This window comes from Ranitomeya variabilis, chromosome 2 (assembly GCF_051348905.1).
Source record: "Ranitomeya variabilis isolate aRanVar5 chromosome 2, aRanVar5.hap1, whole genome shotgun sequence".
NCBI lineage: Eukaryota > Metazoa > Chordata > Amphibia > Anura > Dendrobatidae > Ranitomeya > Ranitomeya variabilis.
Window position 1 is genome coordinate 593,071,135 of NC_135233.1, and position 288,358 is coordinate 593,359,492.

The 288,358-nt window shown below is 45.5% G+C and overlaps 1 long non-coding RNA gene across 1 annotated transcript; it reads right to left on the minus strand.

Moving 5' to 3' along the window:
* Positions 1-61,370: 61,370 nt before the first annotated feature.
* Positions 61,371-62,000, minus strand: LOC143809749 (uncharacterized). Its single transcript, XR_013222435.1, has 3 exons — positions 61,951-62,000; positions 61,704-61,854; positions 61,371-61,499 (listed from the first exon to the last, which is right to left on the minus strand). It is a non-coding gene; the product is annotated as an uncharacterized LOC143809749 (long non-coding RNA).
* Positions 62,001-288,358: the final 226,358 nt, after the last annotated feature.

A 288,358-nucleotide genomic window follows, 5' to 3' on the forward strand; every position in this document is an offset into this window, starting at 1 on the left:
AATCGCTCATCTCTATTTCCTAATTACCGTACTTCTAATGAGAAACTCAGCTTTTATCAATGTTTTTAAAGAGATGGCATCACAACATAAATGATGACATCACTATTTCCAGCCCAGAGACTCAAGGCGATCTCATTCTGATCCAAAGTCATTACATGAGATCTTATTACAGCGCTCTTCACATACGACTGAGGGCAAGTTCTAGAAATGCCGCTAATGAATAGATGAATATGGGACTGTCTGCTCTTGAGTCAATTTCCGTTTCATTACTGCAGGTCACTGGCAAAATCAATTTGGTTAAGGAACGTTGGGAAAAAGGAAACACCAAATGCATTTGTCAGCCTGCAGAGGATCTGGCCTCCGAGAGAGCAAAAGAACAAGTGTTTGCATAAATTATTATAAAATTACATTACTGAAATGTGTTATGTGGGGAAACAAATACAAGGACAGCGTTAATTCCTCCATGAAAACTGTAGAATTGGCAATAAGGAGCTGCTTGAAGGAATTTTAATCACTTAGACCACATCAATCTCGGGCTTAGAACTCCCACATCTGAATGAAGTAATAGTCTCACTATAGAAATAGCCGAGCAATCAGACCCTCAGCAATTATGTGATAGTGTCACTCACCGCCTCTGGTTATGCTTTTAACATCCTGCCACCGATAACTTCTCCTCTTCAGCGCGCTATGACAACCTGGTGTGCACTTCTGACATCATGCCCTGTCACCTTATAAGCCGACTCAGGCAGGTGATAACCACCTGAGTATTCCAAACCACTACTTTACACTCCTGCCACTACTTTCTGCTACAGTGCCATCTGACATAACTAGCTCTGCTACGTCGCTGGGCTCTGAATTCCACTTCACTATGTTCTTGGACATTGCTACAATAAGTCTTCTGTCGAGCTCAGCTATGCTACATAACAGGGCTCTGTTACATCGTTACAGTGAGGTTCCAGACCTACTCAACTCTGCTTTCATAACTGGGCTCTGCTACCTAGCTACAAAGAGTTTCTTGACCTTACCAGATTTGCTTCATCACTGGGTTTGCCTACATGGCTACAGATAGCCCCCACACCTACTCAAATCTGCTATATCCCTGGGCTCTGTTTCTCACTGCAGGGAGTCAGTCTCCAGACCTATTCAACTTTGCTGTATAACTAGGCTTTACTTCGTCACTGCAGTGAATCCCCTGACCAAAGTAACTCTGCTACATCTCTAGCCTCTGCTTCTTTGCAGCAGTGAGTCTACTAACCAACTTTATTCTGCTACATCACTGGGCTTTGCTACATTGCTACAATGAGACTCTTAATCTACTCAGCTGCGCCACATCACCAAGTCTTTGCAGCCTTGACTCTTCTTCAACAACCTTCTCATGCTGAGTCTCTGGTTTTCTTCTGATCTTTTGCTCTAGCCCTCCATCTGTCATCCAGACTTTTATCCATATCGTAGTTTCAACTCATCCTCCAGGCTGCACCATTGTCATCTTTCCGTGCTGCTCTTCAACTGTTCATGCAAACCAAGGGCTTCGAGGATCCACCCAACAAGTGCCAACCAATTATGTCACTGGTAAAGTCATTTTCTCAACCAACCAAGTGATTTCTAAAGTGTATATTTATAGTCTCGGCCAAGAGGGCATGTAGCCTGGAAGTCTCCACAACCTGGTGAACCTGTAGAGCTCCATGCTCACTTGAGGTCTTCTATTCAAAAACTTGCTGGCTGTCACTAACAAAATAGGGAATTAATTTACTGGGAACATACACTAAAGTGCAGACACTGAGGCCTCCAGCTTCTCAGGGGCCACCATGCTTCTACCAGTTCTTCCAATCCTGAAGGACATAAGGATCTCCTGTTGCCTATTCGGCAATCCTATCCAGCAAAAAGGCTTCTCTTTCCAAGTTTTAATGTCATGCTGCTGCATGACAGTAGAGTGGAAGCAGGACTGCACCTAAACAGAGCTGACCTGCAGTGCAGCAGTGAGGCCACCATAGGTGGCAGCAGGATAGACTAAAAAGCCGGGTCAAGTCCTAAACTGTAGCGCAGTACCAAAGGAATAAGCAAACTCACGGTCAGAGACAAGCCAGGGAGTCAGTAATGGTCAGGAGTGGATAAGCCAAAAGACAAAAGGCAGAAACAGGTCAGGATACAAGCCAAGTCAAAACCAGAGAGTCAGCACACTAAAGGGAAACACGGAGTCAAGACAGGAATAGGGGAAAACAGAGACACGGGTTCAGACAGCAAACGCAGCAGAACAAATCAGAGCAATCACAGTCAGCTACAGCAGCACCAGGCAGAAACAATAACTGACATCGCCTGCAGGATGCAGCGGCGATAAATAGCCAACCTGAACCCAGACAGAGGCTTAGAAGGGTTAACTCTTGACATGACCAGACCGGTAAAAAGGGAAAACAGGACTCAAAACCTGGTCTGGATCATGACATCAAGTCTCCATAACTTCCATTGATTTTATTGGTGTGAACCATAGGTGGTTGTGATAGGGGTCCAATGCGGCGGAGGTCCCAAAGGTGTATAAGAACTTCCAGAGGGCATCCACTAGTCTGCACCATTGACTATATCAGATGTACAGAGAATGGAGCAGACACAATTCGGTGATACTTTACTACCGGCCGGCTGCCAAGAACTCTCATCATTGTTTTGTTTGCCAGGCTCCGCTTCACCATATTGTTTTACCGGAGCGTGGAGCCATAAGTGGGTAACACCTCGTCTCTCACCCTATAAACAAAAATTACACAACAGATTTCCGCTCAAGCATCTTTTAACGGCCTTCGGAGGAACAACGTGCCAAGAAATGCTGTATGAGCGACGTATACGGTAATTAGTTTTATGTAAGGAAAATAAACACGGCTGACAGATGTGGTTTTGTCATTTTATGAATCCGCCGCCCGCATTATCTGCCCTGTAACTACCATGTTATTTTTATATATTTTAATGACTGTTAAGTGACAGCGATAGGAAGACGCGACACGGCACAGAAAGTCATGGTCAATCACAGGAACCGAAAAACTAAAAATTCATTAACTAAAGTTCACACACCAGTCGGTTAACTCTTTATAGAACAGAAAAGCTAAAAATTGATAAATCCAGAAAATCCATTGAATATTTAGATTAAGGGGATCGGGATCTGTCATGTGGGTAGGAATAGGTCGGAACAGTAGATGGATAGGATGGATGATGGATATACTGGTAGGTGTACGAGGCTAATAAAAGTAAGGTAGATGCCATTAATCACGATAGATAGATATATAATAGATAGATAGATAGATAGATAGATAGATAGATAGATAGATAGATAGATAGATAGATAGATAATAGATAGGCCAAGAAAAATGAAGGCAGCACACCAATAAATGAAAAAAACTGTGCAGTTTATTGGCCCATGTGCGACGTTTCGGTCCCAAGTGTGGACCTTTCTCAAACAGTCTGCACAGTTTTTTTCATTTATCGGTGTGCTAACTTCATTTTTCTTGGTCTATTGTAAAGGTTTGGTACATACCTAGAAGGTTTTTGCACCCTCTTATATTTCTGTGCTGCTTTTTATTTTTAGATAGATAGATATTAGATAGATAGATAGATAGATAGATAGATAGATAGATAGATAGATAGATAGATAGATAGATAGATAGATAGATAGATACGGGCAGCACAGTGGCTCAGTGGTTAACATTGCAGCGCTGGAGCCCTGGGTTCAAATCCCACCAAGGACAACATCTGCAAGGAGTTTGTATGTTCTCCCCATGTTTGCGTGGGTTTCCTCCGGGTACTCCGGTTTCCTCCCACACTCTAAAGACATACTGATAGAGATTCTTGATTGTGAGCCCTATCGGGGACAGCGATGATATTGTGTGCAAAACTGTAAAGCGCTGCGGAATATGTTAGCACTATATAAAAATAAACATTATTATTATTATTAATAGGTAGATAGATAGATACTAGATAGATACATGGATGATAGATAGTAATCAAAAAACAGGAGCAGCACACCATTGTTAGTGAAAAAGAGAGCTATTTTATTTAGCCCATGATGGCGACTTTTCGGTCCAAACAGGTGAACCTTTTTCAGGTTCACCTATTTGGACCGAAACATCGCCATCATGGGTTAAATAAAATAGCTTTCTTTTTCACTAACAACGGTGTGCTGCTCATGTTTTTTTGGATTACTACAATCAAGGTTTGGTACTTGCCTGTGGAGCCCTCTTTGCACCCGGATTCTTTATGTACTTACTGTGCTGCTCTATTTTCCTATTTTAGATAGATAAATAGAAATGGATGGATGGAAGGACAGAGGGATAGATGGATGGATGGATGAATGGATGGATAATTGGACTGATGGATAGTTAGATAGTGTTTTTCAGCTGTCCTGGATCCAATGGTGGGCCTTTCTTCCTTCTAGAATTGAGCAAATTTTTCAAAATTTGGTTCCAATTACGATCGGTGGCGAATATTATTTTTGCAGTATTCGCCGAACACAGCCGAATGTCATTGGAGTCAATGGGAGTAGAAATGATTGTCAAACATAAATTTGGCACAAATAGTGTACCAATATGGCACGAATATAGCAAATTCAGATTCGGAGACAGATTCTGAATATATTCATTCAATTCTACTCCTTTCCCCTATGGCCAGCTCCTTTTGTTCAAGTCCATGCCAGGTTACAAGGTTATGCGGCAAGCTCATTGATATCACCCAAAGCCTTTTATGGACAGTTCAGGTTGCTCTGCATCACCTGAGTATTCAAGTAGCTAATGCTCTCTGCTACTATGGGCTTTCCTGGAGTTCAGCCACATTTCCTACTTGACTGTGCTCAAGCCAAGTGTCTGATTCAGTTTAGCCGCTCCAGACAGCAATCCTGCAAGCAGCTACTATGACTGAGCTCAGTCCAGCTATTCTTGCGGTTGCTATCATGAATTTTTCTGTGCTACTACGGTGCTGTTCACACCTTCATCTCTGCTGCAACAAAGAACTTTATAACAAGCTATTTTCTGCTTGGTTCTATTCTGCCCGCACGTTTGGCTCTGCTGTTCTAGTGCTTCCAGCTCTATTTATTCAGATAGATACTAGACAGGTAAGTGCATTAGTTAGATACTAGAGAAAGAGAGAGATAACACATAGTTAAAAGAGTCTCCAGTCCTAACATATTTATGACGGTGTGTAACAGCCGCTGCCTGTTCTGCAGCGCATAGCAGGAGCTGCTACACATTGAGTTAAACCTATGTTTCGCAGCTCCGCTCTATCTGCTGCAGGAGCAAATAATAACTGATTGCATGTTAGATCCGAGATTTATAAAGATTATTATTTTTTTATAATATTGATAATAATAACAATAAATCCCTAATCGCCGATCATTACATATTAGGAAAAAATAATTGTTTTATTGTTTATTTTGCTTCTTAGTTTTTTCCTTTAGTGTCAAGAACCAGGATTCTTCCAAGAAGGCATCTACTTGGCATTCCTCTGATGTCCGCGGTGCTCCTGGTCTGCTGCCAGCTCTAATCCTTGACTGTTTTAAGACGGATGAATGTAACAAGAAACTACGTAAGGCCACAAGACGGAGGAGGCCGATGCCACATCATCCCTGCGGGCAGGCATTAGTCTAACAGGCTACCTGTGGGGAGAGATAATATCGAGCATGCTATGTGACCCATGTCACATTATATTAACCTTGATCTTTATATGTATGCTGTCAGCAGAAGCTGCGGGAAAATGGATCTTCCCCAGATTTCACCACCGTTTCTACCTTTTAGCTATTTTCGTGTAAAAGCCTCACAACAGTATAATTAGTATTACATCACTCCTGTTTATAAAGGACCTGGACACCTTCTATATGCAATAAAGGGGTCACAGAGCTTCCTCAATCAGAGGGGAAGGACAACGATGGTAAAACGTCCCTCTTGCAGTGCCAGAGTTTTCCACCTAGACTAGGTGGGATTTTTTATTTGAACGAACAATGTAGGATGAGCCGGTCATTTCTTGTATTAAAAAAAGTATCAAAAACTTTATATAAAAAAAAAATTGAAAAATTTGGCAATATCAGTACCTCCAAGCAGTATACAATTTGTTCTTTCCTTACGCGTTTCAAACTAAGTTAAGTCCTTAATCATGGAGTCCAAGCAGTATGCAATTTGTTCTTTTCCTAAGCATATCAGACTATGATAACTCCTTAATCATGGATTTCTTTATTAAGTGAATAATACAGTCTGAAACGCATAGGAAAATAAATTGTATACTGCTTGGACTCCATGATTAAGGAGTTAACATAGTCTGAAACACGTTGGAAAAAGTAAATTGTATACTGCTTGGACTCCATGATTAAGGACTTAAAACAGTCTAAATCACGTAAGGAAAGAACAAATTGCATATTGCTTCAGCTCCATGATTAAGGACTTAACATAGTCTGAAAGCAGTAGGAAAAGAACAAATTGTATACTGCTTGGACTCCATGATTAAGGAATAAACATAGTCTGAAACGCGTAGGAAAAAACAAATTGAATACTACTTGGACTCCATGATTAAGGACTTAAAACAGTCTAAATCACGTAAGGATAGGACAAATTGCATACTGCTTCAGCTCCATGATTATGGACTCAAATTAGCCTGAAACACGAAGGTAAAGACCAAATTCCATACTGCTTGGATGTACTGATAGTTCAGCCAAAATTTTTTGGAATAAGGATTTTGACACTTTTTAATACAAAAAACGGCATGATCATCATTCATTGTTCATTCGGTCTTGGCCCAGATTGAGCAGGGGTGGCTTTTCTGGGCCAAATCTATTCAGAAGCCTCAATTTGGGTGAACTGGTCTACATCTGCTCTAGGATCTTTAATTTACCATTTCACCACTGTTACATCAACATTGAGACAGTTTTCCAGACTTTGATATGAAGTGTGGAGTCCCAGATCACAAATACAAAGGGATGAGGCCAATAACCCACATGTGCTGCCTCCACGGCATGTTTGTGCTCATTTGACCCTACTGAAGCATCCTTGACTGTTTCGAAAGAGAGTGGCTAGATCACATTTATGCATCCAAACCAATGTTTTTGGAATCCTTCCCTGAGTAATATCTCTAGCCAACTTTCGTGCTTTGTACGGGAATCCCTTATTATCCTTGTGTTGTATCTCTTACCCTTTCATAAGAGGACCTGATATTATAAGGAAAGGTGCAAAACGTTTCCCGTAATGTAACTTGATAGTCACCGCCAGCCGGCCCGCGTTGCCAGTCACAATAATGTCAGCATATCTTGTATCAGCCGTAATTGCTTCGCCGCTGTTTACCCCATTCCTAACAGCAGCAATAATTAAACGCAAATTGATCAGCACAAGTGCCAACATGTCTTGGTGGGATTTCTTCAGATAGGTCACAATTTTATCTATTTTTAATTTTGAGAATGTAATTACTTTGGAAGCAGCGTGCAAGGATCTTTAAATCAATGTAGCTGGCAAAATGAATTATAGAGCAAAACTGCTTTCCTCAGGGAGAGACATAAACTTCACTGTCAGAGACACATTTTTATCTGAAGCATCAGCCGTGACTAGTAAAGGGGTGAGTGTAAAAAAGACCGTTCTGGGACAGGAAGTCTCCCGCTGACGTTAATGAGATAAAAGAGATGCAAAAGGTCCAAGACTGAGCATACCACTGCACCCCATACATAGAAACTATGGTTTCCCATACCTAGGGCACCAATTTTGTTTGCTGCCCATTAACGGGGTTGTCCACTACTAGGACAACTACTTCTAAAACTAAATGTTATGCCCCAATAAAATAATAAAGCCTATACTCACCTCACATTCCAGCGATGTCGGCACTCGCGGTCTCGGGGCTTTGATGCTGTGTTGTAACACATGATCCCCGGCACCCAATAAGCGCTGGTGTCAATGTCTCCGCCTTCTGACAAACTGAGGATGAAGAGGAAGTTTGGGAAGAATTGCAGCGCTGGCTTCCTCTTCATACTCAATCCATAAGAAGGCGGAGACATTGATGCCAGCATTGATTGGGCGCCGGTGTCACGTGTCACAACACCGCATCACAGCCCCGAGGAGAGTGAGTGCTGCCACCGCAGGAATGGTGCCGGCACGGGAGGTGAGTATAGGCTTTATTATTTTACCAGGGCCAAATCTTTAGTTTAAGAAGGGATTTTCCTAGTAGTGGACAACCCCTTTAAATACTATTACCAATGCAAAATGGCAACCAGGACACATGTAGCCACAGCCGAACAGCAAGGTCATATATGCCAACTTTTCATTATTTCAATCTTGGAAGAAAGCAAAAATGTTGCTTATATCCATTCCCACAAAAATTGAGCAAACAAATTTGCAGGACTGTGGTCCAGCAGTCACGCCGGTAGTCCATGGTCACCAGGGCACAGTCTAGTGACTGGTAAGGCGTTCCTAACAAAAGAGCTATAAATCTTATAGTGGAGATGGGGTAGTTCTATGCGACCCACAGACCCGTGATCTATACAACATGTTTTACAGAGAAGACTATAGAGGAGTTTGGATGATTTCTAAGAAAGTGTACAGAGGTAAACCAACAAATATATAAAATATGAATTCAGTATGGGTGTAGTGGAGCGCCCCGCTAGGGACTACTACTACTGCTACTACTAGGGATACTTGGTACCCCGGTCTGTGGCCCTGGGCGTCCAAGTAAAAGGGAAGATCCTTAAAGGGGTTATTTGAAATAAAATTTGTTTGTGACGCCACCTGTGGTATTCTGTCAGGGATGACCGACGCTGCTAAAAGGGGTCCACTGGGGTCATGTTATGGCAGCAGGGATGGTAGGGCTTCCCGCAGGTGAAGCTGGGTCCCCAGGGCTCCTGGTGTCGTAGGGAAAGATGGTATAGTTACAGAAAGAACAAAAGGACACAAGGTTGCAGTCTCTTTACCTTTTTTACTGATATGCAGCAGCCACAGTCCAGGGTACCAGTAACAGGTGATGGTAAGGTCCGGTCGGCCTGGAAGCAATTATGGATCCCCCTTTTCAGGTGAGGTTAAAAGCCTTCCTTCTTGCGCTGTAATGCGAGTCCCTTGCTGCCTATGGCTCCACACAAGGTCCTCTCTTTCCCTGACCTAAGACAGTACCCGCATGGCAGGCAACGCAAGCCTTTTTACAGGTGTGTCCAATTCTGACTCCGGGCTCTATGTGTTGCTGTGCCTTCGGGTGTGGGTGCAGACAGATGACCTAGAATCTTCTGCCCTCCGGTTTCTGCTATGGGACATACAGTTCCACACAGCCTCGGGCTCCCGGTGCCCGGTTCTTGCGCTTCCGCACAGCTCCCTTCCAGCTCCTTAGTTCTCCTGTGCTTCTCCCCTCTGACATGTTCTACAGATACAACACTGTCTGCTTCTCCTCTCAGGCCAGGAGCTGCAGCATCACGTGGCTGCACGGCCCCCGCTCTCCTGCTCACCTCTATCTCCTCCAACTGACTATTTGACACCATCTAACTAACGCCTCGTCCAAGCCAGAATATATATATCTGGGGAAGCTCCCCTGAAACCAGGTTCAGAGCTCCGCCCTTCTGGCCTGGAATCAGAACATGTTGCATGTATGTACCACCTGTTAAAGGTATAGTCCTCGCTTCCAGGCATGGCATCACCCTCCCCGAAAAGAAAGCGACACCACTGTAACAGCCGGCTTCCTGGGGTGATACAGTAGCATGGCTCAAACTGGCCCACAGGAGAACAGGAGAATCACCTGGTGGCCCTCTGTGAAAAAGTGAACCTCCCATCATACTACATAATCAGTAGTTAGCTCAATACACTTGATTCACTGTGTACAGACAAAGGCAACATCTCATCATTTATTGAACCGGCGCTATGATGTATGCAATATATACGGAATACCTATAAAATGAAGGGACTTAGCACATAAGTCAGACAATTCTTGGGAGCCCCTAAAGCCATGACAAAGCATACCCTTCTTTGATGGCACACTACACCGGACATGCCTTTCCTGGGCTAAAAATCTACAAATATAAAGAACAAGTAGGTTTCAGCACTAACTAAAAACAGCCTTTGGGGAGTAGCTCAGGGAAAAATGGAGGCAGTCACTACCCCCAAAAGTATACAACAAAAAACTGAACAGAACCTCAGAATAAAGCAAGTGTAAACAGGTGCCTCTGTGTGTGTTAATTTTCATATCTATTTATCTCTCCATCCATCCAAAAAAGTAGGTCAGCTCTCCAATAGTAATGTGCAAAAAAGATGGACTTTTATTTATGGTCACATGGTATAGTACAGTCAATAAAAAGACTACAATAGCCTGTATAAAAGCCAAGGCAGGGAGTTCAGCAGTTACTTTTTGGTGAATGTGGAGAGTGAGATGATGTCACGGCTTAGCAATAGAGATAAGTAAAGAAAGTCATAAAACACTGAATAAACTGTACAGAGAGTGTATGACAGGAGATTAGTGTATGAATAAAAAGTGAAGTTTTTCAGGTCAATGGAGGCTTTGAAACATTTGCTGCAAATCAAAAGTTTTCAGAAGATTTTATGAATTGGACAAATTAACTGACCTATAAACTGTGTATAAGTTAGTAAATCTCAGAGCTATCATTACATAAGATAAAAGTTTGTTGACGAATCTTATCCTCGTATAATTTCTGCTTTACATCACTGAATATTCCAGGCAGACAAATGCGTTTCTTGGCCCTAGGGAAAAGGGAGGACAAGATTCACTCAGTGTCCCTTTTTGTCCTCTTCCTTCTCAGTGAATAAAGAAACTATTTTTATCCATGGAGAAGGAGAGGGCTGATATTGAGGGAGGTCAGCTATGAAGAAAATGAAGATCATATCGAAGAGCAGGACCCAGGAGATCCGTCTGGTGATATCCACTGGCACAGCATTATTGAACATCAATGTCTATAACCAAAGTGAAAATTCAATTAAGGTGGACACGTTCAGAATTACATCGGAGGCCGCGGGGACGACATGAAATATACTAGATAAATAATTAAAAGAACAGCTCGTCATTTGGATTTGCTCTTTTAGTAATGAAGGCATACAATGAAAGATAATTGGGTACGAAGAAAACAGAAGTGTCTTGTTGTTACTAGTGTTGAGAATTCCGATACCACAAGTATCGGGTATCGGCCGATATTTGCGGTATCGGAATTCAGATACTGAGTTCCGATACTTTCAGTATATCGGATACAGGAATCGGAAGTTCCCATAATTCAAAGAGCCAGAATTCAGCCAATGAGGAATGATTAGAAGTGTCTGCACGGTAGGCATGTAACTACTGGCATGGCTGTGATTGGCTGCTGAAATTATGTCATGATGGACTATAAAAGTCACTGCCGCCATTTCGGGCTCACTTTGCTGTGAATTCAGTTAGGGACAGGACGCTGTGTTCTGACTGAGGGCCAGTTTAGAGATAGCGATTTGCTTAATTGTGCTTTACCCAGGCCAATTTAGCAACCGCTGTGTGAGAACCTTGCTTTTGCCTTGCAGCGCTGTTCACGGCTGTCTGCAAGGTCTCTGTGTGTGAGTGCAGCTCACTCTGTAGTCTGTCCGCAGCCACAGCCGGTTGTAGTCAGCTCAGGGTGCGTCACTGCCTCATACTGTTCAATCCATTGTTCTTTTTTGCAATTAGGGCAGCCTGCTGCACATTTTTTCAAATTCATCCTATTAGTGGCTTTCCATCCGTATCCAGCTAGATTGTGGAAAAACACTATATAGGATTACATAGAGGACCTTTTTTTGGCCTTGCAGCGCCGTTTACGGCTGTCTGCATGGTCTCTGTGTGACTGCAGCTCACTCTGTAGTCTGTTCTGCCACCACAGTCGGTTGTGGTCAGCTCAGGGTGCGTCACTGCCTCATACCGTTCCATTGTCTGTTTTTCAATTAGTGCAGCCTGCTGCACATTATTTCAAATTTATCCCATTAGTGGCTTTCCATCCGTATCCTGCTAGATTGTGGAAAAACACTATATAGGATTACATAGAGGAGCTTTTCTTGGCCTTGCAGCACCGTTTACGGCTGTCTGCACGGTCTGTGTGTGAGTGCAGCTCACTCTGTAGTGTGTTCTGCCGCCACAGCCGGTTGTAGTCAGCTCTGGGTGCGTCACAGCCTCATACTGTTCCATTGTCCGTTTCTCAATTAATTAGTGCAGCCTGCTGCACATTTTTTCAAATTTATCCTATTAGTGGCTTTCCATCCGTATCCTGCTAGATTGTGGAAAATTGCTATATAGGATTACATAGAGGAGCTTTTTTTACGGCTGCCTGCATGGTCTCTGTGTGAGTGCAGCTCGCTCTGTAGTCTCTTATGCGGAAAAAACAAAAAGTTTATAAAGTTCACTAAACACTCCACTTTAGAGTTGTGTAGGCCACAGTAGCTCATATTAAAGTCTAGTCCACACTTGATAAAATTAGTGTTCCTTATACCTGTTAGCAGCTGTTCAGGAATAAGCACACTAAGCCCTTAGTACTTTTCTGCCTATCTTTATCAGTCTACCTAGATGAAGAAGGCAGGGAGTAAGGCACGTGGGCGTGGAGCAAGGAGAGGACATGGGGATTCTGTGCCTGCTGCGGGCACCGGTGACACATCATCCCCCAGTTTTAGCAGGGAACAGTCCTTCATGCGCAGCTTTGTTGGAGCTCGCTGTACCCCGCTGATGCGGGACGAACAAATTGAAGCTGTTGGATGGCAGCTAATGCATCCACTTCAATTAGTGCCACATCATTTCAAGCACAGAGCACTGAAGAGCACCCATCTGTCTCTTCACCACCTTCGAAATTGCCCAGGCAGTCAGAGAGCCCAGGACAGGAGCCATCTCTGTTGTGAACTCTGTTCTCGAACTCCCTCCTGTGGTCAGGAATGGTATTTCTGTGAGTTCTGTCCGTGGGTTCCCTCTGGTGGCTGAAAGTGGAGCTGCTGGTCTGGAGGTGGCTTCCTCAGCTGCATCGTTTAAGACTGGGCTGGTTCCTCTATTTAACTCTGCTCAGATCGTTACCTGATGCCAGTTGTCAATGTATCTGTACTGTTTCAGATCTCACTTGGATCTCCTGATGACCTGTCTACTTCAGCAGAAGCTAAGTCCCTGTTAAGCTCATTTGTTGTTCATTTGGGTGCTGAATATATTTCTGAATACCTGCTAAGTTTTGTCCAGCTGGCTATCATGATATTGTCTCGCTAGCTAGAAACTCTGCGTTGCAGAGTGGCACCTACCGCGCCGTGAGTCGGTGCGGGGGGTTTCTTGCTCACTCTGCGTGGCTTTTTGTAGTTTTTTTGTGTTGACCGCAAAGATCCCTTTATCTATCTTCTGTCTATTTAGTAAGTCGGGCCTCCTTTGCTGAAACCTGTCTCATTCCTATGTTTGTGCCTTCCTCTTAACTCACAGTCAATATATGTGAGGGCTGCTCTTTTCCTTTGGGGAATTTCTCTGAGGCAAGGTGAGGCTATATTTCTCTTTAGGGGTAGTTACCTCTCAGGCTGGGAAGAGCCGTCTAGGCAGAGTCAGGTACGATCCATGGCTAATTTTAGTGTGTGTGATAATAGATTAGGGCTGCGGTCAGCAGAGCTCCCACTTCCCAGAGCTCGCTCTATTTTGCAGTTTTGACTATCAGGTCATTCCCGGTGCTCCTAACCACCAGGTCCAGCCATAACAGTACAACTGGCCACAAAGTGTTAATGCATCTCAATAGAGGGATAAGAGAAGTTCTGAGACCATTTTTTTTTCTCTGCAGTGTGTTTAGTCTTTTTTTTCCCCTAAACCTCTGGGTGGTTCAGGACTCAGGTGTAGATATGGACATTCAAGGTCTGTCCTCTTGTGTGGATAATCTCACTGCAAGGGTACGAGGCATTCAGGATTATATAGTTCAGAATCCTATGTTAGAGCCTAGAATCCCAATTCCTGATTTGTTTTCTGGGGATAGATCAAAGTTTCTGAATTTCAAGAATAATTGTAAACTGTTTCTTGCCCTGAAACCTCGCTCCTCTGGTGACCCTAGTCAGCAAGTAAAAATCATTATTTCCTTGTTGCGTGGTGACCCTCAAGACTGGGCATTCTCCCTTGCGCCAGGAGATCCTGCATTGCTTAATGTAGATGCGTTTTTTCTGGCGCTTGGAATGCTCTATGACGAACCAAATTCTGTGGACCAGGCAGAGAAAATCTTGCTGGCTCTATGTCAGGGTCAGGATGATGCTGAAATGTATTGTCAGAAGTTTAGAAAGTGGTCTGTGCTTACTCAATGGAATGAGTGTGCTCTGGTAGCGATTTTCAGAAAGGGTCTTTCTGAGGGCCTTAAGGATGTTATGGTGGGGTTCCCCACGCCTGCTGGTCTGAATGAATCAATGTCCTTGGCTATTCAGATCGATCTGCGTTTGCAGGAGCGGAAAGTTGTGCACCATATGGCGGTGTCCTCTGAGCAGAGGCCTGAGCCTATGCAATGTGATAGGACTTTGACCAGAACTGAACGGCAAGAGCACAGACGTCAGAATGGGCTGTGTTTTTACTGTGGTGACTCCACTCATGCTATCTCTGATTGTCCTAAGCGAACTAAGCGGTCCGCTAGGTCTGTCACCATTGGTACTATACAGCCTAAATTTCTTTTGTCCGTTACTTTGATTTGCTCTTTGTCATCCTACTCTGTTATGGCGTTTGTGGATTCAGGCGCAGCCCTGAATTTGATTGACTTAGAGTATGCCAGGCTCTGTGGATTTTTCTTGGAGCCCTTGCAGCATCCTATTCCATTAAGGGGAATTGATGCTACGCCTTTGGCCAAGAATAAGCCTCAGTACTGGACCCAGTTGACCATGTGCATGGCTCCTGCACATCGGGAAGATATTCGCTTGGTCCATAATCCAGTATTGGACTGGAAATCTATGTCTGTGTCCAGTTGGGGTTGTCAAGGGGCCCATGGTGATGTTCCAGCATTGTCAATTTCTTCTTCCACTCCTTCTGAGGTACCTAAGTTTTTGTCGGATTACCAGGATGTATTTGATGAGCCCAAGCCCAGTGCCCTGCCTCCTCATAGGGATTGTGATTGTGCTATTAATTTGATTCCTGGTAGTAAGTTTCCTAAAGGTCGACTTTTAAATTTATCTGTGCCAGAACACGCCGCTATGCGGAGCTATATAAAGGAGTCCTTGGAGAAAGGGCATATTCGCCCGTCGTCGTCACCGTTGGGAGCAGGGTTCTTTTTTGTGGCCAAGAAGGATGGTTCTCTGAGACCTTGTATAGATTACCGCCTTCTTAATAAAATCACGGTCAAATTTCAGTACCCTTTGCCTCTATTGTCTGATTTGTTTGCTCGGATTAAGGGGGCTAGTTGGTTTACCAAGATAGATCTTCGATGAGCTTATAATCTTGTGCGTATTAAGCGGGGCGATGAATGGAAAACCGCATTTAATATGCCCGAGGGCCATTTTGAGTATCTGGTGATGCCATTCGGGCTTTCTAATGCGCCATCTGTATTCCAGTCCTTTATGCATGACATCTTCCGAAAGTATCTGGATAGATTCATGATAGTATATTTGGATGATATTTTGGTCTTTTCGGATGATTGGGAGTCTCATGTGAAGCAGGTCAGAATGGTGTTCCAAGTCCTTCGTGCTAATTCCTTTTTTGTGAAGGGGTCTAAGTGTCTCTTCGGAGTTCAGAAGGTTTCCCTTTTGGGCTTCATATTTTCCCCTTCTACTATCGAGATGGATCCAGTTAAAGTCCAGGCCATTTATGATTGGACTCAGCCTACATCTGTAAAGAGCCTTCAGAAATTCCTGGGCTTTGCGAATTTTTATCGTCGCTTTATCGCTAATTTTTCTAGTGTTGTCAAACCACTGACTGATTTGACCAAGAAAGGTGCGGATGTTGTGAATTGGTCCTCTGCGGCCGTTGAGGCATTTCAGGAGCTGAAACGTCGTTTTTCTTCGGCTCCTGTGTTGTGTCAGCCAGATGTTTCGCTCCCTTTTCAGGTCGAGGTTGATGCTTCTGAGATTGGAGCAGGGGCTGTTTTGTCTCAGAGAAGTTCTGATGGCTCTGTGATAAAGCCATGTGCTTTCTTTTCTAGAAAGTTTTCGCCTGCTGAGCGTAATTATGATGTTGGCAATCGGGAGTTGTTGGCCATGAAGTGGGCATTCGAGGAGTGGCGACATTGGCTTGAGGGCGCCAAGCATCGCGTGGTGGTCTTGACGGATCACAAGAATTTGACTTATCTCGAGTCTGCCAAGCGGTTGAACCCTAGACAGGCTCGATGGTCACTGTTTTTCTCTCGTTTCGATTTTGTGGTTTCATACCTTCCGGGTTCTAAGAATGTGAAGGCTGATGCCCTTTCAAGGAGTTTTGTGCCTGATTCTCCGGGAGTTTCAGAGCCGGCTGGTATTCTCAAAGAGGGGGTGATTTTGTCTGCCATCTCCCCTGATTTGCGGCGGGTTCTGCAGGAGTTTCAGGTGGATAGACCTGACTAGGGTTGAGCGAAACGGGTCGGCAATTTTCAGAAGTCGCCGACTTTTGGCAAAGTCGGGTTTCATGAAACCCGACCCGACCCCTGTGTGGGGTCGGCCATGAAGTCGGCGATCTCCTGAATCTGGAATCGGAATTCCGATACCGATTCCCGATATGTTTAAGATATCGGGAATTGGTATCGGAATTCAGATTTAAGTGTAAAATAAAGAATTAAAATAAAAAATATCGCTATACTTACCCTCTGACGGGCCCTGGTACTAACCGGGAACCTTCCTTCCTTAGAATCAGCCTTCCAGGACCTAGCGGTGACGTCGCGGTGACGTCGCGGCTTGTGATTGGTCGCGCGGCCGCCCATGTGACCGCTCGCGCGACCAATCACAAGCCGCGACGTCACCGTGACGTCACCGAAGGTCCTGGAAGGGCTGATTCTTAGGAAGGAAGGCTGCTGGAACGAATCCGAGGGTGAGTATATTCCTATTAGGTATATACTCACCCTCGGACACGCCTTGCTTCATTCTGGCAGCCTTCCTTCCTAAGAATCAGCCCTTCCAGGACCTTCGGTGACGTCACGGTGACGTCGCGGCTTGTGATTGGTCGCGCGAGCGGTCACATGGGCGGCCGCGCGACCAATCACAAGCCGCGACGTCACCGCTAGGTCCTGGAAGGCTGATTCTAAGGAAGGAAGGTTCCCGGTTAGTACCAGGGCCCGTCAGAGGGTAAGTATAGCGATATTTTTTATTTTAATTCTTTATTTTACACTTAAATATGGATCCCAGGGCCTGAAGGAGAGTTTCCGCTCCTTCAGACCCTGGGAACCATTGGAAACCCAATGCACTGCATTGGGTTTCGAGTTTCGGCCGACCCCGACCCCGACTTTTTTATAGGATCGGCCGATTTCACTCGACCCGACTTTTGAAAAAGTCGGGTTTCGTGAAACCCGACCCGATCCTATAAAAGTAAAGGTCGCTCAACCCTAGACCTGACCGCTGTCCTGCAGAGAGACTGTTTGTCCCTGATAGATGGACTAGTAGGGTTATCTCGGAGGTTCATTGTTCGGTGTTGGCTGGTCATCCTGGAATTTTTGGTACCAGAGATTTGGTGGCTAGGTCCTTTTGGTGGCCTTCCTTGTCCCGGGATGTGCGTGCTTTTGTGCAGTCCTGTGGGACTTGTGCTCGGGCGAAGCCCTGCTGTTCTCGTGCCAGTGGGTTACTTTTGCCCTTGCCGGTCCCGAAGAGGCCCTGGACGCATGTTTCCATGGATTTTATTTCAGATCTCCCTGTCTCTCAAAGGATGTCGGTCATCTGGGTGGTTTGTGATCGCTTCTCTAAGATGGTCCATTTGGTACCCTTGCCTAAGTTGCCTTCATCCTCTGATTTGGTTCCGTTGTTTTTCCAGCATGTGGTTCGTTTGCATGGCATTCCAGAGAACATTGTGTCGGACAGAGGTTCCCAGTTTGTTTCGAGGTTTTGGCGGTCCTTTTGTGCTAAGATGGGCATTGATTTGTCTTTTTCTTCTGCTTTCCATCCTCAGACAAATGGCCAAACTGAGCGAACCAATCAGACTTTGGAGACCTATCTGAGATGCTTTGTTTCTGCTGATCAGGATGTTTGGGTGACCTTCTTGCCATTGGCTGAGTTCACCCTTAATAATCGGGCCAGTTTGGCTACTTTGGTTTCACGTTTTTATTGTAATTCTGGTTTCCATCCTCGTTTCTCTTCAGGGCAGGTTGAGCCTTCGGACTGTCCTGGTGTGGACTCTGTGGTGGACAGGTTGCAGCAAATTTGGACTCATGTAGTGGACAATTTGACATTGTCACAGGAGAAGGCTCAACGTTTCGCTAACCGCCGTCGCCGTGTTGGTCCTCGACTTCGTGTTGGGGATCTGGTTTGGCTGTCATCTCGTTATGTTCCTATGAAGGTTTCTTCTCCTAAGTTTAAGCCTCGTTTTATTGGGCCTTATAAGATTTCTGAAATCCTCAATCCTGTGTCATTTCGTTTGGACCTTCCAGCTTCTTTTGCCATCCATAATGTGTTCCATAGGTCGTTGTTGCAGAGATATGTGGCGCCTATGGTTCCTTCCGTTGACCCTCCTGCTCCGGTGTTGGTCGAGGGAGAATTGGAGTATGTGGTGGAGAAGATTTTAGATTCTCGTATCTCAAGACGGAAACTTCAGTATCTGGTCAAATGGAAGGGCAATGGTCAGGAAGATAATTCCTGGGTTCTTGCCTCCGATGTCCATGCTGCCGATTTGGTTCGTGCCTTTCATTTGGCTCGTCCTAATCGGCCGGGGGGGTTCTGGTGAGGGTTCGGTGACCCCTCCTCAAGGGGGGGGGGTATTGTTGTGAACTCTGTTCTCGAACTCCCTCCTGTGGTCAGGAATGGTATTTCTGTGAGTTCTGTCCGTGGGTTCCCTCTGGTGGCTGAAAGTGGAGCTGCTGGTCTGGAGGTGGCTTCCTCAGCTGCATCGTTTAAGACTGGGCTGGTTCCTCTATTTAACTCTGCTCAGATCGTTACCTGATGCCAGTTGTCAATGTATCTGTACTGGTTCAGATCTCACTTGGATCTCCTGATGACCTGTCTACTTCAGCAGAAGCTAAGTCCCTGTTAAGCTCATTTGTTGTTCATTTGGGTGCTGAATATATTTCTGAATACCTGCTAAGTTTTGTCCAGCTGGCTATCATGATATTGTCTCGCTAGCTGGAAGCTCTGGGTTGCAGAGTGGCACCTACCGCGCTGTGAGTCGGCGCGGGGGGTTTCTTGCTCACTCTGCGTGGCTTTTTGTAGTTTTTTTGTGTTGACCGCAAAGATCCCTTTATCTATCTTCTGTCTATTTAGTAAGTCGGGCCTCCTTTGCTGAAACCTGTCTCATTCCTATGTTTGTGCCTTCCTCTTAACTCACAGTCAATATATGTGGGGGGCTGCTCTTTTCCTTTGGGGAATTTCTCTGAGGCAAAGTGAGGCTATATTTCTCTTTAGGGGTAGTTACCTCTCAGGCTGTGAAGAGTCGGCTAGGCAGAGTCAGGTACGATCCATGGCTAATTCTAGTGTGTGTGATAATAGATTAGGGCTGCGGTCAGCAGAGCTCCCACTTCCCAGAGCTCGCTCTATTTTGCAGTTTTGACTATCAGGTCATTCCCGGTGCTCCTAACCACCAGGTCCAGCCATAACACATCTCTACTTCTGTTCTCTGAATCTCTTGGCTTGGAAACAGGGGGCCAGCCAAGCAGCATTGGAGAAATGGAAGAAGAGGCAGTATGCAGTGATGCCCAACAGCTTTGTCTCTCTGACTCTGAAGAGACAGGTGGGCCAGTGCCTCCGGTCAGCACACCTCAGTACGCATCTGATGATGAGACTCAGGTGCCACTTTCAGGTGCGTACTGTGCTGCCGAGACTACCCCGGAGAAGCAGTTGGTGGAAGAGGGTAGTGAAGATGATGAGGTCCTTGACCCATCATGGCGTGAGGTACACGAACGTGGTGGGAGCAGCTCTGAGGAAGAGATTCCCCGAACGGCACAAAGAGGGAGAGGGAGGGGGAAGACTGCGGTGCCTGTAGTCTCCACTTCAGCACCCATTAGGAGCATGCCTCTTCCAAAAGCCAAAATGGGCGCTCCCAAGACTTGCAGTGCCTGGTCCTTTTTTGACACAGTTGCAGATGACATTTGCTTAGTCAAATGCAAGGTGTGTCATCAGAAAGTCAAAAGAGGGAAAAGTGTCAGCAACCTCAATACCACAAATATGTGGAAACATGTGCGGACCAAGCACGCGGTGGAGTTACAAATACACACTGAAGACCTAGGCCAACCTACAGCGGCACCTACCACCTCTTCAGCTCGTGTTGTTGCCTCTTCCTCCAGCTCACACACAGCTGGTTCGGCTTCCTCACAGGATCGCCATGGAAGAACCTCTGGCACTGTTGTCCAGAGACCCAGTGTAATTCCACCCACAGCACCACGTTCCCAGTCATCCTCACACTCCCAGCCCAGTCTACAGCCATCGGTAGCACAGGCATGGGAGAAAAGGCGGCCATTCTCGGCAAACCACCCCCGAGCACAGGCTCTGAATGCTGGCATTGCAGAACTACTGTCCCTTGAAATGCTATCATTCAGGCTGGTGGAGACTGACACCTTCCGTAACTTGATGGCATTGGCAGTCCCACAATACAATGTGCCCAGCCGCTTTTATTTCAGCAGGCAAGCCGTCCCTGCCCTGCAAAAGCATGTGGAGGGACACATAAAACACGCGCTACTGAACGCCGTCAGTAGCAAGGTCCACCTCACCACCGATGCGTGGACCAGTCACCATGGACAGGGGTGATACCTTTCCCTCACTGCCCATTGGGTTAATGTTGTTGAGCCGGGTACAGACCGTGCGAGTGGCGCAGGACGTGTTCTGCCAACTCCAAGGATTATACAAACAAATAAACCCAGGTGCATCATATATGCCATTAGGTGGGGGTGCTAAGTAGTAACATCGCACAATAAGTACAATTCAAACTCAATGATTAATATAGAATAAGGAGGAAAATATCAGAGTACTCGAATTAAATATGTAAAATAGTATAAATTTTATTAGACAAAACTTGTTATAAAAAACACACATAAAGTGACATGAACATTCAGGATATACAGTATAGTATGAGATGATGTGCACGCATAAATCAGTTATCAGGTAAAAGGTCTATGACTGAAATACTTTGGTGATCATATATCAGGTAAGTAGTGATATACTCTCAGCAGATAATCGCTATGGACAATAGGAAGAGAAGGTGAAGTAAAACAAACAGCCTAGTGTAGCCAAAATAGGCATAAGGTAAACACATATCCGGCTGTGATAAAACGACCCTATATAACTAGCCATGCATGTTTAGTAACATATGCGCAAAACACCCTCAATAGATGGTGAATGACCCGACGCGCGTTTTGTGTCCACGCTGGACACTTCTTCACAGGGTATACTGCGCTTATATGGAAAAGGACCTTAAATAGCCATGGAAACAGATCAAATGGCATGTCATCAGGTCAGAATTGACGAATCGGAGGACGGCATTATCGGCGCATGCGCGGTGCGTATTCCAGGTCCTGACATGACGAAGCCGAGCGTCATGCATCACAACGCATGCACAAAAGGGAATGCGTAGGAGGCAAGAAGACACCAGGTGCCATGCCGGATCAGGGAACCACAGCGCGCACGCGCACAGCCATGAAAGGACAGTGCAGATGTAAATAACGATATTCATAAGAATAAATACTACTGATACAACATACATATAAATAGGAGAGTTATATATAAATTATCAATCATCCACTATGGGCAGAGTATCTGTGCAGTGATATAAAGAATACTATTTAACAAAGCACAATTAACGTCCATTATATATTCTTGTCCTCAGTGGCGACATGGTATGATGAGTAGCTGAAATGTTTACACAGTCTCCATATCAGAACGATAGGAGGAAGCTCCATAGCAGGAATCTTGACCATACATAAATATCACTAGATAAGATAAAAATACAAATAAAAAGAAAATTAAAAACAGAAAAATACACCATCAGAGGGGAAAGGAGGATACAGAGCAATATATGGGCAAATGAAGAGCCGACATGGAACAAATATTTATAAGAATGAGGCAAAACTAAGGGATTCATTCAGACCCTTCGGGGTCATGGTGTCAAGTATCACAATCCATCTGGATTCTCTTTGAGGCATGTGTGCCTTCGTATGCTAATCTCTTCCTAGGCTCTTGGGAGAGATCCTTATTTGGCGACGGAGGCGCGCAGGCCGCTTCCCATGTGCTGTGCTGGCTTTATTATATTGATGACGTTTTATTCTTGTGGGACGGGATGGTGCAGCAGCTTGGGGAATTTATGGCATCCTTGAATAATAACACACTTAATATCAAATTGACCTATAATTTCAATACCACTACTGTGGACTTCCTGGAAGTCTCTCTGACAATCGACACTAACAGGTCGGTGCAGACGGACGTCTACAGAAAGCCAACATCAGTCAATTCACTTATACATGCCAGTTCTTCACATTACCCTGCGACCATTAGAGCCGTCCCGGTCAGACAGTTCCTCAGGATGAGGAGGATCTGCTCCACAAACGATCGCTTTGAAAAACAAGCTGCAGACCTTAAGATTCGGTTTCAGAATCGTGGATATAGCAACAGATGTATAAGGAGGTGCTATGATAGGGCAAAAAAGCCCCTCCGCTGTGACCTCGTGTATCCTCGTAAGGATAAAATTAAGAATGACAACCAAAAAATCCATTTCATCTCAACAATTAACCATGAATGGAGTTACATGCGAGATATTCTGATGAAACACTGGGCCATTCTGGGTGCCGAGCCCTCCCTGGGTTCATCCATTGACAGCTTCCCTTCTATGACAGCAAGAAGATCAAAAAATTTTAATGACTTACTTGTCAATAGTCACTATGTTCCAAAATTATCTAATCCATTTGGTACAAGGGGACCCACCCCTGGTTGTTTTTCTTGTGGCCACTGTCTTGCCTGCGCAAATGTCCTGCGCTGCTCCACTTTCCAATCCTCAGATGGCCTAAAGCAATTTCAAATCCGACAGCGCATTTAGTGTAGCAGCACCAATGTAATGTATTATGCTACATGTGGCTGCTCCATGATATATGTTGGCCTCACTTCAAGAGAACTACGAGTCAGAGTACGGGAGCATGTGCAGGACATTTGCGCGGCCAAGACAGTGGCCGATTCTTTTGAACTTAAGACTATCCCTCGCCACTTTAAGTTGTACCACAACTGTGACCCCACTACATTGAAAGTGAGAGGCATTGAGGCTATTCACCTTGGTATTTGAGGTGGTAACTATAAAAGGATGTTGGCTCAAAGAAAATCCAGATGGATTGTGATACTTGACACCATGACCCCGAAGGGTCTGAATGAATCCCTTAGTTTTGCCTCATTCTTATAAATATTTGTTCCATGTCGGCTCTTCATTTGCCCATATATTGCTCTGTATCCCCCTTTCCCCTCTGATGGTGTATTTTTCTGCTTTTAATTTTCTTTTTATTTGTATTTTTATCTTATCTAGTGATATTTATGTATGGTCAAGATCCCTGCTATGGAGCTTCCTCCTATCGTTCGGATATGGAGACTGTGTAAACATTTCAGCTACTCATCATACCATGTCGCCACTGAGGACAAGAATATATAATGGATGTTAATTGTGCTTTATTAAATAGTAGTGTTGAGCGATACCGTCCGATACTTGAAAGTATCGGTATCGGAAAGTATCGGCTGATACCGGCAAAGTATCGGATCTAATCCGATACCGATACCCGATACCAATACAAGTCAATGGGACACCTAGTATCGGACGGTATCCTGTATGGAAATGGTGATCACGGCACTCAGGGCTTCTTGGAGGTGCACAAGTTAGGAATCCAACCCGTAAAGTATAACTAAGAAATACTTGGCACTCTAGGAGATGTTTGTTGCAAAATACAGAAATAGATTTTATTCGGTGCATCCAGCTCAACATATATAAACGTTTTCAGTCTATACAAACAAGACCTTCATCAGATACAGTTGTGAGTGCTGGAGACCATAGAGAGTGTGTATAAGCCAACACACTAAGCCAAACGTCAGCCAAGGTACGGGAGCGCAAGGCGCCTTGATGCTTATGGCGATGTGTATACAACGCGCTATAGAGAGGCGAGGTACTCGCAGGGGAGAAAGCGCTGAGAATCACCGACGCTGCAGACGCCGTGCTGTGGGGAAGAAGACGCTCGCGAAAACCCACAATTGGGACACACAAAGAATATTGAGGGCTTTATGGCAAATAGCAGATTTCACCTCTTTTCATTTTGATATTGCCCAGTCAGTCCAGAAACCAGCCTTGTTCCTCCTTGTCTCAGGGCAGTAAAGTCCTGAACGTTTCCCATATGTTTGGCCAGTTCCTCTTTTTGGGTTAGCTGACACCGAGTTGTCTTTGAAGATGAAGATCACAGTCCCATAAACATGTGCCTCTTTAGATTTCCCTATAAATTACATGGGCAAAGATAGTGCTGCCTCCCTGTCTCTCTATGTAATTGAAGTAGGTAAAAAGTCCTGCTCCCCAAATCTCTTAATAAATGGTGTAGGCCCAGGTAGCAATGCTCTTGCCTGTAAATCCTACATGTATAGATCTGTGTAAAAATAAGTACAGATAGTACTGCCTCCCTCTCTTTCCTTGTAGATGATATGCAGATAGTTCTACCCCTTTGCATCACTCTATAAATGATGCATGTACAGATAGTATTACTATCATGACTCTCCTGTATGCACAGATAGTTTTGCCATCCTGTTTCTCGATTATAAATTATACAAGTACAAATCTCCAGATTTCCATGTAAATTATACAAGTACAGATAGTACTACCTTTGCCTCTTCCTTTAAATAATGTTCTTTCTGATATTCTTGTCTCATTTTTAGCCGCTGTGACGATCCAGCATTTTGTCTTGATTAGGCCAGACGTGTTTTCCTTCGGTGAGTCAATAGACAAAGGCCATTCTTCATATGAGCCTAAACTTTGACTCTTGTATTGATTACTGTGCTGTTATCTTTGAAGGACAGGGACACTGGGTAAGTGAACAATTGATGTTTGCTAATATGTTGATTACCCATTGTACAAATTGTACAAGGCAATGCATTTGTTGACCTGCAAACACTGAAGAATAAACTATGCAAATTGATTGAATACTTGAACAATGAGAGATAACCTCATCCCAGCATCCCCCTGACATGTGGATGATGGCTTGAAGGACAGTTGTGAACTATAAAAGGGGGATCTTCCTCTGCTTACAGAGACATTCTACAGGATTCCAGCTTAAGGGATCACGTCCCTAGATGGAGGAATACAGATCTGCTGGGGTACCATGAGCTGATGGACATAAGTCTAGGGTTTCTAGGCATGGATGCAGGCTTTTCCCAATAAGAGAGTGCAATCTCCCATCTATACACCTCCCCCTGATTTCTGTCACCAGGTCGAGCAACTGTACTGTGGACAAGCTCTAGGGTGGGGTCCATGAGTTGGGCTTCCCCTAAACTCCTTGCAATCTGTCTCCCCTCAATGGCCACAATCTGGTCAGATGTACTTACCACCGACTTGGAGTGTGGGTTATCCTAGGGAGGGGTGGGAGAAGGATCCACATCAGGGCATTGTTTGGCTTGGTTGCGGGTGGTGACTTTGGTCAAAGGAGGAATATAGACTGCTCAAAAAAATAAAGGGAACACTTAACCAACAGAATACAACTCCAAGTAAATCAAACTTTTGTGAAATCAAACTGTCCACTTAGGAAGCAACACTGTTTGACAATCAATTTCACTTGCTGTTGTGCAAATGGAATAGACAACAGATGGAAATTATTGGCAATTATCAAGACACCCTCAATAAAGGAGTGGTTCTGCAGGTGGGGACCACAGACCACATCTCAGTACCAATGCTTTCTGGCTGATGTTTTGGTCATTTTTGAATGTTGGTTGTGCTTTTACACTTGTGGTAGCATGAGACAGATTCCACAACTCACACAAGTGGCTCAGGTAGTGCAGCTCATCCAGGATAGCACATCAATGCGAGCTGTGGCAAGAATGTCTGCTGTGTCTGTCAGCGTAGTGTCCAGAGGCTGGAGGCGCTACCAGGAGACAGGCCAATACACCAGGAGACGTGGAGGGGGCCGTAGGAGGGCAACAACCCAGCAGCAGGACCGCTACCTCAGCCTTTGTGCAAGGAGGAACAGGAGGAGCACTGCCAGAGCCCTGCAAAATGACCTCCAGCAGGCCACAAATGTGCATGTGAATTGTCTGATTACCCGACGTTCACAGATGGGGGTTGTGCTCACAGCCCAACACCATGCGGGATGCTTGGCATTTGCCACAGAACACCAGGATTGGCAAATTTGCCATTGGCGCCCTGTGCTCTTCACAGATGAGAGCAGGTTCACACTGAGAACATGTGACTGATGTGACAGAGTCTGGAGATGCCATGGAGAGCGATCTGCTGCCTGCAACATCCTTCAGCATGACCGGTTTGGCAGTGGGTCAGTAATGGTGTGGGTGGCATTTCTTTGGAGGGCCCCACAGCCATCCATATGCTCGCCAGAGGTAGTCTGACTGCCATTAGGTACCGAGATGAGATCCAGTTATTAGATATATGAAACTGAAATAGCTGTTGCAAAAAAAACAATTTTTATTAAACATTAAGCTTAAGATTAATAGGGGTGCCCAAACTTTTTCATATAACTGTATATTTAAGAAGAAAAAAAGTACTCAAAAGAAGGACTACCCCTTTAAGATCACTTTCCTCTTTACTATTCAGGTACTTGGCATACATATGATAAGATTTACGGTCGCTCCAGAATATAGAGATGACAGACAGTTGTATAATACCTATTATTTTCAATACCTGTGTTCTCAACCTAAGCAAAAAAGTGCAATAAAAAAAACAAGCAAAAAAAAGCACAAAGGCAAACGTCCCTCTCACGCTACAAGGTAACAGAAATGAACACATCTCCATCGTTTCATTGTAAAGATAAACAATGGCCGCTCCTGCTGATAATATCCTAAGAATAGCACTTAAACGCCTCTAGGAGAGATATAAGCATCCCACAGGGGTCATGTAACTAACTTGTTATTTCGTGTCCTTCGTGCATGGAATATAATGGGATCCATTATTGGAAATTGTAACGTTTTCCTGGGGTTAGGATAAACACGGATAATTGTGTGAAAAGTCAAGTGCAGAAGAACATGTCAGACATTTATAATTAAAGGAGAGTGTGTGCGGATTCTGTAGTGTGATTTTTACCATCAAGTTTAAGGACTTTTATCTTGTCACTTAAAGGGACCATGTCAGTATTCGAAAATGTGAAGAATACGATCGAGACATAACTTAAACTGAACTTGTCTGGAAAATTTTACAACTGAAACTAGTGGCATTACTATAAAGGTACTAAGATAACAATAAAAATGATACCTGTCTTGTAATATTCCGATGTGCCAGTGCTGAGAAATTGAGCTTTGAAGTCACATACCAGTTAGACTAGAAGTGCATTGGGGGCGTGTCATTGCACTCAGAATAATTGACACTTCCCCAATGCACTTCCAGGCATGTGGAAGCACATGTCTAATCAATCCTTGATTTCTCATCACCTAAACATCGGATTCCTACAAGACGGGTATCATTTTTATTGTATTACTGTGACCTATACAGCCATGCCAGTAGTTTGAGTGGTAAAATCTTCCCTTTAACCCCTTTTTAATACAGGCTCTGAAAGTCCCTCCTGACAGGCTGTGCTATTCCTAAAAAAATAGATACGAACTCGATTTGCATTAAATATATTTCCTACTCCATTTTGGAATTGACTGGGCTGATTTTATAGGTCAAATCTCAACCTGTTTTAGTTCTAGATGCCTTCTGCATCTTTGCAATACACTTTGTATGCAGTGTTTTCAAGATCTCTGCTTTTTGACGATGAGCAGGATAGACTTGCATTGATTTTTTTGCTAGGAATCTAGAACAAAACCAGAATTTAAATAATAGGATTCATATACAGTGCGTTCTTGAGGATGCCCACTTAGTTTATTTGCAAAACTCTTGAGGACATCCTACATTATTCTCAATGGACTCCCTGTAGGACCAACAGCTGGGTTTACCAGTAGTGTATGGGTTCCACATTAGAAGGGTAATCCCACTAAATACAGTACATTGATTGCAATGCTAGAAAAGTACGGTAGCATCTATATAGTTAAATTCCATGAGTACTTTACTATCAATTAGTGGGGACTAGAGATGAGCGGATCGATTTAACTCATTCCTACATCTTTCGCATATTGTACTGTGGGTCTGCAGACTCCATAGAATAGTAAGGAACATTCGATTTGCCATGAATAACTTTGCTGTGAATAGAATTTCTCGGGAAAATTTGTGTAAATTATCAAAACCCATTTTCAAACAATTTGCTCATTGCTGGTGGGGACACAATGGTCGGATCCTCAGCAAACCGCTTCAAGTATTTTTAGGATTCCATCTTTGGACCTTTTTAACTGTACTGAGTTTTTTGGGAGCCTGTGTATCTAAAAAGCAACCACGTAACTTTTCGCAAAAAGCTTATAGGAATCTATTAGAGAAAGTAGGTTATTATGGCATTCTGTTGGGGATGAGGTTCTTCTCTTGGCTCCCATTGGCTCTACCCAGCCTACATGGTTGGTCCGCTACATGATTAGTCAATGTCAACCGTGCAGCATCCGAGGAAAGCTGACAGGAGCTTACAGGAGACAAAGGGACATGGGTGGTTTCTCATCAATCAATGGAGGTCTCAACTGAAAAAAGAGTCATCCAATCTCTGAACTATCTCTGCTAAAACAACTGTGATTCCAAGCTGTCAGGATCCCATCTACCATTTGAGGCTTCGTAAGGCACCAAGACTCAAGTGGGACTGCCAGCTCTTACCTCCCTATAGATTCCTCCTTGTACCAAGTTTGGAAGTTAACCCCTATCTCTGGGAAAGATATTAATTCCCAATCGGTGATGGGATTGACCACTAGGACACTAATCAATCCCAGTAACCTGGAAACTGGACTTATGAAGAGCCCTGTGTGAATGGAGTGGTGGTCAATCATGCTCACCTCTGCTCCATTAATTCCTAATGGGAAATCAGTGTTTGGCTGGACTTCGGCACTGCCATTAAGAATGGATAGAATGGAAGTGTGCATGATCGACCACCTCTCCATTCATTCCGGGCTCTTCAAAACCCAAATAGATAAGGATTGTTGGATGTCCCAATAGTGTGACCGGCAGCGATTGGGAAATTATACCCTATCAAATGGATTATGTATAACTTTCGAACTTGAGAATATCTCTTTAAAGGTCTATTCCCATCTGGGACATTTATGGCATATTCACAGGACCACCTATCCATTTCCAACAGCATGCAATGGCGCCCTGTTCTGGAGATACATGCAAATCCTTCATCTATCCTTTTAGTTTGGTTTGGTCATAAATATCCCCAATGGGACAACCCCTATAATGCTCAGATATTTTACATAGTTCATGTATGTTATATTAGTACGTAGCTGTCCTCGGACCATCACATACAGCCGTGGTCTACTCTCCAACCTTTGTTTCTCCCATGCTGGAAATTCTAGTTTCACCACAGCCAAAGAGCAACAAGTTGGAAACCATTGAGTAAGGTCTGTAAGCAACCAGAGACAGAAGTTTACTGGAAATATACCAGTCACCAAGGCTTTAGCTCTTACAAGTCCATTGTTTTATAGAACATTCAGTAAGAACTGGCAGAACACAGCGGCCATCATATTAAAGTCACTGCCAGGCAGATGTTCCTGCTGAATCGATATATCTATCTAAGAGCATTCTGTGCTGCTCCATTTAGGTGTGCCTTGGGACGGCTGACAATACTCATAGCATTACGACTGATGAATTATATTAAAATTATTTTATACACTTTTAAAGGGATAATTCCCATAAATCTAGATAATAAGAAATCATAGAAAAAGACACATACTATAGACCGATCGCTTACCCTAACCTATAAGACTCCAAAGTTGTCTCCAGCTTTAACTATTTCTGCAAAAGATTAGTGACTATAATGGTGAGAATTCCATCTTGCGAATGGTCACCGGAAGCTTTTCCAGATCCCAGGCAACACTACCTAATTAGTCTACACTTGCCAACTCTCACAGAAGTTTTGGAAAGCTTCCAGGCTTTTGGAAGAGTTGGCAGATCTCCCAGATACCACCTATTCCAGAAGATTTGTTGTGAATGATACCGGGATATTCGTTCATTAGATGGAGCACCAACCTCATAGGCTGGCACATGTGGCGGCACATGGCCTGAGTATACAGGTGTTTGGCATCAATGATGCTAATTGGACCTGCTTCCCTGTCTCGGATCTTGTGATGAACAAAATTCCACTGTGCGCTCCGTAACTGTGCTATACCACTGAATGTTCGGCATTGGACTCTTTGACAAACTCACCTCTGTTAAATGACTGAGTTCTACTTTGCCGTACCACTGTCAGCTATTAATTAGACTCTGTGACAAATTCAGCTTTGCTATATTGCTCAGTCAAATCTTCCATACTGCTGCCAGCTCGTCATTGGACTCTGTGACAAACTCAGCTCTGCTGTATTGCTGAGTCAACTCAGTTCTGCTCCACCAGTTCCTCATAGATGAGCTTATTTGCTGTATTAGTTTTATCTGTCTGTTCTGCATTAGCTCTGATACATCACTGATTACATTCTGCCATACCACTAAGAGTTCTGCATTGGACTCTATGACAAACTGAGCTCTGCTCCACCAGTTCCTCCTCACTGAGTTTTCTTGGTTCACCAGCGCTGTCTGTCCGTACTGCAATACAATTGCTCAACCAGACCAAAGGCCTTAAGGATCCACCTTACCAGATCAGATTTAACAGGTTTTTGTGCTTGTTGCCAGGATGCTCCACCATTAGAGAGTGCTTCAATATTCAAGCGCACTTTCAAAGGGGTAAGGAACACAGTATGGGGGGAAGTAAATTAGATTTGGAGGGACAAAGCCTAATAATGCGACTATGTCATGGAACAGATTTTTAGGGATATGCCTCATGCGTTACTATCTGCAACCTTCTGGACATCGGTCACAGAAAGTTGACAAGTGTGAGCATGAATATTTGTACAACATGCTTTTTGGAGGTAGGTAGGGGGTAGAGGTGTTAAAGGGTTATTCTCAAACAATCAAGTTATCCTCTATCCCCAGAATAGGAGATAACTTGTCAATATTGGGGCTCTGGAACTTCAAGAATGGGAATCTGCAGCCCTGTCCTGAATGGGGTGGAAGTGTCCATGGGCGACCTAATTTCCATTCATTGTCTATGGGATTGGCAGAAAAAGCCGAGTGCTGTACTTAGCAGTGCCTTAGACAATGAATGAAGCGGATAGAGGATAACTTGATTTTGGGGAAATAATGTGTAAAGGAGATAACTTAATTTTTGGGAAAAACTTTGACAAGGATAACTAGTTGTTTTTTTTAGAATAACTTAGACAAGTGATAACTCGATTTTTAGGAAATAATTTGGATAGGGAACACATTTTTGGGGGGGAATAAGTCGAATAGGGGATAACTAGATTTTTTGGAACTAATGTGGATAGGTGTCTTTTTTTGTAGAATAATTATATTTAGGGAATAACTCGGATACAGAATAACTTGATTTTTTAGGGAATAAATCAGATAAGAAATAACTTGATTTTTTTTTAATAACTTGAGTTTTTGGAAATAACTTGGTTAGGGAATAACTTGATTTTCTGGGAATAACTCAGAAAGAGAATAATGTGATTTTCCAGGAATAACTTGGATAGGGGATAACTTGATTTTATGGGACTAAGTCACATAGGGGATAACTTGATTTTTTTGGAATAACTTGGAGATAACTTTTTTGTGGAACAACCCTTTAACAAAATATATTGCAAATAGCACAATGCAATATAGGACAGTACTAAATGGCTGAATATGTAACAACTAGTGTAGAGCGATACCTTCCGATATCCAAAAGTATCGGTATCGGATTGGATCGGCCGATATTCGAAAAATATTGCATGTCGCCGATACCCAATACCAATGCAAGTCAATGGGACCAAAATATCGGAATTAAAATAAACCCTTTCTTTCCATGTAGGTTACTATTATTATTACTATTATTTATTGTTATAGCGCCATTTATTTCATGGTGCTTTACATGTGAAGAGGGGTATACATAATAAAAACAAGTACAATAATCTTAAACAATACAAGTCATAACTGGTACAGGAGGAGAGAGGACCCTGCCCGCGAAGGCTCACTGTCAGGACTCTAAACATTTTTTACCTTTTGTGCATTACTGCCCTTTTCCAAGATGGCGTCTTTGGTCTCATGTGCACTGTGTCTTCCTGCTATAAAACTCCACCCCTGCCTTCAGTCTGTGCTAGAGTATTCTGCCTTGCATCCAGCTCCTGACCTCCCTGATTACTCCCTGGCTATACACCTGCTCCTTTGAACCTGTGTGGTGATCCTGCTACTCTGCTCTGAGTTCCTGCTGCATACACAAGTTTCCAGGATCCTCCTTCATCTGCTGTTCGTGTTTACTTCCATCTGCATTTGCTGGACATGTAACCTGTTTCTGCTTTACAATAACCTGAAACTATTTACCAGGCCTCCCTGGTTGAGCTAAGATATGATTTGAACTGCCTAATAAGCATATCTATCTATGCCTGGACTAAGACAAGGATTCATTTGTGTCAAGTATCTGGAGTGCCCCCACAGTCGCAGGGCCGAGGGGTACAGGCCTTTCTGTCTCGATTCTGGGATTGTCACGGTGGCTAGACCTGGTCCGTGACCCTGCTGAGGGCATCCAGTAAAAGTTGAGAGGGATGATGTGTGGTGCAGGGTGCGATGAATAACGAGGACACAGGGCTGCAGTCTCTTTACCTCTTTACTGAAGGCTTCAGGATCCTCAATCCCGAGTACGGTTAACAGGGCTGGCTGAGACCGGCCGGTCCGATGGCACCTCCAGAGTTCCCTTTGCAGGTGGAAATTTTCTTCATTTTCCAACTTTACATTCGCAGGACCGCCTGTCTATTCGCCCCAGGCATACTGCCTCTCGCTCTTTTGCAGGACCGCCTCATTCCTCGTCTGGGCCTACTGCCTTTCTCTTTCTATACACAGTATAGGACTTATCAACCTTCTCTGAGCACAAGATCATTGAGCCATCTCTGTATGGCTCCTAGGAGGACTCACCAATTAACCCCGTACGGGTTCACTTCCTGTCCTCATTCTCTAACACATTATTAAACATTTCCTACAAGCAACTAACTAACTACATATAACTTTTACATATAAATATTATCATTACTTCTTTTAAGGCAACATTATACTTTAAGTGCTATTGGTGAACGTTCCCTTTAAGAGGGAACCAAGTCTCTTGGAGGTAGTGCAACTTCTCAAGCTGCAAGTTCGTATAAGGCAGGGACTCCTGTACTGTTTCCAGGAACAGTTTCTTCGCAAAGAGTCCTTTTCCTTGTAAAACCAGTAGGGGGCACCTTTAAGGTGCAGTCTATTTACAAAACAGTTTGTGAATCATTCACTGTCCATGATTCGGTAGTCTTTGTAACATTGTGGAACAAAAGCAAAAATGAAAATAAAAGCAAAAATAAAAAGCAATAGGGATCCCGGGTAAATGAAGGGATCCCTTTAAGAATAACCCTAGTCGGGTATTAGCAGCAAAACAGCAGGAAACAAACAGTTAACTATTTGCAATCTTCGGTTCTCCGAGGTTTAGTTGGACGGCTTCCAGGGCTGCACCTGGCACTTAACCCTTCTTGGCCTGGGAAAAGTGAGGTCCAGGGTTTCACCCAGTGCTGGACAAACGCCGTTAATCCGTCTTTCATGTATGGTTAAGTCATGCGCAGCGATGGAGGTCTGCACAGCTTGAGTATGGGCATTTGCTGCAGCAGAGGTAGCGGCTGCTGCAAGATCAGTCACTGGAACGGAGTCAGCAGCTGTGGCAATAGCAGTCACTGGAGTGGTGTCGGTCGTCAGGGCAGGGTTGTCCTTCATACCTGCTTCAGACGTGGTCCCTCCGGTGCCGGTCTGCTCCGTCTCTGCTGGGGTCTGGAACGCTGGATGCGGGGCCTTGTGCTGCGACGTTGTCATCTCTGCTTGCAGCATCCCGCTTTCCGGCAGGGCCTTGCTTTCCAGCTTCGGAGCGCGGGACCTTCTTTCCTGCTCCGGACCAAACGAGTCTGCCGACAGGCGTTCGGCGAGGCTCCTGATGAAGATCTTCTTCCACCCGGCCTCAGTGCTCAGCGGCGTCCGCCGGAGTTGGTCGCTGAGCTCTTCCACGCCAGCCTGCAGGAGATCAGCATCAGCGGTGGAGGCCTGGTTACGGTGCCCCTCTGGGTAGCTGGGGGAGTCCTCTGCTCCGACCCCACGCTCCGGCTCCGGGTGGATCGCCATGGCGTCCTCCACGTGGCTGACTTCCTCTTTGTCCCTTTCCCGCTCTCTCCTTCGTGGGCGGTTTCTTTTTCGCTGTCTCCGCCCTCCATTGAGGATTAGGAGGCGGATCTCGGCCGCTGATGGACACGTCCTCATGGTACAAAAATATTTAGACTGGGCGGCCATTGTCTTTCGCACTCTCCAGCTTGTCTACGCCCACTCCATGCCCTTCTTCTTCTCCTGCGCTCTCCTTAGCGCTGTAATGGCGGCGGTTTTGGTGGGAGCTTCTGGCGGCAAGAGGCAATACACAGTCTTTGCAATAAGTCACAGTCCAAGCACAATAAATCACAGTTCCAAGGCACACATGACCTGATTCTTCAGGCTTAAGTAGATCCTGTTTGTGACGCCAAGTTGGAGCGCCCCCACAGTCGCAGGGCCGAGGGGTACCCGGTACCGGGCCTCTCTGTCTCGATTCTGGGATTGTCACGGTGGCTAGACCCGGTCCGTGACCCTGCTGAGGGCATCCAGTAAAAGTTGAGAGGGATGATGTGTGGTGCAGGGTGCGATGAATAATGAGGACACAGGGCTGCAGTCTCTTTACCTCTTTACTGAAGGCTTCAGGATCCTCAATCCCGAGTACGGTTAACAGGGCTGGCTGAGACCGGCCGGTCCGATGGCACCTCCAGAGTTCCCTTTGCAGGTGGAAATCTGTGCCTTCCTTCTAGCGCTTGTGTGTTGTAGTCCTTCCCTGCTGAGCACCACGGGATAGTCCTCACAACTGTTGTGTTTGTTTCTGAAGTTCCCTCACAACTGATTCTAATGTTCTTCTCCGTCCCCCCAGATTATATGGCTAGGATGCACCCGAATGACGGGTGGGCCTGGAGTTCTTCCGGGACCCTAGTGTCGCCCCTCTCCAACTGTTGCCCCCTATGTCTGCTTAGGTGATTTAGGTGAGACAGCCCGCCTATAACTGACTGTCCTGCCGTAGGTTTGAAGTAAGGCCTGGAGCTCAATACTTCCTCGGCGTTTCCGGCCACCGGCTACGCGCCTCAGTAGGATGTTGCCTCGATCTTACAGCACGACTCTTACTGGTGTTATCTCCTTGTTGTGTTGATCTTGTTTCTCACTCTTCACAATAAACCTCGCTTCTTGTCCTTTCTTGGGGTACCGCCGCAATGAAGTGCAGGCGCGGTCCCGTAACGTTCTTTCTGTTCGCTAGGCCTCTGTCAGGATCCCACCCCTGACAGGGACCCCCCTGAATCTTCCCCTGCAACACCCTCTGCCACAGGATGTTGCCTGGTTCCAACCCAGTCAGCTTTCTGTCTAACTTCCTATCTAACCCCCAGTTTTACCAGATTGTGAGGAGTGGCCTAATACATAGCACCCTTGGCTCCCCCTGGAGGCCAGACTGTGAAGTGTATTGGTGTCTGTGATACCTTGTCAGGTGAACTCCTTCAGTGCCATCAGACGTACCAATACCCCCCTTAGTGGCGGATGCATCAGTACTGCAACGACCAGGACTCTGGGGCGCTGCATATCCTCAAGAATAACTGTGCTTCATATACTTTCTGCTTGATTGCATTTTCCTCTGAAGTCTCCTATAGACTGCTAAGCTGCGTTTATTATTTGCACCAAGTGTTGTGGACTTGAGTTTCTCTCTGCACCTGTTTGAATCACTGTGTGATAATATACAGGTCCTTCTCAAAAAATTAGCATATAGTGTTAAATTTAATTATTTACCATAATGTAATGATTACAATTAAACTTTCATATACTATAGATTCATTATCCATCAACTGAAATTTGTCAGGTCTTTTATTGTTTTAATACTGATGATTTTGGCATACAACTCCTGATAACCCAAAAAACCTGTCTCAATAAATTAGCATATTTCACCCGACCAATCAAATAAAAGTGTTTTTTAATACCAAACAAAAAAACCATCAAATAATAATGCTCAGTTATGCACTCAATACTTGGTCGGGAATCCTTTGGCAGAAATGACTGCTTCAATGCGGCGTGGCATGGAGGCAATCAGCCTGTGACACTGCTGAGATGTTATGGAGGCCCAGAATGCTTCAATAGCGGCCTTAAGCTCATCCAGAGTGTTGGGTCTTGCGTCTCTCAACTTTCTCTTCACAATATCCCACAGATTCTCTATGGGGTTCAGGTCAGGAGAGTTGGCAGGCCAATTGAGCACAGTAATACCATGGTCAGTAAACCATTTACCAGTGGTTTTAGCACTGTGAGCAGGTGCCAGGTCGTGCTGAAAAATGAAATCTTCATCTCCATAAAGCATTTCAGCCGATGGAAGCATGAAGTGCTCCAAAATCTCCTGATAGCTAGCTGCATTGACCCTGCCCTTGATGAAACACAGTGGACCAACACCAGCAGCTGACATGGCACCCCACACCATCACTGACTGTGGGTACTTGACACTGGACTTCAGGCATTTTGGCATTTCCTTCTCCCCAGTCTTCCTCCAGACTCTGGCACCTTGATTTCCGAATGACATGCAAAATTTGCTTTCATCAGAAAAAAGTACTTGGGACCACTTAGCAACAGTCCAGTGCTGCTTCTCTGTAGCCCAGGTCAGGCGCTTCTGCCACTGTTTATGGTTCAAAAGTGGCTTTACCTGGGGAATGCGGCACCTGTAGCCCATTTCCTGCACACGCCTGTGCACGGTGGCTCTGGATGTTTCCACACCAGACTCAGTCCACTGCTTCCTCAGGTTCCCCAAGGTCTGGAATCGGTCCTTCTCCACAATCTTCCTCAGGGTCCGGTCACCTCTTCTCGTTGTACAGCGTTTTCTGCCACATTGTTTCCTTCCAACAGACTTACCATTGAGGTGCCTTGATACAGCACTCTGGGAACAGCCTATTTGTTGAGAAATTTCTTTCTGGGTCTTACCCTCTTGCTTGAGGGTGTCAATGATGGCCTTCTTGACATCTGTTAGGTCGCTAGTCTTACCCATGATGGGGGTTTTGAGTAATGAACCAGGCAGGGAGTTTTTAAAAGCCTCAGGTATCTTTTGCATGTGTTTAGAGTTAATTAGTTGATTCAGAAGATTAGGGTAATAGGTCATTTAGAGAACCTTTTCTTGATATGCTAATTTATTGAGACAGGTTTTTTGGGTTATCAGGAGTTGTATGCCAAAATCATCAGTATTAAAATAATAAAAGACCTGACAAATTTCAGTTGGTGGATAATGAATCTATAATATATGAAAGTTTAATTGTAATCATTACATTATGGCAAATAATGAAATTTAACACTATATGCTAATTTTTTGAGAAGGACCTGTAGACTTTACCACTTATAAATCTGTGTCCTGTAGTTGTCTTGTTCCACACAAAGAGTCTCCTGAGTTATCCCCTATAATTATTACACTCACAAACTACAAGGGACGGGTGAGAATACAGTAGGCGAGGATAGAGCTGGTCATGCAGCGGTTTGGTCGATCGGTGGTTACTGCAGGTTGTAGGCTTGTCGGAACAGGTGGGTCTTCAGGCTCTTTTTGAAGGTTTCGATGGTAGGCGAGAGTCTGATGTGTTTTAGAGGGTTCCAGAGTAGGGGTGATACGCGAGAGAAATCTTGTATACGATTGTGGAAAGAGGAGATAAGAGGGGAGTAGAGAAGGAGATCTTGTGAGGATCAGAGGTTGCGTGTAGGTAAGTACCGGGAGACGAGGTCACAGATGTATGGAGGAGACAGGTTGTGGATGGCTTTGTACATCATGGTTAGGGTTTTGTACTGGAGTCTCTGGGCAATGGGGAGTAGGGTTGAGCGAAACGGGTCGGCAATTTTCAGAAGTCGCCGACTTTTGGCAAAGTCGGGTTTCATGAAACCCAACCCGACCCCTGTGTGGGGTCGGCCATGAAGTCGGCGATCTTCTGAATCTGGAATCGGAATTCCGATACCGATTCCCGATATGTTTAAGATATCGGGAATTGGTATCGGAATTCAGATTTAAGTGTAAAATAAAGAATTAAAATAAAAAATATCGCCATACTTACCATCTGATGCGCCCTGGTACTAAGCGGGAACCTTCCTTCCTTAGAATCAGCCTTCCAGGACCTTGCGGTGACGTCGCGGTGACGTCGCGGCTTGTGATTGGTCGCGCAGCCGCCCATGTGACCGCTCGCGCGACCAATCAAAAGCCGCGACGTCACCGTGACGTCACCGAAGGTCCTGGAAGGGCTGATTCTTAGGAAGGAAGGCTGCCGGAAAGAAGCAGGGCACGTACGAGGGTGAGTATATACCTAATAGGAATATACTCACCCTAGGCTTCTTTCCGGCAGCCTTCCTTCCTAAGAATCAGCCCTTCCAGGACCTTCGGTGACGTCACGGTGACGTCGCGGCTTGTGATTGGTCGCGCGAGCGGTCACATCGGCGGCCGCGCGACCAATCACAAGCCGCGACGTCACCGCAAGGTCCTGGAAGGCTGATTCTAAGGAAGGAAGGTTCCCGCTTAGTACCAGGGCGCATCAGATGGTAAGTATGGCGATATTTTTTATTTTAATTCTTTATTTTACACTTAAATATGGATCCCAGGGCCTGAAGGAGAGTTTCCGCTCCTTCAGACCCTGGGAACCATTGGAAACCCAATGCACTGCATTGGGTTTCGAGTTTCGGCCGACCCCGACCCCGACTTTTTTATAGGATCGGCCGATTTCACTCGACCGGACTTTTGAAAAAGTCGCGTTTCGTGAAACCCGACCCGATCCTATAAATGTAAAGGTCGCTCAACCCTAATGGGGAGCCAGTGAAGGGATTGACAGAGGGGAAAGGCCGGGGAATAGCGGGGGGACAGGTGGATTAGTCGGGCAGCAGAGTTTAGAATAGATTGGAGGGGTTCATTCTACATGAAGGAAAACAACTAAGAATAATGTAAGATGTATTGGGGGAGGTGGAGGAGACATTAAAGGCATAGAGGTTTAGCCCAATCAAATGAAATAGCAGGAATTAATTTTTTTTTTTTAAGACGTTCGGAGTTACAAAGATATTGACTATGTTAAGGTTTTTTATATTTTGTCAGATATTGATGTTTCACTAATTCCATGCTTTTCACCTTCTTTTTTACTTCTCCGACACTTTCTTCTTCATCATCCTCAGCATCAGCATCTTTTACATCAACTTCTTCTTCACCTTATTCATCTTCTTCTTCATCTTCTACCTATTATTCTTTTTTGTTACATTCTTCATATTCTTTTTATTAAACTATTATTCTTCTTCATATTCTACTTCTTCATCATATTCTTATTTGTGGCAGGCATTCCTGTAGTTGTTATCTATAAAAGTTTGAAGATTACACCTTCCGTTCTGCCTGTCACAAAAGATTTACAACAGGATTTGTCCGCGTTCAGTTTGGCCTGCAGCAGCAGGTTTTTTCCAGGGGCACCACGAGGAGGAACGGACTCACCCCCATACACTGCTTAGTCTTCTTCTGCTTATAATTTAGATAATATCTTTTGCTCTGATGTTTAGTCTTATGCTTAATGTTCTTCTGCTCTTTGTTCTGCAGCTTCTTGTTCTTCTGCTTCTCGGTCTTCAGGGTCATCAACTCCAGGGTCGTCGTCTCCAGCGTCGTCGTCTTCGGGGTGGTCTTCAAGGTCGTCGTCTCAGGGGTCGTTGTCTCAGGGGTTGTCGTCTCTGGGGTCGTCGTCATCTTAGGGGTGGTCTTCAGGGTCGTCGTCTTTAGGGTCTTGAACTTGGAAATGTAGCAGAAGGTACAAGAAGGCTGAGGAAATGCCGAGAACCAGCTGACGGTACAGGAACCCGGATGGCTACCCGAAGGTCCAAGAGTCAATGGAACTACCGAGGACCAGCTGACGGTACTGGAACCCGGTTACAAAGCAGGAGGTACCCGTGCCAGAAAGCACTACCAAGGACCACCTGACGTTGGTGGAACTCGGATACCCAGTAGGAGGCACCTAAGCCAAAGGCTCTGCCTGGAACCAGCTGACGGTACTGGAACCAGGATGTGGAGCAGAAGGTATAGGAGCCAAAGAGACTGCCGAGAACCAGCTGACGGTACTGGAACCCGGATGGGTAGCCAAAGGTACAAGAGCCAATGGAACTACCGAGGACCAGCTGACATTACTGGAACCCGGTTACTAAGCAGGAAGTACCCGTGCCAGAAAGCACTACCAAGGACCACCTGACGTTGGTGGAACTCAGATACCCAGAAGGAGGCACCTAAGCCAAAGGCTCTGCCCGGAACCAGCTGACGGTACTGGAACCAGGATGGGGAGCAGAAGGTACAAGAGCAAAAGACACTGCCGAGAACCAGCTGATGGTGGTGGAACTCGGATACCCAGAAGGAGGCACCTAAGGCAAAGGCTTCTTCCTAAGAACCAGCTAATGGTGCTGGAACTCAGATAGGCAGCAGAAGGTCCACAGGTAAAACAAAAGTTGCTAGGCCGCGAGCCGGCCGTGGTTACCGAAAATCCTCAGTCCTACAGGGGGAGCTGGTCCCATTGGCACTATGGAACCAGCCTTGATTGCCAGTTCCCGCAGTCCACATAGGAAGCACCTAAACTGCAGGCACCATAGACTCGGCTAACCCGACCTCAACCCAACAGGACAACGTATTGGAGGCCAAATGACCTTGACACTACCCGTAAACAGCTGGTGTCCTGTAACCGGGCTGGGCAGTAGTGGAGTACCCATGCCAAAGACACTTCTGAGCAGCAACTAGCGGTGTTGGAGCCCAGGGACAGCAGGAGGAGCAGGCTAGAGTTATTGCCGCAACACAGCAGGGGCGCAGCTGGTGTTACTGAACCCCACTAACACAGGAGCGAGTGTTTTTCTCTGTGCAGACAACACTTCCGAGCATCAACTAGCGGTGTTGGAGCCCAGGGACAGCAGGAGGAGCAGAGTGTAGGCCGAAGCCTGCACTCGAGGCAGTTTAATATCTGTTGTTGTGTCAGCGTGGCGGTCGCAGGACACATTGCCGGATACACAGCTGGGGATCAGCTGACGTTACTGGAACCCAATAGCACGGCAGCAAGTGTTGACTGTGCAAACAGCACTTCCGGGCAGCAACTGGCGGTGTTGGAGCCCAGGGACAGCAGGAGGAGCAGAGTGTAGGCCGAAGCCTGCACTCAAGGCAGTTTAATATCTGTTGTTGTGTCAGCGTGGCGGTCGCAGGACACATTGCCGGATACACAGCTGGGGATCAGCTGACGTTACTGGAACCCAATAGCACGGCAGCAAGTGTTGACTGTGCAAACAGCACTTCCGGGCAGCAACTGGCGGTGTTGGAGCCCAGGGACAGCAGGAGGAGCAGAGTGTAGGCCGAAGCCTGCACTCAAGGCAGTTTAATATCTGTTGTTGTGTCAGCGTGGCGGTCGCAGGACACATTGCCGGATACACAGCTGGGGATCAGCTGACGTTACTGAAGCCCAATAACACGGCAGCAAGTGTTGACTGTGCAGACAGCACTTCCAAGCAGCAACTGGTGGTGTTGGAGCCCAGGGACAGCAGGAAGAGCAGGCTAGAGTTATTGCCGCAACACAGCAGGGGAGCAGCTGGTGTTACTGAACCCCACTAACACAGGAGCGAGTGTTTTTCTCTGTGCAGACAGCACTTCTGAGCAGCAACTAGTGGTGTTGGAGCCCAGGGACAGCAGGAGGAGCAGGCTAGAGTTATTGCCACAACACAGCAGGGGAGCAGCTGGCGTTACTGAACCCCAATAACAGAGGAGCAACTGTTGACTGTGCAGACAGCACTTCCGAGCAGCAACTGGTGGTGTTGGAGCCCAGGGAATGCAGGAGAAACAGAGTGTAGGCCGAGGCCTAATTGGAGCAAGTTGAAAGGGAACCTTTAACCCCCCCCAGGCGTTTGTACCTGAAAGAGCCACCTTGTGCAGCACTAATGCTGCAAAACGAAAAGGTGGCTCTTTTAATTATGCTCCTTGCAAACGCAGAACTAAACACTTATAAAATGTGTCCCCTGATACCATGAAACCGTCCCGGAGATGGGACTTTCCTTTGTAATGACACGCAACACAGCCGTCATTCCTACCCCCTTGGCGCCGGGCCCAGCCTCCTCAGCGTTGTTTGAATCTGTCCCGGAGCCTGCGCTGTTATGTTATCCCTTGGCCATGCGCAGTTACCGCTGCCCATCTTCTGACAACATTTGGTGTCAGGCTGACTTTTCCTGTGCGGCTGCGCTGCCCGAGATCCCGCCTCGCAGTGTCTTCTGATTTAATCACACTGCGGGCCTGGGATTCATGGGCATGCGCAGTGCATATCTTCGCCTCTCACTCACCTCCTTCCAGCTTCTTCAGACTGTGCGGCATCACGGCCGTGGCATGCTATTAGGGATCAGCTGACGGCGAACAATTTCAGTTGTTGTGTCAGCATGGCGGTCGCAGGACACATTGCCGGATGCACAGCTGGGGATCAGCTGACGTTACTGAAACCCAATAACACTGGGTAAAGTGTTTTGACTGTGCAGACGGCACTTCTGAGCAGCAACTGACGGTGTTGGAGCCCAGGGATTACAGTTCAGGTGGTAGAAACATGAACGCAACAGGAGACCTGGATACTGTAGCCAACAAATTTATTTAATCTGGAAGAGGAGTGGCAAATTCCTGCGAGATCCAGGCCTTGTTCATTTTCAGAAAAGTAAGCCGGTCAACGTTATCGGAGGTATGCGACGGTCTGTTATTACACCACCTGCAGCACTAAAGACGCGTTCCGATAATACACTAGCAGAAGGGCAAGCCAGCACCTCCAATGCATACTGGCTAAGCTCTGGCCATGTATCCAGCTTAGAGACCCAAAACTTGAAGGGGGAAGAGCCGTCTGGGAGTACACAGAGAGGGCAAGACATGTAGTCTGTCACCATCTGACGGAAACGTTGCCTCCTGCTGAATGGAGCCGTCTGTGATGGTGTAGACATTTGTGGCGGGCACACAAAACTTTGCCACAGTTGGGCCATACTGGTCTTGCCTTGTGCTGAGGCACAGCTTCTGCTCCCTCTTTGTGCAGAGCTTCCTCCACTGCCTCGACGCACTGAGCTGCTTTGTAAAGCACTAGCAGCACTGCTCTCGATTGGACTGGAGAAGATGATGGACTGCACAGGTGTGTCTTGGTACTCCCGCATTTTACACTGCCGGTTCAACTGTGTAATGAGGCTTTGAAAGTTGTCCCGGTAGCGAGGATCTAGGAGGGTGTACACCCAATTATCAGACGTGTTGAGAATGTGGGCGATGCGGTGGTCGTTTCTCAGGCACTGCAGCATGAAATCAACCATGTGCTGCAGACTGCCAACTGGCCAAGAAACGCTGTCCCCTGCTTGAGGCGTGATCTCTGCCTGCTCTGCATCACCCCACCCTCGCTCTACACACTAACTACTGGGAATTGTGTAACTCCCTCCTCTGGACCGATGTCTTCCTCCTCCATTGACTCCTCCTCATCCTCCTCACAAAGTGTCCCCTGCCTACGCCTTTGTGAGCAACCACGTTGCGCTGACTGTCCAGAAGCAGAGGGAATTGGTCACTCCTCATCCTCCACCTCTTCCACAACTTCATCCTTTAGCGCTTGCAGTGTTCTTTCAGCAGGCAGATAAGGGGGACAGTCATGCTGACTAGTGCACCATCTGCACTCGCCATCCGCGTTGAATCATCGAAGGCACGCAAAACCTAGCAGACGTCCTTCATTGTGGCCCACTCAGTGGTTGTGAAGTCTGAACGGCACGCAGTGCGACTTCTTTGCGCCTGATGCAGCTGGTACTCCATTACTGCTTGCTACTGCTCACACAACCGCTCCAACATATGTAACGTGGAATTCCACCTGGTGGGTAGGTCATATATGATGCGATGTTTCGGAAGGCGAAATCGGCGCTGCAGAGCTGCAATGCGCGATCTTGCCATGCTGGAACGACGCAAGTGAGCACACTCTAGGCGGACCTTGTGCAGCAGTGCATCAAGATCCGGATAGTCCCTCAAAAAACTCTACACGACCAAGTTGAGCACATGTGCCAGACATGGGATGTGAGTTGCCTAGGGCCAGAGCTGCCACCAGATTTCGGCCATTGTCACAGACTACCATGCCTGGCTGGAGATTCGCTGGCACAAACCACACCTTCGCTCTCCTGCTGGATGGCATTCCAGAGCTCCTGCGCTGTGTGGCTTCGATTCCCCAAATAAATTAATTTCAATACGGCCTGTTGATGTTTGGCCACGGCTGTGCTCATATCGGTCGTAACAGGTAAACGTTGACGGGTCCATGTGGAGGTGGACTGTGACAGCTCCTGCAGCGATGATTCTGAGGAACTTGAGTATGAGGAGGAGTCAATGCGTACAGACTGGATTCCTGCAATCCTTGGAGCTGTATAGAATAAGGAGGAAAATATCGGAGTACTCAAATTAAATATGTAAAATAGTATACATTTTATTAGACAAAACTTGTTATAAAAAACACACATAAAGTGACATGAACATTCAGGATATATAGTATGACATGATGTGCACGCATAAATCAGTTATCAGGTAAAAGGTCTATGACTGAAATACTTTGGTGATCATATATCAGGTAAGTAGTGATATACTCTCAGCAGATAATCGCTATGGACAATAGGAAGAGAAGGTGAAGTAAAACAAACAGCCTAGTGTAGCCAAAATAGGCATAAGGTAAACACATATCGGGCTGTGATAAAACGACCTTCTATAACTAGCCATGCATGTTTAGTAACATATAAATAGAGCTGAGGGGTGTCAGCAAACTTACCGATGTGTGCACAAAACACCCTCAATAGATGGTGAATGACCCGACGCGCGTTTCGTGTCCACGCTGGACACTTCTTCACAGGGTATACTGCGCTTATATGGAAAAGGACCTTAAATAGCCATGGAAACAGATCACATGGCATGTCATCAGGTCAGAATTGACCAATCGGAGGATGGCATTATCGGCGCAGGCACGGTGCGTATTCCAGGTCCTGACATGGCGAAGCCGAGCGTCATGCATCACAACGCATGCACAAAAGGGAATGCGTAGGAGGCAAGAAGACACCAGGTGCCATGCCGGATCAGGGAACCACAGCGCGCACGCGCACAGCCATGAAAGGACAGTGCAGATGTAAATAACGATATTCATAAGAACAAATACTACTGATACAACATACATATAAATAGGAGAGTTATATATAAATTATCAATCATCCACTATGGGCAGAGTATCTGTGCAGTGATATAAAGAATACTATTTAATAGTGTTGAGCATTCCGATACCGCAAGTATCGGGTATCGGCCGATACTTGCGGGTATCGGAATTCCGATACCGAGATCCGATACTTTTGTGGTATCGGGAATCGGTATCGGGATTAATATCAATGTGTAAAAGAAAGAATTAAAATAAAAAATAGGGATATACTCACCTCTCAGACACAGCCTGGACTTTACCGCCGTAACCGGGAGCCGTTGTACCTAAAAATGCGCGCTTGAAAGACCTTAGGTGACGTCACTGCTTTGTGATTGGTCGCGTAGCGGTCACGCAACCGCTACGCGACCAATCAGAAGCTGCGGACGTCTTCTAAGGTATTTCAAGCGCTTGAAAGACCTTAGGTGATGTCACTGCTTTGTGATTGGTCGCGTAGCAGCCGCCTATATCCGTATGATAAATACAAAATGTTCCTGTCGAGTCGCGAGTTCCACGATTTGACCTAGATCTTAACTCATGGAGGAAAAATAACAGACTTAGCTATTTGTTAAAACCAAAGTTAAACTTTTTTTAATTGCATGAGCCAAGTTCTTTTGCATGTGCTATAGCTGTTGTTAGAATCTTAATCATGGAAATTTCCATATCAGAAAATGCCGCTAGAAGATAAAATCTCTGCCCCGCACCCAGTAATAAACCTGACAGTGATGCACATGATCTTAGCTAAGATAATAGCTAAGTCTCCCCCCTAACTGTGTTGTCAGAAGTACTCATAGTGAAGCCCCTATTCCCACACAATGTAATAATCCTTGGAAGGCTACATGATGCCCCCACAATGCCCTTCCACACAGCATGATGCCCAACAGATCCCCCTCACATATTGATACCCTCATAGTTCCCCCTTACACACACATTATGGTTCCCCCATTGGGTATCATCCATGCTTACACAGTGCTCCCAAAGCATCTCACCTATACTTAGAAAGCCTCCATGATGCCCTTTGCTTCACCCCACTGGCAAATAAAAATAGATCTTATTCTAGCCCCATTACCACAATGAGCAAAGCAGATTTCTACTCCGTGCCTTGTAGTGATGTGATTGTGCCTTCTGTACCAAGCCTCAGACAGCACAGGTGAATGTTGGAGCAGGGAGCTTACGGCTCCCTGCTCCACCATTGTATTCAGCAGTATCTGTGAAATGAAGATGCTGGTAGAGTTGAAAGTTGGACCTGCCGCCATCAACCTTCTGGTAAAGTTGGACAGCTCACAAATCTGTCTGCGACTATACAGCTGGATCCGTGATGGTTGGGACGTGTAAAACTCAGCCTTAAAGAAGCCTAAAAGGATTCTTTTTATTTGGAGTTAAATAAGGACATAGTCTCCTCATGAATAGAGTTTATGCTAGAAAACAGTGGGCATTATGGGTGCAGAATAATCATTTACTGTGGTCAGTGGACCGGACCTAACCTTTATTAATATTGTTTGGATGACCATAGCAAGACTTTTCATGTCTCGTAGAAGCTGTGATATTTTCCCTATACTTTTTGTCTGTGTATCGCCCTCTTAGATTTGATACTGTCCCGTTTACATAGTTACATAGTTACATAGTTATTAAGGTTGAAAGAAGACTGTAAGTCCATCTAGTTCAACCCATAGCCTAACCTAACATGCCCTAACATGTTGATCCAGGGGAAGGCAAAAAAACCCCATGTGGCAAAGAGTAACTCCACCATGGGGAAAAAAATTCCTTCCCGACTCCACATACGGCAATCAGACTAGTTCCCTGGATCAACGCCTTATCAAGGAATCTAGTGTATATACCCTGTAACATTATACTTTTCCAGAAAGGTATCCAGTCCCCTCTTAAATTTAATTAATGAATCACTCATTACAACATCATACGGCAGAGAGTTCCATAGTCTCACTGCTCTTACAGTAAAGAATCCATGTCTGTTATTATGCTTAAACCTTCTTTCCTCCAGACGTAGAGGATGCCCCCTTGTCCCTGTCTCAGGTCTATGATTAAAAAGATCATCAGAAAGGTCTTTGTACTGTCCCCTCATATATTTATACATTAACATAAGATCACCCCTTAGTCTTCGTTTTTCCAAACTAAATAGCCCCAAGTGTAATAACCTATCTTGGTATTGCAGACCCCTCAGTCCTCTAATAACCTTGGTCGCTCTTCTCTGCACCCGCTCTAGTTCAGCTATGTCTTTCTTATACACCGGAGACCAGAACTGTGCACAGTATTCTAAGTGTGGTCGAACTAGTGACTTGTATAGAGGTAAAATTATGTTCTCCTCATGAGCATCTATGCCTCTTTTAATACATCCCATTATTTTATTTGCCTTTGTAGCAGCTGCCTGACACTGGCCACTGAATATGAGTTTGTCATCCACCCATACACCCAGGTCTTTTTCATTGACGGTTTTGCCCAGAGTTTTAGAATTAAGCACATAGTTATACATCTTATTACTTCTACCCAAGTGCATGACCTTACATTTATCCCCATTAAAGCTCATTTGCCATTTATCAGCCCAAGCTTCTAGTTTACATAAATCATCCTGTAATATAAAATTGTCCTCCCCTGTATTGATTACCCTGCAGAGTTTAGTGTCATCTGCAAATATTGAAATTCTACTCTGAATGCCCCCTACAAGGTCATTAATAAATATGTTAAAAAGAAGAGGGCCCAATACTGACCCCTGTGGTACCCCACTGCTAACCGCGACCCAGTCCGAGTGTGCTCCATTAATAACCACCCTTTGTTTCCTATCCCTGAGCCAGCTCTCAACCCACTTACACATATTTTCCCCTATCCCCATTACTCTCATTTTATGTAACAACCTTTTGTGTGGCACCGTATCAAAAGCTTTGGAAAAGTCCATATATACTACGTCCACTGGGTTCCCTTGGTCCAGTCCTGAACTTACCTCTTCATAGAAGCTGATCAAATTAGTCTGACATGAACGGTCCCTAGTAAACCCGTGCTGATACTGGGTCATGAGGTTATTCCTCTTCAGATACTCCAGCATAGCATCCCTTAGAATGCCCTCCAGGATTTTACCCACAGTAGAGGTTAAGCTTACTGGCCTATAATTACCGAGTTCAGTTTTTGCCCCTTTTTTGAATATTGGCACCACATTTGCTATACGCCAGTCCTGTGGTACAGACCCTGTTATTATGGAGTCTTTAAAGATTAAAAATAATGGTCTATCAATGACTGTACTTAGTTCCTGCAGTACTCGGGGGTGTATCCCATCCGGGCCCGGAGATTTGTCAATTTTAGTTATTTTTAGACGCCGCTGTACTTCCTGCTGGGTTAAGCAGGTGACATTTAATGGGGAATTTTTATCACTAGTCATTTTGTCTGCCATGGGATTTTCTTTTGTAAATACTGATGAAAAAAAGTCATTTAGCATATTGGCTTTTTCCTCATCCTCATCCACCATTTCACCCAGACTATTTTTAAGGGGGCCAACACTGTCATTTTTTAGTTTCTTACTATTTATATAGTTAAAGAATATTTTGGGATTATTTTTACTCTCTCTGGCAATGAGTCTCTCTGTCTCAATCTTTGCTGCCTTGATTTGCTTTTTACAGAATGTATTTAATTTTCTGTATTTATTTAATGCCTCCTCACTACCTACTTCCTTTAATTCTCTAAATGCTTTCTTTTTGTCCCTTATTGCGCCCCTTACAGCTCTATTTAGCCATATTGGTTTCCTCCTATTTCTAGTATGTTTATTCCCATACGGTATATACTGTGCACAGGTCCTATCCAGGATGCTAATAAATGTCTCCCATTTTCTTTGTGTATTTTTGTGTCTCAGGATATCGTCCCAGTTAATTGCACCAAGATCCTCTCTCATCCGTTGGAAATTTGCCCTCCTGAAGTTTAGTGTCCTTGTCACCCCCCTACTACCCATCTTATTAAAGGTTACATGAAAACTTATTATTTTGTGATCACTATTCCCCAAGTGACCCCCAACACTTATATTTGATATGCGGTCTGGCCTGTTGGTTAATATTAGGTCTAGCAGTGCCCCCCTCCTTGTTGGGTCCTGAACCAGTTGTGAAAGGTAATTGTCTCTCATAGTTGTCAAAAACCGATTACCTTTGCTGGAACTGCAGGTTTCTGTTCCCCAATCTATTTCAGGGTAGTTGAAGTCCCCCATAATAATGACTTCTCCTTGAGTCGCAGCTTCATCTATTTGCTTTACGAGGATATTCTCCATTGCTTCCATTAGTTTTGGAGATTTATAACAAACCCCTATCAGTAATTTATTATTTTTTCCCCCTCCCCTTATCTCCACCCACAGAGACTCTACATTTTCATTAGATTCACCTATATTATCACGCAGGATGGGTTTTAAGGTCGATTTTACATACAGACACACCCCACCCCCTCGCTTATCTGTACGGTCATTTCTGAAAAGGCTATAGCCCTGCAAGTTAACAGCCCAGTCATGGCTCTCATCCAGCCACGTCTCAGATATCCCCACCATGTCATAATTATGCTCCAACAACATTAGTTCTAATTCATCCATTTTGTTGGCGAGGCTTCTGGCATTAGTATACATGCACTTGATGTTACTCTCTGTACCTCTATTCTTTCTTAAATTACTAACTGTTCTAACCCCACCCCCCATGCCACCGCCACCCCCAACTTCCTTATTTGTGCCCAGGTCTCTATCTGCACTATCTTCCCCTCCTATAAAATGAATACCCTCCCCCCCAATCCCTAGTTTAAACACTCCTCCAACCTTCTAACCATTTTCTCCCCCAGCACAGCTGCACCTTCCCCATTGAGGTGCAGCCCGTCCCTAGCGTAGAGCCTGTAGCCAACTGAGAAGTCGGCCCAGTTCTGCAGGAACCCAAACCCCTCCTTCCTACACCAATTCTTGAGCCACTTATTAACCTCCCTAATCTCCCGTTGTCTCTCTGGCGTGGCACGTGGTACAGGCAGTATTTCGGAAAATACCACGTTGGAGGTCCTTGCTTTCAGCTTGCAGCCTAATTCCCTGAAATCATCTTTAAGGACCTTCCACCTACCTCTAACTTTGTCATTTGTGCCAATGTGCACCATGACCGCTGGGTCCTCACCAGCCCCTCCCAGTAATCTGTCCACCCGATCAGCGATGTGTCGGACTCGAGCGCCAGGTAGGCAGCACACCGTCCGACGATCCCTGTCTTTGTGACAGATTGCCCTATCTGTTCCCCTAATAATTGAGTCCCCCACTACCAGCACCTGTCTGGCCTGCCCTGCTCTCCTTTTTCCCTCCTTACTGGAGCAGTCACTCCTCCGGCTTTCAGAGGACATGCCTGGCTGCAGCAGTGCTACCCCTGTACTGGCACCCCCCTCATCTGCCAACTTAGCAAACTTATTGGGGTGTGCCAGATCAGGACTAGCCTCCCTGGCACTCTTCCCTTTACCCCGCCTTCTATCTGTCACCCAGCTAACTGCCACACTGTCCTGCAGCTCCATCCTACCATCCCCCTCCTCATCTATCCCATTGAGCGTCTGCTCTGTGAGCAGAAGACTCCTCTCCATGTTGTCTATGGATCTCAGTGTTGCCAGCTGCACATTTAGATCCAGTATCTGGGTTTCCAAATGCACAATGTGCTCACATCTCGCACAGCAGTATGCACCCTCGACCGGCTGGTCAAGGACTGCATACATGTGGCAAGTTACGGTCTGGTTAGATGACGCATCAGTCACAGTTCACACATAATTTCATCTATATTTATGGGAGCAGAGATCATTTATCCTTTTATTCAGAAAATGAAAGTCTGATCCTAATTAGCGTAATCATTTTGTAGGGTGGGCTTCGATTGGGTTTGCTTTTTCCCCGATCTTGCTTCTCAAGGGTCCTGTCTCAAAGGTACAGGCCGCTAATAGGTTCATTCCAAGCTATGGTCCAGTAGGCACTCTGCATACGCGTAAAAGGACAGTAGGGTTGACTTTATATCTTGGACCTTAGTCTCAAGAGCTCCCAATACACCATCCTTCCCATTGTCTACTGCAAATTTGATTTGGTATGAATGTCCCCAAAAATTTGGCAGAATTCACAATTTGGGAGATTTGATTCAACAAAATTTGATCTAACAAAATTTCATTTTGCTGCATTTTTTTGAGGACCGATAAAGGATTACAAAATGATACAAATTATACAATCACCTATTCTAGGCCACCCAAAATTCTATGCTGATTTATGTTTTATAATATTTTTATTTTTATAGTAGATGGGGCTCTGTCTCACAGAGATACCAACCACCAGCAAAGGCATAGAGGATGATGAATTCTGTCCACCTGCAGCCACCACTAGGGGGAGCTCAGGAGCTTATCACAGACTGATGACTAGAGATGAGCGGTGTTCGAGTCGAACTGTTCGCCAATTTCAAATTCGAGCTGTTTTGGGCGGTGTTCGAGTCGTTCGACGAACCCGAACAATTTGCTTAAAATTCGGCTGTTCGAGTTTCTGTTCGATAACTGTTCGTTCACCAAAAGCCTAGCTTGATTTGCACATTAAAACTGTTTATCATTGTTAATGGACTGTTTCAGTGTATAGTGGGTGGGGGGGGCGGGGATAGATCTGTGCTGAAATAACACCGATCTCCATTTTTTTTTTCTTTCCCGCATTTACAGAGGGGCGGTGCAGTCTCTCAGCCTATCAGCAGTGCGCACACACACACAGCAATGTGCATGTGATAAACACAAGCAAGGGCATGTGTCATTGGCTGTGTATGTCACATGTCCTTGCCCTATAAGAACCAGCCATTTGCCCCGTCGCCATCATTTCCTCAATGCTGCAGCTTAGTGTTAGACGGCACCGCTGCTGCTGAGGGCGCTATACAGACTAAGAGTGTTTTTTTGGAGAGAATTGTCAGAGAGATAGGTTTAGGGAGTCGGAGGAGTCGGGACTAGTTGTAATATCAGCCCTTTTCAGGGTAGGTTACAGCAGTTCATAGCACTGTTTGCAAGGCAGGTCTGAGCCAGTGCTGTGCAAGTGTTAGTCACAGCATTTGGTGTAATCTAGCTCAGCCAATCCTTTTGGGCTAGTAGCATTGTCTGATAGTCATCTGAGTAGCCCGCCTGTGAAGCTAGCTACACCGCCTGTGTATCTCAATTTTTACGGCATCTAACCCAGTAAATCGTTTTGGGGTTTTGGGCTTAGTAGCAGTGTCTGCACGTCAGCAGAATAGCCCGCCTGTGAAGCTAGCTACACCGCCTGTGTATCTCAATTTTTACTGCATCTAACTCAGTAAATCGTTTTGGGGTTTTGGGCTTAGTAGCAGTGTCTGCACGTCAGCAGAGTAGCCCGCCTGTGAAACTAACTACACTGCCTGTGTATCTCTATTTTCACTGCATCTAATCCAGTTAATAGTTTAGGGCCTAGGAGCAGTGTCTGCACATCAGCAGAGTAGCCAGCCTGTGAAACTAACTACACTGCCTGTGTATCTCTATTTTCACTGCATCTAATCCAGTTAATAGTTTAGGGCCTAGGAGCAGTGTCTGCACATCAGCAGAGTAGCCAGCCTGTGAAACTAACTACACTGCCTGTGTATCTCTATTTTCACTGCATCTAATCCAGTTAATAGTTTAGGGCCTAGGAGCAGTGTCTGCACGTCAGCAGAGTAGCCCGCCTGTGAAACTAACTACACCGCCTGTGTATCTCAATTTTTACTGCATCTAATCCAGTTAATAGTTTATGGCCTAGGAGCAGGGTCTGCACGTCAGCAGAGTAGCCAGCCTGTGAAGCAAACTATACCACCTGTGTATCTCAATTTTTACTGCATCTAATCCAGTTAATAGTTTAGGGCCTAGGAGCAGTGTCTGAACGTCAGCAGAGTAGCCCGCCTGTGAAACTAACTACACCGCCTGTGTATCTCTATTTTCACTGCATCTAATCCAGTTAATAGTTTAGGGCCTAGGAGCAGGGTCTGCACGTCAGCAGAGTAGCCAGCCTGTGAAGCAAACTATACCGCCTGTGTATCTCAATTTTTACTGCATCTAATCCAGTTAATAGTTTTGGGCGAAATTGATGCCACTTAAGTGGTGTCTGTGGCCGAATTTTTTGAAAAAATGGAGACTCTTTTATTTAGTCCCCTTGCTGAGTTTTACATGATGTTGCCATCGTCAATTCCAGGTGGGTGGGGTTGTCTGCAGATTTGTTTACTCATACTATGGCCTGGGATTCAGAGGTCTGCTCCAAAGCTTCAGTGTCTGCTAGTCAGCAGAGTAGCCCAGCCACCCACCGCCTGTTTACCTAAGTACTATTTTTAATGGCATCTGGCCCAGGAAATCCTTTTGGGCCTAGTAGAATTTGGTGCTTCTCAGCAGCGTACTTCACCCATGAAGCAAGCTACACCACCTGTTGATCTAATTACTAATTTTTAACTGCATCTGCAGCGTACCCCACCCATGAAGCAAGCTACACCGCCTATTTACCTAACTACTATTTTGTAATGGCATCTAGCCCGGGAAGTCCTTTTGGGCCTAGTAGAATTTAGTGCTACTCAGCAGCGTACCCCACCCATGAAGCAAGCTACACCACCTGTTTACCTAACTACTATTTTGTAATGGCATCTAGCCCAGGAAATCCTTTTGGGCCTAGTAGAATTTAGTGCTACTCAGCAGCGTACCCAACCCATGAAGCAAGCTACACCGCCTGTTGATCTAATTACTAATTTTTAACTGCATCTAGCCCAGGAAATCGTTTTGTACCTCATAGCATTTTGTGCTACTCAGCTACAACTTGTGCTACTACTTGTGCCACCCATGAAGCAAGCTACTCCGCCTGTTTACCTAAGTACTATTTTTAGCGACATCTGGCCCAGGAAATCCTTTCGGGCCTAGTAGAATTTGGTGCTACTCAGCAGCGTACCCCACCCATGAAGCAAGCTACACCGCCTGTTTACCTAAGTACTATTTTTAACGGCATCTGGCCCAGGAAATCCTTTTGGGCCTAGTAGAATTTGGTGCTACTCAGCAGCGTACCCCACCCATGAAGCAAGCTACACCGCCTGTTTACCTAACTACTATTTTGTAATGGCATCTAGCCCGGAAAATCCTTTTGGGCCTAGTAGAATTTAGTGCTACTCAGCAGCGTACCCCACCCATGAAGCAAACTACACCGCCTGTTTACCTAACTACTATTTTGTAACGGCATCTAGCCCAGGAAATTCTTTTGGGCCTAGTAGAATTTAGTGCTACTCAGCAGCGTACCCCACCCATGAAGCAAACTACACTGCCTGTTTACCTAACTACTATTTTGTAACGGCATCTAGCCCAGGAAATTCTTTTGAGCCTAGTAGAATTTAGTGCTACTCAGCAGCGTACCCCACCCATGAAGCAAGCTACACTGCCTCTTTACCTAACTACTATTTTGTAACGGCATCTAGCCCGGGAAATCCTTTTGGGCCTAGTAGAATTTAGTGCTACTCAGCAGCGTACCCCACTCATCAAGCAAGCTACACCGCCTGTTGATCTAATTACAAATTTTTAGCTGCATCTAGCCCAGGAAATCGTTTTGTACCTAATAGCATTTTGTGCTACTCAGCACAGTACCCCACCCATGAAGCAAGCTACACCGCCTGTTTACCTAAGTACTATTTTTAACGGCATCTGGCCCAGGAAATCCTTTTGGGCCTAGTAGAATTTGGTGCTACTCAGCAGCGTACCCCACCCATGAAGCAAGCTACACCGCCTGTTTACCTAACTACTATTTTGTAACGGCATCTAGCCCAGGAAATCCTTTTGGGCCTAGTAGAATTTAGTGCTACTCAGCAGCGTACCCCACCCATGAAGCAAGCTACACCGCCTGTTTACCTAACTACTATTTTTAACGGCATCTGGCCCAGGAAATCCTTTTGGGCCTAGTAGAATTTGGTGCTACTCAGCAGCGTACCCCACCCATGAAGCAAGCTACACCGCCTATTTACCTATCTACTATTTTGTAACGGCATCTAGCCCAGGAAATCCTTTTGGGCCTAGTAGAATTTGGTGCTACTCAGCAGCGTACCCCACCCATGAAGCAAGCTACACCGCCTGTTTACCTAAGTACTATTTTTTAACGGCATCTAGCCCGGGAAATCCTTTTGGGCCTAGTGGAATTTAGTGCTACTCAGCAGCGTACCCCACCCATGAAGCAACCTACACCGCCTTCTTTCTTTCTCAATCTAACCCCACGGATCTGGGGTGTCCACTCTCCCTCCAGCTCTTTCCTTCTCACAGGTGGACTACCACGTGTTTTCACACTGTGGCGAATCTTTTGGGCCCAGGCATAAGAAGTTGTCGAGGTAATGGATAATATGTGCCGCCTTACAAACGTCCATGACGACACATTCGAGGAAGCAACTAAACACCTCAAATAGTGAGCAGGATATGGAGCACCCCATGGGCAAACAGTGTTCTATGTAGTATGCTCCTTCACGGAAGCAGCCCAATGGGAGGACACTATTCGGAGGCACAGGTAGTAACCGGAACGCCCCATCAATGTCTGTGTTGGCCATTAGGGTGCCCCTTACCAAGTTCTTGACCCGCCTGATTGCCTCGTCAAAGGAGATACAGTACATAGTACTGTACTTGGTTCCGCGTCGATGTTGTCATTTACTGACCTGCCCCTTGGATATGACAAATGGTGGATTAGTCTGAATGTATTGGATTCATTTTTTGGCACAACTCCCAACGGGGTTACCACTATGTCTTCTAAGGAAAGTGTTCTGAATGGACCCGCCGCCATTCTACCTAAAGATTTTTTTTTTTTTTTTTTTGTCAAGACGTCTGGGTGTTGGTAGAGTAAGTTTAGATTTTTACTCCATCCCTCTTCTAACTGCTGGTATGTGGGAACTGTCTCCTAATCTGAACTAGCCACTGCACCCTCTGAATCCCTTGTGCATCTATCCCTCTTCTAACTGCTGGTATGTGGGAACTGTCTCCTAATCTGAACTAGCCACTGCACCCTCTGAATCCCTTGTGCATCTATCCCTCTTCTAACTGCTGGTATGTGGGAACTGTCTCCTAATCTGAACTAGCCACTGCACTCTCTGAATCCCTTGTGCATCTATCCCTCTTCTAACTGCTGGTATGTGGGAACTGTCTCCTAATCTGAACTAGCCACTGCACCCTCTGAATCCCTTGTGCATCTATCCCTCTTCTAACTGCTGGTATGTTGCTGCTTTTTCCCTGACTTTAATTCCATGTTTCATACTTCAAGCTTCCTGAATGCATATTGATATGCACATGTTCCTCACACCTAGCTCTATCCATCCATCTTATCCTATCCTTCACCAACCTTGATGCTAATCAAATGTACTATTAACTGCAATCTGTGAATTGCTCCCTGCTGTGAACTATCCCCCACCTCCTTTTTCCTCCCTCTTCCTCTCTTACCTGGCTTCATTTCATGGACTCTTCAAATGGTATAAGTTGCATGGTACTGGTCAGATATGGCCTGGGTCAGATGTGCCATCATTTGAAGTGACATCTTTAAAGTGTCATCAGAAATATTGCAGAAATAGTCCAGAAATCGGCCAGACGGTAAGACCAATCACTATCTTCTAAATTTACTTGCCTTCTTTTCCTCCCCTGCTCTTTAACCATGCTCACATTATCCCCACCGTTTTTGCTCCACTAATCCTCATTTTCCTTCACCCACCTGTTTCCCTTCTCTCCGCTTATTCTCACTGCTGGTGACACATCCCCCAATCCTGCCCCCCGCCTCATACATTACTACCCCTTACCCTATCCTTCTCACACTATGAGAAACCACCGCAACCCCTCACACTTAAAACCTGTGCAACTGACCCCCACCACACTGCTTCACCTCTCTGGGGCACTTTGGAATGCCCGCTCTGTCTGCAACAAGCTCCACATGGTCCATGATCTCTTCACTTCTCGCAACTTTTTCTTCCTGGCCCTCACTGAGACCTGGCTGACGCCCCCTGACACGGCCTCGCCTGCAGCACTGAGTTACGGTGGCCTACAATTTACCCACACTCCTCGCTCTGGCAACAGACATGGTGGAGGAGTGGGTATCCTTCTTTCTAAAAACTGCTTCTTCAACCCTATCCAACCCCCACCCTCCCTTATCCTCCCTTCTTTCGAGGTTCACTCTGTCCGTATTTATGCTCCCACCAATCTCCAAATGGCTGTCATATACTGACCACCTGGCTCAGCCACTGCCTTCATCGACCAATTCTCCACCTGACTCCTTCACTTTCTCTCTGCCGACATCCCCACCATCATCATGGGCGACTTTAATATCCCTACTGACACCCACCAGCCAGCAGCCTCCAAACTACTGGCCCTTACTTTATCCTTTGGGCTCACCCATTGGTCCACCACAGCCACCCACACAGACGGACATACACTAGACCTCATCTTCACCCGCCTTTGTTCCTTATCTAATCTCACAAACTCTCCCTTCCCCCTATCTGACCACCATCTACTCACCTTCTCATCCTTGTCCTCCTCACCCGCCCCCATGTCCAGCCATTACCACATCCTCGCAGAAACCTCGCACATCTAGACACTCACAGACTCTCAGACTCTCTCCTACCCCTGTCCTCCATATCTTCACTGCACGACACGGACAGCGCCACCGCTTTCTATAACTCGACCCACACATCAGCCATAGACTCAGTCGCCCCTCTCACGCATGGCACAGTGCGACAAACCAATAGGCAACCTTGGCATAACAATGTCACAAAAAAACTTCGACAAGCATCCAGGGTTGCGGAGCGGCGTTGGAAGAAAACACGCCTGCCAGACGACTTCATTGCCTTCAAACAAGCTACATTTGACTTCAAATCAGCCCTCACCTCTGCTAAACAGACCTATTTCACTAACCTTGTATCTTCACTATCCTACAACCCAAAACAACTGTTCAGCACATTTAACTCTCTCCTCCGCCCACCACTGCCACCTCCAACTCCCTTCATCTCTTCTGAGGACTTTGCCACCTACTTCAAAAACAAGATCGACCAAACAAGGCAAACCTTTACTTGTCCACCACCCCAACCACTCCATATACCATACCTCTGCCCTTCCCTAATAACCTCCCTCTCCAACATCACTGAAGGAGAGCTTACTCGCCTCTTTTTCAAATCACCTCACCACCTGTGCACTTGACCCCATGCCTTCCCACCTGCTCCCCAACCTCACTAACACGCTTATTCAAGCCCTAACTCATCTCTTCAACCTATCGCTCTCTTCTGGTACCTTCCTCTCTGCCTTCAAACATGCCACCATCACACCCATCCTCAAAAAAACTAACCTTGACCCAACTGCTATGCCCAGCTATTGCCCCATATTACTGCTCCCGTTTGCTTCAAAACTCCTTGAGCAGCATGTCCATGGTCAACTTTCCTCCCACCTCTCATCTAACTCTCTCCTTGACAACCTCCAATCTGGCTTCCGCCCCCATCACTCCACCAAAACTGCCCTGACAAAAATTACTAATGACCTAGTCACAGCCAAAGATAACAGACAGTTCTCCATCCTCCTCCTTCTTGACCTGTCCTCTGCTTTCGACACAGTCGATCACTGCCTACTGCTACAGATTCTTTCTTCCCTTGGCATCAAAGACCTCGCCCTGTCCTGGATTGCCTCATACCTATCCAACCGCACATTTAGCGTTTCCCACTCCCACACTACCTCCTCATCCCCCCCTCTCTCTGTCGGAGTCCCTCAAGGCTCTGTCCTAGGACCCCTACTTTTTTCCATCTATACCCTTGGCCTAGGACAACTCATAAAGTCCCATGGCTTCCAGTACCACCTGTATGCAGACGACACTCAGATCTACCTCTCTGGCCCAGATGTCACGTCCCTGCTGTCCAGAATCCCGAAGTGTCTGTCAGCCATATCCTCCTTCTTCACCTCTCGCTTCCTAAAACTCAATGTAGACAAAACCGAATTCATAATCTTTCCCCCACCTCACGTATCCCCCCTACCCAATCTATCTATTATGGTGAACGGCATCACGCTCTCTCCCGCTCCTGAAATCCGCTGCCTCGGGGTAACACTTGACTCTGCCCTGTCCTTCAAAACTCACGTCCAAGCTCTTGCCACCTCCTGTCGCCTCCAACTCAAAAATATTGCCAGAATCCGTTCCTTCTTCAGTCCACAATCTACCAAAACTCTTGTGCATGCTCTCATCATCTCCCGCCTCGATTACTGCAACACCCTCCTCTGTGGCCTCCCCGCTAACTCTCTTGCACCACTCCAGTCTGTCCTCAACTCTGCTGCCCACCTAATCCACCTCTCTCCTCGCTACTCCCCTGCTTCTCCCCTCTGCAAATCCCTCCACTGGCTCCCAATCCCCCAACGAATCCAGTTCAAACTACTAACACTGATCTACAAAGCCATCCACAACCTGTCCCCTCCCTATATCTCTGAACTAATCTCCCACTATCTTCCCTCACGTAATCTTCGTTCATCCCAAGACCTCCTACTCTCCTCCACACTTATTCGTTCCTCACACAATCGCCCCCAAGATTTCTCCCGAATATCCCCCATCCTCTGGAATTCCATGCCTCAACACGTCCGATTATCCACCACCCTCGGATCCTTCAGACGGAACCTGAAAACCCATCTCTTCAGGAAAGCCTACAGCCTGCAATAACCGAGCCGCCGCCTCACCACCGCCAGAGCCGCCGCCGCCTCACCCCTACCTTCTGTCTCTTCCCCACTATCCCATAGAATGTAAGTCCGCAAGGACAGGGTCCTCTCCCCTCTGTACCAGTGTGTCACTGTAAACCTGTTTACTGTAAATGATATCTATAACTCTGTATGTAACCCCTTTCTCATGTACAGCACCATGGAATTAATGGTGCTATATAAATAAATAATAATAATAATAATAATAATACTCCAGCCTTTCTTGATTTTAGAAGGGCATGACATGCCTATATCTGTGTCTCTTCCTCCTTTTACTCCTCCACCTCTTTTCTTTTCGCATGACTATATGTAGTTGTGACTTTTCCATGTTGTAATAATTATAGGGGATAACTCAGGAGACTCTTTGCATGGAACAAGACAACTACAGGACACAGTTTTATAACTGGTAAAGTCTATATTATCACATGGTGATTCAAACAGGTGCAGAGAGAAACTCAAGTCCACAACACTTGGTGCAAATATCAAATGCAGCTCAGCAGTCTATAGGAAACTTCAGAGGAAAAGGCAATCACGCAGAAAGTCTATGAAGCACAATTATTCTTGAGGATACTTGACACGAATAAGTCCTTGCTTAGTCCAAAACACAGATAGATATGCTTATAAGGCAGTTCATATAATATCTTAGCTCAACCAGGGAGGTCTGGGTAATAGTCTCAGGTTCTTTCAAAGCAGCAACAGCTTACATGTTCGGCACATGCAGATGGAAGTAAACACGAGCAGCAGATGAAGGAGGATTACTGGAACTGGTGTATGCAGCAGGAACTCAGAGCAGGGTATCAGGATAACCCCACAGGTTCACAGGAGCAGGTATATAGCCGGGGAGTCACCAGAGGTCAGGAGCTGGATGCAAGGCAGAATACTCTAGCACAGACTGAAGGCTGGGGTGGAGTTTTATAGCAGGAAGACACAGTGCACATGAGACCAAAGACGCCATCTTGTAAAAGGGCAGTAATGCACACAAAGGTAATAAAAAAATTTCAGATTCCTGACATTACTCCCTCCTTAGAAGCGGCCTCAGGACGATCCTGGACCTGGTTTCTCAGGGAATCTCTGATGAAAACAAGAAATCTTCTGTTGGGCATTGATGTTTTCCACAGGTTCCCAAGAGTCTTCCTCAGGGGGATATCCCTGCCATCTTATCAGATATTGGAGCCGATTCCTGCGAATCCTGGAATCAATAATTTCCTCCACCACAAATTGTTCTTGCCCATCAATCACCACAGGCTGCGGAGGTGGCACAACACGTCCCTGGAAGGTATTAGGAGATACAGGCTTTAGTAAAGATACATGAAAAACTGGGAGTACCTTCATAGTCCTAGGCAGCTTCAGCAGGCAGGCCACAGAGCTCACAATACTGTTGATCTTGAAAGGGCCAATGAATTTCTGTCCAAGTTTTTGTGAAGGAACGTTTAACTTCAGATTCTTAGTTGCTAACCACACGGAATCTCCAACCTTGAACATGGGTGCAGGTTTACGGAATCTATCATCCGATCTCTTATAACGTTCTTGAGCTGTGGTCAGGGATTCCTTCAGAACCTCCAGATTTTGCCTCATCGCAGTCAGCCTTTCCTCCACTGCCGGAACCGGAGAATTAATTGGAGACCTAGGTAAAATACACGGATGATAACCCAGATTGGCAAAGAAAGGTGTAAATTTAGTGGAGGCGCTCTGAGAATTGTTATATGAAAATTCGGCTAACGGCAGCAACTCCAACCAATCATCCTGGAGATGGCTGACATAGCATCTTAGATATTGTTCCAGCGTCTGGTTGGTACGCTCAGTCTGACCATTTGTCTGGGGATGGTAAGCGGAAGAGAGACAGACATTAATATTGAGTGCAGAGCAAAAGCCCTTCCAGAATCTTGAAGTGAACTGCACTCCATGGTCAGAGATGATCTCATCCGGAACCCCATGCAACCGAAAGACATTCTGTATAACCAAGTTCACTGTATCTTTAGCTGAGGGGAGGCCGGTGCATGGAACAAAATGAGCAGCTTTAGTCAGGTGATCAACTACCACCATGATTGTATTCATGCCCCCCGATGTAGGCAGCTCCACAATAAAGTCCATTGATATAGACCCCCAAGGGCAGGATGGAACAGGTAATGGTTGTAGAAGACCCGTAGGTGCCACATGAGGAGTCTTGTAACGAGCACATACCTCGCAAGAGAGAACTTAGTCCTTGGTATCCTTCAGGCAAGTTGGCCACCAGAAGAATCAGCTCAGGAACTCTTGCGTCTTCTGTACCCCCCTGTGACCAGCCAACTTGGAGTCATGTACAAACTTGAGGATCTGCAGACGGATGACCTCCGGGACGTAGATACGTCGATCTCTGAACCACATGCCACCCTTAAAGACAAGATTAATATCCACAGGTGCGTTGACCAGAAATACATCACTGTCATAGGCCTCCCTGCACTCCTTCCACAAGTCCTGATCATGGATAACTCCGATGAATTTGGCATCAGATAGAATGGTCTTGGACGGGGCTCCAGGTACGGAATCCGCAGCATGGATTCGGGATAAAGCATCAGCCTTCCCATTACGAGAACCTGGACGGTACGAGATAACAAAGTTAAATTGATTTAACAATAAGTTCCAAGGAGCCTGACGAGGAGAAAGACATCTAGCGGATCTAAGGAACTCTAAATTACGATGGTCAGTTAGCACTATGATCTGTTGTGCAGCTCCTTGCAGATGATGCCTCCATTCTTTGAAAGCTGCAATAATAGCCAGCAATTCCTTGTCTCCCACGTCGTAATTCTTCTCTGCTGAGGTTAGTCTATGGGAAAAGAAAGCACAAGGATGTAGCAGACCCTTCTCTCCAGTTCTTTGGGAGAGAATAGCCCCCAAAGCATTATCAGAAGCGTCCACCTCCACAATGAAAGACAGTGTTGGATCTGGGTGTATCAACAGCGGTGCTGAGGTGAAACAGATCTTAAGCCGATCAAAAGCTTCTTGAGCCTGTGATGACCACTTAAAGGGCTTTTCCTTCTTTGTCAAGGAAGTAATGGGACGGACAATATCAGAAAAATTTCGAATGAAGCGTCTGTAGAAATTTGCAAAACCAATAAAACGTTGGACCTCCTTAACGTTCTTGGGTACCAGCCAGTCAAGGATAGCCTGAATCTTACCAGATTCCATGTTCAGCCCCTGGGGAGAGATGATATAACCTAAGAACTGTATCTCAGAATGATGGAACTCGCATTTCTCCGGCTTAATATACAGATGGTTCTCTTTCAGACGTCTTAAAACAGTTTTGACATGTTCTTCATGTTCCTGTAGAGAGTCAGAAAAGATTAGTATATCGTCAAAATAGATCACTACAAACTGGTCCATCAAATCTCTGAAAATGTCATTAGCAAGGTGTCGAAACATTGCAGGGGCGTTACAAAGCCCGAAGGGCATCATAAGAGATTCAAAGTGTCCATACCGGCATCTGAATGCTGTCTTCCACTCATCCCCTGGACGAATACGCACCAAATTATAAGCCCCACGAAGATCCAGTTTAGAGAACACCTTAGCATGGCGGACTCTTTCCAGTAATTCGGGAATCAGAGGCAAAGAGTAACGGTTTCGTACGATTACCTTATTGAGTTCCCGATAGTCAACACAGGATCTCAGGGTCCCATCCTTCTTTACAAAAAAGATAGGTGCCCCTGCTGGTGAGGAAGAAGGACGTATGAAGCCTTTGGCCAGATTTTCATCAATATACTCCTTTAAGGCTTGAAGCTCAGGTGCCGCCAAAGGGTATACGTTACCAAAAGGAATAGCTGCCCCAGGAAGCAACTCAATGGGACAGTCATAATGCCTGTGTGGAGGAAGCTGATCTGCATTCTTCTTGTCACAGATGTCAGAGAACTCTTTATATGCTGGAGGTAAAGAAAATACCTGTACATGTGGTTCCATAGCCGTGGACTCAGGGACAGCTTTTGTTAACGCTGAGTTGCTCCTTGTTGGAAAGATAATCTCCTTGGTCTCCCAGTTGATAATTGGGTTCTGAGAACGCATCCAAGGAATGCCTAAAATCACAGGAAAATGAGAAGAAATTAGCAAGAAAGAAAGTTGCTCCTGATGATTAGGCTCCAACAAAATTTCAAGGGGTACGGTCTCCTGATCCACAGGCCCAGAGATTAAAGGTGACCAATCCACTGTTTCCATGGTAATTGGAGAGGCTCTTTGCTGAATTTCAATACCATGTTCCTTGGCAAATGCGATATCCATGAAATTGCCACCTGCACCAGAGTTAATCATAGCTGCACTGGAAATCCACTGTGCTGAACACAGGATCTTAACAGGGAAAGAACAGTGAGAGTTCTTTTCCTTAAGCTCCTTGGGGGGTGAAGTCATAGAAAGTGAATGGAATACAGCGTTTCAAGGCAGGCTACATTCAGAGATGTCAGATTCATCATCACAGTTGTCATACTCCCCTACTGCTGCTAGCACCTTGTTAGGCCGTCTAGGACACTTAGGACAATTGATCAAGAAGTGGTCAGACTGGCCGCAGTAGAAACATAGACTTTCACGAAGGCGATGCTCCCGTCGCTCATTGATCTCGCGCTTCTAAATGGAATCAATTTGCATGGGCACCTCCTCCACCTTCCGAGATGTTTTACCTGCAGGCTCTTTGAAAGGAAGGGAAAAGTTAGAAATACGGTTATATGCAGCAAACTTCTCCTGCCTACGCTCAGTAAGACGAATGTCAATGGCAACACAATGCTGTATAAATGTCTCTAGCTCTTGTTGTGACTCAGAGCGAGCTAGTTCATCTTTTACAATACTAGACAGACCCCTTTTAAAAATAGGCAATTGTGCATAACTGTCCCAATTGGTATCTACCGCTAATCTCCTGAATTCAGTAGCATACTCAATAACAGAACGTTTTGCCTGGCGTTAAGACAGCAAAGCAGATTCAGCGGTTGCACGGCGATTAGGATCATCAAACAATAATGCCATAGCGGCCAAGAAATCATCCAAGTTATTTAACAGTGGGTCACGAGACTCAATCATCGGATTCGCCCAGGCGAGCGCTCGTGCTGTCAGCATTATTACACACAATACTTTGGATTTATCATTAGGAAAACGGTCAGCATGCACATCAAAATATAGCATACATTGTTTCACAAAGCCACGAAATTTGTCGCGATCACCATTAAATCTGAATGGGGGCAACTTAGGTGGGCTAGCTGGTGGCGGTTGCCCAGAGGGAAAAGTTGCTTGTGCAGTTATTTGCATGCTTATGTCCTGAAAAGCCCATCCATACTGGGACTCTATGACAGCAAGTTTGTTTTCCTGGGCTGCCATGCGGGTGCTTAAGTCCTGCAAAGTCTGTCCAAACACTTGTTGATTGTGTTCAAAGCTTCCAAACTTCTTTTGCAGACCTTCCACATCTTTCTGCAGTGATCTAATTATGGAAAACACCTGCTCTAGTATGCTCTCTGCAGTCATTGTTCCAGCAGTCTCCTTTTTTTTAGGCTAGAGTATCCTGTAATAATTATAGGGGATAACTCATGAGACTCTTTGCGTGGAACAAGACAACTACAGGACACAGTTTTATAAGTGGTAAAGTCTATATTATCACACGGTGATTCAAGCAGGTGCAGAGAGGAACTCAAGTCCACAACACTTGGTGCAAATATCAAATGCAGCTCAGCAGTCTATAGGAAACTTCAGAGGAAAATGCAATCACGCAGAAAGTCTATGAAGCACAATTATTCTTGAGGATACTTGACACGAATAAGTCCTTGCTTAGTCCAAAACACAGATAGATATGCTTATAAGGCAGTTTAAATAATATCTTAGCTCAACCAGGGAGGTCTGGGTAATAGTCTCAGGTTCTTTCAAAGCAGCAACAGCTTACATGTTCGGCACATGCAGATGGAAGTAAACACGAGCAGCAGATGAAGGAGGATTACTGGAACTGGTGTATGCAGCAGGAACTCAGAGCAGAGTATCAGGATAACCCCACAGGTTCACAGGAGCAGGTATATAGCCAGGGAGTCACCAGAGGTCAGGAGCTGAATGCAAGGCAGAATACTCTAGCACAGACTGAAGGCTGGGGTGGAGTTTTATAGCAGGAAGACACAGTGCACATGAGACCAAAGACGCCATCTTGTAAAAGGGCAGTAATGCACAAAAAGGTAATAAAAAATGTTCAGATTCCTGACACATGTGTTTGTTGTGTCTCCTGAGCAGTTTGTCAGCTTTTGGACACCCTTTAAGGTGTTTTCTATGTGTTTTCCATGTGTTTGTCTGTGTTTGTGTTTGCCTGACATTGGTTTCAATGGGGTTCGACGGTGTTCGTCGAACATTCGACGAACAGTTCGACGAACACGTCCCTGTTTGATGAACCGAACCGAACCCGAACACTAGGGAGGTGGCTCATCTCTACTGATGACATGTTGAATTCTGTGATAAAACAATATGCAGTATACTCTAGAGCTCCCTCTAGTGGTGGCTGCAGGAGGACAGGATTTTAATTTTTGACTCTCCATACCTGTGCAGGAGATTTGGACTTCTGTATCAGGAAAGCAGAACTCATAAAGTCATACTATTAAGAAAACTGGCACAAAATGTTGGCCATAGAAATGACACAAAAGGTAGAGGGTCAGTTTAAGGAGGAATATTCTGCATATCCCCTGCAGTGTATACAGAGATTCAGGGACAGAGTATTATAGCCATATAAAATGTACATGATGTCGTCTCACAAAGTTAACAGTTTCCCCCGCGCCTATAAATCTAGAGCTGGAATGATAATATTTGACTTGTGCAGTTTATACTGCAGCAGAATAAATGATTATGGGACTCGGTGTAACAAAGCGGAATATTGTGTCCTCAGTTATGGAGGAGGATGTTTACTGTACCATGCGGATTCAAAAGACCTCAGAAAACTGTTAGTTAGGCAATCTCCTAACATAAGATCATCCTTGCAATTGCTCATATTCTGAGCAGGTGGTAATATATGCACACTTTCTCCTTGTCCAACGTTCGGAGGACTAAAAAAATGCTAATTAATGGGAAGAAACAATGACAGTAAATTCATAGTTATACATTGAGTGACAACTACACTGGACCCTCTGTTCCTGAGCAGGGCAACTAATTTCAATTTTTAATTCTTGATGCCTGCAGTCACCATTAGGGGGAGCTATTTGGATACTGCTTTATATTATGACTCTCCTGTCCAGACTCCAATGCCAGTCTTTGCTTCCATCTTTTTTTTTGCTCCTTCTATGCTAGTCCACTCCAGGTTATCAGAGCAACCCAGCAGACACATCTGATGTCATTACTCAAGGCCTTTTAAGGCAGGTTTAGGCAGCTATGTGCTGCCTGAGTATTCAGGTAGTATAGTACTCTGCTACTACGTGTTTGTCAGGAGTTTATCTACGCTTTCCACTTGGCTCAGCTCAAACCAGGTGTATTAATATATCCTCAGCTACTCCTGAATTCTATCCAACTACCAGCCTTTACTACAAAGCTCAGTCTAGCTTCTGTAGACATTGTCCACATCTATAGCTCTCCTGTATCAAAATGCCATATTACCATCTTCTCTCAGCACTAATTTTAGTGTTATTCACACCTCCGTTTTTGCCATCAAGGTTCCAGATAATTAACTTTTCAATGTTATTCGTGAGTGTAGCCGCACCTCTGCTAGCAAGTTACCAGCTACACATCTCTGCCATTCTTGCGAATAACCACATGTATTCTATCTAGAAACTAGTCTCCATATACATTTTTCTATACTTGTGTGTAACACACTCCTGCAGCAAGATACCAGTTGCTTATAGTACCATTCCAGCATTTTTTTTTAATTTCAGAGCTGGAGTGGTTGCACTAATCTAAGTTTCCTGACCTTAGTCTTATACTTACCACCTGGTGTCTTCAGCTGTTCCAGGTGGCACAAAAGGACCGTGGCGCCATTTTGTAACCATAAATTCTGACTGACTGGAAGTCAGAGATAATTGCCACAAGCTCTGAATGCATGTCTGTAAGAGCATCATTCTGGCTCTCATAGATTTACATTGAGTTGTGACTTCCAGATGGCTCTAGCAGACAGTGAAGCAATCCAGCAGGTCACCAACTGCTGGAGTGGCACTGATAAAAGATGAAGACAGCAGTTGTTAAGTATAAGATTAGGTTCAGGAAACTTAGATTAGTAGCACCACTCCATCTCTGCAAAAAAAAGAAATGCTGGAGTGGTGCTTTAAACATCTCTGCTCTTCCTGCACATCTGGCCCAGCTGCATCTAGTGCTTCCAGCTCAACTTATCCCATCTGTCATCCTTCACACCTTTCAATCTTGGTCCTCGCTGATCCATGTGCCGACCTGCAAGTCCAGCTCTGTAGTGCCTTCACCAACGGTCCGTGCTGCCCACTTTGACCTATGCTTTGTGAATCCACCTCACCAGCTGATCCCATCACATACTTCATATTTTTATTATTTATTTCAATATACTGTATTTTATATTTATTGTTTTATACAGTATATACTGCATTTATTATATCTCTTTATATATACCTATAATGTATCTATGATTAGTGGCAATCTTTGGGGATGTAATAATAGCTTTAAGAAATAAAATAAGACTTACTCATGTAGAAATTCCAATCTTGCCTAATAACAAAAGTAAATTTAATGTTTCTGCAATGTTTCTGCCTTTTCATTAGACAAACTGAAGCTTTCCCCAACTAATGCTCTATAGACATACAGATAATGGGCTCACTTTTTTTTGGAAAATAGATTGCCTTCAATTTGTGCTATGTGAAGCCCGAGGGGTATATGTGGCTCCTCGGTTTATTGGCCGCTGGTACGAAGCTTTGAGAATTTCCTCCTGATTGTCTGCGGTCATTAAGGCCAGGCCAGAGACAAAATGAATCGTACACGTACATTGTAATTTCTTTGCAGCGAGCAAATAATCTTGGGGAACGAGAACGCCCCCTGAAAATATTTGTGAAGACTATTGGTTGCATCAAGACGAGACGCACAGCAAGGACCTGGGATATTTGAGACCAATCTCGTCTCTTGCAAATTGATCTACGAGCCGACAAATTAGGACATTTTTTTTGTGCCAGAGATAACCTTTCACAGAGAAATTTAAAAAAATAAGCAGAAGACATCAGAATTGTTTCTCTCTAGTGATTGTAATTTTCAAAGTTATGTATCACCATGATACGGAATAACTAAATGTTTACGACTCAGTAAATGTGTCACCGGCTCCGTGACAAAATTAAGAAAAATTCTGAAAAAAAATAAAGGACTTCTCCATTTCACTATTTTCTGATCTGAGAAACCCAACGTTGCCTTGTATAAAATAGACTGGGCCCCTTCGGCACCAATTGACTCCAAGAGAGTGGACATTCGGTGACCGGAAAGTCTACCACTCCACTTGGCCCAGTAGTGATAGAGCCATGACAATTTGTGGTCTAGTGGTGATATTGTGTTTAATTTCTTGGTCCGAAACCCCCTCCAACCCTTTATCCTTTGTGGTGTAGTGGTCATACAGTGTTTTATTCCTTGTGATCCATTTGCCTACTCTATTTACCCAAAAGTGATATAGATTTAGTCCCGTGTGGTTGAGGGGTGATATAGTGATCAATTTCTTGTGATCCTTTCACAATCCTGTCTCATGTAATGGGGGATGGATGAAGATGTCGTGACAACAGAGGGTTAAATGTGAAGTGTGATATATTAATATGTTGTGCTATACTTGTTTGATAAAAGAGTGTTGTATTTCATCCTTATGGCCGGTTTGTGTCTCGGTTCTCCTGGAGGCTCTGCCTCAAGGCCGTGCCATGCCTGGGAATGGGGGAGGCCTGTCCACTAGGGAGACCATTACCAGCATAAGGATATGGTTTGCACTACACAGAAAAACATACAGTTAATACATGGGACTAGCGCACTAGTTGGGAAGGGTTAGATTAGCACTTCCTAGTAGTAGAGAGTAGAGGAGAGTGAGCGAGGAGTTGAGGATAGTCAAGTGTGTGAGAAAGTGCTAGATAATGATGGTGCCAACGAGATCTAGGAAAACGGATGCAGCAAAGGAAGAAGGGCTCTTTCAGTACAAGTCTCCTAACAGTAGGAAGAGACATCCGAAGCTTCGCGTGGACGCCGGGACAGTCTTGGGCCTAGGGCCCAGAAGAGACATTGACTGTTGTGTCTCTGTTTCCCTTGTGAGGAAGAGTTGTTGAATTAATGACATAGTCTTGATCCCTTGTGGTCTAGAGGTGATTCATTGTGATCCAGTGATAGCACAGTATCTCACTATATTTGGCCAAGTAATGATCCTTTGTGGTCTAGGGATGATTCCTTATGATCCTGTAGTAGCATAAAATCCCGCTAAATTTGGTCAAGTAATGACAGTCTTAATCTTTTGTGGTCTAGGTGGATTCTTTTGATCCAGTAGTAGCACAGTATCCTGCTATATTTGGCCAAGTAATGACATAATCTTGATCATTTGCAGTCTAGGGGTGGTACAGTGTTTGATTCCTTGTGATTCAGTGCCAATTAATGATCATGCTCTATTTTCTCCAGTAGTGCCACAGCCTTGATTCTTATGATCTAATAGCGATCCAGTTGCAATAAAATGTCTGATTCTATTAAATCTAGAAGTGATGCAGTAATAGACATTTAAAGGGATGGTCCAGGATCTGAAAAGCTTAGCTGCTATTTTCCAAAAACAGCGCCCCCATTTGATCACAGGTCGTATGTAGTTTTGCAACTCAGACCTATTTATTGCAATGTAATTTACCTGCAATACCAGGCATAACGAATGAACGGGTTTGGTGCTGTTTTTATAAGAAAAAAAGCAGCAGAGTTTTTTTCCAATCCTGGACAACCCCTTTAAAAGATTAATGCACCTTGCACACTCTTATTATGAGGATCACATCAGTCATGCACCTGCGTACTGTACGATTTCTAAGACTATAAGCCTAAAACAAGTAACAGACTTAGAAATATGCTGCTGCCATTAGGCAATAATTAAACTCCGATTAAGTATAACAAATAAATCATTAATTTTGGCGCATGAATAAAGGTAATGAAGCAACAGCTGTTTATTTTTGTGGGAATGTAATGGAAATTGGAGAGGAGGTGGGGGATGGCTTTTGCCAAAAAAAAAAATCCTCATCCACCTGGGGCCAAAGTGCTCCTCCACCTGTTCGTTTTGGGAACTTGCCCTTTCTAAATAAGCCTCGTTTGTAATTATGAAAAACTCTCCGGCAAACACTCCCTATCCTTTCATCAGTGAGCGGCGCGCGCTCAGCTGCTGCACTGTCTGATTTAAATACAAGCTGGGATTTTGTCCTCGACATTTTCATCTAAAGCCACATTTGCATAATGACCGTAATTTTCACCTGGACGTTGAATTGTTGACGCTCGCGTGTGGCCAAGAGGAATCTGTGTGTCAATTTCAAATCAAAGAAAATAAAACGGGGGGGAGGATAATGAAAAGGTGGAAACGCGCGTCTCTATCCGCGGGAAAGAGGAGCATTAATATCTCCAGGACAAGGTGATCTGACAGATGCACAACATAATATACAGAATAATATGTTATTTTTATTCTTAAATATCCGTAGACAACCCAGGCAGCCATTTACACTCCCTCGGAATTGGTAGTTGAAAAATTAATCAACGGCAAGGAGACTCGTCTCCAAATGTTCTTTTCTTGAACTCGTAGCGTGCACTTATCCTTCATTTTTTACTGCCAATATATACATATTTATGAGAGGTAAAAGAATCTTTTGAAATTGGAATTTTCCACCTTTGGCTAATTTTTCAGAAAATTTCAAGTCATGGTGAATCGTTTCGTCTCGAATAGAGATTTGTGTAAAAGCCTCTAAAGGTCCTGAAAAAAAAGTAACACTCTGAGGTCTCCTAGGACTGTATGCAACACTTTTTAAGCTTTTTAAGCAAGCGCAGCATTAGTAATGTTAAAATGAAGGCTAATGATTCAGATTGCTACCCTAGTACAGTATCTACATTCCTTGGCCAAGACAAAGTTTTTACATCCCCTTCTTGGCAAACAATATGAAGAGAATAGTGACACCCTAGTTACTACAGTAATTGCCAAGGTTTCCGAAAAGTTGCAACTACATCATGTTAATTTTTGAGGCAAAGGTGAATTTGTGATTAGTTTCCTCTTTGTAGGAATAAATGGAAAGAAGTAGCATCAAGCCGGGCAGAAGGTCAAAGGCTACATTGGCAAGTTGCATAAATCCGATGCGCCCTGCTAGTGCATTTGTTTGGAGGCTTCAGCAGGTAATCATCTCTGCTTTTTTCTCTGTGATTTTTTTTTTTCAATTTTCTGGAGGATTTTTAAGTCCTCTTTTTGTGTCTGTGAGCTTTTACTCAATGTTTAGCATTAGGACTGGCAAAATGTAAGGACCCTTGACGTGGGTTGCCGGCTTACGTATTGAGGCCCCAATATAAACTAATACCTTACATACATTGATATGTGTTTTTATTTGCACTTTATCTTGCAGGGTGCAGTTGGACCAAGATGGCTCTGTAAACTGTAGGCCTCTATTCACACAGCATGCATTTTGTAGCACTGGGCGGCCCGCCTGTATGTGCGTTAGTAATAGGCTGTAAACCAGATGCTCTGCATTGCCTTTGTGAACAATGCCACATACAGACTATTATCTCTTATCTTTTTGTGCACTAATGCCAAACAGCCAATACTGGATTGAAAGTGGTTGTTTCATCTGTATTTTTTGCACCTGTGTTTTTGCCATCATTTATCGGGTCCAATGCGCCTTGCTAGTGCATTTGTTTGGAGGCTTCAGCAGGTAATCATCTCTGCTTTTTTCTCTGCAAGTTGCATAAATCACAAGGGCTTCTGAAGTACCAGCGTGCCACACCGTCTCCGCAAAAGTCACGACATCACATCTTTACAACATGCGACGTTCGTGGCCTAGTTTGCATCTCAGGTGATGAACGTCATCAGAGGCTTAATGGCACCAGAAGCCACTGCCCAAAGTGAAGCATAGAGGAAGGCGAAACAAAGAGACAAGGTGGAGTAGACTTTGTGGGTGGTGGGACAGCTAAGCTTTTTGAAAAAAAAAAACAAACAAAAAACTTCTGCCGACACTTTGTGATTCTTCAAAATGGCGGCGGCTATTTTGTTGAATTTACAAATAGCCATATTGCAAAGAAAAAAGTCTTGGAGAATATGAAAATTTGTAAAATTTGAGGAAAATTCAATTCCAATTGAATAAATTCTGCTATCTATACTGATTACTAATGGTGCACTGTGGGATAACATATTGATGGGCTAGGGATCTCCTGACCCCAGTGGCACTCAAAAATAACTGTGGATCAGTTGGCCATGTATTGTATGTCTGCGTTTATCAGAGTATTGAAATACTTTTCATCTTCTTTTCTAAATTGTAAACTGGGGAGAAGAAGACCCCATTCTTGCAATAGGCTGGAGACCTTGAAATGGATCAACCATCTTATTAGAAATTTATTATTATTTAGGGCAGGTGCAGACAGCCATAGATTCTCTCATCCAAGAGAATCGAGTCAATCATGCAAATCACACCCTGATCAGAGTTTTATCCGAGTATGATCATAGTGCGCTACGATTCTCTCGGATGAGGAAAAGATGGAGAAAAAATGTGTCCATCTTCTCCATTCTGTAAGTCCTTGGAAATCGGATGGCACTCATATGTCATCCGAATGCAGTGTGATGGTTTACATGCACTTGTTGACTTGCATGGTCAGAATGACATCCGAATATCGGATAAAACTTAAGAATGTTGCAATTTTTTTCCCCTGCTCTGTCCGAGGAAAAAATCAGATTTGTGCACAGTCCCAGAGAAGAGGACCCCAGAGGCCCTAGTGTGATCCCACAAAGCATCAGATATCACTCTGACCAGTAATACGATGCACAAGCCTTTATTGATATTGTCACGGGTTTACCACGACAGAGAGGAGCCAGAAGATGGCAGCGTCTGATTTCTCATACTCCGGCCCTGGTTAAAAGCACTTCACCTTCCTATTAAACGGTGCAGGTTTCTTTTAGCAGTGCAGGGGTTACTCTGCTCAGTTGAGAGCTCCTGGAAGCTTTTCTGCATTAAGGCTCCCGGCTTTTCACTGTAAGCCACTCCTATCTCCTATATAATCTGGGCCTTCGCTAGCACTCATTGTCAGAGTTAGCTTATGCTGCATGGCTGAAGGTTGTAAGCGGTTATTGTTGGAGAAGACGGTTGGTGGGTTTATCTGTGACTGTTGCTAGGTCTTGGGTGTGTGATAAGTCCCCTTTCTTCTCATGCTTTTTTTTAACCCCTTCCTCCAATCCTTGGTGTTTACCTCTGTTGTTTGTGTGAGTATATTTTTATGATTGGTATTTTCTATTATTCCTGTTTGAATTACCTTGTTAGTCTGCTTGGTGTATTATGGTACACCACTACTCCCCTCTTCCCTGGGTGGAAGAAGGGTACAGACTGAAGGTGGATTCAAGAGCTAAGGTAAAGTACGTGGCTCCGGTATCTTCACCATCAGAAGTAATCTGGGGAACAGGACAAGATAGAGTGCCCCTAAAGTTAGGGAAAGGAAGGAGCCCCTGGTCCTGGGACACCCAACAACAGAGTTGTTAGAGATAAACCAATAGTGTCTCAGATGGTTAGACCCATTTCAGTTTTTTCTGGTCTTTGGGACTCATCCAGTCTGACAATGTAGCGCCTTCATGTGTATCCCCTGGTGTAGTGGCAAATATTTCACAAATACAGTACAGACCAAAAGTTTGGACACACCTTCTCATTTAAAGACTTTTCTTTATTTTCATGACTATGAAAATTGTAAATTCACACTGAAAGCATCAAAAATATGAATTAACACATGTGGAATTATATACTTAACAAAAAAGTATGAAACAACTGAAAATATGTCTTATATTCTAGCTTCCTCAAAGTAGCCACCTTTTGCTTTGATGACTGCTTTGCACACTCTTGGCATTCTCTTGATGAGCTTCAAGAGGTAGTCACCGGAAATAGTTTTCACTTCACAGGTGTGCCCTGTCAGGTTTAATAAGTGGGATTTCTTGCCTTATAAATGGGGTTGGGACCATCAGTTGTGTTGTGCAGAAGTCTGGTGGATACACAGCTGATAGTCCTACTGAATAGACTGTTAGAATTTGTATTATGGCAAGAAAAAAGCAGCTAAGTGAAGAAAAACGAGTGGCCATCTGTTGTGAACTCTGTTTTCAGGCTCCCTCTTGTGGTCACTGGTGGTATGGTGTGACTTTTGCTTTGGGCTCCCCCTGGTGGCTTTGTTTGTTATCCTGCTGGTCTCTGGCTATCAGCTGGTTCGTTATCCTCTGGGAGGTTCCTATTTAGCTCTGTTTTACTTCCACTTGTGGCCGGCTGTCGATGTAATCAGTGCTACTCAGATTCCTTCTGACTACCTTGCTCCCAGTCCATCCAGGACAAGCTAAGTTTTGTTTGCTCATTTTTTGATCAGCAGTGTTTATCGTGTTGTCTTGTCCAGCTTGCTAAAATGTGATTCCCTCGCTTGCTGGATGCTCTAGTGGACTGAGTTTCTCCCCACACACCATTAGTTGGTGCGTGGGTTCTTGAAATCTCAGGATGGATATTTTGTAAGGGTTTTTTATTGATCGCATAGACCCCTGCTCTATTTTCTGCTTTCTAGTACTAGTGGGCCTCTTTTGCTGAATCTGATTTCATCCCTACGTATGTGCCTTCTTCTTACTTCACCGTTAATATTTGTTGGAGGCTTCTATATCTTTGGGGATTATTTCTCTGGAGGCAAGCGAGGTCTCTCTTCCTCTATAGGGGTAGCTAGTTCCTCAGGCTGGCTCGAGACGTCTAGGAAATTTTTAGGCACGTTCACTGGCTACCTCTAGTTGTGTTGCATAGGTTCAGATTTGCGATCAGTCCAGTTACCATCTCCCTAGAGCTTGTCCTTAGTTTATTCACTTGCTGGTCTATTCGTGATCCTCAGCCACTAAGGATCATAACAGTACAGCCGGCCAGTAAAGTGTTAATTGCATGGCAGAAGCAGGAGAAAAGAAGCCTTGAGAATTTTTTTTTTTTTTTTTGCCGTGTGTCTAGCTGCTGTGGCTAGCTTCTCTCCTCCTCTTAATCTTGGTGTGGCTCTGAGTTCAGCTGCTGACATGGATGTCCAGAGCTTGGCTTCCAGTCTGGATTATCTTGCTGCTAGGGTTCAAAGTATTCAGGATTTTGTTGTTCACAGTCCTATGTCAGAGCCTAGAATACCTATTCCGGAGTTGTTTTCTGGAGATAGATCTAGGTTCCTGAATTTTAAGAACAATTGTAAATTGTTTCTTTCTTTGAAACCTCGTTCCTCTGGTGATTCCGTTCAGCAAGTTAAGATTATTATTTCTTTCTTGCGCGGCGACCCTCAAGATTGGGCCTTCGCATTGGCGCCAGGGGATCCTGCATTGCTTAGTGTAGATGTGTTTTTTCTAGCCCTTCGATTGCTCTATGAGGAACCTAATCTTGAGAACCAGGCTGAAAAAACGTTATTGGCCCTCTCGCAGGGGCAAGATGAAGCAGAGGTGTACTGCCAGAAATTTCGGAAATGGTCGGTGCTTACTCAGTGGAATGAGTGTGCCCTGGCTGCAAATTTCAGAGAAGGTCTTTCTGAAGCCATTAAGAATGTCATGGTGGGGTTCCCTACGCCTGCAGGTCTGAATGAGTCAATGACTCTGGCCATTCAGATTGATCGGCGTTTGCGGGAGCGCAAACCTGTGCACCATTTGGCGGTGTCTTCTGAACAGACACCTGAATCTATGCAATGTGACAGAATTCTGACCAGAAGTGAACGGCAAAATTATAGACGGCAAAATGGGTTGTGCTTTTACTGTGGTGACTCAGCTCATGTTATCTCAGCATGCTCTAAGCGCAAAAAAAAGGTTGATAAATCTGTCACCATTGGTACTTTACAGCCTAAGTTCATTTTGTCTGTTACCCTGATTTGTTCCCTGTCATCTTACCCGGTTAATGCTTTTGTAGATTCAGGTGCCGCCCTGAGTCTGATGGATTGGTCATTTGCCAGGTGCTGTGGTTTTGATTTGGAGCCTTTAAAATTCCCTATTCCACTAAGGGGAATTGATTCTACACCATTGGCTACGAATAGACCTCAGTACTGGACACAAGTGACCATGTGCATGACTCCTGTTCATCAGGAGGTGATTCGCTCTCTTGTACTGCATAATTTGCATGATGTCGTCGTGTTGGGTCTGCCATGGTTGCAGACTCATAATCCAGTCCTGGATTGGAAAGCTATGTCTGTGTCAAGTTGGGGTTGTCAGGGAATTCATGGTGACGCTCCTGTGGTGTCAATTGCTTCGTCCACTCCTTCTGAAGTCCCTACGTTTTTGTCAGACTACCAGGATGTATTTGAGGAGCCCAAACTCAATTCTCTACCTCCTCATAGGGACTGTGATTGTGCTATAAATTTGATTCCTGGTAGTAAGTTTCCTAAGGGACGACTTTTCAATTTATCTGTGTCGGAGCATGCTGCCATGCGGAGTTATATAAAGGAGTCTTTAGAGAAGGGACATATTCGCCCGTCCTCATCCCCTCTTAGTGCAGGATTCTTTTTTGTGGCTAAAAAGGATGGTTCCCTGAGACCCTGTATTGATTATCGCCTTTTGAATAAAATCACGGTCAAATTTCAGTATCCTTTGCCATTGTTAACTGATTTGTTTGCTCGCATTAGGGGGTCTAGTTGGTTCACCAAGATAGATCTTCGTGGTGCGTATAACCTTGTGCGTATAAAACAGGGTGATGAATGGAAAACTGCATTTAATACGCCTGAAGGCCATTTTGAGTACTTGGTGATGCCTTTTGGACTTTCTAATGCTCCTTCAGTCTTTCAGTCCTTTATGCATGACATCTTCCGTGAATATCTGGATAAGTTTATGATTGTGTATCTGGATGATATTCTGGTTTTTTCGGATGATTGGGAGTCTCATGTTAAGCAGGTCAGGATGGTCTTTCAGGTCCTGCGTGACAATGCTTTATTTGTGAAGGGCTCAAAATGTCTTTTTGGAGTCCAGAAGATTTCTTTTTTGGGTTTCATTTTTTCTCCTTCTACTATTGAGATGGACCCAGTCAAGGTTCAGGCTATTCATGACTGGACGCAGCCTACATCTGTTAAGAGTCTTCAGAAGTTCTTGGGTTTTGCTAATTTTTACCGTCGCTTCATAGCTAATTTTTCTGGCGTTGTTAAGCCTTTGACGGATTTGACCAAGAAGGGTTCTGATGTGACTAATTGGTCTTCTGCGGCTGTGGAGGCTTTTCGGGAGCTGAAGCGTCGGTTTTCTTCGGCTCCGGTCTTATGTCAGCCAGATGTCTCACTTCCCTTCCAGGTGGAGGTTGATGCTTCCAAGATTGGAGCGGGGGCTGTTTTGTCGCAGAGAAGCCCCGATGGCTCTGTGATGAAGCCATGTGCTTTCTTTTCAAGAAAGTTTTCGCCTGCCGAGCGGAATTATGATGTCGGTAATCAGGAGCTGTTGGCTATGAAGTGGGCATTTGAGGAGTGGCGACATTGGCTCGAGGGAGCTAAACATCGTGTGGTGGTCTTGACTGATCACAAGAATTTGATTTATCTCGAGTCGGCCAAGCGGCTGAATCCCAGACAGGCTCGTTGGTCGTTGTTTTTCTCTCGTTTTGATTTCATGGTCTCGTACCTGCCAGGTTCGAAGAATGTGAAGGCTGATGCTCTTTCTAGGAGTTTTGTGCCTGACTCTCCTGGAGATTCAGAGCCGGCTGGTATCCTTAGAGAAGGGGTGATTTTGTCTGCCATCTCCCCAGATTTGCGACGTGTGCTGCAAGAGTTTCAGGCGGATAGACCTGACCGCTGTCCACCGGAGAGACTGTTTGTCCCGGATAGATGGACCAATAGAGTCATCTCCGAGGTTCATTCTTCGGTGTTGGCGGGCCATCCTGGAATATTTGGTACCAGAGACTTGGTGGCCAGGTCTTTTTGGTGGCCTTCCTTGTCGCGGGATGTGCGTTCCTTTGTGCAGTCTTGTGGAATTTGTGCTCGGGCGAAGCCTTGCTGTTCTCATGCCAGTGGTTTGCTGTTACCTTTGCCTGTCCCGAAGAGGCCTTGGACGCACATTTCCATGGATTTTATTTCAGATCTCCCTGTCTCTCAGAGAATGTCTGTCATCTGGGTGGTGTGTGATCGTTTTTCTAAGATGGTCCATTTGGTGCCCTTGCCTAAGTTCCCTTCCTCCTCCGAGTTGGTTCCATTATTTTTTCAAAATGTGGTTCGTTTGCACGGGATTCCTGAGAACATTGTTTCTGACAGAGGATCCCAGTTTGTGTCTAGATTTTGGCGGACCTTTTGTGCTAAGTTGGGCATTGAATTGTCTTTTTCGTCGGCCTTCCATCCTCAGACGAATGGCCAAACCGAGCGAACTAATCAGACCTTGGAGACTTATTTAAGATGTTTTGTTTCTGCTGACCAGGACGACTGGGTTACTTTTTTGCCATTGGCCGAGTTTGCTCTTAATAATCGGGCTAGTTCTGCTACTTTGGTTTCTCCTTTTTTTTGAAATTCGGGGTTTCATCCTCGTTTTTCTTCGGGTCAGGTGGAGCCTTCTGACTGTCCTGGAGTGGATGTTGTGGTGGATAGGTTGCATCAGATTTGGAATCATGTGGTGGACAATTTGAAGTTGTCACAAGAGAAGGCTCAGCTCTTTGCCAACCGCTGTCGCTGTGTGGGTCCCCGACTTCGCGTTGGGGACTTGGTGTGGTTGTCTTCTCGCTTCGTTCCTATGAAGGTCTCCTCTCCTAAGTTCAAGCCTCGGTTTATCGGTCCTTATAAGATTCTGGAAGTCCTTGGCCCTGTGTCATTCCGTCTGGACCTCCCGGCATCATTTGCTATTCATAATGTGTTCCATCGCTCGTTGTTGCGGAGGTATGTGGTACCTGTGGTTCCTCCGGTTGAGCCTCCTGCCCCGGTGCTGGTTGAGGGAGAATTGGAATACATGGTGGAGAAGATCTTGGATTCTCGTGTTTCTAGACGGAGGCTCCAATATTTGGTCAAGTGGAGGGGCTATGGTCAGGAGGATAATTCTTGGGTTGTCGCCTCTGATGTTCATGCGGCCGATTTGGTTCGTGCCTTCCATGTGGCTCATCCTGATCGCCCTGGGGGTTTTCATGAGGGTTCGGTGACCCCTCCTTAAGGGGGGGTACTGTTGTGAACTCTGTTTTCAGGCTCCCTCTTGTGGTCACTGGTGGTATGGTGTGACTTTTGCTTTGGGCTCCCCCTGGTGGCTTTGTTTGTTATCCTGCTGGTCTCTGGCTATCAGCTGGTTCGTTATCCTCTGGGAGGTTCCTATTTAGCTCTGTTTTACTTCCACTTGTGGCCGGCTGTCGATGTAATCAGTGCTGCTCAGATTCCTTCTGACTACCTTGCTCCCAGTCCATCCAGGACAAGCTAAGTTTTGTTTGCTCATTTTTTGATCAGCAGTGTTTATCATGTTGTCTTGTCCAGCTTGCTAAAATGTGATTCCCTCGCTTGCTGGATGCTCTAGTGGACTGAGTTTCTCCCCACACACCATTAGTTGGTGCGTGGGTTCTTGAAATCTCAGGATGGATATTTTGTAAGGGTTTTTTATTGATCGCATAGACCCCTGCTCTATTTTCTGCTTTCTAGTACTAGTGGGCCTCTTTTGCTGAATCTGATTTCATCCCTACGTATGTGCCTTCTTCTTACTTCACCGTTAATATTTGTTGGGGGCTTCTATATCTTTGGGGATTATTTCTCTGGAGGCAAGCGAGGTCTCTCTTTCTCTTTAGGGGTAGCTAGTTCCTCAGGCTGACTCGAGACGTCTAGGAAATTTTTAGGCACGTTCACCGGCTACCTCTAGTTGTGTTGCATAGGTTCAGATTTGCGATCAGTCCAGTTACCATCTCCCTAGAGCTTGTCCTTAGTTTATTCACTTGCTGGTCTATTCGTGATCCTCAGCCACTAAGGATCATAACAGCCATCATTACTTTAAGAAATGAAGGTCAGTCAGTCCGAAAAATTGGGAAAACTTTGAAAGTGTCCCCAAGTGCAGTTGCAAAAACCATCAAGCGCTAAAAAGAAACTGGCTCACATGAGGACCGCCCCAGGAAAGGAAGACCAAGAGTCACCTCTGCTTCTGAGGATAAGTTTATCCAAGCCACCAGCCTCAGAAATCGCAGGTTAACAGCAGCTCAGATTAGAGACCAGGTCAATGCCACACAGAGTTCTAGCAGCAGACACATCTCTACAACAACAATCTCTGTTAAGAGGAGACTTTGTGCAGCAGGCCTTCATGGTAAAATAGCTGCTAGGAAACCACTGCTAAGGACAGGCAACAAGCAGAAAAGACTTGTTTGGGCTAAAGAACACAAGGAATGGACATTAGACCAGTGAAAATCTGTGCTTTGGTCTGATGAGTCCAAATTTGAGATCTTTGGTTCCAACCACCGTGTCTTTGTGCGACGCAGAAAAGGTGAATGGATGGACTCTACATGCCTGGTTCCCACCGTGAAGCATGGAGGAGGGGGTGTGATGGTGTGGAGGTGCTTTGCTTGTGACACTGTTGGGGATTTATTCAAAATTGAAGGCATACTGAACCAGCATGGCTACCACAGCATCTTGCAGCTGCATGCTATTCCATCCGGTTTGCGTTTAGTTGGACCATCATTTATTTTTCAACAGGACAATGACCCAAACACACCTCCAGGCTGTGTAAGGGCTATTTGACCAAGAAGGAGAGTGATGGGGTGCTACGCCAGAGGACCTGGCCTCCACAGTCACCTGACCTGAACCCAATCGAGATGGTTTGGGGTGAGCTAGAGTGAAGGCAAAAGGGCCAACAAGTGCTAAGCATCTCTGGGAACTCCTTCAAGATTGGAAGACCATTTCCGGTGACTACCTCTTGAAGCTCATCAAGCGAATGCCAAGAGTGTGCAAAGCAGTCATCAAAGCAAAATGTGGCTACTTTAAAGAACTTAGAATATAAGACATAATTTCAGTTGTTTCACACTTTTTTGTTAAGTATATAATTCCACATGTGTTAATTAATAGTTTTGATTCCTTCAGTGTGAATGTACAATTTTCCTAGTCATGAAAATACAGAAAAATCTTTGAATGAGAAGGTGTGTCCAAACTTTTGGTCTGTACTGTATATATTCTTGATCTAGAGCTGAATGTGTCCTTATTCTCCATTAATACTTTCCTGCCTGTAATTAGATTTAATAATAATATCTGTTACTTTAATTCTTTGACCTCGTAGCAGAAACGCGATGAACGGTGAAGGACACGACACGCTTATGATGGTGGCTTTCTTTGATCAGTTGCAGCAAGGATCTTACCTCTCTTTTGTTCACAGATAAACAGTCATCATTTCATTAAGGCTTTCAGCGATGTCCTTGTGCCTTGGAGGAGACGATGGAAGGAAGCGAAAAAGAAAATACGGATTTGTCAAGGATGATGTCATACGGATAGTTTCACGCCACCTAAATTATGGTCCTTGCAGAACTGCTGATGGAAGCAAAAGCAGATAAAGCAATATTTCAGGTCAATTTATACATAGGTTTAATCTTCCAGGAGGCGCAGTAAGGTGACTCATGACTAAAGTCTGGACCGCTCCCAAGATGGATATTTGCTATTTGTCTCAGTTTCCATTAGAGAAGATTATGGAGAGAGTAACCTAGTAAAGTCCTAGGTGATGGCATGCACAGCACATAGTCGGCATTGAGAAATATTAGAAGGATTTTTTCATATAAAATAACATTTTTTAAGAGACTATCCCTTTAAATTAGTGAGTAGAAATACATTCCAAACACCAACTGAAGGTCCAATGTCAAAAACATGTATTAAAAATATAATAAACATCATAATGGCTTAGTTTTGCCTTTTGATCACATTGCGTTCATTTTAGCCCAGTTGGGTGGAGGGCCCAACAGGGGAATTTCCGGTCACCCCATGGTCCAGTCCAGATCTGATTGCTACTGTATGTGATATTACTTTGGTACTACTAAGAGGGTGACACTTAGGCAGTAGGGGGCTCCACATATTCTCAGTAGCATATTTCATTCTGACACCTGCCCTTAGAGATGGTCACTTCTGTGTACGTGGATACCATAAACATCTCAAATCTTCGATGTAGCACTGTACACCAAAGTCCTAGATTCTGACTGTGGCTGAACTACAATGACCGTTTGGGTAAATGCAGAATTTCCCCTTTATTAATCCAATACGGGGTTTTTTCGATATAAGGCAGGGGTTAAAAAGATGGACACCGTTGACACTTAGGTTTTATGTCCTTCACCTATACCACATATCCAATTATCAGCTGTATATATTGTTGTGAATTCTGTTCTCGAACTCCCTCCGGTGGTTATGAATGGTACTTCGGCGAGTTCTGTCCATGGACTCCCTCTGGTGGCTGTAAGTGGAGCTGCTGGTTCTGAGGTTCCTTCCTCAGCTGACCTCGTTTAGTCCTAGGCTGGCTGCTCTATTTAACTCCACTTAGATCGTTACTTGATGCCAGCTGTCAATGTCCTAGTACTGGTTCAGTTCTCTCTTGGATCTTTCAGATGACCTGTCTACTCCAGCAAAAGCTAAGTCCCTGCTAGCTTATTTGTTTACCACTGTTTTCTTGTCCAGCTTGCTATCATGATTCTGCCTTGCTAGCTGGAAGCTCTGGGATGCAGAGTGGCACCTCCACGCCGTGAGTCAGTGTGGGGTCTCTTTTGCACACTCTGCGTGGTTTTTTGGTAGTTTTTTATGCTGACCGCAAAGATACCTTTTCTATCCTCAAGTCTGTTTAGTTAAGTCTGGCCTCCTTTGCTGAAACCTATTTCATTCCTGTGTTTGTGACTTCCATCTTAACTCACAGTCAATATGTGTGGGGGGCTGCCTTTCTCTTTGAGGGAATTTCTCTGAGGCAAGTTAGGCCTTATTTTCTATCTTTAGGGGTAGTTAGCTCTTAGGCTGTGAAGAGGCGTCTAGGCAGAGTCAGGTACGCTCCACGGCTATTTCTAGTTGTTGTGATAGGATTAGGGGTTGCGGTCAGCAGAGCTCCCACTTCCCAGAGCTTGTCCTGTATTACTAGTTTGCTCATCAGGTCATTCCTAGTGTTCCTAACCACCAGGTCATCATAACAATATATATACCCATTAAAGGCTACTCCTAAAGAATATCCGACATGTGTCTATGGAAATTCCTCCATAATAGGATTATTTAGGCTCTGTATGGTGGTATTATTTATTCACTATAAGGTGGTATTATTTGGGCACTATATGGTTTATTATTTAGGCTCTGTATGGTGGTATTATTTATTCACTATAAGGTGGTGTTATTCAGGTACTTGGACTAGACAAAAGAAGTGTACATTATTCAAGTACTATATCGGTTATTATTTAGGCACTGTATGGAGGTATTACTTAGACACAGTATGTGGATATTATTAAGGCACAGTATGGTGGGATTATTTAATAACTTTATGGTGGGATTATTTATGCATTCTAGTATTAATTAAGCTCTATATGGTGCTATTATTTACTGGCTATGATGTGGTATTATTCGGGTCATTATCTAGGGACTGTATGGTGGCATTATTTAGACATAATATGTGGATAATATTTAGGCATGGTATACTGGTACTAATTTAATAACTATATGGTGTGATTATTTATGCACTGCATTGTAGAAATAATTAGGCTCTATATTGTGCTATAATTTATTGACTAAGATGGTGGTATGTAGGAATTATATGGTGTATTATATAGGCACTGCATGTTGGTATTATTTAGGCATGATATGATGGTATTATTGAATTACTATATGGTGGGATAATTTATGCACTGCATGGTAGTATTATTTATAATCTGTAAGTAGGAATGATTTATTAACTATAAGGTGGTATTATATATGTACTATATGGGATATTATTTGCACAGTATGTGGATATTATTTGGACACAGTATGTTGATTTTATTTAGGCACTGTTAGGGCTAGCGGAACGCACCGAGAAAATATAGTTTTTTATTGTTATTGATGCGTTCGCAGCCCGGGGTCCACCGTGCAGGAAAACCTGCTGCTAGCAAATGGCAGCACTATATGGTGGTATTGGCTAGCTCTGTTAACTCACAGAGCAGCCGTGAAAGCAAAGCACTGTACCCTGTTAGACTTCACAGGAGCACAGGCTAACTGCCCAACAGCGAGCAGTCAGTGGTCATGCATGCACACAAAACTCCTCGCCGAAGGTGCCAGCATTCTAGGGGCTTATTTCAGCCGGGTCCCTGAACACAATCTTACATAACCACACTAGCGCAAAGCACATAACTTAGAAAGATACTAGCGCATGGCCATGCGGCCATGCGAGCCTTTTATAGCTGCAGCCAGAACAAGACCTTCCTAGAAGGACCAATGAGAAACTGCCACAAAGCCTGAGCACCTTCAGGACCTTCCTGGAGGACCAATGGGCTTTGCTGCAGTATCCAAGCATGTGACCCTCGATCTCCAATGAGAGATCTTACCCTGGGCATGCTCAGAAGGAGAAAAGCAGGACTTAGTCCCAAAAGCGTCTGCTCACCGCTGCCCAGCACTGACTTCAATGGCAGAAGCTGGACAAGCAGCAGTAATCCTCTTCACAGAGTCAGATTGAGCGAGACGCTGGGACCGACATCTCCGCTGAGCAGCCTCCACTGTGGCAGGAGAAGAATGGGAGACCGCAGCGGAGATGGACCGAGATTCCCCCTGTGCAGAGGCTGGAACTCGACCCCTAACAGGCACTTTATGGTGGTATTAGTTAGACACAGTATGGTGATATTATTTAGGCACCATATAGCAGTATTATTTACACAGTATGTTGATATTATTTAGACACAGTATGGTGGTATTATTTAGGGACTATATAGCTGTATTATTTACACAGTATGTGGATATTATTTAGACACAGTATGGTGATACTATTTAAAAACTGTAAAGTGAAATTATTAATGCAATGTGTGGCACTCCAGGAGTTCGGGTACCACAGTAGTGCTGTCTTCCTCTCGGGGAGGATAGTGCTATGTCCAGACAAAAGTGAGATTCCCTTTGGTAGGTTTACACACACACAACACCTTCCAATTCCAGGCCAGGAGGGGGTGCTCAAATCCCTGTTTTAGGGCAGGTTCCCTGTATAAAGATCCTGTTTTGGAGGGGGAGAGAGTTCAGTTAGTGCAGGCAGTCTGTGTGCGAGGACAGTGAGAGCTCCAGGAGGCCACGAGCAGGCCTCTGAAGAGCTGTAGCGCAAGGAGCCGGGAACCGGGAGCCCGAGGCTTACATGGACTCTACGACATGGAGCAGAACCGGAGGGCATTATACTACCAAGACTTTGCCCATAATCACTTGTGGCACAGCAGCACCAAGGAGCTTGGAGTCACCGAGAACGGACCCCAGAACACACGGCTCGAGCTGCCTGCCATATAGGTGCCTGTCCCAGGACAGCAGAATGGATAAAGACCTTGTTGAGACACTTAGTGGCAGCAGGGACTTAGAGACAGAGAGCGCAGAGTGGTAGGCTCCCACCTGACTTACCCAGGGGAACCTGTTTGTCTCTGGACTGCCCGGACTTCTATGTGGACCTGTTTGCCAGTGCCCTGGACTTTGGCTGCTGAAGTCTTCAGTAAACAAGGTAAAGAAACTGCAAACCTGTGTCCTTGTTCCTTACTGCACCCCTCACCATTCTACCATCTTCACACTGGGAAGCCCTGGGGATCTACTTTACCTGTGGGAAGGTATACCATCTAGCTGCCATAACATCACCCCAGGCAGCCCTGTAAAGCAGCGTCAGTCCCCACTGACGGAATACCACAGGTGGCGTCACGAACATAAACTTTATTCCCTTTAAAGACTTTTCCCTTTTACATGGGCGCCCAGGGCCACGGACCAGGTCGCAGCCACCGTGACAGTCCTCTGTGAACACCAGACTTGGTACCGAGTACCCCACGGCCCTGGCGGGTGACTCATCTTGGAGTCATGAACAGGATTTCGTGCCCTGGCATCGCCAGGTACTGTGTGCCAGTGACTGTAACACTTTGCTGCCAACATCCGCCATTGCCGCGCCGCGTGGAGCGTGAGGGGAGGAGGAGACATACCTTCATGGGCAGAGCCAGCAAAAAAGAGCGCGAAGCAAGAAAATTGGCGCCGTGCTGCTGAGAAGAGTGCCGGAAGTGAAGGCGACGTACAGCAGAGCCGAAAGAAAATACGCTGTAAAGTGCCGAGCGGAGCACCAGAGGGACCACCACAGATTCCGGAGAGGAGACACTGGCTTCTACCAGGTTAGCAAGGGGTAAGAGCCATGTCTAACCCGGGAGGGGAGTTGGCGGCGGTTGCAGCCACGGACCTCATAGCACCCCCGGGCCCCACGGAGAATGCAGCCTCAGTCCCTGTACCGCTAGCCGAGGCCGCAGCTCCCATAAGCCGGTCGGACACCGCCACAGCTACAGCAGCCATTAGGCTCCTCTCCATGCCGTACATGCCTGGAGCAGCATGGCTCCCACAATACTCTGGAGAGTCGCATACGTTAACCGACTTTAAAGAAAGACTCTGTAGCCTGTTTGAAGTGTATCCCCTGACAGAGCATCAGAAGATTAACATTCTAACTGGCCAACTGTCTGGAGCGGCCCTGAGGGAGGTAAAATCCTGGCCGGATGTGGATAAAAGGACTGTACAGCAGATCTTTGCTAAGCTCAAGGTTACCTTTGACACCCGCACCGCTGCAGAGATAAAAATGAACTTCTTCAAGTGTAAGGGTACCGTCACACAGTGCCATTTTCATCGCTACGACGGCACGATTCGTGACATTGCAGCGTCGTATGATTATCGCTCCAGCGTCGTAGACTGCGGTCACACGTTGCAATACACGGCGCTGGAGCGATAATTTCATGACGTATTTGCGATGTAGAAGCCGTTGGTTACTGTGCGCACATCGTATACAACCTGTGTCACACGATGCAATCATGCCGCCACAGCGGGACACTAGACGACGAAAGAAAGTTTCAAATGATCTGCTACGACGTACGATTCTCAGCGGGGTTCTGGATCGCAGTAGCGTGTCAGACACTACGATATCGTAACGATATCGCTAGAACGTCACGAATCGTGCCGTCGTAGCGATGAAAATGGCACTGTGTGACGGTACCCTAAGCAAAAACCCCAAAACAGTATCCGGTACTATGCTCTTAACTTGCAGAAGGCACTCCGGGTTGTTAATCAAGTAGATCCTAACAGCATACAGGATGCAGATAAACTTTTGAAAGAGCAGTTCATTGAGGGGCTCCTGTCTAATGCCCATAGGACTCAATTTACGTATTCTGGTACGCAAAACCCTGATATAGACATTGCGCAATTTAAGTACAGCGCCAAACGGGTGTTGCATGAACTCCCACCCAGCCGTGCAGTACCTCCTAAGCATCCAGCCCTCATGTACCAGCAGGAGGTGGCGTCATATCCTCAGGTCCCTGCTGAGGCTGATGCCCAGGTCCTCGATGATGATTCTCCCGCAGGACTACGCCTCCAGATGCAGGAGCTGACCAAGAACTTTGCTGCATTGGCCCGGACCGTGCAGTCCCTACAGGAGGCCCAAAAGGAGAAGATCAAGCTGGCTTCCAGACCGGAGGATGTTCCCTGGCGACGACAGAAGAGGATCCCACCGACCAGAGGGAGAGACAACGATCGCTATCACCAGGATGGACGACCCATCTGCCGTCGCTGCAACCAGGCAGGGCACATTGCAAGGTACTGTCATTTAAACGAGCGACCCCTGGGGCAGAGGGCCAACCCCCCCGGAATAGGACGACCAGGCCCACAAAACTGGCGAGCCAAATACGTCAGAGGACGACCTGTCCTTCCCGTTGTGATCGACGGCATCCCAATGAACACTTTATTGGACACCGGTTCTCAGGTGACAACTATGCCTTACACTCTTTATAAGGGTTATTGGGCTGACACAGACATTACCCGTGGCCCCGATGAGGATTTCACTATAGTAGCCAGCAACGGTCAGCCGTTGCCACAAGTTGGATGCAAAGAGGTCACCATAAAAGTGGGACGGGTAGAATTAAAAGCCCGAGGGATTGTGATTGTTGATATTGATCGACGTGAATGTAATCCTATGATGACCATTGGTACCAATGTTATTGAAAATTGTATGTCAGAGGTTATTGTCTTGTTACAGCAAGTGGCAGAAACAGCTGGTTCCAGTGAACAGAGAGTCCTACAGAAGGAAATCCGGGCTCTGGTACAAAGACAACAGGTAGAACTGTCTGGTGGAGAAATTGGCTGAGTCACAGTGAGTGATCCAATCCCCATTGCAATACCCCCCGAAGTGAAATGTTGACATGGTGTCGGGCAGCAATAGGTATCAGAGGTAAAGACTACCAAGCACTGGTAGAACCTGTGTATTCTGACAGTAGGCCTACAAATCCTGACAGCCAGAGGGGTGGTTGAAGTCCGCAAAGGGAGGGTACCAGTACGAGTTCTCAACTGTGGAGAAAAGGAAGTTCACTTAACCAGATATGCCACAATTGCCAAATTGTTTACTGTCGATAACAATGCGATACAGGCAGCAGAACCCTTGGTCCCGTCCACTCAGGCGGAGGACAATGGCTTTGCAGGTCAAATGGAAGATTGGTGTCAAAAAATGCACATGGGCACTGATTCTACACCTTCACATCAGAAACAAAGGGCTTACATGGTGGTCCAAGAGTATGAACGAGTCTTCAGTAAACACCCACTAGACATTGGGCAGGTAAAAGGGGTACAACATAACATCCCCACATCCACCCATTAAGGAGAGATATCGGCCTGTACCTCCAGCTCATTATCAATGTGCCAAAAGTATGTTGCGAGAGATGAAGGAGGCTGGGGTAATCAGAGATAGTTGTAGCCCCTGGGCAGCTCCATTAGTCCTCATCAGAAAGAAAGAAAGCACCATGAGAATGTGTGTAGACTATAGGCAGATAAACCGCATTACACACAAGGATGCATATCCATTGCCCAGAATAGAAGAGTCGCTGGCGGCACTAAAATCTGCTAATTACTTTTCTACCTTGGATCTCACCAGTGGGTACTGGCAGGTTCCCATAGCAGAGGCGGACAAGGAGAAGACGGCCTTCACGACACCGATGGGTCCCTCCAAGTTCAATTACATACCTTTTGGACTGTGCAACGCCCCAGGGACATTTCAGAGAATGATGGAGTACTGTCTCGGCCACAAGAACTTCGAAACTGTCCTGTTGTACCTGGACGATGTCATTGTCTTCTCCAAGACGTATGAAGATCACCTTAAGCACCTGGCCGAAGTGCTTGAAGCCCTGTCCAACTTTGGTTTGAAGGTAAAACCCTCAAAATATCATATATTGAAATCCAAAGTACAGTACCTGGGCCATGTGGTGAGCTCAGAAGGAGTGGCCCCAGATCCTGACAAGGTCATCGTGATCAAGAACTGGCCAAATCCCAGTAATCTCCATGAGGTTCAGCAGTTCCTCGGGTTGGTAGGCTATTACAGAAGATTTGTGAAAGACTTCACCAAGATAGAAGCGCCACTGCAAGACCTGTTAGTGGGCCAATCTAAGAAAATCAAGGGTAAAAATACCCCATTTGACTGGAACAACCAACTGGAAGAATCCTTCACCCAGTTGAAGTTGGCTCTCACGGGAGAAGAGGTACTGGCCTACCCAGAATACGATCAACCGTTTGTGCTGTACATGGATGCCAGCAACGTGGGATTAGGAGCAGTACTGTCCCAAGTACAAAGAGGCAAAGAGAGGGTAATCGCGTACGCCAGCAGGAAACTTCGCCCCACCGAAAGGAACCCCGAGAACTACAGTTCCTTTAAGCTGGAGTTCCTCGCTATCGTCTGGGCAGTGACAGAGAGGTTCAAACATTACCTAGCCTCTGCAAGATTCACAGTCTACATGGACAACAATCCGCTGACTCACCTAGAGACTGCAAAACTCGGTGCCTTGGAGCAGCGATGGATGGCCCGGTTATCCAATTAAGATTTCACTATCCGATATCATGCAGGGCACAAGAATGCCAACGCGGATGCATTATCCAGAATGCCCAACCTACCAGAAGTGGGAGAGGATTCAGAGGAACTTGAAGAAGTAGAGCTGCCAGCATTCCATCGCCGTGGAGCAACGCAATACTCTCATTACTTGAGGAACAGGCAGAAAAACAAACACGAAGCCACGCTGAATCTGCTGCCCCACCATTGATGGGCAGAAATTCAGGATAGTGATCCCGTAATCCGTCTGGTGAAAGAACTGCTGACACAGGCAGACTCGCACCCTGGTCCAGAAGATCCGCAAGAAACACAACAACTCTGGAAGGAAAAAGGCAAACTCTTCATCTTCGATGGTAAGCTGTGCAGAAGAAACATTGATCCACGCATGCACGAACTAGTCTGGTAGATAGTGGTCCCAAGACGAGACGCACCCATGTTTCTAGAAGCGTACCACGACGGAGCAGGACACTTTGGATGGAAGAAGTTGGGTATCCTGTTACGTGGAAGATTCTACTGGTCTGGCATGAGGAAAGCCATAGAAAAGTGGTGCCATGAGTGTGGCCCATGTAACCTGTGCAGAAAGGACCGTGACAGCCAAAGGGCTCCACTACAGCCCATAGTCACCAAAAAGCCACTTGAACTGGTGGCCTTAGACCATGTGAAGCTAACCCCAAGCCGGTCAGGCTATGTCTACGCTTTGAGTATCGTGGATCACTAGTCCAGATTCCTGATAGTTAGTACCTGTCAAGGACCTGACAGCAAGGACAGCAGCCAGAGCTTTCCAACTGCACTTCTGTAGACCTCATGGTTATCCTGAAAAAGTGCTTACTGATCAAGGACCAGCCTTTGAAGTGGAGGTATTTCAGGAGTTCTGCAACTTGTATGGACGCAAAAAGATTAGAACCACTCCGTATCATACGCAAATCAATGGAATGTGCGAGAAAATGAATCAAATAGTGATTGATCTACTGAAGACATTGCCTTTACATGAAAGGAACTCATGGCCAGAATTGTTACCGGACTTGATAGACTTGTACAACCATGTCCCAGTAAATTCCACAGACTGTACTCCAGCGTACTTAATGAGAGGAAGATCCAGTAAGTTATCTGTTGATCTAGACATGGGAGTCCTGCCCCCAGAAAACACCTCACCAGATACCGATTGGGAAACTGAGAGACAAGAAAAGTACTGCCAAGTGCAAGAATGCGTAGAGAAAAGTTTATCACAAGCGAGACAAAAGCAAGAAGGAGACTATAACCAACATGCTTCTGCAATTCCCTTGTCACCAGGTGAACAAGTGCTCAAACGTAAAAGGAAATTGCACAAACTTGACGACCAGTGGGAAGCAGAACTGTACACTATTCTACCTTCCAACTTTGACAACACGAAAGTCTACCTTATCAGCAAAGATGGTGGAGAAACTTCGACAGCAGTATCCAGAGACCATCTCAAAATATACCCTGATAAATTGAGGAGCAGAGAAACAGACACAGGAACATCTCCACCCATGGAATCAGAAGAAAAGAAAATACACACTGTTCTTGGAGATTTTCCCCAGTCTTGGACTCAAATACATCAGGCCATCGTGATACCTGTCTTAACTTTTCCCCAGCCGGAAATACAAGAAATGACTCAGAACCATCCAGAACCTGAAGAGACTCCGCACCACCAGGTTCCAGCAGCCAATGTCACCCCAGCAGGAGAACCTGAAAATCTGCCGCTGCTATTGGTGAAACTGTCAGACCTATGGTGAATCTGAGACCACTCAGACAACTGCCCAGTATACCTACACACAGTACATACACTAGTGGGTACACTACTACAGACATAGTAGACCAGGAATTAAGTAGGTCTACTCGTAGTACCAAAGGTCAAATCCCAGCCAGGTACAAGGACTAAAAATGTCAATAATTACTGTTATTTGCTGAATTGTGTGCTTATCTTAGTTGCAGGTTTATAATTGACAATAGGGTAATGGACAGTGAATTACTCAAAAACTGCATTTGTACATAGTTGGCTCCCTCAAGGTGCACCTTGGTTCTACCCACATTGCCAGCGTGGGTAGGACCTAGTTTGTTCCATCAGACCGAAGAAACCGTTTGGCGCGGGGAACACTTGGTCACGATACGCCTTGAAGCCTGCCTAAGGCCTACGTTGGGGGTTTATGACAGATCCCTCACATCGGTACTTTCATTTATAAATTAAGACACGCTGGTGTAAAACCAGATGTACTTTTATAAACTTGTTTTGCAACATTCAAGTGTCCTTACCTCCCATAAAGGGAAGCCAAAGTTTATTATTGTTCAAATGTTTGTCAAGTTGTTTGCATTGTTTAACGTGTATTTTGTAATGTTGTTTCTCTTCCCAGTCCAGGAGTACTGGATTTTACGGGGGGAAAATGTGGCACCCCAGGAGTTCGGGTAGCACAGTAGTGCTGTCTTCCTCTCGGGGAGGATAGTGCTATGTCCAGAGAAAAGTGAGATTCCCTTTGGTAGGTTTACACACACAACACCTTTCAATTCCAGGCCAGGAAGGGGAGCTCAAATCCCTGTTTTAGGGCAGCTTCCCTGTATAAAGATCCTGTTTTGGAGGCGGAGAGAGTTTAATTAGTGCAGACAGTCTGTGTGCGAGGACAGACAGGAGGGGAGCACAGAGGAAAGTGAGAGCTCCAGGAGGCCACGAGCAGGCCTCTGAAGAGCTGTAGCGCAAGGAGCCGGGAACCGGGAGCCCGAGGCTTACGTGGACTCTATGACATGGAGCAGAACCGAAGGGCATTATACTACCAAGACTTTGCCCATAATCACTTGTGGCACAGCAGCACCAAGGAGCTTGGAGTCACCGAGAACGGACCCCAGAACACACGGCTCGAGCCAAACAGATGCCTGTCCCAGGACAGCAGAACGGATAAAGACCTTGTTGAGACACTTAGTGGCAGCAGGGACTTAGAGATAGAGAGCGCAGTGTGGTAGGCTCCCACCTGACTTACCCAGTTGAACCTGTTTGTCTCTGGACTGCCCAGACTTCTATGTGGACCTGTTTGCCGGTGCCCTGGACTGTGGCTGCTGAAGTCTTCAGTAAACGAGGTAAAGAGACTGCAAGCCTGTGTCCTTGTTCCTTACTGCACCCCTCATCATTCTACCATCTTCACACTGGGAAGCCCTGGGGATCTACTTCACCTGTGGGAAGGTATACCATCTAGCTGCCATAACATCACCCCAGGCGGCCCCTTAAAGCAGTGTCGGTCCCCACTGACCGAATACCACAGGTAGCGTCACGAACACAAACTTTATTCCCTTTAAAGACCTTTCCCTTTTACATGGGCGCCCAGGGCCACGGACCGGATTGCAGCCACCGTGACATTCCTCTGTGAACACCAGACCTGATACCGAGTACCCCACGGCCCTGGCGGGCGACTCACAATGCATGGTAGTTTTATTTAAGCAATTTATAGTAGCATTATTTATGCACTGAGTGGTGGTATTATGTAGACACAGTATTGGGACATAATTTCATTATTTAGGCACTGTATGGGGTATAATTTAAGCAATGTATGGGGTATTATTTAGACATTGCATTTTGTGGTATTGATTGTTAGACACTGCACAGTATATTATTTATGTACCATATGGTGGTATCAGCGCTTTCCAGCATTGTTATTTAGGCAACTTTGTATGTTTTTTGGCTAATAAAGGGCACTGATAATATGCATTATAATGTCACTATATAGCTAATCTTATGTATAAACAAGCCTTTGTCATATGTGCATCTACTGAAATTGCTGCCTTACTACAGTGTGCCGCGTATCTCCCAGCTCTTGCTAAGGATCGTTCGCGCTTGCCAATGATTTTACATTTCTGACAGGCCTGCAGCACTGCATTACTTTCAATTAAGTTGGATTCACGAGCAGCATACCAGAACAGTGCAGCTTTCAAGAACCAATAAGTCTAAAGACACTGAGCTCATGTAATCAATGAGAAAAAATGTGCTCTGCAGACAGCGGGAGCAAGCGGGGAGATCATAGGCTTGTTAACCACCGGGCATTGTGCGAGAGCTAATGCAGAGCAGTCAAGAAATAGAAGCCATCTTCAGCCGTCTACAGAAGACGATTTCTGCGTCTTATGTTTGCTCCTTCCCAATTTAAAATTAGTCTTCCTTGTCACAGAGTTTGCAATCATAATTGGATCCTTCTACTAGACAGCTCCATATTCTCCATTAATGGATGGGGCAGGTTGGGAAAGAGAGGGCATATGCCTCTCTTCCCCATCCTTCCCTTCCCACCTTCCCACCCCAAGAGAGATTATTCCAGAGCGATCTCATTATTAAAATGTCTATAGGTCATTACTAGTGTTGAGCATTCCGATACCGCAAGTATCGGGTATCGGCCAATATTTGCTGTATCGGAATTCCGATACCGAGATCCGATACTTTTGTGGTATCGGGTATCGGTATCGAAACAACATTAATGTGTAAAATAAAGAATTAAAATAAAAAATATTGCTATACTCACCTCTCCGACGCAGCCTGGACCTCACCGAGGGAACCGGCAGCGTTCTTTGCTTAAAATGCGCGCTTTTCCTTCCTTCCGTGACGTCACGGCTTCTGATTGGTCGCGTGCCGCCCATGTGGCCGCGACGCGACCAATCACAGCAAGCCGTGACGTAATTTTCAGGTCCTTCTAGGCATTCAGTATTTTAAAATTACGTTCCGGCTTTGTGATTGGTCGCGTCGCGGTCACATGGGCGACGCGACCAATCACAAGCCGTGACGTCACGGGAGGCAGGAGACGCGCGCATTTTAAAATGCGCGCGTGTCTAGCCTCCCGTGACGTCACGGCTTGTGATTGGTCGCGTCGCCCATGTGACCGCGACGCGACCAATCACAAGCCAGAACGTAATTTTAAAATCCTGAAGGACCTGAAATTACGTCACGGCTTGCTGTGATTGGTTGCGTCGCGGCCACATGGGCGACGTGACCAATCACAAGATGTGACGTCACGGGAGGCTGGACACGCGCGCATTTTAAAATGCGCGCGTCTCCTGCCTCCCGTGACGTCACGGCTTGTGATTGGTCGCGTCGCCCATGTGACCGCGACGCGACCAATCACAAAGCCGGAACGTAATTTTAAAATACTGAATGCTTAGAAGGACCTGAAAATTACGTCACGGCTTGCTGTGATTGGTCGCGTCGCGGCCACATGGGCGGCACACGACCAATCAGAAGCCGTGACGTCACGGAAGGAAGGAAAAGCGCGCATTTTAAGCAAAGAACGCTGCCGGTTCCCTCGGTGAGGTCCAGGCTGCGTCGGAGAGGTGAGTATAGCAATATTTTTTATTTTAATTCTTTCTTTTACACATTAATATGGTTCCCAGGGCCTGAAGGAGAGTTTCCTCTCCTTCAGACCCTGGGAACCATCAGGGATACCGTCTGATACTTGAGTCCCATTGACTTGTATTGGTATCGGGTATCGGTATCGGATTAGATCCGATACTTTGCCGGTATCGGCCGATACTTTCCGATACCGATACTTTCAAGTATCGGACGGTATCGCTCAACACTAGTCATTACCAAGGAAAACTTATGAAGTAATTAACTCTTAAAAGATATTCAGGTTTTTAAAAAAAAAAAACCTACAATTTCATTGAAAAAAAAATTACTCTTCCTGTCTGTTATGGTCTACAGTGCTGACTTCACTTTGATAAACCCTTTTAAGATCTTCTGTCATGTGTCTTGGTTCAAACCATTGAGTCTGTGCTTTGTGGTCAGTTTCTCTGTCCGCCCAGCCACAGAAGATACACTTTTTCTCCCAGTGTTTAGCTTATCATTGTGTAACACCCCAGGTAATCGGTTGTTACAGTGATGTTGCCTTCCTTTCGGGGAGGGCGATATCATGCGTGGAGGCAAGGAGGATTCTCTTTACCAGGTAAGCACACACATGCAACACATTCTGAATCCAAGCCAGGAGTGGGAGCTCAGGACCCGGATTCAGGGGAGCTTCCTTAGACTTTATGTATCCTGGCCTGGAGGAGGATCTAGTCAGTCGGGGTTAGTCTCCAGGAGGGAGAGATAGAGGAAGGACGTCTGGAACAGACAGAGGGGCCTAGCAGCCATGTGGGAGCTGCAGCCTCTGGAAAGAGAGATAACCTGAAAGGTTGTTGCATGCAGTGGAGCATTGAGGAAAGGAGCACAGGAGTGGAACAGGGCTCAGAGGGGAACTGTGACTGGGCACCCTCTGAGCCAGTGTGCAGCAACTGGGTACCGGGAGACCGAGGCTTTTGTGGGACTCTAAGACACAGAGCAGAACCGGAGGGCGCTAGACTACACGTTAACTGCCCGGACAAAGCCTGAGGTACAGCAGTACCCTAAGTGCTCGAGTCGTGGTAGAGACCCTATAAAAAGGCTCAAAGTGCCTACCATGCAGGCAACTGTCCCAGGACAGGAGAGAGAGGATTCTTTGCCAGCAAGCTACCAGCAGCGGGGACCTCGTCACTTTAGCACAAGTAGGAAAGGCTTACGGACCTCACCTGGGAGAGGGATCACCTTTGCCTCCAAGCCAGCCAGACCACATCACCATCCGTGCCTGGTACCCTGGACTGTGGACAACAACCACCAGTAACCCAGGTAAAGACTTTATAACTTGTGTCCTCCACTTATTCGTCGGCATACCACATCCTACCACACACCTTGGAAGCCCTGGGGACCCCGCTTCACCTGTGGAAAGCATCACCATCTAGCCACCATACCATCACCCCAGAGGACCCCTTTAAGTGGCATTGGTCCCTACTGACTGTACACCACAGGTGGTGTCACAACAAACTTTATACAAAAACCCCTTTAAAGACCTTTCCCCGTTAATTGGGCGCCCAGGGCCACGGACCGGGTCGCAGCCACCGTGACATCCCCTTTAAGAGCAACCGGACCAGGTACCGAGTACCCCACGGCCCTGGTGAGCGACTCAACTGCTTCAGTCTTTTTAGAGTAACAGGTGTTTTCATTTACTCTTTTGTCTGCACTATCACCTTTCGGGTGCCGCTTTATATACTTTCCCCCTGCTGGTATTTCCTGCTGGTGATAGTCTCATTTGGATGTCCAGCCATACTGCAGTAGTTTAAGCCAGTCAGTTAAATACCAGCTAGGGTTTATCTCTCTGCTGTTTATTTTCTTTACATTGCACCTATCTTCTGTTTCTTTTTAGGTAGTAGGCAGCATATTCTCTAATGGTATATACTTAATCTTTTATTTTGCATTTCACGGTTTGTTTTACTCACTCTGGGATCTCTTTCTGTTTCAGAACACTTTCTCTTTTGTTGGTAATTTGCATTCTGCTCTGCCTTCCGGTTCTTTAGGAGAAATTCGAAGCACTTAACGGCCTTTCAGGCAGGATAGGTCCAAATTGCCATTGTCTAGTCTGTAGTTAGGGCTATCTCCGCTCACGCAGGAATCACTAGGGACTGCGGGATCAGGATCTCTAGCCTGCATAGGAACCGGCAGGGTCAATTGTAGTTGTTAGTGTGGTAGTTGTTAGTGTGTTGCCTTTTTTCCAGAGTGAGCTGCTACACTATCATAACATATTCAAATTTATTGAGACATGGAACAAGAAAAAATAGAGACGTTATTTAAGACCAATGCGAAGATCCCATTCATCTCAGTCATCTTTGCCTGTGCTATATTATTCTATATAAAGCTGGGCATTGACACATGAGTGACGTTTACCATCTCCTGGATGACTGATCCTGAATCAAATATTCCTGGAAAACATTAACAACAGACCACGTTGACCTAAAAAAAAGTGTTGATCCATCTGAAAAATTGACTGTGGACAGTTCATCTTGTCTAAGCCCTGGCAATGAGCTAGTGTTTAAGTATTTCTGCACCTTTCTCCAGCACTGTGAAGCACCACCTATTTGTCACCTAGCTCCACTACTCCAATTCCAAAAGTAGGTCGTTGATAGAGAGGGGAATGTAATGTCACCCTATAAATCAGCATCTTGCATCTAAAGAAATTGCGCATGCGCAAGTTTTTAGGTGAGCAAACACCAGTTAATAGCTTGGTGCACACGTGCACCAGAAAACTAGCTCAAGTGTACTGGATTAAATTGGAAGACCCTGATAGAGTGGGTCAGGTCACACAGTCCTCCATCAAAGGACATTTTTTTAGGAGCTGAGCAGCAGAATTGGAAAACATCCAGGATATGGAGCTATGGTCTTTTGGCAGCCACATGACCTGCTACTAGGTGATCTTTGGGGTTGCGGAATGTCAGACCTCCACCAATCTCATACTGATGACCTATCCTAAGAATAGGTCCTCAATATCAAAGTCCTGGAGGACTACCTATAATTATCCAAGAATTTCACATAGAATTGCACAAGGGTTGCACATTTTATAAAGTCCGTATCCTAGTGCTGCTAACAGGATATCCAACGAAGGCATATTGCCACATGAGATGTGGAAGAACAAACCTCAAATCCACTTGCCCTGGTCTCATGATTCAGCACCAAGAGGGGACATCATTACAAGAGGTTCACACTCTGTATATTGCCGATACATTGGCTTTAAAGAATTCTAATTAGTCAAAGAAAAGGACAAAAGAAAAATACCAAAAAATAGCCACAGCCTCATTCAACGTTCCTCAACAAGAAGACTCTTTGTCTGCTTGGAAAACTCTCAGTAATAATTCAGAATATTTTCCAAACATCTGGTAAAAACCTAAATACTGTACCACAAATACCGATCCAGTAATTCATCGTCGTCCTCATCATTCAACTTGTATCTGAACTCTTGCTGAACCACAGAAAATCTGTACTTGTCCCGTACTCAAGAATATCCAGCAATCAATGAGCTCCTCCATGATGTATTACATGGGATGAAGCTAAACCTCACATTTTCAATCTTTACACCTGGAACATATTATATAGAGAGTGGAGATATTTCTTCTTGCCATACTTGACTCCCCTGGCACATATAACCTGACCTTATTTATCATAGGTGTTCCCATTATACAGTATATTCTCCCTTCCACCACTCAACCGATTCAGGTATAAAGAGTCTACACAAGAAGAAACAGTTCAGAACTTTTTCCAACTTTAATGTCTGTACAAATCCATGGAGAATCAAACTGAATTTATTTTTAGGAGGAAAATAAACATTACAAACGTGAAATAATGTGGTTACATAAGACTGAAACCCTGTTATAATTGGGCTTGTGGTTGCATTCAGAATTAGCCTATTACACTTACAACCCTGTTACATAGTGGTCAGTACACGACCAACATCATTTAAAGTGATTTTCATCAATATTATAGAAAGTTTAGCTGTTCTAGGAGGATTTTCCTGACATTTTCTTTCTTGCGTTTTACAGCATAAACAGCTGACAACACAGCAAAAGGATCTCATTTTTTTACAGCTATCAGGAGAAGTGTGCAAAAAAATTCAGGGTGATAGATAAACCATGGCACAACAGTGACATTACCTAAAACTGGAGATCCTTCCAATTTTGATGAACAGAAAAGAAGAAAATTGATCCAGGAGGCTGCCAAGAGCAACATTAAAGGAGCTGCAGGACTTTCTGGAAAGTAATGGTTTGTGTGCTTGCATGTGAAAACGTCCTGCATTTTTCATTTGTCTGTCCTGTAGAATAGGCTGGCAAGACGGAAGTATTTTCTTATAAAGAAAAACATTCCATAGATGGATGAATGGACAGCTAGATGATGGGGAAGATAGATAGATAGATAGATAGATAGATAGATAGATAGATAGATAGATAGATAGATAGATAGATAGATAGATAATTAAAGAAAATTTGGCAGCACTACCTAAAAAAGCCAGGTGCAATAAAACCTTTTAAGGTGATGTCCAAACTTCCAAAATAGAAAATCAGAAAAAAACAGGTAGCACTCCAAAAATTAAAGTGAAAAAACATGGCTTTACTGATCCATTAGCACCAATGTTTCGGCAGATTTATCTGCCTTTCTCAAGCCTGAGAAAGGGCTTGAGAAAGGCAGAGAAATCTGCCAAAACGTTGCTGCTAATGGATCAGTAAAGCCCCGGTTTTTCACATTAATTTTTGGAGTGCTGTCTGTTTTTTTCTGATTTTCTAGATAGATAGATGATCAGGCATATAGATAGATGGATGAATAGATATAAGGTTGGATGGATGGAAGGATTGATCATTCGATCGATCAATAGATAGATAGATAGACAGATAGATAGATAGATAGATAGATAGATAGATAGATAGATAGATAGATAGATAGATGATGACTAGATAGTATCACGGGATTACCGCAACAGAGAGGAGCCAGAAGACTGCATAGTCTTATTTCTCCTACTCCTGCGCTGAAAAAAAGCACTTCTCCATCTTTTTAAATGGTGTTTATTTTTTTTTACAAAATAGGGGATAATCGGCCATGTTGGAGACTCTGGGAGTATGAGCTCTCAGCTGAGCTCGGTTAACCACTCCCATCCCCTTTATAATCTGGGTCCTGATTCAAACCCATGTCAGAGCTAGCATTTGCTGCATGGCTTAGAAGGAGAGGTGTTTATATGAGGAGCTTTGGAGGAGTTATCTGTGACTGTTGCATGGTTTGTAAGTGTGATAATTCTCCAGGGAAGGAGCCCATGGACGGGGTCACCCAACAGCTGAGTTGTGATGGATAGATAGATAGATAGATAGATAGATAGATAGATAGATAGATAGATAGATAGAAAATGCAAAGGAAACCCAAAAGTCTACTTCACTTTCAGTGGAGAAATTCTGACATCACTTGACCCAGTTCCTGACTGACAGGAAGCAGAGATATTGAAAATGATGAAAAACAGAAACATTAAATATATTGTAAAGCTGCAGAACTTTCCTTATACGATGATGAAGCCATAGCTTTAGCTCCCAGATGTAGAGTCTCCACACCTGAGCTCCTATGATATGTGTTGATTAATGACCTCGCTCATCGCATTTCTTTACCCTTGCTTTGTATATAAAGGTACCTTCACATTAAGCGACGCTGCAGCGATAGCGACAACGATGCCGATCGCTGCAGCGTCGCTGTTTGATCGCTGGAGAGCTGTCACACAGACCGCTCTCCAGCGACCAACGATGCCGAGGTCCCCGGGTAACCAGGGTAAACATCGGGTTACTAAGCGCAGGGCCGCGCTTAGTAACCCAATGTTTACCCTGGTTACCAGCGTAAAATGTAAAAAAAACAAACAGTACATACTTACATTCGCGTCCCCCGGCGTCCGCTTCCTGCACTGACTGAGCGCCGGCCCTAACAGCAGAGCGGCGACGTCACCGCTGTGCTGTACTTTCACTTTCACTTTATGGCGCTCAGTCAGTGTGGGAAGCGGACGCCGGGGGACGCGAAGGTGAGTATGTACTGTTTGGTTTTTTTACATTTTACGCTGGTAACCAGGGTAAACATCGGGTTACTAAGCGCGGCCCTGCACTTAGTAACCCGATGTTTACCCTGGTTACCAGTGTAAAACATCACTGGTATCGTTGCTTTTGGTGTCAAACACGACGATACACGCCGGTCTGACGACCAAATAAAGTTCTGAACTTTGTTAAACGACCAGCGATATCACAGCAGGATCCTGATCGTGTCAAACTAAACGATATCGCTAGCCAGGACGCTGCAACATCACGGATCGCTAGCGATATCGTTTAGTGTGAAGGTACCTTTAAGTATTTTTTGGCCATTATCTGGTCGGCAGGCAGGTACACACTTTATTATCTGATTATGCCTACAAAGGTAATTGTAATCTGTTCCTAAAGGAAGGCAGTATATATTGTTTCCGGGGATGGCGGGGATCCAGGAGGCCGAGCTGCCAGATGACTTTTATGGGGGATTATAACAAGACGGAGAGGGGGGGAATTTTTCCCTGTAGAACAGTCACTAAAGAGAGCTGTGAATTTTTACTGAGCCATCAGCGTGATATAAAGCGGGTCTTCAAAGAGGATTCATGTGAATTTAACAATAACATTACCTGCTTTTCATACCTGCTGCTTAATTAAAGCTCCTGGATCAACAAATCAACTGGGTAATGTGGATGGCACAAGGCACTGCCAGCCTAAATGTCAGAAATAGGAATTTACACAAAATTGCTTTTAAAACTTCACAAAGAAGTTCAATTGTATTCCCCTCTCTCTCCAAATTTAAAGGGGCTTTCCATCGTTAAAAAAGTGGTCCCTAAATGCTTTTATATATGAAAAATACCCACCAGATCTCATTCCTCATTATCGAGGATTGTAAATGCACCCTGTGAATCTACCTATATCTACTAGGAATGAGCATATTAATTTGACAGATTGATTCGCAGAATCTGGCTAATAAAAACAATTAACAATTTAAATTGTACAAATTGCCACAACACATAGTGTGCTGGAGAAAACTTCTGGGTTTCAAATCACTGAAGCTAATAGCCTCAGTGAAACATATCTCCCCTCCAGCACTTTGCCAGTGACTTTGTCACATATCTCCCCCTCTGCCCATAGCCAGGTTTTGGCACCCTCACTCACTTAGCAGGGAAGTCTGGATAGGGCATCTGTGCTATCATGTAGCTTCCCTGGCCTATGCTCGACATGGAAGCTGAAGTCCTGGAGCGCCTGAAACCACCTGGTCACCCTGGAATTCTTCCCATTCCTGTTTACCTCAACCATCTCAGGAGTGCATGGTCTGACACTAACCTAAACTTCTGGCCTAACAGGTAGTACCTCAGCGTGTCAATCACCCATCTGATGGCCAAGCACTCTTTCTCTACAATGACATATTTCTTTTCACAGGAGGAGAGTTTCCTACTCAGGTATAGGACTGGATGTTCATCCCCATGAACTTCCTGGGACAACGCAGCTCCCACCCCGACATCGGAGGCATCCGTCTGAACCACAAACTCATTTGTGAAGTCAGGTGCTACCAAGACCAGCTGTTTGCACTTGCGAGCTTAAACTCCTGGAACACCATCTCTGCTTCAGAGGACCACTTGGCCATCAACATCTTTGTGCCCTTAAGAAGATCAGTCAGCGGGGCGGCTATCATGGCCAAATTTGGGATAAATCGCCAACAATATCCTACAGTTTTCAGAAAGGCCCAAACTTGCTTTTTGGAGACTGGTTGTGGCCAATTTTGGATTGCCTCCACCTTATTTACTTGAGGCTTAATTTCACACCTCTCAACAACTTAGCCCAAGTATTTTGCCTCTTCCTTACCCACAACACACTTCTTTGGACTTGTGGTAAACCCTGCCTTCCTCAGCGCATCCAATACCGACTGGACCTTCTGCAGGTGACTTCCCCAATCCGGACTGAAGTTAGACACAGGTACACTGTCTCTTTAAATCTTCCGTTGGTTTGTTAGACATGTGGCATAAACCAACATGAAGTGGAAATAAAACAGCCCTTCGGGCAAAACCAGGAGGAACAAAACAAAATGGTATACAATTGCAGCATCTGCGGGGATCCGCCCGCTCAGGACAGTAACCTCTCACTGGTTCAGCTTTTCATTCTAAGGACACAAAACGCTGGAGTTCCTCTATCCAGCACTCCTGCCATTGAATGCCTCTGAAGGCTGATTATTTAACCCCCAGACCACACCCTGGGGTGGAGATAAGGTGGACAACCTCCCACCCATTCTATGGTTGTCCACAGAAATCCAGCCCTTAAAATGGCCGTTTAACCCCTCCCATCTATCTATCTATCTATCTATCTATCTATCTATCTATCTATCTATCTATCTATCTATCATCTATCATTTAGATATTTATTATCTATCTACAGTAGCTTGGCTACCGGGGGGCAGAAGGTGCGGGCGCCCCGGGCCCTGTGCTCTGAGGGGGCCCACCTGGAGCTACGCTACTGTAACTGTATCAGCACACGCAGCACGCCGATACAGTTACTTTCTGTGGCAGAGCAGGGAGAATCGATCTCCCTGCTCTGCCGCTCGGCAGCTATGGGGCCCCTGAGCAGTGGGCCCCCCGCCATCATCGTAAGATCAGCTGTACCGGCATTTAGCGCTGCGCTCCTTCTCCCATCATCCCCCTGTCAGTGTCTGCGTCTGACATCGCCGACACTGACAGCAGGCGCGATGACGTCACAGCCCGACACCCACTGTCAGGAGATCAGAGGGAGCAGCGCTGGAACCAGGAAGAGAGGTGACTATTTATTTGGGGTTTTTTTGTTTTTTTTAATGGGTGCTGCTGCCTTATTACAGGGTCTGCCTATGGGGATCTGCCACCTTATTACACGGTCTGCCTATGGGGGCTGCCTTATTACAGGGTCTGACTATGGGGGGGCTGCCTTATTACAGGGTCCGACTATGGGGGCTGCCTTATTACAGGGTCTGACTATGGGGGCTGCCTTATTACAGGGTCTCACTATTGGGGTGCTGCCTTTTACAGAGTCTGACTATGGCGGCTGCCTTACTACAGGGTCTGACTATGGGGGTTGCCTCATTACAGGGTCTGACTATGGGGTTGCTGCCTCATTACAGGGTCTGACTATGGGGGCTGCCTTATTACAGGGTCTGACTATAGGGGTGCTGCCTCATTACAGGGTCTGACTATGGGGGTTGCCTTATTACAGGGTCTGCCTATGTAAGGAGGTTGCTTTCCCTGCTCCTTACCTGGAACCACTTAGTCAGACAGCTGGGTTGTTGGGGGGGAAGACTTTCTGCCCTGGACAGAAGGGACCATGTGACTGCTGGGAGCAGAGAGGAAGAGAGAGGGGTGTGGTCAGAAAAGAGCGGGAGAGCAGAGCACGTGGGACAGAAGGGACAGCACGCCAGAGAGAGAGCAGGCTGCAGCACCGCGCTCCCTGAAAGAGAGTGGTCCCCATGAGGGCACTGAGGCTGAGATACCAGCCGTAGTGAAGGCTATATGTGAGAGTGTGGACTTGGAAGCCTCCGTAATCAGAGAAGACGTATCCCAACAGTAACCTGAGCGCGCAGCCCTGGTGACCGCACTGACAAGCCAGAACCCTTGAGTGTGACAAAGTAAACTGCTCAGTGTGTGTGTAGCATTGCTGCTGCAGAGAGAGAGAGAGACTGCCAGCCTAATATACAGAGACTCACAGCAGAGTGGCTGTGTTACTTCCTGCTTCTAGCTTCACTGGTAAAAAAGACTGCAAAAAGTTAACCCCGGAGTCTCCAGTTCCCAGGAGACAGAGGAGAGACTTCAGGATCTTCAAGCGCTGCTGGTGACTGTACCCACGTTGGAATAAGGACCCTCCAGTCAGGACCTCCCTGGACTGATAAGTTACAAGAACATTCATTAACCATTTCGATTCCGCTTAACTGTTTACTGTTTGCTTTATCTCTATTAACCCCCTGTTTACTCCCTGCGAGGAGAATCTTACTCCTGTTAATAAATTCGCATCGACAGCTGGTCTGTCTGTTCCTTGGTGACATACTCTACCCTGCACTCTATTACATTTGGCGTAGTCGGCAGGATGTCACATGGTAGCGCGGAAAGGGCAGACCAAGCAGTTGGGGGAGGCCCCAGGTCTAGCATCTCCCTGGGAGCCATGTTAGTTAACCTGCCAAAATTCTCGGGGAGCGATGTCATGTTGTGGAGTTGGACGGAGCGCATCCAAGGGATGATGTGGATGCATCCTATGACGCCGGCTCTGCAGGTGGAAATAGCTGTGATGGCCCTAGAGGGGGATGCACAGGACTCTGTTATGCTCAGACCCCTCCAGGCGAGAGATACCCTGGACAAAATATTATGTATACTTGAGGAGACGCATGGGGACTCCACTGACATAGGGGAGCTGCGCATGAGACTGTTTTGCCAGGTACAAAGAGAGTGGGAGACCGTGATGCAATATATGAATGCCCTGCAGGAGCTTCATACTGCCATCATACAGAAGGACGGCGTAGGTGTGGGGGCAATTGACTTTGTGCTGCAAGACCAAGTGGTGACAGGCTTGCGAGATGTGTTGATGAAACAGGCCCTGCAAGAGCACATGCGCGTAAAGCCAGATATGACCTTCTCTGAGGTCGGGAGTGAGGCACGCACGTGCGAGTAAGAGCAAGGAGTGGTAGCGCCAGTGGGGAAGGTATGGTGTGGGGAGATAACCGCCCCTCAATGGGTAGAAGACTTGAAGAAGGAGGTTAAGTGGGTCTGTGAGGAAGTGGCTGAATAAAAGAAGACCCCTGCTGCAGAGTACAGCCCTCCGGTGCGAGAAAGAGAGACCGCTCCCCAAAGTGAGACTAGTGCCCCTCGGCGAAGAAGACTGCCGACATGCTACAATTGTGGAGCACCCAGTCAGAATGAAGAGGAGATTACATGGACCCGGGATTCCCGGTTGAATCGTGCGGAAGCAGCCAGAAAGAGATAGCAGAGAGGTGCGTAGCATGAAGAAGGCTTCAGTGGTGGCCCCAGAGTGTAACTCCGTATCCTGGAGAGAAGAGCAACCGCAGATGAGAGATGTCTCCCACCGAAATCGACGATCCAGACTGAAGCACCCTCCAGACAGACGCAGACGTGAGTGCTGGTCGTGCAGAAGGGTGGGACACATGTCCAGAAATTGCCCTACCCGAGAAGAGCGGTGGCAGAGATCCGCTCACCCCTCTGAGGGTACTGCTAACTGGAGGGGTCGCCCCTGGAGAGAGTGGTACGGCTGGAAGAGAAGAGCCCCACCTAGAGCAAGACAGTACCACAATGTTGGATGCCCAGGAGAAGGGGAAAAAGTGCCAAGTGTTCCTGCGACACTCGTTTTCAAGGTCCTAGTCGATGAGAAGGAGGAACCACTGATGTCGCCCCCTGAGGTGAAAAGTGTGCTGGCTGTCAGCTCACAAGATCCTGATCGGAGAGAGGAAATGGAAGAGCTGTGCGAGACAGGGCGTGTGGCTGAGAAGCCCTGGGAAGTGAAGCCCGCAGAGCCCGGCGCAGATGACGAAGAGTCCAGCCTGCATGGTCTTAATCCATCTGATTCTAGTTTCGACAAGAATGCTCCTGTTAAAGAGAGGGGGAGCTATGGAAAAATATTACTTGTACTAAGCCCCCACACTGAGGAGCCCGGGCAAGAAGTCCCTAAAGTTTCCGATAATGACAAGGAAAAGGACAAATCGTCTATACAAGCATCTGCTAGCGGCAAAGCCAGAAAGAAGAAGAAAAAGAAGAGGACAGTGGATGCCGTTGGAAAATCTAATGTGACAACACAAAATTCGTCTGAGGGATTTTCTTCTATGGCTGCCGACGAGGTAGAGGAAGAATATCTCAACCTGACTGATGAACAACTCCTAGACCATTTAGTTTGGTAGTATGTGAAAGAAGAAAGGCAAAAGGAGATGCGAGAATTGCAGGTTTCTGACTCCCCTCAAAAGAACAAAGAGAAGCACGAAGAGTCCTCGCCCGTGGAATGGCGAGCTTCAAGAGAGGGGTGGAATGTAAAGAGGTTGCTTTCCCTGCTCCTTACCTGGAACCACTTAGTCAGACACCTGGGTTGCTGGGAGGGAAGACTTTCTGCCCTGGACAGATGGGACCATGTGACTGCTGAGGGCAGAGAGTAAGAGAGAGGGGAGTGGTCAGAAAAGAGCAGGAGAGCAGAGTGCGCGGGACAGAGGGGACAGCGTGCCAGAGAGAGAGCAGGCTGCAGCGCCGCGTTACCCGAAAGAGAGTGCTCCCTGTGAGGGCACTGAGGCTGAGATACCAGCCGTAGTGAAGGCTGGATGTGAGAGTGTGGACTTGGAAGCCTCCGTAATCAGAGAAAACGTATCCCCTGACAGTGACCTGAGCGCGCAGCCCCGGTGACCGAACTGACAAGCCAGGACCCCTGAGTGTGACAAAGTAAACTGCTCAGTGTGTGTGTAGAATTGCTGCTGCAGAGAGAGAGACTGCCAGCCTAATACACAGAGACTCGCAGCAGAGTGGCAGTGTTACTTCCTGCTTCCAGCTTCACTGGGAGAAAAGACTGCAAAGACTTAACCCTGGAGTCTCCAGTTCCCAGGAGACAGAGACTTCAGGATCTTCAAGCGCTGCTGGTGACTGTACCCACGATGGAATAAGGACCCTCCAGTCAGGACCGCCCTGGACTGATAAGTTACAAGAACATTCGTTAACCGTTTTGATTCCGCTTAACTGTTTACTGTTTGCTTTATTTCTATTAACCCTCTGTTTATTCCCTGCGAGGAGAATCTTACTCCTGTTAATAAATTCCCCTCAACAGTTGGTCTGTCTGTTCCTTGGTGACATACTCTACCCTGCACTCTATTACACCTATAGGGGTGCTGCCTTATTACAGGGTCTGACTATGGGGGGCTGCCTTATTACAGGGTCTGCATATAGGGGTGCTGCCTTATTACAGGGTCTGACTATGGGGGTGCTGCCTTTTTACAGTGTCTTTGGGGGCTGCCTTATTACAGGGTCTGACTATGGAGGGCTGCCTCATTACAGGGTCTGCCTATGGGGGCTGCCTTTTTACAGGGTCTGACTATGGGGGCTGCCTTATTACAGGGTCTGACTAAGGGGTCTGACTAAGGGGGCTGCCTTATTACAGGGTCTGACTATGGGGGCTGCCTCATTACAGGGTCTGACTATGGGTGCTGCCTTATTATAGGGTCTGCCAATAGGGGTGCCGCCTTATTACAGAGTCTGCCTATGTGGGTGCTGCCTTATACTACAGAGTCTGCCTATGGGGGTACTGCCTTATGACAGGGTATGACTATGGGGGTGCTGCCTTATTACAGAGTCTGCCTATAGGGGTGCTGCCTTATTACAGAGTTTGACTATGGTGGTGCTGCCTTATTACAGGGTCTGCCGCCTTATTACAGGGTCTGCCTATGTGGGTGCTGCCTTATACTACAGAGTCTGCCTATGGGGGTACTGCCTTATGACAGGGTATGACTATGGGGGTGCTGCCTTATTACAGAGTCTGCCTATAGGGGTGCTGCCTTATTACAGAGTTTGACTATGGTGGTGCTGCCTTATTACAGGGTCTGCCGCCTTATTACAGGGTCTGCCTATGGGGGTGCTGCCTTATACTACAGAGTCTGCCTATGGGGGTACTGCCTTATTACAAGTTCTGCCTATATGGGGGTGCTGCCTTGTTACAGTGTCTGCCTATATGGGGTGCTGCCTTATTACAGTGTCTGCCTATGGGGAGTGCATTATACACTGTGTTCCAAATTATTATGCAAATAATATTTCCTCATATTTTCTCTAAATTATCTGAATTGCAGTCATTGTTATTTTCCAGTCATCTATTATTCTAGTATAATTGCAATGTTTTGGAACAAACTGCCTATGAAAACAGTATCTTTTTAAAAAAAAATAAACACTCAAAATGCATGTTCCAAATTATTATGCACAGCAGAGTTTTCAACCTTTTTTTTTATTTTGAACAAAAAAATGGTCAATTGTGAAGTTATAAGCATTATCAGCTTATTACAAAATGAAATCAAACAGTTTTCAAGTGAAAACTTTATTCTAGGTGATGTTACATTTGCACATAGGACCCCTTGTTCAAAAGAAGCTTCTGAACTCTCTCGTCCATTGAATTTGTCAGTTTTTGGATGTTTCTGCTTCAATTGTTTTGCATGTGGACAGAATACCCTCCCAGAGCTGTTGCTTAGATGTGAACTGCCTCCCGCCATCATAGACACTCCTTTTGATGATGCTCCAGAGGTTCTCAATGGGGTTGAGGTCAGGGGAAGATGGTGGCCACACCATAAGTTTGCCCTCTTTTATGCCCATAGCAGCCAGAGATGCAGATGTGTTTTTTGCAGCATGAGACGGTGCATTATCATGCATGAAAATGATCTTGCTGCGGAAAGCACGGTTCTTCCTCTTGAACCATGGCAGGAAGTGTTGTTTTAGAAACTCCACATAGATTATGGAGTTCATCTTTACCCCTTCAGGGAACATAAAGGGGCAGACAATCTCTCTCCCCATGATTCCAGCCCAAAACATTACACCACCTCCTCCTTGTTGGCGCCTTAGCCGTGTTTTCATGGGGTGTCCATCCTCCACTCCATCCATCTGGACCATCGAGCGTTGCACGGCACTCATCGGTGAACAAAACAGTTTGGAAGTCAGTCTTCATGTATCGTTTGGCCCACTGGAGCCGTTTCTGCTTGTTGCAGTGGATAGAGGTGGTCGATAGGATGGCTTACGCACAGCTGCAAACCTCTGAAGGACCCTGCATCTTGTTGTTCTGGGGACGTTGGAGGCACCAGCAGCTTCAAAAACTTGTCTGCTGCTATGACAAGGCATTTTTGCAGCTGCTCTTTTAACCTTACGCAATTGCCTGTTGGAAAGAGTCCTCAATTTTTCCTTATCAGCACGCACACGTGTGTGCTGGGAATCAGCTACATACTTCTTGATTGTGCGATGATCACGATGAAGTGTCTTGGCAATGATGATTGTAGTCATGCCTTGACCTAAATACTCCACAATTTGTTGCTTCTCAGCAGCCGACACATCCTTTTTCTTTCCCATTTTGGCAAAAAATGTAGGCTGCTTAATAATGTGGAACAGCCTTCTTAAGTAGTCTTGCCTTTATTTGGACACACCTGCCAAACTAATTTGCACAGGTATCTGCAATTGCTTTCAGTGATATAAAGAGCCCTGACACACATCACCATCAATGAGTTTAAATGACAAACAAAAAAATTCTAACCTTATCACTCCTAAACTCTATGTGCATAATAATTTGGAACACAGTGTACTATATTGTGGACTATTTGGTGCATTTTGCTACTGTGTATGGAGGCTATCTAGGGGGCCATCATACAGTATGGAGATTACAGTGTGCGGGTCATTATACATTGTTGGAGCCATCAAACAGTTTGGGGGCTACTAAGGAGTCAGTATACTGTGTGGGTGCATTATACTGTGTATAAGAGAGCATCATGCTGTGTATAGGGGAGTTGTACAGGGGGGAGACTCGGGACTTTATTAAATGTAAAGTGGGCACTTACAGTATTGTTATAGGGGAACTCAGGTTACTGTGGCTATCAAAGGGGCACACAGGGCATTATTACTTTCTAGGGGCAAAATATGGGCACTGTTTTCTAGGGCACTTGCACCTGGCATTACTATATTAGAGAGTTGCTTTACAATTTACAGGCCACACAGAACCACACAGCAGGTGAAGCAATAAGGACACATACGGCAGCAGCGGCTCAGTATTGGGATATCAGGGGGAGTAATAGGGATACATACAGCAGCAGCGGCTCAGTATTGGGGTATCAGGGGCAATAATAGGGACACATACGGCAGCAGCGGCTCAGTATTGGGGTATCAGGTGCAGTAATAGGGTCACATACAGCAGCAGCGGCTCAGTATTGGGGTATCAGGTGCAGTAATAGGGACACATACGGCAGCAGCGGCTCAGTATTGGAGTATCAGGAGCAGTAATAGGGTCACATACAGCAGCAGCGGCTCAGTATTGGGGTATCAGGTGCAGTAATAGAGACACATACGGCAGCAGCAGCTCAGTATTGGGGTATCAGCATGATGAGGGGTTTGTGCAGGTTGGGAATAGATGGTGATGGGGCTGGAATATGAGAAGTGAAATGTGTCTTTGTTGTATTCTCTGCAGACGAGTTGTAGCTGGAAGAAGTTGTCATGTCGGTCTGGGCCAGATGGAAAAGATGGGAAAAATGAATGATTCCATCAGAACGGACGTCAGCGGTAAGACATTATCTGTAACTGTGCTGTGATCTCTTACATGTTCTGCAGGGCTGGTATCTACCACTGACCATATGGCGGTAATATCCATATTGGTCTTTATATAGAGATTATCTTCAGTAATAGCGCGGTCATCTGCTGAGATTCTCCTCCACTATTAGGGCGCGTCACCCAGTTGTAATCAAGGTTACCTGGTTAGGGGCCCACTCAGAAGTTTCACCCCCCCTGAACCAAAACCCTAGCTACGCCTCTGTGTATCTATAATTTATCTATCATGAATGTAATTATCTACGACCTACCTTTCTATTATTTATCAGCTATCAACAATCGTTCTTTCTTTCTTTCTTAGGTAACGTTCACATTTGCGTTGTTGGGCGCAGCGTCGCCGACGCAACGCAGAACGCTGTTGTGAACTATACTTCTTGGCTCCCTCTTGTGGTCACTAGTGGTTTGGCACTTGGATTGTCCTTTCCCAGGTTGGTACTCACCTGCTTCGTTAGGCCTGGGGTGTTGCTATTTAAACTTCCTGGATTCTCAGTCCAGTGCCTGGCATCGTTGTAATCAGTTCATTTCTGTTTGCTCCTGTCTCAGGTCCTGGTTCTTTGCAAGATAAGCTAAGTCCTGCTTTCTTATTTTTGATCATTTGCATTGTTTATATTTTTGTCCAGCTTGTACAAAATGTGATTCCTGATATCGCTGGAAGCTCTAGGGGGCTGATATTCTCCCCCCACACCGTTAGTCGGTTTGGGGGTTCTTGGATATTCAGCGTGGATATTTTGCAGGGTTTTTTGCTGACCATATAAGTCATCTTACTATATTCTGCTATTAGTCAGTGGGCCTCTCTTTGCTAAAATCTAGTTCATTCTTACGTTTGTCTTTTCTTCTTACCTCACCGTTATTATTTGTTGGGGGCTTGTATTACTTTGGGGTCTTTTCTCTGGAGGCAAGAGAGGTCTTATTTTCCCTGATAGGGTTAGTTAGTTCTCCGGCTGGCGCGAGACGTCTAGGATCAACGTAGGCACGTTCCCCGGCTACTGTTAGTGTTTGTGCTAGGATCAGGTATATGGTCGGCCTAGTTACCACTTCTGTCATGATTCTCAATGGCGAGAGAACATAGCCCAGCATATATGAGAACTAGCTCTTGGAAGATGGAAACTATACTGACCATGAACTAAACCTGCCGCACAACTAGAAGTGGCCGGGTAGCATGCCTACGTTTTTTTATCCCTAGATGCCCAGCGCCAGCCGGAGAACTACCTAATCCTAGCAGAGGAAAAGACAGTCCTGGCTCACCTCTAGAGAAATTTCCCCAAAAGGCAGACAGAGGCCCCCACATATATTGGCGGTGATTTTAGATGAAATGACAAACGTAGTATGAAAATACCGTATTTTCCGGCGTACAAGACGACTTTTTAACCCCTGAAAATCTTCTTAAAAGTCGGGGGTCGTCTTGTACGCCGGGAATCGCCTTGTACGCCGGGTGTATATGGTGGGTGGGGGGGGGAGTGATCCTGATGACGACGAGGGGGCGTCTCACAGAAAAGTGAGTATCCCCCATTACCTTATCATAGCGCTGCAGCGTGGGGTCTCTGAGCTGGGAGCGGCGGCGGCTGCTGTGCTGTGGCGGCTCCTCTTCTGCAGTGTGGGGCCTGTGGGGCGGTGGCGGCGGCGGCGTATCTTCATGCAGTCGGGGCTCCTCCGGCATCTCAGCCTGGAAGCCCCGCCGGCAACTCCATCGGTACAATGCGCTGGCCTCCGGGAAAATGGCCGCTGCTTAGATTCAGATCTCGTTGAGATCTGAATCTGAGCATGCGCAGCCCCCAGCGGCCGGGCCACCGCATCGCACCTATTGAGCTGCCTCCGGGAAAATGGCCACTGCTCAGATTCAGATCTCGTCTCCCGAGATCTCGGGACGAGATCTGAATCTGAGCAGCGGCCATTTTCCCGGAGGCCACCTGACCGCATTGTACCCATGGAGTTGCCGGCGGGGCTTCCAGTCTTTGAGATGCCGGAGGAGCCCCGACTGTATGAAGATACGCCGCCGCCACCGCCCCACAGCACCAGAGGCCCCACACTGCAGAAGAGGAGCCGCCACAGCACAGCACAGCACAGCAGCCGCCGCTCCCAGCACAGAGACCCCACGCTGCAGCGCTATGATAAGGTAATGGGGGATACTCACTTTCCTGTGAGACGCCCCCTCGTCCTCATCAGGATCACTCCCCCCCCCCCAAAAGGCACATATTCACCGGCCCTATAAGACGACATAGGGTGTATAAGAAGACCCCCGACTTTTAAGAAGATTTTATTTTTTAACTGGTAAAGTTGGGGGGTCGTCTTATACGCCCAGTCGTCTTATACGCCGGAAAATACGGTAGGTTTAGCAAAATCGAGGTCCGCTTACTATATAGCAGGAAGACAGAAAGGGCACTTTCATGGTCAGCAGAAAACCCTATCAAAACACCATCCAGAAATTACTTTAAGACTCTAGCATTAACTCATAACACCAGAGTGGCAATTTCCGATCACAAGAGCTTTCCAGACACAGTAACGAAACAGCAGCTGTGAACAGGAACAAAATGCAAAAACACACAAGGACAAAAGTCCAACTTATCTGGGAGTTGTCTGGTAGCAGGAACATGCACAGAAAGGCTTCTGATTACATTGTTGACCGGCATGAAACTGACAGAGGAGCAAGGTTATATAGCGACTCCCACATCCTGATAGGAGCAGGTGAACAGAGGGGATGATGCACACAAGTTCAATTCCACAAGTGGCCACCGGGGGAGCCCAGAATCCAATTTCACAACAGTACCCCCCCCCTCAAGGAGGGGGCACCGAACCCTCACCAGAACCACCAGGGCGATCAGGATGAGCCCTATGAAAGGCACGGACAAGATCGGAGGCATGAACATCAGAGGCAGTGACCCAAGAATTATCCTCCTGACCGTATCCCTTCCATTTGACCAGATACTGGAGTTTCCGTCTGGAAACACGAGAGTCTAAGATCTTTTCCACAACGTACTCCAACTCACCCTCAACCAACACCGGAGCAGGAGGCTCAATGGAAGGCACAACCGGTACCTCATACCTGCGCAACAATGACCGATGAAAAACATTATGAATCGAAAAGGATGCAGGGAGGTCCAAACGGAAGGACACAGGGTTAAGAATCTCCAATATCTTGTACGGGCCGATGAACCGAGGCTTAAACTTAGGAGAAGAAACCCTCATAGGGACAAAACGAGAAGACAACCACACCAAGTCCCCAACACAAAGCCGAGGACCAACACGACGACGGCGGTTGGCAAAAAGCTGAGTCTTCTCCTGGGACAACTTCAAATTGTCCACCACCTGCCCCCAAATCTGATGCAACCTCTCCACCACAGCATCCACTCCAGGACAATCCGAAGATTCCACTTGACCGGAGGAAAATCGAGGATGAAACCCCGAATTACAGAAAAACGGGGACACCAAGGTGGCAGAGCTGGCCCGATTATTGAGGGCAAACTCCGCCAAAGGCAAAAAAGCAACCCAATCATCCTGATCCGCAGAAACAAAACACCTCAAATATGTCTCCAAGGTCTGATTAGTCCGCTCGGTCTGGCCATTAGTCTGAGGATGGAAAGCAGACGAAAAAGACAAATCTATGCCCATCCTAGCACAGAATGCCCGCCAAAATCTAGACACGAATTGGGTCCCTCTGTCAGAAACGATATTCTCCGGAATACCATGCAAACGAACAACATTTTGAAAAAACAGAGGAACCAACTCGGAAGAAGAAGGCAACTTAGGCAAGGGAACCAGATGGACCATCTTAGAGAAACGGTCACACACCACCCAGATGACAGACATCTTCTGAGAAACAGGCAGATCCGAAATAAAATCCATCGAGATGTGCGTCCAAGGCCTCTTCGGGATAGGCAAGGGCAACAACAATCCACTAGCCCGAGAACAACAAGGCTTGGCCCGAGCACAAACGTCACAAGACTGCACAAAGCCTCGCACATCTCGTGACAGGGAAGGCCACCAGAAGGACCTTGCCACCAAATCCCTGGTACCAAAGATTCCAGGATGACCTGCCAACGCAGAAGAATGAACCTCAGAGATGACTCTACTGGTCCAATCATCAGGAACAAACAGTCTACCAGGTGGGCAACGATCAGGTCTATCCGCCTGAAACTCCTGCAAGGCCCGCCGCAGGTCTGGAGAAACGGCAGACAATATCACTCCATCTTTAAGGATACCTGTGGGCTCAGAATTACCAGGGGAGTCAGGCTCAAAACTCCTAGAAAGGGCATCCGCCTTAACATTCTTAGAACCCGGTAGGTACGACACCACAAAATTAAACCGAGAGAAAAACAACGACCAGCGCGCCTGTCTAGGATTCAGGCGCCTGGCAGACTCAAGGTAAATTAAATTTTTGTGGTCAGTCAATACCACCACCTGATGTCTGGCCCCCTCAAGCCAGTGACGCCACTCCTCAAAAGCCCACTTCATGGCCAAAAGCTCCCGATTCCCAATATCATAATTCCGCTCGGCGGGCGAAAATTTACGGGAAAAAAAAGCACAAGGTCTCATCACGGAGCAGTCGGAACTTCTCTGCGACAACACCGCCCCAGCTCCGATTTCAGAAGCGTCGACCTCAACCTGAAAAGGAAGAGCAACATCAGGCTGACGCAACACTGGGGCGGAAGAAAAGCGGCGCTTGAGCTCCCGAAAGGCCTCCACAGCATCAGGGGACCAATCAGCAACATCAGCACCCTTCTTAGTCAAATCAGTCAATGGTTTTACAACATCAGAAAAACCAGCAATAAATCGACGATAAAAGTTAGCAAAGCCCAAAAATTTCTGAAGACTCTTAAGAGAAGAGGGTTGCGTCCAATCACCAATAGCCTGAACCTTGACAGGATCCATCTCGATGGAAGAGGGGGAAAAAATGTATCCCAAAAAGGAAATCTTTTGAACCCCAAAAACACACTTAGAACCCTTCACACACAAGGAATTAGACCGCAAAACCTGAAAAACCCTCCTGACCTGCTGGACATGAGAGTCCCAGTCATCCGAAAAAATCAGAATATCATCCAGATACACAATCATAAATTTATCCAAATAATCGCGGAAAATGTCATGCATAAAGGACTGGAAGACTGAAGGGGCATTTGAAAGACCAAAAGGCATCACCAAATACTCAAAATGGCCCTCGGGCGTATTAAATGCGGTTTTCCACTCATCCCCCTGCTTGATTCGCACCAAATTATACGCCCCACGGAGATCAATCTTAGAGAACCACTTGGCCCCCTTTATACGAGCAAACAAATCAGTAAGCAGTGGTAACGGATATTGATATTTAACCGTGATTTTATTCAAAAGTCGATAATCAATACACGGCCTCAAAGAGCCGTCTTTCTTAGACACAAAGAAAAAACCGGCTCCTAAGGGAGATGACGAAGGACGAATATGTCCCTTTTCCAAGGACTCCTTTATATATTCTCGCATAGCAGCGTGTTCAGGCACAGACAGATTAAATAAACGACCCTTAGGGTATTTACTACCCGGGATCAAGTCTATGGCACAATCGCACTCCCGGTGCGGAGGTAGTGAACCAACCTTGGGTTCTTCAAAAACGTCACGAAAGTCAGACAAGAATTCAGGAATCTCAGAGGGAATAGATGATGAAATGGAAACCAAAGGTACGTCCCCATGAGTTCCTTTACATCCCCAGCTTAACACAGACATAGCTCTCCAGTCGAGGACTGGGTTATGAGATTGCAGCCATGGCAATCCCAGCACCAAAACATCATGTAGATTATACAGCACCAGAAAGCGAATAACCTCCTGGTGATCCGGATTAACACGCATAGTCACTTGTGTCCAGTATTGTGGTTTATTACTAGCCAATGGGGTGGAGTCAATCCCTTTCAGAGGTATCGGAGCCTCCAATGGCTCCAAATCATACCCACAGCGTTTGGCAAAGGACCAATCCATAAGACTCAAAGCAGCGCCAGAGTCGACATAGGCGTCCGCGGTAATAGATGACAAAGAACAAATCAGGGTCACAGATAGAATAAACTTAGACTGTAAAGTGCTAATTGAAACAGACTTGTCAGGCTTCTTAATACGCTTAAAGCATGCTGATATAACATGAGTTGAATCACCACAATAGAAGCACAACCCATTTTTTCGTCTAAAATTCTGCCTCTCGCTTCTGGACAGAATTCTATCACATTGCATATTTTCTGGCGTTTTCTCAGTAGACACCGCCAAATGGTGCACAGGTTTGCGCTCCCGCAGACGCCTATCGATCTGAATAGCCATCGTCATGGACTCATTCAGACTCGCAGGCACAGGGAACCCCACCATAACATCCTTAATGGCATCAGAGAGACCTTCTCTGAAAATCGCCGCCAGGGCGCACTCATTCCACTGAGTAAGCACAGACCATTTGCGGAATTTTTGGCAGTATATTTCAGCTTCATCTTGCCCCTGAGACAAGGACATCAAGGCCTTTTCCGCCTGAAGCTCTAAATGAGGTTCCTCATAAAGCAACCCCAAGGCCAGAAAAAACGCATCCACATTGAGCAACGCAGGATCCCCTGGTGCCAATGCAAAAGCCCAGTCTTGAGGGTCGCCCCGGAGCAAGGAAATTACAATCCTGACCTGCTGTGCAGGGTCTCCGGCAGAGCGAGACTTCAGGGACAAAAACAATTTGCAATTATTTTTAAAATTTTGAAAGTGAGATCTATTCCCCGAGAAGAATTCAGGCAAAGGAATTCTAGGCTCAGACATAGGTGCATGAACAACAAAATCTTGCAAATTTTGTACCTTTGTGGCGAGATTATTCAAACCTGTAGCTACACTCTGAAGATCCATTTGAAACAGGTGAACACAGAGCCATTCAAGGATTAGAAGGAGAGAAAGAGAGGAAGGCTGCAGCATAGGCAAACTAGCAAGTGATTCAATTAAGAGCACACTCAGAACTAGAGGGAAAAAAAAAAAAAATTGTAGCAGACTTCTTTTTTCTTTCCTTTCTCAGCCAGAAATTTAACCCTTTTTTGGGCCGGTCAAACTGTCATGATTCTCAATGGCGAGAGAACATAGCCCAGCATATATGAGAACTAGCTCTTGGAAGATGGAAACTATACTGACCATGAACTAAACCTGCCGCACAACTAGAAGTGGCCGGGTAGCATGCCTACGTTTTTTTATCCCTAGATGCCCAGCGCCAGCCGGAGAACTACCTAATCCTAGCAGAGGAAAAGACAGTCCTGGCTCACCTCTAGAGAAATTTCCCCAAAAGGCAGACAGAGGCCCCCACATATATTGGCGGTGATTTTAGATGAAATGACAAACGTAGTATGAAAATAGGTTTAGCAAAATCGAGGTCCGCTTACTATATAGCAGGAAGACAGAAAGGGCACTTTCATGGTCAGCAGAAAACCCTATCAAAACACCATCCAGAAATTACTTTAAGACTCTAGCATTAACTCATAACACCAGAGTGGCAATTTCCGATCACAAGAGCTTTCCAGACACAGTAACGAAACAGCAGCTGTGAACAGGAACAAAATGCAAAAACACACAAGGACAAAAGTCCAACTTATCTGGGAGTTGTCTGGTAGCAGGAACATGCACAGAAAGGCTTCTGGTTACATTGTTGACCGGCATGAAACTGACAGAGGAGCAAGGTTATATAGCGACTCCCACATCCTGATAGGAGCAGGTGAACAGAGGGGATGATGCACACAAGTTCAATTCCACAAGTGGCCACCGGGGGAGCCCAGAATCCAATTTCACAACACACTTCCCTATGAGCTGGTATTTATGTTTGCAGACTTGCTTTAATCTCTGAGATCCCCTGCCATTGGGATTCATAACAGTATGCCAGGCCAATAAATAGTTAATGCATTCCTGAAGTGGGATTAAAAGAAAAGAAGTTCTGAGTTTTTTTTTTTTTCTTCTTCCTCCCCTTTATCTCTGAGTGGCTTGAAGCTTTGCTGCAGACATGAATGTTCAGACCTTGATTACTAGTGTGGATCAGCTTGCTGCACGTGTGCAGGGCATTCAGGATTTTGTTGTTAGCAGTCCTATGTCAGAGCCTAAGATACCTATTCCTGAGCTGTTCTCTGGAGATCGATTTAAATTTAGGAATTTTAGGAATAATTGTAAATTGTTTCTATCTTTGAAACCTCGTTCGTCTGGAGATTCAGCTCAGCAAGTTAAAATTGTTATCTCCTTCTTGCGTGGCGACCCTCAGGATTGGGCTTTCTCGTTAGCGCCAGGAGATCCGGCATTGGCGGATGTTGATGCGTTTTTTCTGGCGCTCGGATTGCTTTATGAGGAGCCTAATCTTGAAATTCAGGCAGAAAAGGCTCTACTGGCCGTCTCTCAGGGCCAGGATGAAGCTGAGGTGTACTGCCAAAAATTTCGGAAGTGGTCCGTGCTTACTCGATGGAATGAATGTGCTCTGGCCGCAAATTTCAGAAATGGCCTTTCTGAAGCCATTAAGAATGTGATGGTGGGTTTTACAATTCCTACAAGTCTGAATGATTCTATGGTGCTGGCTATTCAGATTGATCGGCGTTTGCGGGAGCGCAAATCCGCTAAACCTCTGGCGGTGTTGTCTGAACAGACACCTGTCTCAATGCAATGTGATAGAATCCTGACTAGAACCGAACGACAAAATCATAGACGTCAGAATGGGCTGTGTTTTTACTGTGGTGATTCTACACATGTTATATCAGCATGCTCTAAACGCCTAACCAAGGTTGTCAGTCCTGTCACCATTGGTAATTTACAGCCTAAATTTATTTTGTCTGTGACTTTAATTTGTTCATTGTCTTCCTACCCTGTTATGGCATTTGTGGATTCAGGTGCTGCCCTGAGTCTTATGGACTTGTCGTTTGCCAAGTGCTGCGGTTTTGTCCTGGAGCCTTTAAAAGTTCCGATTCCTCTCAGAGAAATTGATGCTACGCCACTGGCAGAAAATAAACCGCAGTATTGGACACAAGTGACCATGTGCATGACTCCTGAACATCGGGAGGTGATTCGTTTTCTTGTTCTGCATAAAATGAATGATTTGGTCGTTTTAGGTCTGCCATGGTTACAGACCCATAATCCTGTTTTGGATTGGAAGGCTATGTCTGTGTCAAGTTGGGGTTGTCAGGGAATTCATTGCGATTCTCTGCCGGTGTCTATTGCTACTTCTACTCCTTCAGAAGTTCCTGAGTATTTGTGTGACTATCAGGATGTATTCAGTGAGTCCAGGTCCAGTGCTCTTCCTCCTCATAGGGACTGTGACTGCGCTATAGATTTGATTCCGGGCAGTAAATTTCCTAAGGGACGATTATTTAATTTGTCTGTACCCGAGCATGCCGCGATGCATTCTTATGTCAAGGAGTCTTTGGAGAAGGGGCATATTCGTCCATCCTCTTCCCCTCTTGGTGCGGGATTCTTTTTTGTGGCCAAGAAAGACGGGTCTTTGAGACCTTGTATAGACTATCGGCTTCTGAATAAAATCACTGTTAAGTTTCAGTATCCTTTGCCACTATTGTCAGACTTGTTTGCTCGGATTAAGGGTGCCAAGTGGTTCACCAAGATAGATCTTCGTGGTGCGTACAATCTTGTGCGCATTAGGCAGGGAGATGAATGGAAAACTGCATTCAATACGCCCGAAGGTCATTTTGAATACTTGGTGATGCCCTTTGGGCTTTCTAATGCCCCTTCAGTGTTTCAGTCCTTTATGCATGATATCTTCCGGAAGTATCTGGATAAATTTTTGATTGTGTATCTGGATGATATTCTAGTTTTCTCGGATGATTGGGATTCTCATGTAAAGCAGGTCAGGATGGTGTTTCAGGTTTTGCGTGATAATGCTTTGTTTGTGAAGGGCTCAAAGTGTCTCTTTGGAGTGCAGAAGGTTTCCTTTTTGGGTTTTATTTTCTCTCCTTCTGCTGTGGAGATGGACCCAGTCAAGGTCCGAGCTATTCATGATTGGACTCAGCCCACGTCTGTTAAGAGTCTTCAGAAGTTCTTGGGGTTTGCTCATTTCTACTGTCGCTTTATCGCTAATTTTTCTAGCGTTGTTAAACCTTTGACGGATATGACCAAGAAAGGTTCTGATGTGGCTAATTGGGCTCCTGCAGCCGTGGAGGCCTTACAGGAGCTGAAGCGTCGGTTTACTTCGGCGCCTGTTTTGTGCCAGCCTGATGTCTCACTTCCCTTTCAGGTTGAAGTGGATGCTTCTGAGATCGGTGCTGGGGCTGTTTTGTCGCAGAGAGGCTCTGGTTGTTCTGTGATGAGACCATGTGCCTTTTTCTCTAGGAAGTTTTCGCCTGCTGAGCGGAACTATGATGTTGGTAATCGGGAGTTATTGGCCATGAAGTGGGCATTTGAGGAGTGGCGTCATTGGCTCGAGGGTGCTAAGCATCGTGTGGTGGTCTTGACTGATCACAAAAATCTGATGTATCTCGAGTCTGCTAAGCGCCTGAATCCTAGACAGGCTCGTTGGTCATTGTTTTTCTCTCGTTTTGACTTTGTGGTCTCATACCTGCCTGGTTCGAAGAATGTTAAGGCTGATGCTCTCTCTAGGAGCTTTGTGCCTGACTCTCCTGGAGTCTCGGAGCCAGCTGGTATTCTTAAAGAGGGAGTAATCGTGTCGGCCATATCTCCTGATTTGCGACGTGTGTTGCAGAGATTTCAGGCTGGTAGACCTGACTCGTGTCCACCCGACAGACTGTTTGTTCCTGATAAATGGACCAGCAGAGTCATTTCCGAGGTTCATTCCTCGGTGTTGGCAGGGCATCCGGGAATTTTTGGTACCCGAGATTTGGTGGCTAGGTCCTTTTGGTGGCCTTCCTTGTCACGGGATGTGCGGTCATTTGTGCAGTCCTGTGGGACTTGTGCTCGGGCTAAGCCTTGTTGTTCTCGTGCTAGCGGGTTGCTTTTGCCCTTGCCCGTCCCGAAGAGGCCTTGGACACACATTTCCATGGATTTCATTTCTGATCTTCCGGTGTCTCAAGGAATGTCTGTCATCTGGGTGGTGTGTGATTGTTTTTCCAAGATGGTCCATTTGGTACCCTTGCCTAAGTTGCCTTCCTCTTCCTATCTGGTTCCTTTGTTTTTTCAGAATGTGGTTCGTTTACACGGCATTCCGGAGAATATCGTGTCCGACAGAGGATCCCAGTTTGTGTCCAGATTCTGGCGATCTTTTTGTGCTAAAATGGGCATTGATTTGTCGTTTTCATCTGCCTTCCATCCTCAGACTAATGGTCAAACGGAGTGAACTAATCAGACACTGGAGGCTTATTTGAGATGTTTTGTTTCTGCGGACCAGGATGATTGGGTGACCTTCTTACCATTGGCTGAGTTTGCCCTTAATAATCGGGCTAGTTCCGCTACCTTGGTTTCGCCATTCTTCTGCAACTCTGGTTTTCATCCTCGTTTCTCCTCGGGTCATGTTGAGTCTTCTGACTGTCCTGGGGTGGATTCTGTGGTGGATAGGTTGCAGCGGATTTGGAATCATGTGGTGGACAACTTGAAGTTGCCACAGGAGAAGGCTCAGCGTTTTGCCAACCGCCGCCGCGGTGTGGGCCCCCGACTTCGTGTTGGGGAATTGGTTTGGTTATCTTCTCGGTATGTTCCTCTTAAGGTTTCCTCTCCTAAGTTTAAGCCTCGCTTTATTGGTCCTTATAAAATTTTGGAAGTTCTTAACCCGGTTTCTTTTCGTTTGAATCTTCCTGTGTCGTTTGCCATTCACAACGTGTTCCATAGGTCTTTGTTGCGGCGGTACGTTGTGCCTGTGGTTCCTGCTGTTGAGCCTCCTGCTCCGGTGTTGGTTGAGGGCGAGTTGGAGTACGTGGTGGAGAAGATCTTGGATTCTCGTCTCTCTAGACGGAGGCTTCAGTATTTGGTCAAATGGAAAGGCTATGGTCAGGAGGATAATTCCTGGGTGGTCTGTTGTGAATTAGACTTTTTTGGCTCCCTCTTGTGGTCACTAGTGATATGACTCTGGGATTGTCTTTCCTCAGTTTGGCACCCACCTGGGTCGTTAGTCCAGGGGTGTTGCTATATAAACTTCCTGGATTCTTAGTCTGGTGCCTGGCATCGTTGTAATCAGTCCTTTCTGTTTGCTCCTGTCTGCTGGTCCTGGTTCTTGCAAAATTAAGCTAAGTCCTGCTTCCTTGTTTTTTGGTTATTTGCATTGCTCTTATTTTCTGTCCAGCTTGTACTAAATGTGATTCCTGATTTTGCTGGAAGCTCTAGGGGGCTGGTATTCTCCCCCCGGGCCGTTAGACGGTTCGGGGGTTCTTGAATATCCAGCGTGGAAATTTTTGATAGGGTTTTTGCTGACCGTATAAGTCATCTTACTATATTCTGCTATTAGTTAGTGGGCCTCTCTTTGCTAAATACCTAGCTCATTCTTACGTTTGTCTTTTCTTCTTACCTCACCGTTATTATTTGTTGGGGGCTTGTATCCAACTTTTGGGGTCTTTTCTCTGGAGGCAAGAAAGGTCTATCTTTTCCCTTCTAGGGTTAGTTAGTTCTCCGGCTGGCGCGAGACGTCTAGAACCAACGTAGGCACGTTCCCCGGCTGCTGCTATTTGTGGTGCTAGGATTAGACATACGATCAGCCCAGTTACCACTGCCCTATGAGCTGGTTTTTTGTGTTTGCAGACTTGGTATTTTTTTCTGAGACCCTCTGCCATTGGGGTCATAACAGTATGCCAGGCCTAAGTTGAATGTTTAATGCATTGCAGAAGTGGGATTATAAGAAAGGAAATTCATTTTTTTTTTTTCCTCTCTTTGTTCCTCCCCTTTACCTCTGAGTGGCTTGTGCTTGCTGCAGACATGAATGTCCAGACCTTGATTACAAGTGTGGACCAGCTTGCTGCTCGTGTGCAGGGCATACAAGATTTTGTTACCAGTAGTCCTATGTCTGAACCTAAAATACCTATTCCTGAACTGTTCTGTGGAGATCGATTTAAGTTTAGGAATTTCAGGAATAATTGTAAATTGTTTCTATCTCTGAGACCCCGTTCATCTGGAGACTCAGCTCAGCAAGTAAAAATTGTTATCTCTTTTTTACGGGGCGACCCTCAGGATTGGGCTTTCTCGCTAGCGCCAGGAGATCCGGCATTGGCAAATATTGATGCGTTTTTTTCTGGCGCTCGGATTGCTTAACGAGGAACCCAATCTTGAAGTTCAGGCAGAAAAAGCCTTGCTGGCTATTTCTCAGGGCCAGGATGAAGCTGAAGTGTATTGCCAAAAATTTCGGAAATGGTCCGTGCTTACTCAGTGGAATGAGTGTGCTCTGGCCGCAAATTTCAGAAATGGCCTTTCTGAAGCCATTAAGAATGTGATGGTGGGTTTCTCCATTCCTACAAGTCTGAATGATTCCATGGCGCTGGCTATTCAAATTGACCTGCGTTTGCAGGAGCGCAAAGCCGCTAATCCTCTGGTGGTGTTGTCTGAACAAACACCTGATTTAATGCAATGTGGTAGAATTCAGACTAGAAATGAACGGAAAAATCATAGACGTCAGAATGGGTTGTGTTTTTACTGTGGTGATTCTACACGTTATATCAGCATGCTCTAAACGCCTAACAAGGGTTGTTAGTCCTGTCGCCATTGGTAATTTGCAACCTAAATTTATTTTGTCTGTGACTTTAATTTGCTCATTGTCTTCCTACCCTGTTATGGCGTTTGTGGATTCAGGTGCTGCCCTGAGTCTTATGGATCTGTCATTTGCCAAGCGCTGTGGTTTTGTTCTTGAGCCGTTGGAAAATCCTATCCCTCTTAGAGGTATTGATGCTACGCCATTGGCGGAAAATAAACCGCAGTTTTGGACGCAGGTAACCATGTGCATGACTCCTGAACATCGAGAGGTGATTCGTTTTCTTGTTCTGCATAAAATGCATGATTTGGTCGTTTTGGGTCTGCCATGGTTACAGACCCATAATCCAGTCTTGGATTGGAAGGCTATGTCTGTGTCAAGTTGGGGCTGTCAGGGAATTCATGGTGATTCCCCGCCGGTGTCTATTGCTTCCTCTACTCCTTCGGAAGTTCCTGAGTATTTGTCTGATTATCAGGATGTATTCAGCGAGTCCAGGTCCAGTGCTCTGCCTCCTCATAGGGACTGTGACTGCGCCATAGATTTGATTCCAGGTAGTAAATTTCCTAAGGGAAGACTATTTAATCTGTCTGTACCTGAGCATACCGCAATGCGTTCGTATATCAAGGAGTCTCTGGAGAAGGGGCATATCCGTCCATCCTCTTCCCCTCTTGGTGCGGGATTCTTTTTTGTGGCCAAGAAGGACGGATCTTTGAGACCTTGTATTGACTATCGGCTTCTGAATAAAATCACTGTTAAATTTCAGTATCCTTTGCCTCTGTTGTCGGACTTGTTTGCCCGGATTAAAGGTGCCAAGTGGTTCACCAAGATAGATCTTCGTGGTGCGTACAACCTTGTGCGCATTAAGCAAGGAGATGAATGGAAAACTGCATTTAATACGCCCGAAGGTCATTTTGAGTACTTGGTGATGCCTTTTGGGCTCTCTAATGCTCCCTCAGTGTTTCAGTCCTTTATGCATGATATTTTCCGGAAGTATCTGGATAAATTTATGATTGTTTATCTGGATGATATTCTGGTTTTCTCTGATGATTGGGACTCACATGTAGAGCAGGTCAGGATGGTGTTTCAGATTTTGCGTGAGAATGCTTTGTTTGTTAAGGGCTCAAAGTGTCTCTTTGGAGTACAGAAGGTTCCCTTTTTGGGTTTTATTTTTTCCCCTTCTGCGGTGGAGATGGACCCAGTCAAGGTCCGAGCTATTCATGATTGGACTCAACTCACGTCAGTTAAGAGTCTTCAGAAGTTCTTGGGTTTTGCTAACTTCTACCGTCGTTTTATCGCTAATTTTTCTAGCGTTGTTAAACCTTTGACGGATATGACCAAGAAAGGTTCTGATGTTGCTAACTGGGCTCCTGCAGCCGTGGAAGCTTTCCAAGAGTTGAAGCGCCGGTTTACTTCGGCGCCTGTTTTGTGCCAGCCTGATGTCTCACTTCCCTTTCAGGTTGAAGTGGATGCTTCTGAGATTGGGGCAGGGGCCGTTTTGTCGCAGAAAGGCCCTGGTTGCTCTGTAATGAGACCATGTGCTTTCTTCTCTAGGAAGTTTTCGCCTGCTGAGCGGAATTATGATGTTGGCAATCGGGAGTTGCTGGCCATGAAGTGGGCATTTGAGGAGTGGCGTCATTGGCTCGAGGGTGCTAAGCATCGTGTGGTGGTCTTGACTGATCACAAGAATCTGATGTATCTCGAGTCTGCTAAACGCCTGAATCCTAGACAGGCCCGTTGGTCATTGTTTTTCTCCCGTTTTGACTTTGTGGTCTCGTATTTACCAGGTTCAAAGAATGTGAAGGCTGATGCTCTTTCAAGGAGCTTTGTGCCTGACTCTCCTGGAGTCGCAGAACCAGTTGGTATTCTTAAAGAGGGAGTAATCTTGTCAGCCATTTCTCCGGATTTGCGACGTGTGTTGCAGAGATTTCAGGCTGGTAGACCTGACTCTTGTCCACCTGACAGACTGTTTGTTCCTGATAAGTGGACCAGCAGAGTCATTTCCGAGGTTCATTCCTCGGTGTTGGCAGGGCATCCGGGAATTTTTGGCACCAGAGATTTGGTGGCTAGGTCCTTTTGGTGGCCTTCCTTGTCGCGGGATGTGCGGTCATTTGTGCAGTCCTGTGGGACTTGTGCTCGGGCTAAGCCTTGCTGTTCTCGTGCCAGCGGCTTGCTCTTGCCCTTGCCTGTCCCGAAGAGGCCTTGGACACACATTTCCATGGATTTCATTTCAGATCTTCCGGTGTCTCAAGGAATGTCTGTCATCTGGGTGGTATGTGATCGCTTTTCCAAGATGGTCCATTTGGTATCTTTGCCTAAACTGCCTTCCTCTTCCGATCTGGTTCCCTTGTTCTTTCAGAATGTGGTTCGTTTACACGGCATTCCTGAGAATATCGTGTCTGACAGATGATCCCAGTTTGTTTCCAGGTTCTGGCGATCCTTTTGTGCTAAGATGGGCATTGATTTGTCGTTTTCGTCTGCCTTTCATCCTCAAACTAATGGACAAACGGAGCGAACTAATCAGACTCTGGAGGCTTATTTGAGGTGTTTTGTTTCTGCAGATCAGGATGATTGGGTGACCTTCTTGCCGTTGGCTGAGTTTGCCCTTAATAATCGGGCTAGTTCCGCTACCTTGGTTTCGCCTTTTTTTTGCAACTCTGGTTTCCATCCTCGTTTTTCCTCGGGACATGTGGAGTCTTCTGACTGTCCTGGGGTTGATTCCGTGGTGGATAGGTTGCAGCAGATCTGGAATCATGTGGTGGACAATTTAAAGTTGTCACAGGAGAAGGCTCAGCGTTTTGCCAACCGCCGCCGCGGTGTGGGTCCCCGACTTCGTGTTGGGGATTTGGTATGGCTGTCTTCTCGATTTGTTCCTATGAAGGTCTCCTCTCCTAAATTTAAGCCTCGCTTCATCGGTCCTTACAAGATATTGGAGATCCTTAATCCTGTGTCCTTTCACTTGGATCTTCCTGTGTCGTTTGCCATTCACAACGTGTTCCATAGGTCTTTATTACGGCGGTACGTTGTACCTGTGGTTCCTTCTGTTGAGCCTCCTGCTCCGGTGTTGGTTGAGGGCGAGTTGGAGTACGTGGTGGAGAAGATCTTGGATTCTCGTCTCTCCAGGCGGAGGCTTCAGTATCTGGTCAAGTGGAAGGGCTATGGTCAGGAGGATAATTCCTGGGTGGTTGCCTCTGATGTGCATGCGGCCGATTTAGTTCGTGCCTTTCACGCTGCTCATCCTGATTGCCCTGGTGGTCTTGGTGAGGGTTCGGTGACCCCTCCTTAAAGGGGGGGTACTGTTGTGAATTAGACTTTTTGGCTCCCTCTTGTGGTCACTAGTGATATGACTCTGGGATTGTCTTTCCTCAGTTTGGCACCCACCTGGGTCGTTAGTCCAGGGGTGTTGCTATATAAACTTCCTGGATTCTCAGTCCTGTGCCTGGCATCGTTGTAATCAGTCCTTTCTGTTTGCTCCTGTCTGCTGGTCCTGGTTCTTGCAAAATTAAGCTAAGTCCTGCTTCCTTGTTTTTTGGTTATTTGCATTGCTCTTATTTTCTGTCCAGCTTGTACTAAATGTGATTCCTGATTTTGCTGGAAGCTCTAAGGGGCTGGTATTCTCCCCCCGGGCCGTTAGACGGTTCGGGGGTTCTTGAATATCCAGCGTGGAAATTTTTGATAGGGTTTTTGCTGACCGTATAAGTCATCTTACTATATTCTGCTATTAGTTAGTGGGCCTCTCTTTGCTAAATACCTAGCTCATTCTTACATTTGTCTTTTCTTCTTACCTCACCGTTATTATTTGTTGGGGGCTTGTATCCAACTTTTGGGGTCTTTTCTCTGGAGGCAAGAAAGGTCTATCTTTTCCCTTCTAGGGTTAGTTAGTTCTCCGGCTGGCGCGAGACGTCTAGAACCAACGTAGGCACGTTCCCCGGCTGCTGCTATTTGTGGTGCTAGGATTAGATATACGATCAGCCCAGTTACCACTGCCCTATGAGCTGGTTTTTTGTGTTTGCAGACTTGGTATTTATTTCTGAGACCCTCTGCCATTGGGGTCATAACAGTGGTCGCCTCGGATGTTCATGCGGCCGATTTGGTTCGTGCCTTCCACGCTGCTCATCCTGATCGCCCTGGTGGTCTTGGTGAGGGTTCGGTGACCCCTCCTTAAAGGGGGGGTACTGTTGTGAACTATACTTCTAGGCTCCCTCTTGTGGTCACTAGTGGTTTGGCACTTGGATTGTCCTTTCCCAGGTTGGTACTCACCTGCTTCGTTAGGCCTGGGGTGTTGCTATTTAAACTTCCTGGATTCTCAGTCCAGTGCCTGGCATCGTTGTAATCAGTTCATTTCTGTTTGCTCCTGTCTTCAGGTCCTGGTTCTTTGCAAGATAAGCTAAGTCCTGCTTTCTTATTTTTGATCATTTGCATTGTTTATATTTTTGTCCAGCTTGTACAAAATGTGATTCCTGATATCGCTGGAAGCTCTAGGGGGCTGATATTCTCCCCCCACACCGTTAGTCGGTTTGGGGGTTCTTGGATATTCAGCGTGGATATTTTGCAGGGTTTTTTGCTGACCATATAAGTCATCTTACTATATTCTGCTATTAGTCAGTGGGCCTCTCTTTGCTAAAATCTAGTTCATTCTTACATTTGTCTTTTCTTCTTACCTCACCGTTATTATTTGTTGGGGGCTTGTATTACTTTGGGGTCTTTTCTCTGGAGGCAAGAGAGGTCTTATTTTCCCTGATAGGGTTAGTTAGTTCTCCGGCTGGCGCGAGACGTCTAGGATCAACGTAGGCACGTTCCCCGGCTACTGTTAGTGTTTGTGCTAGGATCAGGTATATGGTCGGCCTAGTTACCACTTCCCTATGAGCTGGTATTTATGTTTTCAGACTTGCTTTAATCTCTGAGATCCCCTGCCATTGGGATTCATAACAGAACGCATAAACAACGCAGCGTTGACGCATACGTTCAACGTTTACATGAATTTTGGCCGCAGAAAAACTGCATCATGTAGCGTCGGCTAATGGTATAACTTCCCACCTCTGCTTGCTGTCTCATCCGTCTCATCCACTGCAATAGACTCTAATGGTATAAACTCCCTCTGCTTGCTGTCTGCTGTCTGTCATCTGCCACTCTACCATCTAGCAACATATTTTAATGTGCCTGCTTAATGATTTGTTTCATTGTACGATTTACTCACTGTTTGATGTACAGTATTTCCATCACTGTGGCCACTCTAGATACTATCAGGTGAAGGTGTTATAGCATGTTGGCAGCCACAACGTGTGTGATCATTTAACCACCCCCTGGTGTGCTGGCCCCAGCTGCCAAATTATCCCTACCCTGGTCCCACAATCCATCTCTTCTGACCCAGCAGTCTGGACTATAAATTTAGAACCATCCTTAGGGGTGCACGCATGTGGGGGTGCACGTATCACGGAAGCAAAGCATTACGGAGCTAAGCGTCGTGATACAGCAGTTATTCCATGGCAGTTAGTCAGGGCAGGAGTCAGGTAACTCACACTCTGCTCTCTCTTCTATCCATGTGCTATATTCCTATCCTCCTATGCTCCCTTGCAATCCACATTCACCGCCCAATCCCCCCTCCACCACGACTCATACACATCAGCTCCTCACTCCTTCCATCTCCCATGTACAGCTCCCATGCACTTCTCACCTTCCTGAAAAACCTCAGCCCATCTTACCCAAACACACTGCACAAAAAAACTCCTTACACTACAAAAAACTACTTGCGTTTTATCTTGTTACTCCTACTGATTTCGGGGGACATATCCCCCAACCCCGGTCCCCCATCCCCCAACCTCAACCGCTACCCTACCTCATATCAAAACCATACTAACCTTATTAATATTACTTGCACTCCCTCATCTCTCTCTTTTAATTGTGCCCTTTGGAATCCACGGTCTGTATGTAACAAGCTTCCTTTCCTGCACAACTACTTTGTGAACAACTCTCTGAATCTCCACACAATCCAACCTGAACAAAACGGAAGCAAATGCCACTATGTAAAAAGATAAATGCTTTATTCAAAACAAGTTTAAAAAGTTTTTTAACACATATTAAAAAATGAAGATACAAGTGCACAATATAACTGCCTATTAGGTAGTACACCCCCACTTATCTTGGCTCTCCCACCAAGAGATTGCCATCCATATAGCTACATATCATAAGGGCAAAAAAAGGCTCCTATAGATGCAAATCATGCCCCACTAATTTCCCTTCATCTAGTGTGACTAATCCTAGTCTATTGCCCTGGTGAGGCCAATATCGTAGGGATATAAGGGATATGAGGTTAATAAGCCTAAAAAAACTGTCAAAATAATTGCTGTAGCATATATATAGAAAATAGGCTATTTACCAAACCAGGTGGCGCATGTTTAAGGTGCATAGTGCTAGTTAACAATCTCTCAAGCCTGAAAAAACTGTCAGAATTTGCAATTCCTCTAATATATACATAAGGTAAACTGTTTACCAAGACTGATAGCATATAGTAAAGTGCATAGTGCTAGATTAACAATCCTTCACATATAATACAAATATAATATTTAACAGGGCAAAGATGCCTCAATATATTAATAAGGTAGTAGACGTTGTTACGTCCCATATATGATGCATTTATAACAGCAAACAGTCTAAATAAACATAACCGGGCGTGACGTCAGCCCCTGACGCGTCGGATGGGGGTGTGTGTGCCGGCGGCACATGACGCCGACAGGGGCTGACGTCACGCCCGGTTTGTAGGCGGAAGCGCCGTTACAAACCACTGCCACCATTGATTTAGGGGTGGATAAAGGCACGCTGGTTGAGCTCACACACACTACGAATCCCCCAGGAAGAAGCGGAACGTGAAACGCGCGTCGGGGACCCACGCTGCCTAATTAGGTTGTATGCCCTCTTATATTCACACTTATGTTTATTTAGACTGTTCTCCCAGTATTGTTGGTGCCGGTAACACTGCCTTAATATATGCATATGTGTTCATTGTCTGATATATGCTATATCTCATTTAGCACGGTGCACTTTTTCCTTTGCTGTTATAAATGCATCATATATGGGACGTAACAACGTCTACTACCTTATTAATATATTGAGGCATCTTTGCCCTGTTAAATATTATATTTGTATTATATGTGAAGGATTGTTAATCTAGCACTATGCACTTTACTATATGCTATCAGTCTTGGTAAACAGTTTACCTTATGTATATATTAGAGGAATTGCAAATTCTGACAGTTTTTTCAGGCTTGAGAGATTGTTAACTAGCACTATGCACCTTAAACATGCGCCACCTGGTTTGGTAAATAGCCTATTTTCTATATATATGCTACAGCAATTATTTTGACAGTTTTTTTAGGCTTATTAACCTCATATCCCTTATATCCCTACGATATTGGCCTCACCAGGGCAATAGACTAGGATTAGTCACACTAGATGAAGGGAAATTAGTGGGGCATGATTTGCATCTATAGGAGCCTTTTTTTGCCCTTATGATATGTAGCTATATGGATGGCAATCTCTTGGTGGGAGAGCCAAGATAAGTGGGGGTGTACTACCTAATAGGCAGTTATATTGTGCACTTGTATCTTCATTTTTTAATATGTGTTAAAAAACTTTTTAAACTTGTTTTGAATAAAGCATTTATCTTTTTACATAGTGGCATTTGCTTCCGTTTTGTTCAGGTTGGATTGTGTATAGTTGGGAAGTGCCATTAATTAAGCCTTGTTACCTATATAGGTGTAACTCTCTGAATCTGTTGGCTCTCACTGAAACCTGGATCCAGGACTCTGACACTGTCTCCCCTGCTGCCATTTCCCATGGTGGCTTACAATTCTCCCATTCCCCAAGACCCACAAACAGACCTGGTGGTGGAGTCGGCATACTCTTGTCCCCCCCAATGCACGTTCCAGGTTATACCCCCAGTTCCTTCACTTTCATTCCCTTCTTTTGAGGTCCACACCATCAGGCTCTTCCGTCCCCTCTCCCTCAGGGTAGCGGTCATATACCGGCCCCCAGGCTCACCCACCCACTTCCTGGACCACTTCTCAGCCTGGCTGCCGCACTTCATGTCCTCAGAACTACCAACCCTTATCCTGGGAGACTTCAACATCCCCATTAACAGCCCCACTTCCACATCTGCATCCCAGCTTCTATCACTAACCACTTCCCTAGGCCTCTCACAGCTCTCAACCTCTGAAACATACAAAGACGGTAACACCCTGGACCTGGTCTTTGTCCGGCTCTGTTCAATCTCTTACCTAGATAACTCACCACTTCCCCTCTGTGACCACAACATTCTCTCCTTCACACTCACAATTCCTCGCCCACCCCAGCACTCTCCTACCTAACACACATTCAGAAATCTACAAGCCATTTACCCTCATACACTTTCAGACTCCTTACACTCATCACTGTCCCGAATCTCTTCTTTTTCCTGTCCTGATCTGGCTGTACATCACTACAATGACACTCTTAGAAGCACCCTAGAACAAGTAGCTCCCCTCACCCTCAGAAGCTCCAAACACAGAGTGAAACAGCCCTGGCTCACATCGCAAACCCGATTTCTCCAGCGATGCTCTAGGTGTGCTGAACGCTTATGGAGGAAAACTCGCACCCCAGAAGACTTCGTACACTTCAAATTTATGTTAAGGACCTATAACTCTGCCCTTCACCTCGCCAAGCAGTCCTACTACACCACCCTGATCTCCTCACTATCCAACAACCCCAATAAACTTTTTAACACCTTTCACTCCCTCCTCAGGCCAAAAGCACAAGACCCTATCACAGACATTTGTGCTGATGACCTGGCCTCCCACTTTATAGAGAAAATAGACAATATCCGTCAGGAAATCCGCTCCCAGACACCAAGTGCAATGACTCCCATTCCTCCCTGCATCTCCCCTGGCTCACTCTCTGCATTCGATCCCATTCCAGAAGAAGTCTCCAAGCTCCTCTCCTCTTCTCGTCCGACTACATGCACCACTGACCCCATTCCCTCACACCTCCTCCAGTCTCTCTCTCCAGTCGTCACAACTCACCTAACTACAATTTTTAATCTCTCCCTTTCCTCTGGCATTTTTCCCTCCTCCTTCAAACACTCTATCATTACTCCATTACTAAAAAAACCCACCCTTGACCCATCATGCACAAACAACTACAGACTGGTCTCCAATCACCCCTTCATCTCAAAACTCCTGGAGCGCCTAGTATACTCCCGCCTTACCCGTTACCTCTCCACTCATTCCCTCCTAGACCCTTCACAGTCCGGGTTCCGCCCCCTACATTCGACAGAAACTGAACTCATCAAGGTGATCAATGACCTTCTGACAGCAAAATGTAATGGTGACCACTGTCTGCTCATTCTCCTCGATCTTTCTGCAGCTTTTGACACGGTTGATCACCCTCTCCTGCTCTCTAGGCTCCAGTCACTAGGCATTAAGGACACTGCTCTCTCCTGGTTCTCTTCCTATCTTTCTGAACACTCCTTCAGTGTTCTGTTCTCCGGCTCCACTTCATCTCCTCTTCCTCTCACTGTCGGGGTACCTCAGGGTTCAGTCCTTGGCCCCCTTCTCTTCTCCCTCTACACGGCCCCAATTGGACAGACCATCAGCAGATTTGGCTTTCAGTACCATCTTTATGCTGATGACACAAAACTATACACGTCATCCCCTGACCTTGCCCCCCCTGTACTACAGAACGCCACTGTCTGTCCACAGTCTCTGACATCATGTCCGCTCTCTATCTGAAACTCAACCTCTCCAAAACTGAACTTCTGCTCCCGCCTTCTACTAACCTCCCTAAATCTGACATTTCCCTCTCCGTGGGTGGCACCATAATAACACCCCGGCAGCAGGCACGCTGTCTGGGTGTTATGTTTGACTCTGATCTCTCCTTCACCTCCCACATACAATCTCTTACCCGCTCGTGCCGCTTACACCTAAAGAACATCTCTAGAATCCGTCCTTTTCTCACCATGGAAACAACAAAAACTCTCACTGTCGCTTTAATCCACTCCCGTCTGGACTACTGTAACGCTCTATTAATTGGCCTCCCCCTCACGCGACTTTCCCCTCTCCAGTCTATCCTTAATGCGGCAGCCAGGGTTGTCCATCTGGCTAATCGTTACTCGGACGTGTCTGCTCTTCGCCAGTCACACTGGCTGCCCATTCATTACAGGATACAATTCAAAGCACTTGTTCTCACCCACAAAGCTCTCCACAGTGCGGCACCCCCTTACATCTCCTCCCTCATTTCTGTCTATCGGCCTAGCCGACCACTGCGCTCTGCAAACGACTTCCGACTAACCTCTGCACTAATCCGTACCTCCCACTCCCGACTCCAAGACTTCTCCCGTGCTGCGCCAATCCTCTGGAATGCTCTACCCCAAGATATTAGGACCATCCACAACTTGCATAGTTTTAGGCGCTCGCTCAAAACTCATTTGTTCAGAGCGGCCTATCACGTTCCCTAATCAAACTCATTTTATGTTTGTGTGTGTGTAGCCCATTCACACACACACTATCTCCACCTACCCCCCACTCCCTGAAGATGGCTGGACCATCATTGTAAATACACACCTGTACTTTGTATCTCCCCACCTCATTGTAGATTGTAAGCTCTCACGAGTAGGGTCGTCTTATTTCGTCTTATTTTGCTTTATTACTGTATTGTTAACATTGTTACCCATGACTGTTGTGTTTGAAACTGTTAAACTGTAAAGCGCTGCGGAATATGTTGGCGCTATATAAATAAAGATTATTATTATTATTATTATTATAAATGACGCATGCGTCAGACAACGCCAGACAACGCATACCGGTGCATGCACATGCGCCCCCCATGTTAAAGATAGGGGCGCATGACGCATGCGTCGGTATCTGTCGGCGACGCTGCGCCCAACAACGCAAATGTGAACGTAGCCTTAGTATCTTTTCTGACCCAACAGAACAATGTCCTAAAAAAGTTCACTGAATGGATCCAGCGAAAAATATTTGCTAATTGCCTCCTACAAGGAGAAAAATAAATCAATGATGCAGAAGAGACCCTGAGGAGGGAATCTTGTCAGTTCAGCATCTTTCTGTAGAAACTTCTATTGTCATCATAACCCTTATGACTCAGTACAGTGGAGATGTGAATGTAATAACTGCATGTAGTATCTCATCAGTCCACGGCCCCGGGGACTATCCCATTATTTTAGAAGCAGGTCAGGATATTGAAGGACTGACATAGAGACAAATGATTGCAACTTTCCCTCCTCCATTGCACTACTGGCTGCTGCGTTTCTTTGTGTCGGTGCAGATGGATCTTATGACTTTGATACTATATGAGTTCCCTCCATCTCGGAGTGTGTTGTGCGGCAGTCGGAGAACTGTTTGCATTGAGCTTTTATGTTTGTAGATCCGATACAATGGGATGATGGGAGTCCTGGTATTAGTGCGATTCACAGAAATGAAAAAGCGTCTTATGTAACTGGCGATTATTCCCGGCATTGTGCCGTATTTCGGCTGTCTCTCACAATGGCTAAAAGATGTTTAGGATTACTCATAATTCGAGCCACGATTGTGTGACTTCGTTTTATGTTGAATATCTGAATACTCAGAAGAATGGATCATAAGGAAATAAAATATGTACTTGATTTAGGCTTTAAGAGATTCTCAAAATTCAAATTTATGGGGTGAGGTCGAGGATGCTGTTTGTTTCGAATAGTTTTGTAGGGTATCAAAAAGCATCATTAATCTTAGCTTCCCACAATTGGGAGAATAAGCTGCAGAGGAGGAAAAATGGTAATCAGCCCATCTTCCACCCATGGGAAAAACACTTGTATCCACGTAAGACCTCTGGTAGACCTTGTTCGGTCGGGGCATGGTGCAAGGAGTGTAGAACCACCCAAGGATGGCATTCAGGTCCGAAACAGGAAAAAGGTCCATGAGCAATGAGAAAATGTTAAAACACAACTTTGAGTGTGCAATTAAAAACACGGTGAGAAAAAGCACAAAACATCAAAAAGATTAAGGATCCATAATTTATGCCTTTAGCAACCCTTATGAGGGTTACTAGCCCGAAACGCTGAAGCAATGGATCCTTGGTGCTGGTGCCCAGTCCTTATTTACCCCTCTTCCGTCAGCTGCAATCAGACATTGATGATGTTCGGGCACACAAAAAAGCATTGGATAGTCTATGTAATATCACTTAGTAATGTACCTAATTGTGTCCCAGTGTCCTGTTGAAGTGCCCAGGGTGGTAGCCATAGACAAGTATCATGTGTCAGAAAATGTGGTCATGACCTGGGTGTTGTTGTTAGCGTTGTGACAGCCTTGTGCACGTCCAGGTTGCCAGTAGACGAAGGACTGGCCAGGACCACGAGTTCTGCAGATTAATAAAGGTGACTTCTGTTCAAACATGGGAACTTTACTGAGCTGGATAAGGGTTATGTACAAGGGTTGCTGGGTACACAGTCTTATGGATGTTTATTTCATAGTGTAACGCATCTTCTCACACAGTATCCTTCCACTGTAATCTTCTACAGGGCCGGTGAAGCAAACTGTTTCGCCCTACTTTGTCACAGCCTAGCTTGTCGCCATAGTCCTGATCAGCAAGTCTATCAACCTGCTCATGGTTACATATGCTATCACTACGGACACTCTGGATCTACTGTTTGGGACCACCCACTAGTCCCCAGGAATTCAGTCCTGTGCTGATCCGTTACCTTCAGCGTTTAACGGGGTTAGGGTTTCTCATCGCCCATCGTCCTATCCAAGGACCCCTTTAAGGTGGAATGCCACTGTGTCTCTTCAGTCAGTTCCAGTTTGTGCTACTTCCATGTTCCTTTTGCTCCTTTGCTGTAATTCACCCAAACAGCAGCACTGCTCACAGACACTTCCTACTGCTACTTGAACTTATCCCACTCTGACTAACTTCAGGAAATAGTCACTTGCCCTAGCTAGCACTAAGTCCTCCCACTGTGGGCTAGTCCCAACACTCAACTACTTTTGCCCTACAGTTTGTTGCTGGGCAGACTTACCCTTTTGCATACATTCTATGTAAATACTACCTTATGTCCTAAGTCCTAACCTAAGTCTTATCCTATGCTACCCTATACTGTACACTGCCAACATTATGCACTGCTACACATTACTATATACTACACAGGTACACATTACATTTTACTTTGCTCATTACTTCGTGATATTAACAAAGACAAAGGACACTGTTCACAACACACAATATTGACTCAATTGGTGTTTTCAGTGAAAGGAATGCGACAGTCATTGACTACACCTTTTACATTCCTCCCATCTTTAACCATGGTCATCCTCGACCATGCAGCAAACACCAACACATAAAACACAATGCCACATATAAACAGTCTCTCTTCCAGGGGGATGTAGTGTCCTTTTACTTGATGGGTCAGCATAAACCCTGTCCCTCTAGATTGGGCTCCAAGAGTTCAAGTTCTTTGGACCTGCAGACCAACACAACAACAGCCACGACAGTCAAGGGTCGCAACTCAACTGTCTTTGACCCAGCCACAATCCTTCCAGGTCAACCATTGGCCTTGATTCGCCAAGGCCTACAAGCCGCCCACTAGGCTTCAACCTGATTGGGACATCATGTCTTCCATCCCACCTCCCACGAAACATTGGTCATCAGCCTCTGAGTCAGTCTTGCTACTAATGTCCGTACTCCTTAACAGGAAGTAGGAGTGTAATATTATACCTAGTGGCCAATGTGAAAATTGCAAGATTTTGTATTTATATTTTTGTTTATAAAATAAATAAGTGATCATAATCTTTAGAAGTATATATTTAACTTAACAAATGTGATTTAAATTGATTCCATTTAAGACATTGCCAAGTCCAACTTTCTTACTGCGTATAGCCAATTAGAGAATGGAATTGTGTTGTTCTTAAAGAAAAGAGTCTTCTAAATAGTCCAGACCATAGATGAAGTTATAGTCATCTATATGTCCCTTTAATAGAACTCTCACCCCCTTAAACTCCATCAGCTTCACATTACGGGGTTTTTATCTGATAATTTATGCCGCCAAGACTTTCTCGCAGTGCACAATACGCAAGTGATCAATAGTTATGATCCGCTGGGCTCTCATCGGCATGCAGAACTAAATTTCACACATGAACTGGAGATCATATTCCTTTTCTGCCGTGTTTCAAGGATATTATGACATTAAGAAGAATTTATATTTACGGAGACCATAGTGCATAATGGGCTGGATTTTATTATTCAAAGCTCCCAGACCTACAGGGAATGTAATTTCAGCAGTTTTAGGAACCATTTTTTCAAAGAAATACAGTTTCCCTGCTACTAAAACGCCGCACGATCCGAGACACTATTAGAAATGGCGTAAATATCATTCTGTTTATCGGATATATGACCCAATAAACTTACAGATCGTTTGCCCTAAAAAAACACTTGGATATGACTGTTTTACACCCCGAAGGGAAATATACATAGCGTTAAGTAGCAGTCGTGATTTTCTACTATTATTGATATGAAAACACCTGGAATAGATGAGATAAAAAGAACAGTTAGCGGTTGGTAGCAGGGCACTGATTGGCGGCATTGATGGAAATTTTGAAAAAGGGGGTAACGAATAGATGAAACCTGGTCCTGATCCTGACACATTTAATGGATTTTCAAGGCTTTAGAATAGATTCTCCTGTATGGAGTTTTGTGTAATTGGTTGTCATTGACTAAAAGGATCTTTAACTCATTCCTAATATAGATGAATATTCCAGCCTGTAAAGTACCGCAGCTCACTAATATATTACACCGCACATACAGCTTCTTTGCACATCAGCCATTTCTCTCGAACTTTTACCATACAGATCTATCATTATCCACTTCCTATTTATAAAATTTACATTGTTGATAAGAAGAAAAGCGATTATAATCCAATTAGACCCCAAACGGTGAGGATTCCTGGTCTGAAGCAAGAAGGGATGAAGGGTCTGTAAAGGTATAGAGAGGAAGACGGGACAGATAGTCAGTTCAAGGGGGATATAAAGAGGGGAAGAAAGGGAGGAAGAAAGGGAGGGAGGAAGGGAAGGAGGAAGGAAAGGAAGGTGGGAGAGAGGAAGGGAAGGAGGAAGGAAGAGAACGTGGGAAGGTGGGAGGAAGGAAGGAAGAGAAGGAGGGATGGAAGAAAGGATGGAAGGAAAGGAAGAAAGGAAGGAAGGAAAGTAAAGGAAGGAAGGTAGGGAAGGAAGGAAGGAAGGAAGGAAGGAAGGAAGGGAGGAAGGAGGGAAGGAAGGTAAGAATTAAGAAGGAGGGAAGGACTAAGGTAGAAAGGGAGATAAGAAGTAAGGAAGGATGGAATGGAGGGAGAGAGGGAAGAAGGAAGGAGGAAAGGATGGATGGAAAGGAAGAATAGAAGGGAGTGAGGGAGGAAGAAAGGGAAAGAGATAGGAAGGGAAAGAAATGCGAGAAAGGAAGAAGGAGAGAAGGAAGCAACAATGAAGACTACAGATGAAAGGGAGAAGAAAGAAAGAAAGAAAGAAAGAAAGAAAGAAAGAAAGAAAGAAAGAAAGAAAGAAAGAAAGAAAGAAAGAAAGAAAGAAAGAAAGAAAGAAAAAAGGGAGATAGTAAGAATCCGGCCTTGACATTGGTAGGTTGGTTGAAATATTACCTTGTTTCCTTCACCCTTGTAAATGAGTTGAACAGTCTGTTTGAAGTTTTCTTCACCCATCTAAGCTGTGGCCTTTACTCTGAAGTCCAAGAACAGCTACATGAGCTGCCCCTACGGTCTTCAACATTTTTGAAAGTGTTATTGCATGCCATGAATGTCTGATAGATATGGAACTCACATTTATCTAGAGAGATCGGGTCTCATCGTGCACCACTAACAATTGAGAGGTTGTCCTCCATGCTTGGTGGTTATAAGAAGTGGTCCTGCATTCACGGTGATCATGAGAAATGTTCCTGCAAGGTGGTCATGAGAGTTGGTCCTTCATGCATGGTGGTCGTGAGAGGTGGTCTTGCATTCACAGTGCTTGTGAAAAATGTTTCTGCAAGGTGGTCATGAGAGTTGTTTCTGATAGCATGACGGTCATAAGAAGTGATTCTGCATGCACGGTTGTGGTGAGAGGTGGTTCTGCTTGCATGATGGTTGACAGAGGTGGTCCTGCATGCATGGTAGCCATAATAAGTGGTCCTGCATGCACAGTTGTTGTAAGAGGTTGTCCTGCATGAATGGTGGTCAAGAGATGTAGTTCTGCATGCATGATGGTCATGAAAGGTGGTTCTGCTTGTACGGTGGTGGTGAGAGATGGCTCTGCATGCACAGTGGTCACAACTCGGAGGTGGTTCTGCTTGTACGGTGGTGGTGAGAGGATTTCCTGCATGCACGGTAGTGGTGAGAGGTGGTTCTGCATGGACTGTGGTTGTGTGAGATGGTTCTGCATGCACGGTGCATGACTTGGAGGTGATTCTGCTTGTACAGTGGTGGTGAGAGGTGGTTCTACATGAACGGTGGTAGTAAGAGGTGATTCTGCATGGACGGTGGGGGTGAGAAGTGGTTCTGTTTGTACAGTGGTCATGATAAGTGGTTATACATGCATATGTAAACCTTTATATCTTTTTGCATGGGAGTTCCAAAATAGCTGAGCAACCCCTTTAAATATCCGTATTTTTACTGTTTTGGGTTTTATTTTCTTTATAGACTGATGTCATCTTGCCCTGATAACAAATATGCTGCATTTACACATCATTCCTTGGTGTGAAGAATTCAGGCTATCACAAATTATCCTAGGGGACTTTATAAAGTACATCTCAGTATGAAAACACCCAGGTGTTATATAATGTGAATAACTGATGGAAAATTTCAGAAGCAATAAAATGCTGGGAAAAAAATATCAGTCACAAGAACTTCAAAATAAAGCCGGCTGCAAACTTAGAGGTGGAAAAAAAGTAAAGTCACTATGGAAACTACATGTTTAGTCTAGAAGTGTTGGCAAAGCAAAGAACTGTAAACCCAATGTCTAGAGAAACGGCACAGCGTGTCTTACAAGAATCTAGATCATTGGCTGGGAAGGCATGCTGGGAGTTGCAGTCAAATATCCTATGTAAAACCACAGATCTTCTTTGACCCAATGAGGACAGTCAAATTTGTAATGAATTAAGACATTTTTTTAAAAAAGAATAGTTTCTAGTGAGAAAGTTCTTTGAAATGCTGGTATATTAGCAGATCAAGGACTTACATTTTAATTGAGGTCATATATAAAGAACCCTGCTGAAAAACAAGTCCAAATAAATGGGAAGACCTTTTCCTGATCCTCAGGGGCGGTGTCAGAAAGCAGATGCTCCGCCCCTGCAGAAGTACCTCCCCCACAGAATCCTACTCTTCTCTCCTAAAAGATGGGAAAGGAGCAGATTGAATTGATCTCCTCGATCTGTAGGAAAGCACAGCAACTTAAATTTCTGTTTCAGTAGTGCAGCTTCAAACTTCGAACTTGCAACTCTCAAATAACTTTTATGCATATACAGTTTTGTAAACTCCTAACTTTCTGCAAATTTTGTAAGGACATACAGGATAAATTCAGTTCATTATTTTGATCTGTTTGCAAAATCCTTCGACAGGCTGTAACTTAATTAATTATAACCACAAGTTCAAAGAATGTAAAGAACCCTCCCAAAAAAAGGAAAATGTGTGTGTGTGTTTCACATTTTTTAAACTTTCTTTTTCTTTATACCATATTGGACGCTAAAATACATTTTAAATTGCATTCTCCTTTTCATAACAGTTATTTGCGTATATCCTCCATGCTTTTGCTATATCTATTCCTGCTTTTTCTTTTTTTTTTTCTTTTTCACATTGTGTCTCCCACAAAATACCTAAGGTAGCATATCAACATTTAAATAAATGTTTTTATATTGCTGATTTCTCCTGTAACTGGGGCTGACATATTATCCCAGGTTACAGGGAAAATTTAGCATCCTACTGACATTGCAATGGGCATCTGATAGCTCTTGCTTCCCTGCCAGTGCACAGCAATCATTTGATCGCTGGTCCAGAGGTAGAGATGCTTTCAGTGACTTGTAATCTGTATAAAAATCCCTTGTTCCGCACTCTGTATATACAGTGATCAGAAAGGCAGAACTGGTAATAGGATAGGTCATCAATGAAAAAGTAGTGGACAACCTTTACTCTTAAAAGAGTTCTCCATTCTAAGCAATTTATCACCAGTCATGCGCTCATTAACGGAATGAGGATCTTGTGTTTTCTATTCTCGCCAGGATCTTCCTTGGTTGCAAGGAACAGTTGAAAGGGACGCCAAGTCTATGGCACCAAGGTAGAGTGCAGATATGTTCAGCTCCATAATGTAGCACCAGGGTACATAAATGGCTAGCAGCTCCAATTAAATCCTTTTAGCCCCAATCTTGTGGCCAGAGGATCATGGGACCAACACTAGATATGGATAATAGATAACGTGCTAAAATTGGAGTACCCCTTTAAAGGTTTCATGAATGTAATCCATGAAAAACCTCTTTACTAAGTCAAGACCTTCATAAGTTCCCCATATTGAAGAATCTAAAGGGCTCCTTTCTGGAAGAGTGGGCATGTCTGTGACTCTAAACGCACATTCAGACGACCATGTAAATCGGAACGAAATCGGAACACAGTGCATGGACTGGCTGGCAGCTCTCCCATAACATCTGCATGTATTTAAATTTCATCCATCTGATTGTGCCACAATAGGTACCATGTAATGCCTAATGTCCCCTGTGGGGTCACTGCAGGAAAACGGAACACTTTCTGACAATTTTATCAGTGGGGTCACAGCAAAAGGGTAAAAAATGAACAACCCCTTCTATAAAACTGTATTTATTATTTCCAGAGAAGGGTGACAATGTTTTTTTTATTAATAACTTTGATTTATGGGATGACAGTACCACACTCATCATATAAGCATTAGGGACAAAAGCGGCGGGGCAATAAATCTTCATATTCATTTTAGGTTCAATCAAACTTCAGAACCTGATAGGAGGTGAATGTATTTTCTCCCCTTAATAAATAGATGACTAAATGGAAGACAATTAAAAGTGACACCGGTTTTTATTACATTTCTATCCCCCTACATCAATTTTCCTGGGGGAGATGGATTTAACGCTCATTCATTAATTCACTCATTTAGGATTTCTAGGGCAACTTTGACAAATCGCCGGATATTAGTCACAATTGTAAGTCTGGAAAAACAGGGATATTTCTTATTACAGGACCGTTCTTAATTTGGTGCTACTGAGAATGCTTTATCCAAATGTCAATGTAACCAGTATCATTTTCCGAGCAATTGCTGAGACAATTAGAAGCTATTTAGTCTAGCGCAGGGTAAATGAGCACGTTCCTTAATACTCAGTGTGGAGAAACGGGGTCAGTGGGTGCTCTCGTCCACTGGCCCGGCTGTCTTAAGCAAGACTGCACGGACCATGGCTCATACCACTGAACACCCGCTCTATCTCCCAGTGGGCAATACACTACACAGACAACCAGCGTCGGACTGGAGTAGCTTGGGCCCACCAGAGAAAATCATTCTAAGGGCCCACCATGCTTAAGGGGTACTAGCTGCAGAGTCTTCCCTTAGCTTCCATCTGGTCAAGCACACTAGACACAGGATACATACACGTGACACACACCAGTCACACGCTAGACACAGGATACATACACGTGACACACACCAGTCACACACTAGACACAGGATACATACACGTGACACACACCAGTCACACGCTAGACACAGGATACATACACGTGACACACACCAGTCACACGCTAGACACAGGATACATACACGTGACACACACCAGTCACACACTAGACACAGGATACATACACGTGACACACACCAGTCACACGCTAGAAACAGGATACATACACGTGACACACACCAGTCACACGCTAGACACAGGATACATACACGTGACACACACCAGTCACACGCTAGACACAGGATACATACACGTGACACACACCAGTCACATGCTAGACACAGGATACATACACGTGACACACACCAGTCACACGCTAGACACAGGATACATACACGTGACACACACCAGTCACACACTAGACACAGGATACTTTCACGTGACACACACCAGTCACACGCTAGACACAGGATACATACACGTGACACACACCAGTCACACGCTAGACACAGGATACATTCACATGACACACACCAGTCACACGCTAGACACAGGATACATACACGTGACACACACCAGTCACACGCTAGACACAGGATACATACACGTGACACACACCAGTCACACGCTAGACACAGGATACATACACGTGACACACACCAGTCACACGCTAGACACAGGATACATACACGTGACACACACCAGTCACACGCTAGACACAGGATACATACACGTGACACACACCAGTCACACGCTAGACACAGGATACTTTCACGTGACACACACCAGTCACACGCTAGACACAGGATACATACACGTGACACACACCAGTCACACGCTAGACACAGGATACATACACGTGACACACACCAGTCACACGCTAGACACAGGATACATACACGTGACACACACCAGTCACACGCTAGACACAGGATACATACATGTGACACACACCAGTCACACGCTAGACACAGGATACATACACGTGACACACACCAGTCACACGCTAGACACAGGATACATACACGTGACACACACCAGTCACACGCTAGACACAGGATACTTTCACGTGACACACACCAGTCACACGCTAGACACAGGATACATACACGTGACACACACCAGTCACACGCTAGACACAGGATACATTCACGTGACACACACCAGTCACACGCTAGACACAGGATACATACACGTGACACACACCAGTCACACGCTATACACAGGATACATACATGTGACACACACCAGTCACACGCTAGACACAGGATACATACACGTGACACACACCAGTCACACGCTAGACACAGGATTCATACACGTGACATACACCAGTCACACACTAGACACAGGATACATACAAGTGACACACACCAGTCACACGCTAGACACAGGATACATACACGTGACACACACCAGTCACACACTAGACACAGGATACATACACGTGACACACACCAGTCACACGCTAGACACAGGATACATACACGTGACACACACCAGTCACACGCTAGACACAGGATACATACACGTGACACACACCAGTCACACGCTAGACACAGGATACATACACGTGACACACACCAGTCACATGCTAGACACAGGATACATACACGTGACACACACCAGTCACACACTAGACACAGGATACATACACGTGACACACACCAGTCACACACTAGACACAGGATACATACACGTGACACACACCAGTCACACACTAGACACAGGATACATACACGTGACACACACCAGTCACACACTAGACACAGGATACATTCACACAGCATACAAACACCAGTCACACTAGACACAGGATTAGAGATGAGCAAACCCTTGGATGTTCGGGTCCAGCCGAACAGTTAAAAAAAAGTCCAGGTTCAGGTACAGAACAGTACCCGGACCCATTCACTTGAATGGGGGACCCGAACATCCAGTGTTTACCACTCTGTGAGGTGCAAGACAGCGCGGCAAACACTCTTTCTCCACATAGCCCCCTCATCATCCCCCCTTCTGCCCATAGCTCCTCATTATCCCCTTTCTCCACACAGCCCATCATCATCCCTCCTTCTCCACACAGCCTCATCATCCCTCCTCCACACAGCTTCTCATCATCCCTCCTTGTCCACACAGTTCCCTCATCACCCCCCTTTTCCACACAGCCCCATTATCCCTCCTCCACACAGCCTCGTCATCCCCCTTCTTCACACAGCCCCTCATCATCCCTCCTTCGCCACACAGCCTCATCATCCCTCCTTCTCTGTTGTGAATTTGCTTTTTGCTCCCTCTAGTGGTTACTAGTTTTTTGACTCTGGTTTTTCTGTCATTCCTTTTATCCGCACCTGGGTCGTTAGTTAGGGGTGTTGCTATATAAGCTCCCTGGACCTTCAGTTCAATGCCTGGCAACGTAGTTATCAGAGCTAGTCTGCTGTGCTCTTGTCTACTGATCCTGGTTCCAGTTATATCAGCTAAGTCTGCCTTTTGCTTTTTGCTATTTGTTTTGGTTTTGTATTTTTGTCCAGCTTGTTCCAAATCTATATCCTGACCTTTGCTGGAAGCTCTAGGGGGCTGGTGTTCTCCCCCCGGACCGTTAGACGGTTCGGGGGTTCTTGAATTTCCAGTGTGGATTTTGATAGGGTTTTTGTTGACCATATAAGTTACCTTTCTTTATTCTGCTATCAGTAAGCGGGCCTCTCTGTGCTAAACCTGGTTCATTTCTGTGTTTGTCATTTCCTCTTACCTCACCGTCATTATTTGTGGGGGGCTTCTATCCAGCTTTGGGGTCCCCTTCTCTGGAGGCAAGAAAGGTCTTTGTTTTCCTCTACTAGGGGTAGCTAGATTCTCCGGCTGGCGCGTGTCATCTAGAATCAACGTAGGAATGATCCCCGGCTACTTCTAGTGTTGGCGTTAGGAGTAGATATATGGTCAACCCAGTTACCACTGCCCTATGAGCTGGATTTTTGTACTCTGCAGACTTCCACGTTCCTCTGAGACCCTCGCCATTGGGGTCATAACAGTTTGCCAGGCCAGTATTAAATGTTTAATGCATTGCAGAAGAGGGATTATAAGAAAGAAGATTCTGAGTTTTTTTTTTCTCCTTCCCCTTTACCTCAGAGTGGCTATGCTTGCTGCAGACATGAATGTCCAGACCTTGATTACAAGTGTGGACCAGCTGGCTACTCGTGTGCAGGGCATACAAGACTATGTTATCAGAAATCCTAGGTCAGAACCTAAAATACCGATTCCTGAACTGTTTTCCGGAGACAGGTTTAAGTTTAGGAATTTCGTGAATAATTGTAAATTGTTTTTGTCCCTGAGACCCTGTTCATCAGGAGATTCTGCTCAGCAAGTAAAAATTGTTATTTCGTTCTTACGGGGCGACCCTCAGGATTGGGCTTTTTCGCTGGCGCCAGGAGATCCGGCATTGGCTGATCTTGATGCGTTTTTTCTGGCGCTCGGTTTACTTTATGAGGAACCCAATCTTGAGATTCAGGCAGAAAAGGCCTTGCTGTCTATGTCTCAGGGGCAGGACGAGGCTGAAGTGTATTGCCAAAAATTTCGGAAATGGTCCGTGCTGACACATTGGAACGAGTGTGCACTGGCCGCTAATTTTAGAAATGGCCTTTCTGAAGCCATTAAGAATGTTATGGTGGGTTTTCCCATTCCCACAGGTCTGAATGATACTATGGCACTGGCTATTCAAATTGACCGGCGGTTGCGGGAGCGCAAAACCGCAAATTCCCTCATGGTGTTGTCTGAACAGACACCTAATTCGGTGCAATGTGATAGAAAAACCGCAAATTCCCTCATGGTGTTGTCTGAACAGACACCTGATTTAATGCAATGTGATAGAATCCTGACTAGAAATGAGCGGAAAATTCATAGACGCCGGAATGGCTTGTGCTACTACTGTGGTTATTCTACACATGTTATCTCAGCATGCTCTAAACGTATAGCTAAGGTTGTTAGTCCTGTCACCGTTGGTAATTTGCAACCTAAATTTATTCTGTCTGTAACTTTGATTTGCTCACTGTCATCTTATCCTGTCATGGCGTTTGTAGATTCAGGTGCTGCCCTGAGTCTCATGGATCTCTCATTTGCTAAGCGCTGTGGATTTACTCTTGAACCATTAGAACCTATTCCTCTTAGGGGTATTGATGCTACACCATTGGCAGCAAATAAACCGCAGTATTGGACTCAGGTTACCATGTGCATGACTCCTGAACACCGCGAGGTGATACGTTTCCTGGTTTTACATAAAATGCATGATTTGGTCGTTTTAGGGCTGCCATGGTTACAGACCCATAATCCAGTCCTGGACTGGAAGGCTATGTCAGTCTCAAGTTGGGGCTGTCGTGGTATTCATGAGGATTCCCTGCCTGTGTCTATTGCTTCTTCTACGCCTTCGGAAGTTCCGGAGTATTTGTCTGATTATCAGGATGTCTTCAGTGAGTCTGAGTCCAGTGCACTGCCTCCTCATAGGGACTGTGACTGTGCTATAGATTTGATCCCAGGCAGTAAATTTCCTAAGGGAAGACTGTTTAATCTGTCGATACCTGAACATACCGCTATGCGTTCATATATCAAGGAGTCTCTGGAAAAAGGACATATTCGTCCGTCTTCTTCCCCTCTTGGTGCGGGATTCTTTTTTGTGGCAAAAAAGGACGGATCTTTGAGACCTTGTATTGATTATCGGCTTTTAAATAAGATCACTGTCAAATTTCAGTATCCTTTACCGCTGTTGTCTGACTTGTTTGCCCGGATTAAGGGTGCCAAGTGGTTCACCAAGATAGACCTTCGTGGTGCGTACAACCTTGTGCGCATTAAGCAAGGTGATGAATGGAAAACCGCATTCAATACGCCCGAAGGTCATTTTGAGTACTTGGTGATGCCTTTTGGGCTCTCCAATGCGCCTTCAGTTTTTCAGTCCTTTATGCATGACATTTTCCGGAAGTATCTGGATAAATTTTTGATTGTTTATCTGGATGATATTTTGGTTTTTTCTGATAATTGGGATTCGCATGTGGAGCAGGTCAGGTTGGTCTTTAAAATTTTGCGTGAAAATTCTTTGTTTGTCAAGGGCTCAAAGTGTCTCTTTGGTGTACAGAAGGTTCCCTTTTTGGGGTTCATTTTTTCCCCTTCTGCTGTGGAGATGGACCCAGTCAAGGTCCGAGCTATTCTTGATTGGACTCAGCCCTCGTCAGTTAAGAGTCTTCAGAAGTTCTTGGGCTTCGCTAACTTCTACCGTCGTTTTATCGCTAATTTTTCTAGCATTGTGAAACCTTTGACGGATATGACCAAGAAGGGCTCCGATGTAGCTAACTGGGCTCCTGCTGCCGTGGAGGCTTTCCAGGAGTTGAAACGCCGGTTTACTTCGGCGCCTGTTTTGTGCCAGCCTGACGTCTCACTTCCCTTTCAGGTTGAGGTGGATGCTTCGGAGATTGGGGTAGGGGCCGTTTTGTCGCAGAGAGGCCCTGGTTGCTCTGTTATGAAACCTTGTGCCTTTTTCTCTAGGAAGTTTTCGCCTGCCGAGCGAAATTATGATGTGGGCAATCGGGAGTTGTTGGCCATGAAATGGGCATTTGAGGAGTGGCGTCATTGGCTCGAGGGTGCTAAGCATCGTGTGGTGGTCTTGACTGATCACAAAAATCTGATGTATCTCGAGTCTGCTAAACGCCTTAATCCGAGACAGGCCCGCTGGTCATTGTTTTTCTCCCGCTTTGATTTTGTTGTCTCGTATTTACCAGGTTCAAAGAATGTGAAGGCCGATGCTCTTTCTAGGAGCTTTGTGCCTGATGCTCCTGGAGTCGCTGATCCTGTTGGTATTCTTAAAGATGGAGTTATCTTGTCAGCTATTTCTCCGGATCTGCGACGTGTGTTGCAGAGATTTCAGGCTGATAGGCCTGAGTCTTGTCCACCTGACAGACTGTTTGTCCCGGATAAGTGGACCAGCAGAGTCATTTCCGAGGTTCATTCCTCGGTGTTGGCAGGTCACCCGGGAATTTTTGGCACCAGAGATCTGGTGGCCAGGTCCTTTTGGTGGCCTTCCTTGTCAAGGGATGTGCGGTCATTTGTGCAGTCCTGTGGGACTTGTGCTCGAGCTAAGCCTTGCTGTTCTCGTGCCAGCGGTTTGCTCTTGCCCTTGCCTGTCCCGAAGAGACCTTGGACACATATCTCCATGGATTTCATTTCTGATCTTCCGCTATCTCAGGGCATGTCCGTTATCTGGGTGATATGTGATCGCTTCTCCAAGATGGTCCATTTGGTTCCTTTGCCTAAGCTGCCTTCCTCTTCCGATCTGGTTCCTGTGTTTTTCCAGAACGTGGTTCGTTTGCACGGCATCCCTGAGAATATTGTGTCTGACAGAGGATCCCAGTTCGTTTCCAGGTTCTGGCGATCCTTTTGTAGTAGGATGGGCATTGATTTGTCGTTTTCGTCTGCTTTCCATCCTCAGACTAATGGACAGACGGAGCGAACCAATCAGACTTTGGAGGCTTATTTGAGGTGTTTTGTCTCTGCTGATCAGGACGATTGGGTGACATTCTTGCCGTTGGCTGAGTTTGCCCTTAATAATCGGGCTAGTTCCGCCACCTTGGTTTCGCCTTTTTTCTGCAACTCTGGTTTCCATCCTCGCTTTTCTTCGGGTCATGTGGAGCCTTCTGACTGTCCTGGGGTGGATTCTGTGGTGGATAGGTTGCAGCAGATCTGGAGTCATGTGGTGGACAACTTGAAGTTGTCACAGGAGAAGGCTCAGCGCTTTGCCAACCGCCGCCGCGGTGTGGGTCCCCGACTACGCGTTGGGGATTTGGTGTGGCTTTCTTCCCGCTTTGTTCCTATGAAGGTCTCCTCTCCCAAATTTAAACCTCGTTTTATTGGGCCTTACAAGATATTGGAAATCCTTAATCCTGTATCTTTTCGTCTGGATCTTCCTGTGTCGTTTGCTATTCACAATGTATTTCATAGGTCCTTGTTGCGGCGGTACATTGTGCCTGTAGTTCCTTCTGCTGAGCCTCCTGCTCCGGTGTTGGTTGAGGGCGAGTTGGAGTACGTGGTGGAGAAGATCTTGGATTCTCGCCTCTCCAGGCGGAGGCTTCAGTACCTGGTCAAGTGGAAGGGCTATGGTCAGGAGGATAATTCCTGGGTGGTCGCCTCTGATGTTCATGCGGCCGATTTAGTTCGTGCCTTTCATGCCGCTCATCCTGATCGCCCTGGTGGTCGTGGTGAGGGTTCGGTGACCCCTCACTAAGGGGGGGGTACTGTTGTGAATTTGCTTTTTGCTCCCTCTAGTGGTTACTAGTTTTTTGACTCTGGTTTTTCTGTCATTCCTTTTATCCGCACCTGGGTCGTTAGTTAGGGGTGTTGCTATATAAGCTCCCTGGACCTTCAGTTCAATGCCTGGCAACGTAGTTATCAGAGCTAGTCTGCTGTGCTCTTGTCTACTGATCCTGGTTCCAGTTATATCAGCTAAGTCTGCCTTTTGCTTTTTGCTATTTGTTTTGGTTTTGTATTTTTGTCCAGCTTGTTCCAAATCTATATCCTGACCTTTGCTGGAAGCTCTAGGGGGCTGGTGTTCTCCCCCCGGACCGTTAGACGGTTCGGGGGTTCTTGAATTTCCAGTGTGGATTTTGATAGGGTTTTTGTTGACCATATAAGTTACCTTTCTTTATTCTGCTATCAGTAAGCGGGCCTCTCTGTGCTAAACCTGGTTCATTTCTGTGTTTGTCATTTCCTCTTACCTCACCGTCATTATTTGTGGGGGGCTTCTATCCAGCTTTGGGGTCCCCTTCTCTGGAGGCAAGAAAGGTCTTTGTTTTCCTCTACTAGGGGTAGCTAGATTCTCCGGCTGGCGCGTGTCATCTAGAATCAACGTAGGAATGATCCCCGGCTACTTCTAGTGTTGGCGTTAGGAGTAGATATATGGTCAACCCAGTTACCACTGCCCTATGAGCTGGATTTTTGTACTCTGCAGACTTCCACGTTCCTCTGAGACCCTCGCCATTGGGGTCATAACACTTCTCCACACAGCCTCATCATCCCTCCTTCTCCACACAGCCTCATCATCCCCCCTTTTCCACACAGCCTCGTCATCCCCCTTTCTTTACACAGCCCCTCATCATCCCACCTTCGCCACACAGCCTCATCATCCCCCCTTTTCCACACAGCCTCATCATCCCTCCTTCTCCACACAACGCCTCATCATTCCCCCTTCTCCACACATCCTCTCATCATCCCTCCTTCTCCACACAGCCCCTCATCATCCCACCTTCTCCACACAGCTCCTCATCATCCCTCCTTCTCCACACAGCTCATCATCCCTCCTTCTCCATACAGCCCTCTCATCATCCCGCTTTTCACACAGCCCCTCATCATGACCCTTTTTCCATACAGCCCGTCATTATCATCTCCCCTTCTCCACACAGCCCTGTTGTGAAATTGGATTTTGGGCTCCCCCGGTGGCCACTGGTGGAATTGAACTGGTGTGCATCATCCTCTCTGTTCACCTGTTTCCATCAGGAGGTGGGAGTCGCTATTTAGCCTTGCTCCTCTGTCACTTCCATGCCGGTCAACATTGTAATCAGAAGCCTTTCTGTGCATGTTCCTGCTGCTAGACAACTCCCAGCTAAGTTGGACTTTAGTCCTTGTTTGTTTTTGCATTTTGTTCCAGTTCACAGCTGTAGTTTCGTTTCTGTGTCTGGAAGGCTCTTGTGATCTGAAATTGCCACTCTGATGTTATGAGTTAATACTAGAGTCTTAAAGTAATTTCAGGATGGTATTTTGATAGGGTTTTCAGCTGACCATGAAAGTGCCCTTTCTGTCTTCCTGCTATCTAGTAAGCGGACCTCAATTTTGCTAAACCTATTTTCATACTACGTTTGTCATTTCATCTGAAATCACCGCCAATATTTGTGGGGGCCTCTGTCTGCCTTTCGGGGAAATTTCTCTAGAGGTGAGCCAGGACTATATTTTCCTCTGCCAGGATTAGTTAGTCCTCCGGCCGGCGCTGGGCGTCTAGGGATAAAACGCAGGCTACGCTACCCGGCTACTGTTAGTTGTGCGGCAGGTTTAGTTCATGGTCAGTTTAGTTTCCATCCTTCCAAGAGCTAGTTCTTATGTTTGCTGGGCTATGTTCTCTTGCCATTGAGAACCATAACACAGCCCCTCATCATCTTCCCTTTACAAGCCCCACTCAAGTTACATCAACCCTTTCCAAAATACATCCTCTCACCACTCTCAATGAATCCTGGGTCTTCATTCCTATTTGTACAAGGGTCCATTGTGCAGCTTCTCGGTCCTCTCCTCACGGGGCTCCATGGTGCAGCCTCTCATTTCATTCCTCTCCAGCAGCCTTAGAACAACATTGCTTCCTGCTTTCAGGTCACTGGTCTGATGGAGGCCCCGCCCCTTCCGGAGACATCATGCCATTGCCCTCAAAAAATCAACTTCGCTCTAGAGGCTGTGTGCAGTAGTGCAGTCTCACAGCCTGTGGCTCTGTGCTGTGCGTGCAGGGCTGCCACTAGAAATTTCGGGGCCCCATACTGGCAAAATTTTTGGGGCCCCCTTGGACTCCGCCCAGGCTCCACCCCAGCCCCGCCTCCACGCTCCACCCCTCGAACTGTCCACAGTCTCTCTTGGAAAAACTCCACTTCTCACCTATCACACATTAACAGTTCCCATCACCAGATCACACATATAGCCAGCAGCTTTTGTTTTGGCCAAAAGATTTTTAAGCCGCCACCATAACACGGTAGACACTTTTGGCCGGGCCCTACTCTGCTGTAACCTATTAAATATTTGTTAAAATATGCAATACAATTTAGGTATATTTTTATTTATTTTTCAATTTTTAAAATGACCAATAATATCACATACAAAGAACAAATACCGCTACACCATGACCAGACCGCATATTACCACCACAGTGATCGAATAATATCACATACAAGGAACAAATACAGCAACACCATGTCCAGACCACATATTACCACCACATAGTGACTGAATACTACAATTCTGATCAGTAATTAAAAAAAAGCACCATACTATCACCATAAGTGCCATTATACACAGGAGATCTGTACTTAGTATGCAGTGTCTGTGTACAGATAATACAGTGAACACTAGTGAAATTATACACAGGAGTAGGGTTGAGCGAAACGGGTCGGCCATTTTCAGAAGTCGCCGACTTTTGGCAAAGTCGGGTTTCATGAAACCCGACCCGAACCCTGTGTGGGGTCGGCCATGAGGTCGGTGATCTTCTGAATCTGGTATCGGAATTCCAATACCGAGTTCCGATATGTTTGCGATATCGGAATCCATATTTAAGTGTAAAATAAAGAATCAAAATAAAAAATATTGATATACTCACCCTCGGACGCGCCCTGGTACTAACCGGCAGCCTTCCTTCCTAAGAATGTGCGCGTGAATGACCTGCGGTGACGTCGCGGCTTGTGATTGGTCGCGTGAGCGGTCACATGGGCGGTAACGTGACCAATCACAAGCCGCGACGTCATCTTAGGTCCTTCACGCGCTCATTCTTAGGAAGGAAGGCTGCCGGAAAGAAGCAGGGCGCGTCCGAGGGTGAGTATATACCTAATAGGAATATACTCACCCTCGGACGCGCCCTGATTCTTTCCGGCAGCCTTCCTTCCTAAGAATGAGCGCGTGAAGGACCTTAGATGACATCGCGGCTTGTGATTGGTTCGCGTGACCACCCATGTGATCGCTCACATGACCAATCACAAGCCGCGACGTCACCGCAGGTCATTCACGCGCTCATTCTTAGGAAGGAAGGCTGCCGGTTAGTACCAGGGCGCGTCCGAGGGTGAGTATATCAATATTTTTTATTTTGATTCTTTATTTTACACATTAATATGGATCCCAGGGCCTGAAGGAGAGTTTCCTCTCCTTCAGACCCTGGGAACCATAGTATCCCATTGCACTGCTTTAGGTTTCGTGTTTCGGCCGACCCCGACCCCGACTTTTTTATAGGATCGGCCGATTTCACTCGACCCGACTTTTGAGAAAGTCGGGTTTCGTGAAACCCGACCCGATCCTATAAAAATAAAAGTCGCTCAACCCTACACAGGAGCTCTGTATACAGTATACAGTGTATAGTGTCAGTGTATAGGTAACACACTGACTCACCAGTGACATCCCTAGGTGAAGTCCTTCATCTTTCATACAGCACAGACCGCCATCATTTCATCCAGCCAGGACTCGTCTCTGCAGGAAATAACATAGTTATCTCGAGCTCCGCTTGTAGAACACATTATTTCCCAACTTCTACATTACACCACATGAAGAAAAAGAGGCAACATAGTATCACTCTACACAGTAACAGGACCGCCCCCTCATTTAAAACAGTATACTCAAAAAAAAAAATACATCACTACAGTAATAATATCCCTAAATTAGTCCCTATGGTAATAATATTCCCCATCCTGGCCACCGTGTGTCTCATTCCTGTCGTCAGCCATATGTTCTCCCATCCTGCCCTCATGAGTATCCATTCTGCCCCATATGATCTCTCCATCCTGCCCCATCTGTCTCCATCATATCCATCCTGCCCCATGATCCTGCACGATCTGTCTCCAATTCTGCCCCCAGTGTCTCCAATCATGCCCCATGTCTCCATTCTGCCCCCTATGTCTCCAATCATGCCCCCATGTCTGCAATCCTGCCACTTGTCTCCAATCATGCCCCCTGTGTCTCCATTCTGCCCCATCTGTCTCCAATCCTCCCCCATCTGTCTCCAGTCATGCCCCCATGTCTTTCATCCTGCCCCGTGTCTCCAATCATGCCCCGTATGTCCATTCTGCCCCGTGTCTCGCATTCTGCCCCAATGTCCAGCTTTCTGCCCCAATGTCCAGCATTCTGCCCCCGGGTCTCACAGTCTGCCCCAGTGTGTCCAGCATTCTGCCCCTGTGTCCAGCATTCTGCCCTGTGTCCAGAATTCTGCCCCAGTGTGTCCAGCATTCTGCCCCAGTGTGTCCAGCATGCTACCCCTGTGTGTCCAGCATTCTGACCCCTGTGTGTCCAGCATTCTGCCCCTGTGTCCAGCATTCTGCCCCAGTGTGTCCAGCATTCTGCCCCAGTGTGTCCAGCATTCCACCCCAGTGTCCAGCATTCTGCCCCTGTGTCCAGCATTCTGCCCCAGTGTGTCCAGCATATTGCCCCCGTGTCCAGCATTCTGCCCCCGTGTCCAGCATTCTGCCCCCGTGTCCAGCATTCTGCCCCCGTGTCCAGCATTCTGCCCCCGTGTCCAGCATTCTGCCCCCGTGTCCAGCATTCTGCCCCCATGTCCAGCATTCTGCCCCAGTGTGTCCAGCATTCTGCCCCAGTGTGTCCAGCATTCTGCCCCCGTGTCCAGCATTCTGCCCCCGTGTCCAGCATTCTGCCCCTGTGTCCAGCATTCTTCCCCAGCGTGTCCTGCATTCTGCCCCGGGCCCCCCTGGATCGCCACTCTCAAAGAAAAAAAAAAACACGAGTTCTTACCTGACCGCGCTCCTGCAGCGGGCGAAGCTCCCTCCAGGCTCCACACAGGTGAAGACGCACCACTCGCCGGGCCCGGCGGCTGACAATGACGTCAGACGCCGGCGACTGCGCACTGCGGCCCTACTCAGCTGCCAGCCTCCGACTGGCTGGCGGCTGTTAACTATTGACGTGCGGGCACGGGCCCGCACGTCAATAGCGTGCCGCAGCGCCTGCAGGGGGGGCCCGGTGAGCAGATGAGACGGGGCCCGATGCGGGCCCCCTCTGCCCACCGGGCCCCATACGCCAGTCATGGCTGTAATGCCCTGATGGCAGCCCTGTGTGCGTGGTCTGTTATTCCACACTCGGTGCCGGCTGTCTGCACTGCTCAGCAACAAGTGATGTGAGGTGAGCACTTTCTCATCACCTGCTGCTGCTGCTGCCACTTCTATTGATCTCATCCAGCACGCCACAGCTGATAGAGCAGTGAGCACCACAAGATCAGTAAAAGCTGCAGCAAATGATGAGAAAGCTCTCACCTCACATCACTTGTTGCTGAGCAGTGCAGACGGCCGGCACCGGGTGTGGAATAACGAACTCACCGCTGGGTGCACGCAATCCTAATACAGGGCAGAGCAGGCACTAATGAATGAGGCAGGAGTCTGATGCTGGTGAGGGGGAGGGCCCACTGGGAGGCGGGCCCACCGGAGGATTCTCCGATCTCCCGGTGGGCCAGTCCGACGCTGCAGACAACACAGGGTTAAGGTAAAACAGTGTGGCAATACTTTATTGAACCACAACACACAATAGCAAACAGAACAATCCCTCCATAGCTGGAATTTTTTGGTTACATGGGCGCATATAAAATATCACTGCGTCTCCACGTCTTTCCAGTATGACACGATGTCACAGCTCCCAGGGTCACATGGGCGCATATAAAAGATCACTGCATCTCCATGTATTTCCAGTATGACATGATGTCAGAGCTCCCAGGGTCGCTACTCCATCTGTAGATGAACGCACAGAGAAGGGGTAACGACAAGCATAGGGAGATGACCAAGAACTGTCCACAGAGTCCATACAAGGTCCAAAGCCAGTTGACACGATGTCAGAGCTCCCAGGGTCGCTACTCCATCTGTGGATGAATGCACAGAGAAGGGGTAACGACAAGCATAGGGAGATGACCAAGAACTGTCCATAGAGTCCATACAAGGTCCAAAACCAGTTGACATGAGAGTCTCCACCTGGCTTATCTGACGATCTCCATGGAACCAGGCGACCAGCGGGTCCCAACCCTGGCTTTCTCCAAACATATCCATGGTTCAGAGATGGTCACTGGATCAGATCTGTGTTCTTCCAACCGGAGCCGAAAACCCCTAGGTTGTATCCTATAGAATCATAGATCAGTGTTCCTCGTGATGGTGCCATGATGAATTGGCTGCAGTCTTTTCTCTTGTCTCTTGGGTGGTTTGCAGAATGTCTGGCTGGTAGCTCTGTGTTACTTCAGTCTCCCAGGATGTGATCTCTGAGTCTTTTTATACCCAAGGCATGTAAGCTATTTTTAGAATTACCCAGGGTCTTTCAGTCCAACATCAAGATCAGGTAAACAATGGTGATGGGATTAAGTAGCACTATTAGCATATAAGCACACATCAATAAACAAAGCTTAACACACTCAATGTACAGTCTCTATTACAGACTTAAGGCCCCGTCTCACATAGCGAGATCGCTAGCGAGATCGCTGCTGAGTCACAAGTTTTGTGACACAACAGCGACCTCAGTAGCGATCTCGCTATGTGTGACACGTACCAGCGACCAGGCCCCTGCTGTGAGATCGCTGGTCGTGTCGGAATGGCCTGGACCTTTTTTTGGTCGTTGAGGTCCCGCTGACATCGCTGAATCGGTGTGTGTGACACGGATTCAGCGATGTCTTCACTGGTAACCAGGGAAAAAATCGGGTTACTAAGCGTAGGGCCGCGCTTAGTAACCCGATGTTTACCCTGGTTACCAGCGTAAAAGTTAAAAAAAACAAACACTACATACTCACATTCCGGTGTCTGTCCCCCGGCGCTGTGCTTCTCTGCACTGTGAGCGCCGGCCGGCCGGAAAACACAGCACAGCGGTGATGTCACCGCTCTGCTTTCCGGCCGCTGTGCTTACACAGTGCAGAGAAGCAGAACGCCGGGGGACAGACACCGGAATGTGAGTATGTAGTGTTTTTTTTTTTTTACTTTTACGCTGGTAACCAGGGTAAACATCGGGTTACTAAGCGCGGCCCTGCGCTTAGTAACCCGATGTTTACCCTGGTTACCCGGGGACCTCGGCATCGTTGGTCGCTGGAGAGCTGTCTGTGTGACAGCTCCCCAGCGACCACACAGCGACAAAACAGCGACGCTGCAGCGATCAGCATCGTTGTCTGTATCGCTGCAGCGTCGCTGTGTGACGGGGCCTTTAGGCTGTGTGCACACGTAGCATATTTTTCGCGTTTTTTCGCTATAAAACGCTATAAAACCGCGAAAAAAACGCTACCATTAAGCATCCTATGTAACAGAATGCATTCTGCATTTTTTGTGCACATGCTGCATTTTTTTCCAGAGCGGAATCGCATTCCAGAAAAAAACGCAGCATGTTCATTAAAATTGCGGAATCGCGGCGATTCTGCACCCATAGGAGTGCATTGATCTGCTTACTTCCCGCACGGGGCTGTGCACACCATGCGGGAAGTAAGCAGATCATGTGCGGTTGGTACCCAGGGTGGAGGAGAGGAGACTCTCCTCCACGCACTGGGCACCATATAATTGGTAAAAAATAAAAGAATTAAAATAAAAAATAGCGATATACTCACCTTCGATGTCCCCCGCAGTCTTCCGGACTCTCCGCTGCATGCTGCCGCTTCGGTTCCTATAGCTGCTGGGCGGTGAAGGACCTGCGATGACGTCACGGTCTTGTGATTGGTCGCGAGACCGCATGTGACCGGTCACGTGACCGGTCACGTGACCAATCACAAACCGTGACGTCATCACAGGCCCTTCACCGCACAACAGCTATAGGAACGGACGCCGCTGAGGTCTGCAGGTGAGTATAACCATGTTTTTTATTTTTTTTATTATTTTTAAACATTCGATCTTTTACTATAGATGCGGCATAGGCTGCATCTATAGTAAAAAGTTGGTCACACTTGTCAAACACTATGTTTGACAAGTGTGACCAACCTGTCAGTCAGTTTTCCAAGTGATGCTACAGATCGCTTGGAAAACTGTAGCATTCTGCAAGCTAATTATGCTTGCAAAATGCTAGTTTTCTGCGGGTATATGCATGCTAATTCTGTATGCGATATACCCGCGGCAGGAGGCGCAGAATTGCCACGGAAATTTCCACGGCAATTCTGCAACGTGTGAACTTAGCCTAAGGGTATGTGCACACGTCCGGATTTCTTGCAGAAATTTCCTGAAGAAATTTTTTGGCGTTTTTTTTTTCATTTTTTTCGCGTTTTTTTAGCATTCTGCAAGCGTAATTAGCTTGCAGAATGCTAAAGTTTTCCAAGCGATCTGTAGCATCGCTTGGAAAACTGACTGACAGGTTGGTCACACTTGTCAAACATAGCGTTTGACAAGTGTGACCAACTTTTTACTATAGATGCAGCCTATGCAGCATCTATAGTAAAAGATAGAATGTTTAAAAATAATAAAAAAAATAAAAAAAAATGGTTATACTCACCTGCAGGCGTCCGTTCCTATAGATGCCGGTGTGGTTCAGGACCTTCCATGACGTCGCGGTCACATGACCGGTCTCGACCAATCACAAGACCGTGACGTCATCGCAGGTCCTTCACCGCACACCAGCTATAGAAACCGAAGCGGCAGCATGCAGCGGAGAGGCGGGAAGACATCGAAGGTGAGTATAGGACTATTTTTTATTTTAATTCTTTTTTTTTTACCAATTATATGGTGCCCAGTCCGTGGAGGAGAGTCTCCTCTCCTCCACCCTGGGTACCAACCGCACATAATCTGCTTACTTCCCACATGGTGTGCACAGCCCCGTGCGGGAAGTAAGCAGATCAATGCACTCCTAGGTGTGCGGAATCCCCTGCAATTCCGCATTTTAATGAACATGTTGCTTTTTTTTCCGCGATGCAATTTTTTCGCGGAAAAAAAGGCTACATTTGCACAAAAAATGCGGAATACACTGAAAATAATGGGAGGCATATGTTAGCTTTTTTTCGCGTTTTTATCACGTTTTTATAGCGAAAAAACGCGAAAAAAACGCGAAAAATACTGAACGTGTGCACATGGCCTTACACAGTATGTTAGATAGTATATCAGTTGGCAAGTCTGTCCTCTTGACTCACCAGAGGCAAACACCCAAATTCACAAGCCAATATACAGAAAAAGTCAGCTCCCCTGGTTTTTGCTAAAACATGGTTGTCTGGGAAATTAAGATACATTCTGGTTTCTTCACACTCAGCATAATAAATGAACGCACGTTTACTTAGCCAAGCCTCAAAGGAAACGCTCTAGAGACATCAGACTGGATTTTTAAAGGGATTTTCCCAGGAACAGAAGTTTATTTTAATCAATAGATCTTGGAATAAAAATAAGTTCCACAATTGGATGTCTTTAAAAAAAATGTTCCTGTGCTGAGATAATCTTATAAATGTGCCCCTGCTGTGTACTGTGTAATGATGTAATGGCTGTGTCTGCAGGAACATGGTTGGATCATACCACATCTCCTTGAAAGGAGAGGGAGGAGAGAAAACGTTTACAGACATTATAGAATGGGATCGCAAATGATTCTTTCTTTGACTTAAAACATTGTTTAAAAACAGGCAGGGAAATGTTTTGCGTCACAAGAAGAATCAGCTGCAATCCCATGCTGTAATGTCTGTATACTCTTTTGCTTCCCCCACACCCCCTGCCCAGGAGCAGTGGTACTATCAGACCTTGTTACTGCAGACTCAGCCATGACCGCGTATGCCGAGTACGGTCTTTTCCTCCGTATGTAACCTAACCACCAAAAACTGCCCACTGACCCAACCTTTACTTAAATAAAACATAACCAATTATTCTTTTTTGGATATTTTGGCCACAGCGGCCAACTTTATTAATAAAATTAACATAACATAAATACAACAGTATAAATTCGAGGGGAGGGTTCTTGGAGCTAAAAAGATCTGGCAAAAACCCCACAATATAAGATCGACCACCATATTACCCTCAGCCGTGAAAACCAGCTCGAGGGCACCGTACATCCCGTTCCGGGAAGAGAAAAAACCACCAACAGCTCCCAGGGTAAAACCCCGTCCAGAGCCCATACCAAAATGCCAGATCCAACCCCACCACATTTTAAATTGCCTGCAATTATGCTCCAATTCCTTCCCCCAACCAATCAGCGTCAACTCCAAGAACCCCCACCCCCCCACCACACACGAACAGCCCTGACCACCTCAGGCTCGTGAGTGCCCCAACGCCACCAACGCCCGTTCAACTCCTTCTTGCAATGCTAAAGTCCACAAATCAATCCCAATCGCGTTTAAGTGGACTCCGTCTTCCAACCAGTAGTTACCAAGCCCCGACTCCAATTCAAAATGTCTAACGCTAATCCCCCCGTTCCTGGAAACAAAACCTGCTATTGCCCTATTCAACTTGACCCTAGCCCTATTAATACCCTTCAAAGATCTAGCCCCCCTCCACCGTTTCCTAGGCACAATGTCCGACCACACAATCAACACCCCAGGAAATGATACCTGCAACCTCAACAAATCAAACCGTATGTCCCTAATCAACTCCCTGACAGGCCGCGCGCCCAAGTCGTTCCCCCCCAAATGCACAATTAAAATGTCAGGTTGCCTGTCTAAACGAACCACCTTGGAAAATTCAGGAAGGGCCCTGCACCACACCATCCCCCTATACCCCAACCACCGAATGACAACCTGACGCCTACTAAACCCCAGTTGCCTACCGTCCGGCCTGACCTCGGCCCGCAGCGCCCCCAATGAACGAACGAATGTCCGAAGATCCAGGCTAAGTAAGGGGACACACCTGCAACAAGAAGCAGGAAGAAAAAACACTGAGGTCAAATACCAAAATCATAACCACACCACTAAATTAATGACGGATGTAACTCAAGTAACGATTGGAAGTCCACCTGCCAATCCTACAAATGTCCTCCGCGCCCAAACCCAAACTATCAGCTTCTGATGCCGCCCCGATACGAAAAGAATGCGACCCAAACAAATCTGGAGAAAGGCCCAACTCCCGCAAGCCCCTTCTTAACACTGCAATGAACTGAAAGCGTGACAAAAAGGACCCCTCTGCGTGACACAACAAAGGGCCGGATCTGCCCGACCATAACTGCCAGTACGCTTCCAGACAACCTCTAGGGCACATCAGAGACCCGTTAACCCTCCCCAGCACCACACGTTTTCCTCTCCCAAGTTGGTCAGTCTTCGAACGCCGAATCCAAAAAACGACACCCCCCGTCCATACTTCTACATCCTCCGCCAACAAACCCCCTGCTCTAACTTTGGATGTTGACACCAGCTCCCCAACGCGCATAGCCCCAAAAAATGCTAATGAAAAGGCGAGACGAAACAACGCCAACTCAAAACTCGAACCACAAATAATCTCCAAAACCCCACCCAACCGTTCTAAAAGGCTAAACGAAATGGGGCGGCGACGGTCAATCGTCTGAGTACCTCTCCTAAAACCCCTAAGTGCCTGTCTGACCAAAAAATGTTTCGTCGCGTCCACCAACCCCTGTAACTTAAAAGCAAAAGCCAATCCAGCAACAAATTTATTTACCTTCGAAATCGACCAACCTTCTTCGGCCGCCTTCCCTATCAAAAATAACACTGCCAACATTCTATCTTCGTCAGACACCAACTGGCCCCACACCGACACCCAACTTTGCCATACTAGCCAAGATGCTTCGTATGATGCCCATGTTTGACTCGTAACAGACTCCTGAATCAACCGGCCCGCTCGTCCATAATCACGCTCCAAAGATGCAAAGGGCATTCCTCTCCCGAGATTTCCGCATCCGGCGCCAATTCCCGAAAACGGTCCCACTGGAAACGAGACAATGCATCTGCTATTGAGTTCTGCACACCCGGCACATGCACTGCCGAAATACAAGCATTCAGCTCTAAGCACCGAAAAACCAACTCCCTCACCAACTTAATCACCGGGGGAGATGAGGCCGACAAACTGTTCATCACTGACACGACGCTCATGTTGTCGCAATGAAAACGAATCCTCCTGTTAGCAAACATTTCCCCCCAAATGGAAACCGCAACCACGATAGGGAACAATTCCAACAAGACCAGGTTTTTTGTAAGGCCCAACTCCCTCCACTGGCCCGGCCACCGTCCGGCACACCAACGACCACCGCAATAGGCCCCGTAACCAGCCGAACCAGCTGCATCCGTATATATCTCGCAATCAAAGTTTGTTAAGACCTCCTGCTGAATCAACGACCGCCCGTTGTAGTTACACAGGAAACGTTGCCACACTAGCAAATCGTCTTTGTGTTCCTTGCTCAGACGAATAAAATGGTGCGGCTCTTTCACACCTGCCGTCGCGACCGACAACCTGCGACAAAATATCCTGCCCATGGGTATGATCCGACATGCAAAATTCAATCTACCCAAAAGAGACTGCAACTCTTTCAAAGTCAGCTTCTTCCTCTTTCTAGCTCTATCAACCTCCTGCTGCAGCAGGGCCAGCTTATCCTCCGGCAACCGACACTCCATTCTCTCAGAGTCAATTAAAATTCCCAAAAAACTCAACACCGTAGCAGGACCTTCCGTCTTATCTGCCGCTAATGGAACTCCAAAAAGCTCTGCAACCCAAAACATAGCCGTTAACGTATTACGGCATACCGCGGAATCAGGCGGCCCGATAAACAAAAAATCATCCAAATAATGGATAACCGACTGAACTCCCGCCACGTCCCTAACCACCCACTCCAGAAAAGTACTAAACGTCTCAAACAAGGAACAAGAAATGGCGCAGCCCATTGGCAAACATCTGTCCAAATAGTAACCACCATTCCAAAAACAACCTAACAACGGAACGCTGTCCGGGTGCACCGGAAGCAAACGGAAGGCCGATTCAATATCCGTCTTTGCCAACAGGGCCCCAGGGCCATGCCTTCTCACCCACAGCACCGCTGCATCAAATGATGTATACTCAACAGAGCACAGCTCTTGGGCGATGCCATCATTTACCGACCGACCCTTTGGATACGACAAATGTTGAATCAACCGAAATTTATTCGGCTCTTTCTTAGGCACCACCCCCAACGGGGAAACCACCAAACCCTCAATCGGCGGGTTTAAAAACGGCCCCGACATCCTTCCCAACTCCACTTCTTTCTTCAGTTTAACATCAACAACCTCGGCATGCAACATTGCCGACCGCAAATTCTTAATCGAAAAAGGAACCTCGTGACTCGGGGGAGGAATCCTAAAACCATCCGCAAAACCATCAAAAATAATACCCGCCTTCAACTGATCGGGGTACCTATTTAGAAAGGGGGCCATCTCGTGAAGCCTCACCGGGCTCTCCCCCTTGACCGGCACCCAAAGCTGGCTTTCCTTTTCCCTTCCTGAAACACTTGGAAGCCCCGTGTGAACTTCCATTACAGTGGGAACACACATGCTTAAATTTACAGGTGTTACCGTATTTACACTGCCCGTCGTTAAACTGCCAGCAGGTTCCAGACTTCTCCTTTGCTCCCTGTGCACCCTGACTACTGCTTCCGTGTCCCGACTGCTGGCTGCCACCACCCCCGGACCCATGAAAGGACTGCCCATGTCTGGCTGGGGCCATAACCTTCAGCCAAAGGCCTATATCCTTCTGGTCCCACCTAATTTCCGGCCTTACCGCCTTACGCTGCCTGAACTGCTCATCATACCGCAGCCACGTCTGACCGCCATATGTACGATGCGCCTCCCCAATCGAGTCTAAATAGCAAAACAAACCCGAGCAATTCTCAGGCGCCTTCTCCCCCACTACACTCGCCAATATTGCAAATGCCTGCAACCAGTTCAAAAACGTCTGCGGAATTAACCGCCACCTCCGCTTCTCTTCCTCCTCCTTTTTGCTATCGTCTTTTTTTCCTTTATCCAAGTTAAACTTTTCCAAAGGAAGCAGGGAAAAAATTTCCACATACTCGTCTCTCCAAATCTTCTCCTTCACCTCCTTTTTTAAATGCGCTCCCAACGGCCCTTCAAAGCACACATAAACTTCCCCTTTGGCTCTGTCATCTAATTTGACCGTATCGCCTTTATCCTTCTCCGTCTGAACCGAAACTGATACACCTGACGATGCAACCTCCACTGCCTGACCAGGGCTTAACAAACCACAACTTGCCTGGGGTTCCACCCCTCGACCAGACAACCACGCCTCAACCGGCGATGCGGCAACCCCAGCCGCCGACCCTCCCTCTAATCTACGCAAAATCTGCGACATACCCTGCAATAAGACCTGCATACCTGGCACCTCAGCCACAATCGGCCCACTCCTCTGCCGTTCCTCACACACCGCCACCCGACCGCTCCTACTTTCCTGCAACCCGGCCCCTGCGGGCGACAAACCAGACATAGAGGCATACTCACAAGGCTGCGCGGGTGCTGTGTCCCCGCCAGCCGGACCTCCGGATCCCTGGCGCTCCGACCTCACGCGACTATCACCGCTGGACTCCAACCTCTCGTCGCCGCGTTGATGCCCCAGGCCCGCGCCCCTGGCCTCCTCGTCACCAGGGGGGACCCGAGCGTGCTGGAACTGCTGCGCCGTTAGCCCTCTCTGCCCCAGGCCCGCGCCCCTGGCCTCCTCGTCACCAGGGGGGACCCGAGCGTACTGGAACTGCTGCGCCGTTAGCCCTCTCTGCCCCAGGCCCGCGCCCCTGGCCTCCTCGTCACCAGGGGGGACCCGAGCGTGCTGTAGCTGCTGTATCGATCCACTCCTCCGTCCGCCGACAGTATCCCCCGCCACCTCACCGCCCGATGGGTAACGGGTAAACGCTGCTCTATGTTCCTGAGATCTCCTGGGCGACCGTGACCGATCCCCGCGTTCCAACCCGGGCGAGCCCGCCCGGTCGAGTAACGATCTTTGCTCCCTCGCAGGCAGCTCGACACTGCTGCCTGCAACTCTCCCTCCGCTGCGCCGTTGCATATAGGCGGGACGCAGAAGATCTCCTGACCGTTGACCGTCCGCCGCCTGCGCACTCCTTGTGGACATCCCAGCAGGCACCCTGAGAGGTGATGGACTGTGGGTGCCTGCCGCAGGTAAAGGGGCCGAATTCCTGACTGTTCCTGCCGCTGCTCGTCCCGGCCGTGCTGCTCCTCCTGGACTTGTTGTTCCTCCTGCTGCTCCTCCTGGCTGCGTCGCTCTGCCTGGCTGGGCTGCTCTTCCTGTCCGCGCTGCTCTCCCTCTCCTTGCCGCCGCTCGCCCCCTGGGCCCTGTGGATCTGGTGGGGGCAGGTGAAGCGGGGGCAGGGGAAGCGCCGGCCGCCCTGCCCCTGTACGCTGGGACACCGGATGTAGCTGGAGGACCGGCGGCCGCACGCCCGCTGTTATCTGGGGACCTGCCAGGAGCGGAGGAAGCTGCGGCTGCGCTCTGCCTGGATCGCGCAGGCCGCACTTCCGGTCCGGCGCTCCCAGCAGCAGCGGCGGTGTCCTGAGTCCGACGCCCGGCGCGTGCAGGCCGGGTGCTGGGATTCCTGCCGGTGCGGGAGCGGCCGGGGGAGGCAGCGCCGCTGGACTCACCGCCCGCAGGGTCCCTGGAGGGGCTCCGGAGCCTGCGCCTGCCACGCGCCGGGAGATCCGGAGATAGTCTCTCTGGGGGCCTGGTCCTCCTGCCCCGTAAACTCTGCCTGGATCCTCCTGCGGCACCAATGATGGAGGACAGCTGGGCCTCAAGCCAGCCCCCTCTTCTCGATCTGGCCATCTCTCGGAGCTGGGCCAGCATGGACTCCGCCGACGCCATCCTGGACTTCTTCCTTCTTCTGGATTCAGGTAGGGAATGGCGGTTTTCCCGCACTTTCCCTACTAACTCCCCTTCTAAAACCCCTCCCCCTTTTCCCTTCTCCTATCCCCAGCCGTAGCATCATTTAAAAAAGCCTGCCGGCTCAAAGCAGTCATGGGGGGCCTCCTCCCAGCTGCGCTTTGTTCCGGCCCCCATCTTTACACAATACACAGCAGAGGCACATTTATAAGATTATCTCAGCACAGGAACATTTTTTTAAAACACATCCAATTGTGGAATTTATTATTATTCCAAGATCTATTGATTAAAATTAACTTTTGCTCGTGGTAAAACCCCTTTAAGGAGCTCCATCCGAGTGAGTATTGTCAATATACGGTTAATAGAATAAAAATAATTTTTAGACCCATAATGCATCCAAACAAAATAGTAGTATGTGGGGGTAACCACTATAAGAATCCAGTTCAGACTATGTGGTGGTAACCACTATAAGAATCCAGTTCAGACAATCTAGCTAGTGGATTCGTTGTGGGTGCGCTCACATCTCTGTGCTACCGCGTCCTCCCTCTCCCCGCCCGGCATCTGAGCAGAAGGTCCTGCTGTGCTTACACGCACGGAGGGCATTCTATGACGCCGGCCGGATTGAGTGACACTCGGTGGGCGGGGTGTGTGCGCCCAAACACAAGTTGAGTCATAGGGTGCCCCCCATCATCCCTCCTCTTTCCTGCTTGGCATCCAACAAGATCTCCCCGCCAATGGGTGCAGCGTTGATCTCCGAAGCAGCGTCCACGGAGTACAATGGACAATAGCTGGCTACCATGTGCCGCCTCCTTGACCATGTCCTCCCCAGCCTGCTGTCCCATCAGGTCCTGCTGTACACACTGCAAGAACCTGTGGGCGCCAGCCGGAGGGATCTGGATGGGCAAGGGGTGGCACTTCTCAATGAACCACAGGTGATTTGATAGGGTGTACACCTGTATGTTCCCACTGGAAAATTGCCTCGGTACCTCCTGACGAAGCCACACACGAAACGCGCTTTGGGGTGCTGGGCACTGTGGCTCCACTTACTATAACGGCATTTGGTCTTGCTGCTTCACTGTGTATGTGGTTACTGCCCTAGTCCTCTTTCCCCTTACTCCATTGCCTTGTATTACCATGCTGCCCTAACTGTTTTTAAGGTTTCTATAGGGGTTTGTTTGCACTGTTATTCTCTAACTGTGTGATTTACGCAATAAAGATTATTCTGTTTAATTGTGAAACTATTTCAATCTACAGTATATTTCTCTTTAATATATTTAAAGTGGCGGTATTATTCTGAACTGGATTGACTATATACAGCCTGGAGCAAAAAGGCATATAAGGGATACATAGATTGGCCTATATGTTAATGAAACGTTGTCCTACAATCCCTCTATATATATAGTTCAGCTTTATTATGGGACCCTCACCTGCTGTATATATCAGAAACATCCGAATAGCTGTCTAAGACAAATGATTGCATTCTTAATGTTCAACTAGGGTGGTCACGCAGTGTTCAATGGCTGAGGGGTGGGGCTTAATCCCTTTCTGACATAGGGCGTAATAGTACGCCGATTTCAGACTCCCTCCCTTTGATGTGGACTTCGGCGCTAAGCCCACATAGATTCCTACTTTAGGGAGACCAAGAAGGGACTATATCGTCAGCTGCCAGAGGGTGAAGGAGACTAATTCTGTCTAGCAATCACCCCAGTATCACATATTAGCAAAAGCAGCAAATAATGATTAGTAAGGTATGTTTTGTAACAGAATCTCTGTAGTAGCTGAGTAGATTCCTTCTTTAGGGTAGACCAAGAAAGGATTATATCGTCAGCTGCCAGAGGGTGAAGGAGACCAATTCTGTCTAGCATTCGCCCCAGCATCACATATTAGCAATAGCATCAGATAATGATTGGTAAGGTATGTTTTGTACCAGGTGTTTGGTATGATAAACTGAAAGTTGTGGCCCCTATTGGAGATTTTGTACTGGGGCACAAGAGCTTGAAGTTACGCCACTGCTTGGATCTGTATGCCAAGTCTTTAGCAGTGCCCTCAACCACTCCAGATGCCAATGATGCTATCTTTACCCCTTCTATAGATGTGAATTACCCATAGTTGCCAACTTTTGTCGAGATCAAGTCTTGCCATTTTTCTGCCAAGGCTATGCTCCTGGTCCCTGTCCACAATAACTGGGGTCTTCCAACTAACATATGCTATTTCTAATGCTGGTATGTTCTTATCTGCCCCAAACATGGGTACAACTGTTACCCCAGAACCCTATATAGCTACCCCACCGTGTGCCATTAAGTAGGAAAAATTGCCAAAATTTTGCAACCGCTTCAGCTTTGAAGAAAACACAATAATATGAGTCAGTGAAGACTGTGTAAATCTGTAAATCCCAGTGTAACATTGTAAATAAGGAGCTTTGTCTGTCTATCCCTTATTATGTCTCTTCTGCAGAAAAGACAGAGGAAAAGTAAATAAATTGCTGAGATGGACCCGCCGGCCTGCGCCTCCCCTCCTGCTGATTTACTTTTCTCAGATAAATTAGTTGCAGGAAAATAAAGTGATGCGGCTACGTTAGAATATGGCGGATTTTTGTGATCACGATATAACTTCAAATTACTCAACTTAATAAAATGGAAAAAGTACGGACCCCGCTGCGCTGCTCGGCGGAAACAATCAAGGCACAGTATATCCCCATTATCTGTAGGTTACAGACTGCTGCTTACTGGTTGGGCTTAGTCTAATCCAGTATACCAGTCCCCCCCCCCCCATATACACATATTGCAGTGACTGACATTTCATGAAACAGGAGGACCATGATGAGCATTGCTATTTTATCCTGCCCATGAATGTATATGCACCTATGCACCCATAACTAAAACCCATAGCCCCGTGTCTTGAATGGACTTAGATTTTACACTGGTAAAAAAAAAAACTAAAAACTTTGCATACTTAAAGGGTTAATAGAACCAATATAGGCAATTTGTATAAATACTGTGAGGCAGTGACCCCTGTTACAGCTAGGGGGCGCTGTATGTGCTCTGCAGTATGTGCATGGAAGCGTAGTGAGGCCATGAGGGCATACTACAGACACAGGTGTGGCCATAATTAGAATAGTGAAGCAGTGACTGATTAAAAAGCCCTGTAGTAGTGGGGGAGGTGTGTCAGTGTGTTCTTGGAAGCAGACAGGGCAGTTGTCTGCAGAGCGCTCTCTGTGTGGAGCAACACAGAGGCTAAAGGAACCAGAGAGACTGACACCCTGCGTCTTGGGCTGTCTTACATGTACCTGGCTGCACTCCAGAGGATAAAGAGTGCAGTGCGCTGAGTGAGTACAGAGACTTGTTACCGGTGTGCGGTCACCCAGGGAAACTGGACAGAGGGAAGTTCGGCCTGTGTATTGACTGCATCATATAGCCATGCATTATTAATGGACTGTATGAAGAAGCCGTATACTATATTGCCTGTGTGAAGTAACACAATAAAAGAACGTATTGTTTGAACTTGTTTGGGTCACTGCCGTTTCACTGTGTATGAACATACCGCTGCATCACAATACACAGAGAGTAACTATGTTGCGTAGACTCCAAATTTTAACCAATTAATATTTCAAGAGTAGGACTAATAATTACGGTAATGCACCAAATTCATCAGAGAATCGTATAAAAAGAACCAACTAGATAAAGGTAAAATATATATATATATATATATATATATATATATATATATATATATATATATATATACTAGCTGTTTCCAGCCAGCTAACGCTTGGCATGCTCATTGCTATCTAAGTAACGCTGCTAGTGATTAAACTAAAGTAAATAATAGATAAAATTAAAGACTCCAGTAGCGCTTCAGAAACTGTGAATCCTGCAGCAGATACAAATACAGTGCCACCCTTCTGTATTAGTAGCTATAAACAGGTATATATACAGTGGGGCAAAAAAGTATTTAGTCAGTCAGCAATAGTGCAAGTTCCACCACTTAAAAAGATGAGAGGCATCTGCAATTTACATCATAGGTAGACCTCAACTATGGGAGACAAACTGAGAAAAAAAAATCCAGAAAATCACATTGTCTGTTTTTTTATCATTTTATTTGCATTTTATGGTGGAAAATAAGTATTTGGTCAGAAACAAAATTTCATCTCAATACTTTGTAATCTATCCTTTGTTGGCAATGACAGAGGTCAAACGTTTTCTGTAAGTCTTCACAAGGTTGCCACACACTGTTGTTGGTATGTTGGCCCATTCCTCCATGCAGATCTCCTCTAGAGCAGTGATGTTTTTGGCTTTTCGCTTGGCAACACGGACTTTCAACTCCCTCCAAAGGTTTTCTATAGGGTTGAGATCTGGAGACTGGCTAGGCCACTCCAGGACCTTGAAATGCTTCTTACGAAGCCACTCCTTCATTGTCCTGGCGGTGTGCTTTGGATCATTGTCATGTTGAAAGACCCAGCCACGTTTCATCTTCAATGCCCTTGCTGATGGAAGGAGGTTTGCACTCAAAATCTCACTAAACATGGCCCCATTCATTCTTTCATGTACCCGGATTAGTCATCCTGGCCCCTTTGCAGAGAAACAGCCCCAAAGCATTATGTTTCCACCACCATGCTTTACAGTAGGTATGGTGTTTGATGGATGCAACTCAGTATTCTTTTTCCTCCAAACACGACAGGTTGTGTTTCTACCAAACAGTTCCAGTTTGGTTTCATCAGACCATAGGACATTCTCCCAAAACTCCTCTGGATCATCCAAATGCTCTCTAGCAAACTTCAGACGGGCCCGGACATGTACTGGCTTAAGCAGTGGGACACGTCTGGCACTGCAGGATCTGAGTCCATGTTGGCATAGTGTGTTACTTATGGTAGGCCTTGTTACATTGGTCCCAGCTCTCTGCAGTTCATTCACTAGGTCCCCCCGCGTGGTTCTGGGATTTTTGCTCACCGTTCTTGTGATCATTCTGACCCCACGGGGTGGGATTTTGCGTGGAGCCCCAGATCGAGGGAGATTATCAGTGGTCTTGTATGTCTTCCATTTTCTAATTATTGCTCCCACTGTTGATTTCTTCACTCCAAGCTGGTTGGCTATTGCAGATTCAGCCTTCCCAGCCTGGTGCAGGGCTACAATTTTGTTTCTGGTGTCCTTTGACAGCTCTTTGGTCTTCACCACAGTGGAGTTTGGAGTCAGACTGTTTGAGGGTGTGCACAGGTGTCTTTTTATACTGATAACAAGTTTAAACAGGTGCCATTACTACAGGTAATGAGTGGAGGAAAGAGGAGACTCTTAAAGAAGAAGTTACAGGTCTGTGAGAGCCAGAAATCTTGATTGTTTGTTTCTGACCAAATACTTATTTTCCACCATAAAATGCAAATAAAATGATAAAAAAACAGACAATGTGATTTTTCTGGATTTTTTTTTCTCAGTTTGTCTCCCATAGTTGAGGTCTACCTATGATGTAAATTACAGACGCCTCTCATCTTTTTAAGTGGTGGAACTTGCACTATTGCTGACTGACCAAATACTTTTTTGCCCCACTGTATAAAAATGATCCGCGCTGGGTTCTCCAGTTTTGTAGCCACTAGATAACTCCAAAAAACAATAAGTATTTGCACCTTTTATATGACGGGGCACTGCCTGGAGCCCGCTCAAGTGAAAGCAAAAGAGAAAAAAGAAAAAAAACTCCACCGAAGCCGCATTTTTCCACATTTGGACTTTTACAAAGACCGATTAAAGGGAACTGTGGACATTATCGACTGTACCGCACCAGGTAAAAATTCAATTTATTATCTTGCTCAGAATTTTCTTATGGTAATGTCGTGCTCCACGGTGGAGTTATTTTAAAACACAACACAAATATATTTTTTAATAGTTTTTAAAGTCATATAAAAGGTGCAAATACTTATTGTTTTTTGGAGGTATCTAGTGGCTACAAAACTGGAGAACCCAGCGCGGATCATTTTTATATATAAAGTAAATAATGACAACATTCAATAGCACTTACGCAGGTGGTAAATTAACTTAAAATGACGTTAATAACAATAATAATAATTAAAAATCAGAATAATACTAATACATTTTATTCACAGTGTAAAATCAAAAGCAAACTGGATTTGTGTGGTAATGTGTGGGGACAGAGCCTCCTGTGGTAATGTGTTGGGACACAGCCTCGTGTGGTAATGTGTGGGGACGGAGCCTTGTGTGGTAATGTGTGGGGACAGAGCCTCGTGTGTCAATGTGGTGGGGGGCGGGATTATGTGTGGTAATGTGGTGGGGGGGCGGGATTGTGTGTGGTAATGTGGTGGGGGGGCGGGATTGTGTGTGGTGATGTGGTGGGGGGGCGGGATTGTGTGTGGTGATGTGGTGGGGGGGCGGGATTGTGTGTGGTAATGTGGAAGCGGGATTGTGTGTAATAATGGGATGGGGGGCGGAATTATGTGTGGTGAAATGTGGGGGCGGAGCTACTGTGCAGGGGGCGGGATTAGCGAGTAATCACGATTCCTCTTATATATAGACTAGATGTTTCCAGCCAGCTAATGCTCGTTACGCTCATTGCTATCTAATTAACGCTGCTGGTGATTAAACTAAAGTAAATAATGACAGCATTCAATAGCTCTTACGCAGGTGGTAAATTTACTTAAAATGAAGTTAATAACAATAGTGTGGTGATGTGTTGGGGGCGGTATTATGTGTGGTGATGTGGTGGGGGGCGGGATTATGTGTGGTAATGTGGTGGGGGGACGGGATTATGTGTGGTAATGTGGTGGGGGGTGGGATTATGCGTTGTAATGTGGTGGGGGGGTGGGATTATGTGTGGTGATGTGGTGGGGGGATTATATGTGGTGGGGGGGCGGGATTATCTGTAGCAATGTGGGGGGGTGGGATTATGTGTGGTAATGTGGTGGGGGCGGGATTATGTGTGGTAATGTGGGGGGGCGGGATTATGTGTGGTAATGTGGTGGGGGGCCGGATTATGTGGGGAAATGTGGTGTGGGGGCGGGATTATGTGTGGTAATGTGGTGGGGGGTGGGATTATGTGTGGTAATGTGGTGGGGGGGCGGGATTATGTGTGGTGATGTTTTGGGGACGGGAGTGTGTGGTGATGTGTTGGGGGGCGGGATTATGTGTGGTGATGTGGTGCGGATTGTGTGTGGTAATGTGGTGGGGCCGGGATTGTGTGTGGAAATGGGGTGGGGGGCAGGATTATGTGTGGTGATGTGGTGGGGGCAGAGCTACTGTGCAGGGGGCGGGATTAGCGAGTAATCACGATGCCTCTTATATAAATATATCTCTATCTATCTATCTATCTATCTATCTATCAGTACAAACAAAAAGTTTGGAAACACCTCATTTAAAGATTCTTCTGTATTTTCATGACTATGAAAATTGTACATTCACACTGAAGGCATCAAAGCTATGAATTAACACATGTGGAATTATATACTTAACAAGAAAATGTGAAACAACTCAAATTATGTCTTATATTCTAGGTTCTTCAAAGTAGCCACCTTTTGCTTTGACTGCTTTGCACACTCTTGGCATTCTCTTGATGAGCTTCAAGAGGTAGTCACTGGGAATGGTCTTCCAACAATCTTGAAGGAGTTCCCAGAGATGCTTAGCACTTGTTGGCCCTTTTGCCTTCACTCTGCGGTCCAGCTCATCCCAAACCATCTCGATTGGGTTCAGGTCTGGTGACTGTGGAGGCCAGGTCATCTGGCGTAGCACCCCATCACTCTCCTTCTTGGTCAGATAGCCCTTACACAGCCTGGAGGTGTGTTTGGGGTCATTTTCCTGTTGAAAAATAAAGGATGGTCCAACTAAACACAAACCGGATGGAATAGCATGCCGCTGCAAGATGCTGTGGTAGCCATGCTGGTTCAGTATGCTTTCAATTTTGAATAAACCCCCAACAGTGTCACCAGCAAAGCACCCCCACACCATCACACCTCCTCCTCCATGCTTCATGATGGGATCCAGGCATGTAGAGTCCATCCGTTCACCTTTTCTGAGTCGCACAAAGACATGGTGGTTGGAACCAAAGATCTCAAATTTGGACTCATCAGACCAAAACACAGATTTTCACTGGTCTAATGTCCATTCCTTGTGTTCGTTAGCCCAAACAAGTCTCTTCTGCTTGTTGCCTGTCCTTAGCAGTGGTTTCCTAGCAGATATTTTACCATGAAGGCCTGCTGCACAAAGTCTCCTCTTAACAGTTGTTGTAGAGTTGTGTCTGCTGCTAGAACTCTGTGTAGCATTGACCTGGTCTCTAATCTGATCTGCTGTTAACCTGCAATTTCTGAGGCTGGTGACTTGGATAAACTTATCCTCAGAAGCAGAGGTGACTCTTGGTCTTCCTTTCCTGGGGCGGTCCTCATGTGAGCCAGTTTCTTTGTAGCGCTTGATGTTTTTTTGCCACTGCACTTGGGGACACTTTCAAAGTTTTCCAATTTTTCGGGCTGACTGACCTTCATTTCTTAAAGTAATGATGGCCACTGGTTTTTCTTTGCTTAGCTGCTTTTTTTGTTTCCATAATACAAATTCTAACAGTCAGTAGGACTATCAGCTGTGTATCCACTAGACTTCTGCACAACACAACTGATGGTCCCAACCCATTTATAAGGCAAGAAATCCCATTTATTAAACCTGACAGGGAACACCTGTGAAGTGAAAACCATTCCCGGTGACTACCTCTTGAAGCTCATCAAGAGAATGCGAAGAGTGTGCAAAGCAGTCATCAAAGCAAAAGGTGGCTACTTTGAAGAACCTAGAATATAAGACATAATTTCAGTTGTTTCATACTTTTTTGTTAAGTACCGTATTTGCGGCGCCCCCACCGCCGCAGGGCCGAGGGGTACCCGGTACCGGGCCTCTGAGTCTCTACTCTGGGGTTGTCACGGCGGCTAGGCCCCGGTCCGTGACCCTGCCGTGGGGCGCTCAGTGAATAACAGGTGTGGATGATGGTGGTGGTGATGCTGTGGTGGTGCGGTGCAGTAAATAACGAGGACACCAGGTTGCAGTCTCTTTACCTCTTTACTGAAGATCTCTGGGTCCTCAGTCCGGAACACGGTTCACCAGGCTGCGCAAGTCCGGCCGGTCCAATGGCACCTCCAAAGTTCTCTTCACAGGTGGAAATCGGTGCCTTCCTACTAGCGCTATGTGTTGTGGTCCTTCCCTGCTGTGCTTACGGAAAGTCCCCCACAACTGTTGTGTCTGTTTCTTAAGTTCCCTCACAACTCGATTAGATGATGTTCTGCTAATCCTCCGTCCCTCCCTGGTGTTCTGGTTGGGACGGCACCCGTTTGACGGGTAGGCTCGGAGCTCTTCCGGGACCCTAGAGTCGCCCCTCTCCACAAGTTGCCCCCCAAGACTGCATAGATGATATGTGTTAGACAGCCCGCCTTAGACTGACTGTCCTGCCGCGGTTTGGAGTATTGCTTGAAGCTGAATGTTATTCTACTCCCTCGGCGTTCCGGCCACCGGTAGTGCGCCTCAGTAGGATGTTGCTTCGGTCTTACAGCACGACTCCTACTGGTATTTCTCCTTTTGCGTGATCTCGTTTCTCACTCAGCACAATCTATCTCTCTTCTAATCCTTTCTTGGGCACCGCCGCTACCCGGAGCAGGCATGGTCCCGTTACGTTCGTTCATGTTGCCAAGCCTCTGTCAGGATCCCACCCCTGACAGAGACCCTACTGTATCTTCCCCTACAACACCCTCTGCCACAAGGTGTTGCCTGGTTCCAACCCAGTCAGCTTTCTCATCTAACTTCCTGCCTGACCCCCAGTTTACCCACTATGGTGGGGAGTGGCCTAATGAATAGCACCCTTAGCTCCCCCCGGAGGCCCAGCTGTGAAATGTATTGGTGTCTGTGATACCTGATCAGATGAACTCCTTCAGTGCCATCAGACGCACCATAGCTCCCCATAGTGGCGGAGCCACAGTACTGTAACGACCAGGACTCTGGGGCGCTGCATATTTTTCGGACTATAAGACGCACCGGACTATAAGGCGCACCCAGGTTTTAGAGGTGGAAAATAGGGAAAAAAATATTTGAAGCAAAAAAAATGTGGTAAAATATTTAATAACATAAATAACATACTATATATAATATATAATAGTATGTTATTATGTTGGAAGCTGCGGGACCAGTGTTGTCTGTGAAGTACGATATGAAGACGCTGGAGGGTGAGTATAAGGGCTCATTTCCACATGCGAGGCACACGTCCGTATCTCGCATGTGGAAACCAAGCTCTGGCGCCGGCACTTTGGAGCGGAGCTGTGCAGCTCCATGTGTTCCTATGCGGCCGCACGCTCCGCTCTGGAGTGCCGGCTCCACAGCTTGGTTTCCACATGCGAGATACGGACGTGTGCCTTGCATGTGGAAATGAGCCCTAAGAATGGGTGCACAGGGCTTATAGTGAAAGCACCACTCCAGCACTGCAAAATAACACTGGAGTGCTGCTTTAAAATCCCATGGGAGAACTATAACTCCCAGTATGTCCTGCAGATCCTATGACATGCTGGGAGTTATAGTTCACCAAAGGAGTGGCAGAGTGCTTCATTGTGTTTTGTAAAGACTGACCTCTTAATTGTGGAAGCCAGCCACACTGTTGTGAGGTAAAATCTGGAGCATCCCATGGCTGCACACACACAGAGCCCTCCCTGTTGTTGTTGCCTTTCCACAGCGCAGGACATAAGAGGAAGCTGCAGATTCTAGGTGGGAGTCTGAAGGACCTATGATGATGTCAGAAGAGGGAGGGCTCTGAGCTGCCATGTGATGCTCCAGCCCGCCCACTTCTGACATCACACAGGTCCTCCCTGTGCACCACGGACAGCTCAGCGTCCAGCACAGGCAGGTATGCAGCGATCTCCTGGCCCCTGCTGCTGCTGCCTCCTCCCCCGGACACACAGATTCTCCCCGGAATCAGTGCTGGGGAAACTGTGTGTCGCTGCTTAAGTGCAGCATTGCTGCTCCCGGCTCACCGCTCAGCTGATCGATGGGCGGGGAGCAGCTAATAAATATTCACTGCACTTAATCAGCGGGGCCATGTGCTTTCCCCAGCAGCTGATTCCGGGCAGCGGGGACATCCTGAAGTGGGATATCATTGCGATCCCACTCGCTGCTGCCCCCCTCCCCACATGCTATATCCGTACTATAAGACGCACCCACACTTTCCTCCGAAATTTGGAGGAAAAAAAGTGCGTCTTATAGTCAGAAAAATGCGGTATATAATTCCAGATGTGTTAATTCATAGTTTTGAGGCCTTCAGTGTGAATGTACAATTTTCATAGTCATGAAAATACAGAAAAATCTTTAAATGAGAAGGTGTGTCCAAACTTTTGTTCTGTACTGTGTGTGTGTGTATGTATGTGTGTATATATATATATATATATATATATATATATATATATATATATATATATATATATATATATATATATATATATATATAATCTTTATTGAAATATTTAAAAAGTAATAAATTAGGGAATACAGTTTTGCCAAAAAAATGTGAATGGCAACACACACTTCAGCAAAGGGTATGACTATAACCTATAGTATGTAAAAAAAAAGATAGTGCTAAATATACACTCAAATGGCCCAGGGACTATTAAAGTTTCATATAGGAGCATAATAAAGATGAGGCAGAAATTGGTAAATGCAAGCACAAGAGTGCATACCATGCCCCCGACGCGCGTTTCAGCGCTAATGCCTTTTTCTGTGGGATGATCGACCTGTGAAATTTTTCAGGCAAATCTAAAAGTACAATTATTTTCTTTTTAAGGGAATTTTTTTATATATATACCAAAATAGTTTCCAATTGGAATAGAGAACCTATCAAAGCTGAGATTATTGAAAAAAGATCCAAAAAATGGGGACAAAGCAAGAAATTTCTTACAACTACTTATGTGTTAGAGCTGCATAAAGTACATTTCACCGGTTTATGTAAATGGCCGGGTGGGATCACAGGACACAGAACAGCACTTTTTTTTCCCCTTTTGAGTGAACGCTGTTCATATCTGAGCTACAGACACAGATCACTTATACTTTTATCATTCATTTTGATTCTCCAAAAAGTTCGTAAAAAATGTCTGTTTGTGATTTTGGATACATTTTCTGGAAAGTATACAAAACAGGTTGACAATTCTAGAGGCGAACAAGTAAGGCTACTTTCACACTAGCGTCGTTTGCAATACATTGCAATGCGTCGTTCAGGAGAAAAAAAAAGCATCCTGCAAAGCTGTCTGCAGGATGCGTTTTTTCCCCATAGACTAACATTACCGATTCATTGCAACGTATTGCCACACGTCGCAACCATCGTGCGACGGTTGCGTCGTGTTTTGGCGCACCACCGCCACAAAAAAAGTTACATGTAACGTTCTTTTGTGCGTCGAGACCGCCATTTTCAACCGCGCATGCGCGGCCGAAACTCCACCCCCTCCTCCCCGGACCTTGCAATGGGGCAGCGGAAGCGTCGTAAGACTGCTTCCGCTGCCCGCGTCGGGCATTTATTTCACAGTATGCGTCGGGCCGACGCAGTGCGACGGCCCCGTACCGACGCTAGTGTGAAAGCAGCCTAGCATGCACATTTTCAGTCCCTGGAAGGAATTTAGGAAATTTATGTAACCAGCTCATTTGCATCTATTAGTTTAATGTTTTTGTTATTTTTAGATAATTTTTTTTACATTGGCTGACATTTCTATATAAAATATATAACATTAGTTATATATAATGATCCATTGTTACTACACCATATCATTGGATACCTGCCCCTAATGACAGTTCTCCTTTTTGATCAAAGTGTCTAATCAAACTTTGCAATGCAAGTCAATGGGTCCATGAAAAAATAGCTTGTCTAAATGAGGCCCAAAAGAGTGTCAAACAGAGATTACTTAGGGCTGATCTCCCTCCATCCTGTGTCAGTTGCAGAGGGCCTATTAAGTGGGTAAGTTTCATGCTACTGAATAGTGGCTAGCAATTGACTATTGGAAACAACTTTGAACTGTTTGCTGCACGAGGTGGCAGAGGGAACATTGCCTCTGTAACAGACCCAGTCATAAGAAACTAACTACCCCTGAAAAGGTGTGTAGAAACAGAGATGATATAGGAGCTAGACAAGGAGGGTGAAGACATGCTGCCTGATTTAGCTGTAACAGACAAAGTCCGAGTAAGAAGAACAAAGAAAGAGTGCAAGTGGATGCCACCTGAAATGGGCACCTTTGCCAAAGACTGGTGACTGCAGTAAGTAAGCAACAAAGGATCAGATGGCTTCAGCTGAAGCAGCCGATGGACTAAAAAGAGGAGGAAGATCCTTGTGATCCAGGAATGTACCTTCCGATTGTGCAAGTGATGCTGTGAAGATGAAGGCCTGGAGTGCACATTTAGGAGAGGACCATTTGTTTGTGGAAAAGGGCACTGTGAGGGCAGGAGTATGAAGTGGAGAGTGACTGATGTGGAGAGCAGTCGCAATACCAATGTGAGAGTGAGTGGAGAGTGACTGATGTGGAGAGCAGTCGCAATACCAATGTGAGAGTGAGTGGAGAGTGACTGATGTGGAGAGCAGTCGCAATACCAATGCGAGAGTGAGCCTCACAGAGAAAACTCCTGAAGACATCATACGAATGTGCCAAGGCCTGTAGTGTGGATGTAGAGTGTGGCTGCAAATCCATTGGTGCTATAAGCTTTTGTGCTCCAGAAAACATGAAGAGACTAGAGAATATGTTTATTTTTCGAAACATTATGGGAAAAATTCTGCTATTGTGCAATGTTAAACGCACATGTGCCTCCATATTGAATGACTATCATTTGTTTTTTTTTGTCTGAGAGCCAGTGAAAGCTCGGCACATAATACAGAGTGCAGTGACATCTGGGTTGCCCCTCTTACACTTACAAAGGACCCCCTGATGAGCTTAATGAACCCCAGCCCAAACCGCCTCAAGACTTCTTCATTCTTGCCTATGACCTTCCAGCTGGGGATGTCCTCCAGGCGCCAGTTCATGTGGAAACCCCCCGTTGCCCATCTTGGATCTGTAGTTACTGTGCACTCATCTGCTTTCCTCCGCCATCTGCATGTAATCGCCATTATCTGTCTATACATTAACTCCAGCATCTTAATGAACAAGTGAAATCATTGCCATTATATTAATAATCGTTCCCTGCACTCTTCCATAAAATTCTTACAGCCGGCCCATAAAATAGCCACCTCGCCGTGACTTCTTCCAGTCTCGGCTGCCTCTGTTTTATGTGGGGCTCGATACTGACCACATAGTAAAAACCTGAGATCAATTATAACTGTGTTTTCTTTCCTTCATAGATCCCCAGACGCGTATTCTCAGGTTATTACCGATTATAGAGATGTAAATGGGTCAGCAGATAGGACTCCGAGACCCTCATAAAAACCAGAGCTGGTAAAAAGATGGAGATGTTGCGCCTGGCAACCAAGCTTTCATTTTTGTGTCCCACACTAGATAAATAAGCGCCAATCTGAAGGGTGAATGAAAAACAGAAGAACTATATTATTTTACCTCACAACTCTGAAAAAAAGGATAGAGGAAACCTTTTTGTGATGCCCCCAACATGTTGTGTGAGATTTTTTCACCGCTAAGCAACACTACTAAGAATACCCTTTTGATGTGTCTACTCACAAACAGTGCCCCTAATGAAGCCCACTCACAAACCGTGCCCCCACACAATTTTATACACCTTTTATGGCCCCCATGCAGTATATTTGTCCCAAAGAGCTTCCTCACACACATTGAACTTACAACACAGTATGATGCTTCCACTGTGCACCACACAGTCTGTCGCCAAAAAAGTCCCTCTCATAAAAATACCCCTCATGATTTATGATGTCCACTGAACCTCCAACACATATTGATGCCCCCACTATCTTACCATGATGCCCCCCACACAGTGCCACAAATACAATTACGCCCCCATGATGCCCTCACACACTATGACCCCAGTGCCCCCACTTCCTCACATACAAGGTTGCATTCAGTTCTTCCATAATGCCTCTATATTGCCTCACACACAAGTATGTCCCCAATCCTCCCATAATGCCCCCATAGTACCCCACATACAATGATGCCCCCACAGTGCCCTACACACATTATAATGACTTCAGTGCCTCCAACACACAATGATGCCCCTTATAATGACCCCACTACCCTCCCCCATGATGTTACCTCAATGATCCCCATATACATTACCACATGCCCTAAACACATTAACACCCCCAGAGAGCCACACAAACATTATGATTGCCTTAGTGCTTCCAACACACAAAGATGCCCCTTATGTCCCACCATAATGCCCCCACACTACCCCACACACAATGATGCTACCAAAGGGTCCCACACACATTGTGATGGCCTTCATGACTCCAACACAAAATGATGCCCTCTATGTCCCACCATAATGCCTGCACAATACACCACACACAATGATGCACCCATGGAGCCATCATAGCCACTATGATGACCCCAGTGCCCTCAATGGTGGCTCACAGTGCCCCCACACACACATACACACACATTCAATGTTGCCTTCAGTCCTGCATTATTGCCTCCACATTCCCCCTCACAATGATTCTTCTACAGTGCCCCACACATTATGATGACACCAGGGCCACTCATGATGCTCCCACAATGATCACCACCCACAAGGACGCCTTCAATCCTTCCATAAAGCCTCCGCAGTGCCCCAAACATACAAAATACCACTTAGGTCCCACCAGAGTTCCCCCCACACAATTATATCCACACAGTGCTCCACACACATAATGATGGCTTCAGTTCCTCCAATGCACATCAATGCCCCCTTTTGTCCCACCATAACGCCACCACAGTGCCCCTCATACTATGATAACCCCAGTAACCCTCTATGATGCTACCACAATTATCCCCATACAGAAGGATGTGGTTAGTCATCCCACAATGCCCCCATGGTGCCCCACAGACACAATGATGCCCTCAGTATCCCATAACGTCATCTGTACTATATTCAACGTTATCGGTGTCCAAAAAGACGCAGTTACAGTGTCGGACTGGTTTGGCAAGGGCCCACCAGTTGATTTTTGGGGCCCACTTTTCAGCTACATGCAAAAGTAACCTGACCCTTGTACACAAATTTACTTTTGCTTTTGTATAATATTAATTTGGCTAGTTTGGTTAGTGAATGATTGGATGATGCACTTGATTCACAATTTGCAGAAAAAGGTAAGATCACTGCTCATTAGCAATCTTTCACAGGTGCGGCCTACCAGAGGATTCTCCTGTCCCCCCGCTGGGCCAGTCCAAGCTTGGTTACAATTGACATTGAGATATGCTACCTACCACCCAGGACAGTGGCTCTGCCATCGTATCCAGGACTGACCCGCTGGAACAGGGATGGTATTATCATTTTATTTTAGTAATAACCCAAAGCCAGTGACAACATCACGTTGCGACAGCGTGTGGGCATCTCTCCGTGGCAGGCCATAAACTTGCTTCTTTTACTGCCAGAAGCGAATTAGTAAACTGACTGTAGGATCCTGCGCAGAGCACATTATTTTAATGTGTATAAAACATTACACAAATGCAGCAAACATTACTGCGGGCGCTGGTGTGTGAAATAGAATGTAATACCCTCGCCCACTTTTCCTGGGCACGGCACGCTTGCCTCAATACATTGCAAGTTAAGCATATTGTGTGCACGCTCCAGAGGCTGCAAGTCACTCCGTCAGTAAATAAGAAATGTTATTATGCTCACAAATCACCTTTTCCATAACATTACACTGTGTACCCATTTTCCAAGGTATGAGCAATCCTTCCAAATATCTATGCACTGGCAGATCCTAATATTGAGTAATTCTGTTGTTGGACCGGATTCCCGCACACACAACACCAACTTTCCATCATAATTAAGCCTTATCACACATGAAGGGTAAAAGGGCGCAGACATGACAGCATTGCTTTTATCTGTTTGCTAATGCCTTCAATTGGAATATTAAAAGATGCGGAAGGAAAGAAATATCTATCATATGAAGTTTGTTATCTTATTTTATGGCTCGTCGTCTGTCGATTTGTGGGCTTCGCAGTGGAGACGGGCACGTGTTTAAGAATGCTTTAATATTTTAGAACAAACTGAAAGCGAGGTGGAAATCAATGGATACAGAGAAAAAATGTTTCACTGCCATGGGGAACGTCTCATAGGATTCCAGCAAATTGAGGTTTTAAATGAGTGCTGACTGGTCCAGTAGAGATGTGATAATAATAGATAGAGAGATAGATAGATAGATAGAATTCCAAGAAAGAGGCAGCACTCCATTGTTTCAGTGGGAAAATGTGCAGGATTTTAATCAACCCACATGTCTGGGCAACGTTTCGGCTACAAATGAGCCTTTCTCAAGCCTTTTGTAGCTGAAACGTCGCCCAGACATGTGGGTTGATTAAAATCCTGCACATTTTCCCACTGAAACAATGGAGTGCTGCCTCTTTCTTGGAATTCTATGAAGTTTGGATAATCATTGGACAGATTGTATGGGGGCATTGCACCCGAAGATAAGTATTATACTATGCTGCTCCTTTTTGTTTCTAGACAGATAGATAGATAGATAGATAGATAGATAGATGATAGATAAATAATAGATATATAGAAAATAGATAGATAATAAATAGATGGATAATAGATAGATAATAGATAATTGATAGAAAATAGATATACATAGATACTAGATAGATAGATGATAGATAGATGATAGATAGATAGATAAAATATAATAGATAGATCTATAGATGATAGATAATAGATATATAATAGATAGATAGTTGATATATAGATAGATAATAGATAGATATGAGATAGATAATAGATAGCTAGATAATTGATAGATAGAAAATAGATGATAGACAGATAGATGATAGATAGATAATTGATAGATAATAGATAGTAGATAGATAATGGATAGATAATGGATAGATAATAGATATATAATAGCTGATACATAGATAGATAATAGATAAATAGATAATAGATGGATAGATAATAGATAGATAATAGACAGATAATAGACAGATAGATAATTGATAGATAATAGATGATAGATAGATAGATGATAGATAGATAATAGATCTATAGATGATAGATAGATAGATGATAGATAGATATATAGATACATAGGTAGATAGATAGATAGATAGTTATGGGATAGATAGATCTATAGATGATAGATAAGAAATAGATAGGTAATAGATAAGATACATAGATAATAGAGAGATAGATAATAGATAGATAATAGACAGATTATAGATAGATAGATAGTTATGGGATAGATAGATAGATAATAGATAGATAAATAGATAGATAATAGATATATAATAGAAAGATAATAGACAGATTATAGATAGATAGATAGATAGATAGATAGATAATAGACAGATTACACTGGTCAACAGCATTTTTGGTGCCAAAGATATTTCATCGAATTTAGGGTATTTTTGGGGTGCTGATTCTGAATATGTCATCAGTTTTGCCAGATTGGCTCAAGTTTTTGAGATTTTTGGTATCTTATTTATAGCACTTGTTGGTAAATGCGACGCATCATCTCATTAATTTCTTTGGATTAGTACTTGAACTGAGCAGTTCTCAATATAGTTTTGTGTTAATTAGTGTTCTAAAAGTTTGTTCATAGCTTGATTTTTGCACTAACTTTATGTTGTTGTCTGTTTTCCAGTGAAAAGCATGAACTCATCAAGAAGAAGTTGTCTTAACGATCCAGACTCATTCTGTTACATTTGTGGTGAATACACACTGCCAAAACATAGAAGAAACATAACAGACTTCGTAAAAAAAGTGTATTTTGCCTATTTTGGGGTTATGCTTGGGGACCAAGACAAGTTTTGGGCACCACACATAGTGTGCAAAGCATGTATCGAATTATTACGAAAATGGAGCAAAAGACAAAGAAAAAGCTTCAAATTTGGTGTTCCAATGGTGTGGAGAGAGCCAAAAAATCATCATGATGACTGTTATTTATGGTAAACACAGGTACAGGCACATCTTCACAATGAGGGACAGGCCTTCTTGCAGATTCCATGTTACTCCCATTTTCGTTTCTTATGCTTATTGAATCCTTGCACTTGCACTGCACAGAAATAACAGTCATCATGATGATTTTTTGGCTCTCTCCACACCATTGGAACACCAAATTTGAAGCTTTTTCTTTGTCCTTTGCTCCATTTTCGTAATAATTCGATACATGCTTTGCACACTATGTGTGGTGCCCAAAACTTGTCTTGGTCCCCAAGCATAACCCCAAAATAGGCAAAATACACTTTTTTTACGAAGTCTGTTATGTTTCTTCTATGTTTTGGCAGTGTGTATTCACCACAAATGTAACAGAATGAGTCTGGATCGTTAAGACAACTTCTTCTTGATGAGTTCATGCTTTTCACTGGAAAACAGACAACAACATAAAGTTAGTGCAAAAATCAAGCTATGAACAAACTTTTAGAACACTAATTAATAGGGTTGAGCGAAACGGGTCGATCATTTTCAAAAGTCGCCGACTTTTGGCTAAGTCGGCGTCTCATGAAACCCGATCCGACCCCTGTGCTTGTCGGCCATGCGGTACGCGACTTTCGCGCCAAAGTCGCGTTTCAATGACGCGAAAAGCGCCATTTCTCAGCCAATGAAGGTGAACGCAGAGTGTGGGCAGCGTGATGACATAGATCCTGGTCCCCACCATCTTAGAGAAGGGCATTGCAGTGATTGGCTTGCTGTCTGCGGCGTCACAGGGGCTATAAAGGGGCGTTCCTGCTGACCGCCATCTTACTGCTGCTGATCTGAGCTTAGGGAGAGGTTGCTGCCGCTTCGTCAGAAGCAGGGAGAGCGTTAGGCAGGGTCCACTAACCACCAAACCGCTTGTGCTGCAGCGATTTCCACTGTCCAACACCACCTTCGGTGTGCATGCATAGACACTTAACCACCATGCATTTTCAAGCCTGGACTAACTACCAAACGTCCCTTAAGGTTGTAGCACCCTCGGCCAATGAAGCTAGTCAGCAACGCAACATCCCTTCCGTCACTGTAAGGCCACCATTTTCCGCACTACCGGCAGTATCTGTGCAGGTTTCTTTGCCAGCCAAAAGCAGTCATGGTCAGGGAACCACCAGTTTTGTAGGAGGAAATATTGCATCTAGGGCACCGGCGGAAACAATACCGTCTCCAACCGTCTCTCAGTCTGCCATGTACACCGGCACACCCGAAAGTTCCACAATCTCCAGCTCTCCAGTCCAGCTCACCCTACATGAGACTGGTTAGAAAAAGGAAGTACTTATCCTCGCATCCGCGTACACAGGGTTTTAACGCCCACATAGCTAGACTAATCTCGTTAGAGATGATGCCCTACCGGTTAGTTGAAAGCGAAGCTTTCAAAGCCCTGATGGAGTACGCTGAACCACGATACGAGCTACCCAGTCGACACTTTTTTTCCAGAAAAGCCATCCCAGCCCTGCACCAGCATGTTAAACAGCGCATCGTCCATGCACTCAGGCAATCTGTGAGTACAAAGGTGCACCTGACTACAGATGCATGGACCAGTAGGCATGGCCAGGGACGTTATGTGTCCATCACGGCACACTGGGTGAATGTGGTGGATGCAGGGTCCACAGGCGACATCAATTTAGGGACAGTTGTGCCTAGCCCACGGTCTAGGAAACAGTTGGCTGTAGGCGTTCGCACCCCCTCCTCCTCCTCCTCCTCGTCCTCCTGCAGAAGCTACAGCTCTTCCACAGAACGCAGTCTGCCAACCACTCCATCGGCAGATGACACTGTTGCACACCAGTTGTCCCATTATGGGCCAGCTACTGCCAAGCGTCAGCAGGCTGTATTGGCTATGAAGTGTTTGGGCGACAACAGACACACCGCGGAAGTTCTATCCGAGTTCTTGCAACAAGAAACGCAGTCGTGGCTGGGCACAGTAGATCTTGAGGCAGGCAAGGTAGTGAGTGATAACGGAAGGAATTTCATGGCTGCCATCTCCCTTTCCCAACTGAAACACATTCCTTGCCTGGCTCACACCTTAAACCTGGTGGTGCAGTGCTTATTGAAAACTTATCCTGGGTTCTCCGACCTGCTCCTCAAAGTGCGTGCACTTTGCTCACATATCCGACGTTCGCCTGTACACGCCAGCCGTATGCAGACCTATCAGCGGTCTTTGAACCTTCCCCAGCATCGCCTAATCATAGACGTTGCAACAAGGTGGAACTCAACACTGCACATGCTTCAGAGACTGTGCGAACAGAGGCGTGCTGTTATTTATTTGTGGGAGGATACACGGGCAGGCAGTAGGATGGCAGACATGGAGTTGTCAGGTGTGCAGTGGTCTAAGATACAAGACATGTGTCAAGTCCTTCAGTGTTTTGAGGAATGCACACGGCTGGTTAGTGCAGACAACGCCGTAATAAGCATGAGCATCCCCCTAATGCGTCTGCTGATGCAAAGTTTGACGCACATAAAGGAGCAGGCGTCTGCACCAGAGGAAGAGGAAAGCCTTGATGACAGTCAGCCATTGTCTGGTCAGGGCAGTGTACAGGACGAGGTAGCGGGCGAAGAGGAGGTGGAGGACGAGGAGGATGATGGGGATGAGTATATTTTTAATGCCGAACCTTTCCCGGGGGCACAGGAAATTGGTTGCGTGTCACGGCCGGGTTCTGGTTTTTTGAGGGACACAAGTGACGTAGATTTGCCTGCAACTGCCCCTCAACCAATCACAACCGGAGATTTGACAACTGGAACTTTGGCCCACATGGCGGATTATGCCTTACGTATCCTAAAAAGGGACACACGCATTACGAAAATGATGAACGATGACGATTACTGGTTGGCCTGCCTCCTTGATCCACGCTATAAAGGCAAATTGCAAAATATTATGCCACATGAGAACTTGGAACTAATATTAGCAACCAAACAATCAACTCTTGTTGACCGTTTGCTTCAGGCATTCCCAACACACAGCGCACGTGATCGTTCTCACACGAGCTCCAGGGGGCAGCAGACTAGGAGTGTTAGGGGTGCACACATCAGAAGTGGCGTTGGACAGAGGGGTTTTCTGACCAGGTTGTGGAGTGATTTTGCTATGACCGCAGACAGGACAGGTACTGCTGCATCAATTGAAAGTGACAGGAGACAACATTTGTCCAGTATGGTTACTAACTATTTTTCATCCCTTATCGATGTTCTCCCTCAACCGTCATTCCCATTTGATTACTGGGCCTCCAAATTAGACACCTGGCCAGAATTGGCAGAATATGCATTGCAGGAGCTTGCTTGCCCGGCAGCAAGTGTCCTATCAGAAAGAGTATTCAGTGCTGCAGGTTCAATATTAACCGAAAAAAGGACTCGTCTGGCTACCCAAAATGTTGACGATCTAACATTCATTAAAATGAACCACAACTGGATTTCGAAATCTTTTGCCCCACCTTGCCCGGCCGACACCTAGCTTTCCTATGAAAAGCTCTTGCCTGTGAATTACTTTTCTAATGTCTAATTTGCTGCAGCTGATTGTACAGCATACGACATGTTTACACCTCCCTAAATGGCAAAACTCCCCACACGGGGCCGTGGTATCGCGACTTGGCGCAAGCACCCGTGAGACTGCTGTTTGTCTGAAGAGGTGGGTGTGCTCGCTTTTGGTTGATGGCATTGCTACTGGGTCCCTCATAGTACAATGTAGTGTCTCTGGCGGTGGTGGTGCGCACCCAACGTCAGACACACCGTTGTAACATGAGGGGCCCTGGGGCGGTCCCGCCGGCCTCAAGAGAGTTCCCCCCTACCCCAGCTCAAAATGTGCTCTACCACGTGCAAAATTATGTCGCACAGCTCCACCAATCTTTAGTCTATTCGCTGACATCATTCAATGTCTGGCACTGACAATACAAATTTGTAGACATCTATGATGCAACTTAAAGTAGTCTGTGTCTGTGTCCTATATTGGCACCATTAAATAGTTACTGCCAAATTACTATGTCAGAAACTCAGTAGATGAGCCCACCCCTGTACCTAAGTATGCCACCTTTTTTTTTGTTTTGGTTGTTTTGCGAGACATTAACATCTATTTATATTTTGGGAGTACTGGGACAGACACTCCTTGCACTACTCCTCCACTCACCACCAAGCTGCCTGTGTATCCATGTAACCGCTGTAAAGCTGCCATGAGCCTATTGTTTGTTATTTTAGGCCTTTGATAGCCTGTCTGCGGTCCCTACTTTAAATACTCCTCCACTCACCACCAAGCTGCCTGTGTATCCATGTAACCGCTGTAAAGCTGCCATGAGCCTATTGTTTGTTATTTTAGGCCTTTGATAGCCTGTCTGCGGTCCCTACTTTAAATACTCCTCCACTCACCACCAAGCTGCCTGTGTATCCATGTAACCGCTGTAAAGCTGCCATGAGCCTATTGTTTGTTATTTTAGGCCTTTGATAGCCTGTCTGCGGTCCCTACTTTAAATACTCCTCCACTCATCACCAGCTGCCTGCCCGTGTATCCATGTAACCGCTGTAAAGCTGCCATGAGCCTATTGTTTGTTATTTTAGGCCTTTGATAGCCTGTCTGCGGTCCCTACTTTAAATACTCCTCCACTCATCACCAGCTGCCTGCCCGTGTATCCATGTAACCGCTGTAAAACTGCCATGAGCCTATTGTTTGTTATTTTAGGCCTTTGATAGCCTGTCTGCGGTCCCTACTTTAAATACTCCTCCACTCACCACCAAGCTGCCTGTGTATCCATGTAACCGCTGTAAAACTGCCATGAGCCTATTGTTTGTTATTTTAGGCCTTTGATAGCCTGTCTGCGGTCCCTACTTTAAATACTCCTCCACTCACCACCAAGCTGCCTGTGTATCCATGTAACCGCTGTAAAGCTGCCATGAGCCTATTGTTTGTTATTTTAGGCCTTTGATAGCCTGTCTGCGGTCCCTACTTTAAATACTCCTCCACTCATCACCAGCTGCCTGCCCGTGTATCCATGTAACCGCTGTAAAGCTGCCATGAGCCTATTGTTTGTTATTTTAGGCCTTTGATAGCCTGTCTGCGGTCCCTACTTTAAATACTCCTCCACTCATCACCAGCTGCCTGCCCGTGTATCCATGTAACCGCTGTAAAACTGCCATGAGCCTATTGTTTGTTATTTTAGGCCTTTGATAGCCTGTCTGCGGTCCCTACTTTAAATACTCCTCCACTCACCACCAAGCTGCCTGTGTATCCATGTAACCGCTGTAAAACTGCCATGAGCCTATTGTTTGTTATTTTAGGCCTTTGATAGCCTGTCTGCGGTCCCTACTTTAAATACTCCTCCACTCACCACCAAGCTGCCTGTGTATCCATGTAACCGCTGTAAAGCTGCCATGAGCCTATTGTTTGTTATTTTAGGCCTTTGATAGCCTGTCTGCGGTCCCTACTTTAAATACTCCTCCACTCACCACCAAGCTGCCTGTGTATCCATGTAACCGCTGTAAAACTGCCATGAGCCTATTGTTTGTTATTTTAGGCCTTTGATAGCCTGTCTGCGGTCCCTACTTTAAATACTCCTCCACTCACCACCAAGCTGCCTGCCCGTGTATCCATGTAACCGCTGTAAAGCTGCCATGAGCCTATTGTTTGTTATTTTAGGCCTTTGATAGCCTGTCTGCGGTCCCTACTTTAAATACTCCTCCACTCACCACCAAGCTGCCTGTGTATCCATGTAACCGCTGTAAAACTGCCATGAGCCTATTGTTTGTTATTTTAGGCCTTTGATAGCCTGTCTGCGGTCCCTACTTTAAATACTCCTCCACTCACCACCAAGCTGCCTGTGTATCCATGTAACCGCTGTAAAACTGCCATGAGCCTATTGTTTGTTATTTTAGGCCTTTGATAGCCTGTCTGCGGTCCCTACTTTAAATACTCCTCCACTCACCACCAAGCTGCCTGTGTATCCATGTAACCGCTGTAAAGCTGCCATGAGCCTATTGTTTGTTATTTTAGGCCTTTGATAGCCTGTCTGCGGTCCCTACTTTAAATACTCCTCCACTCATCACCAGCTGCCTGCCCGTGTATCCATGTAACCGCTGTAAAACTGCCATGAGCCTATTGTTTGTTATTTTAGGCCTTTGATAGCCTGTCTGCGGTCCCTACTTTAAATACTCCTCCACTCATCACCAGCTGCCTGCCCGTGTATCCATGTAACCGCTGTAAAGCTGCCATGAGCCTATTGTTTGTTATTTTAGGCCTTTGATAGCCTGTCTGCGGTCCCTACTTTAAATACTCCTCCACTCATCACCAGCTGCCTGCCCGTGTATCCATGTAACCGCTGTAAAACTGCAATGAGCCTATTGTTTGTTATTTTAGGCCTTTGATAGCCTGTCTGCGGTCCCTACTTTAAATACTCCTCCACTCATCACCAGCTGCCTGCCCGTGTATCCATGTAACCGCTGTAAAGCTGCCATGAGCCTATTGTTTGTTATTTTAGGCCTTTGATAGCCTGTCTGCGGTCCCTACTTTAAATACTCCTCCACTCATCACCAGCTGCCTGCCCGTGTATCCATGTAACCGCTGTAAAACTGCCATGAGCCTATTGTTTGTTATTTTAGGCCTTTGATAGCCTGTCTGCGGTCCCTACTTTAAATACTCCTCCACTCATCACCAGCTGCCTGCCCGTGTATCCATGTAACCGCTGTAAAACTGCCATGAGCCTATTGTTTGTTATTTTAGGCCTTTGAAGCCTGTCTGCGGTCCCTACTTTAAATACTCCTCCACTCACCACCAAGCTGCCTGTGTATCCATGTAACCGCTGTAAAACTGCCATGAGCCTATTGTTTGTTATTTTAGGCCTTTGATAGCCTGTCTGCGGTCCCTACTTTAAATACTCCTCCACTCACCACCAAGCTGCCTGTGTATCCATGTAACCGCTGTAAAGCTGCCATGAGCCTATTGTTTGTTATTTTAGGCCTTTGATAGCCTGTCTGCGGTCCCTACTTTAAATACTCCTCCACTCATCACCAGCTGCCTGTGTATCCATGTAACCGCTGTAAAACTGCCATGAGCCTATTGTTTGTTATTTTAGGCCTTTGATAGCCTGTCTGCGGTCCCTACTTTAAATACTCCTCCACTGACCACCAAGCTGCCTGCCCGTGTATCCATGTAACCGCTGTAAAACTGCCATGAGCCTATTGTTTGTTATTTTAGGCCTTTGATAGCCTGTCTGCGGTCCCTACTTTAAATACTCCTCCACTCACCACCAAGCTGCCTGTGTATCCATGTAACCGATGTAAAACTGCAGTATTTTGCTTATAAAAAATAAAATACTGGAGAGATATCAAATGCAGACATTTTAACATTAAAAACAAAAACACATACAACAAAAAACTGGTACAGTACAAAAATTGGCCACCAGCTACAAAAACTTGCTCCTGCAAGTAGTTAACTGAAAGGTTTTTTTCCATTGAAAACACAGATATGGCATCCACCGAGTGTTGTCCTGTCGCGTCTTCTTTATATTATTGCCAAGAAGCTGCAACTGAATAAAGCTGAGCTTCTACCTTCTGGCTCTTATTAACTGCTTTTTTTTTATAAAATTGGCTGTTCCGGCCTACTAAAGGTGTCTGTCTGCCCCTGCCTGGTGTTGTCCTCAACTGAATAAAGCTGAGCTTCAACCTTCAGTTCCAAATTACCATTTTTAAAAATGCAATTGGCTGTTCCGGCCTACTAAAGGTGTCTGTCTGCCCCTGCCTGGTGTTGTCCTCAACTGAATAAAGCTGAGCTTCTACCTTCTGCCTCTTATTAACTGCTTTTTTTTTATAAAATTGGCTGTTCCGGCCTACTAAAGGTGTCTGTCTGCCCCTGCCTGGTGTTGTCCTCAACTGAATAAAGCTGAGCTTCTACCTTCTGTTCCAAATTACCATTTTTAAAAATGCCATTGGCTGTTCCGGCCTACTAAAGGTGTCTGTCTGCCCCTGCCTGGTGTTGTCCTCAAGTGAATAAAGCTGAGCTTCTACCTTCTGTTCCAAATTACCATTTTTAAAAATGCCATTGGCTGTTCCGGCCTACTAAAGGTGTCTGTCTGCCCCTGCCTGGTGTTGTCCTCAAGTGAATAAAGCTGAGCTTCTACCTTCTGTTCCAAATTACCATTTTTAAAAATGCAATTGGCTGTTCCGGCCTACTAAAGGTGTCTGTCTGCCCCTGCCTGGTGTTGTCCTCAACTGAATAAGGCCGGCGTCACACTCGGCGTAAGACAATACGCCACGTATTTTACGGCCGTAATACGGTGAAATGTTCCCAAAATAATGATCCGTAGTCAGGGTGTGTCAGCGTATTTTGCGCATGGCATCCTCCGTATGTAATCCGTATGGCATCCGTACTGCGAGATTTTTGCGCAGGCTTGCAAAACCGACATCTAATGGATTTATGTGCTCAAATGTTCATTAAAACATATATACAGTATATATATATATATATATATGTCATTGAGACACATATATATATATATATATTCTGTATTTAGATTTCATTCAGCGCGATATCTGTGAACAGCCGGTAATTCAATTGCCGGCTTTTCATTTCTCCTGCACAAACCCGACATGATATGAGACATGGTTTTCATACAGTAAACCATCTCATATCCCCTTTTTTTTTGCATATTCCACACTACTAATGTTAGTAGTGTGCATGTGCAAAATTTCAGCGCTGTAGCTGCTAAAATAAAGGGTTAAATGGCGGAAAAAATTGGCGTGGGCTCCCGCGCAATTTTCTCCGCCAGAGCGGTAAAGCCAGTGACTGAGGGCAGATATTAATAGCCAGGAGAGGGTCCATGGTTATTGGCCCCCCCGTGGCTAAAAACATCTGCCCCCAGCCACCCCAGAAAAGGCACATCTGGAAGATGCGCCTATTCTGGCACTTGGCCACTCTCTTCCCACTCCCTGTAGCGGTGGGATATGGGGTAATGAAGGGTTAATGCCACCTTGCTATTGTAAGGTGACATTAAGCCAGATTAATAATGGAGAGGCGTCAATTATGACACCTATCCATTATTAATCCAATTGTAGGAAAGGGTTAAAAAACACACACACACATGAGTGAAAAGTATTTTAATGAAATAAACACAGCGGTTGTTGTAATAATTTATTGTTCTCTCAAATCCATTTGCAGTCCCTCGCTTGGCAACATAATAAACGCACAAGATACATACCTTCTGCTGTCAGATCAGGTCCAACGATGTAATCCATCTGAAGGGGTTAACTAATATTACAAGCAGGAGCCCTGCAAATGCAGCTGTGCTCCGTGCTTGTAATTCCCCTGCGAATGAATGAAATGTAGGTCATTGACCTACATTTCATTCATTCGCGGTGAGGCGCCCTCTGGTGGATGTTCTCATGAACTTTTTCCCACGCTCCAGGTCATATGAGGACATCCACCAGGGGGCGCATCACCGCGAATGAATGAAATGTAGGTCAATGACCTACATTTCATTCATTCGCAGGGGAATTACAAGCACGGAGCACAGCTGCATTTGCAGGGCTCCTGCTTGTAATATTAGTTAACCCCTTCAGATGGATTACATCGTTGGACCTGATCTGACAGCAGAAGGTATGTATCTTGTGCGTTTATTATGTTGCCAAGCGAGGGACTGCAAATGGATTTGAGAGAACAATAAATTATTACAACAACCGCTGTGTTTATTTCATTAAAATACTTTTCACTCATGTGTGTGTGTGTTTTTTAACCCTTTCCTACAATTGGATTAATAATGGATAGGTGTCATAATTGACGCCTCTCCATCATTAATCTGGCTTAATGTCACCTTCCAATAGCAAGGTGGCATTAACCCTTCATTACCCCATATCCCACCGCTACAGGGAGTGGGAAGAGAGTGGCCAAGTGCCAGAATAGGCGCATCTTCCAGATGTGCCTTTTCTGGGGTGGCTGGGGGCAGATGTTTTTAGCCACGGGGGGGCCAATAACCATGGACCCTCTCCTGGCTATTAATATCTGCCCTCAGTCACTGGCTTTACCGCTCTGGCGGAGAAAATTGCGCGGGAGCCCACGCCAATTTTTTCCGCCATTTAACCCTTTATTTTAGCAGCTACAGCGCTGAAATTTTGCACATACACACTACTAACATTAGTAGTGTGGAATATGCAAAAAAAAGGGGGATATGAGATGGTTTACTGTATGTAAACCATGTCTCATATCCTGTCGGGTTTGTGCAGGAGAAATGAAAAGCCGGCAATTGAATTACCGACTTTTCACTAACAGCGCTGCGTATTTCTCGCAAGTCACACTGCTGGTCCGTGTGGAATCCGTATTTTTCTCGCCCCCATAGACTTTCATTGGCGATTTTTTTGCGCAGTACGCTGACAAACGCAGCATGCTGCGATTTTGTACGGCCGTAGAAAGCCGTATAATACTGAACCGTAATATACGGCTAATAGGAGCAGCCCCATTGAGAATAATTGTGCCGTATGTTATGCGAGTTTTACGGACGTAGTTTCTGCGCTCTTACGTCCGTAAAACTCGCCAGTGTGACGCCGGCCTAAAGCTGAGCTTCTACCTTCTGCCTCTTACTAACTGCTGTTTTTTTAAAAAATTGGCTGTTCCGGCCTACTAAAGGTGTCTGTCTGCCCCTGCCTGGTGTTGTCCTCAACTGAACAAAGCTGAGCTTCCACATTCTGGCTTTCGCCCTATACTATCAGATATTAAACTGCATTTGGCCTACTAGTGTGGTTAGGCCCTTGAAACAGTGTCTGCTGCTCTTGGGTTTGCTACTCCACTGAACAAAGCAATGCCGCCTGTTTAGTCCTGTTACCAATTTTGAACTGCATTTAGCCTACTTTATTCTTTGGCCCTATATCTGTTTCCTCCTCATCCTGCCCATTGCCCAGCCACTGCTAGATGAGTCTGCTGGTACATTGACCTAGACCACTACATTCCCCTTATACTCTACACAGCCAGAATCTGACCCTGCTGAAAGTAAGGTTCCCCTTCCCGCATGTTATACCACCTTACACAGGGACAGAGAGGAAGGTGCAGATGAAAGTGCAGGTTCCTTCATCAGGTGGGGGGGCATACTCGTTGGCAACGTCACTGGCACAGGGCCCCTCAGAGTACGCAAAAGTGTCGCTGCTGGTGGGAGGCGCCCCCGCCATGCAAACACACATCGCTGTACTTTGAGGGGCCCTGTGCCAGTGCCAATGCGAACGAGTGGGCCCCCCCTGCTTGCTCAGGATCACAGCACTTGCAACGTTGAAATACTTACCTTTCCCTGCAACACCGCCGTGACGTAGTCCGCATTTCCTGGGCCCACGAAAAACTTGAGCCGGCCCTACTCCCCCCACAACTTTTGCCAAATGACCCCCAATTCCCTATGCCCAACTATTATTATAAAGTTAATTAAGATTGACAAGCTTCAGAAACAAGAATGGATGTTTTTGGCATTAAAATGGGCACTGTAGGTGTTTTCCTGGCCTCCACTCACTGCCGACTATGCTTCCCCATTGACTTGCATTGGGTTTCGTGTTTCGGTCGATCCCCGACTTTTAGCGATAATCGGCCGACTGCACTCGACTCGACTCTGGACAAAATCGGGTTTCACAAAATCGATCTTAAAAAAATGAAAGTCGCTCAACTCTACTAATTAACACAAAACTATATTGAGAACTGCTCAGTTCAAGTACTAATCCAAAGAAATTAATGAGATGATGCGTCGCATTTACCAACAAGTGCTATAAATAAGATACCAAAAATCTCAAAAACTTGAGCCAATCTGGCAAAACTGATAGCATATTCAGAATCCGCACCCCAAAAATACCCCAAATTCATTAAAATATTTTGGACACCAGAAAAAAAAATTTTTTTTTGTTGACCTGTGTTATAGATAGATAGTTATGGGATAGATAGGTAATAGATAGATAGATAGATAGATAATAGACAGATAGATCTATAGATAATAGATAGATAAATAAATAATAGATAGATAGATAGATAGATAGATAGATAAATACAGTCATGGCCAAAAGTATTCACACCCCTGCAATTCTGTCAGATAATACTCAGTTTCTTCCTGAAAATGATTGCAAACACAAATTCTTTGGCATTATTATCTCCATTTAATTTGTCTTAAATGAAAAAACACAAAAGAGAATGAAGCAAAAAGCAAAACATTGATCATTTCACACAAAACTCCAAAAATGGGCCAGACAAAAGTATTGGCACCCTCAGCCTAATACTTGGTTGCACAACCTTTAGGCAAAATAACTGCATCCAACCGCTTCCGGTAACCATCAATGAGTTTCTTAAAATGCTCTGCTGGAATTTTAGACCATTCTTCTTTGGCAAACTGCTCCAGGTCCCTGATATTTGAAGGGTGCCTTCTCCAAACTGCCAATTTTAGATCTCTCCACAGGTGTTCTATGGGATTTAGGTCTGGACTCATTGCTGGCCACCTTAGAAGTCTCCAGTGCTTTCTCTCAAACCATTTTCTAGTGTTTTTGAAGTGTGTTTTGGGTCATTGTCCTACTGGAAGACCCATGACCTCTGAGGGAGACCCAGCTTTCTCACACTGGGCCCTACATTATGCTGCAAAATTTGTTGGTAGTCTTCAGACTTCATAATGCCATCCATGCACATGGTCAAGCAGTCCAGTGCCAGAGGCAGCAAAGCAACCCCAAAACATCAGGGAACCTCCCGCCATGTTTGACTGTAGGGACCGTGTTCTTTTCTTTGAATGCCTCTTTTTTTTCTCCTGTAAACTCTATTTTGATGCCTTTGCCCAAAAAGCTCTACTTTTGCCTCATCTGACCAGAGAACATTCTTCCAAAACGTTTTGGGCTTTTTTAGGTAAATTTTGGCAAACTCCAGCCTGGCTTTTTTATGTCTCGGGGTAAGAAGTGGAGTCTTCCTGGGTCTCCTATCATGCAGTCCCTTTTCATTCAGACGCCGACGGATAGTAAGGGTTGACACTGTTGTACCCTCGGACTGCAGGGCATCTTGAACTTGTTTGCATGTTAGTCGAGGTTCTTTATCCAACATCCGCACAATCTTGTGTTGAAATCTCTTGTCAATTTTCCTTTTCTGTCCACATCTTGGGAGGTTAGCCACAGTGCCATGGGCTTTAAACTTCTTGATGACACTGCGCACGGTAGACACAGGAACATTCAGGTCTTTGGAGATGGACTTGTAGCCTTGCTCATGCTTCCTCACAATTTGGTTTCTCAAGTCCTCAGACAGTTCTTTGGTCTTCTTTCTTTTCTCCATGCTCAATGTGGTACACACAAGGACACAGGACAGAGGTTAAGTCAACTTTAATCCATGTCAACTGGCTGCAAGTGTGATTTAGTTATTGCCAACACCTGTTAGGTGCCACAGGTAAGTTACAGGTGCTGTTAATTACACAAATTAGGCTAGTTTCACATTTGCGTTTAAAAACGCAGGTGGTGAAAAAAACTTTTGTAAACGCGTGCAAACGCTGCGTTTTTTAGACGCATGTGTTTTCGCATACGGTAAAAAAACGCGGCGTTTTGCCGCTTTTACATGCGTTTTTTCCTGCGTTTGCGTTTTTGAAACGCATGCTGAGAAGTGTGTGACAGCTGCCAATCATCAAAATCAACAAGAAAACCCACTATAAATAGAAATAGCTAGGGTTGGGGTTAGGGTTAGGGGTAGGGTTAGGGGTAGGGTTAGGATCCCTAGGGTTAGGGGTAGGGTTAGGGGTAGGGTTAGGATCCCTAGGGTTAGGGGTAGGGTTAGGGGTAGGGTTAGTATCCCTAGGGTTAAGGGTAGGGTTAGGGGTAGGGTTAGGCGTAGGGTTAGGGGTAGGGTTATGATCCCTAGGGTTAGGGGTAGGGTTAGGGGTAGGGTTAGGGTTAGTATCCCTAGGGTTAGGGGTAGGGTTAGGGGTAGGGCTAGGGGTAGGGTTAGGATCCCTAGGGTTAGGGGTAGGGTTAGGTTAGGGTTAGGGGTAGGGTTAGGGGAAGTGGTAGGGTTAGGATCCCTAGGGTCAGGGGTAGGGTTAGGGGTAGGGGTAGGGTTAGGATCCCTAGGGTTAGGGGTAGGGTTAGGGGTAGGGTTTGTGGTAGGGTTAGGGGTAGGGTTAGTGGTAGGGTTAGGATCCCTAGGGATAGGGGTAGGGTTAGGGGTAGGGGTAGGATCCCTAGGGTTAGGGATAGGGTTAGGGGTAGGGTTAGGATCCCTAGGGTTATGGGTAGGGTTAGGGGTAGGGTTAGGATCCCTAGGGTTAGGGGTAGGGTTAGGGGTAGGGTTAGTATCCCTAGGGTAGGGTTAGGGGTAGGGTTAGGATCCCTAGGGTTAGGGGTAGGGTTAGGATCCCTAGGGGTAGGGTTAGGGTTTGGATCCCTTTAACACCTTGATGGTGGGGGTGGCTTATCAGTGTGTATTCTTGTTTTTCTCTATGGAAATGCATGCATTTAAAAACACAACCAAACGCATGTGCTTAAAAACGCATGTGTTTACATAGACAGCAATACGTTTTTTTGCCTGCGTTTGCGTTTTTGAAACGCATGCTGAGAAGTGTGTGACAGCTCCCAATCATCAAAATCAACAAGAAAACCCACTATAAATAGAAATAGCTAGGGTTGGGGTTAGGGTTAGGGGTAGGGGTAGGGTTAGGGGTTGGGTTAGGATCCCTAGGGTTAGGGGTAGGGTTAGGGTTAGGGTTAGTATCCCTAGGGTTAGGGGTAGGGTTAGGGGTAGGGATAGGGGTAGGGTTAGAGGTAGGGTTAGGATCCCTAGGGTTAGGGGTAGGGTAAGGATCCCTAGGGTTAGGGTTAGGGGTAGGGTTAGGGTTAGGAAACGTTTCTAGAAATTACTACATGTTGCATTTCTGCAACAAAACGCAAGGATAGAAACGACCCATGCGTCGTCAAACTCGGCAAAACGCATACAAAAAAAACGCATGCGTTTTTAATGTTAAATATAGGAAAAAAAACGCATGCGTTTTTTTGCGCTAAAACGCAGCGGCAAAAAAACGCAAATGTGGAACCAGCCTTAGAGAAGCATCACATGATTTTTCAAACCGTGCCAATACTTTTGTCCACCCCCTTTTTTATGTTTGGTGTGACATTATATCCAATTTGGCTTTAGAACAATTCTTTTTGTGTTTTTTCATTTAAGACAAATCAAATGAAGATAATAATACCAAAGAATTTGTGTTTGCAATCATTTTCAGGAAGAAACTGAGTATTATCTGACAGAATTGCAGGGGTGTCAATACTTTTGGCTATGACTGTAGATAGATAGATAGATACAGGTCCTTCTCAAAAAATTAGCATATAGTGTTAAATTTCATTATTTACCATAATGTAATGATTACAATTAAACTTTCATATATTATAGATTCATTATCCACCAACTGAAATTTGTCAGGTCTTTTATTGTTTTAATACTGATGATTTTGGCATACAACTCCTGATAACCCAAAAAACCTGTCTCAATAAATTAGCATATTTCACCCGACCAATCAAATAAAAGTGTTTTTTAATACCAAACAAAAAAACCATCAAATAATAATGTTCAGTTATGCACTCAATACTTGGTCGGGAATCCTTTGGCAGAAATGACTGCTTCAATGCGGCGTGGCATGGAGGCAATCAGCCTGTGACACTGCTGAGATGTTATGGAGGCCCAGGATGCTTCAATAGCGGCCTTAAGCTCATCCAGAGTGTTGGGTCTTGCGTCTCTCAACTTTCTCTTCACAATATCCCACAGATTCTCTATGGGGTTCAGGTCAGGAGAGTTGGCAGGCCAATTGAGCACAGTAATACCATGGTCAGTAAACCATTTACCAGTGGTTTTGGCACTGTGAGCAGGTGCCAGGTCGTGCTGAAAAATGAAATCTTCATCTCCATAAAGCATTTCAGCCGATGGAAGCATGAAGTGCTCCAAAATCTCCTGATAGCTAGCTGCATTGACCCTGCCCTTGATGAAACACAGTGGACCAACACCAGCAGCTGACATGGCACCCCACACCATCACTGACTGTGGGTACTTGACACTGGACTTCAGGCATTTTGGCATTTCCTTCTCCCCAGTCTTCCTCCAGACTCTGGCACCTTGATTTCCGAATGACATGGAAAATTTGCTTTCATCAGAAAAAAGTACTTGGGACCACTTAGCAACAGTCCAGTGCTGCTTCTCTGTAGCCCAGGTCAGGCGCTTCTGCCGCTGTTTATGGTTCAAAAGTGGCTTTACCTGGGGAATGCGGCACCTGTAGCCCATTTCCTGCACACGCCTGTGCACGGTGGCTCTGGATGTTGCCACACCAGACTCAGTCTACTGCTTCCTCAGGTTCCCCAAGGTCTGGAATCGGTCCTTCTCCACAATCTTCCTCAGGGTCCGGTCACCTCTTCTCGTTGTACAGCGTTTTCTGCCACATTGTTTCCTTCCAACAGACTTACCATTGAGGTGCCTTGATACAGCACTCTGGGAACAGCCTATTTGTTGAGAAATTTCTTTCTGGGTCTTACCCTCTTGCTTGAGGGTGTCAATGATGGCCTTCTTGACATCTGTCAGGTCGCTAGTCTTACCCATGATGGGGGTTTTGAGTAATGAACCAGGCAGGGAGTTTTTAAAAGCCTCAGGTATCTTTTGCATGTGTTTAGAGTTAATTAGTTGATTCAGAAGATTAGGGTAATAGGTCATTTAGAGAACCTTTTCTTGATATGCTAATTTATTGAGACAGGTTTTTTGGGTTATCAGGAGTTGTATGCCAAAATCATCAGTATTAAAACAATAAAAGACCTGACAAATTTCAGTTGGTGGATAATGAATCTATAATATATGAAAGTTTAATTGTAATCATTACATTATGGTAAATAATGAAATTTAACACTATATGCTAATTTTTTGAGAAGGACCTGTAATAGATAGACAGGCACCGGCTCTTCCTACTGCAGTCAGTGCTTCCAGCCCTCAGACATATTTGATGTTGGCTTTATACTGTTTCATCTGTTTATTTAGGGTGAGACATCTTGCAGATTTCATTGCTCTTCTTCATCACATAAAAGACGGGATATTATTCTGTTTGTTTGGTGGGGTCACTGTGACCGGACCCCCACACACCCGGGGATTTTACATCCATGCTGGGATGTTTTTACATTGACACCTTTCAAGTATTCTCTTTCATATTCCGCACAGAGCTGCTAATTGTGCCTGTTACATGTCACGCTGCTCTCCTGCAAGTCCCAGGTCCATAAAATAGCAACAAAACCGTGAGCCTATTACAGCGCACAGCCCGAAAATCCTCAGAATGCAAGAAGAAATGTTTTTCTCATTGCAGTTTCTCCAGGATCTGCTGTCATATGTATCAGAGTAGACCTCGTCTGGAGCATTGTAACCTGTGCACATATAGAGCGGGGGAAGATTCATTTTCTCAAAGTGCCACATGTTCGCCCAAAGTTTTGGACAATATTATTATTCTTATTATATATTAATTTATATTGCTGAAAGGAAAACTATCACCTGTTTTTTGTTGCCCAATGCACAGGCAGCATGAATCAGAGCTTGCCTGCACTATTGCAGCCACATACTGTATCATTTTCTCTAAAAAATTTCTCTAAAGGTTTTTCTCTAAAACAAGATCTGAAGACCATAAGCAGAGACTAGTTCTGCTCTATCCTTGGCCGGCTCCTCCCAGCACCATTCCAGGTGAATGACTGGTCTCTCCGATAGCGAGAGACCCATCAGTCACTTGGAGCGGGAGTAGCCGGCCAGGAATGGAGCCAACCAAGTCTCATCTCTGGCCAGATATTCTAACTGTATTTTCACTGATTTGCTTCAGACTTGAATTAAGAGATATGTTTGTCCATGCCCTCATCATTTCCCACCAAGACTACTGTAACATTCTTCTCTGTGACCTCCCATCTATCACTTTTGAACCCCTCCAATACATTCTCAACTCTTCTACCCTGTAAAAATCACCTCCCTTTGTTTCTCCTTTGCCAATTCCTTCATCGGCTACATATTCTCCAGTCCATAAACCATCCCCTCACCATAGACACCCCATAAATAACTCCCCAATACCTGCCCACGCATAATCTCCAGTCCATACTTCTGAGACCTAATTTGCTGTGGTCCTCGTGAGATGATCGAAGGTTCACACCATCAGGGTGTTCCATCCCCTCACTCTCAGTGTAGCAGTTATATACCGGCCCCCAGGCTCACCCACCCACTTCCTTGAGCACGTTTATGCGTTGCGGCCACACTTCATGTCTTCAGAATTGACAACCCTTATCCTGGGAGACCTCAACAGTTCCATCTCCCCAACTGCATCCCAGCTTCTATCTCTAGCCAATTCTCGTGGCCTCTCACAACTTTCAACCTCTGAGACACACAAAGACTGTAACACCCCAGATCTGGATTTTGTCCAGCTCAGTTCAATCTGCAACCTAGATGATTCACCTCTTACCCTTTGTCTCCCATGAAATTAGGAGTATAACCACAACTTAGACATTTTTAGGTGCTCCCTAAAAACACATCTGTCTAGGGCGGCCTATCACGTTCCCTAATCAAAGTTATATATATATATATATATATATATATATATATATATATATATATATATATATATATATAGCTTATTCTCTACTTCTTTGAACATAATTCACCATCAAACTCAACCCAAAAGCCTCAGGCAGCCTTTATCAACCCCCATTTCCTTAAGATGGCTGGACCATCATTGCAAATAAGCACCTGAACTTTGTGCCACCCCCACCTCATTGTAGACTGCAAGCTCTGAAGAGCAGGGTCATCATTATTTTGGTTTTAATTGTTGGATGATCATTAACTTTGTAGCTTATGACTGTTTTATATGAACTACTGACTTGTAAAGATCTGGAGAATATGTTTACGCTATATAAATAATGGTTATTATTATTAATAGATTTAAGATGGTGAAGTTCAAGCTCATAGCTTTGCCATGTGTAGGAGGAAAGTATCTTTTATGTCAGCACAACTGCAAAAATGAGGGCTGGCTGCTGTGCTGACACAGAGTGAAGGCTGGTTTCACACTTGCGTTTTGATCTGCGTTTTAGCGCTAAAAAACGCATGCGTTTTTTTTCTATACTTAACATTAAAAAACGCATGCGTTTTTTAGCATGCGTTTTGCCGCGTTTTCGGCAACACATGCGTTTTTTGACACGTGCGTTTAGTTGCAGAAATGCAACCTGTAGTAATTTCTAGCTAGCTGCGTTTTTTTGCCGCAAAAAAACGCATGCGTTTATTTGCTGCAAAAAAATTTATTGCTGTCTATGTAAACGCATGCGTTTTTAAGCACATGCGTTTGCTTGCGTTAAAAACGCATGCGTTTTTATAGAAAAACACAAGAAAACACAAAAAAAAAAAGAAAACCCTAACCCTAACCCTTGGGTTACTAGGGATCCTAACCCTAACCCTAACCCTAAGGTTAGGATCCCTAGTAACCCTAGGGATCCTAACCCTAACCCTAAGGATCCTAACCCTTAGGGTTAGGGTTAGGGTTAGGATCCCTAGGGTAACGGTTAGGGTTATGGTTAGGATCCCTAGTAACCCTAGGAATCCTAACCCTAACCCTAGGGATCCTAACCCCAACCCTTAGGGTTAGGATCCTAAGGGTTAGGATCCCTAGGGTTATGGTTAGGGGTAGGGTTAGGGATAGGGGTAGGGTTAGGGTTAGGATCACAAGGGTTATGGTTAGGGGTAGGGTTAGGGTTAGGGGTAGGGTTAGGGTTAGGGTTTGGATCCCTAGGGTTATGGTTAGGGGTGGGGTTAGGGTTAGGGTTTGGATCCCTTTATCACCTTGATGGTGGGGGGTGGCTTATCAGTGACCTGGTGACCCAGGACATTCTTCTAATAAAAAGCTACCCCTAACCCTATCCCTAGGGATCCTAACCCTAACCCTAGCTAATTCTATTAATAGTGGGTTTTCTAGTTGATTTTGATGATTGGCAGCTGTCACACACTTCTCAGCGTGCGTTTCAAAAACGCAAACGCAGGAAAAAACACATGTAAACGCAAAAACGCATTCGTCTAAAAAACGCAGCGTTTGCATGCATTTACATGCGTTTTTTCACCACCTGCGTTTTTTTTTAAAAACGCTGCAGATCAAAACGCAAGTGTGAAACCAGCCTATGGTGAACACAACTGTGAGTGAGGTGCAGTTGTGGATGTTATGGTGGATTGAGAAAGATGTGATGTGTTCGGTGTCAGCGATCGGTCAAAAAAAGCAGGCATGTCCACTTCCGTAACAGCTGACCGGCTCTCACTTACCACGACTGTAGCGGGTAAACAAGTATGGGTTCTGCGGATAGAGAACTGTGCGAGAACACTTGCCACATTGATGGCATAGAAAGAAGCAGCAGATGTGGTTAATAGGGCTGCCTGTGGTTGGTGAGGCTAGCTAGTCCTCATTTTAGGGCAGTGAGATTCCCAGACTGAAGAATGTGTGTGCTCCTCGGGATATGCATGGAGGCGTATCTGTGGTTATAATGATGGTGAAACAGTGACTGGCAGAGTGGTAAATGGCTGATATGTGTCGTAGAGGGAGTCTGCGGTGTAAGCCTGAAGTAATGTTGTTGTTCTGGGACCTGTAGTCCCACATGTGTTTGTATAGTTATGAAGGGAGGCTTACAGGGCTAGTTATGAGAGCTGGGCGGGTTGAACTAGCCACACACACCACCCATCTATGGGAGTGGTTACAACTACATAATGTTACCATGGTGCGATCACATGGTGGTGTAGTGGTCTCTGTAATGGAGACTGTGTGAGATCCTGGACGGCTTGTGTGTTGGAAGGTCCTGAGTGTGGACTGGATCCCTGAATAGCGCACTGTGAGGCCATGGATCTGAAGACTGGTGTGTTGGGAAATCCTGGGAGTAGGATCGGATCCCTGAACAGTGCACTTAGAGACTTGTGTTGGACGGTCCCAGGTGGGGACGGATGTCCTGAATACTGCACTGAGTGGCCTGTGTTGGAAGTCCTGGGAGTAGGAGTTCCTGATTAGCACAACCTGTGTTAGAAGTCCTGGGAGTAGGATTCCTGAAGAGCACATGGGAAGGAGTGGGGGCAGAGTCTGCAACGGAACTGCACTGGGGCAGCTACAGCCATCCGAGGACCTGGACTGTCAGGTGGCCTAGTGAGCAAGGCATTGTATGGGGTAGTGATCCCAGGTTGGCAGCTTCCCTGAGAGAGAGGACTGACAGGCTGACATGAGTCAGCGTGTGGAGAAGGAGCTCCTGGAAGGTAACCCAGAGTGTGGAGAACTGTGTGCACTGACGAGGGGTCAGTAATGAACTGTGTGGTCTCCCACGGTAACCGTATGAAGTTATGTCCAGCGTGTTTAGAGACTGCGAATCAATGTCATGTGCGCTATATGACTAGAGACATTGATACGGCGTACAGACACCCACGGGTACTAGTCAAGGAGGACTGGCGGTTGTAGTGTCTGAACTGTGAGATAAAGCCTTGTATGAAACATCTGAGTTAATGCTGCAACTTAATGTCACCGGTTGGTGCCTGTTGTGTTCTATGAAGTTTACAATGAACTGTGCATGACCCGGTTTATGATTCCATAATAAACCGTATAGACTGTTTTTGTGAGAAAAACATGCCTGTGTGACTGAGTCCCGTTGCTAAGCGAGTGTCCCCCAACACATGCAGTAAGCACTATCTCACACTACCTATTATCTATCTATATAATAGACAGATAGATAGATAGATAATAGACATATAATAGATAGATGATAGATTGATAGATAGATGATAGATAGATAATAGACATATAATAGATAGATACATAGATAGATAGATAAGTGAATAGATAATAGATAGATATGATAGATAATAAATAGATAATAGATCGATAGATAATAGATAGATGATAGATAGATTTTTCATTACTCTCGGTGGGATTACCAGTAAGAAGAATACATTTTGCATTATCCTGGGGACATAATAAAAACATGGCTTAATTAGATTTTCCCCATGAACTAATTATGTTCAGGTTCTGTCATCCGTTTATGAGCTGATTCAGAAGAAGTGCGGCGTCTCAATTACATTTTGTAAATTTGCATCTTCCTTTTAATCAAAAACATAATTAATTACAATGAAAGTCTATTTGTCCTTAATGTAACATCAGCTGTTAGAACTTATCCGTCCATGTGGAGACTGCAGCAGCCGTAGTAGATCAAGGTGCTCGTCAGAGATGAGATGACGGGGAGTCTACGGGATATTATACCGCCAGCAGAAAGATCATTGCTACGAGGCTGAATTTCTGCACAGCTGGGGGCTTCTGTTTCATTAGTTTTGCCCTTAAGAAATTTTCCAGCAGTCCAGATTTAACAACAGTGATGACTTTTGTTCCCATAAACAGCTCCACTCTTGCCCTCTGGCTGTGTGTGGTATTGCAGATCAACTCTATATTATTAAATGGATAATATTAAGGAAACATTTCCTCCCTTCCCTCCCCTCCCCCAGGGGACATGAGGCATTACACAGCTCATATTGCAATGCACTGACGTTAGATGCTCTTTGTATACTTTGCATCTATATTTTCCTATAATGAAGTAGACTTACTAATAGTGCAGGGTGAGATCGATAAAATACCAAGAACTGGGCCAAATGACAACCTCAGCTCTACCACAACAACCTCAGCTCTGCTACATCTGTAACTAGAGAACATTACAGAGCTGTTTCATTATTGAATGCTGAGCTGGAGTTCACTGTACAGAACCAGATCCCCCATTAATTACCACAGACTTCGGACCGCCCATTGTTTATAGATATCAAAGCCGTTCTTCCAGCCAAGAGCCCGGGATTAATTGGCTTCCAGATGGCCTCAATTCCAAGTCCTTCAGAGACGGAGGATCATGTGTGTGACCTCTTTCATGTGTGTTGATTTTGGGACAGTCTAATCCTACGAAAATATTTTCACTTTCATACTTTTCCAAGTAAGAAAAAAAATAAATAATAAAATCGTCGGGCGCTCAGAACCTCAGACATTTTAATTAAAGCTCTGATGATGGGATTTCATCTCCGGGGCCATGTGTGTTGTGTATGAGGAGGAGGAGGGCGACCGCGACGCAGTCAGCACAATCTGCAACCTATTGATGTGGTGGGAGGGCGCGGAGTCTGCGGAGTCTGCCAGGTTAGGATCTGGGAAAGATTGGGAAGACGCTGCTCTTAAAAGGGTTGTCTTGTTTTGAAAATCCACAGTCACTCACCCTATTAGAAAACTTTGAGTTAACAGAGGGGGTCCACATTCTGGACCCCTTAAAAAAATTGCCAAAAGTGTCCCTCACTCAAGAGGACCTTTCCTGTCCTCTATTTTACAGATATCCCATTCATTTGAATAGGTTGGGTGTAATTCTTCATTTCACCCATAGAGGCACTGTAGGGAAAGTGAACTCAGATTGTAGCTGATCCCTGGGGATTTAAGCAGGGGACACTTTGAGTCCCAAACAATGTCACCTTGGGGGGGGGGGGGAATATGTATTATTTTTACTTAAATGCATTTATTTTTGTCTAAAGTCATCTTTTTCAATTGGGTTTCATTAAAAATTTTGCACTATTTGCACTTCTATAATCTCTTTTATAATCGCTTTTAATGCGAGTTTGTGGATTTTATAAAAAATATTCCACTATTCGCCTTCTATAATCTATGTTCCACTCTCTTCCTGGCTAGCTGCAGAATGAGTTAACTGAAGACCCATCAGTGAGTTCAGTATGATGTCAGTTTGTGGGTTTCATTAAAAATGTTGCACCATTTGCGTCTGTATTGCACTTGCTATTGCTGGTTGCAGAAAGAAAGGCAAATGGTGCAAAATGGTTTTTATAAAACCTAAGTACTTCCACATCAGAATGAGTTCACTGATGGATTCTCCGTTAACTCATTCAGCAGCTAGAAAGTGACATCTTCTCTGATGAAGCCCCATTAACACTGTTGAAATTTTAGTTTAGGTCCACGGCCAGGAAACTCCCCAGATCTCAATCCCATTGAGAGCCGGTGGTCAGTCCTCAAAAAGCGGGTGGACAAAGAAAAAAAACACAGAAGAATTGATGAGAAAAGAGTGGGCGATCATCAGTCACGATTTGATGCAGAAGCTGATGTCCAACTGCCGGGACAAAAGGTAGAAGTCTTGAAAGATAAGGATCAATACTGTAAATATTGAATCTTTACATAAACTTGATACATTACTCAATAAAAGTGTAAAAACTTATGAAATGTTTACCACTGTACCCTAGTAAACATAGAAACATCCTACTAAAAGTTCTAAAAACACTGAAGTGAACTTTGAGTAAACTTTGAGAAAACCAAAATTTGCATCAATCTCAAAACTTTTGGCCACTGGTTCCCTTTAAGTTGGATTTATCATGCGTGTACCTAGGTGTAAGAAATTGGCAATTCAAGGGTTTGTATTGATAGGGTAGGGGTGATAGAATACGGAAGGAATTCTCAATAGAACACTAGAACAAAGTACGGATTAGGAGTGTGGCTAAACCGCGTGCTATTTGCTATTATGTATGAACACCTATATTATGTAGCCTACAGATATATGAACACTCCAGAAGCCGGTGGAGATTTTTGTAAATTTCTTCTATTCTTCCGGCTGTAAAACTTTGGTTTCAACTTTAAAGGGGGGGAATAACATACTGATCACTTGGGGGTCTGACAATCCCGAAAATGAGGAATAGAATTGCGGTTGAGCTCCATAACCTTTGATGAATCGGGACACTACAGCCAAAACACTTTAGTGCCTAGGTTACATTGCCATAATGCACCCAATCTGGCCAATAAACTATGGAATGAAGCCGTTTTTTGCTTCTATCAATGGGACAAGCACTATGGGCAACAATTATGGTTGTGGTATGATGACATGAGATGGATGGATAAAATTACAGGAATCATTGCCACATCAATGAAAAGCAGAAAACAAAACAAAACAACTCTAAAAAGAAAAAGTTTAATATAGGAGTCAGAAGGTCAAATGGCCACTAAACACTACAATATTAGCCCTATTACACAAGGTCTATAGCCACCTCCTGTATGTGGCCCCTGCCCGAGTTCCATAATTTGTTATAAGTGAATTAAATAAAATTACTGTATATATGAAATGTTCTTCCCACACAAGAAAGAGAATATGTAAAGAATATGTAAACCACGTCGCCTGCTATTTCTGGCCTTTGGCTACTGCCAAGTAAATCAGCCTATAATACAAATCCACATTACAATATAACTCTTAATACCAGGCAGAGCTTCTAATTGCAGAACAAAATAGATTCTTAATAAGGGCCCCTGGGAGTCTGAAGAGCTAAAAAGCAAAACGTGGTGAAGCTCAAAGTAAATTGAATCAAAGGTTCTGTGTAATAAGTCAGTGTCTTGTTATAGGATACAATTACACATCTATTCATTTGCATATATTTCCTGAATATAATTGGAAACATTGAATGCAGCATAGTGATGTCACAGTACAGGGATAATACACACAGTGATGTCACAGTACAGGGATAATACACACAGTGATGTCACAGTACAGGGATAATGCACACAGTGATGTCACAGTACAGGGATAATACACACAGTGATGTCACAGTACAGGGATAATACACACAGTGATGTCACAGTACAGGGATAATACACACAGTGATGTCACAGTACAGGGATAATACACACAGTGATGTCAGAGTACAGGGATAATAAACAGTGATGTCACAGTACAGGGATAATACACACAGTGATGTCACAGTACAGGGATAATACACACAGTGATGTCACAGCACAGGGATAATAAATGCAGTGATGTCACAGTACAGGGATAATACACACAGTGATGTCACAGTACAGAGATAATACACAGTGATGTCACAGTACAGGGATAATATAGACAGTGATGTCACAGTACAGGGATAATATACACAGTGATGTCAAGGTACAGGGATAATAAACACAGTGATGTCACAGTACAGGGATAGTACGCACAGTGATGTCACAGTACAGGAATAATACACACAGTGATGTCACAGTACAGGAATAATACACACAGTGATGTCACAGCACAGGGATAATGCACGCAGTGATGTCACATTACAGGGATAATGCACGCAGTGATGTCACATTACAGGGATAATACACGCAGTGATGTCACAGTACAGGGATAATACACACAGTGATGTCACAGCACAGGGATAATGCACGCAGTGATGTCACAGTACAGGAATAATACACACAGTGATGTCACAGCACAGGGATAATGCACGCAGTGATGTCACATTACAGGGATAATAAACGGAGTGATGTCACAGTACAGGGATAATACACACAGTGATGTCACAGTACAGAGATAATACACACAGTGATGTCACAGTACAGGGATAATATAGACAGTGATGTCACAGTACAGGGATAGTACACACAGTGATGTCACAGTACAGGGATAATACACGCAGTGGTGTCACAGTACAGGGATAATACACGCAGTGATGTCACAGTACAGGGATAATAAACACAGTGATGTCACAGCACAGGGATAATGCACGCAGTGATGTCACATTACAGGGATAATAAACGCAGAGATGTCACAGTAAAGAGATAAACACGATGCTGTCACAGTACAGGGATAATACACACAGTGATGTCACAGTACAGAGATAATACACACAGTGATGTCACAGTACAGGGATAGTACACACAGTGATGTCACAGTACAGGGATAATAAACAGTGATGTCACAGTACAGGGATAATACACACAGTGATGTCACAGTACAGGGATAGTACACACAGTGATGTCACAGTACAGGGATAATAAACACAGTGATGTCACAGTACAGGAATAATACACACAGTGATGTCACAGTACAGGAATAATACACACAGAGATGTCACAGTACAGGGATAATACACACAGTGATGTCACAGTACAGAGATAATATAGACAGTTATGTTACAGTACAGGGATAATATACACAGGGATGTCACAAATATTAAACCGAGTAGGTGTGATCATAATGCATAGGCACAGTTACAGAAAAGAATACTTCCAAACTTTTATTGACATGGAGATGGACATTTATTGCGGCTGAAACTGAAACCCCTTAGTATTTCAGTGACTGTGATACCCCTTTCATGACCCCCCTATATTATGATAAACTCACAATGAATTTCAGCACACAAATTGCCACTACATGCACAGTGTGACCAACAAAGTATGATGCCCTCACATTGCCCCCACCACAGTATGATGCCCTATAATCCCAGCGCAATATAATGTCCCCATATCCCTCCACAAACAGGTTATTGTCCCCACATTGCACTCAACATAGTATGATCCCCCCAAAGTACCCCCAACACATTAAAATATCCCCATAGTGCCCACCACACAGAATGATACCTTAATAGTGACCCCCAACTTTATAATGCCCCTCACAGTGACCCCATCTTAGTATGATGCCATCTCAGTCAGCCACTCACAATGTGATGCCACCACAGTGACCCTATCATAGTATGATGCCCCATCAATTCCTCCACACACAGTAAGATGCCTTAATAGTGCTCCAAACACAATATAATGTACCCCCAACAAATTGTATGATTCACCCACGGTGCTCCCAACCCAGTATGATGCCCCTACAGTTCCCCAACACAGTATGATGCCCCATAGATCCCTCACAGACTATGATGTTCCCACAGTTCCTACACAGATTATGATGCCCCTACATTTCCCCCACACAGAGTGATGCCAGCCAACTCCATACACATTATAATACCTCCACAGATATCCCCTACAATATCATGCCCCTCACATTGAACCACTTCGTATGATGCCCCCATAGTGATCACCTCACAGTATGATGCACTCTCAGTGATGCTTTCATAGCATGATGCCCCACAGTTCCTTCACACACAGTATGATGTCCCTAGACCACCCCACTATATGATGCTTCCACAATGATACCACACAGTAGGATGTCCTCACTATACATTTCACACACAGTATGATTATCCCACAGTAATCCCCACTCAATATGATTCCCCCACAGTACATCCCCCCACACACAGTATGATGCCCCCACAGTTCCTCCACACACAGTATAATGTCCCTAGAGTCACCACCCCACTAATGATACCTCACAGTAGGATGTCCCCTCAATGCATTCCACACACAGTGACCTCACACAGTATAATTATCCAACAGTAATCCCCACTCAATATGATTCCCCCCAGTACATCCCCCCACACACAGTATGATGCCCCCACAGTTCCTCCACACACAGTATGATGCTCCCACAGTTTCACTACACACTATGATGTCCCCACAGTGACTACCTCACCACATGGTGCTCCCACAATGACTGCCTACGGTATGATGCCCTCACAGTTTCCCCCAAACTTATTTTGAGGCAACACCGTGTCCTCCACAAGAACTAAATGACAAAAATTAAAAATAAAACAGCTACTGGCCTTGCCGTATTTCCCCAATGTGCTGCTCCGGTCTGTTCTGTGTGTGGCACCACACTTAAGGCCCCGTCTCACTAAGCGATTTACCAACGATCACGACCAGCGATATGACCTGGCCGTGATCGTTGGTAAGTCGCTGTGTGGTCGCTGGGGAGCTGTCACACAGACAGCTCTCCCCAGCGACCAACGATCAGGGGAACGACTTCGGCATCGTTGAAACTGTCTTCAACGATGCCAAAGTACCCCTGCAGCACCCGGGTAACCAGGGTAAACATCGGGTTACTAAGCGCAGGGCCGCGCTTAGTAACCCGATGTTTACCCTGGTTACCAAAAAAAACAAACACTACATACTCGCCTTTCGGTGTCCAGGTCCCTTGCCGTCTGCTTCCTGCTCTGACTGAGCCGCCGTACAGTGAGAGCAGAGTGCAGCGGTGACGTCACTGCTGTGCTCTCACTTCTCACTGTACGGCCGGGAGTCAGTGAGAGCAGGAAGCAGACGGCAAGGGACCTGATGGACATCAGAAGGCGAGTATGTACTGTTTGTTTTTTTTTACATTTACGCTGGTAACCAGGGTAAACATCGGGTTACTAAGCGCGGCCCTGCGCTTAGTAACCCGATGTTTACCCTGGTTACCAGTGAAGACATCGCTGGATCGGTGTCACACACACCGATTCAGCAATGTCAGCGGGGCCTCAACGACCAAAAAAAGGTCCAGGCCATTCCGACACGATCAGCGATCTCGCAGCAGGGGCCTGATCGCTGGTACGTGTCACACATAGCGAGATCGCTATGGAGGTCGCTGTTGCGTCACAAAACTTGTGACTCAGCAGCGATCTCGCTAGCGATCTCGCTATGTGAGACGGGGCCTTTACTGTTGGGTTTCTCACAGATTGCCAATGACAATGAACCCGGAGCAGATAAAGGACACTTGCTTTGTCACTTTCGTCCTTCAGGTTCGAGGGCCTAGGACTATTATAACCGCTGCACTCCCGATAATTACACCCATGAGCACACATATAGGAACTGACATAACAGTCAGTCTAGTTATCAGTCTCTATGGTTTCTGCTATTACAATATTACAGGTCCTTGAAGCAATATAACCACGCATTTCACGCCTCCTCAAACTTGGATCCCTATCATTGAGTACAATGCAGCCAAACTATTCAGGTGTTCTGAAATTCCCCAACTAATCTCCAGCTGCTCTCAATGTCAGATGGTGTTTGCGCTGTAGATCCCTTTCTTGATTTTATTTGTAGAAAATGTTTTGCTCTTTGATTTTTTTCTTTTGATTGGATTTTAACTGTTTGGAAATTAAATCTTGTTAAATACTAGGCATGAAGAATTGTTATGGCCACTAATCCTTAAAAATGTTTATATATCATGCATTTTATTCTTCACCATGTCATGAAGATATTCTCAGTGAAACTTTCATTAGATACCCTCTGATGGAGCATGGTTTCCCTAATAATACTGGATTCAGTGTCTGACGTGGCCATGTGTAGGCTGAGATGGATATTAGTATAGTGGACTTGATCCAAGATACTTGTCCCCTAATTGCAACTTTACCCCTGCACCATTGATGAAGCGCAGGGGCACTGAGGCTGGCCAGACACAGCAAGCGGAACTCTTTGCCTAGGGCACTGGTCACCTCTAACAGACTGAAGCAGGGCCCCTAACCTAGTTAACAAGCAGCAAACAATTATATTATAATCTATCTGTTCTTCAGAACAAATAATATTTTTAATAGAAAGTAAATTGAAACGTTGCTTATTTTTACAAAAACACTGCAATTTTACTCAATTATGATTTGACCCCCGGATGAAGCTTCTAATGCGAAACGCACATCAGGTGTTAGTAACTGCCTGGACTCATTTTTCCAAATGATAATATATATAGTTGTGCTGTTGTTATTTCTATGTATATACTTCTTTTATTTATTCCATTATGCATTGACTTTTATGTATGCCATACTCTTGCTCTTACATTCTAATACATCGAACCATAGTACCTGTGTCCAGGTGTCCACCTTTTCCCTGGTTTGCCTTCGCCTGTATTTTTATCCCTAATAATCATGTTTGTTTTTTAATGAGTATATTTCTAATTAAGCTTAGTGCAACATTTCCTAATAATTTTGTCCTGCCACAATTATTAATTATGTTAAGTTTTCATTTATGATTATGAGACATCTCAACCTCTATAAGGTGCCCATACACCTTAAAGAGCTGTTCATAGAGTGGACATGTTGAAAGTGAAAATGTCTGATCCTTCTTTCTTCAACATCATCTATCATAGGGGTTTCTTAAAGTTCCATGCACATAAGATAGTCATCTAATGCTGCTGAAGTCCATGAGTTTGATCAACTTTGTGTATGGACACCATAAGCTTTTAGGATCAGAACTGTCAGGCAGGGTTAGCAGGATCAGAATTGTCGGGCATGGTTAGCAAGCTCAGAACTGTCGGGCAGGGTTAGCAGGCGCAGAACTGATAGGCAGGGTTAGCAGGCTCAGAATTGTCGGGCATGGTTAGCAGGCTCAGAACTGTCGTGCAGTGTTAGCAGGCTCAGAACTGATGGGCAGGGTTAGCAGGTTCAGAATTGTGGGGCATAGTTAGCAGGCTCAGAACTGTCGAGCAGGGTTATCAGGCTCAGAACTGTCGGGCAGGGTTAGCAGCCTCAGAACTGTTGGTCAGGGTTAGCAGCCTCAGAATTGTCGGGCAGGGTTAACAGCCTCAGAACTGTCGGGCAGGGTTAACAGCCTCAGAACTAATGGGCAGGGTCAGCAGCCTCAGAACTGTTGGGCAGGGTTAGCAGGCTCAGAACTATTGGGCAGCGTTAGCAGGCTCAGAACTGTCGAGCAGGGATAGCAGGCTCAGAACTAATGGGCAGGGTCAGCAGCCTCAGAACTGTCAGGCAGGGTTAGCAGCCTAAGAACTGATGGACAGGGTTAGCAGGCTCAGAACTGTTGAGCCGGTTTAGCAGCCTAAGAACTGATGGGCAGGGTTAGCAGGCTCAGAACTGTTGAGCAGGTTTAGCATGCTCAGGACCGACAGGTAGGATTAGCAGGCTCAGAACTGTCAAGCAGGGATAGCAGGCTCAGAACTGACAGGTAGGATCAGCAGGCTCAGAACTGTTGGGCAGGGTTAGCAGGCTCAGAACTGATGGGCAGGGTTAGCAGCCCCAGAACTCACGGGCAGGGTTAGCAGGCTCAGAACTGTCGAGCAGGTTTAGTATGCTCAGAACTAACAGGTAGGATTAGCAGGCTCAGAACTGTCAGCAAGTGATAGCATGCTCAGAACTGACAGGTAGGTGTCATGGTTCTCAATGGCAAGAGAACATAGTAAAGCATACAAAAAGGACTAGCTCTTGGAAGATGAGAACTCGAGCTGACTGTGAGCTAAACCTACCGCACAACTAACAGTGGCCGGGTAGCGTGCCTACGTTTTATCCCTAGACGCCCAGCGCCAGCCGGAGAACTGACTGACCCTAGCAGAGGAAAATACAGACCTGGCTTACCTCTAGAGAAATTTTCCCCAAAAGGCAGACAGTAGCCCCCACATATATTGTCGGTGATTTCAGAGGAAATTGACATACGAAGTATGAAGATAGGTTTAGCAAATTGAGGTCCGCTTACTAGATAGTAGGAAGACAGAAAAGGGAACTTCACAGTCAGCTGAAAACCCTTTCAAAACACCATCCTGAAATTACTTTAAGACTCTAATATCAACTCATGACACCAGAGTGGCAATTTCAGCTCACAAGAGCTTCCAGCCTCAGAAATAATCAATAGCAGAGAACTGGAACAAAAATGCAAAACAAACTTAGGACTACAAGTCCAACTTAGCTGATAGTAGTCTAGGAGCAGGAACATGCAACAGAAAGGCTTCTGGTAACATTGTTGGCCGGCATAGAAATGACTGAGGAGCAAGGTTAAATAGAAAACTCCCACATCCTGATGGAAACAGGTGAACAAAGGAGATGAAGCACACAAGTGCAGTACCACCAGAAACCACCGGGGGAGCCCAGAAACCAAATTCACAACAGTACCCCCCCTCAAGGAGGGGGCACCGAACCCTCACCAGAACCACCAGGGCGATCAGGATGAGCCCTATGAAAGGCACGGACCAAATCGGAGGCATGAACATCAGAGGCTGTCACCCAAGAGTTATCCTCCTGACCGTAGCCCTTCCACTTGACCAGATACTGAAGTCTCCGTCTGGAAACACGGGAGTCCAAGATCTTCTCGACAACGTACTCCAACTCACCCTCAACCAACACTGGAGCAGGAGGCTCAACGGAAGGCACAACCGGTACCTCATACCTGCGCAACAATGACCGATGGAAGACATTATGAATAGAAAAAGATGCAGGGAGGTCCAAACGAAAGGACACAGGGTTAAGAATCTCCAATATCTTGTACGGGCCGATGAACCGAGGCTTAAACTTAGGAGAAGAAACCTTCATAGGGACAAAACGAGAAGATAACCACACCAAGTCCCCAACACAAAGACGAGGACCAACACGACGACGGCGGTTGGCAAAATGCTGAGTCTTCTCCTGGGACAACTTCAAATTGTCCACCACATGCCCCCAAATCTGATGCAACCTCTCCACCACAGCATCCACTCCAGGACAATCCGAAGACTCCACCTGACCGGAAGAGAAAGGAGGATGAAACCCCGAATTACAGAAGAAAGGAGAAACCAAGGTGGCAGAACTAGCCCGATTATTGAGGGCAAACTCCGCCAAGGGCAAAAAGGCAACCCAATCATCCTGATCCGCAGACACAAAACACCTCAAATAAGTCTCCAAGGTCTGATTAGTTCTCTCGGTCTGGCCATTAGTCTGAGGGTGGAAAGCAGACGAAAAAGACAAATCAATCCCCATCCTAGCACAGAACGCTCGCCAAAATCTAGACACGAATTGGGTTCCCCTGTCAGAAACGATATTCTCCATGCAAGCGCACCACATTTTGAAAAAACAGAGGAACCAGCTCGGATGAAGAAGGCAATTTAGGCAAGGGAACCAAATGGACCATCTTAGAGAAACGGTCACACACCACCCAGATGACAGACATCTTCTGAGAAACAGGGAGATCAGAAATAAAATCCATGGAGATGTGAGTCCAAGGCCTCTTCGGAATAGGCAAGGATAACAACAATCCACTAGCCCGAGAACAACAAGGCTTGGCCCGAGCACAAACATCACAAGACTGCACAAAACCTCGCACATCTCGCGACAGGGAAGGCCACCAGAAGGACCTAGCCACCAAATCCCTGGTACCAAAGATTCCAGGATGACCTGCTAACGCAGAAGAATGGACCTCCGAGATGACTCTACTGGTCCAATCATCAGGAACAAACAATCTACCAGGCGGGCAACGACCAGGTCTATCCGCCTGAAACTCCTGCAAGACCCGTCGCAAATCTGGGGAAACAGCAGATAAAATCACTCCATCCTTAAGGATACCTGTAGGTTCAGAATTACCAGGGGAATCAGGCTCAAAACTCCTAGAAAGGGCATCCGCCTTCACATTTTTAGAACCCGGTAGGTAAGAAACCACAAAATTAAACCGAGAGAAAAATAACGACCAGCGCGCCTGTCTAGGATTCAGGCGCCTGGCGGACTCAAGATAAATCAAATTCTTGTGGTCGGTCAATACCACAACCTGATGTCTAGCCCCCTCAAGCCAATGACGCCACTCCTCAAAAGCCCACTTCATAGCCAAGAGCTCCCGATTACCAATATTATAATTTCGCTCAGCGGACGAAAACTTACGAGAAAAGAACGCACAAGGTCTCATCACGGAGCAGTCGGAACTTTTCTGCGACATAACCGCCCCAGCTCCGATTTCTGAAGCGTCGACCTCAACCTGAAAAGGAAGAGTAACATCAGGCTGACGCAATACAGGGGCGGAAGAAAAGCGGCGCTTAAGCTCCCGAAAGGCCTCCACAGCAGCAGGGGACCAATCAGCAACATCAGCACCCTTCTTAGTCAAATCAGTCAACGGTTTAGCGACATCAGAAAAACCAGTTATAAATCGACGATAAAAATTAGCAAAGCCCAAAAACTTCTGAAGGCTCTTAAGAGAAGAGGGTTGCGTCCAATCACAAATAGCCTGAACCTTGACAGGGTCCATCTCAATGGAAGAGGGGGAAAAAATGTACCCCAAAAACGAAATCTTTTGAACCCCAAAAACGCACTTAGAACCCTTTACACACAAGGAATTAGAGCGCAAAACCTGAAAAACCCTCCTGACCTGTTGGACATGAGAGTCCCAGTCCTCCGAAAAAATCAAAATATCATCCAGATACACAATCAAAAATTTATCCAAATATTCACGGAAAATGTCATGCATAAAGGACTGAAAGACTGAAGGGGCATTTGAAAGACCAAAAGGCATTACTAAATACTCAAAATGGCCCTCAGGCGTATTAAATGCGGTTTTCCACTCATCCCCCTGCTTAATTCGCACTAAATTATACGCCCCACGAAGATCAATCTTAGAGAACCACTTGGCCCCCTTTATTCGAGCAAACAAATCAGTAAGCAGTGGCAAAGGATACTGATATTTAACCGTGATTTTATTCAAAAGCTGATAATCAATACACGGCCTCAAAGAGCCATCTTTTTTAGATACAAAGAAAAAACCGGCTCCTAAGGGAGATGACGAAGGACGAATATGTCCCTTTTCCAAGGACTCCTTAATATATTCCCGCATAGCAGCATGTTCAGGCACAGATAGATTAAATAAACGACCCTTTGGAAACTTACTGCCCGGAATCAGATCTATAGTACAATCGCACTCTCTGTGCGGAGGTAGTGAACCAATTTTAGGCTCCTCAAAAACGTCACGATAATCAGATAAAAATTCCGGAATCTCAGAGGGAATAGATGACGAAATGGAAACCAAAGGTACGTCCCCATGAGTCCCCTGACATCCCCAGCTTAACACAGACATTGCTTTCCAGTCGAGGACTGGGTTATGAGATTGCAGCCATGGCAATCCAAGCACCAACACATCATGTAGATTATACAACACAAGGAAGCGAATAATCTCCTGGTGATCCGGATTAATATGCATATTAACTTGTGTCCAGTATTGTGGTTTATTACTAGCCAATGGCGTGGAGTCAATACCCTTCAGAGGTATAGGAACTTCCAGAGGCTCTAAATCAAACCCACAGCGTTTGGCAAAGGACCAATCCATAAGACTCAAAGCGGCGCCAGAGTCGACATAGGCGTCCGCGGTAATAGACGATAAAGAGCAAATCAGGGTCACAGATAGAATAAACTTAGACTGTAAAGTGCCAATTGAAACAGACTTATCAACCTTCTTAGTACGTTTAGAGCATGCTGATATAACATGAGTTGAATCACCACAATAGAAGCATAACCCATTTTTTCGCCTAAAATTCTGTCGTTCGCTTCTGGACAGAATTCTATCACATTGCATAATCTCTGGCGCCTTCTCAGTAGACACCGCCAAATGGTGCACAGGTTTGCGCTCCCGCAAACGCCGATCAATCTGAATAGCCATTGTCATGGACTCATTCAGACCTGTAGGCACAGGGAACCCCACCATAACATCCTTAATGGCATCAGAGAGACCCTCTCTGAAATTCGCCGCCAGGGCGCACTCATTCCACTGAGTAAGCACAGACCACTTACGAAATTTTTGGCAGTATATTTCAGCCTCATCTTGCCCTTGAGACAGGGCCATTAAGGCTTTTTCAGCCTGAATCTCTAAATGAGGTTCCTCATAAAGCAACCCCAAAGCCAGGAAAAACGCATCCACATTGAGCAACGCAGGATCCCCTGGTGCCAAAGCAAATGCCCAGTCCTGAGGGCCCCCCCGGAGCAAGGAAATTACAATCCTGACCTGCTGTGCAGGATCTCCAGCGGAGCGAGATCTCAGAGACAAAAATAATTTACAATTATGTTTGAAATTCTGGAAGCGAGATCTATCCCCGGAGAAAAATTCAGGTAAAGGAATTCTAGGTTCAGATATAGGAGCATGAATAACAAAATCCTGTAAACTTTGAACCTTCACAGCGAGATTATCCAAACCTGTAGCTAAACTCTGAGGATCCATATTAATCAGGTGAAATCAGAACCATTCAAGGATTAGAAGGAGAGAGAGACGAAGGCTGCAGTAAGCAGAGATGCAAGTGAATCAACTAATGAGCAAACTCAGGAAAAAAAAAAAAAATTCTCTGCAGAGTTCTTTTCTCTCCTTTCTTCTGCCAATTATTTTAACCCTTGGCCGGCCAAACGGTCATGGTTCTCAATGGCAAGAGAACATAGTAAAGCATACAAAAAGGACTAGCTCTTGGAAGATGGGAACTCGAGCTGACTGTGAGCTAAACCTACCGCACAACTAACAGTGGCCGGGTAGCGTGCCTACGTTTTATCCCTAGACGCCCAGCGCCAGCCGGAGAACTGACTGACCCTAGCAGAGGAAAATACAGACCTGGCTTACCTCTAGAGAAATTTTCCCCAAAAGGCAGACAGTAGCCCCCACATATATTGTCGGTGATTTCAGAGGAAATTGACATACGAAGTATGAAGATAGGTTTAGCAAATTGAGGTCCGCTTACTAGATAGTAGGAAGACAGAAAAGGGAACTTCACAGTCAGCTGAAAACCCTTTCAAAACACCATCCTGAAATTACTTTAAGACTCTAATATCAACTCATGACACCAGAGTGGCAATTTCAGCTCACAAGAGCTTCCAGCCTCAGAAATAATCAATAGCAGAGAACTGGAACAAAAATGCAAAACAAACTTAGGACTACAAGTCCAACGTAGCTGATAGTAGTCTAGGAGCAGGAACATGCAACAGAAAGGCTTCTGGTAACATTGTTGGCCGGCATAGAAATGACTGAGGAGCAAGGTTAAATAGAAAACTCCCACATCCTGATGGAAACAGGTGAACAAAGGAGATGAAGCACACAAGTGCAGTACCACCAGAAACCACCGGGGGAGCCCAGAAACCAAATTCACAACAGGTAGGATTACCAGGCTCAGAAAAAGGCAGCAAAGTTGGTCCGCTTGCCGCTGATTACCAGGCAACGATTTACTAGGAGAGTGTTGAGTAAAGTACATTTCTGCAGGTATGCCGAGCTACGGAGCAGTAAGGAAATAATCAATAGGATAAAGTGGTGGCAGCAATGTAGCTCTGGAAAACCTGTTGATAGGTTCCTGTTAAAAAAAATTCTACCATTTAGCTGCTGCAGAGTGTGTAAAAGTCCCTTATCTAGTTGAACAATCTGCAAAAAACATACAAATCATTTAGAGCTGCTGTCCCTGGTCTGGACCGCATTCTCTCCATTCAATGATAGGGAAAGCAGGAGGAAGGTGGTTGTACCAAATTTACAGTGAAGAGAGGAGGAAAGCACATGATGTGGAAATAATAGCAGGATAGAAGCTGTGCTGACACATGAAAGCAAGTGAAAACAGCAGCTCCCTGGATACACAGAGCTCACATCCAACCTATATTACAGAGAGAGAAGCTCCCATAAGAGAAAAATCTCAAATTTGAATCAGGCTGCAATATGCATATCAGGTAGTCTGCAAAATGAGTGAAACAATGAAGATTGCAGACTGAAACTTAGTGCAATACCATTAACTACTGATGAAAAAAAATTTCCATATCAAAGGTGTCCATTGAATTTCACCTAAGAAATATGATAGTGGATGTGACTCCGTTTTGACGCTTTCTGCATGATATACTTCTCCAGTCTGATTTATACATGCAAGAAGGATCTTCTTTGAAAGGCTCATCATTTCCAATGCATCTTAAATGTAACCTTGTCAGAAGTGTGATGTACGGAGGGGGCACCCTGCCGAGACCACTTTAGTCAGGCTTCAGATATAGAATTAAATCAATGTTGAAAGTTGAAATTCTACTTTGCTATTTGAAACCCGCTCCGGTTACACTTTAGGCTGAGCCAAAAATGGAGAGACCTCTGAATATGATCATAGATGGTTTTCATGTAGCGCTCTGACATAACACAGGCGGGCAGGCATAAGCAGCATGTTGCTTTTGTACAGCAATAAGGTGTTTGAACAGCGTTCAAGTAGGAACGGATAGAGTCATTTATCTATCTGCTCGATGCAGAAATGGCAGCCTTATGTTCTATGTATAATCCCTTTGCTTGGCAATATAAAGAGAAATTCCCTAATATACTGCATAGGGTGCGGAAATTAGATCTGAAGATATCCATATGGAAACTAAAGCTAAAGCTCCTTACATGTACATAGTAGGCACACGTAAATAAAATATGCACCTGCTATACACATTACACATGTAATGTACATAGTACAAATGTAAGGAGATGGACATATTGCCCCTTTGAAGACACGGGTATTGTTACGATGCATTTGAATGTATAATGTGTGTTGTGATGTGCATTATTGGAGTCGATGATGTGTTCCGCCTGATGGTAGGGAGAGGTAGAGTTAATGTTTGGGACTAGCCACAATTGGGAAGAGCTAAGGTGAAAGGACAGTTTCCAGTCAAGACGTTAGATAGGGACCATCATGCCACAGAAGCAGATCTATGGTCTGATCTGTCAGCAGAGCCACATGAAGTGGGTGTTGTTAACGTGAGTGGAGACCAAGTCTGAAGATAGCGTGATCCTGAGTAGAGAAAGAGAGTGAGAAAAGGACAGAGTGATCAACTGAGATGGGTCCTGGGACAGGGAGCCTAGCATTATGGCTCTCAGCTTATAACTCAGAAACGTAATGGGCCAGGACGGAACAGAGAACGTTAGATGAATAGTGTACCCCAGGCTGGAGTTCCAAGGTGTCAGAAGTAGAGAAGTTAAGCACTGGTCATACTGGCAAACTAGTTCCTTTAAGAGTAAAGAGGACGTGAAATCGCGAGTTAAGGAGAGGACTTTTTTTTGGGTTGTGGTGAAGGCAGGTAAACCAGTGAATGCAGAGGTCAAACGAGGTCAGAGGAAGGAATAGCAACTGTATGTGAAAATGCTCCATGTGTTGAAGGAAATGCTCATTAAACTGTATACCAGCTATCTTTTGTACATAATCCCCACCAAGTTACCGTTCAGTAAAAAGCTTATTTTTGAGGTGGTGGTCTCCCTCATTGAGCTATTAAAAAACAAGGTCTCACACTTGACAAGCCGTCCTGTGAAAAAATAGGACGCAGTCGGTTGCGACAGCTACTAACGCTGGTGAGGGAGGAGGTAAGGCCAGGTGACCTGGCCACCGGGTCCCCTAAAAGAGAGCGAGAGGCAAGAGGCGAGCCAGAGGTTGAATACCTGACTTTGGCCTGGTTTACACACCGTGGGAGGGCCAAGAGGCTGGAAGCCTTATGGGCTCAGATGCCAGTGGGTTTCCCACCGAGCCCAAAAACAGTTACACCCCTGAAAAAACACCCCATACCACCAAAGCACAGTGGATCACAGACGTGATCCGGGCAATATGTCTATCTCCTCATTCAAACATGCACACAAGTATATAAAAAATACGCACACAAGAGATGCATATACACAATGATATTCTAGCGATGCGTTAGTTCAAATGAGCTATGACTTTTTTTGTTCTTCTATCCATTCATTTAAAGTTATAACATCCATAGCTTTTTTATTTTTACATAAGTTTTTCTATATGAGGTTTTAAATGTTTTTTAAGTGCCATTTTGCCAAACATGTTTATAAATTGTTCCTTTTGTGTTTGCTTTATGTAGATTTAATTAAGAGAATAAAACAATTGCAATGTTTTCTCTGCCATTTACAGGTCACCATATTTTTTGTGTTGTACAGGATGTGACGATCACAGGGATACCAAATGTTGCTATGTTAGTGCAGCGCCCCAGAGTCCTGGTCGTTGCAGTACTGACGCTCCGCCACTAAGGGGAGTGATGGTATGTCTGATGGCACTTAAGGAGTTCACCTGACCAGGTATCACAGTCATACATTACACTTCACACTCTGGCCACCAGGGGGAGCAAAGGGTTCTATGTATTAGGCCACTCCTCACAATCTGGTAAAACTGGGGGCCGGATAGGAAGTTAGTCAGAAGTTGACTGGGTTGGATCCAGGCAACATCCTGTGGCAGAGGGTGTTGCAGGGGAAGATGTCAGGGGTGTGATCCTGACAGTGGCCTAGCGAAAAGAACAGAACGTTCCGGAGCCGAAAGGAAACGAAGCGGGGTTTATTGTGGAGAAGTGAGAAACGAGATCGCAGCAAAAAGGAGATAAAGCCAGTAGGAGTCGTGCCTTAAGATCGTGGCAACATCCTACTGAGGCGCGTAGCCGGTGGCCGGAACGCCGAGGAAGTATTGGGCTCCAAGCATTACTTCAAACAGCGGCAGGACAGTTAATTATAGGTTGGCTGTCTCACCTAAATCACCTAAGCAGACAACAGAGGCAATTGTGGCAGAGGGGCGACGCTAGGGTCCCGGAAGAACTCCAAGCCTACCCGTCATACGGGTGCGTCCTATCCATATCATCTGGGGGACGGAGAAGAACATCAGAACAGATACGAGTTGTGAGAAAGAACATCAGAAACAGACACAACAGTTGTGAGGACTATCCCGTGGTGCTCAGCAGGGAGGTACTACAACACACAGGCGCTAGAAGGTAGGCACTGATATCCACCTGCAAAGGGAACTCTGGAGGTGCCTTCGGACCGGCCAGTCTCAGCCAGCCTTGTTAGCAGTACTCTGGATTGCGGATCCTGAAGCCTTCAGTAAAGAGGTAAAGAGACTGCAACCCTGTGTCCTCGTTATTCATCGCGCCTTGCACCACGCACCACCATCACATCTTTCATTGGACGCCCCTTAGCAGGGTCACTGACCGGGTCTAGCCACCGTGACAACCCCAGGACTGAGACAGAGAGGCCCGGTTCCGAGTACCCCGTGGCCCTGCGTCTGGGGGCGCTCCATGATAATAGTTTATTATGTTTATTTTTAAACAAAATGTGATTACGGTTGTTGTTTTTCATCATTTTTTAGTAAATTTATAGGAAAATAAAAAGCTCTGACTTTTAATATAGTCATAATATACAGGTATATAGAGATTTATCTCTATGCACCAGCACAATACGCCTGTAAAGAAGAATACTATTTAAATCTTTAGGCAGAGAAAATCCTCCTGTGCTTAGCAGTGCAGTCTGTGAATTTTAAGGAATCTACAGAGAACAGACAGATGTTGGGGCCCTATCTCCCAACATTCTGAATCTAGGAAGAGGAGAAGGAGAAAGGGAAGGGTTTAAGACTTTCTACTTGACCCCACAAATATAAGATTGACAATACATCTATGTAGCTGTATTTTTTAACGCGCTTGAGACAATAAATGTAATTTGCTCAGGATCTAAGGTAATTCAAATGGAATTACACACTACATGTGACATTTGATGTTCTGGCATCATGTTATAAAGCAGGAGGAACAGCTTAATACATAGTTTTCTGGGAAAATATTCAATATAACTCATGTTTTGTTCCTTTATCTCCCTCCTCTTTCTGTTTAGAAGCAGTCTTATTCATGGTTTGGCAGCCTTCCCATTATGAAGAGGTAGCTTTGAATCAGTAAGTAGGACCGCCTACTGGACTCTTAAGCACAGAAATTAAGGGTTTTTTTATCAGAAAAATACACTAATTGTTTCACACAAAACTATGTATCAATCTGATCAGTTCTTCTTGCTTTATAACATGCTACCCAGAGATGGGGCTGAATTTACAAGATGATAGGTTTCCTTTTAGGGGTATATAATTTTTTTGGTGAAAGTCACTCACTAGAGCTGAGCAAAAAGATTTACAGGACCCATATCCGGCGGCCACATCAGTAGCCCTTTGGTCACTGGGCTAGAGGCCTGCACACCTTCTCCTCCCATCTACCGGCATTGCAACTTCTGATAAGTATGATATCTTTGTTGCGGTGCAATACACGCATGGCATCGCACCAGACCTACTAACCATAAGAGACATGGAGAATGACGGCAGGAGGGAAGAGGTTCACAGAACTCTGGTTGGGTGACAATGAGGATGCCGGCAGGAGGGAAGAGGTTCAGAGAACTCTGGTTGGGTGACACTTAGGATATCGGCAGGTGGGAAGAGGTTCACAGAACTCTGGTTGGGTGACACTGAGGATGCCGCCAGGATTGGGGAGGTTCACAGAACTCTGGTTGGGTGACACTGAGGATGCCGCCAGGATTGGGGAGGTTCACAGAACTCTGGTTGGGTGACACTTAGGATGCCTGCAGGTGGGAAGAGGTTCACAGAACTCTGGTTGGGTGACACTGAGGATTCCAGCAGGAGGGAAAAGGTTCACAGAACTCTGGTTGAGTGTCACTGAGGATTCCAGCAGGAGGGAAAAGGTTCACAGAACTCTAGTTGGGTGACACTGAGGATGCTGCCAGGATTGGGGAGGTTCACAGAACTCTGGTTGGGTGACACTTAGGATGCCAGCAGGTGGGAAGAGGTTCACAGAATTCTGGTTGAGTGACACTGAGAATGCCGGCAGCAGGAAAGTGGTTCACAGAACTCTGGTTGGGTGTCACTGAGGATACCGGCAGGAGGAAAGAGGTTCACAGAACTCTGGTTCAGTGACACTGAAGATGCCAGCAGGAGGGAAGAGGTTCACAGAACTCTGGTTGGGTGACACTGAGGATGCTGTCAGGAGAGAAGAGGTTCACAGAACTCTGGTTGGGTGACACTGAGGATGCTGGCAGGAGGAAAGAGGTTCACTGTATTCTGGTTGGGTGACACTAAGGATCCCGGCACTAGGGAAGAGGCTCACAAAACTCCGGTTCAGTGACACTGAGGATGCCAGCAGGATCGAAGAGGTACACAGAGCATGGACTATTGACATGGGTTTTAGGAATCTTGTTGCTCACCTCTACTGTATACATAACCATTTTCATTGGCAACTAATGGGTTAAATAGGGAATCATGAAAACATTTGGAACATTTGGAAAAGTGAAACGAGTGTGATTTTTCCTGCAGAGTATTGTCATGTTAATTGTACCTCTTTGCGTGAAAGCTTCAAACTGTCAATCTCCATTCTCTGCACAGGAAAAAAAAGAATATATATATATATATATATATATATATATATATATATATATATATATATATATATATAGCCCTAAAATCCTTGATATTTGTACAGTGCTTAATTATATACATCTACTTTGCAGGTGAATCACAGCAAGAGAGAGGGGAGCATTGTACAACTAGAAAAGGCAGCTGTCAAGCTTTAGGAATGGACGAAACGTCATCGGCACTCCAGCATCGCTAAGTGTGTCAGCTTTTCACAAAGTCCCAATCTGAACAGGAACCCAATTCAAAAACATCATTACGTTAATGCATCGGGAACAAAAAATAAAGAGAACGGCAAGAATTAAATTGCCATAATCTGGCCGGTTTATTTGTAAATGCATTATATCAGCCACAATATATGTGTATATATATCACCCCCACATATGGTGGCAGGCTTAATAAGCCTCTGTGCCGATTGTATAGTGCAGTGTATGGGCGTGGAAGAAATGGTGTCTCTGCGGGAACTGGAAGCATTTTTACAAAAAATACCCAACCTGATATATTTTTAACACAGCAGCCGCATTAATGGCTCAGAAAGAAGAAAAAAAATGTCCGACAGTCACACGCTGGTAGCAGGGTTTTGTTGTCTGGAAGAAATAAAATACCTGAGATGTCTAATCAGAAGAATAATACAAAGGCAAATGACTAAAATACACTTTAGTGCTTGAGGAGAAACGTGACACAAATAACTCGGCTCCCTCACCAACAGACTCAGAAAAAGAGTTGTAAGGAGCATTTGTGTGATTCTCCAAACTTGTTAGATAGTTGAGTAAGACTTGGTCCTCACTTCTTTGCCATGGAATCTCTATAGACCGAACACTGGTAGTAAAATGGGTCTTACTGATGAGCTCATGGCACTGTGATAAAGTGACAACCTTGCCACAAGTCAGTTTGTGAAATTTCTTACATGCTCAAGTAAAAGGGACTTTTCAATAGATTAAAAAAAAAAAACTGAGAACCTCCTCCAATTTCTGCTGCTCCACTGATTCTGGAACCGTTTTTCTTTTCTTTCTGCGCCCCTCCATTTCAAAGTTATGCCACCTGGAAAAAATGAAGCAAATTTTCTCTTCAACTAACTGGGCATAGAACTACTGTGTGGATGTGACCCTCATTTTGTTGACCAGTGTCAGAGGAGAAGAAACAAATGCCCATGAAGAACTTCTCTAGTTGGTTTAAGGGAAAATTTGCATTATTATTTTAGGATGGCATATCTTTTGAATGGTGTAGTCCAGAAGAAGAAGAAAAATTGTCCCAGAATCGGTGGAGCAGCGCCAATTGGAGGAGGTGCCCAGTTTAGGTTGAAAAAAATCAGTGAAAGGTCTTCCCTAACTGTGAATGTTCTTATTGACAAATAAAAGCTTTTTGAGGTATCAAGAGCTCAGCCAAGAGGAGTAGACCTTGAAAAGTCATGTAGTGGCGCCATCAGTGCTGAAGAGGGTGGCATGGCACATAAACGTTGCATATCCTTGGTTGGATCACTTACTACAGAGTCTCAAATTGTCTTTGAAAATTATATCAGCATTGGAGCTCTGTATATGGAGCTTCATGAAATGGGTTTTCAAAAATGATCAAGTGTACACACGTACTGTTATATGGTTCACGTTGTGAAGTGGATCTTCTAAGCCAAGGTCCGGGTGGGCACACGGTTCATGGGTGTTGATGGAGCAGGCAGGTAAGGCACATGGGCTTGAAGCATCAGAGGCCGCACATACGCTACTCACACAAAACCAAACATAAGTAATCTTAATATCAAGACACAGGTGTGTGTCTTGATGAGCCAGGTCACATGGGAGCATGCAGAGCCACTTGTAAAACCCAGCTTGGAGAAGAGAAGAGAGCAGGGGCCATAGTGGAAGGTGAAGCCCTGCCAAGCGTAACAAACACAAGGTGTAAGCAAGTTGTCATTGGACTTTAAAAGTGCTCTCCAGATTAATGAATCATAAATTACTGGCAAACTGATGAATGGAGAATGCTACATACGAAAAGCTGAGTGTCTACTGTAATATTTGGTGGTGGAGGAATAATGGTGCGGATTCATTTCTTAGGGTTTGACCTCTTCTTTCCAGTGAAAGATAATTGTAATGCCACAGCATGTAGCTTTTCTGGGCCACTGTGCACAAAGTAAGGTCAAACATTTGTAAAGTTTGGTGTGAAGAAACATAAGTGGCTTCACAGAGTCCTGATGTAAACCCCAACACCACTGGATTATCTGGAACACGAAATCCGAGACCTTCTCAACCAACATGACTTTTTGACCTATTAATTTGTCTTTTGGCTTGATGGGTCTAAATTCCTACAGACATCAAAATGACTCATCTCCATATAGTTTTGGAATTGGGCATTCAACAACATCACATTGGTTTGGTGGTCGATCAAATGTCCTCATCTTTATTCTCATATATTGTTTAAAGGACATTAAATCCTCTTCAGTTTAATATGGTCCATATGAATGAAAGGAAAAAGTTAAGGGAAACAGGATCAAGCCAAAAATGGCTTTTTCGATGATGATGAAAATCTACAAGGATACCATGGTAGACAAAGGAATCAAACAAGTGGATTCTTGACCAAGTCATGGTGATTCTTCGACTGAAAGTAATAATCGTCAGACTGAATGTTTTATGAGAACATCCGACTGGTTGTTAGGCTTCAAAACGTCGAAAAGGTGGAAGAACAGGACAATCAGTGAGATAATGGAGACTATCACTGATATAATTTCATTGAGAAGACTCAAGAAGCAGCTGACATGACATCTCAAATTAATAATCTGTATTGTTGTCTTATCTCAACTTTGTGGATGTCATCGTTGTTCGAAGTCTCTAAAGTTGACATTTCATCCAAAGTGACCACGTGACCTGAGCATTTCAACACATCAGTGGCTCTAGCCTTATAAAAGTACAGAACTTGTGCATGGCATCACTATGGAAGCCACATCACCTGTAGAGGGAATATTTTTAATGGAACCATGATGGTAAGTGATACCTTAAGGTACCTTCACACGAAGCGACGCTGCAGCGATAGCGACAACGATGTCGATCGCTGCAGCGTCGCTGTTTGGTCGCTGGAGAGCTGTCACACAGACCGCTCTCCAGCGATCAACTATGCCGAGGTCCCCTGGTAACCAGGGTAAACATCGGGTAACTAAGCGCAGGGCCGCGCTTAGTAACCCGATGTTTACCCTGGTTACCAGCGTAAAATCTAAAAAAAACAAACAGCACATACTTACATTCACGTCCCCCTGCGTCCACTTCCTGACTGACTGAGCGCCGTACAGTGAGAGCAGAGCGGTGACGTCACCGCTGTGCTGCTTTCACTTTCACTTTGCGGCGCTGAGTCAGAGGAGGAAGCAGACTGCAGGGGACGCAATGTGAGTATGTGCTGTTTGTTTTTTTTACATTTTACGCTAGTAACCAGGGTAAACATCGGGTAACTAAGCGCGGCCCTGCGCTTAGTAACCCGATGTTTACCCTGGTTACCAGTGTAAAATATCGCTGGTATCGTTGCTTTTGCTTTCAAACACAACGATACACGGCGATCGGACGACCAAATAAAGTTCTGGACTTTATTCAGCGACCAGCGACATCACAGCAGGATCCTGATCGCTGCTGCGTGTCAAACGAAACGATATCGCTAGCGAGGACGCTGCAACGTCACGGATTGCTAGCGATATCGTTATAATGTCGTTTCGTGTGAAGGTACCTTTAGGTAAATCAATCAACCAACATGCAGTCTCTGAACAGCTGAATTTCCTCCTAAGGTTAGAAACCATACAAGTGACTTAATTGGTCGAAATTGAATTTCAAGAAGATTAGATAGTCAGCTCTACTGGAGTGATTGATGTCAAGGAGAGAGCAAATATCTAAAAATAGACAGTTATTATCTCCTAAAGGTGGCCATACAACAATAGCTGTCGGCTGAACCCACACATATGCGTGTTTGGCTCGACCAAGCTTACAAATATTTACTGTGTGGAGAAGAGAATAAGCCATAGACACATCTGGTGATGACTTATCGCCATAAAAAACATGGATTGAACATATTTAGATCCAACAGGTCTAATCCTTTCTTCCTCCACTACCAGCCATGAGAGAAGAATAGGTACAACTCCACACACATTGGTTGGTCGGCCAACATAGTCAATGGTGCTCATGTGATGTCACCTTTAAAATCCTTATGATATATCCATATATCCATAATGTGTCACTTGGACCTATAATGTACCACACCAGGAGGGACTCCATGGAATGAAGTTCTGGAATTTCTTGAGCCCATAGAAGGAATTGATTTTGAGGTCTTACCCTTCATCTACTCATTCATCATTACGCACACAAGAAGGACATATCATCAATAAGGTTTATGAGGTTCCTTGGAATATAGGTCTTGGTGGAAAGTGATTGGCTCCATAATCAACTCCAAATACGGCCGTCTCCTGCTGGATTTTTGTTTCCTGCTGCAGTATCTCCTTTGTGACCATATGACATAAATTTCTGGTATATGGGCAAAGGGGTTGTGGAAATGAGCCTACTCCATATCTGGCAGATGCTGGCTCTATTACACAGCCAGCATGTGCCTATATCAGCTTGCTCTGATCGCTGCTATTTAACCATTTAGGTTGCATTTACATGCGCTGAGTTCAGGCTGCTAAGCGAACGTGATCGACAATATTTTTCACCTGATCCGACTAACTCATCCGGTTAATTGGATCTAAGGGTATGAGGGAGGAGGGAGAGAGAAAGAGAGAGAGAGACCAGAATGGAAAAATCGGAGCATGCTCGGTTTCAAAAAACAGAATTCGTCACCGGATTCCGTCAGTTTACAAATCCGGTGCCATAGGCTTCCATTATAGCAAAAGCCGGATGGCGCCGGATCGTCGCTGTCCGTTTTTTCGAAGGACACAAAAAACGTTCCTCTGTGCGTTCTCTCTGGCCACCGGACCGACAATTTTCATTGGATCCGGCGAACGAACGACCGGCGAAACATAAGGCCATCCGTCGCAATCTGTCGCTAATACAAGTCTATTACAAAAAAAAACGCATCCGGCAGCAACTTTTGCTGGATCCGTTTTTTAAAAATTTGCCGGATTGTGCCTGATGGCAAAAAACTGATGTGCGAAAGCAGCCTTAGTATAATGCACCCCATAGTCCTCTATGTAGTATAATGCAACCCACAGTCCTCCATACAGTAAAATGTAACCCATAGTCCTCAATATAGTATAATGCAGTCACATAGACTATAATGCAGCATCATGCAGTATAATCCAGACCCCATATGGTACAATGCATCCTCATATAGTATAATGCAGCCCCGTAGAGTATAATACAGCTCCATATTGTAAAATGTAGCCTGTCATGAATCCCCAATGGCTAGGGATAGCACAGGACAAGCAAAGTACAAATAAATAACGGACGAGCTCTAGGGTGATGGAACCTGGGCTGACCGCTGCCCTACGCCTGACAAACGCAACTAGAGATAGCCAGGGAGCGTGCCTACGTTGGTTCTAGACGCCACGCACCAGCCTAAGAGCTAACTAGTACTGCAGAGAAAATAAGACCTCACTTGCCTCCAGAGGAATGAACCCCAAAAGATATAGTTGCCCCCTCACATGTATTGACGGTGAAATGAGAGGAAGGCACACACATAGAGATGATATAAATAGCTTTAGCAAATTGAGGCCCGCTGTAAACTAGAAAGCAGAAAGATACAAAAGGGGACTGAGCGGTCAGCAAAAAACCCTAATCAAAAAAACCATCCTGAGATTACCAGAACCCATGTGCCAACTCATGGCACATGGGGAGAACCTCAGTCCACTAGAGCTACCAGCTAGCATAGAGACATAATAAGCAAGCTGGACAAAAAACCAAACAACTGAAAATCAGCACTTAGCTTATCCTGAAAGATCTGGGAGCAGGTAGGCAGGAACCAAACAGAGCACATCTGAATACATTGATAGCCGGCAAGGGAATGACAGAAAGGCCAGGTAAAATAGGAAACACCCAGCCTCTGATGGACAGGTGGAAACCAAAGGCCGCAACCCACCAAAGTCACCCAGTACCAGCAGTAACCACCAGAGGGAGCCCACAAACAGAATCCACAACAGTAGCCCCACATAGTATAATGCACACTCTATATTCCTCCAGTATTATGGCCACCACATACTCACTGATTTAAAAATAAATTAATACAATACTCACCTCTCCCCATTCCCCCTCTGTTCTGGTCTCTGCAGCGTGTCTTCTCAGCAGCTCCACTGTTTGGCACAGCATGTCGCTCAATGAAGTGGCGTCATTGCACCCGCTGCATCAAAAGCAGAGGGGGAATGATGGGAGAGGGAGTGTCACCTGATGATCTATCTTCTATCATTGATTTAAACTGTATCAGCATCTATTAGCAGCACACCACTGGCTGGGGGCCCCTGTGGGAGCAGGGCCATAGGCAAATGCCTAGTTTGCCTGTCCCTAACGCTGGCCTTCCTTGTCACAACAGCATACTGGGGACTACAATGGCAGTTTTCAATTTTCATTCAGTAACTGCTTGTTTCTGGAAAAAAAAACATGGAGTCAAAATCATCACTACACCTGTAGATAAAATCTCAAAGGGGTATAATTTCAAAAATAGGGTCACTTGAGAGGGGATTCTTCAAATAGCGCTCCGTCCCTCCCAAGTCTCTCCGTATGGCTGAGCACTGAGCAGTACTGTACAGCCACATATGGGGTATTGCCACGTTCAGCAGAAATTGTAGGACAAATTTTGGCACCATTTTTACACATTCCCCATGTGAAAATGTAAAATCTTGGGCAAAAACAGCATTTTGGTGTTAAAAAAGTAATTATTTTTTCTTCACTGGCCAATGGTATAAAATTCTGTGAGACACCTGTGGAGTTAATATGATCACTGCACCCCTAGATTAATTGATCAAGAGGTGTAGTTTGCAAAATGGGGTCAATTATGAGGAGTTCTGCTGCACCTCAGGGGCTCTCCCAGTGGGTCATGGCATCTGCAAACCATAATTGTAAAATCTGCACTATAATATGGCGCTCCTTCCCTTCTGAGCTTTGCACTGTGCCTGAAAAGTATATTCTGTTTACATATAGGGACATTCAAGATAAATGTTTACAACAAACAGGTCTAGTTTTTCATATTAGTCCTTAGAAAAAATAAAAACTTGGGGCTAAAACAACATTTTACTGTTAAAAAGGTAATTATTTTTTCTTCACCGCCCAATAGTAAAAAATTCAGTGAGGCACATATGCTGTCAATATGATCACTGCACCCCTAAATGAATTCATTAGGGAGTATAGTTTGTAAAATGAGGTCAAATATGGGGGTTTCTACTGTTTTGGAACTTCATGGGCTCTGCCAATGTGACATGGCACCCTCAAACCATTCCAGCAAAATCTGAACTCCAATATGGCCCTTCTTCCATTCTGAGCTTTGCACTGTGCCTCAAAAGTAGCTTCTGACCACATATTGGGTATCAGCGTACTCAGCAGAGCTTACAAAACAAATTTAAGGGGTCCGTTTTCTCCTTCTAGCCTTGTGAAAATGAAAAAAATTGGGGCCAAAACAATTTTGTGGAAAAAAAATATTTTTTTTCACAGATCAAAGTTGTAAAATTCTGTGAAGCACTTGAAGGTTCAAGGTGCTCACCACATGTCTAGATAAATTCCTTTAGGGGTTTAGCTTCCAATATTGGGTCACTTGTGGGGATTTTCCATTGCTTAGGCACATCAGGGGTTCTCCAAACACAACATGACAGCCGCCCCCAATTCCGTAAAGTGTGCATTCCAAAACATCCTCCTTCCTTTCTAAGTCCTGCCATGTCCTGCCATTTGCCTTAAAAGTAGTTTTCCCCCACATAGGGGATATCGACGAACTCAGGAGAAATTACACAACAATTTGTATGGTGCAGTTTCTCCTGTGACCCTTGTGAAATTAAAAAAATAACTTTTTTGTGGAAAAATTTGATTGTTTTATTTTTCACAGTTGAACATTAAGCTTCGGTGAAGCATCTGGTGGTTCCTTGAGAAGTTTAGTTTCCAAAAATGGGGTAACTTGTGAGACTTTTCCACTTTTTAGTCACATCAGGGGCTCTCCATATGGGACATGGCATTCACTAATGTTTCCAGCAAATTTTGCATTTAAAAATTAATTAATAAATTAGTCAAACAGTGCTCCTCCCCTTCCGAGCCCTGCCGTGCACCCAAACAGTAGTTTTTCTCCAGATATGGGATATCGGCGTACTCAGCAGAAGTTGCACAACAAATTTTATGGTGCAATTTCTCTTGTTACCTTTGTGAAAATAAAAAAATTGTAGCTAAAATACATTTTTGTGGGAAAAATTTGATTTCTTTATTGTCACAGCTCAACGTTATAAATTTCTGTGAAACACCTGATGGTTAAAGATGCTCACCAAACATCTAAACAAGTTCCTTGAGCAGTCTAGTTTCCAAAATGGCGTCACTTGTGGGGGGATTTCCACTGTTTAGGCACGTCAGGGGCTTTCCAAGTGCGACATAACGTCTGCTAACGATTCCAGTCAATTTTGCTTTCAAAAAGTCAAACACTGCTCCTTCCCTTCCTAGACCTGCCGTGCTCCCAAACAGTACTTTTCCCCTAAATATGGGGTATCAGCATACTCAGGAGAAATTGCATAATTTTTTTACCCACTTTCACCCGTTATCCTTGTGAAAGTAAAAAATTGGGGGCTAAAAGAACATTTGTGTGAAAAAAGTTGAATGTCAATTTCTTCCTTCCACATTCCATTAATTCCTGTGAATCACTTAAAAGGTTAATAAACTTCTTGAATGTGGATTTGAGCACCTTGAGGGGTGCAGTTTTTAGAATAGTGTCACTTTTGGGTATGTCAAATAAATTTTACCACTATCATGAAGTACAAAAAGTCACACAAAAAATAGTTTCATAATTAGTGAAATCCTTTGAAGCTTTCCAGAGTTATTACCTCATAAAGTGACAGTGGTCAGAATTGTAAAATTTGGCCTGGTCATGAATGTGAAAGCCGGCTTAGGGGTTAAAACAAGTTTTTTAGAGATGGAGTTTTGGATACTTCCAATTTGATTTGAGCCTCCCACCTTCCTAAAGATTGCTTAAAACAAAACTCCCTGGATCCCATAGGGGTGGACCAAAATCTTATGCCGAGCTTCCGTGTAGCCACAACCTCTTAGACAAGCCATAATATACTATTTTCACTGAAAATACATAACTTAATTGAAAACAATACTGTTCTTTATCCCTCAGCTTGACTGACAGGCCAAAAGGCGCAGTGGACAACTTGAGGGTCTGCCAAATCATAGCAATGTTCCTAGTGGAAACAGCGACGTCTTCTGTTCACCGTTTTGAGTCTTGTGCCAGTAGCTGAAAACCACATCCTTCCCAAGGCAGCCTTCCTCTATTAATGGATATCACTTGATTCCTAAACTGTTTTCTGTGGAAAATTCCTTTTTATGCCAAGAAACCCTTTTATCTATGTATCAAGACTTCGAACATGACTTATACAGTGAATCCATGGCATGTAAAAAGCTGATAAATATGGAAATCCATCATCGAAACCCGGGTCACGATCTGGAATGCACTCATATTAAATTTGTTGCCAGGAATACTTGAGACTCTTTTTATCTTCGATATGTAAAGTTCACTTTCCCCAGCTCTTAATCATTTCTCACATTATGCTAGGTGAAAGGCCGCTTCCTTTAATGTGGAATAGACATATATTGGTAATGTCACCGCCTTTGAAGTAGGGAAGCTTGGTTAAATCTTGGTGTCACATTTATGACCTTGTAAATTACATTATATCTTCCCCAACATTCGAGTCCAAAAATTTGGGACTGGAAAATCTTTTCTTCAAGGTCTAATTGTGGCCAAGTACTTCAATGTGAAGGAACCCGAAAAAATATATATTAACCCTATTATTGCCATAAGTCTATAATAAACTAAGCTTCTATTTTCATTTTGGTTTTTAGGGTTTTTTTAGGGTTCTTTTTGTCTTGTATACATTTTATTTTGGGGGGTGAGTTTTTCTTCTTTCTTGTGGGCTTTTAGACATCGACAAAATTATCATTGACAAAAATCATTGACAATATTAATTATTAAGATTAACTAGGACAAAAGAAACCACCTTGGTCCCTTGTAAAGCTGAGTTTGCAGCAGCCAACCGATCACCGATCGGTAACATATTTGCCGATCGGCAGACATTTAATAGACTGTTTAGACATGCGTACCACAATTCAGTTGTGCACATAATCAATAATCGATTGTTCTGTGTCCACAGACTGCCATTGTTCTCGGCAGCACAAGTCATAATCACATGGGTTGATGTGCTGCTGAGAACGAAGATTCTTTAAGCAAGGCAAAAGGTTATTTAACCTGACATACTAGCGTTTTGATTTTTTGCTGGGTGATTGTTCCTAGGAAAGCTCGTTCCTGATTATCATGCAGTGTAAATGCATTTAAAGCCCTTGTGGATTCAGAAAGCTGGTAGGGATTTTTTTTAGTTTTATTGCTAAGGCTTTATGGCTCTTGGTCATGCAACTATCTCGGAAAAACCACCCAACCTCAAGGTGTCCATATGAGGCAAAAAGGTTTGGGTCTTCCCAGAATTTGCCCATTCCAAAAGTGGGAAAGATCAAGAAAAAATAATTTTCTACTGTATGGTGTAAAATTATTGCCAAAATGAAAAAACAATTGAGATTCAAATATAACATGTGGAGATACTCTAAAAATATTCCCATTTTCGGTGGTAAAATTGGCTTCATGACACCTGTGCTTAGATGGGAACAACAATGAACTTTGGTACCACTCACATTTTAGTGTAAAAAAGAAACCACAAGGCATTTCCTGATCCATCACATAATGGATGAGCCGAGCACTCGATGGACCGTAAAATAGGGTCTGTCCATTTCCATTGTTTCGATGGTAAGAATGGCCCTGCAGATGGAACTGAAAATGAATGCTCAGAGCAGAGCATAAATAGAGCATTAGAAGTTTATTGGTTCAGATTTTGTATTGGGGTGTGTTTGCAGCGCCCCAGAGTCCTGGTCGTTGCAGTACTGTGGCTCCGCCACTATGGGGAGCTACGGTGCGTCCGATGGCACTGAAGGAGTTCATCTGATCAGGTATCACAGACACCAATACATTTCACAGCCGGGCCTCCGGGGGGAGCTAAGGGTGCTATTCATTAGGCCACTCCCCACCATAGTGGGTAAACTGGGGGTCAGGCAGGAAGTTAGATCAGAAAGCTGACTGGATTGGACGAAGCAACACCTAGTGGCAGAGGGTGTTGTGGAGGAAGAGACAGTAGGGTCTCTGTCAGGGGTGGGATCCTGACAGAGGCTTGGCATTGAAAAGAACGTAACGGGTCCGCGCCAGCTCCGGGAAGCGGCGGGACCCAAGAAAGGACTAGAAGCGAGATAGATTGTGCTGAGTGAGAAACGAGATCAAGCAATAGGAGAATACCAGTAGGGGTCGTGCTGTAAGACCGGAGCAACATCCTACTGAGGCGCACTACCGGTGGCCGGAACGCCGAGGGAGTATTACAATAATCAGCTTCAAGCAATACTCTAAACAGCGGCAGGACAGTCAGTCTCAGGCGGGCTGTCTAACACATATCACCTATGAAGTCTTGGGAGGCAATTGCGGGAGAGGGGCGTCTCTAGGGTCCCGGAAGAACTCCAGGCCTACCCGACAAACGGGTGCCGTTCTAACTGTAACATCAGGAAGGGACGGAAGATTAGAAGAACATCACTTAATCGAGTTGTGAGGGAACTTAAGAAACAGACACAACGGTTGTGGGGTACTTTCCGTAAGCACAGCAGGGAAGGACTACAACACATAGCGCTAAGAAGGAAGGCACCGATTTCCACCTGTGAAGTGAACTCTGGAGGTGCCATTGGACCGGCCGGACTTGCGTAGCCTGGTGGACCTTACTCTGGACTGAGGACTCAGAGATCTCCAGTAAAGAGGTAAAGAGACTGCAACTTGGTGTCCTCGTTATTGACCGCGACCTGCACCCCACAACTACACCACCAACATCCACACCTAGCATTGACTGTGCGCCCCACGGCAGGGTCACGGACCGGGGCCTAGCCGCCGTGACAACCCTAGGAGCAGAGACTCAGAGGCCCGGTACCGGGTACCCCTCGGCCCTGCGGCGGTGGGGGCGCTACAACTTGGCGTCACGAACAGGATCTACTTAAGCCTGAAGAATCAGGTCATGTGTGCCTTGGAACTGTAATTTATTGTGCTTGGACTGTACTTTATTGCAAAGACTGTGCTGCGCCATTTGCCGCCAAAAGTTCCCGCCAAAAACCGCCGCCATTGCTACGCCAGAGAAGCAGGAGGGCGTGCCATGGGAGGGGACTACCAAAGTGGCGCCAGAAGCGGTGATCGCCCCCTGCGCCTCTTGTTGCAAAGCGATGACCTGCCTCAAAGCAGAGAACCGCCCCCTGACTTGCGATGGCGGGAACGAGGTGAAGGGGGAGCTCGACCTTGGAGAAATGGCAGAGTCAGATGCATGCATTGCCGCCGAATGCCGGACAGCGACGATGAACAGCAGGTGCCCGAACAACGGCGAGGTGATCCCGGTTTGTCTTCACCCATCAGAAGAGGACTCGCGTCCACCGCCGGTGAGGGACCTGGACTCCTTGGAGACACCAGTGGAGGAGCCGAGCCTGCCTATCCTAGTCACGGAATCATGGAGGGCGGAGTTACGTCAAGAGATGACTCCGGAGGAGCCGCGGTCCGGGCTGCAGCCGATTCCAGTGTCCTTGTCAACGGACCGGAGCGACATCGGTGGAATCACATCAGGCGCAGGTATGGACGACATCCCTACTCCCCTGGCCGATTCTGCTCTCCCGACCGATCCGGCTCCCCTGATCGATCCCACTCCCGTGACCACTCCCCACCCCGGCAATGATCGTTCCTTCTTGGTGGAGCGGGTTATCCTCACCTCCAACGCGATGGGGAAGCTAGTGCCTCCGCCACCAACCAAGATGGGAGAACCCATAGGTGTGGGCCTAGATGGGGTGATCCTTCGGTGGGACACCCCCTGGACAGGGCCGGACGGGACCCGGGAGGATGGCCTCACCCTTGCGGTACTTACCTGGGAGCAGTATAAGCAATGTCTGATCCAACACTGGAAAGATCGGGACGAGACCGAACCACCTGACACGCAACGTAAGAAGTCTGCTCCCGGCAGGAAAGACGTGGTAAAGCGGGGAACTGTACTGGCCTACCACCCGAAGAGGGGATGGGGCTCCATACAGGAACCGGGGCTACCAACTGATGTCTTTGTCACTAGCTATAATGTGAAGACCCCCTGCTGCAGTCGAAATGGTGACCCGTTACAAAGAGGGGATCAGGTGACTTACACCCACCATCGGAGTGCACAAGGATGGTGTGCCCGGAACGTTCGACGGTGTGAGCCTGAGAGAGCGCCCCCTGTTGTCCCGATCATGACTGATCCCGATTTGCCGGACCTCGTTCCCATCACCACGGTACGTCTTGTAGCGGCTACGGAACTCGCAAGCAGGATTAGCCTTCAAATCCAGGCACCGGCTGATCTGATGGCATCTGAGAGACCAACTACCAGTACGGGTGCCACGTTGGCTGGGGGACAAAGACCGCCCCCAGACTTAGAAGAATAAACCTCGATACCCTGAATCTGTAAATAGTTACTGTTCCACTACTTTGTTGCTATACCCGTAAAGGGTTAACTCTTAAAGGGATCCCTTTGTTTACCCGGGATCCCTATTGTTTTTGGTTATTTTCTATTTTTTCTACGTTACTTCAAAAACTGTGAAATCATGAACAGTGCATGATCCGAACTTTTTGTATATAGTTTGCACCTTATTAAAGGCGCTCTCTACTGGTTTTACTTAAAGACTCTTTGCGAAGATACCGCACTGGAACCTTTGTCGAGTATGGACTGGTAGCTTGAGAAGACTCGCTACCTCACAGAGACTTGGTCCCCTCTTAAAGGGGATGTTCATTTGTCGCATTTCGATAGTAATATTGCTTAAGATAAATAGCAATAATGTCAATGAGAGAAAAGTGATGATAATGTTTGTACAAGAGAGTTATATGTGTTTAATTAGTTAAATGTGAAGGAATACTGATGATGTGCTCTGAGAAATAAAAGGTGAAAGATAGAAGAAGGATGCAGTGGGCCCGTAGAGATAGATGGGGTGTCCAGCATGCAAGAAAGGAAGAAAGATAATGAGAAGGCTTAATGTTCGATAGAAAATGTTTTGATAATGCTGATAGGAAGTTAGGATAGAAGGTAAACCCTGAGTCCTCATAGGAGTCATGTAGAGATGGCTCAGTGCTCTTAAACTGAAAGTAATGTTATGTTCTATACTGTGTATAGTAGTTGAAAAGGCAGTAGGCCCTGGCTGAACGGGGCGGTCCTGTAACAGAAAGGAGAGGCAGTAGGTCTGGTGCCGATAGGACAGGCGGTCCTGCAGATTTAAAGAAGGAGAATGAGAAAGTTAAATTGCCTTATAATGTGATTATAGGAAGGTCTTTAGTGGATTAAGAGTGTATGTCCTTAAAGGCAAAGTTAAATTATTGTTCAACAATTTTGCACTTAGTAGAATACCCGGTTGGGTAACAGGAGTTATTTATAACCTGTAATTTATAATGTTAACCATGTTTGTAACGTTCAAGTGTCCTCACCTCCCATAAAGTGAAGCTCTGTTCAAATATGCTTATTGTTATTGCACTCAACAAAATTGTATGTCTTTTTGCTAACTTGTATTGTTGTTTTCTTCCCAGTCCCGGAGTACTGTGTTTAACCAGGGGGGAGTGCAGCGCCCCAGAGTCCTGGTCGTTGCAGTACTGTGGCTCCGCCACTATGGGGAGCTATGGTGCGTCCGATGGCACTGAAGGAGTTCATCTGATCAGGTATCACAGACACCAATACATTTCACAGCCGGGCCTCCGGGGGGAGCTAAGGGTGCTATTCATTAGGCCACTCCCCACCATAGTGGGTAAACTGGGGGTCAGGCAGGAAGTTAGATCAGAAAGCTGACTGGATTGGACGAAGCAACACCTAGTGGCAGAGGGTGTTGTGGAGGAAGAGACAGTAGGGTCTCTGTCAGGGGTGGGATCCTGACAGAGGCTTGGCATTGAAAAGAACGTAACGGGTCCGCGCCAGCTCCGGGAAGCGGCGGGACCCAAGAAAGGACTAGAAGCGAGATAGATTGTGCTGAGTGAGAAACGAGATCAAGCAATAGGAGAATACCAGTAGGGGTCGTGCTGTAAGACCGGAGCAACATCCTACTGAGGCGCACTACCGGTGGCCGGAACGCCGAGGGAGTATTACAATAATCAGCTTCAAGCAATACTCTAAACAGCGGCAGGACAGTCAGTCTCAGGCGGGCTGTCTAACACATATCACCTATGAAGTCTTGGGAGGCAATTGCGGGAGAGGGGCGTCTCTAGGGTCCCGGAAGAACTCCAAGCCTACCCGACAAACGGGTGCCGTTCTAACTGTAACATCAGGAAGGGACGGAAGATTAGAAGAACATCACTTAATCGAGTTGTGAGGGAACTTAAGAAACAGACACAACGGTTGTGGGGTACTTTCCGTAAGCACAGCAGGGAAGGACTACAACACATAGCGCTAAGAAGGAAGGCACCGATTTCCACCTGTGAAGTGAACTCTGGAGGTGCCATTGGACCAGCCGGACTTGCGTAGCCTGGTGGACCTTACTCTGGACTGAGGACTCAGAGATCTCCAGTAAAGAGGTAAAGAGACTGCAACTTGGTGTCCTCGTTATTGACCGCGACCTGCACCCCACAACTACACCACCAACATCCACACCTAGCATTGACTGTGCGCCCCACGGCAGGGTCACGGACCGGGGCCTAGCCGCCGTGACAACCCTAGGAGCAGAGACTCAGAGGCCCGGTACCGGGTACCCCTCGGCCCTGCGGCGGTGGGGGCGCTACATGTTTATATCATTTAATTTTCTTACTCACTATTATATTTTTTGGAGAATATTTTTGCTTTTGCAATTGGTTAATACTGGGGATACACAGTTATTAAAAATAGATGTACAACGTCACTAAATCGCAGAAGAGTGCAAATGAATGGGGTCGCATTGCGACCCGCCAGGTACCCTGACCTCAGCAATCAAGTCACAAAAAATCTGACTGGTTCCCACTGTTTTCGAGTCACCTGATGAGGTAGATTCTTTAAATTGCAGGCAAGGTGAAAAAAATGGACCAAAGGCGGTGACACAGCAGGCAAAACTTGACGGATGGCACATGGGACAGTGAGGACCAGGAAAGCATGCAGACAAACAGAGCAGAGTACAACAGAATTTGCAAAGGCAGGAGTGGCATACAAAAGAAACTGAAGATGTATAGGAAGTCCAGGACTAACAGAAGCATTTGCAGCGTGGAGAAGTCCAGAGACAAGTTTATTGAGCTTACAGCAGATGAAGGTTTAGTTACAGGTTTGAACCAGGAAGTAAATGCTGAGATGATTGCCAGCTGCTTACAGCAGATGAAGGGTTCATCAGCAAACAAATGAATAGACGCTCATGACAGTGATGAACAGGCAAACTTGTTTCCAGAGATGATACATTATGATGCAGCAGTTTTTCTAGTTCAAGTCCAGAGAAGAGTTTGTTATGCTTACAGCAGATGAAGGTTTAATTACAGGTTTGAACCAGGACGTAAATGCTGAGATGATTGCCAGCTGAGAGAACTGGTGAGATCAATTTCAAGGCAAAAAGGTAAGTGAATGCAAAGCTTACTTAATACTCAGACAAAAATCAGTGTACGGACTACTTCTCTGACCGTTGTCATGATAGTATTAACCTAAGGCAGGGAACACAGGGAAGGTTTCATGCGTCTGGATACAAACCCTTCAGCCGGTGCTTTGTGGTCATCTTGGTCTGCCGAGCCATAGCAGATACACCTTTTTTCCTGGTGTTTAGTTTCTGTTATCCTTGCTCGAGTCTTATTAGGGTTCCAGATGTTTTTATTTACTGATTTGTCTTCGCTATCACCTTTTGGGTGCGGCTTTATATACTTTCCTCCTGCTGATATTTCCTGCTGTTGATAGTCTCATTTGGATATCCAGCCACACTCCTGTAGTTTAAGTTAGTCAGTGAAAGACCAGCTAGGGTTTAGCTCTCTGCTGTTCATGTTCTTTACCCTACACCTATCTTCTGTTTATTTTCAGGAAATAGGTGGAATATTCTCGAACAGTTCGTACTTAATTCTTTATTTTGTGTTTCGTAGTTTGTTTTACTCACTCTGGGATCTCTTGCAGTTTTTAGGGTGTTAGCTATTTTTCCGAGTTAGTTTCTTCACTATCATAGCATTAGGCTTCCTTTTACTACCCAGGATTTCAAAAAAATGTGACCTATAGCATTGGAGTTATCATTATGGTCCAGATGCAGGTTTGGACTGGCCCATAGAGGAACAGGGGAATCCCACGGTGGGCCCCTGTGCAGATATGGGCCCCCAACCCCAATATATGGGTAGTTGGCATAACGCACATGATTTACTCTTTACAGGAAAGAGCAGCATCTCATCATTCACTAACCAAACTACCTAGTTTATTATTATATAGAGATATAGGTAAATTTGTGAACGAGGGTAGTGTAATATTTGTATGCAGGTGAAAAGTGGGCCCTCAAAGTCATTGTTGCTGGTGGACCCTTGGCACCCTAGTCCAACACTGTCCAGATGTGATCTTCTGAGTTTTTTGTCTCTACCCCCTTTTCTAATACTAAATAGTTCTAATATACATAGCAAAACATAACAATATTTTACAATCAAAAATCAAAGACTCGCAAAGTCGCCTTCTTAATCTGAGCATGGCAATGCATATTGTAAGCCTATTACAGTAATTAATCTGATGCCAACAGGTAAGCATGACTTAATGGGATGATGCTTCAGAGACAAAGCATTCTACCTCTCTGATGATTCTCTTCAAAGCTATCTCCATATGTGGATACAAAGAACAGTCCCTGTGGGTTTCCTAATTTTCTACCTTTGTATTTCTATTAGGCTGAATTATTCATAGAACGAGGAGGAAGGAAGAGATGGGAGAAGTGTGTCCAGCTTCTTGGTGGAGGCTCCTCATTAAGACCCACCAGGTTCCATGTTGCAGATAAAACATCTCAAGACCGAGGAGCAGCCTGACCAAAAGCTAATGACATTGAAATAAATGAACATGAAGCTCCGCAATGTAGGAATTCTGCGAAGCCTATATGGAGCGCCCCCATGGGGCCATGGGGTACTCGGTACCGGGTCCTTCAGTTCACAGGGGGATGTCACGGTGGCTGACCCGGTCCGTGGCCCTGGGACATCCGTGTAAAAGGGAAAGGTCTTTAAGGGAAATGTTCATGATGCCATCTGTGGTATTCGATCAGGGTGACCGATGCTGCGTTAAGGGGTCCCCTGGGGTTATGGCAGCTAGATGGTGTACCTTCCCACAGGTAAAGTGTATCCTCAGGGCTTCCCAATGTGTAGATGGTGGATAGTGAGAGGCACAGTGAAGAACGAGGACACAAGGTTGCAGTCTCTTTACCTTTACTGAAGGCTTCAGCTTCCACAGTCCAGAGCACCAGATCACAGGGCAAACAGAGTCCGGCCGGTTTGGAGGCAAATCCAGAGTCCCCTTGTAAAGGGAGAAATCAGTAGCCTTCCTCTAGCGCCGTGGTGTTTTAGTACCTTACTGCTAAGCTTTTCATATGGTCCTCACATATGTTGTAGATGTTGTGTCTCTCTCTCTGTCCCCCAGATGGATAGGACAAACCCGTATGACCGGTGGCTTGAGGCGTTTTACAGGGACTCTATCATACCCCAGCCTCTAAAGGGTGCCACCTTGCCTCCTGGGTGTAGGGGCGGACAGGTAACATGAAATTAGCTGTCCTGCCAGTCTCTGGAGCAAGGCATAAAGGACTGCTGCTCCCTCAGTGTTCCGGTTACTGGGATCCTGCGCCTCAGAAGGAGGCAGCCTGTGTAGGGCAGAACTCCTCCTGGTATCCACTCCTTTGCTATGACGTCTTCACCCTCTCTACAATACAATTCTCCTTCAATGTCTCTTTCTTGAAGCTGCCACACTTAGGGCAGGCACAGCTCTGGGTCCTTCTGTTTCGATCTCTGACAGGATCCCACCCGTGTCAGGGACCAACTACCTGAGCAAAGCTCAGCCAGCAACTAACTCACTTCCTCCCCAGGCAACCAGTTTTACCTAAGTGTGAAGAGTGCCATAATAAATAGGAGCAGAGGTCCCCCTGGTGGCCTGGAGTGCGAAATGTGTTGCATGTTTGTGATACCTGGATGTAGTTGTCCTTCTTTGCCTCCAAACGTAATATCACTCTCCCCTAGAGGAAAATTACATTACTGCAACAACCAGGACCCTGGGGCGCTGCATATAATCCCTATAATGATTTATTGGAATGGGCTTGTCTACATGAGGCAACCAGTTCCCCAAATAATACACCTTACATCTATGCAGAAATGTCCCATCTCATAACTCTACACAGTATTTCATGTCAATATAGCAGTTTGTTCTCCAGAACTTTTCATCCTATTCTAAAGCAGGTGTATAATGGGTATGCCTCTCTTTGAACAGATTGACATACCTGACATGCCTGTGTAAGGAGACTTGTAGGACTGTGAAATGCTTCTTTTGGAAATTAGATATGCAAATTGCCTCTTCAGAGAGGAAGGCGACTGGAACTCTATTGCCACACATTGGAAGTAGAAATACTAAAAGTCTATATCAACTATTTAACATGCCTTGCCACATGACTTAGGATTAACGCTAAATCAGAATATATATCTGCAGACACGTGTTTTGAGTTGTTGCCCCTCTTCAGTGGAAGAGATCAGAAAACCGAAACATGTGTCTACAGATAGAAATTCTGTTTATCTTCATATCCTAAATCACGTGGCAATACTCGTTAAAGGGCCGATACATTTTTTAGATTGCTACTTCCAATAGGTAGCACTAGAATTCAAGTGATCTTCCGATCTGAAGAGACAATATGCATATCTAATTTCCCAGAGAAGCATTGCATGGTCTGTAAGTCTCTTTACACTGGCATGCCATGGAGAGACATTAACCCTTAGACCTCAGTCAGAGACCTCTCACACAGCTAAATAAGATATTTTGCTTTGCACTGAAGGGGGGCGACAACCCGAAACATGTTTCTACCAATAGCGATTCTGATTTGGCTTTGATCCTAAGTCACGTCATAAGGCTTCGTAAACAGTCGATATTGACTTTTAGGGTTGCTACTTCCAATAGATGTTACTAGAGTTCAAGTTCTCTGTTGTGAATTCCGTTCTCGGGCTCCCTCCTGTGGTCGTGAATGGTACTTTGGTGAGTTCTGTCCTTGGACACCCTCTGGTGGCTTTAAGTGGAACTGCTGATCTTTGAGGTTGGCTTTCTCAGCTGCCCTCGTTTATTGCTGCTGCTGGCTTCCCTATTTAACTCTGCCCAGGTCATTAGTTCATGCCAGCTGTCAATGTCTCAGTACTGGTTCAGATCTCTCTTGGATTTCTCAGATGACCTGTCTACTCCAGCAGAAGCTAAGTCCTCGCTAGTCCATTTGCTGTTTATTGGTTTTTGAATATATTTCTCAGTACATGCTATGTTTCTAGTCCAGCTTGCTATTATGATATTTCCTTGCTAGCTGGAAGCTCTGGGGGTGCTGTTATGACCCCAATGGCGAGGGTCTCAGAGGAACGTGGAAGTCTGCAGAATACAAAAATCCAGCTCATAGGGCAGTGGTAACTGGGTTGACCATATATCTACTCCTAACGCCAACACTAGAAGTAGCCGGGGATCATTCCTACGTTGATTCTAGATGACACGCGCCAGCCGGAGAATCTAGCTACCCCTAGTAGAGGAAAACAAAGACCTTTCTTGCCTCCAGAGAAGGGGACCCCAAAGCTGGATAGAAGCCCCCCACAAATAATGACGGTGAGGTAAGAGGAAATGACAAACACAGAAATGAACCAGGTTTAGCACAGAGAGGCCCGCTTACTGATAGCAGAATAAAGAAAGGTAACTTATATGGTCAACAAAAACCCTATCAAAATCCACACTGGAAATTCAAGAACCCCCGAACCGTCTAACGGTCCGGGGGGAGAACACCAGCCCCCCTAGAGCTTCCAGCAAAGGTCAGGATATAGTTTTGGAACAAGCTGGACAAAAATACAAAACCAAAACAAATAGCAAAAAGCAAAAGGCAGACTTAGCTGATATAACTGGAACCAGGATCAGTAGACAAGAGCACAGCAGACTAGCTCTGATAACTACGTTGCCAGGCATTGAACTGAAGGTCCAGGGAGCTTATATAGCAACACCCCTAACTAACGACCCAGGTGCGGATAAAAGGAATGACAGAAAAACCAGAGTCAAAAAACTAGTAACCACTAGAGGGAGCAAAAAGCAAATTCACAATAGGGTGCAGAGCTGCACCTCCACACCGTGAGTCGGTGTGGAGGTCCTTTTGCACACACTGCGTGGTTTTTGTAGTTTTTAATACTGACCGCATAGTTCCCTTTCCTATCCTCTGTCTGTCTAGAGAAGATTCGGCCTCCTTTGCTAAAATCTGTTTCATTCCTGTGTTTGTTACTTCCTCTAAACTCACAGTCAATATTTGTGGGGGGCTACCTTTACTTTGGGGAATTTCTCTGAGGCAAGGCAGGCTGCTATTTCTATCTTTAGGGGTAGTTAGCTCTTAGGCTGTGAAGAGGCGTCTAGGGAGAGTTAGGTATGCTCCACGGCTATTTCTAGTGTGTGTGATAGGATTAGGGATTGCGGTCAGTAGAGTTACCACTTCCTCAGAGCTTGTCCCAGGTTTTTCCATTTTAACCATCAGGTAATTTCGGGTGCTCCTAACCACCAGGTCCATAACAGTTCTCATCCTCTCTCAAGGTGCAATTTGCATATTTTAAAGCAAGAAAGGCCTACAAGATCTCTTTTGTCACCTACTGGCACTATATGTGTACATGGATGCAGCCTTACTCTCTCAGTCCTCTTTTGTCCAATGTTAATTGTTGTCCTCCAGGAGGTACCTGAATTTGGCGAGGAAATTTCCCCTAAAATTATGCCCTGTTAGGCACCATTCCTGTCCATAGCTCCACCCGTTTTTTAATTGCTCACTAAATATGAGTTTGGATGCCAGTAGTCCATTTGATGACAAAGAATACCAGCATTATGCACAAGAAACCTTACAAAAGCGGAGGTTTCAGAAAGCTTCTGTGACATTAAGAGGACTCTTCTTGGAGTCCAGGCAGTCTCGCCTTTTTCCAGGAGCATCTCAGACGTTTCGGGAGAGTTGATAAGTAAGACTACATTATAGGACTACCAGAATTAGGACATAAATGAAAGCTAGAAAGAAAAATACCATAGTCTATAAACAAGAATGGTGTCGTGTAAAATAAATAAACATACTACAGGTATAATGGAATCCTCTAAAGAACCCTCAAACCTCATTTCCGATAATTGCACTACAATGTGAATGGAGATGTTTCCGAGCACCAACGTTACTATATTCCAGGTTCCTCAAACTCTAAGTAGAGTTTCTTGTTTTGTTTTTTTACTTTATCATTAACACCTTGGATTTTGACAGCCGGAGACGCTCATTCTGGTTGCCTTTTTTGAGGCTTGGTTGAACAGAAGCCTTTCAAAAGCCCCGAGGCAGTCTGAATTCTTTATTTTCTTTTATACATTTGCTGCATGTCGACCGGCAGAAGCATCAAAGCAGGTAACGTCTTTCTTCTACAGCCAGGCAGCAAATTGAGGTGATACATACAAATGGAAATCGCTGGGAATTATCAGAGGGGAAACAATTCTGTGGTTTTTGGATGACATTTCATTTTGCAAACCAGGGGACAGCATCCTTATGGGGTAAAATGTGTCAGCGTCTTCTCAGCTGGTCTAAAAAGTGCAGTCTGATTTTGCCTGGTCGGCGTTGTGACAAGACGTGACCTGGGCGGAGTCTGGACGTCTTTTCATCTCAACAGCAGCTTTAAGTCTCCTCATCTCGGCATGCTTAGCATGTCAATCTCCGCAAGGAGAAACGATACTTCTTGGATATCCATCTCAACAGTGAATAGAAGGGGAGAATATATCACCAGGAAGACGGACGTCTCAGCTGGATGCACAAGGATCCCAAAACGGCAACTGCATAGCTCAAATTCAATCTTAATCTGAACTTGTCCAATTTCCTAAAAAAAAGTGTCATAATGTAATATAATGGGCAAAAACATATGATATGCTACTACAGGGTCCCTGAAAAGAGGGGAAAAATTACAGGATGGTCTCATCGATATTTTAAAGATTGGGTGAGAACTTGTCCTAGGATGTGGTGGGCAAAATTCAGAAAAATACAAAAAGTTCACAACGTGCTATGAATCTAGTATTATGGTGCCAATTAATTTTATGCTAACTAGACAATGATTTTTTAATATAAAAAATAATACAGAATTTCTAGAGTGTATTTGGATCCTACTTACTAGGAGAATATGGTGTTATTATGTTTGAGATGGTGGGACCAGATATGACTTATGTACTATAACCACTAAGAGATAGAAGACCTCCCATATGCTATAAATATTTTTTTTCACAGAGCGTAAATGCCGCTGTTCTCCTGAATCCGGCGCTGTTTTTTTGCTTGTGCGCCTCTACATTCCTGAGATATGGCCCCTTCTTTCCACTCACGAGGAAAGTTATAGACCACACCCACTTGGCAAAAAGACTAGATTTACTTACAGGGAAGAAGAGGACATATCTCAGGAACAGAGAGAGGTGTAGTAAGAAAATAAAGTGTCGCCATATTTAGGAGAACAGCAGCATTTACACAAAGTTAAAAAAATTACCGTATTTTCCGGCGTATAAGACGACTTTTTAACCCCTGAAAATCTTCTTAAAAGTCGGGGGTCGTCTTATACGCCGGGTATCGCCTTGTACGCCGGGTGTATATGGTGTGGGGGGGGGGGGAGTGGTCCTGATGACGACGAGGGGGCGTCTCACAGGAAAGTGAGTATCCCCCATTACCTCATCATAGCGCTGCAGCGTGGGGTCTCTGTGCTGGGAGCAGCGGCTGCTGTGCTGTGGGGCGGCGGCTCCTCTTCTGCAGTGTGGGGCCTCTGGTGCTGTGGGGCGGCGGCGGCGTATCTTCATGCAGTCGGGGCTCCTCCGGCATCTCCTTAAAGCTCGGAGGCCCCGCGGCGCTGGCAGCTCCATCGGTACAATGCGGTGGCCTCCGGGAAAATGGCCGCTGCTCAGATTCAGATCTCGTGTCCCGAGATCTCGGGACGAGATCTGAATCTGAGCATGCGCCGCCCCCAGCGGTCATTTTCCCGGAGGCCACCGCATCGAGCTGCCTCCGGGAAAATGGCCGCTGCTCAGATTCAGATCTCGTCTCCTGAGATCTCGGGACGAGATCTGAATCTGAGCAGCGGCCATTTTCCCGGAGGCCACCGCATTGTACCGATGGAGCTGCCAGCGCCGCGGGGCCTCCGAGCTTTAAGGAGATGCCGGAGGAGCCCCGACTGCATGAAGATACGCCGCCGCCGCCGCCGCCCCACAGCACCAGAGGCCCCACACTGCAGAAGAGGAGCCGCCGCCCCACAGCACAGCAGCCGCCGCTCCCAGCACAGAGACCCCACGCTGCAGCGCTACGATGAGGTAATGGGGGATACTCACTTTCCTGTGAGACGCCCCCTTGTCATCAGGACCACTCCCCCCCCCCCAAAAGGCACATATTCACCGGCCCTATAAGACGACATAGGGTGTATAAGAAGACCCCCGACTTTTAAGAAGATTTTAGATTTTAACTGGTAAAGTTGGGGGGGTCGTCTTATACGCCGGAAAATACGGTACATATATTTATCATATTATATTAGTTTTGGTAGCACAAGAACATTTATGGGAACACCTTGCACCCCGAAAATTCCTCAACCTGAGTTTAGACATCCCATTTTTGGGTGATATTTCCTTAATCTCACCCTATTGTATTTTATGAATTTGATGAAAATTTGGGCACTCTTAGAAAATTCGAGACTGTCAGTAGCTAGATTTACCCCATGAATGATGGGGAAATTAAAAGGGTTATCTGGTTTGGAAAATTTTGTTCTTCTAAAAGGGCATCAATTACTGATTATGTGGTGGTCCTGCTACAACAAGCTGCTATCAGCAAGGGATCTAACAGAGAAATAACTAAAAGCTCCTAGGCCCCAATGTAAATCGGTAATAAGGCACTTAAAATTCTAGTGCCTTATGCGGCATAGCAACCAATCACAGCACAGCTTTCATTTTTCAAGCACTGTATAAGGAAAGAAAGCTACGCTCTGATTAGTTTCTATGGGCAACCTGGATATTTTATGCAATTAACCATAACTGTATGTCCAGACAAGGATTCACTTGGATGGAACAGGCTCAGGAGCTGAGCCCGCTTCACACATAGCAGAGACCAGATGTGTTTTACAGCTGGCATCTGCCAGTAACAGCAGCAATCAGAGCTAGCTCTGATCGCTGCTGTTTGTCCATTTAAACGTCACTGTGAATCATTGATGATGACATTTAACTGGCTTTGTTGTCGACGTGCGCGTGCACTGGCTTTCATCCTGAGCGGCCAGGCGCAGCCTTGACTTCATCTTGATTACTTATACGTCAGAAGATGAGGACAGTGATGCCAGCGCTGATTGGGTGCAGGGGTCAGATCGAGAAGTGGTTGTCCCATTAGTGAACAACCCCTTTAATTATATACTGTAGTACTGTAGAATTGAAGTAAGTGATCAAATGATCACAGGTTTAGGTATCCTTGAGAGGTAAAAAAAAATAAAGGAAAAATTAATAGGGATGAGCGAACGTACTTGAGTATCACTGTGCTCGGATGTGCTCGATAATGGCCAGTGCTCGTTAATGGCCAGTGCTCGATTTAAAACTTGAATCCTTGCCCCGTATGTTTGACGCCTGTTACACAGCCAATAAGCATACGGAGCATAAGTAGCCATCTTGATTATGGCATTACTGTGATTGGCTGGTCATGTGACACCATTAGAAGTTATAAAAGAGCAGGCACTGCCCGACTCGGCACACTGACGCCATTCCACAGCTCTTTAACACTTTGTATTGTAGGGAGGGAGAGAGAGTTTCAGGAGTAGGGACAGTGGCAGAATACAGTCTGTAGACAGGGACTGAGGCTGTGCAGTCCCTTGCAAAATATATAGCTACTGCATTTTTATTTTTTTGCGTGTGTGAAAAAATTGAATATATTGTCTGATCCATCGAGTATTATGTGTGGTACATTTTGGTGTTATATAACACTCTAAAAAAAGGTTGACATTTTTTCCTGGATTAAATTGCTTACCGATAGAGTATTCCATGGTCTTGGGTACATTTTTGTGATATCTAACACTCAAAGAAAAGCATAAAAAAATTTTGCTGGGTCACATTTCTCACTCATACAGTATTATGTGGTCTGAATACATTACTGTGATATCTATCTCTCAATAAAAGTGTTTAAAAAATGTTTTGGTGTATATTACTCACCCATACAGTATTCCATTTTCTGGGGTACATTTCTGTGATATCTAACACTGCAACAAAAAAAAATTAAAAATGTTTCTGGGTTAAATTACGTACCTATATAATATTTTGTGGTGCGGGGTACATTTCTGTGATATCTAACACTACAAAAAAGGATTACAAAATTTATTTTGGATTCAACTCCTCATCCATACATATTTCATTAATAAATAACACTCACAAAAAGCATTGCAAAATTATTCTTGATTGAATTACTCAACCATACATTATTGCCTGCTCTGTGTACATACCGGTGGTATTAACCCCTTAACCCCTGAGCTTTTTTCAGACTTGCGTTTTCATTTTTTGCTCCCCTCTTCCCAGAGCCATAACTTTTTATGTGAGGGCTTATTTTTTGCGGGACAAGTTGTACTTTTGAACAACACCAATGGTTTTACCATGCCATGTACTAGAAAATGGGAAAAAAATTCCAAGTGCGGTTAAACTGCAAAAAAAGTGCAATCCCACAATTGTTTTTTGTTTGTTTTTTTTGCTACGTTCACTATATGCTAAAACTGACCTGCCATTATGATTCTCCAGGTAATTACGAGTTCATAGACAACAAATATGTCTAAGTTGTTTTTTATCTAAGCAAGACCAAAAGAGGAGAACACCAAACAAGGATCAAAAAATAATAGGACAAAAAATTATGGCTAAAATACATTTTTTAATAGTGAGAGTAAAAATGTAGGACTGTAATTAAAACAAGGTGCCAACACGGACAAAAAAATAGCAATCAATAATAGTATAGATTAAAATTATTACACGATAATAAAAATTAGTCAATATTAAAACCAAATAGCCTAGGTAGTATCTACAGAAATAGATATATTGCACATAATGATAAGAAATAAAAAAGGAAAAAGGAGGAAGGGAGGACCAATCTTCTACTGTTAATATGACTGAAAAAGAATATTATTTTAATTTGTAGAAAGAGCAAAAAAGTGTGTGTGTATAAACAGCTTGAAAAATATATACAAAAAAAAATATTATATAGAAATATTCTATAAAAATATATACCGTATACGTGTCACACAATAAAGTGCATTTGCAAAGTGACAACAAAAAACAACTGTGATATATTTTTTAAAACCAAGTGCAATCATACATCATGATGAATTAATTATAAATAGAGCAACACATATTATATGGCAACGAATGTGCAGGTACAGAAGGGAGAAAATTATTTAAAGGGGAAATGCTCTTGTCTGGTCTGTAAAATTGTGTTAGGCTGCTTTCACACTAGCGTCGGTACGGGGCCGTCGCGCTGCGTCGGCCCGATGTACCGACTCATACTGTGAAAAAAATGCCTGACGTGGGCAGCGGAAGCAGTCTTACGACGCTTCCGCTGCCCCATTGCAAGGTCCGGGGAGGAGGGGGCAGAGTTTAGGCTGCGCATGCGCGGTCGAAAATGGCGGTCTCAACACACAAAAAAACGTTACATGTAACTTTTTTTGTGGCGGCGGTGCGCCAAAATACGACGCAACCGTCGCACGAAGGATGCGACGTGTGACCATACTTCGCAATGCGTCGGTAATGTTAGTCTATGGGGAAAAAACACATCCTGCAGACACCTTTGCAGGATGCGTTTTTTCTCCTAAACGACACATTGCGACGTGCAGCCAAAAACGCTAGTGTGAAAGTAGCCATAGGTTTAATTCTCGGTGTAGTCCGGGACGCTGATGTTTCTGGTCATATAATACAAATTGCAGTGAACAGCAGGCCATTTATAAATCAATGCCCGGGGATTGTTATTGGCCGCAGTTCAGCCGATGTCAGCAGATTCCGGCGGAGTGTAATAGAATTGGGCGCCATCCTTGTTGTGTCACCATTAGATAATACAGATTTGCTTTATTTGAAGACAATTGCGCTTGCGGAGATTTAGTTGCAAGACTAAAGTTAACTGCTGACACTTCTCCTGGCGATGTACGGCCACAGATTAAAGAAGCCTTTCACCTGGCAATTAATAAAGGCAGAAGCGGCTATACCTCATAAGGGAATTGCCTTAAAACCAAAAAAAGATGTCCCACTTTAATTATTAGGCAATGGGTTTGAAATAAAAGGTATTTTCTGAGCGCTTTGGGGCCGGTCTCACAATATGGGATTCAAACATTAGTAAGAACGGGGTGTCATGGCTGCCCACAGATTCTGAACAGCATACAAAACTTGAGCTGAATGCTGTTATGTGAGCGCAATAGCCATAACAACTGTCACCCAACTTTTCACAGCACATCTGTTATTCCTCCCGGAAATGTATGAATAAAAAGATAAAAGTCTATTGCCACCAGTTGCTTACCTGTCTCGGCACCTTCTCCTATGGCAACCTACCACTGCAGTAGTCCACACCGAGCTGCTCTGAAATCATCATCCCCGGCAGGATCCAGGTGCTTCAGTATTTAGTAGTATTGTTTCTTATTGCCTCAAGTTTGTAAGGAAATTTTGTCTACTTTACTTTTATAAGTTCCAACCAGGAGTTTATCATTTCCTCTTCTACTCCTGACTTCCATGGTACAACCAGAATCATTTCCCAATGCAATCCACACTTACCATTCTGCAAGCAAGTTACCATCTCCTTGTAACTATTCTCAGCTCAGTCCCTGCGATCAAGGTAATGCATTTCTTGAAGCATATCTCCAGTTTGCCTATAATAAATTGATTATATTACTAATATTAATCATTGCTTTTCTAGAAACCAACAGACTGCATTTATTTCTCTGTTTCATCACTGCTGTTAACTATATTCATGCTGGAAGATACAAGATTGCATTTGATTCCTTGTTACATTGCTGCTGTTAACCATTGCCCTGCTGGAAGATACCAAACTGTATTTACTTCTCTGTTTATTTACTGATACTCACCATTGCCGTGCTGAAAAATACCAGACTGCATTTCTGCTTTCTACTGGAAGATACCAATTTTCGATACTGCTGCTATCCCTGTGTGAATGCAAATACCTGACTTTATGTGTGCTACCTGCTCCATCCTCCATACTTTGCTGTCCTGGATCTCCATCAGGACACCTCTAGTCTGTGCTGCGCACCCTGACCAACAGCACAAGGTGATTATACAATATTTTGGATCCATAGAACATGATTTCACCTAGAAAATCTGGTTTCTTCCCACTTTCCAAAGACATACTGATAGGGATATTCTCATTTTCATAGATGGATATTGTAGATAGTGCTTGTTTAAACAAGCATTTTTGCAATTTATTGCTTATCAAAATTTTCAGCCGTTCAAGAGATATTAACCATTTTCTTTTGTTTACAGTTTGCTGCCTAGGAAACCTACCACCGCTGCTGTCTAGCTTGCAAGCACTGCACTGAAGCTGGCATGTAACAGCGCGCTCCAACGATCCCAGACAGCTTCAAAACTGTAATTACAAGCTCAAAAGAAAAGAACTTGTAAGCAGTCCACCTACTCTGCTATGTAGCGGCGGTGGTCGGTCTCCAAGGCAATGAGCTGTAAGCAAAAAAAAAGTGTTAATATCTCAAGAATGGATGACATTTTTAATAAGCAGTAAATTGAAAATTTGCTCGTCTTTAGAAGCACTATCCAACAATACCCATCTTTAAAAATGGGAATAATCCCTTTAATAAGCGTGTTTCACTCCACGTGTCTCCAGTTATGCTGCCCATTCACTTGTATCATCATACCTTGATGAAGATATTAGAAATACATAAAATTATGGAAGCAATGGTATCATTTGGTTCTGAGGAGATAATACAGTCCCATCATGATGATTTCTTACATATATTCATATGAAAATGGTGAAATCCATAATTCCTGCTCAGCACAGAGAAATGTCATGCAGAGTCCTGTTTCAATAATGGTCGCTAACACTATTGACTGTGGCTTGTTTATCCCGCCGAGCCTCCGCTGATAGATTGCATTGTGTTCCCTTGCAGTGTAATTGGATTTTACAAAGGGATAAATCACACAGCGTAACCGCGGAGCATGCATGCGGCTTCTCCAAGGCGAGCTCTTTAATGGTAATGTGAATTAGTCACCTTATCGCAAGAGCTATGGATTTTGAAGCAACTATCCCACCTTTAAATCGACTATATGCAAGTTTAGCTGCTGATGGGGAACTGCAAGTCCCAACATTTAGTCCCTTTAATCACTTGTCCATATGGTCACCCAAAATAAGTATTGCACAGACAGCACCCATGCATGTGTGTAGCATCAGCCCATTGTGGCTGATCAAGGGATTCCTAAAAGGGGGTTTACCAGTGCCTGAGACAAGACAAGACAAGTGCTCCTAACTCAGGTATGATGCCCCCTTTAAACAAATAATACTCCTTTAGAAAATAGTGTTGTCACTTTAAATAGTGATGACGCCCTCTCCAAAAGTAATAGTGCCACCTTTGTGCTAGAACCAAAGACAAATGTTCTGGCCATAACTCAGGTATAATGCCCCGCTAAGTGCCTACTTAAAAAAAATAATGCCCCTTTAAAAAGTATTATCATCACCTTAAATAGTGATGATGCCAACTGAATGCCATCTCCAAAAGTAATAACGCCATCTTTGTGCCACCTAACACAAAAAGTTTACACTAACCTAATCCGAGAAAGGACTGGCCAGCACAGGCAGTGCAATGCAAAACATCATTGTGCCACCTACTCTGGGACATTGACCTCTTGTAGGACCTCGGCAGCCTACAAGACAGAGTGGTGGAGCACACAGGACAGAGAGTGATGGAGCCTAAAGGACAGAGTGGTGAAGCCTACAGAACACAGAGTGGTGGAGCCTACAGGACAGAGAATGGTGGTGCCAACAGGACAGACAGTGGTGGAGCCTACAGGAAAGAGAATGGTGGAGCCAACAGAACAGAGAATGGTGGAGCCTACAGGACAGAGAGTGGTGGAGCTGACAGGACAGAGAGTAGTGGAACCTACAGAACAGAGAGTGGTGGAACCTACAGGACAGAGAGAAGTGGAGCCTACAGGACAGAGAGTGATGGAGCTTACAGGACAGAGGGTGGTGGAGCCTACAGGACAGAGGGTGGTGGAGCCTACAGGACAGAGAGCGGTGGAGCCTACAGGACAGAGAGCGGTGGAGCCTACAGGACAGAGAGTGGTGGAGCCTACAGGACAAAGAGTGGTGAATTCTACAGGACAGAGAATGGTGGAGCCCACAGGACAGACTGTGAAGGAGCCTACAGGACAGAGAATGGTGTAGTCTACAGGACAGAGAGTGGTGGAGCCTACAGGACAGAGAATGCTGGTGCACACAGCTCTCTGCTCCACCATATGATCCAACTGTACTGACATAATGTTTATTCCGATAAAGTTCAAAATGGCACTCGCCCGGAGGTCTGAGCACCCGACCAGAAGTCTGGGGCATGTGTATTTATCCAGATCTTTGGCACTAGCGAAGCCACTGCTACATTCTCCTGTGCCCCAGGTCCAGGTGCCATGCTATGCCACTGATGCCCACCAAAGAGGATGGGGATCAGTAGCAGCATTCCCATGGATATGGGAATGTGAAGGGGAATGTAGAATAATTTCCTTCAATGAATAGTTACTCCAGCAAAGGGAAAACTGAGGGGCTTTCAGACTCTACAGGTCACAGGTACAAGTGTTCTGAAAGGTCATAAGTAGGGATAACCGAACTCAAACTGTAAAGATCAGGGTTCATACTGGACACCGAGTGTCCAGTATGAACCCCGAACACGGACTTCTTACTATACGTCCATGTTACTATTCAGGTTCAGCAGACTAATATAGCTTGTTGAAAGGCTGCTTCACAGCCAAATCAACATGCTTTACCGCTGTGGTCACTTCTGGTACTCTGATATTAGTAGGCTGAGAAGGACCATGGATATTGGACCCTTCCTATCCTAATAAGATCAGCCCTCAGCCGCCCCAGAAATGGTGCATCAATTAGATTGTCCTGGTGCGGTGGCAATCAGAGTAATGGTTTTGGGGTTGATGTCACACCCATTACTAACACCATAGTCAAAAGAAAGAAACACACTCACACAAAGTGTGAACATACTCTAACTTGGCTAGATCAGTGCAGGGGAAAGGATAAGCGACAGTAGGACCCCTCTGGCTCGACTTCTCCCCAGGATAAAAAAAAGTAAGCCTGGCCAAGAAAATCCAATGCAGTTTGGTGGGAAAAAAAAGAAAAATGAAAAAAATAGTGATGGCTATATTACAGCATCTCACTAGTTATTACCAGAAAAGTGTGATGGATATGACTCAGGTAATGGCTTCTAGATTACTTTAGATCAATGGCGTGCCCTTTGACCTTACATCACGGAGAAATCTTGACATAAATATATTGATTTTAAACCTCCAAAGCTGCCGTCTAATCGAGCGAGTAGCTTACGAACGGTGCTCTTTCTCCTACAGATCTAGCAGACCTGGGTTTGTCACTTGGTATAACTCATGATAAATCTCACCTGTGATCTTACATAGGACTGCTGATAAACCTGTTGCTGATCTTAACTCACGTTGCATGATTAAAGTGTGCCCCAAAAAATGCAATTACCATATCAGCTCTGCTACATCATTGCATTGTATGACATCCATTACAAGCATTATAGATGAAGACTCTGTTTTTGTCGATTATATATACTTTTTACTCCCCTTACTACATCCTGGTTTCACATTTGCTACTATCTAGGTGACACTAACTGCTCATCCTGATCTGCCTGGTTCATGGATAGCCAGGGATGATAATAGGCGAGAAATGAAAGGGTAGGATGTCCCTTTCCATAAAAATGCATTTTCTAGCAAGTTGGATAATGAAAAATGTGATAGCGCCTCCTGTTGGCTGCCTTGCAGTACTGTTCATCCTATTCCTCCTGGTTCATGAATAGCCAAGGATAAAAGTAGCGGAGAAAGAAAAGGGTAGGACTAAAGGTGCGTAACCAACTGAAACACGTCGATGTCGCATATCATGTCATTGTCAACGCTGATGTTGTTTTACCGTCTGCTGAGCACTTTTTAGTGAATAAAGAAGAAGTTTGCTCACAAGTTCGCTGAACTGGATTTCTCATGTTTTCATGAATAGAACACCAGAAGTGCAGTTATCACTGACACACAGTCCAGGTATATCAGTAAAGGTTTATATCCCTTTCACAGCCTGTAAAAAGCTGGATGGTGCATAATAGACAGATATGGCGGGATGTAGTGTTATTTATATGGAAGAGATGTATTTCCCATTCATGAGAAGTCATATCCAGACTAGAAGCGACGGAGATGTGCGGCTCCCATCATATCACCTTCATGTTGATCTGCTAAATTGAATGAAATGGATTGTGTTCTCTTAGGCCCGGACTGGTGGTTGCAGCGGGCACCGTCCCAGCTAATCTGTCTATCTTCTATGACCTTCCTCAAGGTAAATTATACAGGAGGTGATTGTTTCCCTGTTTTCTCAGTGTAATCACAAGGCTCTCAGACCGCACACCGCGGCGTGCCAGGATACACAAATTGTGGTAATGACATCTATGATCAATGGAAGTCTGAAGGAGCGGAGTATAGATGTGATCCAGGAGACCGGCAGGTGACACACTGCCTCTCCTACACTATATGCAGGGCGTAAGCCGGGTAACATCATCATTAGTGGCACTGGGTGGCACAAAATATCCCACATTCCTAAAAAATCAAGATTCAGGCTTTATAAATAACAATAGGAATGGATGTAGGTGCAGCACCCGGGTATATGGGGGCATCTGCGGCTGGCACTCAAATGGAGCTGTTGGCAGTGTAAAAAAATGTTATGGAGTTACCTGTGGCTTTTACACTAATAAAGGGAGCATCTGTGGCTGGTACACAAATATAGGGGGCATCTCTGGCTGATACACTAATATACAGTAGGGATATTTGGCTGGTACACTAATATAGGGGACCTCCATGGCTGGTACACTAATATAGGGGGCATCGGTGGCTGGTACAATAATGTAGGGGGCATGTGTGGCTGCTACACGAATATAGAGGGCATCGATGGCCGGTACACTAATACAGTATGTGGCATCTATGGCTGGTACACTAATATAGGGGACATCTATGGCCTGTACACTAATATACATGTGTGGCTGATACACTAATATAGGGGATATATTTGTCTGGTACACTAATATAGGGGACATCTGTGGCTGGTATACTACTATGGGGGAATCAAGGCCTACACAAATATGCTGCCATTTGTAGTTGAAGATAGTTTTGGATCTGTGGCTGCACGTTGCTGTGGGCATGTGTGTGACTGGCATGAAGGCATATGTGGGTAGCACAGAAAATCGGGGCATCTGTGATAGGAAGCTTATTATAGGGTATCTGTGGCGGTCTTGTGGCCAAATTACTACAGGATGAATAATATAGACAACTAGTACGACGCTCATTGCTACAAACTTTATTAGACTTGGATTCCACTTACTATGGAGGCATCGGTGGCGGGCAGACTAGGGTGTATCTTCAGGTTGACCATAAACACGAGGGAGCGTCTAGTGTCAGGTCCCTTTAAATACACTATATCTGCAGCGCCCCAGAGTCCTGGTTGTTGCAGTACTGACGCTCCGCCACTAAGGGGAGTGATGGTACGTCTGATGGCACCTAAGGAATTCACCTGACCAGGTATCACAGTCACACATTACACGTCACACTCTGGCCACCAGGGGGAGCAAAGGGTTCTATGTATTAGGCCACTCCTCACAATCTGGTAAAACTGGGGGCCGGATAGGAAGTTAGTCAGAAGCTGACTGGGTTGGATCCAGGCAACATCCTGTGGCAGAGGGTGTTGCGGGGAAGATTCAGGGGGGTCTCTGTCAGGGGTGGGATCCTGACAGTGGCCTAGCGAACAGAACAGAACGTTACGGAGCCGCGCCTGCACCCGTTGCGGTGGCATCCTAAGAAAGGAAATGAAGGGAGGTTTACTGTGGAGAAGTGAGAAACGAGATCGCAGCAAAAAGGAGATAAAGCCAGTAGGAGTCGTGCCTTAAGATCGTGGCAACATCCTACTGAGGCGCGTAGCCGGTGGCCGGAACGCTGAGGAAGTATTGGGCTCCAAGCATTACTTCAAACAGCGGCAGGACAGTTAATTATAGGTTGGCTGTCTCACCTAAAACACCTAAGCAGACATAGGGGGTAATTGTGGGAGAGGGGCGACGCTAGGGTCCCGGAAGAACTCCAGGCCTACCCGTCATACGGGTGCGTCCTATCCATATCATCTGGGGGACGGAGAAGAACATCAGAACAGATACGAGTTGTGAGAAAGAACATCAGAAACAGACACAACAGTTGTGAGGACTATCCCGTGGTGCTCAGCAGGGAGGTACTACAACACACAGGCGCTAGAAGGTAGGCACTGATTTCCACCTGCAAAGGGAACTCTGGATGTGCCTTCGGACTGGCCGGTCTCAGCCAGCCCTGTTAGCAGTACTCTGGATTGCGGATCCTGAAGCCTTCAGTAAAGAGGTAAAGAAACTGCAACCCTGTGTCCTCGTTATCCATCGCGCCTTGCACCACGCACCATCATCACATCTTTCATTGGACGCCCCTTAGCAGGGTCACGGACCGGGTCTAGCCACCGTGACAACCCCAGGACCGAGACAGAGAGGCCCGGTATCGAGTGCCCCGCGGCCCTGCGTCTGGGGGCGCTCCAACTTGGTGTCACGAACAGGATCTACTTAAGCCTGAAGAATCAGGTCATGTGTGCCTTGGAACTGTGTCTGAATTGTGCTTGAACTGTGATTTATTGCAAAGACTGCGGATTGCCGCCAAAAGTTCCTGCCAAAACCACCGCCATTGCAGCGTCATGGGGAGCGCAGAGGAAGAAGAAGGGCGTGCCATGGGAGGAGACTATCAAAGTGGCGCCAAAAGTGGCGACCGCCCCCTCCGACTACTGTTGCAAGATGATGACCTGCCCAGAAGCAGAGGAGACCCGCCCCCTGATTTGCAACGGCGGGAACGAGAGGAAGAAGAAGCTACGCCCTCAGAAAATGGAGGGGCAACGTGCATGTGCCACCGAAGATCCCGGAGCAGGGATGGCGACCAGCGAGTCCCAGGGCGACGACGAAGTGATCCCGGCCTGTCCTCGCCAACGGGAGACGGACCCGAACCCACTGCAGCTGGAGGATCCGGACCTCTCGGAGCTACAGGTGGCGGAGCCGAGCCAGCCTATCCCAAACGCGAAGCTAGCCGCTGTGAAGCCACGGAAGTCGGAGCCGGGCGAGAGGGTCGCATTGGAGGAACCGCAGTCCGAGCTGCAGCTGATTCCAGTGTCCTTGTCAACGGAACAGATCGACATCAGTGGAACCACATCAGACGCAGGTATGGAAAGCGTCCCTGCTCCCCCGACCGATCCTGCTCCCGTGACCGCTGCCCAGCCCGACAATAACCGAGTTTTCACCGCTGAGCTGGTAGTGATAACCCCAGGCACGATGGAGAAGCTGGTGCCTCCGTTACCAACAACGATGGGGAAACCGCTAGATGTGAGCTCAGAGGGGGTGATCTTCCAGTGGGACACCCCACGGATTGGGCCGGATGGGGCCAGGCTGGAGGGCCTCAGCATTGCTGCGCTCACCTGGGAACAGTATAAGCAATGCTTAATTCTACAATGGCAAAACCAAAAAGAGACAGAACCAAATGACCCACCAAGAGTACAGAGACCAAAGACTGAACACAATAAGAGGAACTCGGTAAGGCAGGGGACTGTACTAGCCTTTCACCCGAAGCGGGGTTGGGGCTCTATACAAGAACCGGGACTGCCGACTGAAATCTTCTTTACCAGCTACAATGTGAAAGCCCCGTCCCGCAATAGATGTGACAATCAGCTACCATGTAAAGGGGACCAGGTGACCTACACTCGCCACCGGAGTGCGCAGGGGTGGTGCACTCGAGACGTCCAATGATGCGAGCCGGCAGTAGCGCCACCTGCTGTCCCGACTACGACTAACCCTGATTTGACAAACGCTACTACTGTCGCCACGGTGTGTATTATCGCCGCTACTGAACTTGCAACTACAGCTGACATTCGAATCCAGACACCGGGTGATCTGACCGTGCCTGGGAGACCAGCCAATGACATCGATCCTGCATCCGCCGAGGACAGAGGACCGCAGCCTTATCGGCCGGAGAGTGTCCGCCTCCAGCTGATGCAGTGTAACGTCCTGTAAGGATAAACCTCGGAACCACGAGTATGTAAATAGTCAACTGTTTGTTTCCCTGCTTTTTGCTGCTAATACCCGACCTGGGTTATTCTTAAAGGGATCCCTATTGCTTTTTATTTTTGCTCTTGTTTTTATTTTTGCTTTTGTTCATCATTGGTTACAAAGACTGCCGAGTCATGGACGGTGAATGGTTCACAAACTGCATTGTAAATAGTTTGCACCTTCTTAAAGGTGCCCTTTACTGGTTTTACAAAAGAGAGAGCTTTTTGAGGAGACTATTCCTGAGTACAGCATGGAAGTTCTTGCCTTAAACGGACTTGCAGATAGAGAGAGTCTGCATTACCTCAAAGAGACTTGGTTCCCCCTTAAAGGGAACGTTCACCAGTTGCACTTAAAGTATAATGTTGCCTTAAAGAAAGTAGATGGTAATAATGTTTTACATAGAAGTGATATGTAGTTAGCTAGATAGTTATAGAGAATGTTTAATAATGTTACTAGAGACTGAGGACAGGAAAGAGTTGAAAGCCAAATTTCAATAAAGTAAACCCGTAGGGGTTAGTTAGTGAGTCCTCCTGAGAGCCATAGAGAGATGGCTCAGTGATCCTGTACTAAGAAAAGAGGCAGTAGGCCTGGGCAGATAGACAGGCGGTCCTGCATATGAAAAATCAGAGAGTAAAAAGAAGAGTGTTGCACTTAGAAGAGAGAAATAAAGAAAAAGTTAATTTATATTTTAGAGTTTTATAGTAAGCCTTTAGTGGGTTCAGCCTATACGCCCTTAAAGGAAAAGTTAAATTACTGTTCAGAATTTGCACTTAGTAGAATACCCGGCTGGGTAATAGAAGTTATTTACAGTATGTTATTTAAAATATTTAACCATGTTTTGTTTGTAACGTTCAAGAGTCCTCACCTCCCATAAAGGGAAGCACTGTTATATTTATTTGTTCATTGCATTTCAAAATTTTGTATGTCTTTTGCTGACATGTATTGTTGTTTTCTTCCCAGTCCGGGAGTACTGGATTTAACCGGGGGGGAGTGCAGCGCCCCAGAGTCCTGGTCGTTGCAGTACTGACGCTCCACCGCTAAGGGGAGTGATGGTACGTCTGATGGCACTTAAGGAGTTCACCTGACCAGGTATCACAGTCACACATTACATGTCACACTCTGGCCACCAGGGGGAGCAAAGGGTTCTATGTATTAGGCCACTCCTCACAATCTGGTAAAACTGGGGGCTGGATAGGAAGTTAGTCAGAAGATGACTGGGTTGGATCCAGGCAACATCCTGTGGCAGAGGGTGTTGCAGGGGAAGATTCAGGGGGGTCTCTGTCAGGGGTGGGATCCTGACAGTGGCCTAGCGAACAGAACATTACGGAGCCGCGCATGCACCTGTTGCGGTGGCATCCTAAGAAAGGAAATGAAGCGAGGTTTACTGTGGAGAAGTGAGAAACGAGATCGCAGCAAAAAGGAGATAAAGCCAGTAGCAGTCGTGCCTTAAGATCGTGGCAACATCCTACTGAGGCGCGTAGCCGGTGGCAGGAACGCCGAGGAAGTATTAGGCTCCAAGCATTACTTCAAACAGCAGCAGGACAGTTAATTATAGGTTGGCTGTCTCACCTAAATCACCTAAGCAGACATAGGGGGCAATTGTGGGAGAGGGGCGACGCTAGGGTCCCGGAAGAACTCCAGGCCTACCCGTCATACGGGTGCGTCCTATCCATATCATCTGGGGGACGGAGAAGAACATCAGAACAGATACGAGTTGTGAGAAAGAACATCAGAAACAGACACAACAGTTGTGAGGACTATCCCGTGGTGCTCAGCAGGGAGGTACTACAACACACAGGTGCTAGAAGGTAGGCACAGATTTCCACCTGCAAAGGGAACTCTGGAGGTGCCTTCGGACCGGCCGGTCTCAGCCAGCCCTGTTAGCAGTACTCTGGATTGCGGATCCTGAAGCCTTCAGTAAAGAGGTAAAGAGACTGCAACCCCGTGTCCTCGTTATTCATCGCGCCTTGTACCAGGCACCATCATCACATCTTTCATTGGACGCCCCTTAGCAGGGTCACGGACCGGGTCTAGCCACCGTGACAACCCCAGGACCGAGACAGAGAGGCCCGTGTCATGATCTCCATGGCCAGAGAACTAGCATAAGCCTCAATAGGAACAAGCTCTTGGAAGATGTAACTGTACTGACCATGAACTAAACCTACCGCATCATCTAGAAGTAGCCAGGTAGCATGTCCTACTTTTTATCCCTATATGCCCAGCGCCGGCCGGAGAACTAAATAATGCTAGCAGAGGGAAATATAAGACCTGACTCACCTCTAGAGAAATGCCCAAAAAGGAGACAGAAGCCCCCCACATATATTGGCGGTGATATGAGATGAAACAACAAACGCAGCAGGAAAATAGTTTTAGCAAATTTGAGGTCCGCTTTCTAGATAGCAGAAGACAGAAAGCATACTTTCATGGTCAGTAGAAAACCCTAACAAAACACATCCAGAAATTACTTTAGGACTCTGGCATTAACTCATAATACCAGAGTGGCAATTCCTGATCAACAAGAGCTTTCCAGACACAGTAACGAAACTGCAGCTGTGAACTGGAACCAAAATACAAAAACAAAACATGGACGAATGTCCAACTTATCTAGTAGATGTCTGGGAGCAGGAACAAGCACAGAGAGGCTTCTGATAACATTGTTGACCGGCAAGCCTCTAACAGAGAAGCCAGGTTATATAGCGACACCCAGATCTAATCAGAACAGGTGAACAGGGAAGATGATGTCACAAGTTCAATTCCACCAGTAGCCACCGGGGGAGCCCAGAATCCAAATTCACAACAGTACCCCCCCCTCAAGGAGGGGGCACCGAACCCTCACCAGAACCACCAGGGCGATCAGGATGGGCCCTATGAAAGGCACGAACCAGATCAGAGGCATGAACATCAGATGCAGTGACCCAAGAATTATCCTCCTGGCCGTATCCCTTCCACTTGACCAGATACTGGAGTCTCCGTCTGGAAACACGGGAGTCCAGGATTCTTTCCACAACGTACTCCAACTCACCCTCAACCAACACCGGAGCAGGAGGCTCAACGGAAGGCACAACCGGTGCCTCATACCTGCGCAATAACGACCGATGAAAAACGTTATGAATAGAAAAGGATGCAGGGAGGTCCAAACGGAAGGAAACAGGGTTAAGAATCTCCAATATTTTATACGGACCGATGAACCGAGGCTTAAACTTAGGAGATGAGACCCTCATAGGGACAAAACGAGAAGACAACCACACCAAATCTCCAACACAAAGCCGAGGACCAACACGACGGTGACGGTTGGCAAAAAGCTGAGTCTTCTCCTGGGACAACTTTAAATTGTCCATCACCTGCCCCCAGATATGATGCAATCTCTCCACCACCGCATCCACTCCAGGACAATCCGAGGATTCCATCTGACCGGAGGAAAATCGAGGATGGAACCCCGAATTACAGAAAAACGGGGACACCAAAGTGGCAGAGCTGGCCCGATTATTGAGGGCGAACTCCGCCAATGGCAAAAAAGCAACCCAATCATCCTGGTCAGCAGACACAAAACACCTCAGATATGTCTCCAGGGTCTGATTAGTCCGCTCGGTCTGGCCATTAGTCTGAGGGTGAAAAGCAGACGAAAAAGACAAATCTATGCCCATCCTAGCACAGAATGCCCGCCAAAATCTAGACACAAATTGGGTTCCTCTGTCAGAAACGATATTCTCAGGAATACCATGCAAACGAACAACATTTTGAAAAAACAGGGGCACCAACTCGGAAGAAGAAGGCAATTTGGGCAGGGGAACCAAATGGACCATCTTAGAAAAACGGTCACACACCACCCAGATGACAGACATCTTCTGAGAAACAGGCAGATCTGAAATAAAATCCATCGAGATGTGTGTCCAAGGCCTCTTAGGAATAGGCAAGGGCAACAATAATCCACTAGCCCGAGAACAACAAGGCTTGGCCCGAGCACAAACGTCACAAGACTGCACAAAGCCTCGCACATCTCGTGACAGGGAAGGCCACCAGAAGGATCTTGCCACCAAATCCCTGGTACCAAAAATTCCAGGATGACCTGCCAATGCAGAAGAATGTACCTCAGAGATGACTCTACTGGTCCAATCATCAGGAACAAACAACCTATCAGGCGGACAACGATCCGGTCTATCCGCCTGAAACTCCTGCAAGGCCCGCCGCAGGTCTGGAGAAACGGCTGACAAGATAACTCCCTCCTTAAGAATACCTGTGGGGTCAGAGTTGCCGGGTGAATCAGGCTCAAAACTCCTAGAAAGGGCATCCGCCTTAACATTCTTAGAACCCGGTAGGTACGATACCACAAAATTAAACCGAGAGAAAAATAATGACCAGCGCGCCTGTCTAGGATTCAGGCGCCTGGCGGTCTCAAGATAGATCAAATTTTTGTGGTCAGTCAATACCACCACCTGATGTCTGGCCCCCTCGAGCCAATGGCGCCACTCCTCAAACGCCCACTTCATGGCCAAAAGCTCCCGATTCCCAACATCATAATTCCGCTCAGCGGGCGAAAATTTACGGGAAAAGAAGGCACAAGGCCTCATCACGGCGCAGTCAGAACTTTTCTGCGACAACACTGCCCCAGCCCCGATCTCAGAAGCGTCGACCTCAACCTGAAAAGGAAGAGTCACATCAGGCTGACGCAACACAGGGGCAGAAGAAAAACGGCGCTTAAGCTCCTGAAAGGCCTCCACAGCATCAGGGGACCAATTAGCAACATCAGCACCCCGTCTAGTCAAATCGGTCAATGGCTTAACGACATCCGAAAAACCAGAAATAAATCGACGATAAAAGTTGGCAAAGCCCAAAAATTTCTGAAGACTTTTAAGAGAAGAGGGCTGCGTCCAATCACAAATAGCTTGAACCTTGACAGGATCCATCTCAATGGAAGAGGGAGAAAAAATATATCCCAAAAAGGAAATTCTCTGAACCCCAAAAACGCACTTAGAACCCTTGACACACAGAGAATTAGACCGCAAAACCTGAAAAACCCTCTTAACTTGCCGGACATGAGAGTCCCAATCATCCGAAAAAATCAGAATATCATCCAGATACACTATCATAAATTTATCCAAAAAATCGCGGAAAATATCATGCATAAAGGACTGGAAGACTGAAGGGGCATTAGAAAGACCAAAAGGCATCACCAAATACTCAAAGTGGCCCTCGGGCGTATTAAATGCGGTTTTCCACTCATCCCCCTGCCTGATCCGCACCAAATTATACGCCCCACGGAGATCAATCTTAGAGAACCACTTGGCCCCCTTTATGCGAGCAAACAAATCAGTCAGCAACGGCAATGGGTATTGATATTTAACCGTGATTTTATTCAAAAGCCGATAATCAATACATGGTCTCAAAGAGCCGTCTTTTTTTGACACAAAGAAAAAACCGGCTCCTAAGGGAGATGACGATGGACGAATATGTCCCTTTTCCAAGGACTCCTTTATATATTCTCGCATAGCAGTATGTTCAGGCACAGACAGATTAAATAAACGACCCTTTGGGTATTTACTACCCGGAATTAAATCTATAGCACAATCGCACTCACGGTGCGGAGGTAGCGAACCCAGCTTGGGTTCTTCAAAGACGTCACGATAATCAGACAGGAACTCAGGGATTTCAGAGGGAATAGATGATGAAATGGACACCAAAGGTACGTCCCCATGAGTCCCCTTACATCCCCAGCTCAACACAGACATAGCTCTCCAGTCAAGGACTGGGTTGTGAGACTGCAGCCATGGCAATCCTAGCACCAAATCATCATGTAGATTATACAGCACCAGAAAACGAATAGTCTCCTGGTGATCCGGATTAATACACATAGTCACTTGTGTCCAGTATTGTGGTTTATTATTAGCCAATGGGGTGGAGTCAATCCCCTTCAGAGGAATAAGAGTCTCCAAAGGCTCTAAATCATACCCACAACGATTGGCAAAGGACCAATCCATAAGACTCAAAGCGGCGCCAGAGTCGATATAGGCGTCCGTAGTAATAGATGACAAAGAGCAAATCAGGGTCACAGACAAAATAAATTTAGACTGTAAAGTGCCAATGGGAACGGATTTATCAAGCTTTTTAGTACGCTTAGAGCATGCTGATATAACATGAGTAGAATCCCCACAATAGAAACACAACCCATTTTTCCGTCTAAAATTCTGCCGCTCGCTTCTGGACAGAATTCTATCACACTGCATGTTTTCTGGCGTCTTCTCAGTGGACACCGCCAGATGGTGCACTGGTTTGCGCTCCCGCAGACGCCTATCGATCTGAATGGCCATTGTCATGGACTCATTCAGACTTGCAGGCACAGGGAACCCCACCATAACATCCTTAATGGCATCAGAAAGACCCTCTCTGAAAGTAGCCGCCAAGGCACACTCATTCCACTGAGTAAGCACAGACCATTTACGGAATCTTTGGCAGTAAATTTCAGCTTCATCTTGCCCCTGCGATAGGGACATCAAAGTTTTTTCTGCCTGAAGTTCCAAATGAGGTTCCTCATAAAGCAAGCCCAAGGCCAGAAAAAACGCATCCACATTGCGCAACGCAGGATCCCCTGGTGCCAATGCAAAAGCCCAATCTTGAGGGTCGCCGCGGAGCAAGGAAATCACAATCCCAACCTGCTGTGCAGGGTCTCCAGCAGAACGAGATTTCAGGGACAAAAATAACTTACAATTATTTCTAAAATTCTGAAAGCTAGATCTATTCCCTGAGAAGAATTCCGGCAAAGGAATTCTCGGCTCTGATACCGGAGCATGAACAACAAAATCTTGCAAACTTTGTACTTTCGTGGCGAGATTATTCAAACCTGCAGTTACACTCTGTAGATCCATTATAGACAGGTGAACATAGAGCCATTCAAAGATTAGAAGGAGAGAGAAAAAAAAGAAAGACTGCAGCATAGACAGACTGGCAAGTGATCCAATTAAGAGCACACTAACTACTAGAGAAAAAAAAAAAAAAAAAAATTTTCAGCAGACTTCTTATTTCTCTCCTTTCTCAGCCAAGGATTTTAACCCTTTAGTGTGTCCGGTCAAACTGTCATGATCTCCATGGCCAGAGAACTAGCATAAGCCTCAATAGGAACAAGCTCTTGGAAGATGTAACTGTACTGACCATGAACTAAACCTACCGCATCATCTAGAAGTAGCCAGGTAGCATGTCCTACTTTTTATCCCTATATGCCCAGCGCCGGCCGGAGAACTAAATAATGCTAGCAGAGGGAAATATAAGACCTGACTCACCTCTAGAGAAATGCCCAAAAAGGAGACAGAAGCCCCCCACATATATTGGCGGTGATATGAGATGAAACAACAAACGCAGCAGGAAAATAGTTTTAGCAAATTTGAGGTCCGCTTTCTAGATAGCAGAAGACAGAAAGCATACTTTCATGGTCAGTAGAAAACCCTAACAAAACACATCCAGAAATTACTTTAGGACTCTGGCATTAACTCATAATACCAGAGTGGCAATTCCTGATCAACAAGAGCTTTCCAGACACAGTAACGAAACTGCAGCTGTGAACTGGAACCAAAATACAAAAACAAAACATGGACGAATGTCCAACTTATCTAGTAGATGTCTGGGAGCAGGAACAAGCACAGAGAGGCTTCTGATAACATTGTTGACCGGCAAGCCTCTAACAGAGAAGCCAGGTTATATAGCGACACCCAGATCTAATCAGAACAGGTGAACAGGGAAGATGATGTCACAAGTTCAATTCCACCAGTAGCCACCGGGGGAGCCCAGAATCCAAATTCACAACAGGCCCGGTATCGAGTACCCCGCGGCCCTGCATCTGGGGGCGCTCCATATCCATAGAAAGCCGTATTTATCTGTGTGTTATATTGGGCTTTATGGTCCTGGCAGCTCTTCCACCTCGGAGAGCGCCGCCAATCCACGAGGTCTTTGTAGGTTTGCACCTCTCCGATATGTCCCCGCACTTAGGATCCTCCACATGAAACTTTAATGTTGCTGTCAGAACAGCCAGATAAAGGATGTCAGATAGCAACAAAAAAAAAAGACATCAAAGCAAGATGGATTCTGTTTGTTCCAATCTCATAAATGGTTTCCAGTACAGGCGGCATTGTCAAAACAACCTTTAATCCAGTTCAATCAGGGGGTCGGATGTGACTCGTCCTCCGGCATCCACTTCATTCTCATTATTGCCATTTCTTTGCACCTTTTCGATTTTCTGTATTTTTATACTGAGCCGGAATATATCAAACCGCTGTTAGGTAAAATGGGAATATTATATGCGGAGGCTTCAGACAGCTCCGACCTTATATAATTGCTCAGTTTTGATGCTTCCTTAGGTGAGGGCAGTGCTAATATCTGGTTTTGTGATGGAATGATGCCGGTTTATGCTGCTGACAATCGCCTTTTTTATCTGCCGGAGATACAAGAATCTGAGCTGTATCCCAGTGATGGATACAAGAACGCAGCAGTCACGTCTGTACAAATCACAGACATCACTGAGATACATGCCAGGAAGACGAGCTACAGATTCTTGAAAGAAAAAAAATCCTACAGATCTAGCAGAGCTTGATTTGTCAAAGAGTCTGCCATCATCTCTTAAAGGTTTTTCTTTCATCATCATAAATTTGGTAAATTTGCAAAGTGCTTACAAAAACAAGCAACTTTGCAATTTATCTCTTGTTAAAAATCCTTTCCGTTCTCAAGAAAAAAAGGGATTTATAATCCCATAGTTTACTGCTTGTTGTCTAGTTACAGGCCACAGTCTATCTGAAGTGGCTGGTCTCCTAAGCAAGGAGCGCAGCACTGAAGCTTCATTGTCCCTGTTCCAAAGGAAAAGCTGCTTCTTGGTTGCAGAATCAGCGACGTCACAGTCCGGACCAGTGTTGCAACAATGTCGCTGGTACGAAGCATCAGTCATGAAGAGTGAAGGAAATTGGGAGGTTCTTACATCACATTAATGAGAACACTTTAAGTTTGCTACATAACCAAGGTATGGGACTAAGATTGCTAAAGTCTTCAGTAGAGCATCAAGTCAGCATAAGTCATGCAAGGCTCCCTGGGAAAAAAGGCCTGCAAATATCCTCTTTAAAGAGGAAGAATTAGAGTCTCCAGTGACTCCTACCATGTTTCCCCAAAAGTAAGACCCTATCACAGTGATCAAAATATAAAAAAAGTAAATCAACCCCCCTTTATCCCCTTTAGGGTTAGGGTTAGGGTTGGGCTAAAGTTAGGGTTAGGGCTAGGGTTAAGGTTAGTGTTGGGATTACGGTTAGGGTTGGGATTAGGGTTAGGGGTGTGTTAGGGTTAGGTTTGTGGTTAGGGTTAGGATTAGGGTTAGGGGTGTGTTGGGGTTAGGGTTGTGGTCAGGGTTGGGATTAGGGTTAGGGTTGGAGTTAGAATTGTGGGGTTCTACTGTTTAGGTACATCATTGGGTCTCCAAACGCGACACGGCGCCACCATTGATTTCAGACAATTTTGCGTTCAAAAAGTCAAACGGTGCTCCTTCTCCTCTGGGCTCTGCCTTGCACCCAGACAGTGGCTTTCCCCCTCATATGGGGTCTTGGCGTACTCAGGAGAAATTGCACAACAACTTTTGTGGTCCATTTTCTCCTGGTACCCTTGTGAAAATAAAAAAAAATTGGTTCCAAAGTAAATTTTTTGTGAAAAAAGTAAAATGTTCATTTTCTCTTCCACATTGCTTTAGTTCTTGTGAAGCACCTGAAGGGTTAATAAACTCCTTGAATGTGGTTTTGAGCACCTTGAGGGGTGCAGTTTTTAGAATGGTATAACTTTTGGGTATTTTCTGTTATATTGACCCCCTCAAACTCACTTCAAATGTGATGTGGTCCCTAAAAAAACTGGTTTTATAAATTTTGTTGGAAAAGTGAGAAATCGCTGGTCAACTTTTAACCCTTATAACTTCCTAACAAAAAAAATTATGTTTCCAAAATTGTGCTGATGTAAAGTTGACATGTGGGAAATGTTACTTATTAACTATTTTGTGTGACATCACTCTCTGATTTAAGGACATAAAAATTCAAAGTTTGAAAATTGCAAAATGTTAAAAATTTTCGCCAAATTTCCGTTTTTGTCATATCGTGTTTTTGGATTTGGAGCTGTCTTGTGAGAATCAGACGGTTGTCAGGAAGACCCATTTTAAACCAGTGGACAAGAACGGATATCTAGATTTTTATAGTGCTCAATACCCCAAATGGAAGTGTAAATCCCCTCCAAGTCAATTCCGACGCATAAGGTGGAACTATACATGTACGTCTGATTATATAGAACAATCTAAGATTCTAGTTTCCAGATTCAGAGACAAGAGAAATCCCAATTGTCTGATAGAAACAGCTTATCAGAAACACCTGGCCCTTTCCCAAAGTGATTGTCTCCAGAAATCTATGACCAAAAATATGACTACAGATGAGACAAACAAATGGAAATTTAGTTTTATCACCACATATAATAGGGGAAATCAGACCCATCGTGCGATTCCGATTTTGTTGTGTATCTGCGGACTCCAATATGTGGGTCGGATGTCTCAAAACATTACGGAGCCGCATGATCGGCCACAGAAAAGGTTTTCTAAAGCAAAGCTTATCCAAACACCTTAAGAGATTTCAATGTGATCATAGTCACTCTAGAACAAATACCCATCACAGCGAGAAATAGAAAATCCATTCTCAATGGCAAAGAATCATATGGGTTCTATAAATTGGGCACCCTTTATCAAGATGGCTAGAATCGGTGTAATTTATTTTTCCCTTTATTTTTTCTATTTATTTGTATCCTTATTTATTTTTTCTATTTTTTTTCTAAGTTTTTAAATTTAAATTTTTTAAAAAATTTATTTATTTATTATTACTTTTTATTATAAATTTTTCTCCTCTCTTTTTCTTTTGTGTATTGAATGCTCCTTTTAAAACTAATTTAATTTACAACTTTATCCCATTCAGATATGTAGACATTCTAATACAGAATCTATTTTAAACATTAGGTTATCCAGCAGTTACTTGACTATGTATTCCCCTATACCAACTGGGTCCTTTGTTACCTTGGTTCAGATATTTGCTTTGATCAGGGCAGCCCCTATGGCAGAGCCTCTCAGTGGGATGGTGGAGGCTCGGCGGCACTCTACGGCTGCTCCAACAGAGATCTGGCTTTACAATCCTTTTTCTCTCTCTTGTGCATAATTTGATGTGGAAATTTAATCCCTCAATGCTTGGAAAACCACATATAAGGCCTGTTTCACACGTCAGTGGCTCCGGTACGTGTGGTGACAATTTCCTCACGTACCGGAGACACTCACTCACGTAGACACATTAAAATAAATGTGTCTCTGCACATGTCAGCGTGTTTTCGTGGACCGTGTGTCCGTTTGCAAAACACGGAGACATGTCAGTGTTCTTTTTTTTTTTTTTTTTTTTAACCATTGAAATTTTTATTAAGTATAAATTTTACAACAATAACAGCACAGGAAATAGGGAATAGGGAAGGGAAGACAAGGGACAAGAAACACCACTGCCAAGCTACAAAAGGCAACATACACAATATTGTCAAAAATGCACAGGAATATAACAGTGCAGAAAGGGATCAGCATAATACCTCCTAATTTAGTTGGTAGGAGTAGGAAGGAGTGAGGCTGGAATTGAAACAAAAGAGGATGAGAGCCAAGGGTCCCACCAATTGAGAATTTTGTTCTTCTTAGGGCTCATTTCCACATGCGAGTCACACGTCCGTATCTCGCATGTGGAAACCAAGCTGTGGAGCCGGCACTCCAGAGCGGAGTGTGCGGCCGCATAGGAACACATGGAGCTGCACAGCTCCGCTCCAAAGTGCCGGCTCCACAGCTTGGTTTCCACATGCGGGATACGGACGTGTGACTCGCATGTGGAAATGAGCCCTTAGCAAGACTTTCTACTGTGGTCAACTCGTAGCTAAAATGCAGATTAACCCTTGCAATTAATTCGTCTTTAGATGGAACTGTAGGGGTTTTCCAATATTTTGCAATGCAGAGCCGCGCCGCGACAAGTATATTAGAAATTAGGGGTTGGAGGGGACGGGGGAAGCTCAAAAGTGATATACCCAGGATGGCGAGGGGGCCCGTTAAAGCAAGAGGGAGCTGAGTAGTTTCTATTAATATGGATTCGACATTACCCCAATATGATCTAAGACACGGGCAATCCCACCACACATGGGCTAGCGAGCCAATGGAGTTGCAGCCTTTCCAACACAGGGAGGAAGTAGAGAGGTGGAGTTTAGCTAGCTTAACTGGAGTGAAGTACCATTGAAGATGGATTTTTTTAATTTGTTCTAAATGCCCAATACAAGAAGAAAATTTGGATGGGTGTGTCATAGCGAAGTCCCAGTCAGTCAGGGGAGCATCGAAGGAAAGGGCAGCCTCCCATGAGGACATGAAAGGGAGTTTGCATACTAAATCATGTGATAGGAGGGTTTTATAAATGATTGAGATGCCATGATTAATTAGTGTATTTGGCCTGAAAAATCTTTGAAACGGAGTCTCCTCTCCCGGGTGGAGGGCGGGCGGCCCAAATAGGGGGCAACGTTTCAGGAGGCTACGAATTTGGAAATGTTGGAAGAGACATCTTCCAGGGAGAGAGTAGCGTGCAGACAGGTCTGAAAACGGGATCAGACCAGCAGAGTTAAATAGGTCACGTACCCAAAGAATCCCACAACTCCTCCAGGAAGAGAGAGACAAACCATCAACCGCAGTCTCCAAGGCTTGAAGGGACACATAGTGGTTTAGGAAAGAGAGAAGGGTAGGGCATAACTCTGAACAAATTTTGATAGCAGAGCGAATGGTGTTGAGAAAGGGACCATGAGGGGTAGACTGTAGCAAACATAATTCCAGAAGCACTTTGAGAGATTGTCTAGGAGCGAAGTTAGATTCAATATTAAACCACAAAAGCGGCGAACCGCCTTCCCACCAAATTTTGAGAGGTTCTAAAAGAGCAGCCTTATAGTAGGCTTGGACTCTAGGTGCTCCGAGACCTCCTTTAGAATATGGGAGTGACATTAATGATCGTTTAATTCTATGTGGTTTACCATTCCAAATAAAACGGTCAATCAGCGATTGGAAAGCAGAAATATATTTAGATGGGACGGAGAGAGGGAGACATCTGAAAAGATAAATGAGCTTAGGAAGAATTAACATCTTACTGGTTTGGATTCTGGCCATCCAGGACAAGCGGGAGTTAGAAAATTGTTCTAATTCTTTTTTAATTTCCGAGAGAGTTACGTCACAATTAATGCGGACAATGTCTTTGGTGTGCGATATTTGAATACCTAAATAGGTAAAACCAAGAGGGGACCAAAGGAAAGGGAACTTAGATTGAATATGCCGCTGGAGGGAGGATGGAAGGAATAGAGGGAATATTGTAGATTTGGATAAATTTAGTTTGTAATATGAGGCTTCAGCAAATTGCGCGAGAATATCGGAGACCGCATTAAGGGAGTCAAAAGGAGCTGAACAAGTCAAGACCACATCATCGGCATATAGACCGATTTTATGCTCATGATCTCCCACCCTTATCCCCCTAATGTTAGGGCACTGTCTAACGGAAGCAGCAAGAGGCTCCATAATGAGCGCAAAGATGATGGGGGAGAGAGGGCAGCCCTGGCGGGTACCATTGGAGATGGAGAAAACATTGGATCTGAAACCACCTGAACGGACGGATGCACAGGGATTGGAGTAAAGGGCCATAATAGCTTTGGTGATTTGGCCGGTAAGACCGAATCTTTGAAGAGTGAGATCAATATACCCCCAATGCACTCTGTCAAACGCTTTCTCTGCGTCAAGGGACAGAAATACACTGGGAAGGCACCCTCTCTCCACCACATCCAGGAGGTCAATTAAGCGTCTTGTGCCATCTCTGGTCTGTCTACCAGGAACAAACCCCACCTGGTCCGGGTGTACAAGTGAGGGGAGTATTGTCATTAGCCTATTGGCCCAGAGTTTAGCATAAATTTTGACATCGCAGTTTAAAAGAGCAATGGGGCGGAAATTCCCTGGGGAGGTCATAGGCTTACCCGGTTTAGGAAGGGTTGCTATGGAGGCCTCTAGGCCCTCCTTTTTAATGGTGCCGGTAGAGAGCCAATGATTAAAGAGACGCAAAATGTAGGGGGACAGGATAGGGAGGAATTGAGAATAATAAGAAAAAGAAAACCCATCCGGACCAGGGGCCGAGCGTTTTTTAGCCTCTTTAATAATTTGGGTTATTTCAGACGTCTCAATCGGTGAATTAAGGAAGGATAGTTGGTCTGAAGTAACTGAAGGTAAATTTGTTTTATCTAGGAAGGCGGTTATGGAGAGTTGGGACGGTTGAGGAGTATTGGCATCTAAATTAAGGTTGTATAGAGAAGAGTAATATGACGCAAACTCTTCCGCTATGTGAATTGGATTGTAGATGCGAGAACCATCAGGTCTCAGAAGGTAGTGAATTTTAGACTGGGTCTCCCTCTTTTTGACACGTTTGGCCAGCAATGCGCCTGCCCGATCACCCATTGAATAAAATTTGGCATTAGATTTTCTAAGAGCATTTTCTGTTTTACGGAGAAGCAGTTGGCGGAGATGTAGGCGAGCTTCTGTAAGGGCTGAGAGCAATTGCGGGGATGGAAGTAATTTATGTTGAGCCTCAAGTTGGGCTATCGCGCCCAAAGCCGTGTGGAGATTCATATTATATTTCCGCTTGGCCAAGGCGGCCATTTTGATAAGGTGGCCACGGATCACCGCTTTATGAGCAAACCAGAGGGAGTCATCACACATGTCCTCAGTATCGTTCATGGAGAAAAATTCCTCTAAAGAGGCCTCTACCATTTGGGAATTTGATTGGTCTCTTAGAAGGAATTCGTTAAGCTGCCAATGTGAGGGAGGTCTAATTGCGAGGGGATCGCTTAGGGAGACCGAGACAGGCGCATGGTCAGACCAAGTGATATTGCCTATCTCTGCAGAAGTACAGTGAGGGAGGGCCACATCGTCCACCAGTATATAGTCAATTCTGCTATAGGAACCTCGCCTGGATGACCAGAATGTGTAATCCCGCTCATTACAGTGGAAGTATCTCCAAATATCATGAAGGCTGCATGCGTTAATAAGATGGGCCGCTTCACCCCTAGACATAGAAAGGGCCGAGCAGTCCAGGGCTTTAGATACCGGAATGTTAAAATCACCTGCAATCAATTTATAACCATGTTGGATACTGCCCAACGTTTGGAAAAGGGAGTTTAAAAATTTGATTTGGCCAAAGTTTGGGGCGTAAATGGAGGCGATAGTATAGGGAGTATTATTAATTAGGCATAGCACTATGAGGAATCTGCCCAAAGGGTCTGTTATAGAGTTAACCAATTGAAAAGAAATCGCTTTGTTAACAAAGATGGCGACTCCAGCTTTTTTGCATTTGGCATTGGCAAAAAATTGGTGTGGGTATAAACCTGAATGCATTCTAAAGTTATCACGTTCTAACAAATGAGTCTCTTGAATGCAAATAATATCATGATGCATTTTAGAGAGTTGACGCCAAACCAGAGACCTCTTCCCAGGTGAGTTGAGGCCGTTAACATTAATAGAAAACAGTGAGATACTCATTATTAATAATAAAAAAAGTGCAAATAGGAACATTCCGGCAGAAACAATGCAATAACTTATGGCAACAAGGTGGAGCGACTTGAGATACCGGCAGGTGAAATGGAGTGGGAAAGGAGGAGAGGAAAGGAGGGAAAAGGGAGGGGCAAGAACAGACAAACAACAAAAAAACCATAACTTGAGAGTCCATTCAGGTGTTACCCGAATCCAAAGGTGAGACAAAAAACAATTCACCTGTGGGGCAATATGCTGAGTAAGGTCCTACAAGTGACCGAGCTCAGCAGAAAAAAAAATAATCAAAAAAGGTATGCGCGGGAATAGAGAAAAATAATAATCTAAAAAAGAAAAATAAGTTAAAAAAAAGTGGATTCCAGCCATGAATCATTACAGTTGAAACTTCAGGCAACCTTCCAGTCCGGAGAAATCCGGCGTCTTCCAGCTTTAACACCACCAGGTCCAGGAGAAGTAGTTGTTGAGGGCAAAGGGGCAGGGGGAGACAACCCCCATTGAGACAGAGTCTTTGCAGCTTGTGAAGGGGATAAGCAAGTGGTGACCGAACCATCTTTACGAATGCAGAGTTTAGTGGGAAAGCCCCAGCGATATAGGATCCCTTTTTCCCTTAATATAGTGGTATATGGCACAAAAGCTCTGCGTTGGGCCAAAGTGCCGGCTGATAAGTCAGGAAAGACCGAGATTTTAGCAAACCGTTCAGGAAGTGTTGGTTTACTTCTTAGAGCCTGCAGAAACTCCTCCTTCATGATGAAAAAGTGTATACGTGCCAGCACATCTCTGGGAACAGTGGGGCCTAATCCTGAAGGCTTGGGAATCCGGTGAATACGATCAATAATAACTCCCTCTTTAGTTGCATTAGGGAGAACAGCAAGTATGAAGTCCTGTAAGAAGGGTCTTAAGTCTTCTGAGCCCACTGTTTCTTCAATGCCTCTGAGCTTAACGTTATTTCTTCTAGATCTGTCCTCCAGGTCCAGAGTTTTGGAGAGGGTTTTATTAGCAAGAGAACCTAGGTTCTCATGTGCATCCCACAAATCATTATGTGAGGCCACAAGTTCTGCCATTTTTTGTTCTAGGTGGTCTGTGCGGCTCCCCAGCTCCTCCACCTCTCCTTTAAGGTCCGCCATCATAGCGCGCATATCTTCCTGAAGGGAGGTGCGGAGGTCTCCCAACATGACCTTCATCATAGGCGCTGTGATTGGGGCGTCGGTGAGGTCCGTTGCAGCTGCGCTCGAGATGGATGATTGAGAGCCTCGGCGCGCTGAACGTGAGAGCCTGGGTGATAGCGGCGCCATCTTGGATTTCTGGCGTGGCTGAGGAGAGGCCGCAAAGAAATCACCAATACGCCTGGTGGAATCCCTGGAGCCGGCTTTCGTTTTCCCCATGTACTCACCGATAAGTGAGGTACCGGAACGGGGTGGCACAGGACCGGAAGGGCCACGGGTATGTCGCTATGAGCCGTTTTTATCTTCCTGGCAGCGGAGCTCCTGCGTTATGCGACCTGCTCCATCAGCGGTCAGGCCACGCCCCCGACATGTCAGTGTTCGTGGGAGCGCACGGATCACACGGACCCATTAAAGTCAATGGGTCCATGTAAACACGTACCGCACATGGATGCTGTCCGTGTGCCGCCCGTGTGCCGACTGAGGACCACACGGACCGTGCAGGAGACAGGGCTAGAGTTAAGCACTGTCCCCCGTGCGTATGGTGCTGAAGCCCTCCCACCTCCCATAGGGGTGGAGCCGCATATTCATCCCTGTAATGAGCGGCACCACGTGACCGCTCACACAGGACAAGCTGCGGCACTGAGAGGAAGCATCGCGGGAGCTGGGTGAGTATTTTAATGCAAGCGGGCGGGCGCACAGGGGGTGGGAGGCGGGATGTGACCAGGAACTTTATTTTAAATACAAAAATAATTTAAAAAAAAAATTGATTTTTCATTCCTTCTCTCCAGCGAACGCTGCTGGGAGAAGGAATGAATGCCGGCTTCAGCACCCAAAGCAGGGGACAGCGCTTAACTCTAGCTGTACGTTTGCTGTATTACTAGCTAATCACCAGCTTGTATATTACCTCAGGTTACTGTGTATTACAGACTATCTGTATTCTATGCACTATGTTACTGTATTTTTTTGGATCAGACGCACTTTTTTTATCTCAAATTTGGGGGGAAAATGTGGGTGCATATATACCTTACCGGTACTGTTGCTACAGGCAGGGATGAGGGTGTGCCCGACGGTGCCAATGCGGGGGTCTCCGGTGCTGCGCGTGTGTTCGGTGGCGCGGGGGCTCTGCCAACATTTTGTCAAAGGCTAGAGACCCCCGCAGTTCCATGCTTTCCTGTGCGGTGGACTCCAGGAAAATGGCTGCCGGGGGTGGCGCAGATGGAGATCTCGGGAGATGAGATTTCAGCGCTGAGATCTCATCTGCGCATGCGCCGCCCCCCGGAGGCCAATTTCCCGGAGTCCACCGCACAGGAAAGCATTGAACTGGGGGGGGCCCTAGCCTATCACAAAATGTCGGCAGTTACAACTTTACAGCCTTTTTTCTTAAAGAAGAGGGGGGTTTATCTCCATGTCTCATAACACACCGTGCTAACGTGTGAGGACAGCATAGGCAGACACAGACAGAAGCGGGCCCTCTGCAAGAACAGTACAGGGGCCCCTTGCAGAGCAATATCTCATCATAATCCACAAGGCCACCTGATTGGAGATGAAAGTGTGCCACCCTTACTATTTAAGCCCCCTGCATGGCTGCACAGGTTGCACCAATGGTGTGTCCACCTCTGGGTCTGGAGAAATGGCTGTAGGCAGGAT